The sequence below is a fragment of the Sus scrofa genome, chromosome 5, assembly GCF_000003025.6.
Source record: "Sus scrofa isolate TJ Tabasco breed Duroc chromosome 5, Sscrofa11.1, whole genome shotgun sequence".
Lineage (NCBI taxonomy): Eukaryota > Metazoa > Chordata > Mammalia > Artiodactyla > Suidae > Sus > Sus scrofa.
The window spans coordinates 59,356,078-59,644,435 of NC_010447.5; the positions used below are offsets into that span (position 1 = coordinate 59,356,078).

Below are 288,358 nucleotides of genomic sequence, written 5' to 3' on the forward strand. Positions count from 1 at the left end.
AAGCTATAGTTTTAATCTTACAGACTCCAAATCATTCACAGATACCCTCACTTAAAAGATACAGAAACTGGAGTTCCTGCTGTGGCACAGTGGGTTAAGAATCCAACTGCAGCCACTCAGGTCAGCTGCAAAGGCTCGGGTTTGATCCCCATCCGGAGCAGTGAGCTAAGGATCTTGCATTGCTGCAGCTGTGACACAGGTGGCAGCTGCGGCTCGGATTCACTCTCTGACCCAGGAACTTCCATATGCTGCAGGTGTGACAAGAAAGAAAAAAAAGAAAGAAAGAGAGAGAAAGAAAGAGAGAGAGAGAGAGAAAGAAAGGAAGGAAGGAAGGAAGGAAGGAAAGAAGGAAGAAAGAAAGGAAGAAAGAAAGAAAGAAAGAAAGAGACTGACTGTAATTCCCAAAGTCTGAATCATCTTACCATGTTGTTTAATTTAGAAAATGATATTTTGGGATATATGCTATTGGAACCTAAATTGCATTTCCATTGTTTCATGCTAGAAATCATTCCATTCAATTAGGATGGGAAAAGTCTTCCTAAGCAAAGTAAGACTTAGAATGAATAAAGAAAATTATTGATAGATTGACTATATAAATCATCCATTGCTTCATGTGAAAGATTTCCCAATAAAGTTAAAAAGTAAGAGGTAGATTGGGAGAAAATACTTGCAATATACATTAAAGGGGAAAGGTTACTACTCTTTTTAATATTTTAAAAGTTATTTATTTTTTCTTTTTTGGCCACATTTGTGGCATGCAGAAGTTCCCAGGCCAGGTATCGAACCCATGCCATAGCAGTGACTCAAGCTGCTGCAGTGACAACTGCCAGATCCTTAACCTGCTGTACCACAAGGGAACTCCAGTTTCTACTCTTTATATTTAAAAGATCCTTATATTGAAATGTACCCTTAAATCTGTACATATTACTGTAAATTATACTTCAAAAAATAAAAGGGATGTAAACCAATATTAAATTACATTATTGATAAGTACCTGATAATGTACTGGTATCGACAGCTTACTGAACAAAAGGCAGATTGGTAAATAAACTGATGGATAGATAGATAAGTGATAAAGTAAATATAGCAAAATGTTAATTATTGGTTCTAGTTGGATATCTACTATATAATTCTTTCAACTTTTCTGTATGCTTGACATTTTTTGTAATAAAATGTGGGGGGGGGAGTTCCCATCATGGCTCAGCAGAAACGAATCTGACTAGCATCCATGAGGACACAGGTTTGATCCCTGGCCTGACTCAGTGGGTTAAGGATCTAGCGTTGCTGTGAGCTGCAGTGTAGGTCACAGATGTGGCTCGGATCCTTCGAAGGTGTGGCCCTAGAAAGCAAATAAAAAAAAAAAATGTTCAATCTCACTTAGAATCAGAAACAATTTATAAAACTTGATATCATCCAACAGAAATATACACACATGGGAAAAAACAAATGTGTAAGGACACTAGTTGATTTTGTTGTTTTTGTTAAAAATAAAAAAAATAGGGGAAAGAAAAAAGAAGAGAAACAACACAAACATACCTCCCTGAGGAAATTTTTTTTTCTTTTTAGGGCCACACCTGCAGCCTATGGAGGTTCCCAGGCTAGGGGTCAAATCAGAGCTGCAGCAGCCGACCTACACCACAGTCACAGCGAAGCCAGATCTGAGCCACATCTGCAGCCTACTTCATAGCTCACTCATGGCAACACTGGATCCCTGACCCACTGAGCGAAGCTAGGGATCGAACCCGAATCCTCTCGGATACTAGTCAGATTCATTTCTGCTGCACCACAATGGGAACTCCCAGGAAACGTTTAAATAAATGACAGTGTGTCCAGGAGCAGAACCCTAGGCAGCAATGGAGAAAAGTGGGGTAGTTCCGGGTGTACTGACATGAGTAATCTCCAAGGTCTATTGTTCATGGAAAAAATGAACATCACAGAGTGAATTGTATAAAATGGCCATTTACATAAAAATAATTATAGAACTATGAGTGTAGGCAAATGCAAAGAAAAAAATGTCCAAAAGGATGCATAGTCAATCTATGATTCATTTAGGAAAGAATAAATTGGAGAGAGGGGAGAAGACACTGAAAAGACATTTAAACTTCTAGCCTGTAGACTCCTGTCTTATTTGGACTTTTATGACGTGCATACAATACATTGGTAACTTTTAAAATTGCTTAACTTGATCCAAGATGCTAATAAAGACTATTATCTAAATAACCTTAAAAAACCCTGTGAAAGTTGCAAAATCTGGTCAAGAATCCACATATTTTTCCCTGCTTAACATCAAAAGCCTGCCGTCTTGCAGCAAAACATCTGGTGATCTTTTGTGGGATTTTTCTTTACTTTTCCTCTGAAGGTCTCAGCATTCGTGTCTATGAAGCCAAACTGTCACAAGCCTATAAACCATGTGAAAGTTCATTCTTCGCCCAGTTACTTTCCCCTCGGGCTTAACCCGACCCTGGATGCAGAGCCTGGTCCCAATAGAGGCTCCATTGAGAGATGAGGGTTCCTCAACATAATGGAACATATTCTGAGCTAAATGCCAAAGAGTAGCTGGGTCAGGGAGGGGGAGAATTTCACAAAAACACTGCGAGCCAAAGGAAAGAGAGGCAAAGAGGAGAAGCAGCAGAAGGAAGATGGAGGTGGAGAGAAAAGAGAGTGAGGAAAGGGTTTTGATTTTAAAGTTGGCAACATTCTGGCGCGTGAAAGAATCCAGGAAATTCACCAGCGTGGCACATGTTCTCACGTGTACAGCTGCAATCAGGAAGCCAGAAGACACTTTCTGGAGGCAGAGAGAATGGTAAACTTCCGAGTGAAGGTTCTAGCCATGTAGCTATGCAGATGAGGAGAGAGAAGCCGAAGAGCTGAGTCGGGACACACGCTCAAAAAGATTATATGTCAGAGTTCCCGTCGTGGTGCAGTGGTTAACGAATCCGACTAGGACCCATGAGGTTGTGGGTTCAGTCCCTGGCCTTGCTCAGTGGGTTAAGGATCCAATGTTGCCGTGAGCTGTGGTGTAGGTTGCAGATGAGGCTCGGATCCCATGTTGCTGTGGCTCTGGCGTAGGCTTGGCAGCTACAGCTCCAATTGGACCCCTAGCATGGGAACCTCCATATGCCACAGGTGCAGCCCTAAAAAGACCAAAAAAAATTAAAAATAAATAAAAGATTATATGTCCACAATGAACAAGGCTTCCTGCCTATGAAGAGCCTCAGAGCATTTTACACACATTTTGTTATGAGTAGGGAGGGGATTCAGCTTCTTCTCCACCTGTGACTTCTCTGGTAGGGATTAGATGGCTTGTATCTAGAATCCGGCCAAAGCTCTTGTATCCAGGTGAAGATGCAATGTAGCCAGGACCAGAATATCATTCCAGAGCGCGTGTCTCACTCCTTCTGCTGAAGGAAAAGTTCCCCCTGTGTTTTAGAGGGAGGGAGGGGTGTCCTGGTCCCCTCTCCTCACGCAACACATATGTGTTAGGTAAGTAATTAATGGCAGGCACTGCGCTTTGCTCTGGAAATGTAGAAGTGGCTATCCTGACCCTCTCCCAAGAATCTCAGAGTCTGCTAGGTAAATATTTACAATACAATAGATGTTTGTAAAAGGTACAGCCACAGCACAAAGTCAACAGAGATCAGCTGCGGGGGAAGGGAAAAGACAGGTCAATGTCAGAGAAGGTGAGCTCTGGGCCACACTTTAAAAATGAATAGGGTGAAATGAGTCAGAAAGACAAAGACAAATACCTTATGATATCACTTATAACTGGAATCTAATATATGGCACAAATGAACATTTCCACAGAAAAGAAAATCAAGGACTTGGAGAATAGACTTGTGGCTGCCTGATGGGAGAGAGAGGGAGTGGGAGAGATCCGGAGCTTGGGCTTATCAGACACAACTTAGAACAGATTTACAAGGAGATCCTGCTGAGTAGCATTGAGATCATGTTGCAACAGAACAAAGGGTGGGGAAAAAAATGTATACATGTAAGGATAACTTGTCCCCATGCTATACAGTGGGAAAAAAAAAAATAAAGACACGTTTATATATAAAAATAAATAAATAAATAAAATGAATAGGGGAGAAGTTCCCCTGGTGGTGCAGCAGAAACAAATCCAAATCTGCTGAATCCATGAGGTCTCAGGTTTGATCCCTGGCCTTGTTCAGTGGGTTGGGGATCCAGCGTTGCCGTGAGCTGCAGTATAGTTTGCAGATGCGGCTTGGATCCCACGCTGCTGTGGCTGTGATGTAGGCTGGCAGCTATAGCTCCAATTCCACCACTAGCCTGGGAAACTCCATATGCCTTGGGTGTGTCCTAAAAAGCAAAAAAAAAAAAAAACAAAAAACAGAATAGGGGAGTTCCCTAGGGGCTTAGCAGGTTAAGGATCTGGCATTGTCACTGCTGGGGCTCTGGTTACAGCCGTGGCGCAGGTTCAGCTCCTGACCTGGGAACTTCTGCATGCCGTGGGACTGGCCAAAAATAAAAAATAAAAATGAATAGGAGCACAGTGGGTTAATGATTCAGATTGTCTATGTGGAGGTGCTGTTTCTATCCCCAGCCCAGCATGATAGCTCCGGCTCAGATTTTATCCCTGGCCCAAGAACTTCCATATGCCTCCGGGGTAGCTGGAAAAGAAAAAAAAAAAGCTATATTTGATAGAGGACTGTTATCCAAAATAAACAAAGAACTTTTAAAACTCAACAAACACACCTATTAGAATGGCCCAAATCAACCACTTTGACAACACCAAAACCTGGCAAGGACGTGGAGCAAAAAGAACCCTCAATCACTGCACAATGGTACAGCCACTTTGGATGACTGTTTGGCAGTTGCTTATAAAACTAAATGTATTTTACCAAATAATCCAGCAATCAAAATTCTGGGTATTCACCCAAAGGAGATGAAAATACATATCCACCCAGGAAACGGCACAGAGAGAGCTACAGCAGCTTTATCCATAATTACCAAAGCCTGGAAGCAACCAAGATGCCCTTTAGTAGGTGAGTGGATAAACAAATTGTGGTACATCCAGAAAAAATGAAATATTGTTCAGTTCTAAAAAAGAAATGAGCTTTGGGCTTTCCCTGACGATCCAGTGGTTAGGACTCAGTCCTTTCACCGCTGTGGCCTGGGTTCGATCCCTGATCTGAGAATAGAGATCTCACATCAAGCTGCTGCACGCTGGAGCCAGAAGGGAAAAAAGAAAGAAAGAATGGAAGGAAGGAAGGAGGGGAGGGATGAAAGAAAGAAACCTATCAACCTATCCAGCCATGAAAAGACATAGAGGAACTTTAAAATGCATATAACTAAATCAAAGAAGCCAATCTGAAAATCCTACATCCTGTACGATTCCAATGATACAATATACCGGAAATGGTAAAACTATAGAGACAGTAAAAAGATCAATGGTTGCCAGGGGTTGGCAGGAGGGAAGGATTTATAGGCAAAGCACAGAAGACATTTTATGGCGGTAAAACTATACTGTTTAACTCTACTGTGGAGGATCCGTGTCATTATACACTTGTCAAAACTCATAGAATGTACAGCACCAAAAAAGGACCCTAATGTTAACTCTGGACTTGGGGAGGTAATGACATATCAAGGTTGGTTTATCAATTATAATAAATGTGCCATTCTAGTGTGGGACATGGACACTGGGGGAGGCTGTGAGGGGGGAAAAGGGAGTATATGGAAACTCTCTACCTTGCTCTCAATTTTGCTGTAAATTTAAAACTGCTCTGGAGTTCCTGTCGTGGCTCAGTGGTCAACAAATCCAACTAGGAACCATGAGGTTGCGGTTCGATCCCTGGCCTCGCTCAGTGGGTTAAGGATCTGGCATTGCCATGAGCTGCAGTGTAGGTGGCAGACGCGGCTCTGATCTGGTGTTGCTGTGGCTGTGGCGTAGGAAGGAAGCTGCAGTACCGATTGGACCCCTAGGCTGGTAACTTCCACATGCTGAGAGTGTGACCCTAAAAAGACCTAAAAAAAAAAAAAGATAATAGTATTTTATATTTTATTTTTGTTTATTTTTTAAATGTTTATTTTTTTGTTTATTAGGGCTGTACCTGTGGCATATGGAAGTTCCCAGCCTACACCACAGCCCCAGCAACACCAGGTCGGAGCCGTGTCAGCAACCTACACCAACAGCTCACAACAATGTCAGATCCTTAACCCACTGAACAAAGCCAGGGATCGAACCCACGTCCTCATGGATGCTAGTTGGGTTCTTAACCTGCTGAACCACAAAGGGAACTCCTATTTTTTTTCTTTTTTTTTTTTTTTGGCCAGGCCTGAGGCATGCAGAAGTTTCTGGACCAGGGATCGAACCCATGCCACAGCATGACCCGAGCCACTGCAGTGGCAATGCCAGATCCTTAACCCGATGTGCCATAAGAGACTTCTGATAATTATATTGTTGAGTTGAGTTGGAGAAAGGCGATTATGAATGTCAAGGGGTGAGTGTTGAGAATGGTTCACTGTAAATTCCTCATACGTGGGGCTGTTAATCTTACTATCATCCTCTTCTGCTTTGTTTTCCTCCTCCTCATCATGTACAGTGTTGATGAAAAATTAATCGGTCAATCTAAGAAAGAATTGGACACTTTTATTCCAGTCAGATTTAAGGATTTAACCTGATCATCTCAGATAGCTTTGAGAACTGTTCTGCCCATTAGGCATGAAGGCACAGTTATGTAAGTTGTTTAAGACAGAGAGCTGTATATCAAATGACAGATTATTGATAGTTTACATAATCCAGACCTAAGCATCATTGTGATGTGTCCTGTGACCCCTGGTGAGATCAAAAAGGAATGTTATCTTTTGAGGAGTTGTCTTGCTAATGCCGGGAGAATGTTGCTCTTTAAGGTTGAGCAGGTGTCCTTGCTGACGGGGGAGGTCTGGGGTATGCCTAAAGCAGAAATGTGATGCACAGCGTGGGGAGGAGAGATCAAAGGGCAGAGAAGTTTTTGTTGTTGTTGTTGTTTTTGGTTTTTTGGGTTTTTTTGTTTTTGTTTGCTTTTTAGGGCCACACCTCTGGCATATGGAGATTTCCAGGCTAGGGGTCCAATCAAAGCTACAGCTACCGGTCTACGCCACAGCCAGAGCAACGCAGGATCCGAGCAGCATCTGTGACCTACACCACAGCTCACGGCACCCACTGAGCGAGGTCAGGAATAGAACCCGAAACCTCATGATTCCTAGTCGGATTCGTTTCTGCTGTGCTACGACAGGAACTCCCAGAGAAGAATTTTTATATGTAAATTTGTCTTGTCTTGCCATAAAATAGGAATTGAGTTCCATGACTGCATTCCAGAAAGGGAGAAGTGTTTAAGGCACAGAGAGGGGAAACCCCATAAAGCTGCTGAGTGTTTCCAGAGACTGTCGTGTCTCTGGAACACAGGAGTGGGGTGGGAGCCGGAGGAGACAGGCCGGGTCTTGCAGGGCTAGAATTAACTCCAGAGACCTCCGGGCTGTATCCCAAACATAAACAGAGATAATCTTAAGCAAGAGAGTCCATGAGATCAGATTTGAGGTTCTGAAAGACAGAAGGGAGGCAGCCTGGTCTAAGAGAGGCATCAGGCTGTTCTGGGCCAAGAAGGAGGTAAGAGCAGTGGAACAGGGGAATGAGCTGGTGGCAATGATAGACTTTCAGGACCCTTTGGATGTTTGCGATGAGGGAGAAGAAGAGAGGGGCGCCTAGGATGGTATTTGGATTTCTGATGTTATTGAACAAGAATGACGGGGACCTTCGGCGGGGGAGGCATGGGCTGGGACAGGGCAGTGAGGTGAGAGAAAGGGAGCAAAAAGCCTAAGGGTCTTTTTCCCTGAGGACTTCCTGGATGGCCGTGAGCACCAGCCCCCCCTCCCCCATCAACACAGGCAGCTTTTGTTTTGTTTTGTTTTGTTTTGGGTCCTTTTGCCATTTCTTGGGCCGCTCCCGTGGCATATGGAGGTTCCCAGGCTAGGGATCCAACCGGAGCTGTAGCTGCCAGCCTACACCAGGGCCACAGCAACTCGGGATCCGAGCCGCATCTGCAACCTACGCCACAGCTCACGGCAATGCCGGATCCTTAACCCACTGAGCAAGGCTAGGGATCAATCCCGCAACTTCATGGTTCCTAGTCGGATTCGTTAACCACTGAGCCACAACGGGAACTCCAACACAGGCAGCATTTACGAAGCACTAACTGTGACCTTGCCCTCTGCGGGGCCTTTCGCCTGCGTTCTCTCGTTTGATCCTTCCACCAACCTTATGAAATAGATATTGTAGTTATCCTCATTTTACAGAGAAGGAAACTGAGGCTTACCCTCTTGCTTAGAGTCACGTGGGAAGTTGGGGAGCAGGGATCTATACCCGTCTCCCTGACTGCAAAGCCCACATCCCCTAAACGCAAGCACTCCACGGATTCATGGACCTGCCCTCACCTCCAGCCCATCCCCCGGTCTGTGTGACCTACAAACATGTGGCCTTGGGCCTCCTCGAAGAGCCAGTCCACATCTGGATGCACTGCTGGTGCCTCAGCTGGGAACCCCTGGCAGGGGGTGTTCTCCAGCCCTATTTCCTAAGCACGGTTCCCTTGTTCTCACCCTGGGACAGGGTCTGACCCCTCTGAGGACACCATGAATCCATGAAGTGATTTCAGTGGCCACAGGGGGTCATGTCCCCCTCTGGTTAAATGACACTCCGCAGAGGAGCCATCCTTTCCTGCATGTGCTGCTACCTCCCTAAATAAGATGGATGGAACTAAATAAGCCACTAGGACAAGGTAGGGTTTTCTTTTTCTTCTTTCTTTCTGTCTTTTTTTTTTTTTTTTTTTTTTTTTTTTTTTTGTCTTTTTGCCTTTTCTAGGGCCGCTCCCGTGGCATATGGAGGTTCCCAGGCTAGGGGTCTAATCGGAGCCATAGACCCCGGCCTACGCCAGAACCACAACAACTTGGGATCTGAGCCATGTCTGCAACCTATACCACAGCTCATGGCAACTCGGAATCTTAACGCACTGAGCGAGGCCAGGGATCGAACCTGCAACCTCATGGTTCCTAGTCGGATTCGTTAACCATTGAGCCACGACGGGAACTCCAGGGTTTTCTTTTTAAAAAAAAAAAAAAAAGAACTAAGGGTAAAAGTAGACAAAGAGGAAATGAAAGATGGATGTATATTTGGTACCTTTGAAATGAAAACCTTTGGGACTGAGAAATTTGCTTTCCTCAGCAATGTGGAGCAATGAACATTGCCACAGCTAATTAATGGCTGTGACTTTTAGCATAGCAGTTTCCAAATGCCAGTCTGAGGGCCAAGTAAGTCCACGATGAAGTGTCACAGCAAGATGAAATGGGAGAAAAAGGGCAATGCAATATTCATGTGTGTGTGTGTGTGTGTGTGTGTGTGTGTGCGTGCGCGCGCACGCGCGCGCATGCACGCAGATAATATATATTACATACATTTTCCAATTGCCTTTCTTGGGTAGAAGTCTCTTTTCTTCTGAGACTATTCTCTTCCCATTTTTAGATACTGTTTTACATTTCAAGCAGCAACTCCAAGATTCTGGAACCACTGCACTTAGCAAACCTTGTTTAATCATTTAACCAACATTCATTAGACATCTACCCTCTGCCAAGCTCTGAAGATGACCTAGAAAAGAGGTCACAACCACTGCTCTCACAGAGATTCACCAGCAGGAAAGGGGGTGCTGGTGATGTCAAAAGAACACCGAAGGAGAACACAGGCTGTCACGGGAACACTGGACAGGCAGCCTCAACTTGCTGGGGGCTCTGGAAGGGCTTCATGGAGAAAATGGCACTTAAGCTGAGCCCTATGGGATGAGGAGGAATGAGCTGGATGAAGTGGCCCTAAGGGATGGCAGAGTGAGGCAATTTTGTGGAAATGGAAGAAAGATGGTGAGACTCAAGTGCCAGGAGGCTGGCTATGTCATAGGGGCACTCTAAGGGTTTTTTCTTGTTGTAGTTGTTGTCTCTTTAGGGCCGCACCCATGCCACTTGACGGTTCCCAGGCTAGGGGTTGAATCAGAGCTATAGTCGCTGGCCTACACCACAGCCAGAGCAACACTGGATCCGAGCTGTGTCTGCAAGCTATATACCACAGCTCACGGCAACGCTGGATCGTTAACCCACTGAGCGAGGCCAGGGATTGAATCTGCATCCTCATGGTTCCTAGTCGGATTCATTTCCGCTGCTCCACAACAGGAACTCCCTCTTTAAGGGTTTACATCTAGATGGTCTGTGGCTAAGAAAGGAAAGTTTCTCAGCACGGGGTAACCCAGAGCTAAACCCATGTGCTGTATCTCCAGAAGGTGCTCCCAGCCGCTTGCAGCAATGTCCTCACCTAATAAATGTGGGAGGGCACCTTCTCAAGCTCTGTTTGATGCATAATAAGAGTCCAATGAAGAATTCCTGTTGTGGCTCAGTGGGTTAAGAATCCGACTAGTATCCAAGTTGATTCGAAACCTGGCCTCGCTCAGTGAGTTAAGGTTCTGGCGTAGGCTGGCCACTGCAGCTCTGATTGGATCCCTAGCCTGGAAACTTCTATATGCCACAGGTGCAGCCTTGAAAAAAAAAAAAAAAAAAAGAGTTCAGTGAGTGAAGATACTGTCAGTAGCTGGCAAGGCTGGGCAAACAGGTCATCTCTCTGACAGCTCTGTGCTTCATTTTTTTCTTGTGTCTAAAATAAGAAGGTTTGGAGTTCCCATCATGGTGCAGTTGTTAATGAATCCGACTAGGAACCATGAGGTTGCAGGTCCGATCCCTGGCCTTGCTCAGTGGGTTAAGGACCCGGCGTTGCCGTGAGCTGTGGTGTAGGTCGCATACGCAGCTTGGACCCTGCGTTGCCTGTGGCTCTGGCGTAGGCTGGCAGCTACAGCTCCAATTCGACCCCTAGCCTGGGAACCTCCATTTGCCGTGGGAGTGGCCCTAGAATAGGAAAAAAAAAGACAAAAAATAAATAAATAAGTAAAATAAAATAAGAAGGTTAGCCCGTACAAACCACTGTATATAAAATAGATAAGCAACAGGGAGCTACTGTAGATCACGGGAATTATCCCCATTATTTTACACTAACCTATAATGGAGTGTAATCTGCAAAAATACTGAATCACCATGCCGTATGCCTGAAACCAACACAATATTGTAAATCAACTCTACATCCATAAACTGAGTAATTAATTGAGTTGGATTCAGTAAGCCCTAAGGTCTACCCTGGGCAAACATTCTGTAATGATGAATGTGTAATAGCTGCCATTTATTGAGCATGTGAAAATCGAGGTCATGGCGGTAGGTGTCTGTGTGTTATCAACAACCCTCATTGCAGCCCCGTGAAATAGGTGTTACTACTACTATTTTACAGATGAGAAACTCTGAGACATAGAGCAAAAGTTTCAAGGTCGTGCTCTAGTACAGAGTCAATCAAGAATTCAAACCAAGCTCTGTTCCATGCCCAAATCTATGCTCTCTCTGTCAGCACACTACCAACAGGTCTTGTGAGGCTCTCTGATTTCATTGATTCATTGGTGTTCTTCAGCCAGGCATTCAGAGTCTCTCTCATACCACTCTTCTCCTTGGCTCTCCTCAGATTGGCCTTCTGGCTGGCCCAGTATCCCCAGCCGCCTGCAGTACTCTGCTCCTGTGGTTTATTTTATTTATTTATTTATTTTTGTCTTTTTAGGGCCACACCCATGGCATATGGAGGTTCCCAGGCTAGGGGTCAACTTGGACCTATAGCTGTTGGCCTACACCACAGCCATAGCAATGCCAGATCCGAGCTGCATATGCAATCTACACCATAGCTCACGGCAATGCCACTGAGTCCACTGAGCAAGGCCAGGGACTGAACCTGTGTTCTCATGGATACTATCAAATTCGTTTCCACTGAGCCACAACGGGCACTCCTGTGGTTCATCTTTGATCTCCCCGTCACCTCCTCCCTCTCCACTGCAATGAAATCAAGTAAGCAGCTGGGCAATCACCTCCAGAAACAAAACACACAGGGAGTTCCCATCGTGGCACAGTGGTTAATGAATCCGACTAGGAACCGTGAGGTTGCAGGTCCGATCCCTGGCCTTGCTCAGTGGGTTAAGGACCCAGCGTTGCCGTGAGCTGTGGTGTAGGTTGCAGAGGAGGCTTGGATCCCATGTTGCTGTGGCTGTGGCGTAGGCCAGCGGCTACAGCTCCAATTGGACCCCTAGCTTGGGAACCTCCATATGCCATGGGAGCGGCCCTAGAAAAGGCACAAAGACCAAAAAAAACAAAAAAACTAACAGAAAAAACAAAAAACAAAAACAAAAAAAACACACAGAACAGGGTCATACAAGGTCATACAGCTGTGACAATGGAACAGAGTACAATAGGGTAGAAGACACACAGATGGAGGTGTGATGCTGGCCAAGTGTGGCCCAGGAGATGACAGTGGAATTCCTTGGAGTGCAGAATTCAGTTGAGGACCAAGGCAGGCATTCAGCCATGCAGAACAGGGCAAGAAACACAGGAACGGAGGCCAAGACTAGGACTTGGCTCCAAAGGGGCAAAGTAGGAGCCCAATCATTGATGAGAGATGCCTCACATGAGCCGGGCCCAGCAATAAAACTCCCCCAATAGGATGAGGGCTGGTCCCGAATGTTAGGACACATTTGAGTCTGATGTCTTGGACAGGGAACCACTGAGCCCATTACAATGATCTTGGCTGCTCTGGTTCTAATCCTAGCCCTGATGCTTACCAGCTGTGTAACCTTGAGATAGTGAGACAACACTCTATGGGTCTCTCACAAGTTGAGCATGTCTTTTTTTTTTTTTTTTTTTTTTTTTTTGTCTTTTTGCCATTTCTTGGGCTGTTCCCACAGCATATGGAGGTTCCCAGGCTAAGGGTCCAATCGGAGTTGAAGCCACCAGCCTACACCAGAGCCACAGCAACACGGGATCCAAGCCGAGTCTGCAACCTACACCAAAGCTCACGACAACGCCGGATCCTTAACCCACTAAGCAAGGCCAAGGATCGAACCCACAACCTCATGGTTCCTAGTCGGATTCATTAACCACTGAGCCACGACGGGAACTCCAAGTTGGGCATGTCTTAGGAGAGAGATACTGCCTACTCTTTGTCCCAGATGGATCTTGTCAAAGACATTGGTAGAATATCCTTAGAGGATAGAATCTCCCTTCGGAACAAAAATCAAGGAGGCTTACCCCCCCCTTATAAAAGATGTGTTCCCAAAGCTCAAGATTCTTCTTCTGCAGTGAAACCTACTTCATGGACCAGAGTCCTTGGGTCCCCTTAGCATATTTAATCAACAAATTCTATTCCTTCCTTCCACCATGTCTGTCTGAGAGATGATACAGGGATCATAGAAAGAACTCACTGGAAATGTTAATATGCTCCATTATTACAATTATTATTAATTATGACTTTTCCAAGTCCCAGCTCATTTCTTTATCTCCATGGTGACCTTTCCAAGTATTCCAGGACATACAATAGTCACACAATTTATACATATTGTCAAGCATTTTTAAGCTTACTTCTTCTTCTTTTTTTTTTGTTTTTTTTTTTTTGCCTTTTCTAGGTCCGCTTCCCACGGCATATGGAGGTTCCCAGGCTAGGGGTCTAATCAGAGCTGTAGCTGCCGACCTACACCAGAGCCACAACAACACAGGATCCTTGACACACCGAGAGAGTCCAGGGATCGAACCTGCAACCTCATGGTTGCTAGTTGGATTCGTTAACCACTGCGCCATGACAGGAACTCCTCAGCTTACTTCTTGAGAGTTATTTTTAACTCCCTGACTTAATTATTAGTGTCTGAAGGCAGGAATAACATCTCCCACCTCTTCTGGACCAGGTACCTACACTTAGTTTTAAGGGAAAGATGTCCAGGAAACACTTGTAAATTGATGAGTATCAGATGTCACCATTCTACCTACCTATTACCTGGAGGAGCTTCAAAAGAGTCAATGGAAAAGAATGTTAATTGTTTTTAATCAGTTCTACTGTCTCTGTGATGTATGCTTTATAGCCTGGAGCGAGGCCGGGCTGATAAAAACGGTTTGTGGGATGGCAAGCCCATTGAATTTATCTGAAAGGCTGATTTAGCAGTTAATGCATTTGTAGGATATTTGCATCAAGCGTATTATTAAGCACAGGCTTAAGTATTTATACATGCAAAGCAGGATGCAATAATTCACACAAGTTCTTCCAGCTCATCATGTGAACAGGCCATGTGCCCACCCACAGGAAATTGTCAGGGTCAAACCTCAGAAGCCACATCTTCTCCCTCTTCCTGAGATCTCTGAGCCACAAAGCGTGTCATCTATTCAAAAAAGATGTTAATGAAATTAAGTTCTGAGCTATATGGTCAGCAAGCAATAACTCTTATGAAAGAAAGCAAAATTAAAGCAATGAGAACCCAAACTAACTGAGTTCCCGTGGTGGCTGAGTGTTCACAAACCCGACTAGTACCCATAAGGATGAGGTTTCAATCCTCAATCAGTGGGTTAAGGATCCAGCCTTGCCACCAGCTGCCGTGTAGATCGCAGACACGTATCAGAACCCAAGTTGCTGTGACTGTGGTGTAGGCCGGCAGCTATAGCTTCGATTCGACCCCTAGTCTGGGAACCTCCATATGCCGCAGATGAGGCCCTAAAAAGCAAAACAAAAAACAAAAACCCAAACTAAGCTGCTACTACAAATAGTTATTACACTATTGTCATGATTATACACGTTCGAGGTGTCCAGGCAGTTTATTTTCTCCAAAATCCTTGTCCTGCAAGGGGCGTAGATGTGTCTTGGTCATGACCTCATAATCTAACAGCCTTGCATCATGATTTACTATATGCTAAGAATGTTCTCTTAATGAATTATGCTCAAATGCTAAATTATTTCTACAGTCACCATCACAAATCCAAAATTCTACTGCCATATGGTATGATAGTCCGCAAAGTGATATGAAGCTATTATTTCACAAACCTGCAGCAGAGGATTTATATGCTCCCAAAGTGCCCAAATATGAAAGTGTGTTAACGTCTGAACCTGACAGTATGTCAGCATTTTCATCTCCTGTGAGCAGAGAATTGAGGAGGTTCTACAAAGAGAAACTTCCTGTCCCCTCATCTCCTTTATTCTGGTGTAAAGTACATATCACCCACCATGTTTCTTAACTTGGATTTTCAAAAATGCAAGATTCTCAGGGAACATGACAACCTGTGAAACTAAGTGAAATCGTATATGTAACGTGTCAGATTCATTATAAGCACTCACTTCTCTTTCCTTTTCCCTAAAGAAACCAGAAATAAGGAATAAGAATGTGGCATCAGGAAACAAATGGCACAGTGGAAACAAATCTGACTAGGAACCATGAGGTTGCGGGTTTGATCCCTGGCCTCACTCAGCAGGTTAAGGATCCGATGTTGCTGTGAGCTGTGGTGTAGGTTGCAGATGCAGCTTGGATCTGGCATTGCAGTGGCGGTGGTGTAGGCTGGAAGCTACAGCTCAGATTGGACCCCTAGCCTGGGAACCCCCATATTCCATGGGTGCGGCCCTAAAAAAAGACAAAAAAAAAAAAAAAGAATGTGGCGTCAGCTCATACAATTAAATAACAAAAAAGCAAAACACACAAAAAACAATCTAAAAATAGGCAGAAGCCCTAAATAGATATTTCTCCAAAAAAGACGTAAAGATGGCTCACAGACACATAAAAAGATGCTCCATATCACTAATTATTAGAGAAATGCAAATCTGAACTACAATGAGATACCACCTCACACTGAGTAGAATGGCCATCATCAAAAAGTCTACAGATAACAAATGCTGGAGAGGATGTGGGGCAAAAGGGAACCCTCCTACCCTGTTGGTGGGAATGTAAATTGGTGCAGCCACTATGGAAAATGGTATGAAAGTTCCTCCAAAAAACTAAAAATAGGAGTTCCCTTGTGGAGCAAAAGGTTAAGGATCTGGCATTGTCACTGCAGCAGCTTGGGTCGCTGCTGTGGCATGGGTTTGATCCCTAGCCTAAGAATCACATACTGTGGGTGTGGCAAAAAAATAATAATAACTAAAAATAGAGTTACATATAATCCAGCAATCCTGGGCATATATCCAGACAAAAGTATAATTCAAAAAGTTATATGTACCCCTGTGTTCATGGCAATGCTGTTCACAATAGCCAAGACAGGGAAACAACTTAATGTCCATCAACAGATGGTACATATATACAATGGAATACTACTCAGCCATAAAGAAGAATGAAATAATGCTATTTATGGAAGGAGTTAGAGATTCTTATACTAAGTGAAGTAAGTCAGAAACAGAAAGACAAATGCCATATGATATTACTTATATGTGTAATCTAAAATGACATAAATGAACTTATCTATGAAACAGAAACAGACTCACAGACATACAGAACAGACTATGGTTGCCAAGGGAGAGGAGGAAGGATGGATTGGGAGTTTGGGATGCTATTAAATTTAGAATGGATATACTGCAACGTCCTACTATATAACACAGGACTATATTCAATATTCTGTGATAAATCATAATGGAAAATAATATGAAAAAGAATATATATATATATATGTGAATCACTTTGCTGTACAAAGAAATTCACACAACATTGTAAATCAACTATACTTCAGTAAAATAAAATAAAATAATAAGAATGTACCACCAATCCAAGAGGACAGTGACAGAGACTATAGATCATTTCATCAAATGCCTCCTCCATCCCACCAGCCACATGTAGGGCAGAGAGCAAGAGGAAACCCAGGCATCTGTTTCCACTGGAGATGAGAATGCATGTCTTTGAAAGTCCACACTGGGAAGAGATCTGCCCAGATTAATAGATCTTTATCCTTCCAGAGATTCAGGTTATCCCTAGGCAAGGGACATACCTTATTAAGAGTGCCGCATGGGACATCAGTAAATGGAATTTTATTTTATTTTATTATTATTTTTTTCTTTTTATGGCTGCACCTGTAGCATGTAGAAGTTCCCAGGCTAGGAGTTGAATCAGAGCTACAACTGCCGGTGCACACCACAGCCACAGCAACTTGGGATCCGAGCCTCATCTGCAACCTACACCTTGTGGCAACGCCAGATTAACCTACTGAGAGAGGCCAGGAATCAAACCTGCATCCTCACAGACACTGTGTTGCATTCTTAACCCACTGAACCACAATGGGAACTCCAGTAAAAGGAATTTCAGCATTGGACTGTGATTGGATGCTCTTGAGCTAGACCCAGGCAGCCTATGACCCTTCCTGGTTGTACACATGACAGCCTCCAAGTCACCCATTGTGCTGTTGGGCAGCAAAATTCCTCACCCGAAAATGTGCTTCTTTGGCCTGAGGATTAATTTACGCTGATTATTTTTAAGAAACAGAAATATCAGGAACGTTGACCTTCCCCCTAACTACCTAAGAGAATTTAGATAGAGGGCTCGTTCCTGGATAAAGCTATCACCAAAGGTATCTGCAAGAATATGGTCTGAATGTGGTGGGGGGATCTCAGCTGAGCCTACAGATCAGAGTCCATTCTGTGTCTCATTGTCTCTCTGCAGCCCAGCAAACATTTGTGTACTAAACAGCTGCTTTTCTAACTCCCGAAAATTGCTTTCCTCCTCTTGGAAATCCCAAACCACTACCCCCAGCATCCTCTTTTGTCTTCAGCTGAAGATAGGTTTTGTTTTTTTGTTTTTTGGGGTTTTTTTTTTTTTCCTTTTTTAGGACCACACTCGTGGCATCTGCAAGTTCCCAGGCCAGGGGTTGAAATGATGCTGGTGCTGCAGCTGCCAGCTTACACCACAGCCACAGCAATATGGAATCCAAGCCTCGCCTGCGACTGACACCACAACTCACGGCAACGCCAGATCCCCAACCCACTGAGCAAGGCCAGGGATCAAACCCACATTCTTATGGATCCTAGTCCAGTTTGTAACCTCTGAGCCACAAAGGGAACTCCTGATGATAGTATTTCAGGTGAGGGCTTTGGCTAACATTTTGGTGAGTTACTCCATTTTCCAGCATCTCTCCCATGTATACATGTTATTTAATTTTGTTTTGATTTTCTCCTATTATTCTTTCTCATGTCAATTTCATTCTTTTTTTTTTTTTTTTTTTTTTTTTTTGTCTTTTTGCCATTTCTTGGGCCGCTCCCGCAGCATATATGGAGGTTCCCAAGCTAGGGGTCGAATCGGAGCTGTAGCCACTGGCCTATGCCAGAGCCACAGCAACACCAGATCCGAGCCTTGTCTGCAACCTACACCATAGCTCACAGCAATGCTGAATCCTTAACCCACTGAGCAAGGCCAGGGATGGAACCCGCAACCTCATGGTTCTAGTTGGATTCATTAACCACTGCGCCACAATGGGAACTCCCATCAATTTCATTCTTGAACCCGCCAAAAGAACCTAGGTGGATAGAGGAAAATCTCTTCCTCCTCAGCAATGCGGTCACCCCCAGGTAGGCCAATCATGCTGCCTGAACGGGTAAGCTCTAGTACATCCTTGCCTGAGGAACACTGCAGAGTTAATAAAAATCAGAAACAATGAGACTGATCGCACAGCCCAGTATATTAATGCTGTTGTTGATGATGATGCCTAAGAGGTGAAATTCTAACCTTGAGCAAGTCAAAATAGTCTCTCCATAAATTAAGCACAATTACGTCAGGCAGCAGATACAGATATATCAAGTATAAATAGCTGTGTGATCTTAAGGTGAAAGGTCCTACTCTCTGTGCTGTTTGTGATGTTGTTTGGCAGGAATCCTGTCTTATTGCCTTTTTCCTCTTTTGCCCTGCGTCTTCCTCTTCTTCTGAGGACCCAGAGCTAGAAGGGTTGCTTGGAGTCTTGGTCTCTGGTTTGCCAAAAGGGAAGGAAAGAAAGAATGGAAACGAGACCTTAGGTGGAGCTTTGAAATTTAAAGAGTACTTAGAATAAGCCCTTAAAGGAGTTTCCATCATGGCGCAGTGGTTAACAAATCCAACTAGGAACCATGAGGTTGTGGGTTCGATCCCTGGCCTTGCTCAGTGGGTTAAGAATCCAGCGTTGCCCTGAGCTGTGGTGTAGATCACAGATGTGGCTTGGATTCCGTGTTGCTGTGGCTCTGGTGTAGGCTGGTGGCTACAGCTCTGATTCGACCTCTAGCCTGGAAACCTCCATATGCCACGGGAGCGGCCCTAGAAATGGTAAAAAGACAAAAAAAAAAATAAAAAGAATAAGTTCTTAAAGCCAAAACTTCAGATAACAATTATTATAGATAACGAACTGTATCAGCATGACTTCTTGTACCTGCCATACAAATATTCACGGTTTAATGAGTGTTTGGGCTGCATTTATTCAAGGGCCTTGGAATTCTTTAGGATGAAAGGCTGAAAGGCCCCAGGAGCCTGAAAGGGATTAATGATGGCTTTGGGTGTCATTATCCTCCCACTGAGACACCTGCAATCTTCAGGGCAAAGGTGAGCCTCCAGCCTCAGGCACTCACACAAGCTCCAGTTTTTTGCTGCTTCAGAAAAGCTCTCCAGGAGAGACCAACAGCCTCCAGAAAAAAAAAGGACGGCAGAGAGACTAGTAACACTTAATAGTAAGAATAGCACAGGTGAGACTTACACATTGCCAGATGCTGTTCCCTGCACCTTTCATTTCATCCTAACAACAGCAGTATGATTTCACATTTTCCAGATGAGGAAACTGAGGCAACTTGCTCAGGTTTGGGCATCTTATAAGGGGTACCAGACAAGGAGTTGTGGTTCTTTTAATTAAAGTATAGTTGATTTACAATGTTCTGTCAATTTCTGCTATACAACAAAGTGACCCAATCATACACACACACACACACACACATATATATATACATTCTTGTTCTCATATTATCTTCCATCACATTCTATCACAAGTGACTGGATAGAGTTCCCTGTGCTGTACAGCAGGACCTCATTGTTCATCTACTCTTTTTTTTTTTTTTTTAATCTTTTTATGGCTGCACCCTCAGCATATGGAAGTTCTCAGGCTAGGGGTGGAATCAGAGTTACAGCCGCCAGCCTACATCACAGCCCCAGCAACTTGGGATCCAAGCCATGTCTGAGACCTACACCATGGCTCAAGGCAACGCCGGATCCTTAACCCACTGAGAAAGGTCAGGGATTAAAACTGTGTCCTCATGGATGGGCTAGTCAGATTTGTTTCTGCTGAGCCACGATGGGAACTCCCGCTTATCCACTCTAAATGTAGTAGTTTGCATCTATTAACCCCCATCCATCCCAAACATCCCATCCATCCCACTGCTTCCCCATCCCTCTTGGCAACCACAAGTCTGTTCTCCACATCCGAGAGACAAGACAGGATTTGAATCTGAGTATTCTGAATCTGGAAACTAAGCCCTTGACAGAAAGTCGGTCAAGGTTATTTAATCCTGTCCACTTCAGAAAAGGCTTGGCCAGCTCAGGGGGCCTTTGTGCCCTTGTTCTATCGGTGAAACTCAGCCTCTGTCCACTGGTGCCAAATAGAAACACAGAGATTTGGGGTGAGGGAAGCAAAATATCTTTATCATCTTGCCAGGCAAAGGAGACTACAGAGTAAGAAAGCCACCAATATAAGTGTCACTCACTTAATTCAGTATCACCCACTTAATTTATAACATTCTACTTTATGATCTTCCTAAAGTCTGGTCCCTACCTGAGTATCTTGTTATTTTCTCCTAATGCCCTAAAGACTGGGTCCTCCTTTGGGAAAGAATAGGAAGTAGTTTTATAGTTTGGGAGTTGAAAATAGGGTCACAGATAAGCATGGGTGTAAATGAAAGCTTTTGTTCCTCTTCAAAGCTGATGTTTAGTGGCCCCAGCACTAGTTCTGGTGGTTCACCTCTCTAGCTTCCAGTTTGTTGGGGGTTTAGCTCCATAGGAGAACTCAAAGATATCATTATGTATATTCCTTGAGGAGGACCCAGGACCCTGCCCCATCACTGCCCCATTGTCTCCTGACTCTGCCTCCCCTCCCTTCTCTGATTAGTAATGGTTCGAACCTACCCTTTGGAACTCAAGGAACCCACCCTTTGAAACTTCTTGGAGACTGAATGAGGCCTAGTCCCTAAAAACAAGACATGGGAGACACAAAGGCTTGTGTGTCCAGGAGCCCCACAGGGTGCTGCTTGGTTTTGTAACCAGGCTAGTGCCCTGTGGGACTCCCAGGCACACAAGCCTTTCTGTGTCCCCCATGTCTTTTTTTTAGGGAATAAGCTTCAGCCTCCATGACTTTCTCTGAGTTCCATAGGGCAGTTACTAATCAGGGAAGAGGGGGGATGCAGAGACCCGGGAGGAGCTGTCTAGAGACAACAGTGCAGCCTTAGGGCAGGGTCCTGGTTCCTCCTTAAGGGATATTTATATAAAATATCTTTGAGGCTTTCTGCAGAAGTAGAATCCCCAAAAAATCAAAGACGCTTTCCTCTACCCTGGTACTTATCTGTGGTCTTTTTTCCACTCCAAATGAAAAAAACACCTCCTAATCCCTTCCAAAGAGAGTACTGTGTTTAAGGCAATAGCCTGTGTGGCCCCTTTTGCCTGGCAAAGCAATAAAGCTATCTTTTTCTTCTTCACCCAAAACTCGGCATTTCTCTGTATTTCTAGTCTGCAATGGTGGACAGAGGCTGAGTTTCAGCAACAGTTGCAGTTGCTTCCTCTGCAATGCATCCTTTCACTTTCAAAGGAGTCTTGGTTTGAGACTAAATTACTGGTCCCCAGAAGGAGGGAACACAGCCCCTTGCTCCTGGATAACCTGAGTAGGATTCATGAACTGGAGTTGGGCATCTGCCATCTGCCTCTACATGGGTTAAATCATGAGCCGCTGCAGCTGTACCCATAGTACCCCTTGAGACCGGGAGGGAGACCCTCTGTACGCTGGGAAAACGGAATGAACAGGTCTTCCGCTAGTTAGAGATTTTTAGGAGAAGATTTTTATGAGCCTACTTTTTGCATTTCCTCATATAGAAAAACGCCGAAACCTTCATAGGGATGTCTGCGCCTCATGACTAGTAGTCACCTTCACAAGACCAGCAGCAAACTTGGGTAATATGTGTGCCTGGCTGCATGTCCCTCCCGCCTCACCTTTTGGCTTTATATTCTGATAGTCCCCCTGTCAACTCCTGGGCTGTAGTTAAGTGGACACAACCTAAGGGGTCAGGGTCACCTGGGAGAACAGCCTCTTCCAAGGGTGGGCCAGTGAGCCCTGAGGGAACTCAGGAAAGAAGCAAAGAAGCCTGGCCCTCCGCTGAGGTGCATATCAAAGGATTCCAGTAAGCCCAGACCTCGATATCTTCCCAGGGAACCTGGTTTTCTGTAAGTTTTTTCTCTAACTCTGGTTATCTGTAAATCTTTTGTTCCTACTGCCTTCTGTATCCTGGCTTCCTATATCCTAGCTTCCCCCCTCCCCTCCTCAGAGGGGTTTCTCAGGGCTACCTGAGATGCTGTCTCCTGAGCTTAAGTCCTAAATTCACCCCAAATAAAACCCTTGGGAGTTTCCGTCGTGGCCCATGGGTTTACAAACCCTTGAGGACATAGGTTCGATCCCTCGCCTTACTCAGTGGGTTAAGGCACCCAAGTTGCCTGCGTTGTAGGCACAAGGTCAAATTGCCTGTGTTGTGAACTGTGTTGTAGGCTGGCAGCTCTAGCTCCGATTCAGATTCAACCCCTAGCCTGGGAACTTCCATGTGCCCTGGGCGTGACCCTAAAAAGACAAAAGAAAAAAAATGTAACTCTCCACCTTCAGGTTGCATAGTTTTTCAATTTAACAGTTTCATTTCAATTCCAAGCATGTCGTTTTTTTTGTTGTTGTTCTTTTTCGGCCACACCCGCAGTATATGGAAGTTCCCAGCCAAGGAATCAAATCCCAGCCAGAGCTGCAACCCCAGCTGCAACTGTGGCAACACTGGACTGTTTAACCTACTGAGGCTGGAAAGATGGTACCGGAATCTGGGTTCTCATTCACAGTGGACGAAGAATGACTTCTGTGAACACACAGGCAGCAAGCAAGCCAGGTTTTTATTAAAGGAAAGCAGAGAGCTCCCAGGGTTACTGGGAAGGGGGAGAAGAGCCCCCCTTTCTCTATTGTTCTATAGAGGTTTTTATTCCTTAAACTTGGGGGTGGGGGGTACCAACGTGGGGTCCAGAGAGATGTGGTTTTCTCCCATTGGCCTTGCTCAGTTACCCACATCAGTCCTTGTCTGTAGGAGAAAATGTCCCGATAAAAAGGTAGAAAGGAGAGACCTGGGCCATGATGACCAAGCAAAGTCCAGCCAACTGCCCCAACCACCCCTCCCCAACATCTGTTTCTGTAAACTTGTTTGTGCATCTTATTACTTTGCCGGTTCTCACTCTGGTCCGCCAAGCACAGACCTGGAAGAACTAGCCCATAAAAGCCTTGGGAAACCCCTCTTCGGGGCTCAGACTCTGGAGAGCGCGCCGGCGTAATACACCTGAGTTCTCCAACTCTCTGGGTGCTCGCTTGGTTTCTCGCTGGGTGAAAGAGCTGTTGGAGCTGGTACACTGGCCACAGGGCTGCCACCAGCGCTGATACACTCCGGCCTTGGGCTGCTGACAGCCGCTGCAACATGTCCAATAGGGTCCTAGGGGTGGAAATGCCCCTTAAGTCTCATAGTTTCTTTGACCTTTTCCTTCAGTAAACTGAGTCACAGGGGATTAGGGATGGATATCCAGCTGAGCGTAGTAGGTACACTCCCTATAGGAAACAAGGCCTGTGGGGATGTTACTCCCTGGAGCCCTTAAGCTGCAAATGTTCACCAATGGCCATATCAAAGCATGCCTCGAAGCCCCTGCTCCTACACTGACTAACTGAGTGAATATTCTGCCTCACTTCTGTGCTGGGCCAGGGATTGAACCTGCCCCTCCCCAGCGACTCGAGCCACCACAGTCAGATTCTTAACCCACTGCTCCATGGCAGGAACTCCAAGCATGTCATTACTAAATTTCCATATACAGGGGGGTTTATTTGTGATAATAATCCTATGAATGATGTGTAACTCAAATAATTATACTTTCTATCGACTTTTCCATCATTTCCATTGTGGTGATTGAGTCTATTCCTTCAGGGGCTTGCTCCATTTTCCTCTACCTGTGAGCTCTCTGCCAGGAGAGGAAACGGCCCTGGAATGCTGTGCTGAATGGAAAAGGCAGGAAAGCACTATTTGCCTTGGAATTCCATGACATGGGGCAGGCAGGGTGGAGGAGAGAACAGACTCTCTGAACAGGGCGTTCTTTGGGGGGTCTAGGGAACTCGGTGAAAGAATCTAAGTTCAAACCAAATGCAAAGGGGAAGTCCCCATTGTGGCGCAGCAGTTAACGAATCTGACTAGCATCCATGAAGATGCAGTTCGATCCCTGGCCTTGCTCAGTGGGTTAAGGATCCAGTGTTGCTGTGAGCTGTGGTGTAGGTTGCAGACGTGGCTCAGATCTGATGTTGCTGTGGCTGTGGTGTAGGCCGGCAGCTACAGCTCCAATTAGACCCCTAGCCTGGGAACCTCCATATGCCGTGGGTGCAACCCTAAAAAGCAAAAACAAAACAAAACAAAACAAACAAACAAAAAAACAAATGGGAAGGAAAAGCAGAAGGGACAAGTGGGGACCAGCGTCCTGTCCCTGTGTGCCTAGAGGAAAATGGTTTTTGAGATACAGCTGCCTGGCCACATGGCAGCACTCTTTTTTTTTTTTTTTCTCTTTCTCTCTCTCTCTTTTTTTGGCTGCCCTGTGGCATATGGAGTTCCCAGGCTAGGGATCAGATCCAAGCCACAGCCTCAATCTAAGCTGCAGCTTCGGCAACACTAGATCCTTAACCTACTGTGCCAGGCAGGGGATTGAACCTGCGTCCCAGTGCGCCCAAGACTTTTCCAACCTCATTACACCACAGCAGGAACTCCTTTTTTTTTTTTTTTTTTAAGAAAATATATCACTAGCCTAGGGACTAAAAATAGTAATATTTAATTACAGTGTAGAGGAAGGGAGGAATTAAGAGAAAAGGAAACAAAAAGAGAGAAAGACAGCCTTACAAGAGAGCTTGCTGAAAGAATGTCACATTGGAAGATGAAGTAAATAGATCTGCATACAGTCTGGGGGCCTTGTTGGGACTGCCTCGATCAGGGAGCTAGAGCAGAAGCTCTCTCAAATTTCCTTTAGTTTATGATGCTTTGACTATTGCCATGAGGAATTTTAGCCCCGTACAGTGTGACAGAGCAGGGAGCACATGGCTGGTGGCCACCTTGTCCCCTGCTTGGTTATGGGATTTTAGCTAAGTCATCTCATCTCTTTGAGTGTCAGGGTCCACACGTGTCCTCATGAAACTCTTAGAAACTCTTAGGACAGATGTTTCCAAGGCCCCTTCGACCTCTGAAGTTCAGGGATCACATGATTAAATCCTAAAGGAAGTTAAAATGATTGTCTTCCTCCAGGTAAAGTGAGGAAATGAAGAGTTAGCAGGAGGGGAATTTGACTGTGCACATCTTGCACTGTTTGTACAAAGGTAGAGAGCCGATGAGAAATGTAAGCAGGGAAACTAGATGTTTCCAGGGGATCACTTACCCCTGTCCTACCCACGGCTTATGCTTACCAATGGGAAGGGCAAAAGCAATCTCAGACAGCCCCCTCTCTTCTGGAAATCTCCTCAAAAAACTATGTGATGGGTAGTAATGGTGACAACAGAAACGTTCTTTCTCTTGAGGGACCCGGGGAGACACAAGCATCCTCTGAGGCATCAGCGACTGATTTTGTCATTGGTCAGGTCAGGCTTCAGGCTCCATGGACCAGGTGTACAAGGAGTCACCCAATACCAAGAGTTCAAGCAAAGCATCTGGGAGGAAGAGTCTAGCAAAATGTGGAATGGCCCAGGGAGGGCTCAGGGTAGACATATTCACAGAAGGCCCTGGAAGCACCAGGAAGCCATGACTTCTGGGTACTGACTACCTTCCCACAAGGAAATTCCGTTCTGGGCTCCTGGATGGCACCCCCAATGCAGCCAGTTGCCACCTAAATGCTTGCCCATGGCCTCAGGTGGCCCTGGGGAGAGCAGTGACTGGTCAGTGCCAACACCTGAGTGTCAGGCACATCTCCTCCTGCTTCTGGAGAGCCAGCTTTGGGTCCTGGTTGCCTTTGAGGAATTGACAGCACAGGCTATAAGCTGGAGGACAAGGGCCACTGAGGGAGCACAGCCCCTGAAGTGCTCTGTACAGCAACCCCTCCTGGAGGCCAGGGAAGTAGTGGATGCTTTAAATGTAGCTGATTGTCCTCTCTGGGCAAGAAGGCACCCACAGTAAAGACCCATGCCCATGAGGGAGTGACATCTTAATAGAGTCTGCGCGTCCCCAAGCCCATGTACCAGTGGGCACAGATGTTCTGCATGCCTTCTCATCCACCTTTAGGACAACACTGTGGAGCAAATGGAACTGACAGCATTATGCCTGTTGTAAAAATTAAAAAACTGAGGCTCAAAGTGATCTTATGATACACCCCAACTCACACGGCTGGGAAGTGTCAGAGCCTAGACTTCAGTGTCTAATTTAATGAAAGGCAGCACTTGAAAGAAAGAAAGAAAGAAAATGGAAAGAAGGGAGGGAGGAAGGAAGGAGGCACAACCCACCCTCTGGGCTTTGCTGCAGAATTTACTTTCATTCATATGCCTGGACATAAGCCCCAAGGAGAAAGGCCCGTGCGTGTTCAAGAATAAGAAGCTCCCAATCTTGGTGAATCATTAGCATCGTCCTGCTGACTCCCTGCCTACACTACACACAACTCTCCAGAATCACACTGGGTGGAAAAGTGAACTATTTTTGCCGCACTCCGGCACTGATTAGTAGTTAATGTATTGGCACCCACGCCATCCTTGCCAAGCCCCACTGCCTTCTGTGACCACTGAGAAAATGCTCTCTTTATTCTCAAGGAATTTACAGTCTCAGGAGGTAGGAGATCATGCATATCAGGTTACACCTGGAACCAAATGCTTCCCAAAACATCAGAACTAGTAGGAGTATACAAAATCAAAATATAGGCGGACAATGTCTTGACTGTGGAGAAATCATTAGAGTTTGCTTATGCTTCTGGGTCTAAAGCTAATTGCTTGAACAAGCATATTTGCGTTGCTCATGGCCATTAGCAAATGAAAATGTGTTTGCATATTTTAGAGGCTTGCCTAGATTTTTTTTTTTTTTTTTTTTTTTTTTGCAGACCTTGCACAACTGCTATGATCACTAAGCCACACTGTGCAATTTCTTTTAACTATTTCCCCCACCGCCCCAGGCCAGGGATCCAACCCACGCTACAGCAGTAACCAGGGCCACAGCAGTGACAATGCAGGATCCTTAACCCGCTGAGCCACCAGGGAATTCCCCTTTTAACCTTGTAAATTCTTTGTATGTCAGTTATGAGCCTTAATAATAATTGTTTCCATTAATGAGATGTTTATGCCTGACACTCTTAAATGCTATGTACTGATCTCATTTAACTGCCTCTAAGACCCCATGTAGGAGCTGTTATTATCTCCACTCTCCAGAGACAGAAACTGAGGATAGACAGTGGGAGATTTTGAATAAACTAGCTCAAAGATCTCTAAGTGGAAAAGGTAGCCTTGAACCAAGATCTGTCTAAATCCAAAGCTCTTAAGAAGTTTACACTTCCTCATTTTAGCTTTATGACATCCTCAAGACATAAGTAGGAATGGTTTTATTAACCCCATTTTAAAGATGAGGAAACAGGAGTTCCTGTTGTGGCTCAGCAGGTTAAGAATCTGACTTGTACCCATTGGGATGTGGGTTCGATCCCTGGCCTCGCTCAGTGGGTTAAGGATCTGGTGTTGCCATGAGCTGCGGCATAGGTCACAAATGCAGCTCTGATCCAGCATTGCTATGGCTGTGGCCTAGGCTGGCAGCTGCAGCTCCAGTTAGACCCCTAGCCTGGGAACTTCCGTATGCTGCAGGTTCAGCCATTAAAAAGAAAAAAATAAAGTTAAATTAAATTTAAAAAAAAATAAAGATGAGGAAAAATTTTCAAAGTTTCATTGACTGACCTAAGAATTCTGGTACTAACCCTGCTTTCCATTCTACCTACCATCCATTGCATCATCTTTATACAGTACCAGCAATCACTTTTTTTTTTTTTTTTTTTGTCTTTTTGCCATTTCTTGGGCCGCTCCCACGGCATATGGAGGTTCCTAGTCTAGGGGTCAAATCGGAGCTGTAGCTGCCAGCCTACGCCAGAGCCACAGCAACGCGGAATCCGAGCCACGTTCACAACCCACACCACAGCTCACGGCAACACTGGATCCTTAACCCACTGAGCAAGGCCAGGGATCGAACCCACAACCTCATGGTTCCTAGTCGGATTCGGTAACCACTGCGCCACGACAGGAACTCCCCAGCAACCACTTATATCAAAAGGGAAAACTAGAATGTTATCCTGAGCTTTGAGGCAGAAGTTATCAGTTGCATTTTTAAACCACTTTTGCTGCATGGGTCATATCATCTCCAAATGTGCAAATTCTATCCTTTACACAATTGAGAATGCAGATGGTTTAGAATCTTCAAAGCCAAGCTGGCAATGACCTACATTTGAGAAAACTCCCGTCCCGGACTCTCTCAAAGCCCAGTGATACCAGAGATGGTTGGAACCTTGAGGGGACTTTCTTGAGCACTTATCCTCTTAAAACTAGCAGTTAAGATGGAATCGCTGATGACATAGCCAACTGTCAATTCCACTGGAATTCCCCTCCACAAGCCCCGCCATTCTCCTCCATGGGGATTCACCTGCTCTGAACTTCTGCCATGTTTGTTAATCACCCCTTGTAAGTTGGGCAAAATATATGTCCAGGCCATGGTTGCACAGAACTCCCCTTAGAACTGTGATCCTGTGGTAAGTTATCATAAAGTCATGAGTCATTCGTGTTTTTTTTTTTTTTTTTTTTTTTTTTTAGGGCCGCTCCCACAGCATATGGAGAGTCCCAGGCTAAGGGTCTAATCAGAGGTACAGCTGCCAGCCTACACCAGAGCCACAGCAACACCAGATCCAAGCCGCATCTGTGACCTACACCACAGCTCACAGCAATGCCAGATCCTTAACCCACTGAGTAACACCAGGGATCAAACCCAAAACCTCATGGTTCCTAGTCAGATTCGTTTCCGATGCACCACAATGGAAACTTCGTGAGTCATTATTCGTAAAGTTACATCCTCAAGGTCATGCTCATCAGTAAACTAACATTATTATTATTATTATTATTATTGTTATTTGTCTTTTTTCCTTTTCTAGGGCCACTCCCACGGCATATGCAGTTCCCCGTGGAGTTCCCAGGCTAGGGGTCGAATCAGAGCTGTAGCCACCGGCCTACATCAGAGCCACTACACTGTAGCCACGAGGCTCAGTGGGATCTGGGCCGCGTCTGCGACCTACACCACAGCTCACAGCAACACCGGATCCTTAACCCACTGAGCAAGGCCAGGGATTGAACCCAAAAGCTCGTGGTTCCTAGTCGGATTCATTAACCACTGTGCCACGAGGGGAGCTCCAGTAAACTAACATTATTAAACCTACCTGGCTGCATTATGGGGATGAAACAAGACAATGAACAAAATGAATGACGAAGCATTCAAGTATATTCAATTTTATTAAGGAGAGTTTGACTAAGTTGCTGCAACTGGATTTTTAAAAATATTCTGAAGTAGACCCTTTCTCAGCCAAACAATTATTTCAGAAAGAAAAAGACAGGAGGTAGAATTATTCATACAGTCAATTTGGACTGCATTGCACCAGAGGTGTCTGGATGGAGCAGGGAGAGAAGGCAAGGTTGGGAACCACCTATCTTTACGTATTAGAGGGAGGAAGGGCTTGCACGAAAAGGTTGTATTTTTCAGACCTTTGCTCCTTTACTCCCAGTATCCCTACGTGGTCTCCTTTCCTATGTTACAAATTCAAAGCAGTAAGGCTCGGCGAGGACACACCTTCCAGAAAGAATGTGTATGGGAGTTGAAGTCTTTTCCACCAGAGTTTAGGAGTCTCCAGATACTTTTAGTATTGGGAATGCAACAGAAGAAATATTTTTTTTTTTCTTTTTAGGGCCACACCTGGGGCATATGGAGGTTCCCAGGATAGGGAGTCAAATCAGAGTTACAGCTGCCAGCCTACACCACAGCCACAGCCACACAGGATCCGAGCCGTGTCTGAAACCTACCCCACTGCTCATGGGCAACGCTGGATCCTTTAGTCCACTGAGCGGGGCCAGGGATGGAACCCGCATCCTCATGGATACTAGTCGGGTTCGTTACCACTAAGCCACAGCAGGAACTCCAGAAATAATTTTAAATTCATGAATTCACACCATTGCCTCTAATTCCAACCCACCCCCATAGGGATCCCTCTTGCCTTCCCTTTTCCAAAACTTGATGCTCCTGTCCCGTGTGGGAATTCTCACTCCCCAAAGTGCTAACACATGTCTTCATTTGCCCAATGTCACAAGACATCTAGAATAGTTTCAAAATTGCTTGACACATTTTACCACGAGATGAATAAGAATATACGCTGATGTTGTGGCCCGGGTCACTGCTGTGGTGTGGGGTCAGTGCCTGGCCTGGGAAATGTCCCATGCCATGAGTGCAGCAAAAAAAAAAAAAAAAAAAAAAAAAAAAAAAAAGAACATACACATGAATTACTTAGATTTGTTCTTTCTTTTGCTTTTTCCCCTCCCGTGTGGCTGAAATACAGTTGGATTCATTCGTTTCAGTTTGGTTTCCGTTTTAGATTTTTCTTTCCCTTCCCATTGTGTTTGCACTTCATTTTTTAATATGCAGAGATTAGCATGCTTCCAAAAGTCAAACTATACAAAAAATATTCACAGAGAAGTCCTACTCCCTCTTGATTCACTTCCATCCCCTCCCTCCAGTAAGTAATCAAGACTATTGTTTTCTGATTTATCTTTCCTGTGTTTCTTTTAGTAACAATAAGATATATGGATGTTTTATTTCCTTTCCCCTTTTACATGAAAGAAGCCATACTAAATATTCTCTTTTGTACTTTGAATTTTTTCAGTTAGTATCTCCTGGAAATCATTTGATATTAGTTCAGAGAAATCTCCCTTATTTTGTTTTTCTGTGGGTTTTTTTGGGGGAAGGTCACACCCACAGCATATGGAGGTTCCCCGGCTGGGGGTCAAATTGAAGCTGTAGCTGCTGGTCTATGCCACAGCCACAGTAATGCCAGATCCAAGCCTTGTCTGTGACCTACATCACAGCTCAGGGCAACGCTGGATCCTTTTTTTTTTTTTTTTTTTTTTTTTTTGTCTTTTTGCCATTTCTTGGGCCACTCCTGCAGCATATGGAGGTTCCCAGGCTAGGGTTCGAATTGGAGCTGTAGCCACCGGCCTATGCTAGAGCCACAGCAACTTGGGATCTGAGCCGTGTCTGCAACCTACACCACAGTTCAACGCCGGATCCTTAACCCACCGAGCAAGGCCAGGGATCGAACCTGCATCCTCATGGATGCTAGTCAGATTCATTTCCGCTGAGCCACAACGGGAACTCCTTTTGTTATTTTTTTTAAAACAGCAGCACAGTACTGCATTGTGTATACATACCATATTTTATTCAACCCATCTCTTATACTTGGAGATTTGGGTAGTTTCCAATATTTTACAATTACCAATAATGCTGCAGTGAATAGCTTCGTGCACATATATTTTCATGTCATTGGAGGAGCACCTTCAGAATTAATTCCTAGAAGTTGGACTTCTGTGGTCAAAGGATGAAAGCATGTGTCATTCTGTTAAATTCTGCCAATTCTGCTCCATGGAGGTGGCACCCCCATGGAGGGATCCCCACCAGCAGTGAATGGAAGGACCTGTTTCCCCACGGCCTCCTCCACAGAGTACACAACACGGTCAAGCTTTTGAGCTTTGCCAATTTGATGGATAATAAGTGATTTCACTGTAGTTTTAATCTGCTTTACTCTTACTCTAAACGAGTAAACTCCAAATGAACTAGAGATCTGAACATTAAAAAAAAATGAAATTATACAGGTACTAAAAGAAAGCATGAGTTTATTCTTGTATAGGATATAGATATTGATACAATTTAAACATTTTTCTAAATGGCGCTCAGTTTGTCCCAACACCCTTTGTTTAAAAGGGTCATCTTTGGAGTTCCCGTCATGGCGCAGTGGAAACGAATCCGACTAGGAATGATGAGGTTGTGGGTTCAATCCCTGGCCTTGCTCAGTGGGTTAAGGATCTGGTGTTGCTGTGAGCTGTGGTGTAGGTTGCAGACTCGGCTTGGATCCAACGTTGCTGTGGCTCTGGTGTAGGCTGGCAGCTACAGCTCCGATTAGACCCCTAGCCTGGGAACCTCCATATGCCATGGGTGCAACAGTGAAAAGACTAAATAAATAAATAAATAAAAATGTCTTTGCCCCCAGTGATTACAGATATCTTCCTAGTCAGATACTGCATGTCTACCCATAGCTAAGTTTATTTCTGGACTTTCTCTTCTATTTCACTGGTCTGTCTAGCCATGCACCAGTCAGTACCACATTATTTTATAATAGAGGCTTGGTAGCATGCTTCATATCTGTTAGGACTGACTAGTCCCCCTCAGAGTTCTTTCTTTCCAGTGTTTTCCTAGCTAGTCTTGTGCATTTGTTTTTCCATAGGAACTTTATTTTATTGGACTATAGTTGACTTAAAATGTTGTGTTAGTGTCAGGTGTTCAGCAGAGTAAATCAGTTATACCTATAAATACATCCATTCTTTTTTTCCCATACAGGTTATTGCAAAGTATTGCGACACCGAGATTTTAACATCAACCTATCTTGCTCTTTTTTATTTATTTTTTCTTTTTTGGCTGCCCCGAGCCATATGGACTTCCCAAGCCAGGCATCAGATTTGAGCTGCAGTTTCGACCTATGCCACAGTAGCAACATGGGATCCTTTAGCCCATTGTGCTGGCCAGGCATCAAACCTGTGTCCTGGAGCTGCACAGACTCCACCAATCCTGTTGCACCACAGACCACAGTGGGAACTCCTATCTTGCTCTTTTTCAATGCTCTTTTACATTTCTATTGGGGTTCCGTTAAATTTATAAATTAACTTAGGGAGAACTGACATCATTTTTTTTTTTTTAAATGGCCTCACCTGCGGCGTATGGAAATTTCTGGATCAGGGATCAAATCTGTAAACTAACCACCACAGCTGCAGCAATGCTGGATCCTCAACCCATCGTGCCAGTCTGGGGCTCAAACCCGTGCCACTGCAGTAGGATTCTTTTTTTTTTTTTTTTTTTTTTTCAGTAGGATTCTTAACCCACTGTGCCACAGCAGGAACTCCAGAACTGCCATCTTGATCAACTTGAGATGTGCCAAGAACTAGGCATGTTATTCGTTTTGTTCATTACTGATATGTTTAGATCTGCTATTCTCTCTTGAAGATTTACTTAGGTATCTTAGCTCATTAAATAAAATAATAGTATTTATTGAGCAGCTATTACACCCTCAGCACTACATGAAGCATAATAGAAATAAAGAGGTAGGTTCTGTCCTCCAGAAGCTCAGAATTTCCTGAGAGTGAAAGGCTAGCACATCTGAAGCAAAGCAAGCTGTGCAAAAGCCCCTGGAAAGAAGCTCCCCAGCAGTGCAGCAGGACCATCCCTGCTATGTGAGCTCAGAGGGAAGGGAGAGACATGAGGGCTAAAATTTGGGCTGAAACAAGGCTGAAATCATGCCCTGAAGGTCGTGTAGGATTTAGGTGGGATGACAAGAGCAAGGAGTTCCAGCACGGAGGTGAACTGAGCGTGACGCCTCACAGGGCAGAAGGCACCCAGCCAGACCCTTGGCTGGAAAACTCTCTTCAAGCTTCAGAGTTACATCTGTGTTAACAGCCCCCAAATCCTCATCACGTACTTATTAAAATAATATTAGTGAGGCGTTCCCGTGGTGGTGCAGTGGTTAACGAATCTGACTAGAAACCATGAGGTTGCAGGTTCGATCCCTGGCCTTGCTCCGTGGGTTAAGGATCCGGCATTGCCATGAGCTGTGGTGTAGGTCACAGACTCGGCTTGGATCCCAAGTTGCTGTGGCTCTGGTGTAGGCTGGCAGCTACAGCTCCAATTCAACCCCTGGCCTGGGAACTCTATGTACTGCGGAGCGCCTCTAGAAAAGGCAAAAAGACAAAAATAATAATATTAGTGAACATCTAATGTTTCCAGATACTAGTCCTTTTAGAGTGGTAATTTCTGTACATCACTACCTTTTCTGGGCATGTCTAGAGGTGAGTTGTCCAGAGCCACAAGCAGCTACCCAGGCACTGGATTTCTAATTTTATTTCATTTTAATTTAAATTTTAAATGAGGAGTTCCCATCGTGGCACAGTGTAAACCAATCCAACTAGGAACCATGAGGTTGTAGGTTCGATCCCTGGCCTCACTCAGTGAGGTAAGGATCCGGTGTTGCCATGAGCTGTGGTGTAGGTCGCAGACACAGCTCGGATCCTGCGTTGCTGTGGCTCTGGCGTAGGCTGGTGGCTACAGCTCCAATTCGACCTCTAGCCTGGGAATCTCCACATGCCGAGGGAAGCGGCCCTAGAAAAGGCAAAAAGACAAAAAAATAAATAAATAAATTTTAAATGAGATCAACAAGGTCCTACTGCATAGCACAGGGAAATATATTCACTATCCTGTGATAAATCATGATGAAAAAGAATGTATGTATAGGAGTTCCCGTCATGGCACAGCGGAAACGAATCCGTCTAGGAACCATGAGGTTTTGGGTTCGATCCCTGGCCTCCCTCAGTGGGTTATGCCTCTGGCATTGCCATGAGCTGCGGTGTAGGTCACAGACGCAGCTCGGATCCTGCATTGCTGGAGCTGTGGTGTAGACTGGCAGCTGTAGCTCCGATTGGACCCCTAGCCTGGGAACCTCCATATGCCGTGGGTGTGGCCCTAAAAAAGGAAAGAAAAAAAAAACTATATGTATAACTGAACCATTTTGCTGTACAGCAGAAAATAACACAACATTGTAAACTAACTATACTTCAATACAATTTTTAAAAAGAAAAAGAAAAGCAGTGTAAATGATTGTTCCCCTGAATCCACCTTTATGGTTTGGGAGAGGACTGCATTTTACTTTCACTATAGGAATGCATTTCATTGCTGTCTTGCAGTATTTGGGTCCTTGGTCAGTACCACATGGGAGCCATCCCTGACATTCAGAGTTTGACCATTTACTAGACGCCCGAGTGACTCTGATGCTGATCTGGGTGACAAAGAAGACATCCTGGCCTCCAGTAACCCCAGTGTGGCCCCCCCATCCTAGTGGCAGGGGGTGGGGGCAGACGGAGCTGCAGGGAGAGACCCCCTGCCTCCCACTATGATGTCACAGAGGCAGCCTTCCGTGTCAGCCAGCCCCACCTACACAGGTGTCCTAGCCACAGGACATCCTCTCCAGCCCACCTCACACCACCTGAACCCTCTGCTGGCAAGAGGGGCCCTGATTCATCTTCACACCAGATACTCATCCCACGCAACTGATTAAGACAGAGCAGTGAGACACTGAAACCTCCTTGCCTCAGGATTTCGAACGTGAATGAGCAGTTCCTCTCAGCTGACTCAAAATGTTCGTCTCACCCCGAAGGTAGGTACCTTGATTTCTGCAATCTCATGTGTAGTAGCCTTAATGCTAGATTTGTAATACCTGTTATACAAATCCATCAATTTATTTCTCATACACAAGGGAAGGAGCTTGAGAACACGCTGTAGGATTATCTGGAAAATGGAATAAAAATTTGTTACTCAAGCCCAGATTTTATTGATAAACCTGGTGATATCCCTACCTTGATCTCTTGTGTTGTTTTGTTTTTTATCATCTTCCATGGAAACTTGCAATTCTTTCTCCTTTGCCTCTTCATCTGTCTTTCCTTCTCTGTTCCCAGGGCAGTTTAGAGTTCTCTAGCTCTTCTTTTTGATTCACCAGTTGAATGATTCACGTTACAAAATCTGGTCCCTGGGAGAAGGCCCCATGGTGACAGCAATAATGAGAATTTGTATCATTCTAGTGAACTGAAAGAGAGTAGCAAGGCTGCCCCTACTGAAAACCAGCTCCCATCTGAAATCTGCTGAAACTAAGGACAACAGCATGGCCTTAATTCTTCCTGGTCTCAGAGACTCCAGAAGAATCTGCAGAGGTCCTTCCAGACCCAGTTAGACCCTCGCAGCCTGCAAAGACATTTTGGCTTGTTTTGGGCAGAACCCATCTCTGGAAGTGACTTGCCTTCCATTTTGAGAAACTTAGGAGCTACCAACTTTCAGCTCACAAGGTTACTAAAAAAAGGCAAATGTCATTCCTTCTCCTTTATCTTGCCTTTCTAAAGAGAGAAACAAAACAAAACAAAAACAACAACAAAAAAAATCGAAGCTTTACAAATAACCAGAGAGATCACACACACAGAGCAATCAGTTGTGCTGCTCATGGGCTGGAAGTCAGGGCTCTCAGACGAAAGGGTAGGATGGATTTCAAGAAAGGGACACTTCTGGAGCCTCAGAGAAGAACTAGTGATTCTGAAGAGCTACCAGAATATGGGCACAGCCAGCCTTCCTAGTTCGGAACTGCCCAAAGGGAACAGATCATAACTAGGAGATCCTTTGGAAAAGGATAAGGCCATGACAGAAAAAATAGCCATAGTTACAAAAAAAGTATTGGTTTATGAAGAGCGATTCAGAGGAAATAAGGGAGAGTCTGTTTATTAGTATATACCCGTGAAGTTTAAAGTATGCAATCCATGGCCCTCATTCTGTGCGAGTTCCCTAATTGGGCCTCAATCTGTGGCCATGGTGAAGGTGGCTGTGCCTTTCCTTTACTGAAGGGCGGCCAGGCAGTGACTCAGGAGGCTTCCAATACTGATTCTACCTTTACGAGCGTTGTGGCCTTGAGCAAGTCCAACTCTGGGGATCTGATTGCTTGTGAGGATTAAATGTCTGTGGAGAGACTGGCAAGCCGTCTGGGACAAGGACAGGTTCCTTGCCCTTCCTTTCCACGTTCACTCCACCGCTTTTGATCTTCACAGCGCAACCGTGAAGGGCAGCTCTTCCTAATTCGCCTCCGAGAAAACAGACGCCCTGAGAGGTTAGGGAACTTCGCCAAAATCTTTCGTCCCCTCTTGTGGGTGGGGCAGTGACTAGAACTCAGATCTGCTGCCCGTTCGTGGCCCCGAAATGTCGCCTCTTAGACCGATGGAATGTGGCAAAGGCATTGCCTCCCTTTAGAACAGAAGCCCAGCCTTACATTTAGGGGAGGGGCAGGGGGCGGGGATCAGCACCCCGCTCCTCCCGACCCTCGGCCCAGCAGCCTGGGGTAAGGAACCAAAGGAATGGACTGGGTCTCTGCTCTCCCTCCGCCGCCCCCCTCCCCCGGAGGGCCCCCCCGCCTTCCCCTGCCTTCACCAGGAGGCCATTCAGTCCTAGAAGGAGAAGTAGAGGGGCTCCGGCACCGCGCCCCACCAGCTCCGGACATCCCGGCGCTAGGCCGCTGGGCGGGGCCTCGAGGAACAATTCAAAACACACACCCGCGCGTCGCCATGGCAACGCGCGCCCGCTGCTAGGCGACCAGGCCCCGTAGTAAACCGAGGGCGGGGGTGTTACTCAAGGAGGGAGGGGACCTCGGGGTGGCGCCAGGGACTCGCCCGCCCTGGGGCACCGCGACTGCCGCCGGTTAGGGAAGAGCGCAGGAAATGAAGGGACGAGGGGGCGCACCCGGGATGGAAACCGGGTGGCCAGTTCTTCCCGCCCTCGGCCGCGCCCTAAGCACCCCTCGAGAGGCCTCTCCGGTTCGACTCCCGCCCCGCCCCGTGGGCACCCCGAGACCTCCTCCCCCGCCTCCCCCGCCTCTTCTCCCCCCCCCACCCCAGGCAGCGGGCCCCAAGGGCTCCGTCACCCCCGCGTGAGCGATTGCCCCACAGGATGTGCAGATGTGGCTGCCCCTCTGATTCATTCCAGCTGCTTGGGGTATGGAAGAAAGGCGGCTTCCTCTCCTGGAAATGACTGCATTAGCAAAAGCCCTCAAACAATTCCATTAAAAAACGGAAAGGGAAAAGCCACAGAGAGGAGAGGCCCCCCAAAGCTTTACTTTGGGTCTTCTCTCTGCCCTTCTAAGTAGGTGTTCCCAGAACTGGAGACCTGTGTTAGGAAGACAGGAGTTATTTTTATTCTGTGAGCATCTGGGGTCGGGTGGACATAAAACATGGTTACATTTGAAATGAACCTGAAGCTGGGAAATCCCAGTGCTCGGTGTCCTATAGTGGTGTGCATATTTTGGACACTGGGCATGGGCATTTCAATGGCATTAGTCTTCCCTTTAGGGCTGGGAGGCGGTTGTCAAAATGTCCTGTGTGAACCTTCCTCATCCTGGTTAGTAAATGAGTCAAATGTGAGGCATTGAAATAAAAGTTGTAATTAGAGCTGTAAGATAGCTCATCTGAAAGGGCTCCTGTTGGTGGGGAATCACGGAGCTTGGAAAAGGACATAACATTTTTAATCTGTCACTGGCTTGTGAGCAATCTGATTGTACCCTGGTCTCTGTGAACTGAAGATAACACTTGGTGAGATCATTGCTGTTTTCTGGGCTTTGCTCATCAAACAGCAGAAATGTTTCCACAGGTGGGAGGAAATGTATTGGCAGAGGATCTATTTGATGAGACTCTGGGTGCATCTGTCCAAAGGCATAGGGTGTGTCTGGGGACCGGGGGACCCTTTTTATCAGCTTGTCCCTGCTCTTCCATATGTGAATCAGGAGGATTCCATCTCCTTTACAATAGAAGGCTGTTTGGGCAGTTTTCTTCATTCTCATCTTCACCCCTAGGTGTATTTGCTAGTCTGGTTTCCCTACTTCATTCATTTCATTCATTCATCCCTGATTTTTGGACAGGGTGAAGCTCTGAGGATCAGCAATAATGAAACATAATAGTTCCCTTCATGGCTCAGTGGCTAACGAACCCGACTAGGATCCATGAGGATGTGGGTTCAATCCCTGACCTTGCTCAGTGGGTTAAGGATCCGGCATTGCCGTGAGCTGTGGTGTAGGTTGCAGATGTGGCTCAGATCCCGCATTGCTGTGGCCGTGATGTAGGCCAGCAGCTGTAGCTTGGATTTGACCCCTAGCCTGGGAATGTCCATATGCCGCAGGTACAGCCCTAAGAAGCCAAAGAGAGAGAGGAAGGAAGGAAGGAAAGAAAGAAAGAAAGAAAAGAAAGGGAAGGAAGGAAGGAAGGAAGAAAAAGAGAAAGAAACATAGTTGCTACTCTATCCAGAAACTTAGTCAATCAGGTAAACCATGGGATTAATTTAGAGGCAAGAATCCAGAACAGCAACCATGTAGATCAGAGCCAGTGACAACTGAAGTAGTTACACTCCACTCCAGCCTTTTGTCTACTGGGTTACAGAGGGGCATTAGTTCAAGGGCCCTGGCTCTGAACTCTGACTCCTGGGAGAAGAACAGAGATACTACCACTCCGGGAGGGCAAACAAACCTCTCTTGGGACAAGATGCCAGAATGGATACATGAAAAAACCCCACTGGATCTCTGTAGCCCCAGGCTTGAACCTGAGAGAAGGGGTATGCGATACACTTTTCCTTGGCTCAGCATCTCGGCCTTCTTACCCGTTGCTTTAATCGCCTCTAATCTCTCATGTAGTCACAAAACAAGTTGAATTCCTGTTTACAAAGTATGTGTGGGTGTCCCAAGACCAGTTTCTCTTTACTCACACCTAGTAAATTTATACACTGCAGGGTGCGGTGACTGAGGATCTTGCAAGGATAGGTTAGTGCCACCCCTTGGCTTTGTGATGTCATAAATGTTGAGTTACACATATGTCCCTGTGGGGGTCATCCCGAGATGGTGAGAGTCCAACACGCCAGCCAAAGTTAAATATTGTTTTGAGATGTGGAATCTTCTCATCTGCGTTGAATCATGAGCTTCTGAGCCTAACCAAATTATATTTATGTGGCATTGACTAGCAATTACTTCTGTTCTCAGAGAGGAAAGAGAAGAAAAAAATATTAACATGCCCAAATTACAATGAAAGGAAGTGAGTGGGATGCTGGGATCCAATTTTTGTGGCCAGGCAGAGAAACTCATGTTTTGTTGAAAAGAGGAAATTAGACATTGTGGCCCAGGGTCCTTGGGGAGGGGAGAGGAGGTGGTCCCAGAATTGATTGTAGCTAGGAGCAAGCCAGCCAGCCAGCCAAGCACTCTCACTAAATGCACAATCTTTTTATCTCCTTTTTTTTTTTCTTTGTCTTTGTAGGGACGCACCCATGACATATGGAAGTTCCCAGTTTAGGGGTCAAATCGGAACTCCAGCTGTCGGCCTACACCACAGCCCCAGCAATGCCAGAACAGAGCCGTGTCTGTGACCTACACCACAGCTCACAGCAACGGTGGATCCTTAACCCACTGAACAAGGCCAGGGATTGAACCTGAATCCTCTTGGATACTAGTCGGGTTCGTTACCACTGAGCCTCCACGAGAACTTCGCACAATCTCCTAAAGGAAAGAGTCAGGCTTTAGGAAGGCCCTAAAATTAATTTGGGAGGCCCTCTTGAAGAAAAATAATACAGAATGACAAATACAAATTGGGTAACAGGATCTTGGAAGGGGCCCTAGTAAGTGAGGGACCACAAGGCTGAAGTTTCTCTTTTTTTTTTTTTTTTTTTGTCTTTTTACCTTTTCTAGGGCCACTCCCACGGCATATGGAGGTTCCAAGGCTAGGGGTCTAATCAGAGCTGTAGCCACTAGTCTACGCCACAGCCACAGCAACGTGGGATCAGAGCCACGTCTGCAACCTACACCACAGCTCACGGCAATGCCGGATCCTTAACCCACTGAGCAAGGCCAGGGATCGAACCCGCAACTTCATGCTTCCTAGTCAGATTCGTTAACAACTAAGCCATGATAGGAACTCCCAAGGCCAAAGTTTCATCAGCTTCAACTCTAAAGCTGTCTCTCAGCCTCCTCAGGTCACCCACCTGAAACAGCCACTCCTATCCCCTTTTCCCTGGAGAAGGCACATTTCGGGCTATTAAGGCAGAAGGGGGCGCGGTTTATGGGCAGAGGCAATAAAAACTGAAGACAGAGGACTGTGCCAAACTGTGACTCAAGCGGGATATGAGAAGTGTCTCCAAGTATTTGAAGGGTGGAAGCAGAGAGAAGGGAAAAGAATTGTTCACTGTTCTTGGGGTGGGGGGGGAACGAGGATACGATTAAGTGAAGAAAAATGTGCACAAAACTCATCAGGAAACATTGGCTAACAGTATTTTCTGATACTGCGGAGTTCTATTTCCCACGGGAAGTATTTGTGGCGCTATTGAGTCACCAAAAACTAAAACTGGCCACCAAAAAAATGTGCCACAGGAAACAATCTTACAAGATGTCCTCGAGGGAGCAGCTGGATGGCTCCAGAGTTCATTCTGAGCCCTGAATTCCATAAGGCTGACGCAGGGCTTCTATAGATTAGTGGATGGGGAGGAGGCCTAGGCACTTAAAAAAACAAAACACCGGCCTGCCCTGCGGCTGCCACCTCCACTCCCCTCTGCTCACTGGGGCGGGGAAGCCTGTGACTGAAGAGGGAAAATATGGAGACATAGTGCCACCTAGTGTTGAGATGAAAACTGCAGCCTAGAAACCAATAGCCAATTCAATGGTGAAAAGGGACCCCAAAATTCCTGCTTCCTTCTCCCAAAGGAGAGGATGTTCTATCACCAGGAATAAAGGGTCGTCTGGGTGGCACAGAAATCATGCCTGGACAGAGGCACACGTGTGTCAAATATGCAGGTAAGCATAGAGAACATATTGGGTGACCGAAGCAAGATCCAGAGCGACTCGATTGGCTTAGAGTGTGAACTAATTCACTCACTCCAAGGGGAGCCGGCATTTGATTCCTTAAACCAGCTGCACAAACGCAGGATGGGAAGACCATGACTCCATGGGTGGCAAATCTGCAAGAGGTGGGGGGAGGGCAGGGCGGGATAGAGAGACTTTCAGTTAATGTCAGCCCAAAATAAGTTAAACTGGTGTTACCCGTATAGTACCTTAATCCCCTGGCTATATAGTTTGCAGTCTCTTCTGCTTTTTAACTTGTTTGGTTGAAGTGGCAACTCTCAACCTCACCTGTGGGACCAGAAACCAAAAGTCCATCCAGGGGTGTACGCTAAACGCTTTCTAAAATGACAGATTCCAGAGTTCCCATTGTGGCTCAGTGGTTAACAAACCTGACTAGCATCCATGAGAAGGTGTGTTTGATCCCTGGCCTTGCTCAGTGGGTTAAGGATCCGGCGTTGCCATGAGCTGTGGTGTAGGTCGCAATTGCGGCTCGGATCACACGTTGCTGTGGCTGTGGTATAGGCCAGCAGCTATAGCTCTGATTCGACCCCTGACCTGGGAACCTCCATATGCCACGGGTGCGGACCTAAGAAGACAAAAAAATAAAATAAAATTATAGATTCCTGCCCCCCTCCACCCCACCTGCCTCAGAACTACAGCGGCAGCTCAGGATGGAGCCCAGGACTCTGCATGTCTTCCAAAGTTGCTTTGGCGCTCGGTCAGAATTGAGAACTACTGCTCTCGAATACAGGAGGGGCTGTTACAGTCAAGGCAAATTATTAGAATGGAACATAGAAAGCCCCATGAGAGGGGCACATTGCAACAAGGACAGAGAGGAGGGAACTGTTCTTAGCAAGAAATATGTTCAAAGAATGAGTGACTTATACATCTCCATGAGAGGCAGATCACCAGGTGAAAAGAGACTGAAGACTTTCAGGGAAGAAAGAACAGCTGCCAGGGCGAGAAAGGTGAAGTCCCCCATGCTCGGGGAATCACAGCAGTGGCAGGATGTCTCCTGGCCTTGTCATCCCAATTAACTGGTACAATCTTTGAGGACAGAAAGCACAGCTTGTGCTTCTAGGGGACTGGAGGCAAGAGCTGCCTTATTGATTTGCCAGATTCATTTTTTAAAGTCTTAGAAACACTTTTACAAAAAATTAAAATGGGAGTTCCTGTCGTGGCGCAGTGGTTAACGAATCCAACTAAGAACCATGAGGTTGCGGGTTCGATCCCTGCCCTTGCTCAGTGGGTTAAGGATCCGGCATTACCGTGAGCTGTGGTGTAGGTGGAGGATGCGGCTTGGATCCCGTGTTGCTGTGGCTGTGGCGTAGGCGGGCAGCTACAGCTCTGATTAGACCCCTAGCCTGGGAATATGCCGCAGCGGCGTCCCAAGAAATGGCAAAAAAAAGGAAAAAATAAAATAAAATAAAATGGCATTCTCGCTGTGGCACAGTGGGTTAATGATCCTGAGTGGTCTCTCTGGAGGATCGGGTTCAGTCCCTGGACTAGCGAAGTGGGTTAAGGATCTGGAATTGCCACAGCTGCGGCTCAGATTCGATCCCTGGCCCAGGAACTTACATATGCCATGGAAATATGCCATATGCCCCTGAAAAATAAAAAAAGAGAAATTGTTATTCCTTCACCTGAAGATTGGGAGAGAAGTGATATAGAGCCATTGCATTGCTTACCCTGGGATTTATTTCTCTCCAATCCTCCTCCATCAGCATCCTCACCCCCAACCCTCCCTAACACTCCGATGTTGTGATAGTCCTTACTCATGACGTTAAATGGGGGGTAAAGACCACCCATGACACCAGGAAGCCTTTTCATACCCATGGCTCTATGAGGACATTGCAGATAACAGAGTTTATTAAAGGGATGGACAGCTCTCCACAAGAGAACGGGAGCTTTTATAGCCATGATGACTCTTGTAATATTTTGTCTGCCGTAAAATCTACTCCGCTCTATCCACACCGGTTACCTCGGGAATGGCAGTGAGATGGAAACGACATCATCGTGCACTTTGTAAAGAAACGTCCCTCTGCACAGGCAGGTCCTTGCTTCTTTGGGCTTAATCCCAGATCCCCACTGGCAAGCTCGCCTGTGTAATCTGCCAGAACAGCTGGGCCGTGGTTGCACTGTCAATTATCAAATGCCCAAGTTCCCCGCAAGACAGCATTTAATCAGGAGGCACTCCAAAAAATATGAGATAGAAGGGGAAGGGTGAGGGGAGGGTGGAAAGGCCGTTTTCCTTCTTTCAACATTAAACCGAAGGGATTTGGAGCGCAGGCGGCATCTGCAGTCCTCCTGGACGAGCTACAAGACGCTGACCATGGCCAAGGTAACCAGTTTCCCTCTCATTGCTCAAAACATAGTTCGATAGCTGGTTTGCACTTGATCCTTTTAAGAGATGTACCGTCTCATCAATTTGTTGTCCTTACTACTCTATGCTAACTCCGAGTTTTTTTGTTAACCTATGTGAATGGAAGGATTAATCACATTTTCACATCCAAGCACTTCCTAGTGATGTGAGCCTGTATCGGGAAGCCACCCTCTGTCCCTTTTCTAAAGAGTAAAAGGTCACCTTGGCTTGGGACTAGTCAGCACATGGCAAGATAGAACTTTTCTTCCGGCTGCTACTTCTCCATGATCGCTTTAAGGAAACCACTGCCAAATTAGATTGTTCTTCCAAGTCAAGAGGTATCGGTGCGGGTTCAATCCCTGGCCTTTCTCAGAGGGTTAAGGATCCAGCGTTGCCATGAGCTGTGGTGTAGGTTGCAGATGCAGCTCGGATCCCTCGTTGCTGTGGCTCTGGCTTAGGCGTGTGGTTACAGCTCCGATTTGACCCCCAGCCTGGGAACCTCCATATGCCATGGGAGCAGTCTTAGAAAAGGCAAACAAATAAACAAAAAAAAAAGAGATATCTGAATCCTAGAGAGAAAGAGGCATGTTGGAGGGAGGGATAAAATATGTGGTGAACGGCACGGCACTGTGGGTGTTGAAGAGAATTCTGGCATTGAAAAGTCTCTGGAATGGATTCTCATTCAATTATCGAGCTAACGATTGAATGAGGCTCCTTAGATCTGTCCTTGGTGGACAATCCTTCTGGAAGCAGCCTCTTGCGGCTTCATTCCAAGCTCTTTTTCCTTCTTTGGTTCTCAGATCCTTAAATTGGTTGTCACCTAGTGTTGCTACAAAGCGATTCTATCATGGTGTGGGGTTCATTAATCTGATTTCTGCATACCCTGAAGAATAAAAATATGGGTAATTTGATATGGATTGAGGGTAGTGTTAAAATCTGATGGGATGTGATAGTAGACAAGTCTCCAAACCATATGTGATTAAAAATAAAATGGGTGGAAATGTAGAATTACCTAAATCCATAGTTCAGGCTTTATACAGAATGATGATGTTTTTACCTGAGGTCCATTTCCTGTTCAAGCAATGGATACAAAAATAGAAAACTAACTCATAGGAACAGAATAATGACTAAAACCCATAGGATTTTCTTAACTAAAAACACTCTTTTGGAGGAGGAATGGAGCATCATAATGACTCCCATATCTGGTGATGTAAGATCTTCCTCCTTCCAGAGGCTGTGGCTTTTGAGTCCTTACAAGGTTACCCAGAGCCTTATATGAACTGACCGTTCTTGTTGGAGTTCATGTGCTGAGTGCTTTCAAAAAAATCATGTTAGCAAATTGCTTTTCAGAAGCTGTGTTATCACACGTTTTGCTTATGGGCTTTTACATACATATGAATCTGGTATATTATTGCCATAAAAAAGCACCTGCTTTTTGTCTGTGGTATGCACTGTTTTATCCCTGGAAATTCCGAAGAATGTACTGTTATGTTTCTAACATAAAGTTCCCTGTTTAATGTAGAAAAAGTTAAGCCAGAGATGATGAGCGAGGCAGATTTACAGGCCTGTCTCATTTAGCTTTGGTTTTATTTACATCTCTTAAGCTAAGCAGATTTGGGTCTGATTAATTCTGATACCAGCAATCCCCTGGAAAGTTCAAGATGGTTTTCTTTAAGAAGTGTCTGTCAGCAACTAAGTATGGGCTTAGTTCAGTGTGTATGGATAGAACAGTACAAACTGCTCCGAAATGCAAAGCATGAGACATGTCAGATTTCTTTATTTTTCTAAGTCGAAATTAAATCTGGCTCTAAGCCACCATAGCCAAAGTTGAAACATCTACCATTGGACATTTTCAGCTCGCCTTCCTCTTCTCTTGGACTAAAAATGACAGGGGGGTGGGGGGAGCAGGGGGGGCCACTCCAGCCAGAGCCACCCAGGCCACATTCATCCTGCCACCACATGTCGTGTCCGCCCCCGCCATCCCACCCCTACCCCTGCACCCTGCAGGTTCCTTCTCCATCTGCCTAGGGCATCCTCCCTGTGACCCCCATGGCCACAGCGCTAGGTATCCAGCCTCCATAGGTACCGCGCAGCCCCTCACATTTGAGATTCTGGCATCTCAGAGGCAGAGGATGGGAGCTGGAGCCAGATCACCGCCTCTTTCAGAACTGTAGCTCCATTTCCTCTCCAAGGGCTGTGTATATTCCTGCATCCGAGCTGGTCCCCTACCCTCTTCTATCCTCAAGGCCCAGGTGCCTCCATCTACACCCTCCCACTTGCTTCCCCGCCCCGCCCCGCCATCCACTTAAACATCAGTTGATGGGCTATATCCTGCTTTACCCCTCCCAGAAAAATCTAAGGGAGGGAGAAGCACACCAAAGCCACAGGGAGTTACAATAACAAAGACCTCCGGGGTCAGTACCGTTACCTGTCCACCAAGACAAAACCCAAGATTACCAGCAGGAGCATTTGGAGAGCTCCCAATTCTTCTTTTCCACCAGAAACACACTCGCTCAGTGACTTAATCACATTCCGACTGAGATGATTATCTGATACTTATTCAGATCATCCACCGTAAGCGTTTTAATATAATAAGGTCCGGCTTACATAAGCGTCATCCCTCCGGTGCCTGTGCCCGGCCACTCCTGGAGGGGAGCATCTGACGGCTGCTCAGGAGCAAATGCCCAGAGGCTGGCTGTGCCCATCCTGTTGGAGGAACGTGGCTGCTGCTCAGGGAGCCGCAGGGGAGGGCGTGCCGATCTCCGATCTCCCAGAGGGCTCTGAAATCAAGCTCTCCGCTTGTGTTTGTCTGTTACAGATGGAGCTCCCGAAGGGCTTCTCTGGCCAACGGACATGCTTATCTGCCGTCCTCAACGTGCTATCACTCAGCCTCTCCACAACATCCCTGCTCAGCAACTACTGGTTTGTGGGCACACAGAAGGTGCCCAAGCCCGTGTGCGGGAAAGGTCTGGCAGCCAGGTGCTTTGACCTGCCGGTGCCCTTGGATGGAAGCAGCAGCAATGCATCAGCCCAGGAGGTGGTGCAATACAGCTGGGAGACTGGGGATGACCGCTTCACCTTCCATGCCTTCTGGAGTGGCATGTGGCTATCCTGTGAGGAAATCGTGGAAGAACCAGGTAGCCCCCTCACCCTGGCCACCTGATTCCTCCCCTCCCCCACCCCACCTTGGCAGGCAACCATCCAGTGGGAAGTTATAGCCCTGGCTCACTCTTGTCTGCCTCAGCCCCTGCCCTGGGGTCTCCTCCCTCTGCGTGGTGTCCCTTCCCCATTGGACTCCCTTGTCCTAAGGCCCAAAGTCCATCCATCTGGTCTTTCATCTCCTGACTGTCAAACAGACATGCTGGTTTAAAATTGCATTACTCTTGGAGTTCCTGTTGTGGCTCAGCGTGTTAAGAATCCAACATAGTGGGAGTTCCCATCGTGGCACAGTGGTTAACGAATCCGACTAGGAACCATGAGGTTGCGGGTTCGGTCCCTGCCCTTGCTCAGTGGGTTAACGATCCGGCGTTGCCCTGAGCTGTGGTGTAGGTTGCAGACGCGGCTCGGATCCTGCGTTGCTGTGGCTCTGGCGTAGGCCGGTGGCTACAGCTCCGATTCAACCCCTAGCCTGGGAACCTCCATATGCCGCGGGAGCGGCCCAAGAAATAGCAACAACAACAGCAACAAAAGACAAAAAGACAAAAGACAAAAAAAAAAAAAAAGAATCCAACATAGTGTCCCTGAGGATGCAGGTTCAATCCCTGGCCTCGCTCAGTGGGTTAAGGATCCAGCATTGCTGTGAGCTATGGTGTAGGTCCCAGACGAGGCTTGGATCTGGCGCAGCTGTGGCTTCTGGCATAGGCCAGCAGCTGCAGCTCCAATTCAACCCCTAGCCTGGGAAGTTCCATATGCTGTGGGTACAGCCTTAAAAAGAAAAGAAAAAAACAAAAATTTTAAAAATAATTAAAAAATAGCATACCCTTAAAGGGCTCCATGTAGACTTTTAACATTATGAGAATTTCCATCCCCATGAGCTGGAATTGCCTTGTAGAGACAAAACAAGAAGAATGTCAGAAAAAGCCCGAAGCTGTGACCTTATAGGTACTACTTCACTCTTTGGTTGTTTTTTTTTTGTTTGTTTTTTGTTTTGTCTTTCTGCCATTTCTTGTGCTGCTCCTGCGGAGGTTCCCAGGCCAGGGGTCAAACCAGAGCTTTAGCCACTGGCCTACGCCAGAGCCACAGCAACGTGGGATCCAAACCGCGTCTGCGACCTACACCACAGCTCCCGGCAACGCCGGATCCTCAACCCACTGAGCAAGGCCAGGGATCAAACCCGCAACCTCATGGTTCCCAGTCGGATTCGTTAACCACTGAGCCATGTTGGGAACTCCTAGGTACAACTTTACTCTTATAGGCCTTGATTTTCTCATTCATGAGATGAAAGAATCAGGTTGATGGCCTTTAAAACATCCCAAAAGTGTTACTGTTACAATTGAAAAAGTAAGGGAGGCGTTCCCTTTTGGAGCAGCAGGATCTAGCATTGACACTGTGGTGGCTGGGATGGCAGCTGTTATGCCAGTTTGATCCCTGGCCAGGGACTTCCATATGCTTGGGGACTCAGCCAAATTAAAAAAAAAAAAAAAGTAACTGAAATCCAGAGAGGAGAAGTAGATGGTGGAAGTTCGCCCTGGAGGAGCCACAGACAGGCCCTCCCAGCTCCTAGGTACTAGGAAAATGGGTCCCAAGTAGGTACCTGAGGTCAGGGTGGCCTCAAGGGGGGAGTCGGGCTGACACCCCCTCCTCCCTACTCAAGCATGCAAAGATCCCCTGGTTGTGAAGTTTTTTCCGAAAGGCCAGGACCATGCATAAGCTTCGATCTGCTGCTTCTCTAGACTCTGGCTAAGAGGAGGAGATGGGAGAGGATTACACATTCATGTGAATTTACATTTAGATTGATCATTGTGCCACTTAGCACTGTTCCAACTCCAGTCCCAGACGCAATGTAGAACCACTCAGGCCAACGGTATAGCAGCAGCGGCAGCAGGGCTGGTGGACCCTACTAGCATGCCCCTGGGCAACTCACAAAACCTCCTCTTCATCGCCAGGTCTTGAGAGAGAAATTAATCTCAGATGACTCTTGCCTATTTTGTTCCTCCATCCATGCATCCTTCTCTGCTTCCAAAGAGACCTCCATTGCCTGCCTACCATCTGTGGTGCAGGCCTGGGTGGGACAGAGGGAGCAGTGCCAGGGATGGGCTCGGGGAACATCTTCATCCCTCGTCCAAGGCAGCCCCTCATCGCTTCGTCCCCTTGTCTGTTTCAGGGGAGAGGTGCCGAAGTTTCCTTGAACTCACACCACCAACCGAGAGAGGTGAGAAAGGACTACTGGAATTTGCCACGTTGCAAGGCCCATGTCACCCCACTCTCCGATTTGGAGGGAAGCAGTTGATGGAGAAGGCTTCCTTCCCCCATCCTCCCTTGGGGCTTGTGGCAAGTATGTGGGTTTGATGATAACTTTAGTTGCCATTGAGGTGGGCCTCTGGGGATTTAAATTGTGCTGTGATCTCCTGCTTTTCTTTCCTTCTGAGCCCCACAGGGTGACACCAACTTCTTCTAGGCTGACTCTCATTCATATGCAGGAATGCAAAAAAGGAACAGCGGGGACAGGGTTCATAAATAGAAATCCACTGACAGCTCTAATCTACTCTTGTTGCCAAGTAACCATGTTGAAAAACTTAGTTCTTTCCTTTTTTCTCCTCCAATAATTAAAAAAAAAAAAAAAGAAGAAGAAGAAGAAGAAGGGAGTCAAGGAAGGTGGGAGGAGGGGGAGGAAGGGAGGAAGAGAGAAAACGGATTGTCCCAAAATTTAATTTTTTTTTTTTTTTCTTTTTAGGGCCACACCCGGGGTATATGGAAGCTCCCAGGCTAACAGTCGAACTGGAGCCACAGCCACAGCAACTTGGAATCCGAACCACATCTGCAAACTATACCACAGCTCATGGCAACGTCAGATCCTTAACCCACTGAGCAAGGCTAGGGATCAAACCCAAAACCTCATGGTTACTAGTCAGACTAGTTTCTGCTGCACCACAATGGGAACTCCAAAAAAATTTTTTTAAGAGAAATAGAAATGGTAAATAGCAAAGTCACATCTGCAGGATGTTGTGAAAATTGGATGATTTCTTCTCAAACCTCCCTAAGAGTATTTACAGTCAATGCGGCACACTTGACTGTGTGGTGGGTACTGAGCAGACTGAGAGCCGAGGGGTGGCAGCAATGCACCCTGGGTTAAGGACTGTCCCAGCTGCTTTCAGCTCTGTCTCCTTCTCTGGTGCTACGAGGCTCTCCACTTCTCAAGGCAGCACTTGCTCACCGCCGGCTCAGTTCTTTAACTCTCAGGATAAGGGCTCTTCTTCCTCTGATTTCTGATAGAGATCCTGTGGTTATCGCTGGGAGCCCAGTTCGCCTACATCGGACTTGAACTCATCAGCTTCCTCCTGCTACTGACGGACTTGTTATTCACAGAGAACCCTGGCTTCGGCCTCAAGTTGAGCGCCTTTGCCTCGGTTTCCTCTGTCTTGTCAGGTGAGCGAGCATCTCTGGAGCTGGAGCGGGTGGGTGTCCTCTGCCTCCTCTGTGGCACTAGCCAGAAGGAGAGGGAGGAACCCTAAGGCTCTATAAAGATGGAGCCTGGGGATACACCACAGGCGTCTCCATTCGCAACTGAAATAACATGTGAAATGATGTAACGTGAAATGATACAACATGTGAAACGATATAATGTGAAATGTTATATTAGATCATTGTATATACTCTGCTCAGTGAGTTCTCTCTCAGTTCTTCGGATTTGCAAGTTCTCTTATTGTGGACAATACAGCTTAGTTTACTTTTTTTTTTTTTTTTTTTTTGTCTTTTTGCCTTTTCTAGGGCCGCTCCCGCAGCATATGGAGGTTCCCAGGCTAGGGGTCGAATCGGAGCTGTAGCCACTGGCCTGCACCAGAGACACAGCAACGCCAGATCCGAGCCACGTCTGCGACCTACACCACAGCTCACTGGCAATGCCGGATCCTTAACCCACTGAGCAAGGCCAGGGATCGAATCCACAACCTCATGGTTCCTAGTTGGATTCGTTAACCACTGAGCCACGACGGGAACTCCAGCTTGGTTTACTTCTCAGTCGTGACGTAAGACGCAGCATTTCCAGACTTTCTGTTGGATAAAGAGATGCATGTAGACAACGAAGAAGAAAGTCCATGGTGGGGATCCGGGTGGGAAGAAGAAAGGGAACAGCGGTCCTGTGTGTGGCGTGGATTCAGAAACCTTCCCACAGCATGAAACCTAACATCTGGGGACCCTACTGCACATGTGCCTTCCAGGAGATTTGTCCCCCTGGAATGTGGTGGCGTGGGGTTAATGGAACGTTTCCACTTAGCTTGTACCTGATGCCACGTGGGGTTGCTCCCAAATCATATCCCCTGTAGATGGCAATGCCAGCCTTTCCCTAAGGGCGCTGCCTTCCTGTTTCCTCTGTAGGCCTTCTGGGGATGGTGGGCCATATGATGTATTCCCAAGTCTTCCAGGCAACGGCCAACTTGGGTCCAGAAGACTGGAGGCCCCATGCTTGGAATTATGGCTGGGCCTTCTAGTAAGTGCTTACCATCGCCTCAACCTCCTCTTCCCCCGTCACCCTTCCTTAGAACGGCCCCCCTTAGCTAAAGGCTTGCCCTGTATCCTCTGCTCTCATCACCCTTCATCCCAGCAGTCTGCTGGTCATCCAGAGGGCTGGACCAGCAGGCTGCATCCATGCCCTCCCCACCTTCCCAGGAGGTGTGGAGTGGATTCCCCTGGCTCTTTTGTTGAGAATGTGGTCCCGTGTTTCTGCTGATGAAGCTGTAACACGGGCTTCTTCACCTGAAATATCTGATGCCCTTGGGAAGCAAGACTGATTGTGTGTGGTTTACGGAAATGACACTGGATAGGTTCTGTATTTTATGACTCAAGGCGTTGGGAGACAGAGAAACGAAGAATGAGCCTTGAAGTCTGGATTGGATTCCATTCCGCGAATGGGCTCACTCTTCTTCTATAACCAAGAGTAACCCTCCTCCCTCCATTCTTCTTCCACCAAACTGTGTCAGAAGTGAAATTGTCCCTAGCAGTCCTTCTCTAACCCTTAAAGAACGAAGGGGTCAGTTCGTTGAGCTTTCTCTTAAAAAGAGGGAAGCAGCCACCAGGACGAAACTTGCCCATTCAAGGGAAACATGCCCTTTGTTAGAGTTTCTCACCTTCTTCCTTGAAGAACACGTTCCATTCACCACACAGGTCCAACATGGGCCCACTTGAACGGTCTGGGCCGAGTGCTGAGCACGTAACAGCGTTGGAAAGACAGCATTAGGCTCCAGTCCCCGTGCGGAAGAGGCATATGGAAGCCTGTATACATCTGTCACAGGCTCCCACCCCCTTTTCTCATGGTATAATATGTGCTATTTGATGCAGGGGTCGGTTTCTCTACCAGCTGCCATATTTTAGCTCAGTTTCCAGACCCATCGTTTCTCATCTTTTGTCCACTTCCAAGCCATTCCGGGCATCTCAATGGCAAAGCTAAGCCTTCAAAACTCCCATCTGAAGCATCCTCAGCCTGAGTCTCGTCTGTCAGAGGCCACTGAGAGGCACACACAGTGGCATGGCATTGCCTTTAACCATCATTTGGCCTCGTGAAATCCCCCCAACCTCCACAACGCCCAGTTTCCTGGGTTTGCCACGAACTCGGGAGACTCGGGTGTGACTTCCCAAGTTTTTAGGCACGGGTTTGATACAGTTCCCTGGGGTCTTTTTTTTCTTGTTGACCTATCCAGCTTCTCTTCATCTCCAGCATCCCTTCCATCCTTTACAAACTCCCTTCATCAGCCCAGAACTACACTGTTTCCACGATAGGCAAATGCCACTAGCGCCACCTCTAATAATACCTCTGGATTTGTAGTAAATGTTTCCCGAATGATTCTCAGCAGCTTCTTTGTGGACCTAGAGGCAGCAAAACTCATAGGAAGAGGGAAGAGGTATCTGAGTGAAGGAAGATCTTTGGCAGGGAGTGTGTGTTTCCCTGGGGAAGGGGTGAGGCATCGCGCTACATCCACTGTGTCCAAGCATGAGTCTGTGGCATCTTGGAGATAACACAAGGGTGACTGCAGCTCAGGAAAAAGTCATCAAAAAAATTGTATGTGGCGGGGCAAGGATGAGTGTGTATATATATGTACACACACACACACACACACACACACAAATGGCCACACCAGGTATAAAAAAACACAGCACTGACCACTGACCAATGCAGTGAAAACGAATCCCTGAAACCCTTAGCCTGCCTTTATCCCGATATGAGTCATCATCTTTTACTACAAGAAACATTCAGAATTTAACCTAGCTGGACCGCGTTCAGTCCTCTTGCCCACGGTGCTAGACCTGCAACCTGGTGGAAAGCAGCACCCTCAGGTCCCTAAATCCCTAAGAAGCATCAGCCTAGATGACTAGTAAGAAGGGATGGTGGTATTTTTCTTTCAAACCTGTAAGAGTCTGACCTGCCAGTTTCTTGTGCGTTTGTCTCTAGCACGGCCTGGGTTTCCTTCACCTGCTGCATGGCATCGGCTGTCACCACCTTCAACACATACACCAGGCTGGTGCTGGAGTTCAAGTGCAAGCACAGCAAGAGCTTCAAAGGAACCCCGAGCTGCCTGCCCCACCATCACCAGTGTTTCCTGCAGCAGCTGGCGTGCACAGCCCCCCCGGGGGGCCCTCTGACCAGCTACCCCCAGTACCACCACCAGCCCATCCGCTCTGTCTCTGAAGGAGTTGACTTCTACTCCGAGCTACAAGACAAGGGTTTTCAACAAGGGACTGGCCAGGGGCTTACGGCAGAGGCGGCCGGGTCCTCTGTAGAGGAGGAAGAGTGTTAGGAGCAGAGGGTCTGGAGAGCAGGCTGAGGCCAACCTTACATGTTGCTTATTATCAACAGGTGCTTAAGCCAGACGGTTTCTTGAGCATGATTTTCAGAAGTTGAGAATGAGGGTATTTAGGAGTTCCACTACTGCACAACAGCGTCAGGGGTGTCTTGGGAGCGCTGGGATGCAGGTTCAATCCCTGGCCCAGCACAGTGAGTTAAGGATCCGGTATTGCTGCAGCCGTGGCTTAGGTCACAATGGCAGCTCAGATCTGATCCCTGGCCCGAGAACTCAATATGCCATGGGGGGCTCCTCCGCTCCGCCCACGTCTGCTCCCTGCACCCACACAGCGGACACCCTAGACATTATGTGAATTACATATACTCTCCTCGGCAACAGCAGACCAGTGTATGCGGGAAGGCTCCTGCAGCACACAGGAACAGGCCACCCCTGAAGGAGGCCATGCAGACAGGATGAAGGTTCCCCAGGGGCAAACCCAAAGGAGGCCTCCCCAGGGACCAGGCTACAGCCTCCACTCGTCCCTGCAGCCCCGCCACTCACCCATCCAGTCACCCTTTCCCCTTTCTCTTTTCCGTGAGGGAAAGATAAACCATTCTCGATGGCTGAGGAATGAGAAAGGCACACAGGTTTGCTCCTACACACAGGATTTATTTGTTCCGTAACAATTCACATTTTAAACAGCACTTCCTGACAGCATCCTAAACGGCTCTTCTTTACCATGAGCAGTAAGGACAGCCATTCACATCCCAGGGGGTGGGACCACCCGACCACAGCAGATGGAGGAGAGGGGGAAGAGACCCGCTGGGGTGGGGGAGGATGCTGTCTGGGGTTGCAGGTCTGTAAGGGGAGGATAGAGGAGACAGCGGGAGAAGGAACAGCCCTGCATTTGCAGAAGTCAGTGCTCTCTTTCTAAGGAGGGGTTGATTGGCTTTGCAGGAACCCCATGCGGGAGCGGGGCGGGGGGGGGGGGAAGAGCACTTCCTGTCTTAGACGGCTGGTGGGGGGGGGTCAAACAGCTGGTGGGGGATCGCCTGCGAGAAGGAAGTTTAGAGCCGCACTGGGCAAGAGACCAGCACCCATGCTGGTCAGGTGATGCTTCCTCAGTCTCCAGCCACCATTTACATCCTTTGTCCTGGTGGCAAGACGGAGAGCAAACCTGGAGCTTGTGTGCTGTGTTTAACAAGGGGAGGTTCAAACTTATCAGAGGCAGAACAATCTCTGTGCAGTTAGTTTGCAAACACACCACCAAGAGTTTAGGGGCATTGTTTTTGCTAGCTTCTTATGTATTTCTGGCACTCACCCAGCATAAATACGGTTTTCTGTCCAAAACAATCCCCCCAAACCAGTGTAAACAAGTTTGAACTGACACCTGCCTAGAGTGGCCGGCTTCCCTGAAAGCCTCCACGTGGTAGAGAACCGGGACGCCCAGCCCAGGCCATGGGATCACCACTCAAGCTTTAGGTATTCAACTGATTATGAATTAGTCTTTAGAATTCTCTATTAGACCAAACTAGATCCTAGCCCCTTCTACCCAGGCAGGTTCAAACCCTACAAGCAAATTTGGAATCAATCCCATACTTTTTTTTTTTTCTGCTTTTTAGGGCCACACCTGCAGCATATGGAAATCCCTGGGTAGGGTTTGAATAGGAGCTACAGGTGCTGGCCAACACCACAGCCACAGCAATGGGGGATTTGGGCCACATCTGCAACCTATACCACAGCTCACAGCAAAGCCGGATCCTTAACCCACTGAGCAGAGCCAGGGATCAAACCCGCATCCTTATGGATACTAGTTGGGTTCATTACTGCTGAGCCACAACGGGAACTTCTCAACCCCATACTCTCGAATGTCTTCTAACTGTTCCCCTAAGTTCCCAATAAGCTGGACCCACGCATGCCTTCCAAAGTGTCAAAACCAAATTTGCTTCCAGGAGCTTAAGGCAAGGGGTGCCCAGACCTGGCAAGGCCAGTCGACAGGCCAGGCAACACGCTTGCTTGGAGCTCTGGCTACCGACCTTGTGTTTTGTCACAACGCTTACCCGTGGGTAATTCACATGCCTTTAAATCTGGGATCTGAGTTTTCTGTAACATCTAAATTTTCTGGAGCCTATTAACACAAACTAAAAAGATACAGGCTGAAGCAAAGAGAGAAGCTGGGTGCACTCGGACGATCTACCAAACTTACTCGAGAAGGACAGCGGTTCTCCCCAGCTAATGTGGGATCTCTGCTTTCTCAATAATGACCTAGAAGTTTTAGGAAAGAGCATGATAAAGTAACATATTCACATAGAAGAAGGGAGAAGTTAGCCCTGGAGATAATTCTAAAGATCTTAACCATTTATAAAAGTTATCATTATTTACACATTTTCTCAAAATACTCTGCTTCAAAGGCGCTATGAGAAGGGAAGGTACAGGGCAGAATGGCTGTGTGCTGGACTCGAGGAGCCAGAGTCCAGAAACAGCTTTGCTTTCATGCAAGCAAAGCAAAAAGTATCCCTGAATAAGAGACAGCAAGAGGAGAGCCAGTAAGGAGGACGCCCAATCAGAGAAGATGCTATGAACACAGAGGAGGGGTGAAGGGGATGGGGCAGTCGCCTCAGTCATTCCTGATGTGAGTTTTCCCCGAAGTTGAGGGTGGCGTACACATAAGCATTTCTGAAGGTATAGCTGTAAAAAACCACATCATACCCTGTGGACTCTTGTCAGAAGCAGGGCAGTTCAACTTCCTTTGTTCCCCTTCTGATAAGAATAGGGATATTCCTTTTTTTTTTTTTTTTTTTTGGCATGCCTAGGGTCGCAGGCCAGGTATTGAACCTATGCCACAACAGTGACAACACTGGATCCTGAACTGCAAAGCCACCAGGGAACTCCAGAATAGGGATGGTAGTCTTTTTTTTTTTTTTTTTTTTTTTTTGCTTTTTAGGGCCGAACCCACAGTATATGGAGAGGCCCAGGCTAGGGGTCCAATCGGAGCTACAGTTGCCAGCCTATGCCACAGCCACGGCAACATCAGATCCGAGCCGCATCTGCGACCTACACCACAGCTCAGGGCAACACCAGATCCTCAACCCACCGAGCAAGGCCAGGGATTGAACCCACAACCTCATGGTTCCTCATGGTCGGATTCGTTTCCACTGCGCCACGACGAGAACTCCTAGGATATTCTTATGGCCCCTAAATACATAGAGAGCAGGTAAGAGGAGACAGGAGACACAGACAAGGAAGGGGTGAGGATGCTGGGTGGCTCCCCGGTCCCCACCACGGACCTTCCTCACTGCTGCCAAGGTCGAGGTGCACATGGGAGGAGACTAAGGGGAGAAGGGCTGAGGGGCCCTCCACATCAGAGGTAGGCTGTCTGGGAGTCTCAGGAGGACCAAACCAACCAGATGTGTTTCAGATGGACAAGCTGAAGGACAGGCTTATCTAGAAAAGATTTCATCACTATACTAAACAATACACACTCATGACAATGTCCAACAATATGGTCCAGGGAGGAACCTCACCAGAGTTTCCCAGAAAGGGTTTATAAATTAAAACTTACAAAAAAAAAAAAAATCCACAGTACAATTCACATTTCCAAACTCTCCACACACAGTGCCTAGAGGGGATTAACACAGGGACTGGAAAGGCAGGTGAGATGCCCCAGCCGAACGGACCGTGCTGTTACCCAAGAGCTGCGAGTCCTTCCAAAGTGCTTGGCGACAGTCACACGGAGGTGGTGGAGTCGGGTGACAAGTCTTCCTCTCCAAGGAGCTGAGTGAACCCCAGCTGGAGAGTTCACATCTTCTGAAACTGAAGAGTCTGTCAGACTACATCTGGTGGGAAAATGACAAGCATCAGTGACTTTAGTTTATTTCATGGCAGAGACATGGGGCAACCCTAACCATCAGCTATCCCTCTATTTTCCTGTCCTTTTGTCTTGCCATAATACTTCCTAAGTGTCCCTCCAGAAAGGCCCAGAAACTTTATCTTTTTCCATGGTAAGCTCCTGAACAGCGAACTAGATCGAAGTATTTGGCTGGGTCGGCTGGGGGTGGGGGGAGGCTGCATCTTGAGCAAGATAATTCGTCGTTGTGTAACCTACTGCCACAAGCCTGGCACGATGCTGGCATCCCTAGCCCTTACCCAGAAGAGAGAGGCAGTAACAGTAAAAACCATGACCCCACACTTTCAAAGGTCTCCTGAGAGATGAAAACAAATGAGTGGTATTTCATGTTGTTCTCATTTCCAGCAAAAACAGTGGTATTTCATGGTCATGAAGCACCCTGACAAAGTAATACTGTTCTGTCATCAAAGTCTACAAACAATCATGCTGGAGAAGGTGCGGAGAAAAGGGGACCCTCCTACACTGTTGGTGAGAATGTAAATTAGTGCAACCGCTATGGAGAACCGTATGGAGGTTCCCTAAAAACTAAAAATAGAACTATCAGAGTTCTCATCGTGGCTCAGCAGCTAACAAACCTGACTAGGGTTCGATTCCTTACCTCACTAAGTGGGTTAAGGATCCAGTGCTGCCGTGAGCTGTGGTGTAGGTCACAGACGCAGCTTGGATCTCCGGATCTGGTGTTGCTATGGCTGTGGCGTGGGCCAGTGGCTGCAACTCCAATTCGACCTCTAGCCTGGGGACCTCCATATGCTGCAGATGCGGCCATTAAAAAAAAAAAAAAAAAAGAAATAATACCATTTGCAGCAACACGGATCGACCTAGAGATTATCATACTAAGTGATGTATGTCAGAAAGAGAAAGACAGGTGGTTCCCATCGTGGTTCTGCAGAAATGAATCTGACTAATTTACATAAAGACGCCGGTTTGATCAGTAGGTTAAGGATCTGGCATTGCCGTGAACTGTGGTGTAGGTCACAGATGCAGCTCAGATTTGCCACTGATGTGGCTGTGGCGTAGGCCAGTGGCTGCAGCTCAACCCCTAGCCTGGGAACCTCCATATGCCATGGGTGTAGCCCTAAAAAAAAAAGGACCAAGAAAAAAAGAAAGAGAAATTACTATCTGATATCCTTTACACGTGGAATCTAAAATATGACACAAACGAATGCATTTACTACATAGAAACAGATTCACAGACATAGAAAACAAACTGGTTACCAAAGGGGAAACATGGGGAGAGGGATAAATTAGGAGTTTGGGATTAACATTTCACACTACTATATGTAAAACAGGTAACTAACAAGGACCAATAGCACAGGGAACTCTACTCCATACTAGGTAGTAACCTATATGGAAATGAACCTGAAAAAGAGTGGATATATGTATAACTGGTTCACTCTGCTGGACACCTGAAACTAACACGACACTGTACATTAACTCTACTCCAAAAAAAAAATTTTTTTTGTTGTTTTTTGCCTTGTCTAGGGCCACTCCCACGGCATATGGAAGTTCCAAGGCTAGGGATCTAATCGGAGCGGTAGCCACCAGCCTAAGCCAGAGCCACAGCAATGTGGGATCCGAGCCGCATCTGCAACCTATATCACAGCTCACGGCAATGCTGGATCCTTAACCCACTGAGCAAGGCCAGGGATCGAACCTGCAACCTCATGGTTCCTAGTCGGATTTGTTAACCACTGCACCACAACAGGAACTCCCCAAAATTTTTTTGAAAATAAAAATGAAAAGCTTAAGAAGGGGAAAAAATAACGCTGGTCCAAAGCAACAGTTTCCTGATACCCAGCTGTTCCCCGTTCGCCCTACCTTCTAAAGAGCAGACTTGGAATTGGTAGTATGTGTCCTAAACCCTCAGAAGTAACCAACCTTCTCTTTCACAAGCTCTTCACCTGGTAGGGAGAATCAACGAACTTTATCCTAGAGAGGAATCTCCGCAGCTCCCCGCGGCCAATTTTGGGGGTGGTCTCCTTTAGCTGGACCACTTGGCCCTCCATCAGCGCCCACCGCAGACTAAGCTTGCTGACCACCAGGGGTGCCGGGTGGCCTTCGGAGCTGGGCCCTGTTGTCCTGGTAACATAAAAGGCATCTTTCCAGAGGTCGTTGATCCCAACTGAGGAAGGACAAAAACAAGAGCAGTTAGAGAGGACAGAAAACTCCCACCAACGGGAGAGTGGTTTGGCTCAGCAACTGGATTCATTCACTCATTTCCTCCTTCTGCTAATTCAAACCGGAAGTCTCTTGAGCACGCGATCAAGGCAAGGCATCAACCAGACATGGATGCACAGGGGTAAGTGACTGGGGTCGGCAAAGCAGCAAATTCCTGGTCTCTGCACCTGCGTTTCTCTGAAGCTATTTCTTTTTATTTTTTTCTTTGTTTTTAGGCCCGCACCCGTAGCACATGGAGATTCCCAGGCTAGAGTCAAATCGGAGCTACAGCTGCCAGCCTACACCAGAGCCACAGCAACGCAGGAACCGAGCCACATTTTCCATCTACACCACAGCTCACGGCAACGCTGGATCCTTAACCCACTGAGCGAGGCCAGGGATCGAACCCTCAATCTCATGGTTCCTAGTTGGATTATTTTCTACTGCGCCACAGCAGGAACTCCTGAAGCTACTTCTAAGGAAGCCCCCGATCAGGAAGTGAAAGGACAGGCCAACTGTGGCAACAATTCAGTAGAAAAGTGAGCAGAACAAGCTAGAAATTCTGAGAATGCCTAGAGTGTCAGCACCTGGTCACAAAAGCTATGTACCTAGTTGGTGTGGACTGTGCCTCATCTACAAACCAGGTGTCGTAATAAAAATCGTCTCGATTCTAACTTACATTTACATAATGTTCACTGAATAATAATTTATGCTAATATTGAAAAAGAGTTCATTTAGAGCTAATCACAGGCTTCTGGAAACGGCCCCCACCACACATAGAGCTGGGGCTGGGGGGCCTGCAGGTTCCAGAATGGCTCATCTTCCCCATACAGCCCACTGAACCCAGAGTCAAAGCACCAGCTTCAGCTTCGAGGCAAAGGAGCTGGGAAGAAGCGAACAAGTCTTTGGACGTAAGAGAATATGGAAAGGAAGTGAAGAAAGGGACCGTGGCCAGCCTGTCCTCCCTAGCAGGAACAGCAGGCTCCGAGGCCACCTCTGGGAAGGAGACTGTCCCAGACCAGCGGCAGTGGCCGACTTTCCAGGACTATTACAGGTCCCTAGAACGTGGTTCCAATTTTGCTCTGTGATGTTATTTAGCTGCATATATAAAGCAGAACACGTCCCAAATGTTAAGAGTGGCTATGAGTGGTCAGGTAAGGGGCAACTTTTCTGTCTCTTTCCCTGGCTCCAGTTTCGATGCAATGAGCGTGTGCACTTTGGTCCAAAGAAAGTCTCTATGGAGCCTAAACGGATGCCTGGGGGAACAGCCTTCTCTGTTCCATCCCTTGCAGTGAATTCCAGGTCCCAAGCTCCTCCAGGGTCGAGAAACTAGTCTGGTTTGTATTCCCAGCACTGGGGCGCCGTTGATGGTCAATAAACATCTGCTGAGTCCTTAGCTCCTGGGACCCTTGGGGAGGGGGCAGCACTGCCCCTCAGCTTTCAGCACCTCCAGGCAACACGGGTCCTCACCCCATGAGCCAGGTATACCCCCATTGCTCTCTGGCGATGGCCCCGGGTGGCAGCGCCCCCAGGGGAAATGCCCGGGCATGGCGGGCACACAGGTCACTTGCCAGCACACACCTCCCCGTGGTGGGACAATGGGAGCGTCCTCTCCCCTCATCTGGGCACACAGACCCCCACCGGCCCCGGACCTACCCTCTGAAGCCGTCACGGTCCCCGTGGCATTGGCCAGATCCAGAAGAATCGAGGGGAAGGCCGGGTGCAGGAGGTAAAGGTGGTGAAGGTCAGGGGCCTCGGTTCCTAGGGTGACATCCTGACAACGAGAAACAGTGAGGGCAAAGGTCAGTCCAGCCGCTGAGATGCAAAGGTGACACAGATGGTAAGGATCACCGAGTGCCTCCAACGCCCCAACACGGAGGCCTGAGCCCAACCACTACGGCGTGTCTAAGAGAAACCCCCGCCCATGAGAGACGCTACTTCAAAGGGATCAAAACACTAAGCCTAAGCTTCTTCAAACCACCAAGGCGAGGTCCGTGCTTTCTCCCTTACAGGAAAAGGAGAGTTAGAAAGGAAGTGGGAGGGCCCAGGACAGAAAGTGACTTTCCAGGGAAGCTGGAAATTGGCTTTGTGCATGGGGAAACACTATGAGCCAAAGATTTTGGCTTTCCCTGACTATTAGGGCCAATTGCAAGTGTCAAGCTAAAAACAAATTTTACAAAAATCTTACCCATCCTTGGTTTTTTTTGTTTTTGTTTTTTTACTTTTTTTTCCTTTTCAGGGCCACACCTGCAGCAAATGGAAGTTCCCAGGCTAGGGGTCAAATCGGAGCTGCATTTGCAGCCCTGCACCACAGCCACAGCAATGCCAGATCCTTAACCCACTGAGTGAGGCCAGGGATCAAACCGGCATCCTCATGGACACTAGCTAGGTTCTTAATCTGCTGAGCCACAGTGGCAACTCCCATTCTGAAATAGACAGGACATAGACCAGACAGAAGTCATTAATTAGGAAACACAAATTCTGTAAAACAGGGAATTTCTATTGTGGCTCAGTGGGTTAAGAACTCTACATAGTGTCTGTGAGGATGCAGGTTCAACCCATGGCCTCGCTCAGTGGTTAAGGACCCAGCATTGCTGCAAGCTGCAGCATAGGCTGCAGATGCGGCTCAGATCTGGTATGGCTATGGCTGTGGTGTACGCCGGCAGCTGCAGCTCAGATTCAACCCCTAGCCTGGGAACTTCCATATGCCCTGGGTGTAGCTCTAAAAAGAAAAAAAAAAAAAAAAAAAAAATTCCATGAAACAAGCACATGCTTCACTTGGCTTTTTCTAACCTTTGCCAGTGTTGCTTCCCCTTAGACATCTAACCATCCTCTTGAGCCCACTTCCACATATTAAAACACTTCTCTTCTGGAGGCCCCCAACTTGATGTCACCTCTTTCATGAAAAGCTCCCTAATTGTCCCCAACAAAATTAATACCCCCCCCTTGGGGCTTCCGTCTAAACTTTGTATTAGCACCTCTATTAGAGTAACATGCCCTTGCTTTGTGGTTATTTATAGATGCTTACATTTGAGAGTCACCTGGTCTGAGCCCCTCATTTTATTACAGGAGGAAACCAGGAAGTTCAATGTTAAGGTACATGACCCACAGTCACATGTCAGGGAGCCACAGAGTTAGGACAATCATTTCTGTAAATCTGATCCTGGAATGAGGCACTATATTAGCATCTTCATTGACAGATAAAGAGCACGAGGCTCAGGAATGTTAAGTGACTTGATCCAGAGCCTGCAGCTGAACACAGGTGAACTCAGGCGTCTCCCTCTCTCGGGCTCTGCATCTCCGCCTCCAGAGGGCAGCACTGCGCCCAGGGTGCCTTGAGTCCCTGGCACACAGGAGATGCTGGTCAACTTGTGGATAAGTGAATTAAATCAGGGTGGGTCTTACTCAAAATTCCCAGACGCCTACTATGGGTGGCAGCCTGCCTCCTCAACCCACTAAAACGCCGGACATTTAAATGCAGAAGAGCATTTAAAACGTTCTCGAATTTGCTTTCCACGTATCAGACCTCCTCTCCCATAATCCTGCAGGTGAACTCCTATTCTCAGTCCAGTGTCCCACCCCATGGCTTTGCCACCTGCCCCCACACTCATTTCACCCACTGAGCCACAATAAGAACTCCTGGACCCAGACTCTGTACCTTCTATCCACGCCTCCCATTGTTGGGAGCCAGCGGCTGGGGGCTGTGGTCAGCTGTCGCTGCTGGGTTTAAAGGCAAAGCAGAGGAAGCAGGAGGGAGCAGGTTCCTGGTCTGGCCTCTCGAGGGCCGTTCTGTCTCCACCCAAACCACTTGGAAGCCCAGATGCTTTAATATCACCTCTGGACCCAGGCAGCCCCAGGACAGCTGCCATCTGACAAAGTGACATGGGGACCCTCCCAGGCTCACTCACCGAACTGGGAGATGGAGCTGACAGCCCTTCAGCCCAGAAGAGGAAGACAGACTTCTGGTCCACAGTGGCCGCTGAGGTGGTTGGGGTTTCTCGCATGCGACAGGGGACACTGTAACTCCAAGTGACCAGCCCAGAGTCCCCATCCACCACCATCACCTACAAAAGGAAGACAGTGAGTACAGCCCATCCTCAGGAAGGCAGCAGGTCAAGAAAACACAGACAAGCAAAACACCAGACAATCCCACAGATGTGCAAATAACACAGATATTAACAGGGGAGCTTATTCGATTCAAACAATGGGGTATTCAGAGAGTGCTAACTAACAACGAGGTCCAGGACCCTGGTTAGAGCTGGAGCAAGTGCAGAACGCTCCTGTGGGAAGGGACATGTCAATCACCTAGGCCACTTCCCATCTTACAGGTGAGGAAACGGAGGCCCAGGGAGAGAAGAGAGGCCGACTGTTCCCTGTTTAGGATGGAGCAGCCGCTCGGCAGTGGCGGTGCTAGAACCCTTGCCTCATCCCCGCTCCTCTCTCTGGCGACTGTCACCGTTAGGTGACAGCTCTTTTCTATCCCCTGTGCTAAAAGCTTTAGGAGTTTGACTCTGCCACGTGCATCATGGCATGTATAGCTCAGCTCGAGGTGGTCACAAATTTAAAAGAGCATAGTCTGAACAGGCAAAAAACATGAATTAAGAGAAAATTCACTTCCGAGTGGCAGCTCTCAAAGGATACTTAAGGGAACAGAATTCATAATCTCTGAGAGCACGAATATCTCTTTTCCACCCCGAAAGACCTCCTACCTCATAGTTCGATAACTAATAGCCTCTCGTTTGCCATAATCCCCAAAATACTCCGCAGCCACCTCCAGCCCCAGCACTTTTATGGCCTCTCTCCTTGTGTCTCTGCTCTGCAATGAGCAGGAGAACTGCCCCCTCCTTCCAGGGCCCTTCTCTGCTCCCAGTGTCCTGTCCCGGGCCTGCCCTTCTCTGCCCAGGATCCAATGCTGTGTCGCCAAGAACAGGCAGGGGAGGAAAAAGGCTAGCAGTCCAAGATTCCCTCTGGCAGTCTTGGGAAGAGAAGACGTCTAGAGACACTGCACTAAAACACTGTACCCAGTCCCACAGATTATCTCATTTAACTGTCACAACAATCCCATGAAGGGAGGCGGTCTTATTCCTCCCATTTCACAGATGCAGAAACCGCACCTGGGTGAGATTACAGACTCTGCCCAAGGTTATCAGTCAGTGGCAAAGTCAGGAGTTAAAACCCAAGTCTGAACCTCAGTATCTCAGCTCTTAACCAACCCATATATACTCTTCTTCCTTTTTTATTTTATTTTATTTTATTTTATTTTATTTTATTTTATTTTATTTTGCCTTTTTAAGGCAGCAGCCGTGGCATATGGAGGTTCCCAGGCTAGGGGTCTAATTGGAGCTGCTGCCGCCGGTCTCAGCCAGAGCCACAGCAACACGAGATCCAAGCCGCGTCTGCAACCTACACCACAGCTCACGGCAACGCCGGATCCTTAACCCACTGAGCAAGGCCAGGGATTGAACCCGCAACCTCATGGTTCCTAGTCGGATTCGTTAACCACTGCGCCACGACGGGAACTCCTATACTCTTCTTCCTTAATCTTGCTGGGAATGCTAAGGAATATTTCACTCTCTACCTGAAATACAATCAGACACTGCATCTTTCCCAACTGGCACTGCTGGTGGACTCTCCCTGAAGTGGCTCTTGTGTCATCGGATCTGTTCCCCGCTCGTACCCAGATAACCCTACTGCCTCAGCACCTTATCCACATTCTGCAGCCTTGCTTCCAAGCCCTCCATCAGCTGAGCGCCTCCTGACCTCTCTGGCGGGAGCGCCCCTCCACCCACCCACTTATCTCCACCCGGCAAACCTCTCCTCTGCCCTTGCGACTCTGCACATCTAACCCCCAACCAACGTCAGGCACCTCTTGACACCCTTCACTCTATCTGCTCCCCATGTCCCCGTGGCACTGTTCAAGCCTCCATTTCAGCCCTTGCCACGAGGCACCATGCGGAGGCACCCCAATGACTGAATTAACACAAGGCAGTGGCTTGTCCTCATTAATGTTGTGTCTCCACAAACATCACCTGTGCATCTGGCACAGAGCTGGGCATACACGAGAGGCCATGATTGCTGAAGTCACTCTCAGGAATAGTGTGTGATCATATATAAACACACGTTTTACGGTGAAAAACCAATATGCTCAATTTTTCTTTTTTGTTTTTAGGGCCATATCTGTAGCATATGGAGGTTCCTGGGCTAGGGGCTGAATGAGAGCTGCAGCTGCTGGCCTACACCACAGCCACAGCAACGTGAGATCCAAGCCACTTCTGCAACCTACACTGCAGTCTGAGGCAACGCCGCATCCTTAACCCACTGAAGGAGGCCAAGGACTGACCCGTATCCTCAGGGATCCTAGTCAGGTTCTTAACCTGCTGGGCCACAATGGGAAATCTGGCTCAGTCAATTATAAAAAAAAAAATTGTAAAAGCGTGAATTCTGCCTGTCATGTTACAGGAATAAAAATAGTCCCTCCCATCATTAAATCCTCACTGTATGCAACTGACATAAAGTCAGAAAGACCTATTGGTGTGCTTGGAACTCGCCCCACTATCTGTCCCTGGGTCTCTGGTGTACCTGACCCGACCTGCCTCCCCACCCGTCTCGCCTCCAGAAATGCAACCCAATTCACAAGGCCCAGTGCATCTTCCCCTGCTTCTACAATCCTCCCTAGCAACCCCACTGCCTCCCTAGCAACCCTGCAACCCCACACAGCCCACCTGTCCTGAAATCTCAGGAGTATGTGCACTCAAGCATTACATTTATTTACACCTGCCTTTCTCCACTAAGAGCCTTCAGAAGGTGCATCTAAGTTGAGAATCCAGAAGAAGGAGCCCCTGCACAGGAAGGAGGGGAGCTAGAAAAGCTTTCAGTGCTATAGATTTCAGCTGCGACTTTTCATTTTATCCACTTGACTAGACTTGGAGTTCTTTTTTTTTTTTTTGTCTTTTTGTCTTTTCTAGGGCCGCTCCCACGGCATATGGAGGTTCCCAGGCTAGGGGTCCAATCAGAGCCGTAGCCGCCAACCTACGCTAGAGCCACAGCAACGCAGGATCCGAGCTGTGTCTGCAACCTACACCACAGTTCACGGCAATGCCGGATCTTTAACCCACTGAGCAAGGCAGGGATTGAACCCACAACCTCATTGTTCCTAGTCAGATTCGTTAACCACTGAGCCACAACGGGAACTCCTAGACTTGGAGTTCTTTGCAGGAAGGGGCTGTATTTTAGGTTCTTTTTTTTCTTTTTTTTTTTTTTTCTTTTTTGGTCTTTTTGTCTTTTGTTGTTGTTGTTGTTGCTGTTGCTATTTCTTGGGCCGCTCCCGCGGCATATGGAGGTTCCCAGGCTAGGGGCCGAATCGGAGCTGTAGCCACCGGCCTACGCCAGAGCCACAGCAACGCGGGATCCGAGCCGCGTCTGCAACCTACACCACAGCTCACGGCAACGCCGGATCTTTAACCCACTGAGCAAGGGCAGGGACTGAACCCGCAACCTCATGGGTCCTAGTCGGATTCATTAACCACTGCGTCACAACAGGAACTCCCGGTTCTTTTTATTTCTTGCAATGCTGAGTGTAGCACCAGGCACGAAGTTAACACCTGACAGATGTCTTGACTGATTCTGAGTCCCCAAGGTTTACCTTTTTCATCCCAGTTCCACTTGGTATCTGCAGAAGGAAGTCTAATGTCTCATCATCCGTGAAATACCCAGGTGTAGGCTGACTGCAAGTGAGAACAATGCACATGACCGTGACTGTGACCAGTAGGAAAGAGAAAAAGCAGCACATGGGAACTCCTTCCCGCCCCCTTCCCCTGCCTTGGCCCCAGACATCAAGCAAGGGTTCTGGGCAACTTTGAGACACGGGCAAGCGGGACAAAACAGCAAGCGTGAGGAGCACACTGCTGACCTGCGCAGGCCCTGAAGGCTCAAGGTCCAGGACGGGGTGAGGTTTTGTCCCCGCAGCAGGACGAGGCCTTGTCTGGTCGTGATCAGGAGGTTGCTGCAGTTGGAATCCGCTGCTTTCACCATCTGCAGGAGCTCGACCCCATAGCTGAGTTCAACAAGACCTGATGGTTAGTCTCAGGCTCGGATGGGATTTCGGCCCTGTGGATTTGGGCTTTTCCCCTCGGCGAACACGTCTGCACAGACCCCTGCATTCATCTCCCACCAGTATCCTGTCAGGCAGGGCACGCTGCCGCTCCAGTTGAATTTCATTTTCTTGGTTTCTTTGGAAACCAAGGAGCCCTAGAAAATTTGCACAAGTTCAAAAGGAACTCACAGGAGAAGTGCTTCTCCCACTGGGTGCTCTGGGAAAGCTAACAGGGCCGAGGACAATGGCAGGGAAGGACAGGAGGCCCGAAAGTGTCACTAAGCTGGGACAGCAACTCATGGCACACGCTTCATTGAATTCTTTCTTTCTCTGGGACCATCTATTTAAATTCTGTCAAATATACTGACACTATGACACTGCCTGAGAAAACCCTAGAAAAGAATGGAGAGGAGTTCCCGTCGTGGCTCAGGGGTTAATGAATCTGACTAACATCCGTGAGGATGAAGGTTCAATCCCTGGCCTTTCTCAGTGGGTTAAGGATCCGGCGTTGCTGTGAGCTGTGGTGTAGGTCGCAGACACGGTTCAGATCCCGCATTGCGGTGGCTGTGGAGCAGGCTGGCAGCTACAGCTCCGATTAGACCCCTAGCCTGGGAACCTCATATGCCACGGGTGCAGCCCTAAAAAGATAAAAGACACACAAAAAAAAAAAAAAAAAAAAGAAGAGAGAGAGAGAAAAGAATGGAGACGATTATATTACCCAGGCCCAGGGTGAAATGGGTAAAATCCACTGCATATGACAATCAACATGCTTTTAGTTAAAAAACAAACAAGGGGAAAAAAAGGACTTCACGGATGCTGTCCTTGTTCCTGCCAAAATGACTCTTCAACTAGGAGAAAAATACAGGAAAGGAGTAGGGCGGGTCCTTCAGCCCAGCTTTCCAAGCAGTTATGTTAAATAAATCTATCTCCCTACGGAGGCCCCCAGTCTCACCATGCCCTGCCTGATTCCCATGCCAAACAAACATCCTTCTTTGCCACCTATGAGCACAGTAATCACAGGTGACGGTCACCCACACAGACAGCGACACATTACATTAATGAGAGAAGAGCATTTCTGACTCCCCGTAACCAGATCAGAAGGTGGCATCCAAAAGCCAGCACCTTCTCCCCTCCACCCCCCAAAACTTCTGCCCACATGTTCCCTGGCCCCAGTAAACACTGACACTCCGGGCACATGTGATCTCAGGTCCCACAGTGACAGGGCCAGACCCTGCCCACCTGTAAACATCAATGAGCTCAGACAGGTTGATGGATCTTCGTTTCTCCCACTCGGGCTCTTCTATCTGCAGGGAAGGTGGTGAGCTGTCTCGATTCTGGGCCTGAACAAATATGTCCCGCAGGGCGACAGCCTGGATATTCCCTAGCAGCACAGAAGAACCAACACAGGAAAGGTGAACTTGACAGAGCTCCCCGAGGGTGAGGATGGGAGCGAGACCCAGAGCCTAGTGGAGGGATGGGTCGGACCCAGTCCGCCCCGCCTGGCCCAACCTGGCAGGGGGCAAGTGGGAAGCAATTAAGAGGATGCTGGACAGAGTCTTCTCTTTGGAGAAGGTCGCCAGGGACTGAGGAGTTAATACTCTGCAGCAGAGGGCCCCTGAGAGAGGTGACAGAGGGCTGGTGTCAGTGGCTCCAGAAGCTCTCTAGGGAGGCCTCGCCATGCACCACTGGGGAGAGTAGCAAAAATGAGCCTTGCTTCTTACCAAAGCCAAACAGGATGTAGACAGCCCCGCTCGCGGTGATGTACACCTGAGGGCCGATCAGGTTCCCCACTCCAACGATGCTGTACTTCACAGGCCGGCCCACGGGACTCCCGGTCCGGCCAGACACCAGCAGAAAGCACAGATCTGGCTGACAAAGTGAAAGGCAGGGGTTGAGTCCACAGAAACCCTGTCCTTTCCTAACCAAATCGTTTCTCCAGTCATCGCTTCCTCCTTATCTAAGGGCTTAGGAACACCCCCCAAAGCTGGAAAGCCCACAGCCAGGCCCGCTTCACTATTTCCCTGGAAGTTAGAAAGCAGGACAGGAGTTCCCTGGTGGCTCAGTGGGTTAAGGATCTGGTGCTGTCACCACAATGGCTCAGGTCACTGCTGCAGGTTCAATCTGGGCAGGGAACTTCTACATGCTATGGGTGTGGCCAAAAAAGGAAAGGGTGGGGGGTGAAGGTCCCACTGCCTTGCTAGTCATATACAAAGGGCATCCAGACAGCAGCTCAGGCAATCTCGAAGCCCAGCTGTCCTGGCCTCTACTCTCATACCTAGAAACCCCCAATAATATTTGGTCCCAGGGAGAATCAGGGTAGGCAGTAAGCTCCCATTATAACTGGCCACGAGCAATCGCACTCTCAAGCAGAGATCAGCCCTTCTCTGAAGGGCCAAGATGGTAAATATTGTATATCTTGCTAGCAGGTGATTTCCATAGCAACTACTCTGCTCTGCCACTCTAGCGTGAAAGCCGCCATAGATGACAGATGAATGAATAGGTGTGACTGTGTCCCAATAAAACTTTATTTACAAAAACAAGCAGCGGGCCAAATTTGGCCTGCAGGGCACAGTTTACCAACCCTGGTGCTAGAGGGTTTTCTTTTGGGAAGGGAGCCACTCACTGGGAAATATAAGGGTCATATTCATATCTTTTTTTTGTCTTTTTTTGCCATTTCTTGGGCCACTCCCACGGCATATGGAGGTTCCCAGGCTAGGGGTCCAATCAGAGCTTAGCCGCCAGCCTACACCACAGCTCATGGCAATGGTGCATCCTTAACCCACTGAGCAAGGCAAGGGATCGAACCCGCAACCTCATTGTTCCTAGTCAGATTCGTTAACCACTGAGCCACGACGGGAACTCCGGTCATATCCATATCTTGATTTCAGTAAAGCTTTTGGTGGGGTTTATCATCATGAATTCTTAGGGACAAGATAAAGAGATGTGGTTTTCAGTGTACCCTGAGAAAGGGCCAATGCCAGCCCAGAGGGAGGGTTCAGGGGAATGTCACAGCATTCGGCTATTGTCCCACCCCTATTAACCATTCTTTTCAAAGAAGTGAATGAACAGAATTCAAGCTTATCGCAAAGCTGGGAGAGACAGCTAATATGCTGTATGACAAACTCAAAATTCAAAAAAGTCTTAACTGGAAGATGGGTCAAAATTTGGAAGAAGAAAACGAGCCGTTAGTTAAAAGACGTGGGTATTTTATGGTAACAGGCTTATTGTGGTGATCATTTTAAAATGTGTAGAAATATCCAATCAGGAATTCCCCTCATGGTGAAGTGGAAACAAATCCAACTAAGGACCATGAATTTGAGGGTTCGATCCCTGGCCTCGCTCAGTGGGTTATAAGGATCTGGTGTTGCTGTGAGCTGTGGTGTAAGTCGCAGACGAGGCTCGGATCTGGCGTTGCTATGGCTGTGATGTAGGCCAGCGGCTGTAGCTCAAATTCGACCCCTAGCCTGGGAACCTCCATATGCTTCGGGTGCAGTCCTAAAAAGACAAAAAAAGAAAAGAAAAGAAAAGAAATATCCAGTCAGTATGTTGTGTATCAGGAACTTCCATTGTGCTATAGGTCAATAATATTTCAAAAATAAATAAATTCATAGAAAAAAGAGATCGGATTTGTGGTTACTGGAGGGGAGGATGGAGGGAGGGGAGATTAGACGAAGGCAGTCAAAAAGTAAAAACTTCCAGTTATAAGACAATTACTAGGGATGTAATGCACCACATGATAAACCTAATGAATAATGCCGTACGTTATATATAAAAGTTAAGAGTGTAAATCCTGAGTTCTCATCATGAAGAAAAAAATTTTTTCTCTTTAATTTTGTATCAGTAACGGATGTCCATTAAATTTACTGTAATAATCATTTCATTATGATTGTACACCTTAATCTTATACAGTGCTGTATGTCAATTATATATCAATAAAACTGGAAGGAAAAAAGAAAGAAGTAGGTGATAAACAAAGTTTTTGACTATAAACAAAAGCAGTTTCTTATAGAGGCTATCACAATCTTTGGCTGCATTTACAGAAATGCAGAATATTTATCAAAAGAAGTAACGATTTTCTTCTGTGGATCTAACTGGCTATATTACAAATTGAATACTGTGTTCACGTATGGGTACCACATTATAGAAGAGATGTGGCTAAAGGGGAGTGGAAAGAGAAAGAAATCAAGAGAAAGAAGGGCCTGGATCATGGTGCGTGAGATCAGTAGGAGAAATCGGGGCTACTGAGCCTTGAGAGTAGCAGGCTTAGAGGGACCAGGCTTACAGCTGAAGGGCTTTCATGTGGAAAGAGGATTAGATTCATTCAGAGTAGTTCTATGGGGCTAAAGCTGGCACAATGAATGGAAGCTACGAGAAAGCAGATTTACCAATAAGACAGAATGTTCTAGATTGGACCAAGAACAAAATGGACTGGCTCACAAATTAGTGATACTCCCACCTGCCCAAGTACTCAGAGGGAATGAGTACCAATGTATCCAGGACAGCGTATCAGTGACTGCAGCCCAGTGTGTGAGGCTTAACCACAGGGTTTTTAAGGTCCCTCCCCCTTGATGCTCTAGCCCAGATTCCTTCTCTACCTGTAACCAAGTCCAGCTGTCCCAAACCCACCTCACTCCCAATCCCGATCTAAGGATGCTGCCACCCTACACAATAGACCTAACATGTCTCATTCCTCGTGGAGAGAGATCCTTCCACATTTGCAGCTCAGAGCAGACACGTTCCATGGGTTCTTTGCTGCTGGGGTAGAGGTCTGAAAGACCAGTATAAAGATGAAGCTACTGCTCTAAACCCATCACTTCTCCAAGATTCTTCTAGTCCTGTCTAGCACTTTTGAGGCAGAATGGAGACTAGTCCATATCCCCTCACCTCCAACCAAAAAAAAAAAAAAAAGGCAGAGAGTAGGAGCAGGTGAGAAGTCATTTCCCCAACAGAGCCTCCTGGCTGGGGAGGGTCCTAAATCATTATCCCATCCACCCTAGCGGGTAGAAAGAAGCCATATGGAATGTCAAGGCCAATATTTTTTTTTTTTTCTTGAAGGGCCACAGCCACAGCAATGCCAGATCCAAGCCCCATCTGTGACCTAAACCATAGCTCCCGGCAATGCCGGATCCTTAACCCAGTGAGCAAGGCAAGGGATCGAACCCACAACCTCATGGATTCTAGCTGGGTTCTTAACCCACTAAGCCACAATGGGAACTCCATGTTAGCTCTGATTTTTTGACAATCCTGCAAGTAGAATGACATCCCCACTTTATAGACAAAGTAACCAGGGCTGGACAGGCTTGTGGCTTGCCCAAGGCTGCAAGGTAGTAGGCTGCAAGGGAATTCAAACACAGATGTCTTTGGCTCCCAAGCTCCACCATGTCAGTCAATAGAACCAGGAAAATGGGTTCATAATGATAACTGATTAACTCAATCTCACAAAGATACTTTGTTTATTTATTTATTTATTTTGTATTTTTAGGGCCATGCCCAAAGCATATGGAGTTTCCCAGGCTAGGGGTCGAATTGGAGCTGTTGCTGCCGGCCACAGCCACAGCCACAGCAATGCCAGATCTAAGCCATGTCTTCAAACTACATCACAGCTCATGGCAACACCGGATCCTTAACCCACTGAGAGAGGCCAGGGATCGAACCCACAACCTCATGGTTCCTAGTTGGATTTATTTCCTCTGTGCCATGATGGGGACTCCAAAGAGAATTTATTTAAACCTAATCCCTTGCATTAAGAAGTTTTCACGGAGTTCCCGTCCTGGCTCAGTGGTAACCGAATCTGACTAGGAACCATGAGGTTGCGGGTTCGATCCCTGGCCTCGCTCAGTGGGTTAAGGACCCGGCGTTGCCGTGAGCTGTGGTGTAGGTTGCAGACGCGGCTCGGATCTGGTGTTGCTGTGGCTCTGGTGTAGGCCGGCAGCTACAGCTCTGATTAGACCCCTAGCCTGGGAACCTCCATATGCCGCGGGAGCGGCCCAAGAAATAGCAAAAAGACCCCCCCAAAAAAAAGAAGTTTTCAAGAATTTTTTTTTTTCTTTCCTTTTTTTTTTTTTTTTTGTCTTTTTAGGGCTGCACCCACAGCATATGGAGTTTCCCAGGCTAGGAGTCAAATCAGAGCTGCAGCCTCTGGCCTAGGCCACAGTGACAGAAACGCAAGATCTGAGCTGCATCTGAGACCTATACCACAGCTCACAACACCGGATCCTTAACCCACTGAGCAAGGCCAGGGATCGAACTTGCGTCCTTATGGATACTAGTCAGATTCATTTCTGCTGAGCCACGGAGGGAACTTCTCAAGCAATACTTCTACTAATGATTCTAGGAACTGACTCAAGCTGAAGCTGTTGCTGCAAGAGACAAGGACCACTTAACATAGAGCATACTTGCACCTCCCCAATGGCCAGAACCACGAGATCTCTAACGCCATCTTCATCCAGGTCCGGCAGCATCACACCTGGAGCAGCCAGGGTCCCGTTGGATAAGTAGTTTGGGTTTAAGGTCCAAATGGCTTTCCCTAGGGAAGGATAAAGAGGTTGATCACCATCAGGGCTTTCGGCCTCTGGAAAAAGCAGATGCAACGCGCCCAGGCCAGAAAAGGGACTCAACAGGCTGAACAAGAGAGAGCAACTCCCAAACACTTTTCCCTTTCCTTTTTATCTTACTGGGGAGGAAGGCGCAGGGAGTGTGAGCTGAAATGTATCTGGCTAACAAGCCAACGTAATACCTTTGCACCTGGATTTTTTAGATAAAAGGGATGGGCTAACGTCTCTCCAAGAAACAAGAGCCCATTTGTCTGAGATGGAGGAATCGATCCGTCAGAGATGGTTACGGGAACCCTCTGGGGCAGCCACACAGAAGAACCTCCTCCCTCCTTCTACTGCGTGTTCGCAGGCGCAGAGACGTCATAAAAGGCTTTCAGATGACTTCCGGTCTAGAGTCAACTCACACGCAAATTGTTTTCACTCAGAAGAACCCCACGACCAAACCCCAACCTCTACAACTCGGAAGGACGCTATTTATTGAGCTCCACTGGAGTCTGAGGTTAACAAGCACATTGGAAGTATAAGCCTCTTGTAAGGAGCCTTCATTATACTTGATTCTTTTCCATTCCTTTGGTCACGCATGTCTAAATGCGATAAGAAGATAACAGGCCAAGTCGATATGCCTCGACAAGTGTCTTCACTGGCATATTTTTAAGTGGCTAATGCCCCAGTGTACATGTGGACCTACGTATGTCAAATAAGAAAAGACAAACTTGTCTTTCATACAAAGAACAGAGTAGGGAGGCTATTTAGAAACCAAAGGCCTCTGGGTAGTTTGTTCAGATAACTCCGTTTATCACCATCCTATCACCAAACAGGTTGAACTGTGGATCTGTTACTTAATCTATTCAAACGCTTTCTCTTATTTCTATAGCCACCTTCCAGCACAGTAAACCAGATTCTCTAGCAAGTGAGAGTGGCCCAGTCCCTTCCCCACCAGATTAGGGCTCCTGGAAGCAGGGGAGCTCTCGTAGCAAATGATCTTTACCTGACGTCCCGTTGAATGCACTGAGCATCTTGTGTGTCCCCGTCACAAGGCAGACGGTTCCAGCCCCGCTCCCCGGCATCAGATCCAAACAGGTAACATCTCGGGCCTCCTCGGGGAGGGGACTTGACCACAGTGTGCTGCCATTCATCCCCGAAAGGCACACAAGGAGAGCGGGTGGCCTGGAGACACCTGAGAGCACACAAGCGACCAGAAAGGGAAGGAGGCAGAGATGAGAGGGAGAGGTGAGCAGGGGATCAGAAAACTACAAGGAAACAGAGGCCAGGCAGCAACTCAGACCTGCACACTCAGCTCCCTTCTGGCAACAGACCTGCCCTATCCACTCAGTACATCCCTCACGCAAGATGAGATGCCGAGACCTCATCCAGGGCATCTCTGCGCACCTCCACTCTCTCAACACACTTGATTACGTGCCTTTCACCTCAGTCCTCGCTAAGTAGGGAAATCCTTAAGGCTCAAGCTTGTCACATTCATTTCTATACCCTTGGTGCTTTGCAAAGCGCCTCACACAGACTGCGGCCAACTGCTTTCTGAATAAAAGAAGCAAAATCAAGAATATGGAAAAGTAGTAGTTGAGAACCAAAAAAAAACCAGGACAGAAAGGTATGCTCAGAACATTGAGACTGATCTCGAATATGTGTAGACCCAGGAGTAAAGTACCCGAATTCTAATCATCACTAGCAAATGCTCCCTGAGAACAGGGAAAAAACACTTTAAAAAAACAAACCTGAAGAAATAGATAATAACGAGGCCCTACTGTAGAGCACAGGGAACTCTACTCAATATTCTGTAATAACCTATATGGGAAAAGAATCTGAAAAAGAATGGATATATGTATACATATAACTGATTCATTTTGTTGTACACCCGAAACTAACTCAACACTGAAAGTCAACCATACTCTAATAAAATTTAATTTTAAGAAAACTTAAAAATAAATAAAAAGTTAAAAATAAACCTGAAGGAGTTCCCTGGTAGCTCAGCAGGTTAAGGATCTGGTGTTATCATTACTGTGGTGCAGGTTCCATCCCTGGCCCTGGAATTTCTGCATGTCGCAGGTGCAGCCAAAAATAAAACAAAATAAAATAAACCTGAAGATTGCACTTTGTACTAATCAGGAGGTCTTCCTGGTCTAGCATTCTATGAAACAGGTGATCTGACCCGTCAGGAAAGAATACCTGGGCAAACAGAACACCTAGGTCCAAGGATAGCTGAGAAAGGATTACAGCAGCTCACTTCTTTTCTTTCTTTCTTTTTCTTTCTTTTTTTTTTTTTTTTGGCTTTTCAGAGCACATGGAGGTTTTTGCAGCACATGGAGGTTCCTGGGCTAGAGGTCAAATCGGAGCTACAGCTGCCGGCCTACACCACAGCCACAGCAGCGTGAAATCCAAGATGTGTCTGCAACCTACACCATAGCTCACAGCAATGCCGGATCCTTAACCCACTGAGCAAGGCCCAGGGATCGAACCTGCAACCTCATGGTTCCTAGTCAGATTTGCTTCCGCTGTGCCAGGAACTCCCAGCTCACTTCTTTAACAAACAACCCTTCACTAATTAACCTATCAGAATAATCATTTCCTCTCTTGCCAGTTTCACAGTTGATTTTAGGGCAGGGATGAAGCCCATCTCAAACACTTCTACTCTCCTCTTTCAGCAATCATTAATAAGGATAAGGAAATGTAGGTTTTGGAGCTTTATTCTACCTACTCCTCAGAACTGCTAATTAAAGACACAACCCAGGAGGAGCTCCTGTTGTGGCGGGAGGGGAAATGAATCTGACTAGGAACCATAAGGTTGCGGGTTCGAGCCCTGACCTCCCTCAGTGGGTTAAGGATCTGGGGTTTCCAAGAGCTGTGGTGTAGGTCGCAAACTCAGCTTGGATCCTACATTGCTGTGGCTGTGGCTGTGGCTGTGGCTGGCAGGTATAGCTCCAATTTGACCCCTAGCCTGGGAACCTCCATATACCACGGGTGTGGCCCTAAAAAAAAAGCAAGAGCAAAAAAAAGACACAACCTAGGAGTTCCAGCTGTGTCTCTGCAGTGCCAGGACACAGGTTCAATCCCCAGCATAGCACAGCGGGTTAAAGGACCCGATGTTGCCCCAGCTGTGTTGCAGGTCACAACTATGGCTCAGATCTGATCCCTGGCCTGAGAACGCCATATACCATGGAGCAGCCAAAAAAATTAATTAAAAAAAAAAAACACAATCTAAAAACAAGTAACAAACTGGCTTGCTCTTTCAGACCTCACTGCCAGAAACCGTGATTTATGTGACAAATCAAGGTGATACACATTGCCTCCGACACCTGCCAGGGATGCTGTGATTAACATGCTGCTGTCCTTCCTGCTTCATGACCTCACTAATTCCACATCAACTGCGTGACTCATCTTTTCCCAGGTGGTGATGGGTCATCCCCTCCCCACCAGACCATGACCCCTGGAGGCAGAGACCACACTCCTCTTGTTTAGCTCAGTAGAGACAGGTCAGCTGTGTGGAAGGCACTCGAGCCACAGTTGCTGGATGAACGAGCCAACGAACAAACAAGAAATGCATCCTCCTCATGGTCAGTGGCACAGATCTTTGAACCCTCTGGCTGGGATCATGGGCAGAGCGGTATGACATAAGAGTAGAGGACATGAAATGCAGAGGCTCCCAGCTGTACCATCTGGAGCCCAGCTCTAGCGTTTACCAGCTGTGGGACCTTGGACAAGCTCTCTAACCTCACTATGCCTCCCATTCCCCATCTGCGAACGGGGGGAATAATATTAGTCCACTTTATAGGGTTACATTGAGACATAAATTCATTCACAATATATTTTGTCCTGACAACAGGGCACAGCCCATACAAAGTACCATCTGTTAGCTCTCTTTATTTTTATTTATTTATTTATTTATTTTTGTCTTTTTGCCTTTTCTAGGGCTGCTTCCTGCGGTATATGGAGGTTCCCAGGCTAGGGGTCGAATCGGAGCTGTAGCCACCAGCCTACACCAGAGCCCCAGCAATGACGGATTTGAGCCATGTCTGCAACCTACACCACAGCTCATGGCAATGCCAGATCCTTAACCCACTGAGCAAGGCCAGGGATTGAACCCCCAACCTCATGGTTCCTAGTCGGATTCGTTAACCACTGCGCCACGACAGAAACTCCAAGCTCTCTTTATTTTTATAATCTACAACCAAATCAGTCTGGCCCCTATTATGTCCAAAATCATGGCATTGCCCTTATGCGTCCTGATATGTAGCAAATTGTGTAAAACATTAAATGGCTAAAAATAAAATCTCTAAATCTAAAAGTGGATGGGGGATATTTTCACTTTGAAGGCTAATGAATCATAGGTAGAAAAAAAGGGAATTAAGGATCAATCATATGAAAGTCAATTTCTAGGCCAGACGTTCTTTCCATAATCAAACCAATGCCCAAACTGATTCAACATATTGCACAAGCCCCAGAAAGGTATTTTTTTCTTCTGTTTTTTTTTTTTTTTTTTTTTTTTTTTTTTTGTGGGGGCCACCCTTGCGGCATATGGAAGTTCCCAGTCTAGGGGTGGATTCGGAGCTGTAGCTGCCAACCTACACCACAGCTCACAGCTCATGGCAACATGAGATCCTTAACCCACTGAGCAAGGAGGCCAGGGATCAAACCCGCATCCTCATGAACACTAGTCAGATTCTTAATCCACTGAGCTACGGCAGAAACTCCAAGAAAAGTATTTTTAATAACATCAGAGAGGCATGCAGCCTAGAATTCTCTATAACATACATAAACGTTTATTCCAAGGCCTGAATGATTAAAAAGTAGTTAGTAGGGCATCCTCAGCCTCAAACCAGAGTTCCTGTATCAGTTTCCACACTGCAGTTCAAAATCACTGTGATGGAGGCTGCAGGACAAACCCAAAGCCCCCATGTACCCAGACTGAAAATGCGACCTTTTTTTTTACAGTTAACTTGTATCAGCAAGGATCCCAGAAACAGCTCAATCAATTGGGGTAAGTTGTGGAGGTTTAAATAAAGAGATTGTTTCCAGGAGTTCCCGCCATGGCACAGTGGGTTAAGAACCCAACTGCAGCGGCTCAGGTTACTGCAGAGGTGTGGGTTCGATCCCGTCCTGGCTCAGTAGGTTAAAGTATCCAAAGTTGCTGCAGCTGCAGCCTGGATTCAATCCCTGGCCCAGGAACTTCCATATGCCACAGATGTAGCGACAAAATTAAAAAAAAAAAAAGAGAGAGAGAGAGAGAGATTGTTTCCAAAGATATGGTCTGTATGTAGAGAAACCACAAGAGATAGAATGGCCTCTGAGAACTGTTACCACTCCCAGGTCCAAAGAGACAGGGGGGAGGTGATTCGTGGAATCCAGAAAAAGAAATTCCTATAAGAGGACCCCCTTGAGAGAGGCTGTGACCTCTGATCAAGGATGTAGCCAGCCTGAGGTGTCCCAGCGAGGGGAGAACCAGGGGAGTAAGTACCCCCAGATCACTCTCTGCCTCTCCTCCAGCTTCTGGCCTATGCTCCCCAATGGCCAAACCCAGGCCGGGGAACCTGCCAATATAATGCACACAGGTCAGCCTCCCATCCTGCAGGGAGCAGAGCAGGCTGGAGAGCAAAGATAGGGGAATAAAGAGACGAGTTTACCCGAACAGGTTTTACATGTGTAAAGATATGTTAGAACATGAGCAGGAGTTCCCATTGTGGCTCAGCAGTAATGAACCCAACTAGAAACTATGAGGATGCGGGTTTGAACCCTGGCCTCACTCAGTGGGTTAAGGATCCAGCATGGCCATGAGTTGTGTAGGTTGAAGACATGGCTCAGAACGGGCATGGCTGTGGCTGTGGCTGTGGCCGGCAGCTGTAGCTCCGATTCGACCCCTAGCCTGGGAACCTCCATATGCCACTGGTGTGGCCCTAAAAAACAAACAAAGAAAGAAAGAAAAGAAAGGAGCAAAAGCTTTCTGCCAGCAGTGGGAAGGTAGACACCAGCCTCCAAAAGACCCCTCTTACCGGCTGTGCTCCCGTTCCTCAGTGTCACGAAGGAGAGCAGCACGTCACGCAGGCCATCTCCATTCACATCAGCCAGTTCCAGTGGATTCAGGTCCCCTCCTGACAGACACAGAAACACAGAGTCCTCAGCAAGGTACACGGACCAGCTCTCTGCCCCAGGCTGGAAATGTTCCATAAAAGCCAGGCAGACTTCTGGCTCCTGGATAAGATACCCAGACCCAGTTCTGCCCATGCCTCTCACTAAATACAGCTAGAATCCCTGGGCATGGAGCATAAAGCAAACATAAGAAATGAGCAGACTTGGGAAGGTGGAGAGAAGGCAGACCAGCCGGGGACCCAAGGAAGAAGAAGCTGATGGCTCCCCTGGGTTTTCTTTGGCCTCTTGTATCCCAGACATGGTGCTGTAGAAGCTGGCAACCCAGACATGCTGAGAGGGACACGGAGAAGGCCTCCAAAAAGCTGGCTCCCTAGCGAAGGACAGCAAAGGCACAGCCTAGCAAGACAGCAAAGTTTTCTTGCTTTCTTGTTTGTCTGTTTGTTTTTTAGGGCTGCGCCCATGGCATATGGAAGTTCCCATGCTAGGGGCTGAATTAGAGCTGCAACTGCTGGCCTGCACCACAGCCACAGCAACACCAGATCTGAATGTGTCTGTGACCTATGCCACAGCCTGCGGCAACGCTGGATCCTTAACCCACTGAGTGAGTCGGGTTCATTACTACTGAGCCATAACAGGAACTCCCAGAAAAGTTTTCAACAGTAACTGCTCTACTCCAACCAACACTTACAGACAAAACTGTGGTCCCACCTAGCCCTATGGCCAAGGCCAAGTGGAAATGCTTGCCTGGCTATAACAATGCATCCCTCACCCTCGCCCCTCCAAGGTCATGTCAGAGAAAGCTGGGTGGGGAGGCTGGACTCCCATCTCTGCCTGGATGCACCAAAGCCTCCACACACTAGGGAAGCCTACAGCTCTACCCCCACTAAGCATTAACAGGGCAGCCCCCATCCCTGAGGTCAGTAGAGGCCTAAAGGGAGCCCGGACTTGTATTTCTACCTGGCAGTGACAGGCAGGTACTGTCACCCCTTCCACACCCCTAAACAGTGTGGAATCAGAGGATGCCTGCCAAATTTGGAGAGAACTCACCCGTGGCTAGTGGATGTGTAAACTGGTACAATCACTATGGAAAATAATATAAACTCCTAGGACGGACTGTGCACATACCCTGTAACCTAGCAATTTCAGTCCCGGGCTTGTGCCCTAGAGAAATTCTTATATATCCCATCAGGAAACACGTACAAGAATCTTCTTGGCAGCATTACTTAAGTTTTAAAAAATGGGAGCCACCTAAGTGCTCATCAATGGTAAAATGAATCAATAAATCTTGGGATATTCCTATCATGGAAAAGGAATAAACTCCAGTGATAGCACAGTGATATGGATAAACCTCAAATATAATTTTTAAATGTGCAAAATAAAGCAAGTTGCAGAAGACCGTGTGACTATATTTATATATTTATATATATGAACTTCTGCATGACACAGTGGGACCAAAAAAAAAAAGGAAAAATATGTGCTCTACAACTTAAGTGCACATCAACAGATGAATGGATAAAGATGTGGTACTTACATACAGTGGAGCCATAAAAAAGAATGAAATTTTGACATTTGCAGCAACATGGATGGACTTGGAGGGCATTATGCTAAGTGAAATAGGTCAGACAGAGAAAGACAAATACTGTTATGATAGTGGTTGTATGTGGAATCTAAAAAAATACAACAGAAGTTCCTGTTGTGGTGCAGGAGAAAGGATCTGACTAGGAACCATGAGGTTGCGAGTTCGATCTCCGGCCTGGCTCAGTGGGTTAAGGATCCAGCGTTACCATGAGCTGTGGTGTAGGCCGGCAGCTGTAGCTCTGATTGGACCCCTAGCCTTGGAACCTCCATATGCCACACGTGTGGCCCTAAAAAGCAAAAAATAAATAAATACAAAAAAAAATACAACAAACTAGTGAATATAATAATAATAATCATAAAAAAGCAGACTTAGATGCAGACTTAGATTCAGCGAACAAACTAGTGATTACCAGTATGGGAGGGAGGCAGGGAGGGGCAGTATTGAGGTGAGGAACTAAAAATGGGGTTATTACGGGATTACATGAAATCACATCTGTAAAACTTTTTAAAACTATAAAGCACTGTGTAAAATTTTAAAAATCTTTCATTCGATAAGAAAGTAAAGGGGTACTCCCATTGTGGCTCACAAACCTAATTGGTATGCGTGAGGATGAGGGTCCGATCCCCGGACCCGCTCAGTGGGTTAACGATCCAGTGTTGCCTTGAGCTGTGGTGTAGGCTGCAGACATGGCTCGGATCCTGTGTTACTGTGGCTGTGGTGCAGGCTGGCAGGTGCAGCTCAGATTCAGCCCCTAACCTGGGAACCGCCATGTGCCAAGTGCATGGCCCTAAAAAAAAAAAATTTTTTTTAAAGTAAAGAAAAATAAAAAATAAAGAAACTTGCTCCAAAATGAGTCAAAATAGTCAGAATTACTTGGGTAGCACCATCTCAACTGTTAGGAGCAAGAAAGAAAATTTGCTACAAGGAAGTGACTCTCTTTTCCTTGGAAAGAAATGATTTGATAAACAACAAAGTCCTACTGTACGGCATAGGGAACTATATTCAATATCCTATAATAAATCGGGATAGAAACGAGTATGTATATAGAGGTATGGCTGAATCACATTGCTCAACACCAGAAATTAATACAACATTGTAAATCAACTATACTTCAATTTTAAAAAAGAAAAGAAAAAAGAAATTAAAAAAAAAAGAAATTTGAACATTCAATTTAGGCCAGTCTTCTAAGATCAATGAACACCCAATGGCCCTGGCCAGGACTGGAGCCTTAGTTTTCTCCATAAGTCGCCCTTTCCACAGCTTTGTCCTCCCCTGATCCAACACTGGCTGCACAGCAGGAGCCCAGCAAACCATTGCTGTTGTGTGTTTTGTTTTTGTTTTGGGGCAAAGCACAGAATCCTAACCGCTCGACGACCAGGGAACTCCCCAAACCAGTGTTCTGTCCTCGGTGGTCTAATTATGACCTTCGCCAGTGGACACACGTAGCAGCCATCTCCCCAGTTTTGGAGCCGTACTGATCCATCTTTCCGTCTTATTTCAAATCTTAACCTCCTCACCACCTCCACACAGGGGGAGAAGTGCTAGATGACACACACATGCGTTCGTAAAGACCTGGAGGAAGCCTTCGGGATCATCAGCAGCTTTCTGGAACTACCCGCAACCGTGAAGGTATACAGACTTAGAGCTGGAAACCCTGCAGCTCACCTCCCTGGGGGCCCAAGCGGCGGCTCCACGTGCTGTGCAGGTCCCGAGGGGGACAGGGGATCAGGAAGGCACACACGAGCACCAGGACGGTGGAGACCACCAGCATCAGCAGAAAGACCGACGTGCGCACATAGGATGCCATGGAAGATGCCGCCTTCTGCTCCAGGCCCCCCAGGGGCTCCAAGGGGTAGCCCTCCGTGGTGACCTCTGAGAGATGCGGCTTGGCAGACCCTGCGGGCTCGGCGTCCGAGTCGGGCTCCGGGGCTTCTCCCAGGGGACTCTGGCCATTTTTGACCCCCCCGTTCTTCTGCTGCAGGTTAAGCACGAGGTCATCTTCACTCTCGTCGCTGTCGGCCTGCGTGAGGGGGTCATACTCCCCCAGGTCCGGGCTCTTCTTCCCTGAAAAGACAGAAGGCCAGACAGTCCAGGAGCACTGGGAAAGTGGAACCCTCAGTAAACACAGGGCAGCTGTAGACACCAAGGAGAAGCCAGAGAACAGAGCAGGACCTTGGAGGGTCTATAAAACAGATGCCCGAGGATGGGGGGGGGGGGGGGTAGGGCACAAGGATGGGGAGAAAAAAAAAAATCACACTGTTCTAGAATGATTGCTTTCAGGAGTTCAAGAAAACTGGAAACGAAACAGAGAAAGTGGCAAATTTCAAACACCGTTCAGTTCAAAAGAAATAAACCCTGGAGTTCCTGGTGTGGCTCAGTTAGGAACCGGACTAATATCCATGAGGATGGGGGTTGGATCCCTGGCCTTGCTCACTAGGTTAAGGATTTGGCGTTACTGGGAGCTGTGGTGTAGGTCAGACGCGGCTTGGATCCTGAGTCACTGTGACTATGGTGTAGGCCAGCAGCTGCAGTTTCAATTCAACCCCTAGCCTGAGAACTTCCATATACTGCAGATGTGGCCCTAAAAGAAAAAAAAAAAAAAAGAAAGAAAGAAAAGAAAGGAAAAGAGCCTCTCTTAATTCATTTGACTCTCACTAATGAAAAAGACCGGGGCTTGTCCATCAACCTCCTAAATGCCTAATATGCATATTTCCTCTGGTGTTCTTAGATGGGCCATGTTCCAATCTTGCCTATGACTTCCCTAAACCTTTAGAACAATAGTTCTCTGTACACCGCTCCTCAAAGCCCAATCTTTGCAACTTCCCAGTTGTTCCTATGGAAACTACAGAGAAAATCAAACACTGAAGGTCATCTGGAGATGTCCGACTGACACCTTACTTCTGAGAACTTCCTGTGAGTCTAATGCCCTTTTAGTACATGTGTCAGTTAACGGAGTGACCTCGAAAATTGCTATTCTGAGCCTGCATTCTGGGAGGGGTGGGGTCCAGCTGTAATGTGGAGGGGGAGGACTTGTCTGAAGGCTGGTTGACACAGCAAAGCCCCCTGACTTTATTTAGATGGTATCTTTGCTATGGTGGCAGGAGGTGGACACTTCAGGGGAGGCTTAAGCCCACCTCCTCCCAAGCTCCTCCTGGTCCTCATTGCCAGCGAGTGGATGAGTTTCAGGCTTTGTTTCAGGCGTCAGACCAACAAAAAGTTTCTGGTTTGGGAAATTACCTGGTAAGCTATTGCTATTGTAAACTCCATTGTTAAATCTTCTGCTAAGAAGAAATATTAAAAAGAAAGTACAGGAGTTCCCGTCGTGGCGCAGTGGTTAACGAATCCAACTAGGAACCATGAGGTTGCGGGTTCGGTCCCTGCCCTTGCTCAGTGGGTTAACAATCCGGCGTTGCCGTGAGCTGTGGTGTAGGTTGCAGACGCGGCTCGGATCCCGCGTTGCTGTGGCTCTGGCGTAGGCCGGTGGCTACAGCTCCGATTCAACCCCTAGCCTGGGAATCTCCATATGCCGCGGGAGCGGCCCAAGAAATAGCAACAACAACAACAACAAAAGATTAAAAAAAAAAAAAAAAAGAAAGAAAGAAAGAAAGCACAACCCAGCTAATTGGTTTTTTTGGTTTGTGTGTTTATTTGTTTGGGTTTTTTCGGGTGTGTGTTCAGCATATAACATAGAACTTCCCCGGGCCAGGGACTGAACCTGCGCCACAGCAGTGACCGTGCTGGATCCTTAACTGGCTGAGCCACTAGGGAACATCAACCCAGCTAATTAAAAAGAATTCCTTGGAGTTCCCGTTGTGGCGCAGTGGTTAACGAATCCGACTAGGAACCATGAGGTTGCGGGTTCGGTCCCTGGCCTTGCTCAGTGGGTTAACAATCCAGCGTTGCCGCGAGCTGTGGTGTAGGTTGCAGACGTGGCTCGGATCCCGAGTTGCTGTGGCCCTGGCGTAGGCCGGTGGCTACAGCTCCGATTCAACCCCTAGCCTGGGAACCTCCATATGCCGCAGGAGCGGCCCAAGAAATAGCAAAAAGACAAAAAAAAAAAGAATTCCTGAGGTTCTTCTCTGTCTCTGGTCACTTTGATCTTGGTGACGTCACTTCATTTTGACCAATAAATATTGAATTTGATTTTTCAAGGTACAGATTATAAGATAATAAACCAGTTATTAGGAATTTAATGCAAAATAGTATTTTCAGGATATGTTATATAGTCAAGATAGGTTCAAGCTAATTCCTATAATTTATCTATTTACTCTATGAACCAAATTGTTTTATTAATCAGGGCCCATCATTCCCTATCCATCCCAGATGACTTTATAATAATTTACAAATTGATCCAAAGGTTATTGTTATAATGTTAACTCTAATAATTTTTAACTTTTTTTAAAATTAAAAGAATATACCTGACAGAATTTATTTAATGTGCTACATACATACAATATTATCCAGCCTTAAAAAAGTAAGAAAATTCTGGGAGTTCCCAGGTGGCCTAGTAGCTAAGGATTCAGCATTGTCATTGCTGTGGATCCAGTCACTGCTATGGCGTGGGTTCAACTCCTGGCCTGGAAGTTTTTGTATGCTTCAGATGCAGGCCCCCCCCCCAAAAAAAGGTAAGGAAATTCTGACACATGCTATAAAGGACACAGATGAATCTTGAGGACATTACGCTAAGTGAAATAAGCCAGTCATCAAAAGACCAACACTGCCAATACTGTCTGATTCCACTTACGTGTGGTCACATTCACAGAAACAGAAAGTAGAACGGTGGTTTCCAGGACCTGAGGGAGAGGTACGAGGGGGTTGTTTTCTAACGGGAATAGAGTTTCAGCTTCGAAAGATGAAAAACTTCTGCAGCTTGGTTATACAATACAAGAACTCTCTTTTTTGTGGGGGGGGGGGGGGCAGCCCTGCAGCATATGGAGTTCCCCGACCAGGGATCAGATCCAAGCCACAGTTGCAACCTACTTTGCAGCTGCGACAAGGCCAGATCCTTTAACCCACTGCACCGTGGCCGGGGATGGAATCTGAGTCCTGGCGCTGCTGAGAGACCACCGATCCCACTGTGCCACAGCAGGAACTCCAGTGGGGATGGGAATATTCTTAATGAGACTATACAAGAAAGTGGGAACAATGCTAAATTTTTATTATGTGTATTTTATCACAATTTAAAAAATTTCAAAGTAAAAAAAAAGAAAAAGAATACATCTGACAAAGAGGAAAACATACACAGTAGCCCCAAATCACAGCATTGGGGGAGACTCTGAAGTGATTCCCCTCCACACCTATTCCAAACTGGCGCCTCCTCACCACTGCCTACCAAGCACCCTCAGCATTCCCTGGACAGAGTAAGAAGTAGGGAATTCACTATTCCCATTCAGGAAGCAGTGTCTCATATGAGTCAAGACCCTATTTCTGCGCATTTGCCAACTACCTGCTCTAGTTTTAATTTCTGGGACCTCCTCACACGTTCTTCATACCTGACGATACCAATCATAAGAAACATAAGATATGGTATTTACAAGCTCAGGTCTTTCCAATAAGAAACCTGAGGTCAAACCTTGGCTCTATCTCGCATTAATTGTGACCTCGATTAAATTTTCTAACTTGAGTAACCTCAATGTCCCTGTCTATGAAATGGAATAATTCTTATTCCTACTTCTTAGGACTGTCGTGGGGATTAAGATAACATAGGCATGGTTCTCAGTGCTGGCTGAGAGTCACACTCAATAAGTTTCAGTTTCAGAGTTCCCATCGTGGCTCAGTGGTTAACGAATCTGACTAGAAACCATGAGGTTGTGGGTTCGATCCCTGGCCTTGCTCAGTGGGTTAAGGATCCGGCATTACCAGTGAGCTGTGGTGTAGGTCGCAGACGAGGCTCGGATCCCGCGTTGCTGTGGCTCTGGCGTAGGCCTATGGCTGCACTATGATTAGACCCCTAGCCTGGGAACCTCCACATGCTGCGGGAGCGGCCCTAGAAATGGCAAAAAGACAAAAAAAAAAATAGTAAGTTTCAGTTTCTCTTATTATTGTTGACCTTATATGGTCCCAGTGCCCTCACCCAATCTTCTCATCCCCAGGTTAAATACCTCTACCTCTTCCAAACCACTATTGAAGAAGCGTTGTTCCAAGTGTCCTTGGCATGCCGGCCACTCAACCCTGGACATCATGTGATGGGTCCGTACTCTTCAAAGGCTGGTTCCCAGATCTGAATACAGTCTCTGGGGTGCCGTCTGTCCAGGGCAGGGGATGGCAGACCTGTGTCCTCTAAAGTCGGAAACTACACTACAGTTCAACTCCCAGCACCATGCCAGCTTTCTTGGGAGTCATCTCAAACAACTGATTCAACTAAAACTCCCAAGAAAGTTCTACACACACTTCAAGTCATCCCATAATTGTATAATTTTTAGCATCGAGGGAAAAGCTTAACATGGACACTTACTGAATTCAATCTATAAGTCAGTTTCCAGCTTGCAACAAACACAGCCTAAAACAGCACGTTGGCCAAACTGAAATCGTTACTAAAATACTGGTTACCCAAACCCTTGAAAGGAAAGGCATTTTTATTCTATGATATACTAGCAGAGACAGGAAGAGAACTGGACTGCGGATGCTACGGAAACTTGTAAATGCTTTCATAAATCTATAAAAATAAGCTGCAAGCGTTCTTTGAAAAGCAAAGTTGCTGTTGAACTGGTTCCTCTAAAAAAAGATTATGTGCGTCTAGTTAATGTTGGCAGAGGAAGGCCTTTCTGTCAGTCTCTTTCTAAAACGAGGGCAGGGTGGGGGAGAGAAAAAGAAATAAAAATAGGGGGGGAAGAAAAAAGGAAACAGCCACATTCCCAAACTATGATTTATGAAAAATCATTGCCAAGTGCAGTGAAACGTGTATCCCGTTGAGGAAGCACCGTAAGAACAGGCACAGATATCTCTGGTCTCCAGCACAGAGCAGAGTTCACAGAACTGATCTGATGATAACACGGATGACAAAGGGAAATGCACTGAGAGCCTCCTATGCCAGGCACTGGTCCGAGCACTCCCCTGTATTAACTCATTTAATCCTCGCAACAACTCTAGGAGGGAGGGAGGTATCATCATCTCCATTTTATCAACAAGAAGATGAAAACACAGAGAGGTAAGCTGCCTAAGATCACAGAACTAACGCAAAGAGCCAGGATTCAACCTCAGGCAATTTGATCACTGAGTCCACCGTCCTAACCAATCAATCATGCCACCTCTTTTGTTCCACGGATACATAGCAAACCAGGAATCTTGTGCTTGGAAGGACAAAGTTTGGGTCCCTGTGAGCCCCACTCAACATCACAGAATCAAAGGCAATGTAAGACTGAAAGAAGGGTCCTGCATTGTCACTGCTATGGCTCAGGTTCAATCACCGGTCGAGGGAAATTTCACATGCCTCAGGTGCAGCCGAAAATAAAAATAGATAAAAAGTACATTGACGTTTCAAAAAAAAACGACTGAAGGGAGTTCCCATCATGGCACAGCGGAAACAAATCCAACTAAGAACCATGAGGTTGCGGGTTCAATCCCTGGCCTCGCACAGTGGGTTGAGGATCTAGCGTTGCTGTGAGCTATGGTGTAGATAGCCGACGCAGCTCAGATCTGGCGTTGGTGTGGCTGTGGCCTAGGCTGGCAGCTGTAGCTTCGATTCGACCCCTAACCTGGGAACCTCCATACGCCGCTGGTGAGGCCCTAAAAGGACAAAAGACAAAAGACAAAAAAAAAAAAAAAAAAAAAAGCCTGAAGGAGAAAAGGCACCAGCTTTTCTCTTTACCAAGAAGCAGGCTGGCAGCACGGCAGGTTAGATAAGGCCCAGAAGCACTGACAGTTCTCAAAAGGTGGATTTTTTAGACAGTGTGGGTCCTATCAGGAGACAGAAACCAGACCGTAATTCAAAGAGGACAGTTTAATATAAAGAATTATCTAACAGTGACAGGAGAGTAAATATAAATCTGGGAAGAAAAATCTAAAAGGTATCCTAAGACGCAGAGATTGTATCCCAAGTAAGGACAACCTTGGTTCCTTTAAAGGATCCAGACCTACTCTCACAAATCAGGCAACAGAAATGTATGTGGGAGTTCCCGTCATGGAGCAGTGGTTAACGAATCCGACTAGGAACCATGAGGTTGCAGGTTCGGTCCCTGGCCTTGCTCAGTGGGTTAACGATCCGGCGTTGCCATGAGCTATGGTGTAGGTTGCAGACGCAGCTCGGATCCCGAGTTGCTGTGGCTGTGGTGTAGGCTGGCGGCTACAGCTCCGATTCGACCCCTAGCCTGGGAACCTCCATATGCCACGGGAGTGGCCCAAAGAAATAGCAAAAAGCCAAAAAGCCAAAAAAAAAAAAAAAGAGAAAGAAAGAAATGTATGTGGATGGAGCTCAGGGGTAATAAATTGATAACTGGCACAAGAAACAAAGAGGGGAAAAGACCAAATCAGCACTCTAAGGCCTGTGACAAACACCAGCCAGGAAAGAAACTTCCAGAAAGGAAGAGCTGGTGGGAAAGGAATCTGAGTTGACAGCGCTGATGAGATCCCAGAACTGACTGGTTAGCGTCAGCCAAGAGCTGGCTGTAAAGCAACCGTCCATTTAAATATGAATAAAAATCAGAATGGAGCTAGCATTAGTACTCAGTCCACAAGATACCGCCAAGTTCTACAAACATTCAAGAAAGAAATTACAAAACACGGCAAACAAAATCAGCTACAGAACCAATGCTGGACATACTATGCCATGAAATAGAAGAAATAAGGAACAGATACTTCCCCCTGGGATCCACGAAATTCAAGAAATAGCCTTCTCTGAAATACGGGCTCATAGGAAAAATACAATATTTCTAAGAAGAAATGACAATCCACTGAAGAAGATGAAACATAAACAAGGGGGGGGCAGGAAAACCATGGAAGAAAATAATAACACAATTTTTAAGAAAAGATAAAAGGTGCACGAGGTGCAGCGGAAACGAATCCGACTAGGAACCGAGCAGTTGCAGGTTCGATCCTTGGCCTCGCTCGGTGGGTTAAGAATCCGGTGTTGCTATGAGCTGTGGTGTGGGTTGCAGACGTGGCTCGGATCTGGCGTGGCTGTGGCTGTGGCTGTGGCTGGTGGTTACAGCTCCAATTAGACCCCTAGCCTGGGAACTTCCATATGCCGAGGGTGCAGCCCTAAAAAGACAAAAAGACAAAAAAAAAAAAAAAAAAAAGAAAGAAAAGAAAAGAAAAGAAAAGAAAAAAGGTATCCTTATTGAGATCAGCAAAAAGAACAGACATGGTTGAAAACAGTGTCAATGTTGTAAAGGATAAACAGCATCGAGCTGGATGAAGTGGAGGTAACAACTATGGCTGGCGGTTGGTTTTGAGCCTCTTTTACTGTCTGTGTCAGTACATCGCCATGGCAACTCCTCGAGGTAGACATGTTATTATCTCCATTTTAAAGATGAGGAAACGGGAAAACGGACATTTGGAAGTTTAAGTAACTGGTTAAACAGCAAGTTAAGTGACAGTACAAGGATTCAAATCCAGGCAGTCTGGCTTGATGTCTGTACTGACCATCTCTGTGCGTCCCAAGGAAAAGATCAAGGCTTTTTTTAAAAGGATGAGAAAGAAACAGATGGATATAAAGACCAAAAGTAATCCAATATTTGCATAACTGCAGAAGAGAACAGAAGAGAAAACGGAATCAAAAATGACATTTAGGAGTTCCCATTGTGGCTCAATGGTTAACGAATCCAATTAGGAACCATAAGGTTGCGGGTCTGATCCCTGGCCTTGCTCAGTGGGTTAAGGATCCAGCATTGCTGTGAGCTGCGGTGTAGTTCACAGACGCGGCTCGGATCTCGTGTTGCTGTGGCTCTGGCGTAGGCTGGCAGCAACAGCTCTGATTAGACCCCTAGCCTGGGAACCTCCATATGGTGCAGGTGTGGCCCTAGAAAAGACAAAAAAAAAAAAAAGACTGAAAAAAGACATTTAAAAGATATGCCGAGGAGTTCCCATTGTGGTGCAGCAGAAACCAATCCCACTAGTATCCATGAGGATGTGGGTTTGACCCCCAGTCTCGTTCAGTGGGTCAGGGATCTGGCGTTGCTGTGTGAGCTGTATTGTAGGTCAGAGACGTGGCTCAGATTCCTCATTGCTGTGGCTGTGGCATAAGCTGGCATCTACAGCTCTGATTAGACTCCTAGCCTGGGAACTTCCATATGCTGTGAGTACAGCCCTTAAAAAAAAAAAAAAAAAAAAAAAGGCAAAAAGGTCCCTACAATCAAGCAAGACCTAAACCTGCAGAATATAAGGTCCATGGAGTCCCAAGAAAATCTGACACAGAATAGTCAATACGGAAATACATCCTAGCAAAGGCACTGAACTTCAAGGACAGGGGAAGAATCGTATGAGCCGCCAGGCCAAGGGAAGAAGAATCAAGTCACTAATAATGGGAGCAAAAATCAGGCTGCCTTCCCCACAGTAACTAAATGACAGTTCGGCATTATGGAAAAACCAGAAGTTCCTGCTGTGGCTCAGTGAAAACAAACCCGACTAGTATCCATGATAGGATACTAGGCTGGTTCAATCCCTGGCCTCGCTCTGTGGGCTGAGTGTCCAGTGTGGCCATGAGCTGTGGTGTGTGTTGCAGACGTGACTCAGATCCTATGTTGCTATGGCTGTGGTGTAGGCCAGCAGCTGTAGCTCCAATTCGACTCCTAGCCTGGGAACTTCCATATGTTGCAGGGGTGGCCATAAAAAGCAAAAAATAAAAATAACAGAAGTAAAAACCTTCAGAGAAAGAAGATGGGCCTACAAAGTCCAAGAATTGACCCAGACCCAACATTTCTGCAATATCAAGGCAAGCGAGCAAGAACACAGGGCCTCTCACAGTCCTTCTTTAAGGGATCACAGACCATTCAGACCAGTCCTTATCCAAACTCTTGAAAAAGGTAAATATTGACTTTTACATTACGAATGTATATTTTCCCAAATACTTCGAAGACAAACCTCAGCTTAATTGTTACAGACCGCAAGTTTTAATTAGAGAAGTCCTAAGCAAATATTTTTTTCTGTCTATTTACAGAAAGAGTGGAATGTAAAGTACAGCAACCTGCCTAAAGTCATACGCTGAGGAGTAGATATCAAATCCATGCTTCAAGGCCCAGGGAATTTTACCACCCTCTTTCCTGCTGAATGCAGCCACCGCCCACATTTTTGGTCAAAGAAAGGTTTTCAAAGAATAAGGAAAGGGCACTGATTTCTGAATATAATCAGAATATCATTGTCCATATAAACAAGCCTTCCACAGCTGTCACTCTTCCCCCTGGGAAGACTAGGATTTGGGTTAAACGGTACCGAGGAAAACATCAATAGGAAAGAGCTGCAACTCTGCCGTCTCCAAATGTTTTCAGGAAAATACACTATGGCATCTACTTTCTATGACATGCGCTATGCTGTAGACTATCCTATACACGCTACGGCAACCAAAGGTACATAATTCTTGCCATGAATTATAGTTTATCCAGGGGCACAGAATCATTCTCACTTACACATAGTAAAACAAACCATTACAATAACACTGCGCTTGGATAGTCCCTTCAGTGTTTGACCTTTAAACTTTTAAAGAGACTAAAAATACATATATTCTTAAGAGATAAGTCATCCCTCAAGCCGCTTTATGATCGTCACATTGCCCTTCTGTCACTAATTAACCTCCCTCTATGAGTGCGGGCCAAACATCCGTCCATCTGGAGCTTGGTAGCGGGGTATAACACTGAAAGACACCCCCAGCAACCCTTCTTTCTTCACCAGGTTGATGGATGTCTGTCATGAGCACACTATTATGTCTGGGCTTCCTACAGGTACCACCTTCGTAAATGATCACAGTGCTAATAATGATGACAATAAGGACTTGACACTTACTGAATGATTAACATGTGTCAAAGGTCAACATAAGGACATCCATCTCTCTCTCTCTTTTTTTTTTTTTTTTGTCTTTTTGCCATTTCTTGGGCCGCTCCTGCAGCATATGGAGGTTCCCAGGCTAGGGGTTGAATAGGAGCTGTAGCCGCCGGCCTACACCAGAGCCACAGCAATGAGGGATCCAAGCCAAGTCTGGGACCTACACCACAGCTCTCGGCAACACCAGATCCTTAACCCGCTGAGCAAGGCCAGGGATCGAACCCGAAACCTCATGGTTCCTAGTCAGATTCGTTAACCACTGCGCCACAACAGGAACTCCCATCCATCTCTTTCATTATACAAAATAACCCTACTGTGTGGCATAGAGTGAATGTTCCAAAACATTATTATCTATGAAGAAACCAGCTTAAAGAGAATATGTAAACTAGGGAGTTCGAATCGTGGCTCAGTGGAAACAAATCTAACATCCATGGGGATGCAGGTTCAATCCCTGGCCTTGCTCAGTGGGTTAAGGATCCCGGTGTTGCTGTGAGCTGTGGTGTAGGTTGCAGACACAGCTCGGATCTGGTGTTGCTGTGGCTGTGGCATAGGCTAGCAGCTACAGCTCCGATAAGACCCCTAGCCTGGGAACTTCCATATGCCACAGGTGTCCCCCTAAAAAAGACCAAAAAAAGAGAGAGAGAGAGAGAGAGAGAGAATAAGTAGCTAATCTGATAGAAAGTAGGTTTAACCCAAGTCTGTTTCATACTCTTCGTCACCATTCTATTTTACTTCCTTACACATAAAAATAGTGAGGATGTCATTACGGTGATCATTTTGCAATATCTACAACTATCAAGTCATTAGGTTGTGCACCTGAAACTAATACAATGTTACCTCAATTATACCTCAATTTAAAAAAAGAAAAAAGGGAGGGTGTTACGTAAGGTAACATGATACAGCAGCGCAAACAGGCTAGCAGCCTCACAAAGCCAATTACAGGGTATCCAAAAAGAGCTGTAAGAAAGCAACTTCTACCTTATACAAAAGCTAAAAATTGTATTTGGGGTGGAGGGAGAAAAGCAAAAGCACAAGCAAAAAAAACCGACAACAACCCCCCCCCAAAAAAAACACCCCACATCATATAAAAGAACACATGGCCTTTGTATGGGGCCTAAAAGTATCAAATGGCCTTTATCCAGGCCTAAAAGTATCAAACGCACCAGGGTGCTCAGGGCTGTGTCCAAACAAGACCAGACCAAGACAGGCCATGCTTCTCTGCCCTGTCAGCTGACAGAGTTACTGCAACTGAATGAATACTCCGGGAGTAATAATGCCAAAGCCTCAGCATGCAAAAGAGCTCAAGAATTTTAAAAGCAAGGGTTGATTTGTTGTTGTTGTTTGTTTGTTTGTTGCATTCCCTGGGAATAGCAAATACCCATGCTGGGTGGGTGGGGGTGATAAGGAAGGAGCAAGGAATCTCAAGGAAAAAAATAAATTAATTAAGCTAAATATGCCTGACATGTCATCCCCTTGGGAGGTTATCATCGTAAACTTTAAGATTACACAAGGCAACTCTCTTCAAAGTTATTCCTGCAGGTAAAGGGATATGTCCCCTACTTCATTCCAATGTTACATATGCTTTCCAAGATAGATAATATCAACAGTCCTGTTATTCTAATGAGCCCATGTGGAAAGTGTCTGAAGTCATGAAATCTGGACACAGAAATGCAAACTCATATTTAACCCAGTGTCATACGTGACACAGATGTAGCAGACTGGAAGCTCCTTTAAAACAAGGACCCTGTAATTCCCCTGCAGCCTTATGCTGGATACCAGCCAGACACCCAACTAGCCCTTTCTAACTATGCCTGAAAGCAGCTGCTTTTCCCATTCATACCTTAAGTTTATCAGCCAATGAATGTTTACAGCTTAGTATTTAAAATTTATTTAGGTAAAACCATAATTTAAAAAAAAAAAGTCTTAGCATCTAACATTTACTTGGGCAGAATAAATAGACTTCCATTAAAAATAACACGTTTCTAACAGCACAGTCCCATTCTGGAGGTTTAAGAGGAAAAACAAAAACAAAAAACCTGGAGCTGCTGCCCAAAGTACTGAATTAGCTCTGGAAGTTGCCATTACCACTAGTTCCTCCTTAAAGAATATTCCATCCATTATCTGCAACTTGCAGGTGCCAAATCATTTCCCTCACAAAGGCTCAGATTCAAGAGCCAGAAGCTGACCAAGTGAAACCAAAATCCCAGGATCTAGAGACAGAAGACCTTCACCCCCACCCCGGAGATAAAGTCCAGGCTTTTCCAACACTACTTGAGTGAGCCTAGACAAGCCAATTTGCCAAATAACTCATTTTTTTTAATTTTCTTTTTTAAATTAAAGTATAACTGATTTGCAATGTTGTGCTCATTTTTTCTTTCCCAAGAAGGGGAAATACCTGTCCCACCTACCTCATGACAGCATCAAGCTGTCATTAAGTGGAGAGGCTGCTCCAGAGGGTCACTCGCCATCATACCTCCCCCTGCCCTCGCCCAAGTCCCGCCCAAAGTAGAAGGAGCTGGAGACCCTATGGCACATCCTTCGCGGCGCTCGAAAAAGGATGCTAACCTCACCGCCCTTCCCTGGGGACAGCGGCGACGATGCGCGCTCTGACATTCGCCGCCACCGCAGTGCGGGGCCACCATCCCCGCGCGCCTCCAGAGTCCTTTCCTCCGTCTCTCCCAGGCTCGCCCCGCGCTGGTGACCCCCCGACCCACCGAGGGCCCCATGTGCCCCTGGTGAAGCGTGGACCCCAGCCCCCGGGGGTTGCACCGCCTCGCCTCCGCGATCTCGCACCTCCTTCCGGGTTGGGGCCAGGACCCGATCGGCTTCGCCTCCGGAGCCTCCCCTCCCCACCTCCCCAGGCCCAGCGGGGCTAGGTGGTCGCGAGGCTGCGGCTTCTTACCCGGCAGCTTGAGCGCCCTAGACAGCACGGTCGCCATGGCGGAGGCCCCGGTGCGCGTGCGCGCGCTCGCGTCCTGCCGGGAAGTGTAGTTCCGAGCTCGAGTGCGCGGGGGCCCGGACCTGTAAAGGTGGGAGCAGGGTGGTGAGAAAGGGCAAGTAGGAGATTCCTGGCTTCGGAATCCGCGCCCACGTGCGTGCTCCTCCCGCTCCACGCCCGCCTTCTAGGTGACAGACCCCTTTCTGAGCGGGTATCTTCGCCGCTCTGAGCCTCACTGCCCTGCTCAGTGAAATGGGGACATAATACACCCATAGGCTTGCAATGAGAATGGAATGAGATAACAAATAGTAAAGGAGGCGCAGATTGTGAAATCCATGTGGGCTTTGGAGTCAGACAGACGAGATTTGAATCTTGCCTGCCTGCATCCCTCACTAGCTGGGCCATCTCGGGCAAGTCACTTGGTATGACTAAGCTTCAGCTTCATTTTTTAAATGACGACAGTGCCACCTACTTCGCAAGCCTACTGTGAGGGTGAAATTATATAATCCGTAGGCACCCAGTAAGTGTGTTTTTCTGTTTCTTAGGAAAAAGTCGAGATTTCCTGGAGCTCTAAGATTCATCTCTTGTTACCAGTTCTTTCCAGGTATCCACTCGGCACCCTGCTCAGCAGCTTCTAGCTTGGAGGGTCTAAGGAGGCAAGAACAGACCTCCTTCTTCCCTACAGGCACCAGGAGATCAGCATTTTAGTTCGGGAATGCTGAAGATATTATTTGTCTTAGAACTGAACCTTAGAGGCTCCTTGTTTTACTGAAGAGAAAACATCTGTAAAGATGATGTGACTTCCTAGGGTCAAACAAAAGCTCTCAGATACCTCTCACTTGGACTGCCACATTCTCATGAGACACTGTCATAGGACCATCTCGGGGGGTGTAAACCCAAAGATTCTCACAGCCACCCCCACCACCCTTTTCCCCATGCAAAAATGGCCCTAACTCCAACAGAGCACAGATTCTGGAGCCAAGCCACATGAGTTCAAATCGAGGCTCAACCATTTCCTAGATGCCTGATCTAGGGCCATTTGCTTAATCTCTTTCTGCCTGGATTTCCTCATCTGCAGTTTAGGGATGAAACAGTTCCTATTCCACAGAGTAGTTCTGAGAATTAGATGGACACATGCAAAGCAGTGCCTGGCATCTATCTAGTAAGTGTTCTCTAAGTGCTGGCTCTTCTTTTTATTAATACTTTGTTAATCTTTGGACAATTTGAAAACTTTAAAAATAATAATAAATTTAATAATACTTTACTATGTTAGTAATTCATTTATTCTTTCAGGATCCTATAATACCTGCAATTTTTTCCTGTTTGCCACTTCTCTGGAGGTATGATTAAAAAACACATTTTACGGAATTCCCATTGTGGCTCAGTGGTTAATGAATCTGACTAGGAACCATGAGGTTGTGGGTTTGATCCCTAGCCTTGCTCAGTGGGTTAAGGATCCAGCATTGCCGTGAGCTGCAGTGTAGGTTGCAGATGAGGCTCGGGTCCCGTGTTGCTGTGGCTGTGGCATAGGCCAGTGGCTACAGCTCCGATTCGACCCCTAGCCTGGGAACCTCCATATGCCACTGGAGCAGCCCTAGAAATGGCAAAAAGACAAAAATAAATAAATAAATAAATAAAAGACATTTTACATCTATGTGGGTCATCTAAGAGATGCGACATCACAGGTCACAATAAACGAGTAGAGGTTTGCCGAATATCAGATTAGCTAATTGGAACACATTCTTGAGATATGAAGACAGAAAAATAACCTTTAAAGTAAGTAGGATCAGTTTTTGCTGCAGCAGGACAGGAACTTGCTTTTCTTGGAGAGGTGCTGGTGGATTGAAACAGCCAGGTTATACAGGAGAGAAGGAAAGGAGAAAATCTGTCCACTTTTCTTAGTGAAACGTCCCTACTTTTGTAATAAAAGTAAAATAAAATTGTACAAAAGTTGATTAAAACTTTGCTTCAGAGTCCCCCTTGTGGCTCGGGGTTAAGAACCCAACATAGTGTTCGTGAAGATGTCGGTTCAATCCCTGGCCTCACTCAGTGAGTGAAGGATCCAGCATTGCCTCAAGCTGAGGCATAGGTTGCAAATGCAGCTCAGACACTGCATTGCTGTTGCTGCGGTGTAGGTGGGCAGATATGACCCCTAGCCGGGGAACTTGCATATGCCACAGGTACATCTGTAAAAAGAAAAAAACAAACAAACAAACAAAAAACTTTGCTTTGGAGTTCCCTCTGTGGGATTGGTGGTGTCTCTGGAGCACTTGGACGCAGGTTCAATCCTCCACCTGGCATGGTGGGTTAAAGGATCTGGCATTGCCACTGCTGCAACGTAGGTCAAAACTGCAGCTTAGATCTGATCCCTGGCCCAGGAACATCATAGGCCACAGGGCAGCCAAAAAAAAACCAAAACCAAAACAAAAAGCACTTTGCTTCAAATTGTATCATCACCAGAAGTGCCTTTGTGAATACACATACTGATGTGTGGGGATATAAATGTATTTGAGTGTATACACATCCCATAGACATAGCATCTCTAGACCCCTGACATTTTCTGCTTAATCTCTCTCTCTATTTTTTTTTAGGGCCACACTTGTGGCACGTGGAAGTTCCCAGGCTAGGGGTCTAATTGGAGCTGCAGGCACCAGCCTACACCGAAGCCATAGGAATGTCAGATCTGAGCCATGTCTGTGACCTACACTACAGCTCATGGCAACGCCGGATCCTTAACCCACTGAGCGGGGCCAGGGATCGAACCCACAACCTCGTGGTTACTAGTTGGGTTCATTAACCATTGAGCCACAACAGGAACTCCCCTATGGCTAATCTTTATGGCATTTCTCCTCTCCTCATCATCATCCCAGCTTTGCCCAAATGATCTTCAGGGAGAAGCAGACGTCAAGGAACCCCTTGCAGCTCCCTAACCTTTCTCCTCTTTGACACTCTTGCCCCCTCAGGAAGTCACCCTCATTCCCTCCACAATTTTTTCCATTGTAACAGAGGAACCACAGCTAAGAACAGTGGTTCTCACATTTACTCTACTTTTCTTCAATTAAAGAATAAAATTCAAAGCAGCCACCAAATGAATTGGGATCCTTGCCTTTTACTTAAAGAAAACATGAGAGTTCCTCTCTAGTCACCTGGCTGATTGGACCAGAGTGCTTTTGCTGGCCAGACACCTGCTGAAGGCACCCTGGAACATGCAATCACCCTGGCTTCCTGACTTCCCAACTTGGCTTACCTCCCGGAGGAGTGAAACCAGGGGCCTGGAGAGGCAAGCCTTCGGATAGCCCACCCTGCCTGACTGCTGTATACCTACTATGAAGAGAAGAAATACTATTTCTGAAGGTCACAACTGAAGCCAGACGAGCCTCTTCTAGTCTCACTATTTTGAATCTGCTGTGGGAGTATTTTCCTTCAACCTTCCGTGGTTCCAATACCTTGCAGCAGGAACCCATATTTGCTGGTTCTTATTACCTTTGTGGTATCCCAAGAACTGCCCAAAACTCCAAGTACAGAATGTGAACAAAAGGGAACCCCCCCTACACTGTTGGTGGAAATGTAAGTTGGTATAACCACTGTGGAAAACAGTATGGGGTTTCCTCAGAAAACTAAGGATAGGGTTACTGTATGATCCTGGGCAACAAAATAATGCCATTTGTGGCAACGTGGATGGATCTAGAGATTATCATCCTAAGTGAACTAAGTCAGGAAGAGAACAACAAACACCATATGCTATCACTTATATATGGAATCTAAAACATGGCACAAATGAACCTATCCACAAAACAGAAACAGATTCACAGACATAGAGAACAGACTTGTGGTTGCCAAGGGGTGGGGGCGGGGAGAAGGATGGACTACGAGGTTGGGGTTAGCAGGTGGAAACTGTTAGACAGAGAGGGGATAAACAACAAGATAATACAGTATAGCACAGAGAACTGTATTCAATATCCTGTGATAAACCATAGTGAAAAAGAATATAAGAAAAGAATAGGAGTTCCTGTTGTGGCTCAGCAGGTTAAGAACCTCACTGGTGTTCATGAGGATGTGAGTTTGATCCCTGACCTTGCTCAGTGGGTTATAGCCACAAGCTGCGGTGTAGACCGCAGATGCGGCTCAGGTCCTGGTTGCTGCAGCTGTGGTGCAGGCTAGCAGCTGTAGCTCCAATTTGATCCCTAGCCTGAGACTTTAGACCTTCCACATGCCTTGGGTTTGGCCCTAAAAAGCAAAAAAAAAAAAAAAAAAAAAAACAGGGCTGATGTCATAGGATCCTTGACACTTGCCTCTCACCCCCAAATCTTTGCTGAGAACCTCTTTTGCTTTTCTCCATCTCCATGCTCTCCCTGCTATTCCTTGCTGTTTGCTACCATATTTTCTTTTTTATTTATGAGGAAATGAAGTTTTTACCCCAGAAAGGCAATGTTTATTTAACATTGGAAAAAAAAATCAATGAATGCAATTCAACACATTATCACCATGCGGTACAGTAGAAAATTAACAGAACACTGTAAACCAGCTACCATAGTTTCTTTTTGCTTTTTTGATCGTATATGTAGTGCTTCCCGATTCTTTCTCTTTGGCACCCCTGTAGTAGATCATACTACTCTAAGTCCAAGGGGGGTCTGCCAGTGAGTGCAGACTTGACCAGCCCTTGCCGAGGGGTGTGGGAATGGCCACCTGTGCAGAGGCTGAGGAGCCTCCTGGGAGAGCTTAACCCGACACATCGTGGCAAGTTCTAATTCAGGACAAGAAGCTCAGCTCAGGAGCAAAGATTTCATCACTAGAAGAGACGGGCAGTTCTGCAGAAACAGGGCCTGAACGCCCTGCCCACGCCCTAGAACTCAGGTTGTATCCTGTAAAGAATGGGGTGAGTAGCATAACAGAAACCAGGGAAATGGAGCTCACCAAACTGTTTCCTTTTCTTCCTGGGCCCCTACCTTCCTGGCACACATATTTGTCTGAGTTCTGGCCAAATAAATGTGGGCAGAAGTCACATAGACCACATCCAGGACTGGCCCACAAAACTTCCTCCGTGATCAGGTGATGCAGATGGGCCAGTAGGGGCCTCCAAGGCCCTAGAGACAGGAAGCCCAAGGCAGAAGGAGCTGGGTCTCCGAATGCCCTGGAGGAATAGGTCTCAGGGCTTCTTATGCCCACCCTCGCCTTGGCTGTGATTGGAGCAGAAATGAATCAATTCCAGTTCTTTAAAATCACTGAACTTTTGAGGTTGTTGATGATAGCAATCACCTTGCCCCGGTTGACTCACCTGGTAAAAGTACAAAGATTGTTTAATGAAAATACTGCCTTTGACCTTGAAGAATAGGCAGCATAGCCTTTATTTTTTTTTTTAATAAAATGTAACACAAGACTGAGATAGTCTTCCCATTGCACTGAACAGCTTTGACCTCCTAAAAGCACTAAAATATGAAGTGGCATTGACTGGTGGGAGGCACAGGGAAAAGTAACAGTATTTGAAAGAAGGCAGAAGTGGCCGTGAGCAGTGGAAGTTCCAGTGGTGCCAAGATGGAGAGGTGGCAGCCGCCACGGACACAGTACTCATGCCAAGGGGAAGTGGTGAAAGCAAGTGGGAGGGCCAGGACCAGCAGAAGTGGCCACAGTGTCTAGGGAACAGTAAGTGTCAGATAATCAGATTGGTTCATGAGCCCATGTAGGACACTTGGAGTTTTTGTTTTTGTTGCTGTTGTTTTTAAGGCCACATCCAAGGCATATGGAAGATCCCAGGCTAGGGGTCGAACCAGATCTACAGCTGCTGGCCTCCGCCACAACCACAGCAATGCTGGATCCCCTACACACTGAGCGAGGCCAGGCATCAAACCTGCATCCTTATGGATACTAGTCGGATTCCTTTCCACTGCACCACAATGGGAATGCTCTGAGATTTTTTTTTTTAATAGTATAGTTTATTTTCAATGTTGTGTTACAGCAAAGTGATTCAGTTATACATACATATATATATGTGTGTGTGTATATATTCTTTTTTTTTTTTTTCCTTTTTAGGGCTGCACCTGGGGCATATGGAGGTTCCCAAGATAAGGGTCAAATTGGAGCCACAGCTGCCTGCCACTCTATGCCACAGCCACAGCAACTCGAGATCCAAGCCACATCTACAACCTACACCTCAGCTCAGGGCAACCCCAGATCCCCAACCCACTGAGCGAGGCCAGGGATCAAGCCCAAATTCCCATGGATACTAGTCAGATCCGTTTCCACTGAGCCACAACAGGAACTCCAGCCTTGCATTTGGATCAGGAAGTTCCGAAAAGGGCAAGTTCAAGGGGGCATATTCATGTCTCATCACAGAGAATCTCACTCTACCACCAGGAGCCCACAGCTTATCACAAAGACAAGCAGGTTTCTTATTCCCAGAGCATCCTCCAACAAAACACAAGGGCTCATCCAGGTTAGAATCATGTAGACTTCCGGTCTATAGAACTTTCTAGGGAGTTTCCTAGTGGTCTAGTGGTTAAGGATCTCCAGGATTGTCACTGCTGTGGCTTGGGTTCAATCCCTGGCCCCAGAACTTCCACATCCCATAGGTGCAGCCAAAAGAAAAAAAAAAAGAAATGAGCTTTCTAGACCACTTTCTAGACAAGTCTAGTCTCCACTATAAAATGCTTTCCAGGCCCTGAGATTGAAACAAAGTCTCTTTAGCAAGTCTCTGGCTAGAACGTGTATTTAAGAACGACAGTGTAATTAAGGACAGATCCACCCAGGCTAGCGTAGCCCTCCTTCCTCTCAGCCCTCGTCACAGCCTGTTCATTTGTTTACCATTTACTGAGAACTTATCTGATCAGTGTCAGGAGAAGACACTGACTGCGTTGGACCATTTCCAACCTTCATCCAAAACCCAGTCTTGGAGCTCCTGTTGTGACACAGCGGAAACGAATCCAACTAGGAACCATGAGGTTGTGGGTTCGATCCCTGGCCTCGCTCAGTGGGTTAAGGATCCGCCGTTGCCGTGAGCTGTGGTATAGGTCACAGACGCAGCTTGATCCCGAGTTGCTGTGGCTCTGGCATAGGCCGGTGGCTACAGCTCCGATTAGACCCCTAGCTTGGGAACCTCCATATGCCACGGGAGCAGCCCAAGAAATGGCAAAAAGACAAAACAAAAAACAAACAAAAAAAGTACTTGGGGGGCTAGGGGCAGTGTTTACTCAGTTGTTTAAATGCTGTGGCGTGATCAAAGTAGGAAAGACTAGGTGTGGCCTGCTGGCTTTCAGAGCATGCGTTTTGGTCCACTCTGCTGTGGCTTAAGGAGCTGCCGTTTTCCTGCTCTGCCAGACTAAGCCTCTCCAATTCAAAGAGGGAATTTGCAAGCCCCTTGGGACATAGATCTAAGCCCTGTCATTTAGTCTAGGTTTCATTTAATAGTGAAGCTGGGAGTTCCGTCGTGGCGCAGTGGTTAACGAATCCGACTAGGAACCATGAGGTGGTGGGTTCGGTCCTTGCCCTTGCTCAGTGGGTTAACGATCCGGCGTTGCCGTGACCTGTGGTGTAGGTTGCAGACGTGGCTCGGATCTTGTGTTGCTGTGGCTCTGGCATAGGCCGGTGGCTACAGCTCCGATTGGACCCCTAGCCTGGGAACCTCCATATGCCGCGGGAGCGGCCCAAAGAAATAGCAACAACAACAACAACAAAAAAAAAGACAAAAAAAAAAAATAGTGAAGCTGATATTTTTATCTCCATCTGTCCAACTCATTGGTCTATTCTCCATTTAATCAGAGCTATGCGGGGAAGCAGGGTATTAATGTATTGGCCCACAAAGCCTTCAGCAATCTTAAACGTTCTTTCTGTGTATCTCCGCTTGATGGCTGTGAGGTTTTGTTCTCCTCTCAATAGTAGGTTTTTCCACTATTATTATCTCTTCTTCCTGCCCTATCTTGGATTCTTCCCCAAGCTACTTTCTTCCTCTCTAGTCCAGCCTTTAATTCCCACACTAGGACCTGCAGATACCTCAGTGTGGAGCCGGAGACCCTAATCCAGCCCCATGGTGATTCTTTCTTCTCGTGGGAAGTAGATGGGATTAACAGACCATTCCTAATTATTTTTCTTTTCTTTTCTTTTTTGCCATTTCTAGGGCTGCTCCTGCAGCATATAGAGATTCCCAGGCTACGGGTCTAATCAGAGCTGTAGCCACTGGCCTACACCAGAGCCACAGCAACGCGGGATCCAAGCCGCATCTGCAAATTACACCACAGCTCACGGCAACGTTGGATCCTTAACCCACTGAGCAAGGCCAGGGATCAAACCCGCAACTTCATGGTTCCTAGTCGGATTCATTAACCACTGAGCCACAATGGGAACACCCCTAATTATTGTTCTTGAACAAGATGCAATGAGATTCATAAACCTCTGCCCAGTAGCCAGGCTGTATATCTGACACAAGGGCCAGGATTTTTTACAACTTCACCACTAATAGCCCCTCTTTATGGAAAAACCTTGTTTGTACATTTCTCTGTTTCTAAGAGGATGAGGATAAACGCGTCCCTTCAGGACCCAAATGAAGCAGAGGATAGGATGGGAGAGCTGCATGGGCCCATAGTACCCGCTCTGAGCGAAGTTACACGTGGAATGTCACCAGGACCACCGGAAACTTTAAGGAAGACATCCTCAGGCAGAGGACAGGAGCCACAAAGGTCACCAGGATAATGGGAAATCCTCCAACGGCCTCTGCTCTTGGGGTCTGAAATTTCTGTCTCAAATCAAAAGGCATTGGCATTCCTGCCATGGCACTCTGGCTTAAGAATCTGACTGTAGCGGCTCGGGTCACCGCCAAGGTGCAGGTTCCATCCCTGGCCCGGCACAGTGGGTTAAAGGACATGGTGTTAATGCAGCTGCAGCTTGGATTCATTCCCTGGCCTGGGAACTTCCATATGCCACGAGTGCAGCCATAAGATTTTTTTAAGAAAGATCAAAAGCATCAAAGTACAGTCTAGCTGAGAAAGGGCCCTTGCCCTAATTTTGAAAGAGCCTAAAAATAAAACCAAGGAGGATTTCTTAGAGGGAGGACGTGGGGTGGGGTTAGTCCTCCATGACAGTAGACATATTTATTCTTAATTCTCTTTTTCATCTTAAAGACCTCGGGGTTATTTTTTTTGTGGCAGTGGTGGTAGTAGGTTTCTTTTTTTTCCTTCCTTCCTTCCTTTCTCTCTCCCTCTTTCCTTCCTGCCTTTTTTTTTTTCTATCAATAGCTTTAAAGACTATAAGTAGGATTCTTAGAGAAATGTACATGAAGCTATTCTCTTATGACCATCACAAATACTCCATTTGCATTCTACCACCCTCTGCCCTCCAAGGTAAGATTTTATTCTGTTATTCAGGAGGTTTATTTTTATGTTTCACTTTAATATCTTGGCCTTCCACTTAGGAAAATCTGTTGTCTTATTCCAGAGATTTTTATTTATAAAAAGCTCATCTCTCGTTCCCTGATAAAACCTTATAAGACAAGTAGATTTCTGATAGAGGACATTTTCAGATAATGCTAACTTGTTCTTTCAGAATACAAATTTCTTTCTACCTCGGCCTTCAATACTTAATGATCGACTTCTCTTATTGAGAAAAATCTGTGTATATATTCTTTCTTTCACCTTGTCATTAGGGACAGAAATACTAGAAGCTGAAGAATTTCATTTCAATATCCTTCAGCTTTATGTTTTATAAGTTTTTCCATGCGGAATAATAGTTTAATTTTCAATCTGTCTTCCATCACATCATTATCCAGGTTTTAAAATATTTATCACGTGGATGATACACTATCTCTTCCAATTTCTAGTACATGGTAAACTACTTGTTCTTAAGGGTTTTCTTGTTTTGTTTTTGTCTTTTTGCTTTTTCTAGGGGCACTCCCTCAGCATATGGAAGTTCCCAGGCTTATGGAAGTCCAATCAGAACTGTAGCCACTGGCCTATGCCAGAGCCACAGCAACGTGGGATCCGAGCTGCGTCTGCAACCTACACCACAGCTCCCGGCAACGCTGGATCCTTAACCCACTGAGCAAGGGCAGGGATCGAACCCTCAACCTCATGGTTCCTAGTCAGATTGCGCCACGACAGGAACTCTTTAAGTTTTAATTTTAAGGAAAACATTTGGCAAAAAAAATTTAGCTTACAGTGGAATAATAAGCAAAAAAATCTTTTTTAATCTTAATCTCACTCAATGTATTTGTCGCAGATGCTCATCCACCAACTTTAATTTCATGCCTTCTATGTAAATCCAGCATGACCATTTCAAACTAAAGGGCGGTACAGGCTTCACGTTGAGCAAAGGGAACTTTTGTTTGGGGACCTTATGCCTCGGGGCACTCTAGGCTTTGACGTGTGTGAACTGGAGTTTGGCACGTGCCATCAGCCTCTACACAGATTAAATCATAAACCACTACAGCTGCTGACTTGCAGCACCTCCTGAGCAGAGCTCAGGGTGGAGATAGGAATGAGGGACTCTGTGCTCTGGGAAAACTGAAAGAACAGGTCTTTAGATAGTTAGATATTTTTAGGAGAAGGTTTTATGTACCCAATTCTTGCATCTCCTATCTAGAAAAACACTAAAATCTAGAGTTCCCATTGCGGCACAGCGGAAGTGAATCCAACTTGTATCTGTGAGGACACAGGTTTGATCCCAGGCCTCTCACTCAGTGGGTTGGGAAATCTGGCATTGGCCTGAGCTGTGGTGTAGGTCACAGATGCTCCTTGGATCCTGCGTTGCTGTGGCTGTGGTGTAGACTGGCAGCTGTAGCTCTGATTCAACCTCTAGCCTGGGAACTTCCATATGCCGTGGGTGTGGCCCTAAAAAAAAAAAAAGAAAAGAAAACTACTAAACTCCTTCATGGTGATGTCTGCTCTTTGTGACTAGTAGTAACCTTTGCAAGACCAGCAATGAACTTGTACAATGTGTGCCTGGCTGCATGTACCTCCCCTCCCCTTCATCATAGACGCTGACACTATTCCCTCTGCTTCTCTGGGGCCGTATTTCACAGTCAGCTGCAAATGCAGCCACCTCCAGGCATGAGCCCCAAGGGCTATGAAAACTCAGGATACTGCCCCCCTCATAGCTGAGGTGCATATCAAATGAATGATTTCAGTGCACCCAGACTTCTTTTGTTCCTGCTCCCTGCCCTTTGCAAAAACTCCTATATATCCGAGCTCTGCCGTAGCCTCCAAGGAGCGGTTTCTCAGGGCGACCTGAGTTGCTGCATCCATGGCTTAAGTCCTAATTTTACCCCAAATAAAACTGAAGTCTCAACTTCCAGGTTGTGCACCTTTTCTAAGTTGACAAGTGTCTTCTTGGAAATGCTCTAAGCCCCTCCAGCACTTGGGCCATTCAGAGGGTGCTGCCCCTGCTGGCCCCTATTTCCCTCCTTGGGGGAGCTCTCTGGCCCTGCCTCCACCCACATGCCTATGAATTTTGCAAGACATTTGCTCTCGTTGTTGTTGTTGTTTGTTTGGTTTGGTTTAGTTTTTTTGTTTTGTTTTTTGCTTTTTAAGGCATATGGAGGTTCCCAGGCTAGGAGTCTAATCAGAGCTATAGCTGCCAGCCTACACCACAGCTACAGCAACGCCAGATCCGAGCCGCGTCTGTGACCTACACCACAGCTCATCACAACACTGGATCCTTAACCCACTGAGCAAGGCCAGGGATCGAACCTGCAACCTCACGGTTCCTAGTCAGATTTGTTTCCACAGTGCCACAACAGGAACTCCTGCAAGCCATTTTAAGTCAAACTATTTATACGGATGAAGCCCTGCTAGAAATATTTCCAGAAGTCCTCCCTGCCCCTCTCCTTGCCCATAGTCTCTCCATGGCAACAGACCCACCCCATCTCACTCCCTCCCATCCCTGTGTCCAGTGTCAGCTCCCCCTGAAGGGGATTTGGGTTGTGTGTTTGTTTCTTTTAATAGGGTTGGGAGGGATCTCGGAGGTCTGCAAATCTAATCCCCACTGAGTAGGAATTGCTTCTGTAATCCCTGGTCACTTCATCTCTGTGTGGACATTATCCTCAGCTCCTAAGAGCTTGTGGTGTGCAGCTGAAATCCAGGGCGGCGTAGTGTTGTGGTTGCTACCCACGACCACCACCCAGCAATCTAATTTTCCCTGCCAGAGCCACAACAAACGAGGCCTAATCCCCATCCCATATGGTGATCCTTAAAACGCCTGAAAGACGGAGGCAGGGTTCTTAAGAAATTTTCTTGAAGTTATTTCCTCCTTTCTATCAAAATTATTTTCCTCCCCCTTCCCCTTCTCTTTCCCTTGAGTGAGTACAAGAAGTTTTGTCTCCTGATACAAGAGGTTTCCTTTGACATTAATTTCTCCTTCACCAATCAAGCCTCACATTCCTGGAGTTCCTGTCACGGTGCAGCAGAAACGAATCTGACTAGGAACCTTGAGGTTGCGGGTTCGATCCCTGGCCTCGCTCAGTGGGTTAAGGATCTGGCGTTTCTGTGAGCTGTGGTGTAGGTTGCAGATGCAGCTCGGATCTGGCCTTGCTGTGCCTGTGCTGTGGCGATGTAGCTCCTATTAGACCCCTAGCCCGGGAATCTCCATATGTGGCAGGAGCATGTGGCCCTTAAAAAAAAAAAAAAAAAGCCTCATATTCCTTAGGGAAACAGCTTTTTTGTGTGGAATTAATTCCTCCTCCCCCTCACAAATGTTTTCTCACCCTGCTTGGGGTTAAAATCTTTAAAGGCCTTAGACATGTATTCTAAGAGCTGAAAATGTGGATGCAACTAGAGATTCTCATACACTAAGTGAAATAAGTCAGAAAGAGAAAGACAAATACCATATAATATTGTTTGTGTGTGGAATCTAAAATATGGCACAAGTGAACCCAACCAAAGAATAAAAACAGACTCACAGAGAATAGACTTTTGGCTGCCAAAGTGGGGAAGGAGGAAGGAGTGGGATGGATGGGGAGTTTGGGGTTGCTAGATGCAAACTATTACATTTAGAGTGGGTAAGCAACGAGGTCCTACTGTACAGCACAGGGAACTATATCCAGTCTCTTGGGATAGAACTGTTGAAAGATAATGTAAGAAAGGGAATGTATATGTGTATATCTGACTGGGTCACTTTACTGTACAGTAGAAATTGGCACAATGTTGTAAATCAACTATATTTTAATTTTTTAAATATTGAAAAAATAAAATAAAGGCTAAAAATGCCCAGTGAAGAGCAAGAATGAATTAGGTAGAGAAGAGAACGTACCTGAAGCTGCTATGGACTATGACGTCACAGAACTCTCTCCTTGTTTCTTTTTCTGGGGTAACCTGAAAGACGTGAGGTTTTGTTCTCATGCGTAAGAATGAAGCTCTCTTCTTCACTAGGCCAACTTTAAATAAGAGAAAGCACCTTAGACAAAGGATTTTTTTTTTGCATGATTTTTTCTGCCTCTCCCATATATTGCCTTACAAATCCTTTCTCTAGGATCTTTTTAATTTGTTTGTTTGCTTGTTTGTTTGTTTTGCTTTTTAGGGCTGAACCCTCGGCATATGGAGGTTCCCAGGCTTGGGGTCCAATTGGAACTGCAGCTGCCAGCCTACACCACAGCTACAGCAACGCCAGGTGCCAGGTTCAAGCCAAGTCTGTGACCTACACCACAGCTCACAGCAACGCTTAACCCATTGATCAGGGCCAGGGATCAAACCCATGTGCTCATGGATATTAGTCAGATTCATTTCCGCTGCGCTACAACGGGAACTCGGGATTTAAAAAAATTTTTTAATTATTTATTTATTTGTCTTTTTTTTTTTTTTCCTCGTCTTTTTAGGGCCACACTAGTGGCATATGGAGGTTCCCAGGCTAGGGATAAAACCAGAGTACAGCTGCCGGCCTCTGCCACAGCAACACAGGATCTGAGCTGAATCTGCAACCTACACATAGCTCACAGCAACCCTGGATCCTTAACCCACTGAGTGAGGCTAGGGATCAAACCTGCATCCTTCATGAATAATAGTCAAATTTGTTTCTGCTGAGCCACAATGGGAACTCTGGGTTTTTTAAATTTTAATCCTACATTTTCTGTACTCTTATCAAAAAAACTGTTGAATATATTTTCCTCCCCAGTCTTAAAGATCAGGGATACAAGAGTCTATTTCTTTCTGTTATAAAAAGTATTGCTTTTCACACCTTAGACTTATAGATCTGTGGCTCTATTATCTCTTTTAGTGACAGGACAAAAATTACAAACTGGCAATTGAGAGAAGAGAGACAACTAGGACCAATGTCTGGGTACTACTTACTCAGCTAATATTTATAATGTTTTAATTTTAAAAGAATAAAACAAGGCATAATTCATTTCAATTTGATCTTTCTGTATATCATTTCAATTAAATAAAAATATAATTTACTAATACATATATGAAGTGAATTTTAGCTACTTAAAATAATGACATAGGAGTTCTCATTGTGGCACAGCAGGTTAAGGATCTATAGCTGTCTCAGTGGCAGCGGGGCAGAGCAGTTTTGACCCGCAGGCCTGGCACAGTGAGTTAAGGATCTGGCATTGCTGCAGCTGTGGCATAGGTTGCAGCTGCCACTCGAATTCAATCCTTGGGCTAGGAACTTCTGTATGCTACAGGTGCAGCTGAAAAAAGAAAAAAAAAATGACATAGACCCAAAAGTACTGACATGGGAACATGCCCATCATAATTTCAGAAATAAATCTATTGTATGTATATAAATTGTATGCATGTAAAAATGTTTAATGTGTACAAAAAGGTGCAACAGACTGGATATTTGCATTCCCCTGAAATTCATATGTTGAAACATAATCCCAGATGGGATGGTATTTGGAAATGAGGCCTTGAAAGCCTCATGAATGGGATTGGTCTCCTTCCAAAAGAGCTCCATAGAGCTCCCTCGCCCCTGTGCCACATGAGGACATGGCAAGTAGGCGGCTGTCTATGGACCAGGAAGCGGGCCATCACCAGACACCAAATCTGCTGGAGCCTTGATCTTGGACTTCCCAGCCTCCAGAACCGTGAGAAATAAGTTTCTGTAGTTTATAACCACCCAATCCCTAGTACTTCTTTTGTAGCATCCCAAACAGATTAAAACAGGAAAGATAAACACAAAACTGTCAAGAGTGGCTTTCTCTGGGAGGTATGTTACGTTGCATCTGATAAAGGAGAGAACTGTTGCTGAGACCGTTCACTTTTGACTCCATATTCACTTATATTAGTGGATAATGAGCATATATTTTCTGTAAAAAATTTTGAAAGTTGCCACCAGAACAGAAATAAGAAAGAAAATATACTAAGGACATAAAGTCAATCAAGAGAAATTATATAAAACATAGGTGTTAATTTACATTAAATTCTCTTCTGATGTCTATGTCAATTAACCCCAAATGATGTCATCTAGTTTCATTTTATAATCTTACCCTTCCTATTTTTTTGTTTGTCTTTTGTTTTTTTGTTGGAGGGGGTGCAATGCAAAGGAGAAAAAAGTAGTTTTATTGCTTTGCCAGGGAAAGGAGACCACAGCAGGCTAATGCCCTAAAGAATGTGCCCTCCCTTGGGGGAGATTAGGAGGTGATTTTATAGTTTGGGAGTAGAAAATAAGACCACAGATAAGGATGGGGTAGATGTAAGCTTTCATTCTTCTTCAAAGTTGGTGTTTAGTGGCCCCAGGACAGGTTTTTGTGGTCCTCCTATCTGCCTTTCGTCTGTTGGGGGTTTTAGTTCTATAGAAGAACTCAAAGATATCCTGTATATTCCTTGAAAAGGAACTAGGACCCTGCCCCAAGCCTGCACTATTGTTTCTTGATTGTTCTTCCTGTTACCTTTTTTTTTTTTTTTTTTTTTTTTGTCTTTTTAGGGCCGCACCCTCAGCATATGGAGGTTCCCAGGCTAGGGGTCCAATCAGAGCTGTAGCCACCAGCCTACATCACAGCCACAGCAATTTGGGATCTGAGCCGTGTCTGCGACCTACACCACAGCTCATGGCAACACCGGATCCTTAACCCACTGAACAAGGCCAGGGATGGAACCCACATCCTCATGGATGCTAGTCAGGTTCGTTAACCACTGAGCCACGACAGGAACTCCCATGTTCCTCCTGTTATCTTAATGGTGATCAACTTTAAAGTTGATTGAAATAGTGACTATTTGATATTTGATATTTTATTGAATATTTAATATTTCAATAATGGCTATTGAAATTTGATATTTTTCCCGTGCTTACTATAGTCGAGGGAAATACCTTTTAAGAAGGCATTACACATGTTTATCCATGGTAGAACTTCAGAGTTCTTATACTGACTCTCATAAAGAGTCGATTTTCAATGTTCTCTCTCAGTTTGCAGTTTCCAGCTTTGTTGAATCTTTGTTTTCCTGAACTTAATTCTAATCAGATTCAATCTCTTTGGGATATTTTCATGGGATGTTTGAAAGAAACAATAAACCAGAGTTCACCCATATTTTTCCCTCTTAAAAAAATAAATATTCCTTTCCCTTGTTTAATTTTAAAGCTCAAGTAGAATTTCAGGTTCCTGCAAAGATGGAAAACTGGCACAGAATGCTGGCTCCCTTCCCCAGAATCAAACAAGGAAAAGCTTAAAGAGACATGAATCCAGGAACCAATGACATCGACAGTGAGAAGTCCCTGGGGAGGTGGAAACAGTGCACCTGGAAGGCGTGGGCGCAGGTGGGTTGGCTGGAGCCTAGGGCAGAAGACTGGCTGGGAGAAATAGGTTAGTGAAAACAAGTTTACTTCCCTTCTGGCCCATTTCCTGCTCTGTTTTGAGGCAATGACTACCTTCTTGTCCACTAGCAAAATCAGCGAAATAGGGGTTCAGGGGATAAAATCAGGCAAACAAAATTTCAGCTAGAGTTAAGAGTTAATGAAAACAGGAGCCAACTGACTGGCTGGAACATTTACTCTGCCATTCCTTCACTATAATTCCTGACTATTAGCTTGCAAATTAGATGTCCAGCCTGGACCTTGACCTTGAACTCCAGACTTATCTATCCAAAATTGTCCACTCATAACTCTCCTTGGATGTCTAACAGGCATCTCAAACAAAATGTTTCAGTCAGGGAGTTCTCTTCGTGGCTCAGCGGTTAACAAACCTGACTAGGATCCATGAGGATGCCGGTTGGATTCCTGGTCTCGCTCGGTGGGTTAAGGATCTGGTGTTGCCATGAGCTGTGGTGTAGGTTGCAGACTCAGGTTGGAGGTAGCTGCAGCTCTGATTCGACCCCTAGCCTGGGAACTTCCATATGCCGCAAATGCAGCCTTAAAAATCTAAAAAAAAAAAAAAAAATTTTCAGTCAACCTAACTCTTGAATGCCCCCTCCCACCCCTGCAAAAAATCTTTCTTTTGCTGTCTTCTCCATTGCAGTAAGTGGTAATTCTATCTTTCCAGTTACTAATTCCAAATCTATTGGTGCTACCTTCCATTTAGAAATGGACAAATTCATACAATGGAGCACTATGCAGCTATAGGGAGAAAAAAAAAAGGACTCCTATGTACCACTATGGAATGAAATCCATGATACACAGCTTAGTGAAAAAAGCAGGTACAGTATAAAGTGTATAGTATTCTACCTTTACCTAAAAAAGAAAGAAAAATAAGAAAATGCATGTACTTTCACAAATGGAAGAATAAATTAAAATATAATGGGAAATGGTTACTTTCAAAAGAAAGAAGCAAGTTCAAGGAAACAGGGTTAGAAGCTAATCTTCTCTGAATACACTTGTTTTTATAGCTTTTAACTTAGAAACCATGTAAATGGTTTATGTAATTATAAAACCACATTAAATCAAGATGGGAAAATATTAATCCCTGAAAATTGAAAATAAAAAATCAAATATATTAAGTTATGGCTTAACTATATAGGGAAAAATTAATTTAATAATGTCAAAATACAGCAATATTTGCCTTCCTTTTAGGGCATAGTCTAAGGAAAAATAGAATTGCAAAGTAATCTTAAATTGTATTCACAGGTCATATTGCTAATAACAGAAGTATGGAACTATTATACATACACACATATATATTACAGGATAAAGCAAACAATTTTTTTTTTCTTTTTCAGGGCCACACCTGCAGCATATGGAAGTTCCCGGGGCAGGGGTCGAATCAGAGCTACATCTCCTGGCCTATGCCAAAGCCACAACAATACCAGATCCAAGCCGCATCTGCGACCTACACCACAGCTCACAGCAACGCCGGATCTTTTAACCCACTGAACAAGGCCCGCAATCAGATCTGAATCCTCATGGATACTAGTCGGGTTCTTAACATATTGAGCCACGACGGGAACTCCACAAATAAGTAATTTGCTAATGATGTTCAAAACTGTTATATATACACATAGATGAGCTAAGGCAAATTAAGTAATTATACTAATGAGTAAGAATAAAGAGACACAAACATAAAGAAGATAGGTTTTAAAATGTGATATTTTACTTGAATTGGAAATATGATTATTAACTTCTGAGATATTTTCCTTTTTCATACAGGAATATGTATTTCTAGCTTCTACCTAGAAGCAAGGACCAGCCCAATGAGGACCCCTAGCGCCCAGATTGTATTCTCCAAACACTACTTCCCACGAAAAGGAACCAGAGCTCCCTGGGAAAATAGATGAGTTCCTGTTTAGAGCAGGAATGAGCCTGGAATACCTATCCATACTAGAAAACAAGGAAGCTGTTAAAGCCCACCATGGGCACATCAAAAAGTCCACAGGAGCCAGTTTGAAGAGGTTCCCACAGTCAAAACTGAAACAATTTGAAGGGGCTCCCAGGAGCCAATGATGGAATATTATCAACAGGAATAATAATTGTAGTAGAGTGTAACATATAAAATATGTTAAAATCCATACTTTTATAATGATACTTTTTTAAAAGAAAAAACTTCGATTGGAGCTCTTTTGTGGCTCAGTGGTAACGAACCCGACTAGTATCCATGAAGATGAGGGTTCAATCCCTGGCCCTGCTCAGTGGGTTAAAAGATCCGGCATTGTGGTGAGCTTCGGTGTAGGTCACAGATGATGCTCGGATCGGGGGTTGCTGCGGCTGTGGCATAGGCTGGCAGCTGCAGCTCTGACTGGACCCCTAGACTGGTAACTTCCATATGCTGCAGGTGCAGCCCTAAAAAACCAAAAACCAAAAACAAAAAACCCTCAAAAAAAAAATTTCACTGATCATCTTTAGAGCATTCAAAAGAACCAAATAATTTTTCTAAAAACTGGAAATGCAAGAGGGTTAATACCCATTGGGACCATCCTCACCCAAGAACAGGAGTCAGTATAAACATTCCCTTCTTCTCTTTCAAGCAACAACTCTTATGCACACTCTATGTGACTTTCCAGGGCATCCCCAGCAGGATGAACCTCTAGATCCCCACAGTGGGGTCAACTTGGGAAGGAGCTCTTGGGTTATCTTTTCCTCCTTTCCTGCTCTTCATTCTCCCTTCTTCTGTTCCTTGGAGGATTATTTTCCAAAACAATGATCATCATGAAAATCCTTGTCACAGGCTTCTGCCTTTTTGACAAACCAAGGCTAAAACATTTGGCAGCAAAAGCAGCTCTAGAAAACAGCCCCTCCATAGACAATTCTAGAACTGGGTCACTTATAGGTCAAACACTGGTAAGGACTCCATGACTGGTGATAAGTAAGAAAGACTGTATGGGTTTGGCTGACTTTTGTTCATGCCTCAAATGCCTTGATGAAAAAATTTAAGATAGGCTCAGGTCAATCAGACAACTCTAGACACACTGTGAAAGTAAGAAAGCCTCCATGGCAGTGTTTAAAGAGGTTCTTATCCTTTTCCACGGGGGGCTGAAAATCAAGTCCAGGATTTAACTGCTTTGCTAACAGAGCACAAAGAATACTAAACAATCGCCTAAAGAGGTCTCACATCAAGATCAATGTCCTGATAGGATGATAGTGAGAATCAGAGACCTAAGATGGGGATGAGCCTAACATGAGCCTAACAACCTTGAACCCTGATATCTTTAATCTGCCAAGTTGGTAAAAGCAGATCCTTCCCCCTTGTTAAAGGAGAACCACCTCCATTCAAATGGAGACTCCTGGAAGACCTCACCTGAGGCAGGTATTTCACAACATGGTGCTTATTCTTCTCTAGATCTGGCTCCATCTTCTCTACTGCCTTCAAACCAATGACCAGGAACAAGTCTGAGCACAATCTAAGTGGGAATTCCTTCTCTAGAAGCATTTCACATACACACTCTGTAAATCTGAACACCTGGCCAACATGTAGCAACAGGAACTGGGGCGTGTATAGGAATGGAACTTAAGGATGTTAGACAGGATAAGGGAGCAATTATTATTTATTTAGAGGGATAAATATAAGGCAGGATAAGGGAGCAATTATTGGCATGGGAGCATTCTTTCATGACCTGGAGCTCACTGTCTGACAAGGACACCTGAAGTCAGTCCCCAAATCCTATTGGGATGACTCTTGGAAGCTTGGAAACAACGCTGAGACAGAAATGCTAAAACTGCCTTGACAGAGTGTTGAGGAGAAGGTTCAGGAAAGTATAAATGTTAGAATGGTTGTTATATGACTTCTGATACCTAACTAGGTCCCCCAGGAAGGCCCAGAGGGCACTCCATCACAAGAGCAATAAGAGATAACACTGGTAAAGAGGCACGAGCATCTCTGAGAATTCCAGCAATAAACGTGCTCTGTACATTATCACTGAATGCTGGAGATTCTTCTGTGGAGTCAAGCTCTCTATCACCAACTGGAGTGATAGGATACCAGAATAGGCGAGGCCAGATGACCTAATCTAAAGAGTCAAGACGAAGTTCTCTGGTGGTTCAGTGGGTTAAGGATCTGGTGTTGTCACTGCGGTGGCTCAGGTCACGGCTGTGGTGTGGTTTCAATCCCTGCCTTTGATGCCACAGGCACAGTCAAAATAAAAATAAAATAAAGAGCCAGTATGAATATAATTATTAAAATACAGACCAAGGCTGGAGTGATAGTCAAGGTTCCAGTATCTGTGGCAATGGCAGATAGACCATGGCGTTACTAGGAACCATACAGATGGACGACAGATTAGATTATTACTTGGTTTACATAACCACACAAAAATTGAAAGCTAATGAGCAAAAGGCTGATATCAATCACCACACTGGGTACCTGCAATCTCATTTTCCAGTCACAGGACAATTCTGAGACCCAGAGCCAACTGATTGAAGAGGAAGCCTAATCCCCTTGATAAAAGACTTTGCAATGCCATGGCAATAAGCATTTCCCCATTCCTTCCCCAAAACAACATGTAGCCATTTTCCAGACTCTAGGGAAATGGGAATACCCAGACCCATTGCACAGTCTGGGCTGATATGAAGACCAGGGGACCTGACATGCCATCAGAGTCCCCAAGTGAAAGTCAAGAGATAAATGATGTCCTAGCTCACGTTCATCTCTTGGTGGGTACAATGAGTGCACAAACCTACCAACGGTTGTCAGGTTCCTGAGTACACCAGTGGCAAATGGAGGTTCCCAGGATATGGGTCCAATTGGAGCTACAGCTGCCAATCAACACCATAGCCACAGCAACATCAGATCCGAGCCGTGTCTGAGACCTACCCCACAGCTCACAGCAATGCCGGATCCTTAACCCACTAAGCGAGGCCAGGGATTGAACCCACAACTTCATGTTTCCTAGTTGGATTCATTTCTGCTGTGCCATGATGGGAACTCCAGGGATGGTTATACTTAAAAACAGGAAAAACCCCTCAGATTTATTCCTTGACTTGTTCAGTAAGAGTCATTATGGTAGAGGGAGTTCCCGCTGTGGCTCAGCAGTAACAAACCAACTAGTATCCATGAGGATGTGGATGCGGGTTTGATCCCTGGCCTTGTTCAGTGGGTTAAGGATCCAGCCTTACTGTGAGCTGTGGTGTAGGTCACAGATGCAGCTCAGATCCTGTGTTGCTGTGGCTGTAGGATGGCGGCTGCAGTTCCGATTCAACACCCAGCCTGGGGGGGACTTCTATATGCTGCAAGTGCAGCCCTAAAAACCAAAAAAAAAAAAAAAAAAAAAAAAAAAGTCATTACGGTAGAAATGGTCAGCAAGTGAAAGCCTCTGAAATGACCTGCCCCCTCTTCTAGCCATGATAGAATATCAGAAGGAATACCACATATTAGGAAGAATTACAGAAACCAGTACCAAAGAATTAAAGGAGGCAGGGATGGTGCTCCCTATCATATCCCAGCTTAATTTACCTTTCTAATCCTGAAAATAAGAAAAAGAAAAAAGATTGTCAGCTGCTGGTTTCCTACTGTAAATCTACGCAAGAGGTAGTCCAGACACAGGTGCTATTCCAGATGTGATACCTTTACTGAACAGAACAACACAGTTTCTGTCACATGGCATACACTACAGATCTGGCAAGTGCATTCTTTTCAATTCCCAGAAATCAGAGGACCAAAAGCTTTTTTTAAACTTGGGATGGACAGCAGTACTAATTCTCTGTTTTGTCCTTGGGTGTTCTCATTCTCCAGTCTCTTTCATCATGGAGCTGCACTGTCTCGTTTGCCCGTAATGCAAAGAAGTCAAAGGAAAAGGTCTGTCAGGAGCTGAAGGTGTTACTGGCTTCTGCTCCATGCCAACGAGGTAAACCAGCAGATCAGCGATAAACTGATGCCCTACACTGACCTTGAGGGCATTTAAAAATGGCTGCTTTTTCTCTTCTGCCTTTTGAATCTCGTATGAATTTCTTTTGTCACCAACCCCAACCTGAAATCACACAGGAAAGTAAATTCTTAGAAATGCAGTTTTAGCTTAGCTAGGGTCACACACCCCATTAACTTTCTTGAGTTTGGGGAAAATTATCATAAACAATAGTTTTCAAGTTTTATTTTGCAAAAAGTATCATAAGGCATTCTGACTGTCTACCATTACATAATAAATCTCCCCCAAATTAGTGGTTGTATGCCCCAAGTTCAGAAAAGTTAAAAATAAGAAGATGGCAATGGCATATCAGAAAAATCCAACTGTAAAGAAAGCTGGGGCTACAATCTTAATACCAAAGTTGAGTTCAGAGCAAAAATATATATATATTAACAAGATTTTTTCTTTTTTTAAATTTTTAATTTATTATTAAGATTTTTTAAAGCACTTTATAATGACAAAAGATGCAACTCACAGTAAAGCTACAACAATTATGAGTGTTATGCACCAAATCACATTGTACCAACTATAACACAAACCTGTATGTGATATAAGAATAGGGGAAAACAAAGCAGTGGGGATCTTTAATCTTTTTCCATCCATGAAAGAACAAGTAGATCATTTTTTTCTTCCATGCTTTGACCCCAAACTCCCCCAGGGTTGCAGAATTACTATAATCAAAGCACCACCTACACTACACATGAAAGGGTTTAGTGTTACTTGAAGGTAGACTTTGATAAGTCAAAAATGTGTGTTATAAACTCTAAGGCAACCATTAAAAATTTTTTAAAAATATAATTGATAAACTAAGAGAGTAGACAAGATAGAATAATATAAAATGCTTAATTAAAACTAGAGAAGGCAGAAAATGAAACATCTGGGCCATAAATGGAAAATAGTTACAAATATAATTGATATTCAAGGAAATATATATATATTATGCCATATCCGTGGCATATGGGGGTTTCAGGGCCACATCTGTGGCATATAGGCTAGGGGTTGAATTGGAGCTGTAGCCACCAGCCTATGCCACAGCCACAGTGATGCCAGATCCAAGCTGTGTGTGCAACCTACGCCACAGCTCACAGCAACGTCAGATCCTTAACCCACTGAGCAAGGCTGATCTCAGATGGAACCTGCATCCTCAAGGATACTAGTCAGATTCATTTCTGCCGAGCCACGATGGGAACTCCTCAAGGAAATGTATTGATAAATACACTAATTAAAAGAGACTGTCAGAATAAGAAAAACAAGACAACTTTATATTGTCTACAAGACAAGAGATTCACTTTAATTATAAAGACACAGATAGATTAAAAGTAAAGGGATGGAGAAATATATTTTTATTCATCCCTTTACTTTATATAATGCTAATATTAACCAAAAGAATGCTAGAAGAGCTTATTAATTTCTTTCTTCTTCTTCTTCTTCTTCTTTTTTTTTTTTTTTTTTTTTGGTCTTTTGTCCTTTTAGGGCTGCACCCATGGCATAAGGAGGTTCCCAGGCTAGGGGTCTAATCAGAGCTGTAGCCGCCGGCCTACACCACAGTCACAGCAACACTGGATCCTTAACCCACTGAGCAAGGCCAGGGATTGAACCCACAACCTCATGGTTCCTGGTTGGATTCTTTTCCACTGAGCCATGACGGGAACTCCGAACTTATTAATTTCAAACATATTTCAGAACAAGGAAAATTTTTAGAGATAAAAAAGGGTACTGCATAATGATAAACGGGTCAGTTCTCTAAAAAGATGTACCAATATTAAAGGTGTTCAAGTTCAAGCTGAATGGAGAAACAGACAAATCAACTATGATGGTTGGAGACTTCAACATCTTTCTGTAAGAAATTGATAAATCAAGGAGGCTGAAAATTAATATGGATATAGATGACCTATTGATCACTGGATCTAATTAACATTTATAGCTTATTCCATCAAACAATAGCAGCAATACACATTCTTCTCAAACTCACCTAGGACATACACCTCAAAAGAATACATTCTGGGATATAAGACATATCTTAACAAATTTAAAAGACCAGAAAATCACACAAAAGAATTTTTCAAACCATGGTGGGATTAAATTAGAAATTAATAGTAGAAAAACAACTGAAAAATTCTCCTAAATATGTGGAAATTAAACAATATACTTCTAAATAACACAAATCAAGGAAGAAGCTCAGAGAGGAGTTCCCTCCTGGTGGCTCAGCAGGTTAAGGATCTGGCATTGTCACTGCTGTGGCTCAGGTGACTGCTTTGGCGCAGGTTCAATCCCTGGCCCAGGAAGAGAAATTTTTAAATTCTTTGAGCTAAATGAACATGAAAATGCAACTTACCAAAATCTATTTTAGATGCAACAAAAACTGTTTATAGGGAGATTAAATGCCTATGTTGGAAAAGCAGACAGCTCTAAAATCAATAATTTAAACTTCTACCTTAGGAAACTAGAGAACAACTGCAATTTGATTCTAAAGCAGAAAGATCAGAAAAATAAAAACTGGAACAGAAACCATAAAAAATGAACACAAGAAAACAATAGAGGGAATCAACAACATTGAAGACTGATTCTTTGGAAAGATTAATAAAATTGATAGTAACCCTCTAGCCATGCTAAGAAAAAAGAAAGAAAACATAAATTAACATAAACATAAATTACTAAATTATCAGCATCAGAAATGAAAGTGAGATCATCTCTATTGATTCTATAGACATTAAAAAGATAATAAAGGAATACTATGAATAAATGTATGCTAACAAATTTGATAATTTACATGAAATGGACCAATGCCTTGAAAGACACATACTACCAAAACTCACATAAATAGAAATAAATAACCTGAATAGTCCTATCTCTATTAACAAAATTGAATCAATAATTAATAGTCTCCCAAAAAAATAAACCACAAGGTCCAGATGGCTTCACCAGTGAATTTATGTACCTACACTTTGGCCCAGGAACATTTTATTTACATAAACTTGCACACATGGCAAATGATATATGTAGGAGCTTATTCATTACAGCATTGTTCTTATTATCAAAAGACTGAAAACAATGTAAATGTCCATTTATTGACTACTTATTAAGTCAGTCACACACATGGGAATCTAGATAGCAGTGGGAAAAACAAGGATCTTCCTCATATATCAATATGGAATAATTTCTAAGATTATATAGAAAACAATGTACAGAAAACCATGAGGATAGTAAGCTACCATTTGTGTAACAGGGAGAGGATGGAAGAATATATGTGTAAGAGCTTGTCTATGTACAAAAAAATCTTCAGAAAAATATGTCTGAAACTAACATAACAATAAATACTTTGAGAAAGGGAAGCAGGTGTTTGGAAAACAGGGGCTAGAAGGAAGTGCTTTACTACATATCGTTCAGTACATTTTTAATTTTTGAAGTACATAGTTTACCCCCAAATATATGAAATTTTAAAAGTTAGTATAAATTAATATCCAATCCCCCACAGATACTGAGGGATGACTGTATATGCAAAAAATATCTCTGGAAAAATACACAAGTGAGGAGAAAACCCAATGGCTAAGGCACAGAGAACATCGCTCTGCTGTAGATATTTTTGAATTTTGATCCATGTAAATATTTCATATTCAAAGGTAAATTAAACATAAAAGTATAATTAGTCATCACCTATGGAACATATATTTCTTATGCAAAAATTCAAATCTGGTCTCTGGGCTTAAACGTTAGATGCTTCCCTATGTTTTCTGTGCCTTTACTTAGAAAAACAGACCATGGGGCCGTGTTCCACCTCGATTTCTCCTTACAAATATGATCTTTGAGAGGTTCCTCTGTGATAGCAAAATTATCAGAAAGAGAAATTGGGGCATGTGGTATCTTGATCCTTGACGAGAACCTTTGCCCTCATTCATTCAGTTTCCTCTGGAGAGGGGAAGATGGGAATGGCAGGCTTCTCAGGCAGCTGCTCTAAGGTACCAGAGAGAAAATCCAGCCAGAAGCATCATCTTTCTTCCTTCCTTCCTTCCTTCCTTCCTTCCTTCCTTCCTTCCTTCCTTCTTTCTTTCTTGCATGCTTTTTAGGGCCACACTTGTGCAGCATATGAAATTTCCCAGGCTAGGTGTAGAATCTGAGCTGCAGGGGCCAGCTTATACCACAGCCCCAGCAATGCGGCATCCGAGCAGTGTCTGTGACCTACACCACAACTCATGGCAACACCAGATCCTTAACCCACTGAGTGAGGCCAGGGATCGAACCCACATTTTTATGGATACTAGTTAGGTTCTTAACCTGCTGAGCCACAAGGGGAATTCCCCCAAATCATCTTTCTGAATTGCTGTCATGATTGGCAGAGTTCCACTGCCCTAGGGATGGCAGGGGGAAGAGCAACCCTCAGGAAGTTGCTCTGTGACTGCCTCCAGCAGAGGCAGAGGATTTAACAGGGCCTGAACCTATGCGCAGGGCTGGTCAGCCCTTCTGGGCAGAAATTTTTGTTCTCCGGAGGAGACAGGGCAAAAGGACACACAATTGCTGCAACTCACATAGCCCTGATCCAGAGCAAAATAGTTCCAAAATATAAATCTCTACACAGCAGATGCAAACCATGAACCTTTTTTAATACTCAATGAATTTTATTACATTTATAGTTGTACAATGATCATCACAACCAAATTATAGCATCTCCATCCCAAACCCCTGCGCATGCCCCCACCCCCAACTTGTCTCCTTTGAAACCGTAAGTTTTTCGAAGTCTGTGAGTCAGTATCTGTTCTGCAAAGAAGTTCACTGTGTTCTTTTTTTTAGATTGCACATGTAAGTGATAGCGTATGATGTTGGTATCTCGCTGTCTGACTGACTTCACTTAGCATGATAATTTCTAGGTCCATCCATGTTGTTGCAAATACCGTTATTTACTTCCTTTTAATGGCTGAGTAATATTCCATTGTGTATGTGTACCACATCTTCTTTATCCTCTCCTCTGTCGATGGGCATTTAGGTTGTTTCCATGTCTTGGCTTTTGCATATAGTGCTGCAAAGAACATTGGAGTACATGTATCTTTTTGAGTCATGGTTTTCTCTGGATAGATGCCCAGGAGTGGGATTGCTGGACCAAATGGTAATTCTACTTTTAGTTTTTCTGAGGAATCTCCATACTGTTTTCCACAGTGGTTGCACCAATTTACACTCCCACCAACAGTGTAAGAGGGTTCCCTTTTCTCCACACCCTCTCCAGCATTTATTATTTGTAGACTTTTTGATGATGGCCATTCTGGCCAGTGTAAGGTGATACTTCAGAGTGGTTTTGATTTGTATTTCTCTAATAATGAGTGATGTTGTACATCTTTTCATGTGTTTTTTTGGTCCATGAACTCTTTTTTTTAATCTGAGATCTTTGATATTGAAAAGTCCCACCAAAAAGAATCAAAATAGGACTGCAACCCCTGTATTGGTTAAGGACAAGGTCTCCTTGAGAATGAATCAAAGAGCTTTACAATAAAGCCTGCAGTACAGCACAGGGAACTATATCCAGTCTCTTGGGACAGACCATGATGGAACATAATAAAGGGAATGTATATACATGTATGATTGGGTCACTTTGCTGTACAGCAGAAATGGGCACAACATTGTAAGTCAACTGTACTTTAATAAAAAATTAAAAACAAACAAATAAATAAAGGTTAGTTTCCCTGTTGCCCCCTCCCAGAGATTCTGATTTGAGACCAATGAATATGTTTTATTAACAGGCTTCACAAGTGATACAGGAGATGGAAGGAGCACACTGTGCGCTACATGAATCCACATCACAGGTTCACACATAAAATTATTATAAAAGAGGTACACAGGGGAATGAGGATGAAGAGAGCCAAAGATGATATGTGGGTGCTAGTCTGTTAGAATGGGAAAATTATAGGAGCTCCCTGGTGGCTTAGCAGTGAAGGATTTGTCATTGTCATTCCTGTGGCTCAAGTTCAATCCCTGGCCCGGGAACTTCTGCATCCTAAGGGTGCAGACAAAAAAAAAAAAAAAAGGATGGGAAAATTATAGCCTCTTACTCACTGCAATAAGATGGAAGGAGAATTCTCCAAAATAAAGGACAATCCACCCAGACAGATGTAAATGCAAACTAAATTCTTTTTCCATTCTAACTGCAATTTTAATAAAGACCATGTCATCAGAAAGAAATAGCTGATGTTACAATTAAGCTACAGACATGTCAATAAAGTTCCTCTCTTTGGATTCCTCTTTTTTCCCAATATTGCTGATTATGATCAACCTTTAAGTTTCAAGTAAAAATTGTGCACAACTTTTTTCCTATCCTCTTCTAAAAGAAGTACTTGGTGGAGTTCCCCAGTGCCCTGCAGGTTCAGGATTGGCATTGTCACTGCTATGGCATGGCTTTGATCTCTGGCCTGGGAACTTCTACATGCCACTGCCGAGGCCAAAAAAACCCAAAAGAACTTGGTGTAGAATGGAATACTTGACACCATGACTAATACACACACACACACACACACACACACACAGAACCTCTCCAATAACCATGTTTGTGTTGCCAACTTTCCTTCCAGAGTTCTTCACCTCCCCCACCACCCCACTCTGTACCACCTTCATTCACTCAATGAACCTATTTTAAGAGCTTACGGTTCTGGCACTATTCTAGTTACTGGGGACAGAGTCCTGAAGGTCCCTCCTTTCATGATGTGTACACTCTAGTGGAAGGGGCAGAAGAAAGAACAAAGCACAGATTAACTCTATATTTTCAGATAACAAGCACACCGGGGAGATGGAATACTTTAGGCTGGGTAGTCGAGGAAAGTCTCACTGAAGAGGCGATCTGAATAATAAGAAGGAACCAGTCACGAGAATTTCCGTGGGAATTTGGGAGCACATTCCAAGCAGAGGAAGAGAGAGTGCAAAGACTCTGATCCAGACAGGCTTACATTCTTGAGGACGGCAAAGAAGATCAATACAGGGGGAGCACAGTAAACTAGGAGGAGGACCCTCAAATATCAGGTGGAAGACTAAACCAGAAAGTATATGGAATGACTGGCCAATGGGGACCTGCTATGTAACAGAGAGAACTCTACCCATATTCCGTGATCATCTCTGTGGCAAAAGACTCTGAAAGAGAATGGATGTGTGTACTTGTATAACTGAATCACTTTGCTGTAGTGGTTAACGAATCCGACTAGGAACCATGAGGTTGCAGGTTCAATTCCTGGCCTTGCTCAGTGGTTTAAGGATCCGGGTTGCCATCAGCTGTGGTGCAGGTCGCAGACACGGCTCGGATCCCGAGTTGCTGTGGCTCTGGCATAGGTCGCCAGCTACAGCTCCGATTGGACCCCTAGCCCGGGAACCTCCATATGCCACGGGAACGGCCCTAGAAAAGGCAAAAAGACAAAAAAAATAATAATAATAATAAAATAAAATAAAATAAAAAAGGGGAAAATTAGGTGAAAGACGAAGGCTGCATGGGTGTATGTGTCCTAAAATTTTTCTCTACACCATTTCATAGTAGTTGACATGTTTCATGCCCTCTTTCCCCTTAATAACTCTGTGTGTATTTCCCAAGAACAAGGATATTTTCTTTTTTTTTTTTTTTTTTTTTGTTGTTGTTGTTGTTGTTGTTATTGTTGCTATTTCTTGGGCCGCTCCCGTGGCATATGGAGGTTCCCAGGGTAGGGGTTGAATCGGAGCTGTAGCCACCGGCCTACGCCAGAGCCACAGCAACGCGGGATCCGAGCCGCGTCTGCAACCTACACCACAGCTCATGGCAATGCCGGATCGTTAACCCACTGAGCAAGGGCAGGGATCGAACCCGCCACCTCATGGTTCCTAGTCGGATTCGTTAACCACTGGGCCACGACGGGAACTCCAAGGATATTTTCTTACACAACCACAATACAGCTGGGGAACTTTAACACTGATATAATACATTTCTCTACTCCTCAGTTTTTATTCCAATGTAAACAATTATTCCACTATGTTCTTTTTCTAGTCCACAATCATGGACAGCATTTAGTGGTCACATCTTTCTCTCTCTCTCTCTTTTTTTTTTATGGCCGCACCCACAGCATATGGAAGTTCCCAGGCCAGGGACTGAATCTGAGCCATAGTGGCAGCAACACCAGATCTTTTAACTCCCTGTGCTGGGCTGGGAATTGAACCTGCACCTCCACAGTGACCTGAGCCTCGGTTGGCTTCTCGACCCCCGGCACCACGGTGGGAACTCCATTTGTCATGTCTCTTTAGTCTCCTTCCATCTGGATCAGGTCCTCAGCCTTCATTTGTCTTTTAAGATCCTGGCATTTCACAAGAACTCAGGCCAGTCATTTTATAGCATCTATTTCTATGTGGGGTTTTCTGATGTCTTTATGGTGAGACTCAGGTTACAAATCTATGGCCGGAATGTCCCATGGGCAATTCTGTGTTCTCAGAGTCTCAATCCAGGGGCCTGCCATCCCTTGCTGGCGACGTTAACGGTGGCCATGCGGTCACTGCAGGGAGAAGGTATTGACCAGTTTCTCCACTGCGAAATTACTCTTTGTGGAAAGATATTTTGAGAGCATGTAAATATCTTACTCCTCATAAAAGGAACACTTTTATTTTTATGATTATGATGATTCTTACGATTTGCTTACAGCAACGCAGGATTCAAGCCTCATCTGCAACCTACACCACAGCTCATGGCAACACCGGATCCCCCAACCCACAGAACAAGGCCAGGGATCAAACCCATATCCTCACGGATACTAGTCAGATTCATTTCCACTGCTCCACAACAGGAACTCCCAAAGGAACTCTTTAAACATAAACACACTAATGTATAACCAACAAAACACAATCATTCTTGGGTTTGATTTTCTGGGTTATTTGGGAAAAAGAAATGTTTTAAACTTCAGTTTGTTTAGGGAGTTCCTGGCGTGGCACAGTGGTTAACGAATCCAACTAGGAACCATGAGGTTGTGGGTTCGATCCCTGGCCTCGCTCAGTGGGTTAAGGATGCGGTGTTGCTGTGAGCTGTGGCATAGGTCGCAGATGTGGCTCGGATCTGGTGTTGCTGTGGCTGTGGTGTAGGCTAGCAGCTATAGCTCCAATTAGACCCCTGGCCTGGGAACCTCCATATGCCGTGGGTGCGACCCTAGAAAAGACAAAAGACAAAAAAACAAACAAACAAAAAAAACCTTTAGTTTGTTTAAATCAGGGTCCTAAGAAAGTCTAGACAATGCATTTGGCTGCTATGTCTCATAAGTCTCTTTCAATCTATGACAAGGGACCCTAAGTTCTTACCAGTTCTTACATGCATGAAATACCATGATCCAGAAGCACCCAGGACACACATACCAAGTTTTCTTATTCCAGCACTGGACGCATAGCACTCACTGAGTTTGGTTGAACAGTTGGGTCCTTATTTCCTCCCGTGTACACATATCTCCTGCTACAGGCCATGGCTGTGCTGCGGTGTCTCCAGACTCTGAAATCTCACAGCTGAGTGAGGGTTAGAGCTTGGGCAGAGCTCCAAAGCATGAGGTGGCTGAGCCTGCTCATAGCCTGGACCCAAGCCACCAACTCAGGGGCAAAGGTGTAAAAGGGGGAGGACAGGCCTTCTCTGTCACGAACTCAGCGCTGGGCTATGCAAGCCCAAGGGCTCCCTGTTATGTCGGCTGCTATGGAACAGAGATTAAATGTTGGCTTAAATTTGATTGTAGGAGCTCCCCCTGTGGCTCAGGGGGCTAAGAACTGAGGATCCATAAGGCTCCATGAGTGTGCGCGTTTGATCCTTGGCCTCACTCAGTGGGTTAAGGAGTCGGTGTTGTCATGAACTTTGGTATAGATTGCAGATGCAGGTTGGATCTGGTGTGGCTGTGGTTATGGCTGTGTCTGTGTCGCAGGCCGACAGATTCTACCCCTAGCCTGGGAACTTCCATAGGCCATAGGTGTGGCCCTTAAAAAAAAGGAAAGAAAAGAAATTTGACTGTAAAATATTTAAATACCATTATTGGAAATGGCAGAAACGGAAAAACGCATTACAAATCTATTTGTCTCTACTTGTGTGCAGTGTATGTGCAGTGTGTATTGCTTTGGAGGCTCAAATGCTCTTCTGGTGCAAACGGCTATGTCAGGGGAAACTGCTCAAATGGGCAACTGTGTTTAGCAGATGTGAAGCAGAAGCTGTGGTGGGAAATGACAGCGTTTGGGAAACTGTGACTCCCAGAAACCAGAAGTCAGAACATTAATAAAATGGGTTGTCAGTGTGTGAGCCACAGTGTCTCTACAGACTACCTCTTTAGGGGGAAAAAAAATCTCCATTTTTATGGATGAATTTAGACTGTACGGTGCTGAAAACTAATGGTTATTTGGGGGAGATCTATTTGCCCCTATTTGAACACTTGCAACCAAGAGGTGAGTACCTGAGACCAAGAAGAATTCGGGAGAGGCAGATGCCAGACAGCATTAGCACCTGCTCCTGGAGAAGAGCCGTAAGATAACCCTTTGCTCCTGTCCTGCCTGCTGGTTTTTAAGGTTCTTCATTCTTCCAACCGCTGAGGTCAAACACCCTGGAATCATCTTCAACACCTCACAGCTCATTTCACCAGCAGAAGCCTATTAGCTGCTCCTTCAAGTTCATGCAGAGAAAAACCACTTCTCATCAACCCCACGGCCAGTGCCCTTATCTGAGCATCAGTAGCTCTCCCTGCATCCCCTCAAGGGCCAGCTGCCTGGTCTCTTGCTTCTGCCCTTGCCCTCGCCACCTCTGATCAACAACACGGCAGCAAGAGAAGCCCTTTGAAACCCTCCAGTGGTCTCCCATCTTGCTCAGAATAAAACCAAAGTCCTTATGATGAATGACCCCTGTGAACAAAAAAAAAAAAAAAGAAGAAGAAGAAGAATGAAAGAAAGCCCACCCACCCCAAACCCCCAAACAACCAAAAACACCCACAGAGAGAAAGCTGCAAATAAGAAAAGCGTCTATTAGGGGTCTTAGCAATTGCAATTCAAGAGACACAGACTCAGGTAAAACTGAATGTGTTCTGGGGAAGACAGTCAGGGGCCTATTAAGGCAAAAGCCACAGAGGTGTAGTTTGACATAAGAAAAGAAATATTTGTCCTAAGGGATAGGCTGTCACGAGTTGCTTTGGAATAAGGGTCCGATAAGCATCTTGAGTTTCTGGAACATTCTGCAGATGTTCTGGATGCCTGCATTAAGATGATAAGTGGTCAAAAGGCCAGATTCCATCCAGACTGACATGCATAAGTCCTACTTCCTCAGTGGTCTCTTGGCTCCACTTTAGGGAGCTCTCTTAGCAATATCGACTCCATTTTTATCTTCCTTTCACACATGCAAGGTCCCACATGACCTGCCCTGCACCCCAGCTGTATTAGCCAGGGCTCTCTGGAGAAATGAACCAATATGAGATACCAAATACAGACAGAGCTTCCTCCACTTACAATGTGCCAGGCACTGTTCTAAGGGCGTTATGATTATTGATCCTCATAGCAGGCCTCTGAGGAAGGTATTACCATTATCCTCATTTTACAGATGACAACCCTGAGGCAGAGAAGGGCAAATTACTTGCCCAAGGTCACCCAACTCATAAGCAGTGGAACTGGGGCTTGAACCCAGGCACTTGGCTCCAGAGTCCAGCCTTGGCCATCCTTGCTACTACCTTCTCCCTTTCTTAGTCACCTCTAGCCTCCCTGGTCTCCTCACTTTTCTCAACATACCAGGTACTCTCCAACCTCAGGACCTCTGCACATGCTCCTCTCACTGACTTGAAAACGCCCCCAGCTAGCCCCTTCTTTACACCCTCATTTCTTCAGCTCTGGGTTCAAATGTCACCTCTCAATCCAAAGTGGCACACACTGGCATACCTGTGCTTCGACACCGCCCCCCAACCTATGATAACGTATTTATTAGTTTACTCATTTATTGCTTGTCTCCCACACTGAGATGCAAACTCCAATAAAACAAAGATTTTTGTCTATTGCATTCACTGCTTCAGTTTAGAATCCCACAGCCTGCAAAAGAACATAGTAAGCATTAAATAAACATGTTGGAGTTCCCATCGTGGCTCCGTGGTTAACGAACCTGACTAGCATCCATGAGGACTCGAGTTCTATCCCTGGCCTCGCTCAGTGGGTTAAGGATCCGGTGTTGCCGTGAGCTGTGGTGTAGGTCACAGGCATGGTTCGGATCCCACATTGCTGTGGCTCTGGCAGAGGCTGGAGGCTACAGCTCTGATTGGAACCTCCATTTGCAGTGGGTGCAGCCCTAGAAAAAAGACAAAAAAAAAAAAAATCAAAAACCAAAAAAAACCCATGTGCCTCAACATCGCTAATAATTAGAGAAATGCAAATCAAAAGTACAATGAGGTATCACCTCACACCAGTCAGAATGGCTGCCATCAGAAAGTCTACAAATAACAAATGCTGGAGAGGGTGTGGAGAAAAAGGAATCTTGGCGTTCCCGTCATGGCTCAGTGGCTGACAAATCCGACTAGGATCCATGAGGATGTGGGTTCAATCTCTGTCCTTGGTCAGTGGGTTAAGGATCTGGCATTGCTGTGAGCTGTGGTGCAGGATGCAGACATGGATTGGATCTGGCGTTGCTGTGGCTGTGGTGTAGGCCGGCAGCTGTAGCTCCAATTCGACCCAGAGCCTGGGAACCTTCATATACTGTGGGTGTGGCCTAAAAAGACAAAAGACAAAAAAAAAAAAAAAAAAAAAAGAAAAAGAAAAAGGAATCTTCCTACACCATTGGTGGGAATGTAAATTGGTGCAGCCACTATGGAAAACTGTATAGAGGTTCCTTCAAAATCTAAAAATAGAGGCACCATATGACCCAGCAATCCCACTCCTGGGCATATATCCAGAAAAGATGGAAACTCTAATTCGAAAAGATACATGCACCCCAATGTTCACAGCAGCACTATTTATAACAGGCAAGTCATGGAAGCAACCTAAGTGTCCATCAACAGATGAATGAATAAAGAAGATGTGGTACTTATATACAATGGATTACTACTCAGCCATAAAAAAGAATGAAATAACACCACTTGCAGCAACATGGGTGGACCTAAAATTACCATACTAAATGAAGTAAGTCAGGAGATAAAGACAAACATCATATGATATCACTGTTATATGAAATCTAAAAAAAAAAAAAAAAAAAAAGATACAAACGACCTTATTTACAAAACAGAAATAGACTCACAGACACAGAAAACAAACTTATGGTTACCAAAGTAGAAAAGGGAAGAGAGATAAATTAGGAGTTTGGGATTAACAGATATATACTACAATATATAAAGCAGATAAAAAACAAGGACCTACTATATAGCAGAGGGAACTACATTTAATATCTTGTAAAAACCTATGATGGAAAAGAACCTGAACATGAATGTAAGCATACAACTGAATCCTTTTACTGTACACCTGAAACTAACACAACATTGTAAATCAACTATACTTCAATAAAGGTAAAATAAATAAAATAGGAGTTCCCCTTGTGGCTCAGCAGTGACGAACCCGACCAGTATCCATGAGGGTTTGATGCTGGCCTCGCTCAGTGGGTTTGATCCCTGGCTTCACTCAGTAGGTTAAGGATCCAGCATTTCTGTGAGCTGTGGTGTACATCACAGATGTGGCTCGGATCTGGTGTTGCTGTGGCTATGGTGCAGGCCTGCAGCTGCAGCTCCTATTTGGTTTTGTTTGTTTTGTCTTTTTGCCTTTTCTAGGGCCACTCTGGTGGACTACAGGGGTTCCAAGGCTAGGGGTCTAATCGGAGCTGTAGCTGCTGGCCTACACCAGAGCCACAGCAACACGGGATCCAAACTTCATCCACGACCCACACCACAGTTCACGGCAACACCAGATCCCCAACCCACTGGGCAAGGCCAGGGATCGAACCTGCAACCCCATGGTTCCTAGTCGGATTTGTTAACCACTGTGCCACGAGAGGAACTCCTGCAGTTCCTTTTTGACCCCTAGCCTGGGAACTTCCATGTACCATGGGTGTGGCCCTAAAAAGACAAACATAAATAAATAAGTAAATAAATAAATAAAATGTGTCAAATGAATTTAAGATTAAACAAACCAGATCTTATTAAAAATGAAAGGAAATGACTTTCATTTTGTAATTTAGAAGGCAGAGTGAAAGGAAGTGATTCCCTGGAGAACGGATGTCTGTGGTACTGACAGTATGCCATGCTCTGAGTGGGGGCAGATATGAGACCATTCCTACTGTGAGCAGGGAGTGGGTGGCCCCTGAAGGTTGGAACATGTCCATAGTCAGCACCAGGTACAAGGCCCATCCTGGATGAGAAAGGAAAGAAGGCCAGGGAAGGCAGTCGGTGCAGATGGAGGACAGAATGAGGCGGAACCTCCCTCCTTCCTGAGTTTCATACACTTGGCCACTCACCAAGAGTCCTGAGCTGCACCCGAAGACACCCTCTGCTAACGTGAGGCAGGAATACCAATTATCTAGCCATGTTAAACGTAAAAACCTTAATGGGATAGGTTCCCATTACCTTGACAATAAATTCTAGCCTTCTTGGTATTAGGAAAACCATATTCTGATGCCTTATGGCCAACTATTGTTTGATTTGCCTATGCCTTGCTTGGATAGAAAGAACAGTTCTGTTCTATCCTACTACCTATTCCATCATTGTCATAACCTGTTTCACAGAGAAAAGGAAAGCCTTCCAACATGAGCTCCTCAAACTTCCCACTTCCAACCTACAAAAGTCTGTACACCTATATCCATCTGTCCCTCTTTTTATAATACAAGACATATCCAACCTCTCATGTTCTGATTCACCTTCATTTTTACCTTCTCAGGAATATCACTCAGTCAACCACCTTGCTGCTGAATCTTTAACATCTTCCTTCTTCTTATTTCCTAGCTCTTTCCTTTCAAAATTAGAGCTTGCTTCAGGATTTCCCATGTTTAAAAAAAAAAAAAATGTATCTTGGCCTTACCTCTTCATTGAGCTGCTGTGTATTTCCCTCTTTCTTTTAACAACCAAACTGTGGTGTTGTCTCTGCTTCTTTACCATCCACTTCACTATTTATGCCACGCTCTTCAAGTAGCTGGGTTCAGTTCCTGGTAGCAGAACCAACTCGGCCAGGAGGAGGGAGAGTGTCTAGGCCTTAATGGTGGACACAGTGCTTTCAAGTGCCTGACTGACAGGCTCTTTTAACCCACCCAGCAGCACTGCAGGTGACATCATTACCCCTACTTCTCAGAGGCCTGTGGACAGAGCCAGCTTGGAATCCCAATCTTCTGACCAGTGTCTTCTGACTCCCAAATGCTTTTGCTATGTGACCAACCACATGGAGTATTAGGCCTCATTTCACTGTATCTAGTTGATTAACTAAAAATAGATGTTTAGATCGAATATCCAGTACAATTTTGTTAATCATTCCACAGTTATTAAGCAACCCCTGGGTGTGGTGAGTGAGGAAAAAGCTAAAGAAAAATAGATCTTTGCCCTTTAAGAGCTTAGTTTATAATAAAGGGACGCGGCTCTGAGCCACAAAAATACTCAAGGACTCTTACAAGGCCTCATATAATCTCTTACGAATTGTAAGCTGCATGCTACTTTTAATGACCCTAGATGCTGTAAAATCAATTGACATCACAGTTTACTCGTTAGCATTTATTTTCTATCTTAATGGCGTATAAAATAATAATGCCTCATAATCTATAGCATCTTAGAGTCAAAAATAAAAATTAAATAGCCATTAATTTATAGCAATCAACAAATATTTATCAAAAAGTACATCTTTTTATCTGTTACCACAAATCTAGAGATCATCAGTATCACCATTATTGATTCCCACTGCCAGGCTCAGGTTCAAGGTCTTCTTTCCCAAGATGTAGGCAGAGCAAGAGGTTCCTCAGTGTTGGCTCAGAGCAGCCTGCACAAATTACGCAAACAATTAGGTTAACAATTTCAGATGACAGTGTAACCAGTGGACAAACCTGCATAAAGAATCCCCCTCTGGGCAGAACATTTGAATAAACAAAATGGCACTGTCCCAGATGCCACTCAGATCCCACATGGCTGTGGCTGAGGCCAGCAGCTACAGCTCTGACTCCACCCCTAGCCTAGGAACTTTCATATGCCATGGGTGAGGCCCTAAAAAGCAAAATACACACACACACACACACACACACACACACACACATTGAGCTTCGGGTTTCTCCTTTGTAAAACGACTCTTTAAAAATATTTATGTTTAGTCGTGTGAGGAGAGATATGCTTGCAAAATACTGGACAGGGAGAGCAGACACTCAATAAATGGTAATAAGATCTGTTAGAAAGTTTTGAACAAAAGGAGTGAATAAGCGAGGCTATGATTCAGAAAATTAATGTAAAATCTTCGATTAAAACGGGTTGGAGAAAGAAAGAGCTAGGTAGAAAACCAGTGAATACTCTTTTTCAATCGTCCAGATGAGAAACAGTTGGGGAGGGGTGTGCAAACTAGACACATCTTTGTGGAGAGGAGGCAGTCAGGGGTCCCTAAGCGCGAAAGGCTGCAAAGACTTTGAACCTGGTACACCACCTGCCTGGAGACAGCGCCTGAGGATGGAAGCAGAGTAAAGCATGAGAGGAATCCGGAGGCCCTGCAGTTTGTCGCCCAGACGCCTGAGACGGGACGAGGCAGGGGGCAAGATTGTAGGGGTGGAGGATGAGGTGTTCATCACTGCTGCCTAAATCCCACAGCCCCCCGCGAAGAGGTCAGATTCAGTTCTGGAGGCGAGGCATGCGGAGGACCACAGGTTCCCAGGCCTGTGCCCAGCAGGCCGCCAGGAGCTGGGAGCCCGATGAGCACCGCCCCTCCTTGGCCCCTCCCAGCGCGTCCCTCTTGGGCCCGCCTCCCGAGCGCGTTCCGCGGGTGGGAGCCCGAGAGCCCCGCCCACCCCGCTCCCTCCGCCCCGCCCGCCCCGCTCCCTCCGCCCCGCCCGCCCCGCCCGCCCCGCTCCCTCCGCCCCGCCCGCCCCCACTCGCCTAGTAGCCCCGCTCTCGCCAGCAACTCGCGCCGACCGGAGTCCGCTTGTGTGTCCAGAGCGCCGCGGTGACACCATGTTGGGCATGATCAAGAACTCGCTGTTCGGGAGCGTGGAGACATGGCCTTGGCAGGTCCTGAGCAAAGGGGACAAGGTAGGCCCACAGGGCTGCTGAGGAGCGGAAGAGGGGCCGCGTCCACCGCACCCGGATCGCTGCTGGAGTGGCTCCCCGGGGGCAGGTGGGGCAGGAATGTGCTCTGGATTGTGCGTTCCGCTTTCTGCAGGGGGCATGGCCCTCCACTTCTTATCACTTGAACTAGGGAGAAGGGGAGATGGGGGCGGGGGTGAGTTTTAAGGGAGAATCTCAGCTTAGTGAGATGAACAGCGCCTGTGGAATGCATCGGTCCATTTAAACATTGCAGACAATCTGAATATTTGTTTGCTAGACCTTCGGTTACAGAAAGTCTGAAAAAGTGCTTGTCCTTAAGAAACTCCCAAGACATCCCTAGTGGAAAACTGGGTGTAAAAGAACGTGGTCTGCCCAGCGTGGAGGTGACTGTGCAAGGCTGACCCAGGACGCAGGGCAGCCTGTTCTGCCGGCGGGTGATGGTGGGGCCTTCCACAGAGGAAGTGCCTTCGAGCGGGCCTCAGGGATGTGCCAGAGTGTACAGAAACAAGAAGAGTGTGTGCAAAAGTCCACCGCTGTAAAATGGCTATGGAAACTCCCAGAGTTGGGTGCCTAGAACACCCAACAGGACAGGGAAGGAGGGCGTCATTGCTGTTTCTCCCCTCCCCCTCCCCCCCCTTTTTTTTTGTCTTTTTGCCATTTCTTGGGCGGCTCCCATGGCATATGGAGGTTCCCAGGCTAGGGGTCCAATCGGAGCTGTAGCCAATGGCCTACGCCACAGCCACAGCAACGCGGGATCCGAGCCGCGTCTGCGACCTGCACCACAGCTGACGGCAACCCGGATCCTTAACCCACTGAGCAAGGCTAGGGATCGAACCCACAACCTCATGGTTCCTAGTCGGATTCGTTAACCACTGCGCCACATCGGGAACTCCTGTTTTCCTCCAAATTGACACCGGTGCTGACCCAGGCAAATTGGACTGTCCCCTGAAAATAAAAGCCGGCCACTAGATGATTGTGCACCTCTTGGCTGTATACTCAGTCCCCTGCTCAATACTTCATTTGTTAAAGGACTGTGTTGCCCAGGGGCCAAGTTTGGGTACTTATTATAGTGATCATCACACAAAAGCCTTCAACTGGAGTCTGGACTCTTCAAGCAGCTATAGACAGAGGCCTGTCACTTCATCTGTCTATATCTGCTTCCTTAAGTGTACGTAGAATGAGCAGTTTAGCCCCATCAAAGGTGATCTATTCAAATGCCTACAAAGAGCCAGGCACATAAGGAAAATGAGTGGAGCTGGCAGTTTTAGACTATAAGGCAAGGTGGAGACTGAGGCAAATTGAAGGGAGAGAACTCAGGTTCCCACCCACACAGAGGGTAACTCTGGGCAGTTGCCATGCAGTGATGTGAACCAGGGTTGCTAGATTTCTTTCTTTCTTTCTTTTTCTTGGCTCCACCCACAGCATGTGGAAGTACCTGGGCCAGGGATGGAACCCGGGCCACAGCAGTGACAATGCCAGATCCTTCACTCTGGGCCATCTGGGAACTCCCAGGGTTGCCAGATATTTAAGGAAATCAGGAATCCAGATTCCTTGCATGAAGTCTTTCCATTTAAAATGTATTCATTCAGAGTTCCCGTTGTGGCTCAGCGGTGATGAACCCAACTAGTATCAATGAGGACACGGGTTTGATCCCTGGCCTCACTCAGTGGATTAAGGATCTGGTGTTGGCGCGAGCTGTGGTGTAGGTGGAAGACTCAGCTCAGATCCCCCTTTGCTATGGCTGTGGCATGGGCCAGCAGCTACAGCTCCAATTTTACCCCTAGCCTGGGAACTTCCGTATGCTGTGAGTGTGACCCTAAAAAGGCTAAATAAATAAATGACAATGAAATCAGCTTTTAAAAAATAATAAAAATAAAACATATTCATTGAATAAGTAACTGTTGAGTGCCAGCTATGGGCAAGGCACGCTTACAGGTAACGAGGATAAAGCAGTAAACAAAACTGGCAAAATACTATGTTCAATGTGACTAATGAAGAAATACATAAGTCAAATATATCTTGTATCAGAGGGTGATCAGTGCTGTAACCAAAAAAAAAAGGGGGGGGGCAGGGACGGGGAGGAAGGCCCAGAGAGTATTAGGGGTGAGGCTGTGGTTTTGAGTAGGACAACCGCGTCAGTTTTAACTGTTGGCAACTGACTACAAATGTTTGCAAACACCGGGGGTCAATAGGAGCATCTCTCTGTGGCGGTTCTCTCCAGTGTGTGTGTGTGTGTGTGTGTGTGTGTACCAGCCTGTGGACCTGGCCCAGTGATCTCTAGGGTCCTTGCTGGCTTTGACGCTTGACGAATCTACGTGGTACCTTGAGCCCACAAGAATTTTCCTTTCTGCAGTAGAATTGGGTTCACTTGTCTTTGTTGTTAAGGATTATTTGGAAGGCAGGCTGAGGGTCCGGGCTGGTCTGTTGCCTGTGTGCCTTCACAGTTCCCTGCCCTGCTCTATGTCTCAGGGTGGAGTGAGGACTGACCCCAGTCGGTTGTGTCCCAGTCACTGATGTCACCGGCTCCCAGGGGAGTTTGCCTAGTGGGAGGTGCTAATGGAAGGTGGAATGGCGAGAAGAAGGGAGAGGCCAGGGTCTTTCTCCTTCCCCTTCTTCCCACTATCAGAGCTCTGAAACCAGGAGCTCCCCTGTGGCTCCAGCACTTGCTGGACAGGCCACCATGGTTCTAGTTTTCATCAGGTGATCCAGGGTTCTGAGCTCAGGCAAATATCCTGCCTCTACCTCTGTAGGGCACTTACTAACCTCTGGGTGTCTTCACTGTCCCCTCCTGGGCATCTCAGCTCTTTTATTATCTGTGAAATCAATTCCTTGAATCAAGGTGCCTCTGTTCAAAATACTCTAGTATTTCTGTTTCCTCTTAGCCACTTATTAGTACATTGTCACCTGCCACTGATTTAGTGTCTCTAGGGATAAATGGGGCCATATGGGATATTGTTACCAGGCTGAAGCAAATCATTTAACCCAAATGAACATGGTTTCTAGAGCTATAGAAGAGCTATCAAAATATCTTTCCCGGGAGTTCCCGTCGTGGCACAGTGGTTAACGAACCTAACTAGGAACATGAGGTTGCGGGTTCGATCCCTGGCCTTGTTCAGTGGGTTAACGATCCGGCGTTGCTGTGAGCTGTGGTGTAGGTTGCAAACGCAGCTCAGATCCCACGTTGCTGTGGCTCTGGCGTAGGCTGGTGGCTACAGCTCCGATTCGACCCCTAGCCTGGGAACCTCCATATGTCGCGAGAGCGGCCCAAGAAAATGGCAAAAAGACAAAAAAAAAAAAAAATCTTTCCCATCTACTCCCAGAGTTTCTAGAAATATTAAATTTTTTTACACACATGAAAATGCTTTGTAGGAGTTCCCTGGTGGCCCAGCTGTTAAGGACCTGGTATTGTCACTGCTGTGACGCAAGTTCACTTCCTGGCCCAGGAATTTCTGCATGCCATGGGCATGGCCAAAAAAAAAGACAGAAAAAAGGGACTTCCTGTTGTGGCTCAGCAGTAACAAACCCAACTAGTATTCATGAGGATGTGGCTTTGATCCTTGACCTTGTTCAGTGGGTTAAGGATCTGGCACTGCCATGAGCTGTGCTGTAGGCCAGCAGCTGCAGCCCTGATTAGACCCCTAGCCTGGGAACCTCCATATGTCGAGGGTGCAGACCTAAAGAAAAATGACAAGGAAGGAAGGGAGGGAGGGAAGAAGGATACAAAAATGCTTTGTAAGCTAATACACCCTACAAATGTGGTAATATCATTATGTCAGAATTCATCTCAGCTTCGATCTTACTAGTTTCAAGGTCACGGGCAGCTTAACCTCTGTGATGTGATGCTGATCATGAGAGAAAATAATAATTCTCATAATTCAATATCTTATAAGATTGTTTGGAAATTTAAATGAGAGAACCAATTATAAGTTTTTCAACAAAATTTCTAGCACTTGATTGTTTGCTTTCCCTTAGTTTTCCAGATAATTTGGGCCAACTTACTAAACCTCTCGGCCACTCTGAACCCCGAGATTCCTCAACTGTAAGATGAGAATGACAGTGCCTTACGTGATGATTAATTAAACATTCAAAGACACTTGTAAACCTTTCTTTTTTTTTTTTTTTTTTGTCTTTTTGGCTTTTCTAGGGCCGCTCCCGCGGCTTATGGAGGTTCCCAGACTAGGGATCTAATCAGAGCTGTAGCCTCCGGCCTACACCAGAGCCACAGCAACAGGGGATCCAAGCCGCATCTGCAACCTACACCACAGCTCACCGCAACGCTGGATCCTTAACCCACTGAGCAAGGCCAGGGATCGAACCCACAACCTCATAGTTCCTAGTCAGATTCGTTAACCACTGAACCACGATGGGAACTCCAAACTTTTAACATATACAAATTCAGGGAGTTCCCACTGTGGTGCAACAGGATTGGTGGCATCTTGGGAGCACTGGGACGAAAGATCAGGTTCAGTCCCTGGCCCAGTACAGTAGGGATCCGACGTTGCCAAAACTGTGGTTTAGGTCTCCACTTTGGATCGGATCTGATCCCTGGCCCAGGAAGGCTATACACCTCAGGGTGGCCAAAAAAGGCCAAAAAAAAAAAAAAAAGAAGAAGAAAGGGAGGAAGGGAGGAAGGCAGATATACAAATCCAAGGTGTTATTATTGTGTAGAGAGCCTCTTTCAGAAATGACCTCTCTCTCCAGGAAGAATCTGAGTCAGAAAACATTTTCGGCTTTCCTGGGCAAATGGACCACACACAGTATGCTCTGTGTAGCTCAGAGTCAAACTCAACCAGATGTTCAGGGCTGATTCCAGGCACTTGGTGGGGAGGCCCAGGCTGTTGCAGACCTTATCAGGTGCCTTATGCATTGCTTGGGGAGGGAGGAGGACACAGTTTTCTGTGGGGGGAATGGGAGGGTCTTGTGGATGCTCAGAGCAAGACTGATACTAACAACGGACATCTTTATGGGGTTTGTCTCCAGCCTGTGCACAGTGATTAGGCCCCACACTGCCTGGCTTGGACTCCTGGCTCCATCTCTTGCCACTCTTATCTTGGGCTTGTTACTTCACCTCTTGTGCTCCAATTTCATTTGAAAGTGAAAATAAAAACACTTCTTCACAAATGTTGTTGGAGGGATTGACTATATGAATCCATGTAAAACGTTTAAAATAATAAATGATATCTAGAAAGTACTCAGGCTGATCAGTATTATAGTTATTATGTTCTTATAATGAGAAAGCTGGTTTCCAAAATTAACATGTATCTCCCCACATCAGATGGCAAGGGAAAAAAAAAAAAAGCAGCCTCGCAGATGACCTTGCACATCTCATAGCAAGTGGCATTCTTGCAAGATCTCTGTCTGGGACTTGAACTTGACCACGGTTCCCACTGAATGCTGAAAACGTGTATGTGGCCACTGGCCAAGGTCCTCATCTAGTAACTGATTGGGAACACGAGCTAGCTGGATGTTGGGCAGAAGGGGGGCCCACATTACGTTCCCTGTAACAGGGAAATGCACTCAAGACATTAAATTTGAAGAATCAGATGAATTAACAGTGTTAACTTTGGTGCTTTATTTTGTGCAGAAAAGGAGAGAACTGTTTTAACTCAACTCCCTGGAGAGCCAGAATAGTTGGGTAATGGCCGTCTCTCAAATCTAAATTTTCGCAGGGATCCAATGGTTCAAATGAGAAGTTATAGGCATAGATGTGGTTAAAACAAGTGGTTCCAGCCAGAAAACCACCTTCAGACAGTGTGACCCAGCCTTCCTCAGGGATAGATATAGTTAGGCTAGTTATCTCTCCAACCAGCTATAGCTATCGTATTCCTTGTTGTTAGAGCAAAACCAGGTTTCACTCCATGGCCTCCTTTCCCACAAATCCTCATAGAGCGACTATTACACACACAAACACACACACACACACACACACACACACACGCTCGACATGGCATGAGGTGCTAAGAGGTTCAGTGGTAAATGATGTAGACAGTCCCTGATCCCATGCGGCTTAAGGTTGCAGATGGAGATTAAACACATTATCCCTTTATAATTATTCCATTACATTCTTCATTGTAATTTCCATGATAAATCCACTTTGATTATAATCACAATATGCTCTGTCGTTAAAGTACAAGGGCCTATAAAAAATGTCATAGGGGCAGTTCCCGTTGTGGCGCAGTGGTTAATGAGTCCGACTAGGAACCATGGGGTTGTGGGTTCGATCCCTGGCCTTGCTCAGTGGGTTGAGGAGCTGGCGTTGCCATGAGCTGTGGTATGGGTCGCAGACACCGCTCGGATCCCACATTGCTGTGGCTGTGGCCTAGGCCGGCAGCTGCGGCTCCAATTAGACCCCTAGCCTGGGAACCTCCATACGCTTCAGGAACGGCTTAAGAAAAGGCAAAAAGACAAAAAAAAAAAAGTCGTGGGGAACATTTTTTATTTTTTATTTTTTGGTTTTTTGGGGTTGTTTTTTTTTTTTTTTTTTTTTCAGGGCCGCAGCTGAGGCATATGGAGGTTCCCAGGTTAGGGGTCAAATTAGAGCTGCAGCTGCTGGCCCATGCCACAGCCACAGCAACCCTAGATCCAAGCCGAGTCTGTGACCTACATCACAGCTCATGGCAATGCCAGATCCTTAACCCACTGAACAAGGCCAGGGAGTGAATATGCATCCTCATGGATACTAGTCAGATTCATTTCCGCTGAGCCATGACGGGAATTCCTGGTAACCTGTTTTAAATGGGGATCCTCTCAGAGTTCCCTGGTGGCCTAGCAATTAAGAATTCAGTTGTCACTGCTGTGGCTCAGGTTTGATCCCTGGCCTGGGAACTTATACATGCCATAAATTATTTTAGGATAGATGAAACAGACTCACTGTCAGATCTTCATCGCTGGACTAATGATTACAAAATCTAGCTTCCTAGGTCAACCTTCAGATCTTTGGGAATCTGGCCCCTGCGAGAGTCTCCGGCTTCCTCTCTTGCTGTGCCCTGCTGGACAGGCCTTGCTCCAGCAACAGCGAACCACTTGTATTTTTCACCATCTTCACACTGTACTTCAACTCCTCTTTTACCCCTGTGGTGCCCGCTACCTGGAATCACCCTCCAGAAACTATCCATGTATTTACGACATCATGTAATAATCATGTAATTCTTCTCACCTTCCAACTAGAGTGCCCATATCATATTAAATCTCCAAATCTATGGCACCTAGCAGAAGTTTGCAATCGATGTTTATTCAGCATATCAATGCATCAGTCACTGAATGTCCAGATGGGTGATCTGTAAGCACTTCAAGGTCAGCTTGACCTACGCAGACATGTAAACACACACCCATGCCCCCCCAGACATGGTCCTCTTCTGTGCTCCTACACTGCCCTGGAACTGCTCTCCCCTTAAACATGTCATCAGATTATAACCTGTTTTCCTGGCTGCTTCTATTAGACTATGCCTCTCCTGATGTCGGGGACCATGTCTTTCCTGGCACAGTGCTCAGCACAGAATAGATAGTCTCTAGCTGTTGGCTGAATGAATGAAAGAGGGAAAGAAAGCAAAGGAAAGGGCAGCCAGTTATTCTTTCTTTCTTCCCTCCTTTCCTTCCTTCTCTTTCTCTCTCTCTCTTTTTCTTTCCTTCTTTCTTTCTTTCTTTCTCTTTCTTTCTTTCTTTCTTTCTTTCTTTCTTTCTTTCTTTCTTTCTCTTTCTTTCTTTTCTTTCTTTCTTCACTGAGAGTTGGTCATTGGCTTCTCTATTTCTAAGAGAAAGAGCTGCATCAAAAGGACTTTTGATGCTCCTGTTCTGAGTTTGGCACAGGCACACGAACATCCTTTTTCTTTCAGGTCAAAGTTCCCAGGCCAGAGATCAAACCCGCGCCACAGCAGTGACAACTCCAGATCCTTAACCACTGGGCCACCAGGGAACTCCCACAAATGTCTATCAGAAATAACTACTACGATAGCTGAAGAAAGAGGTTCAAATGCTCACATCATCCCCCATGGAGCGTGGTGCCTTGTGACAAGCATTAGACCAGAGTTTGGGGATTTGAATGCTGTTTCCAGTTTCACCATGCAGCAGCTGTATGGTCTTGGGCAACTTGATCTTTCTGATTCTTCATTTCCTCTTTGGTAAAATTTGTTTGATTGGGTGAACTGCAAAACCTCTTTCAGGCAGAAATCCTATGACTCACTGAGTGGCATTTCTGGGATTTAAAACATTATACGTGGCCAGATTCAGGGGGACCTCAAATGAAAGCCAGGTCTGGTCTCTGCTGTGAGATGGAGCCAGAAAGAGCAAAATACCCCCGGTTTACGTAACACAGTTTGCTCCTGATGGCTGTTTGGAAGTATCGCACTCACCAAGGGGAGGCCCCTACAGCAATCTTGGGCTAAGTGGGTATAGTGCCCCAAAGTCAAGGCCGATTTGGGGCCTTTTGATTCTTGGTCTGGTACAGTTTCCCTGGACCTATGTGAAGGGAAGTTTATGAAACTGGTTGTCAGGGTTTGCGTTCAGATTTCCTTGACCCTTTTCTCACTTCTCTCCTTGAATTTTTCATTACAAAAACAACAGGTATTTTTGCATTCCAGGTGTAAAATTTAATTGTAATATAAAATTATAATATAGAATATTGTATACAAATATATTTTTTTCAGGAGTTCCCATCGTGGCTCAGTGGTTAATGAATCTGACTAGTAACCATGAGGTTGCGGGTTCAATTCCTGGCCTCTGTCAGTGGGTTAAGGATCTGGCGTTGCTGTAAGCTGTGGTGTAGGCTTGGATCCTGTGTGGCTGTGGCATAGGCCGGCAGCTGTAGCTCTGATTAGACCCCTAGCCTGGGAACCTCCATATGCCACGGGTGTAGCCATAGAAAAGACAAAAAGACAAAATGTATATATATATATATATATATATATATATATATATATATTTTTTTCAGACTATATAGGTTACTCACAGCCCCATAGAGATTCATTACAACCCCTTGGAAGTTGAATCTGCAGTCTAAGAAGATTCAGAAAGAGCAAAATACCCCAGGTTTATATAACACAGTTTGCTTCAGTCATAGGAAGGCTTGTTTGACAGCCTGGGGCAGCCAGGTCCTCTATCATATGCCTTTTTTTCTTTTTTTCTTTTTTTTTTTTGTCTTTTTAGGACTGTACCCGCAGCATATGGAGGTCCCCAGACTAGGGGTCGAATCGGAACTGTAGCTACAGGCCTGTGCCACAGCCACAGCAACATCAGATCTGAGCCGTGTCTGCGACCTACACCACAGCTCACGGCAATGCCAGATCCTTAACCCACGGAGCAAGGCCAGAGATCAAACCCACAACCTCATGGTTCCTAGTTGGATTTCTTTCTGTTGCTCCATGATAGGAATTCCGAGTGTTATAATTTCTAAGTCCATCCATCTGATTCTACTTGAGTTGCAGCCCCGATAACTAGAATGAGGCTCATCTTGGGGCCTTAGAGTTTTGTGGGATCATTGTTGTATTTCTTTGTTTCCTCTTTTGCAATTTTGTCTTCTCAGTTCCTGGATCTCTTATTATTCAGATGTTGGATCTCTTGGCTTCATCCTCTGATTTTCTGTTCTCTTCTATTTCCTACTTCATTGCCTTTTTACTTGACCTTCTGAAATATTTCCTTCAAGTTTATCTTCCAACCTCTCTACTGAATTTTTGTTTCTGTTGTATTTTTAATTTCTCAGAGCTCTTTGATCTCAGAAACTTATATATTTATAGCATTCTGGGGATGTTCTGGGTGGTTTAGGATGTGATATCTTCTATTATTTCTCTAAGAAAATGAACTCTGTGAGGTTTTTTCTGCTTCCTGTACCTCTGTAAGAAATCCCAGAATCAGTTTCTCATGGCTCTTGCAACTCAGGCCTATCTCTTCCCCTGTCGCCATACTCAGGCTCCTTATGGAAAGTTCCTTAGTCATTTGTGCCTCTTGTCACTGGACTTTTACTGCTTATAGGGCCATCACATGTTGCTACTTGCTGTCTCCTAAGCACTGCATGTTCTCTGTCTCTAGCAAGATATCTCCTATGAGGAACGGGCCTGTGAAGGCGGGAAGTTTGCCACAGTGGAAATGACAGATAAGCCTGTGGATGAGGCTCTACGGGAAGCAATGCCCAAAGTGATGAAATATGTGGGAGGTTCCAATGACAAAGGTGAGTCCCCTAAAGGACTGGCTGTGGTCTCATAGACCAGTGTGGCATAGTCTCATTTCATTGATGGAAAGCACAGAGGCCACAAGGCACCTGTCACTGTTTCAGTGGTACATAAACTTGCTGTGCTACCTGAGCAGGGAGGCTATGGGGAAACCCACTGACTTGATGCCAGCGTCCCCCTGACTTTGTATTTTTATAGGCTTTTTAAACACAATATATCCTGCTTTTGTTACTTATTTCATAATTATTTTCCACTGTATCTAAATAATTATTATCTTAAGCATAATTATTAATAGCTAAATCATACTGCATCTTGTGCCTGTAATTTGCTTTAATATATCACTCCTGTTTGGAACATTTATGTGAATCCAGTTTTTCACAATTATATATTCTGCTGTAAGGAAAATCCTGTGACCTATAGCCTTTTCTGTATTTTGGATTATTTCTTTAAAATGCACAATTAGAAAGGAAGTAATAGATACAGATATATTTACAGTTTTGATATATATTACTAAGTAATTTTTTTCCAGAGGAGTTGAATCACTGTGCTCTTACTGTTAGAAACGGCGAGGGAAGAAGGAGGCAGAGATGGGAACAATGAGAAATCAAGCAGGTTTATCTACAACAGAGTGGCCAGGAGGAACTCAAGCTTAGGGAGCAGCTAGTAATATAGGGAAAGGGGTAGTTTTTATTTTTAGCATGTTCTATTTTTAGCACAGGTGCTTGAGGTATTAAGAAACAGGGAAGATACAAGTTTTGTTATAATTTAAGTTTCTCCAGCTATTCTTGTCTGGCAGCTTTGTATTTCATTTTATACAGTTACCACCTAACACTTACTTCCAGTGTATACAAATGAGAGGTGTTTTGTATGTGTCTGACAACATATTTTAATGCCTGAAATGTTTATTACTAATTTCAAGAAAAAAGTATTGTCTTGGAAGAAGAGTGAGATTAGCAGATCTTCCACATGCCTGAACAGCTCCTGTCTCTAATACCCACCTCTCTCTGTGGGGATTTGTGTTTTCAGGAATTGGGATGGGAATGACCGTTCCTATTTCCTTTGCCGTGTTCCCCAGCGACGGTGGCTCCCTACAGAAGAAATTAAAAGTCTGGTTCCGGATTCCAAATGAATTTCAAAGCAACCCACCAGTTCCCAGCGATGACAGCATTAAGATCGAGGAGAGGGAAAGCATCACCGTCTATTCCTTGTAAGGAGATGATTCTGCATATCCCAGGGGGGGCACTTGATTTCCCTAACCACTCCTTGAATCATCTGCAGTGAGCATTTGCACTCAATTTATGTCCCCCACCCCCGTTTTGAGAAATAATTGACATCTAACATAGCATTCATTTAAAGTATCCGCCATAATGCTTTGATACATATATATATATATATATATTATGCAACAAGTATTGCCATTTAGTTAGCATCCTTCACTTGATACAGTTAAATTTTTTTCTTGAGATGAAAAATTGTAAGATCCACTCTCTTAGTAACTTTCAAATACACAGGACAGTATTGTTACTACAGTCGCCTTGCTGTGTGTTTCATCCCCAGGGCTAAATTTATCTTAGAGCTGGATGTTTCTCCCTTTTGACCATCTTCACCCATTTCTCTCACCCACCACCTTCCCACTCTCTGGCAACCACCGATCTGTTCTATCTATAAGTTCAGTTTTTTGGTTTTTTGGGGTTTTTGTAATTTCACATGTAAGATTACACAGTATTTCCTTTCCTCTGACGTTTCATTTAGCATAATGCCCTCAAGGTCCATCCAAGTTGTCACAAATGGTAAGAGTTCCTTCTTTTTATGGCTGAATAATATTTCCTCATATGTATACACTACATCTTTATCCATTCCTCTGTCTATGGACCATCAGGTTATTTCTACATCTTGGCTGTTGTAAATAGTGTTGCAACAAACATAAGGGTGCCAGTATGTCTTCAAGCTAGCGATTTCACTTCCTTTGGATATATACCCAGAAGTGGAATTGCTGGATCCACATGGTAGTTCTATTTTTAATTTTTTGAGGAACTTCCATGCTGTTTTCTATAGTGGCTGCACCAATTTATTTATTTATTTTATAGCAACATTATTTTTAAAAAATTTTATTATAATTCATTTACAATGTTCCATCAATTTCTGCTGTATAGCAAAGTGACCCAGTTATTCATGTATACACATTCTTTTTCTCATATTATCTTCTATCCTGTTCCATCACAAGTGATTGGATATAGTTCCCTGTGCTCTATAGCAAGACCTCATCACCTGTCCATTCTAAACGTAATAGCTTGCATCTACCAGCCCCAAACTCCCAGTGATAGCCATTCTACAAGTGTTTATATATCTTGGATATTTACTCATTACATGTATATGATTTACAAATAGTTTCTCCCATTTGATAGGTTGTCTTATTATGTTGATGGTTTCCTCTGCTGTACAGAAGCTTCATAGTCTGATGAGGTCCCACTTGTTAATTTTTCTTTTGTTGCCTGTGGTTTTGGTGTCAAATACAAAAAAATTATGGCAAGACTGATGTCAAGGAGGTTACCACCCAGGGAGTCTTCTCAGAATTTTACAGGGTCAGGTCTTATGTTCAAGCCTTTCATCCATTTTGAGTTGATGTTTGTGTGTGGTGTAAGACAGAAGTCCCGTTTCATTTGTTGAAGAGATTGTCCTTTCCCTGTTGTGCATTCTTAGCTTCCTTGTTGTAAATTAGTTGACCATCTACACATGAGTTTATTTCTGGAGACTCTTTTCTGGTCCATTGATCTGTGTATCTGTTTTTATGTCAATACCATACTGTTTTGGTTATAATAGCTATGTAATATAGTTATAAATCAGGAAATATGATGCCTTCAGCTTTGTTCTTTTTCCAAAATGCTTTGGCTATTCAGGGTCTTTTGCACTTTTATACAAGTTTTAAAGTGGTTTTTCTTTTTTTTTAATTTTTTTTAATTTTAAGTGAGAATTGCAATGATTTTTAATTTTTTTATTTTTTACTTATATTTTATTTATTTATTTTTGCTTTTTAGGGCCTGACCCGCAACATATGGAGGTTCCCAGGCTAGGGGTCTAATCAGAGCTACAGCTGCCAGCCTATGCCACAGGATCTGAGCCTTGTCTGAGACCTACACCACAGCTCACAGCAACACCAGATCCTTAACCCACTGAGCAAGGTCAGAGATCAAACCTGCAACTTCATGGTTCCTAGTCAGATTCGTTAACCACTGCGCCACAATGGGAACTCCAAGATTGTTTTTCTGTAAAAAAAAATCCATTGGAATTTTGATAGGGTCTGCATTAAATCTGTGGATTGCTTTGGGCAGTATGAACATTTGAGCAATATCAGTTCTTCCGATCCATGAACATAGAATAACTTTCCATTTATTTGTGTCCTCTCCAAATATTCTATTAATGCCTTATAATTTTCAACATAGAGATCTTTCACCTCCTTGGTTAAGTTTTTTCCTAGGTATTTTGTTCTTTTCGATGCAATTGTAAACAGGATTGTCGTCTTAATTTCTCTTTGTAAATTCATATTGTTGAATTAAGTAAGAAATACTGCAGAGTTCTCTTGTGGAGCAGCAGGTTAAGGATTCAGCATTGTTACTACAGTGGCCTGGGTTGCTGCTGTGGTGCAGATTCAATCCCCAGCCCAGGAAGTTCCACATGCCACAGAGGTTGCCAAAAAAAAAAAAAGGTCCCAACAGTTCTCATTTAAATTTCTTCAGCCAGAGTTCCTGTCGTGGTGCAGTGGAAACAAATTCAACTAGGAACCATGACGTTGCAGGTTTAATCCCTGGCCTCACTCTGTGGGTTAAGGATCTAGCATTGCCGTTAGCTGTGGTATAAGTCGAAGATGCAGCTCGGATCTGGTGTTGCTGTGGCTGTGGTGTAAGCTGACAGCTAAAGCTCCGATTAGACCCCTAGCCTGGGAACTTCCATATGCTGTGGGTTCGGCCCTAAAAAGACAAAAAGACCAAAAAACAAAAAAATTAAAGAAAGAATAAATAAATACATAGATAAATTTCTTCAGGCTTCAGCATACAGACATTTCCAGTTGCAAAAGTAGCTTAGATAATAGAGAGTATCCCCTCAGCTTAAGCTGAGCCCGTACATGAGCCACAGCAGGGTTCTGACAGATTTAGGGACCACCTGAGTCAAGCTGTAGTTTGGGGTCATGACTATGAGGGAAGCATAAAGGGCAGGCGATACCTAATTTTCACCCCACACTCCCCTTGAATGCCAGAAGGGCAGGGGGCATATGCCAGAGTGGGACCACCACCCCCTTAGTCACTTGTGGTCTGTGGTCCTTTGAGCAGGGCACACATGCACTCCGTGAGTCTAGTCCTGTTTCCAGGGCCCCACTGGGGTCAAGTTCCTTTGACTGTAGAGAATGACAGGCGCAAGTGGTTGCATGATTTTATTCTTTGGGTCCCACCCTCCTCTCAAAAGCCAGTTCTCTTCTCGATAATCCGTGACTCCCCAGTTGTCAGACAATTCCTGTGTGACAGGCAGAGACCAGGTGCTTCTCCAGGAGTAGCCATAGGTTGGGGTTGGTTCTTGCTTGTGAAAAATAAATATATGAATAATCTCGCACTGGACAGTTTTTGTCCACTCTCAGGGGCCTCCAGCCTTAGTTACTATTTAGCTGAGCTGCTCCAGCTCTGCACCAATGCTGAGAATGTAAGCCTGGCTGCTCTGGGCAGTCCTAGGCCAGGTGATGCAGAGCTCCCCAGGGGACAGTGAGTGGACTGCAGCTGGGCAGCTCGTATGGGAGCCTAAGAAAGTCCTTCAGACTTTTCAGCCTTCACTGTGGAGGCTGCAGAGGAAGCAAACTCTACTTAAATGTTATCAGGAATATCTTTTCCCTGGGCAGGGACTTGGGTGGGGAAACAGGGCACCTATTGTGCAAAATTTAAGGAAGCACTCACCCTCACATTTGTCCAAGTGTATGTAGTATTGGCCCTGAGAGTGAGTGCTTCCTTAAATCTTGCACCCCAGGTGTCTCAGCCATCTCATCCTCTGTCCTTTCCATCCTCTTTCCTGTAACTTGGGAGGCAGCCTGGAGTAATATAATGAATCTTGGATGATGCTTGAGAAGTTAGTTCCTTTAAAACTTAATTTCCTCAGAGTTCCCATTGTGGCTCAGTGGAAAGGATCCCAACTAGTATCCATGAGGATGTGGGTTCCATCCCTGGCCTTGCTCAATGGGTTAAGGATCTGGCATTGCCATGAGCTGTGGCGTAGGTCACAGATGTGGCTCAGATCTGGCATTGCTGTGGCTGTGGTGTAGGCCAGCAGATAATAATATAACCTACCTCATAGGATTATCATTAGAGAGTATCTTTTGGTATTTATTAAGACATGATTTATAGCCTACTTAATATTTATGACCTGTAGTAGGTTTCAGTAATTAGTCCTTCCCTTTGCCCCTTCTTATTTCATAAGAATGAGGTTGGTGCAATTAAATCAGGTCACATAAGACTTCAAGTAGAAGGGACTAGTTTCTAATTGTTTTTTTCCCCCTCAAACCCAGGAGAAAGACTTGGTCCAATTTTTTTCTTTTGCCTTTAACTGTTTAGTATGGAAATCTTCAAACTTATAAAAAGATAGAGAATAAAATAATGAAACCGTGTGCACCCATCACTCACCTTCAATGATCACTGACTCAAGCCAGTTTTGTGTCATGTGTACTCACAACTTCCACCCAGTCCCTACCCTAAATTATTTTTAGGTGAATTCCAGACATTTTATTATTTCATTCATAAATACTTCAAAGTGAAGACCTTTTTTTTTTTTTTTTTTTTTTTTTTTGCTTTTTTAGGGCTGAACCTGCATCATATGAAAGTTCCCAGGCTATTCCCAGGCTAGAGGTAGAATTGGAGCTGCGGCGGCTGGCCTAGATCACAGCCACAACAACTCTGGATCCAAGCCGCAAAGCCGGATCCTTAACCCACTGAGCCAGGCGGGGGATCGAACCCACATCCAGTCAGGTTCATTACCACTGAGCCATGACTGGATCTCCGCAAAGTGAAGACTTTTTAAAAAATACAATCATAATGTCTCATTAGTCTTAACATTTTTAACAGCAGTGCATTAATGTTAAAGTAATTTAAAATATCCAGTGTTCACTTTTCTCCCATTATCCCATAATTTGTTCTTACAGTTTGTTTAAATCTGGATCCAAATAAGATCTATCCGTGGCAATTAGCTGGTACATCCTTGAAGCTTTTATTAACTTGTAGATTTCCTCACCACCACACTTTTTCACTTTTCTTTTCTTAGGGATCATTTGTCCCATTGTTTTCCACAGTCTGATTTTGCTGGTTTCCTTTCTGTGGCATTTGAACACGTTCCTCTGTCCCTAGTAATGCCCATAAATCAGTCATTGGAACTAGAGGCATGATCAGATTCAAGTTTGAGTTTAGGAGCTTGAGGTTGGTAGATGCCAAGTACCACATTTACAATGGGTAAGCAATGAGGTCCTACTGTATAGCACAGGGAACAAAATCCAGTCTCCTGGAATAGACCAGGATGGAAGAAAATATGAGAAAAAGAATGTATTATGTATATTATGTAATATATGTAATTATATATATAGCATTTTTACTTATGTATAATATATATTAACTTTTTTTTTTTGTCTTTTTGTATTTTCCAGGGCCACAGCCTCGGCATATGGAGATTCCCAGGCTAGGGGTCTAATCGGGGCTGTAGCCACCGGCCGACACCACAGCCACAGCAACGCAGGATCCGAGCCACGTCTGCAACCTACACCACAGCTCACGGCAACACCGGATCCTTAACCCACTGAGCAAGGCCAGGGATCGAACCCACACACTTATGGTTCCCAGTTGGATTCGTTAACTACTGAGCCATGACGGGAACTCCTATATTAACATTTTATTTATTTATTTATTTATTTTTCTCTTTTTGTCTTTTTGTCTTTCCTAGGGCTGCACCCGCAGCATATAGAGGTTCCCAGGCTAGGGCTCTAATCAGAGCTGTTGCCACCGCCCTGTGCCACAGCCACAGCCACAGCAATGCCAGATCCAAAGCCGCGTCTGCGACCTACACCACAGCTCATGGCAACGCCAGATCCCCAGCCCACTGAGCAAGGGCAGGGATCGAACCTGCAACCTCATGGTTCGCAGGGAACCCGCAACCTCATGGTTCCCAGTTGGACTCATTAACCACTGCGCTACAATGGGAACTCCTATATTAACATTTTTAACAGCAATGCATTAATGTTAAACTAATTTAAAATATCCAATGTATATAATACGATATACATATTGTGTGTGTGTGTGTGTGTATATATATATATATATGACATTATTTTTCTCATATTATTATACATTCTTTTTCTCATACTTGGCTGGGTCACTTTGCCATACAGCAGACATTGGCACAGCATTGTAAATCAATTATACTTGATTTTTAAAAACATTTTTAAAAAGTATGAGTTTGGGGCAAGGATGTTTCATAGCTGGGGTTGTGTGCCTCCATCTGGGGCTCCTGCATTTACTTGGCTCTCTTTTTGTGATATTCATGACAGTAGGCCCTCATTTCCCAGGTACCTTGTTTCCTTAGAGCTGTTGTGCCTTCTGCTATGCCATTAACTCGACCTCCAGAGGATAATAGTTTCTATTCTTCCTTCTTCATTTATTAGCTGGAATACTTCAGTAAAGAGAAACTTCCCCTCGTCTGTTCTTTGGTTGCCCTGAGAGAGAGTCCTGGGGGGGAAAGCCAGTACCTTCTCTTCAGCTTGGTGCCATTCCTCTATCAGTTTTCCAAATAATGACTTCACTTCCTGACATTCTCCAAAGGGTAGGTAGTGTTCACCTCTGTTGGTGTTGGTGTTGGGTTTTTTGGGCCACACCTGCGGCATGAGGAAGTTCTAGGGCCAGGGATCAAACCTAAGCCACAGCAGTGACAACCCCAGATCCTTAACCACTAGGCCACCAGGGAACTCCTTGATCTCGGGGGCGGGGGGGGGGGTTGAGTATCAGTATAAACATATGAATTCCAACATAATGTCTTTCAATACTTTGCAGCTATTATTCTTACTGATGCCCAAACTGTCCCATCTTTGGCCAATGAAGCCTCTTCAAATGAGTTTCTTGGTCCTTTGACGTGACCTTGGTGATCTCTGGTGACTTCCTTGGTTTCTGATAGGATTCGGTGTTTCAAGCACATCTTGACATGTCTGGCTCTAGAGCTGGATTAGCCATTTCTGCAAGGAGCCCTGGTTCCTTTTGGTGGAAAAAGGAATCACTTTAAAAGGTTCTATTCACACCAGATGTGCAGAAGTTTCCTTTACTGCAGCTTAAACAGAGGAGAATGACAAATATGGTATCTAGCCTGGCTCAGTGAATTTTTTTTTTTTTAACCTAAGTTAGCATCTGATCCAAAGTTAGTATCTGGTGGTTCCTCAACTATCCACTTGGTGTCACTGCACAGTCGAGTGTGCACTAAAAGTTCCTGTCTGTGGAAGGCCGAGTTACTGGCATAGCAGAAGGCACAAGCATTGTTTCAACTACACAGTTGAGTGCAGTAGATGACAAAGTTCATTCTAAAATCCTCTTTTTTTTTTTTTTTTTTGTCTGTAGGGCCACACCCATGACATATGGAAATTCACAGGCTAAGGGTAGAATTGGAGCTACAGCTGCCAGCCTAGGCCACAACCACAGCCATGCCAGATCCGAGCTGCATCTGCAAGCTACACCACAGCTCGCAACAACACCAGATCCTTAATCCATTGAGCAAGGCCAGGGATCAAACCCACATCCTCATGGATACTAGTCGGGTTCGTTAACCACTGAGCCATTACGGGAACTCTCAGCCTTACATCCTTAATTTGGTCTTCCTTTTTTATAACCTTATAAAGGGATGTCTACAAAGGGATTATACATTGATTAGCATTATGTATTACCAGTGCTTTTTCAAATGCTCTTTTTTTTTATTATAGTTGATTTGCAGTGTTGTGCCTACAAGTGCTTTTTTAAACGAACAGAAGGCTGTGAAAAAAATGACAGGATCAGAATTTTTTCCATATTAGAATTATTCTCACACTTACACTGTCCCTCTATTAAGGCCACTTAGAGCTCAGCTCCTTGGTGCAGTTCAGCAGAGACCAGCAGCAGGAGAGGTTTGCTGGTGTGACAAAACTTCCGTGGTCTGAACGCAGTGTCTGGGCATAAAGGAAAGAGCTGGAACCCCGGAGCTCATTGTCAGGGTGACTGTGCTCCAAGCTCAGCGCTACTGAGCAGCCAGAGGACCTTTGGCATCTCTCCAAGCCTGTCTGTGCCTCAGTGTCTTCATCTGTGAAATGGGAGTAAGAGTACCTCCCCCTGGGGTCTCTGTGAGGACGAATGTGATATCCGCAAAAGGCTAACAATGCTAGTCGTTTGGTAGATACTCAGGGAATGCCAGCCTGTTCTCTTCCTGGCTTTACCGCCTTCTGAGAATTAGGTAAAGTTTTACTAGAATGAACCGAAAAAGTCAAACTGCAGATACACTGGAGTTACAACCTAAACTCTTAATAATTATGAGCTTTATACCTTTGGGTCTCTGAGCTTCAGTTTTTCTCATCTATAAAATAGAACTTGGAGTTCCCATTGTGGCACAGCAGAAACGAATCTGACTAGTATCCATGAGGACGCAGGTTCGATCCCTGGCCTCCCTCAGTGAGTTGGGGATCCAGCATTGCCATGAGCTGTGGTGTAGGTTGAAGACATGGCTCCAATCCTGTGTTGCCATGGCTGTGGGGTAGGCCAGCAGCTGAAGCTCCAATTGGACCCCTAGCCTAGAAACTTCCATATGCCGCGGGTGTGGCCCTAAAAAGCCAAAAAAAAAAAAAAAAAAAAAAGATAGAACTTAGCTGAGTTCCCTTGTGGTGCAGCAGGTTAAATATCTGCTGTTGTCACTGCAGCCGCCTAGGTTGCTGCTATGATGTGGGTTCAATCCCTGGCCCAGGAACTTCCACATGCTGCTGGCACAGGCAAAAATAAAAATAAAATAGAATTTAGCAGAGTTTCCTGGTGGACTAGCAATAAGGATCGGGCATCCTTACTGCTGTGGCATGGGTCAATTCCTAGCCCGGGAACTTCTGCATGCCACAGGCACAGCTAAAATAAAATAAAAATAGAAATTAGGGTGCATTGTTGGGAGTGTCCAGTGAAGTTGTGTATATGACAGTACTTTGTCAGCTCAGAAGCAATGCCTCTAGGGTTGCTGACTTGTTTCTCTCTCTGAATGAGAATCTGCTAGTGCAGCTTGGGAAGTTTGGCCTAGAGGAAGAGGAGTTTGAAAGAAAGGTCCAGCTGCTCAGCCCCTAGGCTATTCCTATAATTACACTTAGGAGATCTGTAGACCAGTGTTGGCTAAGCGCCTAGGGTGTCCCAACATCATCTGCATCACAGGAGGTTTGGGCCATGGGCGACATAATACAGCCTTGCCTCCTTGACTTGCCCAACACCCAAGCTCTTGTGTCAACTTCCAGGGGCCTCACCTGACAGTTCTATCAAAAATAGCTCCCTGGAGTTCCCATTGTGGCGCAGTCGTTAATGAATCCGACTAGGAACCATGAGGTTGCAGATTCGATCCCTAGCCTCGCTCAGTGAGTTAAGGATCCAGCGTTGCCGTGAGCTGTGGTATGGGTTGCAGACACAGCTCGGATACTGCGTTGCTGTAGCTCTGGTGCACGCCGGTGGCTATAGCTCTAATCGGACCCCTGGCCTGGGAACCTCCATATGCCACGGGAAGTGGCCCTAGAAAAGGCAAAAAGACAAAAAACAAACAAACAACAAAAATAGCTCTCTGGGCATTCCCATTGTCTCTCAGCGGGTTAAGAACCCAACATACTATCCATGAGGATGCGGGTTTGATCCCTGGCCTCTCTCAGTGGGTTAAGGATCCAGCGTAGGTCACAGATGCTGCTTGAATCTATCATTGCTGTGGCTGTGGCATAGGCCAGTGGCCAATCCGATTCGATCCCTAACCTGGGAACTTCCATATGCCACAGGTGCAGCCTTAAAAAAAAAAAAAGAAAGAAAAAACTCCCTATCTTTTTCTGCCCCTTTACTCTGCTTTATTTCTCCCCATATCTCTTATCATCATCTGCATTATATAACTATTTGTTCATTTATTTACTGTCCTCTCCCTCACTAGAATGTTCTTTCGGGCAGGGCCTTTGACTGGTCTCTAATAAGTGCTCAGTTAACAGTTGGTGAATAAGTAAATGAATGACAGTCTTGGTTCTTGCCTTCCCTGCACTTCGCTTTTCTTGCTCTCCCCGCTGGAGATCTTGGTGCCATAGCTTCAGCTGTCACCCTTCCATCAGCAACTTTCTACCCTGACCTCTGTCCAGCTCCCTTGAATGTCTTATCATTCCTCAGACTCAAAGTAAAGACCAAAGCAGGGCTATTTACACATTCATTCATTCATTCACTCATTCAAAAAAAAAAAATCACATCTTCATTCATTGACTCTATGTCAGCAATAGTTTCAGGTGCTGAAAATAGAGTTGGGAATAAGCCAAAACGCTGCTCCTTGAGGCGAGAGAAACATTCTAGTGTGGGGACTAGGAAAAAAAAAAAAAAAAAAGTATCTCAAGATATTTCAGGACAGTGGCATTCCAGATCTAAGAGGTGGTGTCTGTGGATTGAAATTACAAGGAAGCATAATCCTACTCAAAGTGAAAAATATTCGGGCATAACCTGTCTGGAGGTAAAATGGACAGAGGACAAGGCAGTGCAGCCCTTGCCCTGGAGGAATTTAAGCACCATCTGAACAGGTGACAGTTATGCACAGAATGTGTGTACTAAGGGAAGTTTCGTTGCATTTGATGGAGATGTGTTGGGTGCTTCTGATATTTAAGCCACCTCACCTTTAAGTGCTTCCAGGGATAACATTCTGTATCTAAAACCTGATTAATCACCCTTCATTCTCCGCTCAACTGCTCAGTTGTTCCTCTGGTCTTTTACAAACTGGTACTTGGAAGGAGCTTCCGTCACCACATCACCATATCCAGTGGATGAGCCCACATCAGCAAGACGGCTGCCTTTGCTCCCAGGCCCCCCCTAGGAGCCTGTGTCCATAAACCCCCTTGAGTGTCCCCCAAATGGACATGTCCAAAGGGAACTCTGATGCCCTTCCACCCCGACCCCTGTGTTCTGTCTCCCGGAAGGTCCCCTCCACCCTGCCCATCCTGTTCAGATCCACCCTGACGCCTTCACCTTCCACGTCGCCGGTGGCCAAGTCCTAGTCACCTCCTCCATCCACACAGCCATCTCTCTTCCTCACCTCTTGCCCGAGGCCTCCTGACTGGCTCTAGTTTTAGCCCCTCTGCCTCTTCTGGGTTGTGCTTTTGTCACACTGCTTCCCCCTGCTCTCTGGCTCTGGCTGTGGGCTTCTGCCCGAGGCACACCGGGGAGTTAGGACCAGAGCCCAAGGTATTGATAAAATGAGAAAGGGACACTTTGGGTTAGGTCCCCTTCACTGCAGGCTCTACAGGGAAGCCTGGTAAAATGGCCTGTGATGGCCTGTGCAGCCCTCCACACCTTAGCCTGGTCTCAAAGCATCCCACCCCCACCTCCCAAAGCCCACCTTGAACACACACATGCAGTATCCATTCCCAGACCTTCACTCAAGCAGCCAGCTCCTCTCAGCCCCTCCCAGCCTCTGCTCATGGGAAGCCCTGTGAAGAAGGGATTTTTGTCACATTGTTCATTGTCAGCAGCATCAGGAAGAGGCGTATGATAAATACTGCCTGAGGAGTTCCCTGGTGGCTTAACAGATTAAGGATCTGGTGTTGTCACTCACTGCTGTAGCACAGGTTTCTTTCTTTTTTTTTTTTTTTTTGCTTTTTTGCTTTTTAGGGCCACACCTACAGTATATGGAGGTTCCCAGGCTAGGGGTCAAATTGGAGCTACAGCTGCCGGCCTATGCCAGAGCCACAGCAACGCAGGATCCAAGCCTCATCTTCGACCTACACCACAGCTCACGGCAACGCCACATCCTTAACCCACTGAGCAAGGCCAGGGATCGAACCCGAAACCTCACAGTTCCTAGTCGGATTCATTTCTGCTGCACCATGATGAGAACTCCTGCAGCACAGGTCTGATCCCTGGACCCAGATCTTCTGTGTGCCACAGATGCAGCAGGAAATAAAAAAAAAGGTAGCTGCTTGATGTCATGCCCTCCATAGCATCCTTCCCTTTGCCCTCTAAGTTAGAACCCATCTTTCCCTATGCCCCACCCCTGGAGCACTCCATGTGTACCTCCTACCTCCACTCTAGTGTTTTCTCTTGCGCTGCATAATCTGTGTGTATTTCTGTTCTGCCCACGACAGTTAGACCTTGCCTGGATGGAAAGGCTCCCCCGTCATCTTTACGGCTCTGTGTTGTCGAGGGTGTGTTTCCTGCCCAGTGGTGCTCAACTCAGTAAGCCTGGTTTAGTCGGATCCATTGAAAGGCCATGTGGTGTCACGTTTCCTCCCTGTTGGTGTGAGTTATCAGCTCTTCATCTTAGCCTCCTCTTGCCGAGCATAGCGCTGTCTGCATAGCAGACTCGCCGTGAGTCTGTGCTGACCTGTTGATTGTGAAAGTTTTAGACCAAGTCAGATGCTCAGGCAGAGAGTCATTCCATTTCTCCTCCTCCTCGCTGCGTGCCTGCTCCAGGGCGCTCCCCTCGAGGTAACATGTTGTGAGTTTCTGGACCTTGGACCAAAGCCTCCATCTGTCAGCTCACGTCACTGATGCCTACGTCATTCCCCCATCCCAGCTCTTCCAGACGTTTTTTAGTCAGTTCCTTTTGTATTTCTGGAATCCAGGGCGTGTGGGGGCCTTCCTCAGTTCCTATGGTAACCAGATTCTTGGTTGGGAATACTGAGTTTTGATGGTTGGGTGAGATAAAACACAGAGCCCTGGAGGAAGAGTTGCTCTGAAGATGGAGACGTAGAGGCTTGTTAACAGACTTACAGACAAAAGACTACAGACATCTCATTTCTTTCCTTTGAGAAGCTCACTGCGCTTTATTAGTGTTCCTTAATTCAGATGTGCCCATGAACTTGGAGAACTGTGTCCACGGCGTGGTTATCCTCTGTGTGCGGTGTGGAAGCCAAGGCAGGGAGGCACCAGGCAGACAGAGCTGAGCCTCCTTTGCATCTGAGGGCTTTGGAGCCAGGAGAGGCTTTGGTTTTTTTCGATTCTGTGATGGGGGTTAGGGGGAGGCGGTTAGACCGGCAGGTGGCAGCACGCATGAACCTGTTCCACTGCTCACCCAGCTTTGCTTGTTTCCCAATTGAAAGGTAGAATGCTTTCTTTATTCTTTTCTGTTTTCCTTTATTCTTTGCTTTTTCTTTCTTTCTTTCTTTCTTTCTTTCTTTCTTTCTTTCTTTCTTTCTTTCTTTCTTTCTTTCTTTCTTGCTTGCTTGCTTGCTTGCTTTTTATGGCCACACTCGCAGCATATGGAAGTTCTCAGGCTAGGGATGGAATCTGAGCTACAGCTACTGACCTAGCTCACAGCACTCAGGACCCCAGACGAGCCTGTGACCTACACCACAGCTCACGGCAGCGCTGGATCTTTTGACCCACTGAGTGCGGCCAGAGGTCGAATCTGTGTTCTCAGGGATACTAGTTGGGTTCGTTACCGATGAGCCACAGTGGGGACCTCCCAGAATGCTTTCTTGATGTAGCAACAGGGAAATTTTCCTCATTTACATGCATCTCCATTAGCCAGGGAATAAGTCTTTTTAAATATCCAGGATTTTTTTGTTGTTGTTGTCTTTTTGCCTTTTCTAGGGCCACTCCCATGGCATATGGAAGTTCCCAGGCTAGGGGTCTAATTGGAGCTGTAGCTGCAGGCCTCTGCCACAGCCACAGCAACGAAGGACCAGAGCCGCATCTGCGACTTATACCACAGCTCACAGCAACACCGGATCCTTAACTCACTGAGCAAGGCCAGGGATTGAACCCTCATCTTCATGGATACTAGTCGGATTCGTTAACCACTGTGCCACAACGGGAACTCCTAAAAATCCAGGCTTTTTTTCATAATGCATTTAAGATTCCCCGAATGATGACATTCTCACATCCTTCTCTGCTGGATCTCCTTGGACTCAGCTCCTTCTCAGTAGCCTCGGCCGAGTCCTCTTCCTCCACCCACCACCTGGGGACTCGGATTCCCGAGAACAGCCTGCTGACCCTCTTGTTTGCTCACCACCCAGGCCTCATCCCTCCTGGCCGTGACCATGGCCAGCACCTACTCACGGTGACTCCCATTCCCGTTAGCTCTGACTCCAGTTCCTTTCTGAGGCTAAGGAGATTTCACAGGTCCTGACACACACTTGGCACAGTAACTGGTGCGTGCATGTGTTTCACAGAGGCTCCTTCACATCAACGTGCCACCCCACAGGATGATGAGCCCACACCCACCCCTCCTCTCCAAGGGGACACTTCAGCCCGGAATCCCCATTCTGGTTGGTGGCAGTTTCCTAGACTTCCCTCCCACTCCCCCTCACCACTTCCTAAATTGTCCAGGCCTTTGTCGCCACCGCCACCGCTGTCAGTGCTGCTGCCGTCTCACACTCCTCACAGGCGGTTCTTGGCCTCCTGTGGCTCCATTTCCCCCTCCCTCCTCTGCCACCAGAAGGGTCTCTGCAAAACCCCATCTGAGCACGGCAGTCCCTTAACTTTCAAACCCCACCATGGGCCCACCTTTGTATCTAAGGTCAAGCTCAGAGTCCTTAGGTCAAGCTTCAAGGCCCTTCCCAAGGGAGCCCCAGTCAGTCTACTTTTCCTGTTTGAATTCCTGCCACTGTGCCTTTAGTAGATGCTTCGGATTTTATTCTGTGTGTGAGTGGCTATGGAGGCCAACAGGCTTCAGTGCTCTCATCCTTAGGGCTGTCAACCTGCAGTAACTTATGCTGTTTATCCTGGAATTTTTTTTTGGTTTTTTTTGTCCTTCGTCCTTTTGGGGCCGCACCAGCAGCATATGGAGGTTCCCAGGCTAGGGGTCTAATCGGAGCTGTTGTTGCCAGGCGACACTAGAGCCACAGCAATGCCAGATCCGAGCAGCGTCTGCAACCTGCACCACAGCTCACAGCAACACCAAATCCTTAACCCACTGAGTGAGGCAGGGATCAAACCCGCAACTTCATGGTTCCCAATTGGATTCGTTTCCGCTGCACCACGACGGGAACTCCATATCCTGGAATTGTTCGTTCAGCCAGAGGGTCAAATATGTGTGTTAGGTGCTCAGAACACACCACTGAACAAAGAGTGACAAAGATCCCTGCCCTCTTGGGGCCTGTATTACACCAGGGGACTCAAACCATAAACAATGAATAATTCCTGTAGTGTGTTAGAAGAGGGGGGGGTTGGAATGCTGAAGAAGGAATCAAGGAAGGAAGGGAGGAAAAGGAAGAATGAGGGAGAGGAATGGGGTTACAAGATAGTAGGGTTTCGAGAGGAAGCCTGATTGAAGACGTGAGATTGTTAATTGAGCCAGTCTTCATTCTTTTCGTTTTGGCCTCACCTGTAGCATGCAGAAGTTGCTGGGCCAGGGATCGAACCTGCACCACAGCTGTAACCAGAGCCACAACAATGACAATGCTGGTTCCTGGTGTCTGAGCCACCAGAGAACTCCCACGCCAGTCTTCATTATTAAGCCATCTTCCTGGGCTCAGGATCATTACTTTATTATTTTTTGGTTTTTTTTTTTGCCATTTCCTTGGGCCGCTCCAATGGCATATGGAGGTTTCCAGGCTAGGGGTCTAATTGGAGCTGTAGCTGCTGGCCTACGCCAGAGCCACAGCAATGCTGGATCTGAGCCACGTCTGCAACCTACACTACAGCTCACGGCAACGCCGGATCCTTAACCCACTGAGCAAGGCCAGGATCGAACCTGCAACCTCATGGTTCCCAGTCGGATTCGTTAACCACTGAGCCACAACGGGAACTCTAGGATCTTAACTTTAGATCACCGTCTTATCCTTCACCTCTAGAGGCGAGAACTGAATGTCTGTTCAGAGCCAATTGCAGAGTAACAATAGCTACTGTTTGCTGTGAGTTTCCCATGTGATGGGGACAAGGCTGAGAAGTTTGCACAGTCTTCTCTTTTTTAATCTTTACAACAGCCTTCTGAGACTGGTGCCTTCATCCCTACAATAACCCTGCAATTGACATTCTGAATGCTTAGCAAGCATGACTAACCGCTTATAAAAGAGCAAAACAGCAAAACGTGAGTCATAGAACCCCACCAAAAATAATGCATTTGGCCGAATCTTGGCTTGGGGCAGATTGAGACCTTTGAGTCATAAAGCTCATTAGAAGTGGGGATGGATTTGACTCTAATAAAGATTTTCGTGCAGCCCAGATTTAGAGTGGTATATTTAGGGTAGGTCACAGGATGAATTTTGGAGCAGAGGCAGATGATGTAAGAAGAGAATAATAGTCTTGAAAATTCGAGCTTTTATTGCTTCTCTGTCCCCGCCTTCTGCCCTCAAGAGAAAACCCTGCTTTTGGGGGGGGGGATCTATACTTACTAGAAAAAGAAGGCTTTCATGATTTGAGCAGGAGAAGGGATTTATTAAAAGTGACTTCTTTATTTGGGGCTTGCTTAAAACTTGCCTGGGGCCCTCCCCAGGCTTCCTCGGGTTCCTGCCTTTGGTAGCTCTGTTTTTTGCTTTGTTTTCTTTTTACAGCCGCCCCCGGGACATATGGAAGTTCCAATGCTGGATCCTTAACCCACTAACGCCAGGCCAGAGATTAAACTGACGCCCCCACAGGACAACCCAGATCATTAATCACCTGCATCACAGTGGGAGCTGGCTCTGTCTTTTAAACAAAGCTGCCCCTTGTCCCTGCTGGGATGTGCTTGCCCCTTAGAACCACTCTGCTGCGGGAGGAGGGTGAGTGCCACTCTCCCCTAACTCCCCTGGTCTTGCTTCCCCAGCTGGAAATGGAGAGGCAGGGAAGACGAGCAGCTGGGACTGCAGAAGGACAAAAGGATGACAGCGTGGCCTGGGGAGAAGTCACCCTCCCATCTCCAGGAAGTTTCCGAAAGGGCAGGGAAGCTCACTTTAGTACTTAGTGCAGTACTGGTTCCAGACTGCTTCCAGGACCCCCATAGACACCAAAATCCAAGGATGCTCGGGTCTCTTACATAAAATGGCATAGTAACTGCATGTAATCTACATACATCCTTCTGTATACTTTAAATCATCTCTAGATTCCTTATAATACCTCTTAGTGTAAATGCTATGTAAATGGACAGCACACAGCAAATTTAAGTTTCGACTTGGGGAACTTTCAGGCATTTTTTTCCCAAATATTTTCAATCTGCAGTTGGCTGAATCTGCAGGTGCAGAACCCACCACTACAGAGGACCATTTGTTCTGTGTTTTGGGATCTACATTAGAATTTTTTACATCCACAACTGTATTTAATGCTCATAACCGCCTTGGAAGAAAAAGGAAACATCTCAATTTTTTTCTTTTGCATGTCCTTTTTTTTGGGGGGGGGTCTTTTCTAGGGCCTCATCCCTGGCATATGGAGGTTTCCAGGCTAGGGGTCGAATCGGAGCTGTAGGCACCGGCCTACACCAGAGCCACAGCAACGCGGGATCCGAGCCACATCTTCAACCTATACCACAGCTCACGGCAACACCAGGTTCTTAACCCACTGAGCGAGGTCAGGGATCGAACCCATAACCTCATGGTTCCTAGTTGGATTTGTTAACCACTAAGCTATGACGGGAACTCCTGCCTGTCTTTTCATTTCTTTCTTTCTTTATTTAAATCTTATGGGGGTGTAGTTGATTTACAATGTTGTGTTAGTTTCAGGTGTACAGCAAAGTGAATTAGTTATACATAGGTATATAACCATTCTTTCTCAGATTCTTTTCCTGTGTAAGCTATTACAGAATATTGAGTAGAGTTCCCTGTGCTCTACAGTTGGTCCTAGTTATTTATTTATTTTATATATAGAAAGTGTGTATATGTTAATCCCGGGCTCCTCATTTATCCCCTCCCCCTGTGTTTCCCCTTTGGTAACCAGACATTTGATTTCAGATCCGTGAGTCTGTTTCTGTTTTGTAAATAAGTTCACATGTATCATGTTTTTATTAGATTTCCCATATACATGATATCCTAGGATATTTGTCTTTCTCTGTCTGACTGACTTCACTTAGTAAAACTTACCTCAATTGACAAAGGAGGCTCTGAGCTGGATGAGATGCGGGCCACCTCTGGAGGAACGGGAGGACCACACTCTTACCACAGTGGCATGCTCATCATGACAAGGGTGGGGAGTGACTGCTTTTTTTTTTGCTTTTTAGGGCCGCACCCAAGGCATATGGAGGTTCCCAGTGCAGGGGTCAAATCAGAGCTGTAGCTGCCAGCCTATGCCACAGTCACAGCAACTTGGGATCCGAGCCACATCTGAAACCTACACCACAACTCACAGCAATGCTAGATCCTTAACCCACTGAGGAGGCCAGGGATCGAAGCTGTGTCCTCATGGATGCTAGTCAGATTCGTTAACCGCTGAGCCAATCGGAACCCCTAGAGTAACTACTTTTTTGAAAAATCCCCCTCCCTCTGAGACCAGCTTTCTTAACCTTCCCCTTGCTCTGTGCCCTCAGGCAGTTTGGTGGTTACGCCAAGGAAGCTGACTATGTGGCTCGTGCCGCCCAGCTGCGCACTGCCCTGGAGGGCATAGCCACCTGCCGGAGTGACGTCTACTTCTGCACAGGCTATGACCCTCCCATGAAGCCCTACGGACGTCGCAACGAGGTCTGGCTGGTAAAGGCATGAGTGATTGAGCCAGTGCATCCGGGGTGGGGGAGGTGCCAGCTTCTGTGCCCACTTCCTCCAGGCCAAGCAGAAACCCCTGGGCATCCCCAGTAACCAGCTCTCCTTCATGGCCATTCAGTCACTGCCAATGTTCTGAGATAAGCACATTCTAGCTCCTGAGGCTCTTTTTCTCATGGTGGGAAATAGTACACCCACGATTGATATATGTCTTTCTAAAGGACTGAGAAAGTTCTGTAGTTGACCAGAAAAACCCAGCGGCATTTTTCCAGCTCTCTAGATCCCTAAAAACTGATTTTTTTTAAATGATCAAAACTGTATTTTTGTTATGGAAGGAGAAATGTGATTTATGTGTGATCTTTCATCTGTGATTCTTATAATAGCTTTCTTTAAAAAGAAACTGAAAATAAAGATCTTTGACTTAAACAACTGAGACAAATCCTAAGTGTGGTTATTTCCAAGATTCCAGAGTCTTATAGAAACTGTGACGGTGTTCACTGTCGCAGGAATCCTATGTTCAGAGGTTCAAAGTCCTTCAGGCTATAAACCCAAAGATCCTGGGGTAGGAGGACGTGCACCACGTGCTCGAATGGCTCCAAAATTAAAATCAAGGCCATTTCCTGGGACTGGGTCGTAGTGATTCCATGATCAGAGGTTGAGAAGCCTGTCTGTAGCAATGGGCCACAAATAATCACAGTATCCTCATGCTCAACCCTGGAAGCAAGAGGACCTGCCCACAAGGTTTTTGCAGGGTGACAAGATTAGAAAAAGCTAGCTCCCTGGTGGCCTAGTGGATAAGAATTCAGTGTTGTCACTGCTTGGCTCAGGTTCAGTCCCTGTAGGTACCATAGCACAATTCTGCATCCTCCTGCTTATGTGAGTGCCTGTGGGCGATAGGGTATCTGTATATAAGCAGAGTGGGGCTCTTGGCTGAGCTCAGGGAGTTGGTCATCCCCTGTTTAAGGAAGACCTCCTCATTTACCTTTGGCTTCTCCACTCTTGAGTAATGTTACTTTGATCTTGAGCCCGGTAATTGAAGCTTCATAGCATGCCACAAGGATGGGTATTTATTTGGTTAAATGCCATGAATTTTTGCCTTTGAATGTATATTCTTGACTAGCTCTAGGTTTTTCCTTTAGGAGTATTCCGTTTCTATAGCAACCGTCATTCCCTAGGAATTAGGGGACAGGCTCAAGCGATATCCACGAATGATGAATCAAGAATCAATCCACGTAAGGCGGAAATGGCCAGAGTGAACTGAAGGTGTGGCAGAATTTGGGGGGGGGTGCTGGGTAGAGCTATCTCATAATCAAACATCAGGTAAAAAAAACTTGAATTACCTTTTTCTTGGCAATGAATTAATTACACCTTCATCAAAAAGCCATTTTATGAGCTGGCTCAAACACAGCATCTTCTCAAATCCTGCCTCTTGCTCTCTCCTGGGTTCCTTACCCTCCAGCAGCACAAGAATAAATGCTAGTTCCCATATGATAGCTGCCAATTTCCTGCTCGAACTGCTCCCACACCTAGAAATCCCCCCACACCTCCCTATCCATCCTCTACCCGTCCCTCGAGTCCCAGCTCCAGTCTTTGAATTCCTCCCTGATCCCTCCAGTTACACCCCCCCTTCCTTTGTGATTTATAGTCCCCATGTCACCACATAGCATAAGGGTATGTATACAGTAGATGCTCAGTATTTGGCGGGGGTGGGGGGTGGGGGGAAGGGATCTCAAATCCCAGACTGGGGACTGAACCAGGATCACAGCAGTGAAAGCCCCGAGTCCTGACCACTAGACCAGCAGGGAACTCTCTGTCCATCTTCTTAATATAGATCAGTTTGAATTTTAAAAAATAAGAGCTATTGGAATTCCCTCTGTGGCACAACGAAATTGACAATGTCTATGGGGCAGCTGGGATACATGTTCCATCCACAGCCCGGCGCAGTGGGTTAAGGATCCAGCATTGCTGCAGCTATGGCGTGGGTAGCAGCTCCGGCTTGGATTTGATCCCTGGCCCAAGAACTCCATATGCTGAAGGGAGGCCAAAATATAAAAATTTATAAAAATAAGAGCTATCAATAGCTACCTACCATTTATGAAGCATTTCCCACGTCCCAGGCTCTATGCAAACTCATACATGAATTACCTCATTTATTAGACACCAAAACCCTGCGAGGCCATCACGGGCACCACCTTCTCCACCCCATTTACAGATGAACCAGGGCGGCTCACACTCCGGGTTGCAGAGACAGTACCTGACTGAGCCAGAATTTGAACCTGGGCAGTTTAGGTCCAAGACTTAATACTACCAAACCCTCAGTTCAGTGTCTATTTTCCTAGTCTGGCGAAGAAAGGAGATGAGGCAGAATGTGACTGTAAGAAAGTGTCCTGGGTGCATGAAGTGCCAAGCCCACCATCCAAGGAGAATCCTGTCACCTGTGCTAGGGGCCAGGTCTCTGTATAATTTATTCTGAGGCTCAACCAGGGTATCAGGGATATAATCCCTATGTCTCTAAGGCATAGGCCACCTGGAACAGAGAGGAACAAACTCCATGAACTTAAAACTCCAGAAAGAGCACAGAGACCCAGCAGCAAACTATGGGCCACCTGTCAAGTCAGCAGCCTTGCCCGTCCTCTCTCCCTTTGTGAATTAAAATTCAGCTAAAAAAAATTCTTATGCCACCACTACTAACACAGGACCATCGTCCTTCTGTTTTCAAACAATGTCTACAGGAGTTCCCGCTGTGGCTCAGTGGGTTAAAAATCAGACTAGTATCCACGAGGATACAGGTTCCATCCCTGGCCTCGCACAGTGGGTTAAAGGATTTGGCGTGCATAGCTTGCAGATGTGGCTCTCATCTGGCATTGCTGTGGCTGTGGTGTAGGCTGGCAGCTGCAGCTCCGATTCAACCCCTAGCCTGGGAACTTCCACATGCTGGAGGTGTGGCCATAAAAAGAAAAAAAAATGTCTACAACAGAGATACCCTTTTCTTCCAGTTTTAATGAAATATAATTGACAAGTTTAAGATGTACAGCATAATGATGTGACTTCCACAATAAGTTTAGTAAACACCCATAATCTCATATAGAAACAACATTCAAGAAATAAGGGGAAAAAAGGAGTTCCTGCTGTGGCGCAGTGGGTTAAGAATCTCACTCCACAGAGTTCCCACTGTGGCATAATGGAATCAGCAGCATCTTGGGAGCGCTGGGACACAGTTTCAATCTCCGGCCCAGCACAGTGGGTTAAGGATCTGGCATTGCCACAGCTTCAGCTTAAGTCGCAACTGCAGCTTGGATCTGATCCTAGGCCTGGGAACTCCATGTGCCACAGGGCAGCCAAAAAAAAAAAAAAAGAATCTGACTGCAGAGCTTGGGTCACTGTAGAGGTGCAAGTTCCATCTCAGGCCCAGCAACAGTGGGTCTAGGATCCAGCATTGCTGCATTTGTGGTACAGGTCACAGCTGCAGCTGGGATTCAACTCCTGGCTGGGAACTTCCATGTGCCATGGGTGAAGTCAAAATTTTTTTTAATTAAAAAATTTAAAAATAAATAGAAAAAAAATTTCCTGGTAATGAGAACTCAGGATTTACTCTCTTAACAGCTTTCCTATATGACAGATGTCAGTGTCATTGCATTTACCCTGTCATACATTACATCCCTAGAACTTATTTATCTTATAACTGGAAGTTGGTATCTTTTGTGTGCCTTTACCCAATCCTCCCCACCCCCACCCCCACCCCCCTATCAGGTTGGATGCTCCTCTGCACCAGGTGACACTGACACCTAGTCTCCCCCCTTGCATTCCTCCTTTGGCACCTGTGACCTGTCAGTCTCCAGGTGCTCCACCTCGGACCACATCCCTACTTTTATTGGATTCTGTCTCTGGCGCAGCCCTTAAATGTTGGTGTTCTGGGACTGGGGGGCTGGAAGGCTTTGGAGGGGGGCATGGTGTGTCCTCCTACTGTCCCATCACATCACCCTGCACACTCTCTCAAGATGAGCCCATCCACGGCACCCACAGGTCCTGTGACCATCCATGTCCTGGTGACTCCCGAGCATCCATTTCTAGCCCATCTCTCTTCCTGACTTAATTTTTTGGTGCATCCAATCTCTTTTAAAAACATAGCCTCGGGCCTTCAGAAGTAAGAAACAAGTCTGTGGCTGAGACATACTCTGAACTGTCCCTCAAGCTTTGTCCCTTATGTGTTGTGACACAAAAACATAAAAGCTTTGAAATAAACACGTGCGAAGGATCCTAAGGCATTGCTAAGATCCCTTCTCTTTGGTGGGGGGGGGGTCTCTTTCTAGGAGGAAGTGGAAATAGTCATTTATTCTTCACGTTACAGCTCAGAGTACATCTCAAGTATTGGTCAGCATGTCTCGCCAATTAAATATGATTTTCTTGAGTGTCGATATTTAGGATTATTCATGTTTGTACTCTCAGCACCCAGCAGAACACTGGTACGTAACAAAAGCTCAGCATATGATTGCAGGGTGAATAAATGAATGAATGTGTTTCGCAGTTCATGCAACTGCTGAAAGCAAGCTGAGAAAGGAGGATGGAGAGGGATAGCCAGGCCACCTGTGTGCTGTCCAGCTTGGTATATGTCCTGACGCCAATAGGAAGCGGGACACAAAGCACGAAAGGTAAAAATATGCCTGTAAGCTCCAAATGCCTATCTCCAATGACCTGTTCGACATATTCACACAAATAATTCACAAATTTCTCAGACTCCATGTGCCCAAAAAGGAACTCTCGGTTCAGATGCTTTCATCCCCCAAAACCTTTTCCTCCCTCCATCATCCTTGTCTCTCTAAATAGCACTACTATTCATGAACTTGCTCAGGTCAAAACAAACAAACAAAAAACAGGAGTTCCCACTGTAGGTCAGTAGTAACAAGCCCAACTAGTATCCATGAGGATTCGGGTTTGATCCCTGGCTTCACTCAGTGGGTCCAGCATTGCTGCAAGCTGTGGCATAGGTCACAGACATGGCTCGGATCTGGTGTTGCTATGGCTGTGGTGTAGATCAAAGACTCGGCTTGGATCCCGAGTTGCTGTGGCTGTGGTATAAGTCAGCAGCTGCAGCTCTGATGCAACCCCTAGCCTGGGAACTCCTGTATCCCACGGGTCTGGCCCATTAAAAAAAGAAAAAAATGAAATCATCATAAGACACAAATTTTCCTCATTTGCTGGATTGTCCTCAGGCAACTTCCCACTCCCCAGGCAGCTGTCATGTGAGAGCAGCACGTTCCTCTTGCCAATAGGGCCATCCCCCTTGGGAAGCCCTCATTCTAACTGCATCAGTTGGCCAGTTGTTTCCTGCCTCCTCCTAACTTTTCTTACACAAGACGGGGTGAGGGGTCTAAGAGTGGGGCCCTCTCCCGCAGCGAAGCCACAGTGCCTCCAGCCATGCCCAGCCAGGAGTGGGTCTGAGACCACACACCTTTGGCTGACTCTGCCTCGACGTCTTCTCTGTTAGCCCTGCTTTAGCCCCTGCTCCTTGTTTGTGGTATTTGGCTCCACCTTTGGGCTGAACACATTCTGAATTCCTTCTCTTCATTCATTCATTTCACAGCTATTTCCCAAGCCCTGACATATGCTAAGCACTATTCTAGGCAATTAAGATTTATCAGTGAGCAAAGCAAAAACTTTTAACTTTGTAGAGTAGGGGATATAGACAGTAAACAATTCTTTATTTATTTTATTTTATTTTACTTATTTTTTTCTTTTTATGGCCACTCCTGTGGCATATGGAAGTTCCCACGCTAGGGGTCAATTGGAGCTGCAGCTTGGGCCTTAGCCACAGCCACAGCAACGCCAGAACTGAGCCCTGTCTGCGACCTACACTGCAGCTCACAGAAATGCCAGATCCTTAACTCACTGAGCAAGGCCAGGAGTCAAACCGGCAACCTCATGGATACTAGTCAGATTCATTACCACTGAACCACAATGGGAACTCCTTTTTTTTAAAGCATTTTTCTTGCTCTTGTCATGTTCATACTTCCATAGCCAGCAGTTGAACTTGAGCATATCTCTGTATTTTTCCCTATCATCTGCTTTCTTCTCATAATGATAAAACACGCCAGTATAAGATCAATGTATTAGATTTCAGTACATTCAATTAAAAGGTTATAGTAGGAGTTCCCGTTGTGGCGCAGCAGAAATGAATCCGACTAGGAACCATGAGGTTGTGTGTTCAATCCCTGGCCTCACTCAGTGGGTTAAAGATCCAGCATTGCTGTGAGCTGTGGTGTAGTTTGCAGACACAGCTCAGATCTGGTGTTGCTGTGGCTATGGCATAGGCCAGCAGCCATAGCTCCAGTTAGACCCCTAGCCTGGGAACCTCCATACCGTGAGTGCGGCCCTAAAAAGCAAAAAAAAAAAAATCTTATAGTAGCCACAACTGGGGTTGGGGCAGGGGGAGCAGTCAGATAACTCCCTTTCCAAAAAATGCTGTGAATATTCATAAATAATTCTCAACTGGGCATCTTAGCAATTTGCTAACCTAAGTAAAATACTGCCATTCCTCATGACTAGCTGCACATTATAATAATATATGATTAAACTGTACAATATCAACATTCTGATAAAATTTGATCAAGTTAGCCATCATCTACCAAAAAATTGAAGGAGAGGCCCAGGGCCAGCTATGTAATTTTCAGGGCTCAGGGCAACATGAAAATGTAGGGCCCTGCTTGGACATGGGTCAATCAATCCCCCCTTTCCAAGGGCCCACCATCCTAACCCCTAACCCGTGTCACACAGGTGAGCCTAGGTAGAGACCAGAAGCAATGGAAGACAGAATTGTGCCTGAGCTGAGGCTCCAAGCTCCCCGTGCCTGCTCCATTGTCCCATCTGACTTCACTTACAAAACACAAATTCAAATATTAAGTTACTAGGAATTTTGAGACAGTGATGGTAGAGCATTAGATACCAATCATAGGACCCTTCTTTTGTTGGACCCTGAACAGGGTGCTGGTGGCAACTCCATGAAGCCAGGGAGCAAAAGAGCAAATGATCCTCAGGGCCAACTCAACCCATCTCACACAGCTGGTCCACACGGGTTGCCATGACAGCTGCAGGGTTTGCTGCAGGATGAAGGGTATGCGCTACGCTCTCTTAATCTGCTTTTTCTTTCCGGTCAGGACTCACATGTCATCACTCTCAGGGCCGGTCCCGATGATGTGGCATGTGTCAGGAAAGCAGCCTGGTACAGCAGCAAGATGAGACCAGGAGTCAGACAACGCTGGCATCGGCGGTCTCTCCTAACATTCCACCCCTTGGGCACCTCCCTTCATCTCTCTGGGCCTCTGCTTCCTTGTGGTTAAATTCCTCATGTTGTAATGGTGGCTTCGTTATTATTATTAACGAATGGGTTAGACCAGGTCGCCCCTAACCTTCCCTCCAGCTCTGCTTCTGGGAGGAAGAAACAATGCCAAGAGATGTTTGGCAAAAGGTGTTTGGCCTCCTGACTGTTTTAACCTCCATTTTTAATGGACTCATTGTAATCAATAGACTTTGACGCATCAAAGGCATATCTGAGCTGTTTGGTGTGTTGTTGTCGCCACAGAAAAGACAAAAGGAAGGAGGTGTGAGTAATTTGGATGTGTAGGCAAAGGGAGCCTTTACGTCCTTAAGGTCAATTTCAGATGGGCTAATTCTCTCACCCCAGATGTTAAAATGACAATAATTAGTACCTGAGACAGTTCTTTTATCTAAGGTGCTCAAAGAGCTCTGTGGTCATTAACCCATTAATTCACCTGCCTCAAGCCTTCAGGGAGGGGGTCACGAGGAATCTCCTTAGAAGACTAGCCCGCCAGGAAATAAAGCCTCACAACCTGGAGGAATGACCATGACTAAGGGTCAGCCAGAAGGGGGCAGGAGGAGGAACGGGGTCATCAAAACAGTCCTCTTGGAGGAATCAAATGGGAAATCCTTCTCTTGGTCTACTGACAGCAATTTCACCCCTTACTAAAGTCCTTGAGTGAATTCTCCTAGAGGTCGAATTTCATCATCTGAAAATCCCTTTACCCTTAATGAAAATTTTTACAGCTTCAGATAGACTATGATTCTGCCCAAAGCCAGTAAAGGGGAGCGGTCCTTTCCCTAGAATAGTCTTCTCTCAAAGGGGGCGGCGGTGGCAGGGGTTTAAAGTTAAGGAGTCTCTGGAGTTCCCTTGTGGTGCAGAGGGTTAAGGATCTGGCATTGTCACTGCAGCAGCTCAGGTCACTGCTGTGGCGCAGTTTCCATCTCTGGCCCAGGAACTTCCACATGCTGGGAGGCATGGCCAAAAAATTTAAAAATAAGTAAAATTAAGGAGCCTCGCATGATAGAACGCCACTTCAGAATGAATTTGTCCAGATTCTTTTTTTTTTTTTTTCTTTTTAGAGCCACACCCATGGCATATGGAGATTCCCAGGCTAGGGGTCAAATTGGAGCTGTAGCTGCTGGCTACAGCCACAGCCACAGCAATACCAGATCCAAGCCAAGACTGCAACCTACACCATAGCTCACGGCAACTCCGCATCCTTAACGCACTGAGCGAGGCCAGGGATCAAACCCACAACCTCATGGTTCCTAGTTGGATTCGTTTCCTCTGGGACACGGCAAGAAGTCCTAGATTCTTTTTTTTTTTTTTTTTTTTTTTTTTTTTTTTTAGGGCTGCACCTGCAGCATATGGAGGTTCCCAGGCCAGGAGTCTAATCAGAGCTGTAGCCGCCGGCCTATGCAGAGCCACAACAACGTGGGATCCAAGCGTCATCTGCGACTTACACCATAGCTCACAGCAATGCTAGATCCTTAACCCCACTGAGCAAGGCCAGAGGTCGAACCTGAAACCTCATGGTCCCTAGTCGGATTCGTCTTTGCTGAGCCAAAACGGAAACTCCCAGAGTTTGTTAAGATTCTAATTTATCCGCACGTGGTTTCCATTAAGAACCATCTTTTGGAAAAATCACACAGCTAAAAAAAAAAATACCTTCACTTGGCCTGGAATTCTATCATTAGAATCCTTCAATTAATCGACATATCCATCACCTAGGAGGTTCTCCATGAGGGGCCAGGACATAAAATATGGATCCTCACCCTCAAGTAGCTATAAATCTAATCAAGGGGATGAGACAATTATAAATAAAAGTAATTAATTAAATTGTTATTTATTATTTTAAAACCATTTATTGCTCACAATTATTAATACATGGATTAGTGCAAATTAAATGGGCAGAAATATTATTTCCATGATTTTTTTTGGCCACACCCATGGCATGTGGAAATTCCCAAGCCAGGGATCAAATCCGCACCATGGCAGTGACCGGAGCCACGGCAGTTGACAGCACTGGATCCTTAACCCACAGAGCCACCAGGGAGCTCCATATGTCCATAACGTGGGGGTTTGGGGTTTTTTTGTTTGTTTGTTTGTTTTTTAGGGCCGCAACTGAGGCATATGGAAGTTCCCAGGCTAAGGGTCTAATCAGAGCTGTAGCTGCCAGCCTACGCCACAGCCACAGCACATGGGGTCCGAGCTGCCTCTGTGACCTACACCACAGCTCACAGCAATGCTGGATCCTTAGACCACTAAGCAAGGCCAGGGATCAAACATGCAACCTCACGGATATTAGATTCATTAACCACTGAGCCACGATGGGAACTCCAATATGTCCACAATTTTAGAAAGCACAGACCCTACATATGGTGGAGTTCTCTTGGGACTGATCACTGAGGGCCAGAGTGACCGGGGAAGCAGGAAAGCCCACAGAGGAGAGAGCCGAACCAGGTCTCAGAGGTAAGGAAAGCATTCGCTTAGGAAACAGAATCGATGGGAACCAAGCAAAAGGTAGTTCAGGCCAAGGACAACATCTAAGAGAAGGTGTGCAGCGGGTAGTGGGAAAACCAACCCAAATAAAACCCAGGGCCAGGGGACCTGAAAGAAACACGGTTGGACAGGGAAGGGAGGGCCAGATCGCAGAGAGACTGGAAACCAGACTATCAGGCCCTGATTTGGGGGGTATGCAGCGGTCCTCTGACAAAATGCCCATGTATTCACTATCCTGCAATAAACCATAATGGAAAAGATTGTGAAAAAAGGTTATATACATAACTCTGTATGTGTATGTGTATATATATATATATATATATATATATATATATCACTTTGCTGTGCATCAGAAACTAACACAACATTATAAATCAACCAGTTAAATTAAAGTGTTTTTAATACTTCAATTTAAAAACATTTTAAAAACGAAAGCCAGTAAAACCTCAAAAAAAAATTTTTTTTAAGTGCTGCACCTGTAGCATATGAAAGTTCCCAGGCTAGGGGTGAAATTGGAGCTATAGCCTCTGGGCTACACCACAGCAACACGGGATCCAAGCTGCAACTACCACCTACAGCTCATGGCAGCACTGGACCCTTAACCCACTGAGTGAGGCCAGAGATCGAACCTGCATCCTCATGGATCCTAGTTGGGTTTGTTAACTGCTGAGCCACGGAGGGAACTCCCCAAACCTCCAAATATTAAAAGAAAAAAAAAAAAAAGCCAATATCCAGGAAAAGAACCAAGGAGAAAGTAAGTAAATCTGAAGCAGGGCTGGGGGGTGGTCCAGTCAGGACTGGACTCTGTGCTGGGCGCTCAATCACACATCACCACGGGGAAAAAAAGAATGCTTGCCAAAAGCAGCTGGAACGTTTCATTGCAAGTTCTTCCCTCCTGGGCCCTGGGAATGCCCCGATGGAACCAGCCCCGGCCAGAGTCTCTTCTGGTGGAGGTAACCGAGAGCAAGGATAGAGAGAAACTACACCAAAGGCTTCAGCGATACCAAGAATTGCTGGCACAGGTGGGGCCCACACTAGACAGGCAGCCAGAGCCTGAGGAAGGACGATCAAAGGACAGGAAAAGAAAGTGGCAGACGGAGTTCCCGTCATGGTGCAGTGGTTAATGAACCCGACTAGGAACCATGAGGTTGCGGTTTCGGTCCCTGGCCTTGCTCAGTGGGTTAAGGATCCAGCGTTGCTGTGAGCTGTGGTGTAGGTTGCAGACGCGGCTCAGATCCCACGTTGCTGTGGCTCTGGCGTAGGCCGGTGGCTATGGCTCCAATTCGACCCCTGGCCTGGGAACCTCCATATGCCGCAGGAGCAGCCCTAAAAAAGGCGAAAAGGCAAAAAGCCAAAAAAAAAAAAAAAAAAAAGAAAGAAAGAAAGTGGCAGAGTAGGGAAGACTTAATTTCCCCTCATTCTCAATGCTGGCGCTTACAATGCACAGACCCCTTCTTTAGGGCCCAGGAAACCTTCTATTCCTTTGGAACACACGTTCTGTCGGATCCTAGGAGCGAAGTCAAGATGTGGGAAGTGGCTTTTGAGGGAGCAAGTCAGAGGAAGAATGAAGTGTCCTCCCATGAGGCCAGTGAGGGCCTCTGTCAGGCTCTGGCCACATGGGAGCCTCTGGGGAGGAGGCAGTTTTCTCTAAATCCAACCCCCTCCTTTAGGACCTCTCCAAGGTCAAGGTGCCTCTGGTTAGCAGTCAAGTGAAAAATGATGGTTCTCCCCAAAGAAATGGCTGTAGAAAAGCTGCTGGGAAACTGGAATAGGTGTGTCTTTCTGACCTTCCGGTTCTTTTTATAGGCGCTGCAGGAACCTGAGTGTGGGCCTCCATCCTTCCGCCCATTTGGGGAGAGATTAAAGACGCTGAGGTTGTCTCCTTCTTACTCATTGGCAGTTACCACCTCGAAGCAACTACAACCTTGGCTTCCAGCGTGTGGACACAGAGGAGGTAAGTGGGAATGAAGGGGCTATGCCCTCAGCTGTCCGCCCTGGTGGCTCCAGCCAGCTGGCTTGGGACAAACTGAAGGGGGGCAGAGAGGGGGATTTTCAGTTGCAGGGCATTCTTTTTAAATCGATGTGTGATTATTATTAATTTTTTTGGAGACAACCCCAGCCAAGATGTAGATTTTGGTGTTAAACTGTCCAAAAAGTAAATGAAAGGCAGAGCCCATTTTGTAAAAGGCTTTGACAAACAAAGAGTGGGTATTTAACCCTAATATTATGCATTGGATTGACATGAATTAAAAGGAGTTCCCTGCTGGCTCAGTGGGTTGAGGATCCGGTGTTGTCGCTGCTGTGGCTCTGGTTACTGCTGTGATGCGGGTTGGATCCCTGGCCTGGGAATTTCTGCAAGCCTCGGGTGCAGCAAAAAAAAAAAAAAAAAAAAAAAAATAGCCATCTGCCTGTCTCTTTCAAGCAGTGCATCATGTCTTAAATGATCAAATGGTCCATTGATGTTGACAATCCTTGTTCTGGAGCCTGATGTAACTGGAGTCCCATCAATCATGCAAATGTTATCACTCACCTGTTAGGAAATGTCACGAAAAAGATTCTGCCTTAGGCTTCAAAAAGCCTTGGTGGAAGTTGTGATGTGAAAATGACTGGAGCCTCCAAGTGAAGACTGTTCATTTCCCAGCAGGATGGAGCCAGGATGGTTTGGAGGCATTGATGGTTTTGAGTTATTTCATTCTGTATGTCCAGGGGTCTTCAACTGGGACTCGGAGACATTACAATGCCCTGCCCAGGACTGCCCAACAGGAGTGCTTGTGAGTGGATCTCATCGTGTTTGTCTCATCTTTTTTCCTTCTTTTTCTTTTTTGGGCAGGGGAAATACAAGACCATTCTCAGGAGGTCCACTTACACGTCACCATGTACGAGGACTGCGTGAAGTCCACTGGGGACTATAACCTCTTCTGTGACACTGAGGGACCATGGGGCATTGTTCTGGAGTCCCTGGCAGCCATCGGCATAGTGGTTACAGTGATACTGCTCTTGGCATTTCTCTTCCTCATGCGAAGGGTCCGGGACTGCAGCCAGTGGAACGTTCTCCCCACCCAGTTCCTCTTCCTCTTGGGTGTGCTGGGGCTCTTTGGCCTGGCTTTTGCCTTCATCATCCAGTTCAATGAGCAAACAGCCCCTGTCCGCTACTTTCTCTTTGGGGTCCTCTTTGCTCTCTGCTTCTCGTGCCTCTTGGCTCACGCCTCCAACCTGGTGAAGCTGGTCCGGGGCAGAGTCTCCTTCTCTTGGACCACAATTCTGTGCATTGCTATTGGCGTCAGCCTCTTGCAGACAATCATTGCTATTGAGTACGTGACTCTCATAATGACCAGAGGTATGAGGTTTGTGCACATGACACCCTGTCAGCTCCACGTGGACTTTGTGGTCCTGCTGGTGTACGTCCTCTTCCTGATGGCCCTCACGTTCTTCGTCGCCAAAGCCACCTTCTGTGGCCCGTGCGAGAACTGGAAACAGCACGGACGGCTCATCTTCGTCACGGTGCTCATTTCCATCATTATCTGGGTGGTGTGGATCTCCCTGCTGATGAGAGGCAACCCGCAGCCCCAGTGGGACGACCCCATCATCTGCATCGCCCTGGTGACCAACGCATGGGTTTTCCTGCTGCTGTACATCATCCCGGAGCTGTGCATTCTCTACAGGTCCAGTAGGCAGGATCGCCCTCTGCAAGCTGGTGCCTGCCCGGTCCCCGCTTACCAACGCAGCTTCAGAGCAGAGAACCAGGAGCTGTCAAGAGGTACTTGCCGGGGGGATCCAGGGAGCAGGGAGAAACAGGAGAAACCTAGGATAAGAGGATCAACCAAGGGGAACCAAAGAGGGAAGGGTCAGAATTTCGGTGGGTGTGACGCGATAGCTCAAGTGTGGGGATGGAGACACTTGGAGTCGAGGTTAAACTTTTCTGAAAAATCAGTTCTTCCAAAATATGGAGATTTATGGGGAGAGACCAAGACAAAAATGACTCAAAGGGCCTAAATCAAGTGGGTGTGGCTCTGAGCATTACGCTGCATGAAGAAAGGCACCCATGGAGTTCCCGTTGTGTGCTCAGTGGTAAGGAACTCAACTAGTATTCGTGAGGAATCGGGTTTGATCCCCAGCCTTGCTCAGTGGGTTAAGGATCCGGCGTTGCTGTGAGCTGTGGTATAGGTCGAAGCCTCGGCTCAGATCCTGTGTTGCTGCAGCTGTGGCATAGGCTGCAGATGCATTTCCAATTTGACCCCTAGCCTGGGAATTTCCATATGCTGTGGGTGCAGCCCTAAAAAGCAAAAACAAAAACAAAAACAAAAAAGCAAGAAAAGCATCCATTATGAAATGAGTTAACCAGCCCCAAAGGAGGCTTGAATGGGGACGTGGCATGCCATAGCGTGGTAAGTCCAGATGTTTTGGCCATCGAGGGCAAGAGTCAATCCTGGCTACAGTGACTAACATTTGTAACATTGAAGCCTCAAAGCTCACTGGCCTAAACATCATATTAGACTGATTCATAGGATTCATCACCTCATTAGAGTGGCAAAGCCCAATAACTTCTGGATTTCTCCTTTGCAAACCACTTGCTCCTTGAAAGCCGTCAACATTTACAAAAAGTGACAGGAAGCGCCATTAAGTCAGAATTCTGAGCGACGGCTCAGATATGTAATCATTAATAGAAATAAAGAACTTGCTTATGCAGCATTTTCCTAATGATTTCTGGGTCAGATTTCTGTCCTTATGTAAGACCAAGCCACCTGACTATACACTGTTAAAAAATAAAATATATTATCCATGATAACAAAGAGGCTTAGACCCCAATAATCTGGGGGAATTAGTGACTAATTTCAGTTATCTGGAAATATGTCAAAACCCATTCATTCCTTTCTGAAACATCTGGCTTATTATTTAGTACCCAATATCATACTTTTACACCTATTTTTGTCTTAACAGGCATCTGATTTCTCACAATGTATATCTAATGTGCAAAGATTATATTATTTTATATATTATAGAGCACACATTATGTTTACCAGGCTCAAAAGAAATTAATGGAAGCTTTCCTTTCAAGTCATACACTTTTTTGAGCTATAATTTATGGCTAATTACACATTCAAATTAACTCCTCTTCAGAGAGATGCATCCATTAATTCTTTTCAGTTCTGTTGACCACAAGTCGGAAATTGACACTATACATCCTTCCTATAAGAGTTTTTCTTTGCTTGTGATGATGCATAATCACATCATTGAGGTCTGTGGCAAAATCACAGAGTCAGTCTTTCTTGAAACTACTTCTCACAGTTCTCACGGAAAGATAGGATAGGAGTTCCTGTCGTGGCTCAGTGGTTAACGAACCCAACTGGCATCCATGAGGACATGGGTCGATCCCTGGCCTTGCTCAGTGGGTTAAGGATCCGGCGTTACTGTGAGCTGTGGTATGGGTTGCAGACGTGTCTCGGATCCCCCATTGCTGTGGCTCTGGCGTAGGCCGGCAGCTACAGCTCCGATTTGACCCCCTAGCCTGGGAACCTCCATATGCTGCGGGAGCAGCCCTAGAAAAGACCAAAAAAAAAAAAAAAAAAAAAAGAAAAGAAAAGAAAGAAAAAAAGATAGGATAAAACTTCTTGTGATTGCTTTATTGCTGTATGTTTCCAGGAAACAAAAGTCAGAGAAAGAAAGAGGGAGAAAGAGAGCAAAGTTCTCAGAACTTCATAATACCCCAAACTCACTGGAACTTGTAATGATCGATTTCCCATATTCCAAAAAGATTAAGCAAGTGTTTAAGGTGTTCTCGAAGTGTCTTAGTGGAAGAACACGAGCTTTCAAAGGCACAGTGTTTCCTTATAACTATCCTTCTTACTGGAGCGTAGTTGGAAAATCCATTTCTGAGCAGAAAAAGCCATTTCTGCCAGTGATAGTCATTGTCAATGTAGTTTGATATTTTGGGGGGGGAGGAATCAATAGTGTAGGAAAGAACATATGGATTGCTCTCCAAAACTGGGCGGAATAACCAGAGACTTAAGCTTAGAAGGGGATCAGAATTTAGGTCACCCGGAAAAAAGTGCAAATGTCAAAAATTAGGAGAATGATTAAAACTCAAGAGAAAGGACAAGATGACACCTTAGCCAGGACACACACACAAACAGATACAAAACAGAGATGAGCCAGACAAGTGCAGTATAATAACAGTAACTCGAAAAATCTTCAGCCTCACTGTGGGTCGTGAACTGACAATGACAGAGCCGCTCACCGCTGTCTTTGTTTCTGTTTGGTCAAGAAACAACCACAGTGCTGTGTAAACAGATGTGTGGTCAGCAAGAACAGCTGGGCTGTTGTTCTCAGCCCTGGTCAGACTCTGCCAAGAACACCCTTTCCAGCTCTGGGATTCGCTAATGAGACATGTGGGGACTTACAAATGGTGGATAGAAAACCACAGAGTTTGACTAAGGGGTTCCAACATCGGACCTACATGGGAAAGAGCTGAAACAGAGATGGCAGTTCTTAAGCTTTATGTGTCTTTCCCGTGGATAGTCAAGTTTTCTCTAAACTCTCTACTAAAAAAATAACATTTTGTTCCAGTCCGTGAGGCATGCATTTTTCATGTGACTCTTCTGGTTTGTAACTGTGACTCCAGTCACATAATTATTGGATTTAGCACTGGGTTGTGAGACCAGAATTATTCAGTTGAGAGGAGAGTAGATGAGAGGGGATTTGCAACATTTCCCAAGTAGGAGGACCCCTCTCCAAGAGGCTGTGGTCTTTCCTATTGTTTTCTGTTTCCAACAAGAGAGGAACCACAGAAATAAACTCAAACTGAAGCCATGAAGCTTTTTCTTTTCTTTCTTTCTTTTTTTCTTTTCCTTTTTTTTTTTTTTTTTTTTTTTTTTTTTTGTGTGTGTGCTTTTTAGGGCTGCTCCTACGGCATATGGAAATTTCCAGGCTAGGGGCTGAATTACAGCTGCAGCTGCCGGCCACAGCCACAGCCATAGCCATGCCAGATCAGAGCCGTGTCTGCAGCTTACACCACAGCTCACGGCAACATTGGATCCTTAACCCACTGAACGAGGTCAGGGGTCAAATCCACATCTACGTGGTTACTAGTCAGGCTCCATTACCGCTGAGCCACAAAGGGAACTCCCAAAGCATTTAGATTAAATACGACCATAAGGGTTAGTACACTGAAGTGGATCAGCAAAGGAGATTAAGGGCTCATTTCCCAGGAAGTCTTTCAAAAGATTAGGCTTTATCTCTCTCAAGTGGCTTATGGACTTAGTTCCAAGATATAAAAACATCTTGATGGAGAATGAAAATGCAATCAGGCGTGTCACTCTAAGACACCAAACCAATGAGTATAAATAGTCTTTGCCCTATGTTATAAACGTGTCCCTAAAAAAGGCAGCATATTGAGTAAACTTTTAAAAACCAGTTGCTCTTTTAACTGAGAATTTTAAATGTGGTATAATTTGCAAAGATCTCCAATACAGAGTTATCAGCCATGAATTTTTCTTAATGAAGGGACATTCTAATTACTGCCTACTTTATCTGAATTTAACTAAAATATGATTATATCAGGTTTGCTAAAAGCAAGACCCATGTAAATTTTAAAGTATCACCTTACTGTCAGTGTTTTTTCCATCCAGTGTTTAAATGTCTATAGACAAACCAAGGATGAAATTTTAAAGATATGAAAACAAAAATAATGAGGCTGTGCAATGTAAAAATGGGTCAATGAATAGCAAATGAACAAGAGAAAAATGTTCTTGCAACCACAGGCCCTTCAGATTGTTTTCCTTACAGCAAATAGCAACTTTTGCCAAACATACACTTTTTGCCAGTACTCAACATATTTTTCTTTTTTTTTTGCCTCAGGATGCCCACCTTACTGGGAAAAAACCCAGTTTGGATGGTCCCAGGCAGTGTCATTTTTGTTTGTTCTTTCTCAGAGACAAGCCTCAATACTTCTCTTTTGTCACCCTCAAGAGCCACAGAGAGGGTGGCATAAAGTAGAAGAGAAACGAGTCTGGGCAGGATTTGCTTGGTGTGAGGACAGATCAGGCAAAGACAATGACATTCATCCACATCCAGAAGCATCAGAAAACTGGGCCGTGCAGGGCAGCGGAAAAGGTGCAGACCCCGTCCTCACATGCCCTGGCTTTGAGGCTCAGCTCTGCTTCTTACCAACAGTGAGACCATACCAAGCTCCTCAATCTCTAGGAGCCCAGGCTCCTTGTAATTGGGGTGGCGGGGGGGGCGGCGGCGAGGGCACCCTTTATATGTGGAAGTTCCCGGGCCAGGGATCAAACCTGAGCCACAGCAGTCACAACCCTGAATCCTCAATCACTAGCCACCAGGGAATTTCTCCTTGTATTTAAATGGTGTTTATAATGTCCCCGACAGGATTAACAGAGAGAAACACTCGGCTTTTTGGTAAATTCATGAACCATACCTCAACGTTGGAGAATTAAGCTTCTCTAATTTATAATCTGGTCTGAAAAGACTGTTGGAGGAAATTGGTTACCAAGGGGCTGAGTGTGACAGTCTTGTTGTACCACAAGGAACAAAGTTAAACCAAGGATTCAGTTCATACGGCCGTGAAGGACACTTTTCCACACAGGATCTAATCTCTGTGCCAGCAGGAAGAGGATGCCACAGTATCAATTAAAACCACACCACCAGCACCACCACCAATAATAATATACAAAAGGTGGAGTTCCCGTCATGTCTCAGTGGTTAATGAACCTGACTACGGACCATGAGGTTGTGGGTTCGATCCCTGGCCTTGCTCAGTGGGTTAAGGATCCAGCATTGCCAGGAACTGTGGTGTGGGTTGCAGATGCGGCTCGGATCCCATGTTGCTGTGGCTCTGGCATAGGCCAGTGGCTACAGCTCCGATTGGACCTCTAGCCTGGAAACCTCCATGTGCCATGGGTGCAGCCCTAGAAAAGAAAGACAAAATATATATACGCACAAAAGGTAGCACTACAGTGCTTTCTATACCTCATGCCCAGAATTCCCTCGTGGCTCAGTGAGTTAAGGATCTGGCATTGTCACTGCCATGGCTCAGATTCAATCCCTGGCACAGGAACTTCTGCATGCCATGTGGGTATAGCCAAAAAATATTTTAATAAATATATATACACATATATTCCAAGGGCCTTGTGGATATTCATCTTCAAAGCAACCCTATGCCATAGATTGTCTATTGTAATTATCACGATCCCTCATTTATTCCCATCAGGAAACAAAGGCAACAAAAGGTTAAGGAACTTGAGCCCAAGAACATAGCTAACGTGAGAAGGCAGAGCTGTCCATGCACTCTGGGAACAAAGTCACACGACTACGTCCCAGGCCATCAAATAACATATATGTATCAAGCAAGGGCCTGGCCTTAGAGACAGACACATCTCCCGTCTTCACAGAGCCTGCAGTCTTGCTGAGGAGAGAGACATGAAACAAATAAGCATGAATGATTATTCTATGACCATATAACATGGTCTTTAGGGATTTTTAAAATTAGGTCCAGTTTTTAAAATTGAACCAAAGCTTGCTGAGTATCAAGCTTAAAGGGACTTTAGAGATGACCTCCTGAAGATCTTTTATTTTATTGTTTAAGACATCGAGGGAGTTCCCTGGTGGTCCAGTGGTTAGGATTTAGCACTTTCACCACTGGAGCCCAGGTGCAATCCCTGGTCTGGGAACTGAGATCCCACATCAAGCCACTGTAGGCAACAGCTAAAAAATAAAAATTTCAAAGATTAAAAAAACAATAGTGAGATGCCCAAATTCATGGCCTGAACTGGCCCATGCTAGGGGCTCTTTCTCTACAAAATGATGATGAGCTTTCAGCCTCTTCAGTTCCTAAACACAGATGTACTTCTTCCCAGCACACAAATGTCATCTATATGCAACCTTCCCCAGAAACTTTAAAAACACTCTTTTTTAAATCATAAATTAAAAACGAAACACAAAACAAAACAAAACAGCCTCAGCTGAGAATTTCTTTTTAAAGAGTCAGGAGCCTCTCTGCCAGCCACTGAGTCGTATAGCCCTCATGTGCTGTTTCCAGGTGAATCTCTGACACTAACCCAGCCCTCCCTCCTTTGGCTTTCAGCCCGAGACAGTGAAGGCGCTGAGGAGGATGTAGCATTAACCTCATATGGTTCCCCCACTCAGCCGCAGGTAAATGTGCTTGTCTGCGCTTCACCTCCAACAGCTGTACTGACCTGGGAGAAGAGACGCAGGCAGGGCAGGGTCACTCCTAAAGGCTTGTGGAGCTTGAACCGTCCAGACTTAATCCATACCAGGGCAGTGCCTTTGGCCTCTGCCAAGCCCCTCCCAATTGCCACCAGCCACTGCCATCAACAATATATTTGGGGGACTTCCCATTGTGGTTCAGTGGAATATGCACCCAACTAGTATCCATGAGGATGCGGTGATGATTCCCAGCCTTGCTCAGTGGGTTAAGGATCCAGTGTCACTGTGGCTGTGGTGATGGCCAGCAGCTACCGCTCCAATTCCACCCTCAGCCTGGGAACTTCCATATGCCACAGGTGCGGCCCTTTAAAAAAAAGAAGAAGAAGAAAACAATATATTCTGATGCAGGAATATGTCCCTGAAAGAAAAGGCAACTTGAAGGGTTTGGTGAGGGTGAAGAGGAGAACATTTTTGCCTTGGGACAGCGGGGATTGTAAATATGTAGGAATGGCAGATCCGTTTTTAGTATCGGTTGTCTAAATGTATTCCCTGGCCACACTGGCTGCCTCTCTGAGTCTTGCCCAAGCTGCCCCAAGAACTGGGCTGGGTCTGTCAGCATCATCTGGATGCCCAGATGGGCATACCAATTTTAATCCTTGCCTGCAAAAACAGAGGGACACTGCTGAGCTGAATTGGGGCAACTCATGCTGGTGCTGCAAAGGCTTGAAGATACACAAATCCCAAGAGCCAAAAAATATGGCTTAGCAGTAGCAAACCCGACTAGTATCCCTGAGAATGCGGGTTTGATCCCTGGCCTTGCTCAGTGGGTTAAGGATCTGGCATTGCTGTGAGCTGTGGTGTAGGTCACAGAGGCAGCTCAGATGCCATGTTGCTATGGCTGTGGTATAGGCCAGCCGCTATAGCTCTGATTCGACCCCTAGCCTGGGAACTTCTGTATGCTGCAGGCGCAGCTCTAAAAAAAGAAAAGAAAAGGAAAGAAAGAAAGAAAGAAAGAGAAAAAGAAAAAAAAAATACCACTTTGGGACACAGTTGTATCATGAGGATCAGACGTCACCAAGGTCCAAGAGGGAAAGCCATGCTCAGACTGATCAATGAATGTACCAGGCAACCCTACCTAGGTTAATCCCTCTGGTCTGTTATCTGAGGTACTCCCTTTTCCAAGAAGGACACAGACCAGGACACGCCTCTATCATTTGTTGGAATTAACCCTCCTGAGGGCGTTTCCACAATGAGAAAACCTCTACTATCCCTGCCAAGAATTTCTTGGATTCCTTTCAATTTCTAGTGATCTTGCAAAAAGATTCTCGTTACATGGCTAAGAGGGAAGATCATAAGGTAGTTCTGATATGGCTGGCAGCCTCAACATTTTTGTCTTTTTTTATTAACAGGGGATGCAATGATGGTGAAATTATAATCTCTCTTTCTTTCTTTTTTTTTTATTTGCTTTTCCTTAGGGCCGCGCCCATGGCATATGGAGGCTCCCAGGCAAGGGGTCAAATTAGCCTCCAGCCTATGTCACAGCCACAGCAACACCAGATCCAAGCTTCGTCTGCAACCTATACCACAGATCACAGCAACACTGGATCCTTAACCCACTGATAGAGGCCAGGGTAGAATCTGCATCCTCATGGATCCTAGTCAGATGAGTTTCCACTGCGCCACAACAGGATCTCCTGAAATTAAATATTTCAAGCATAATTCTAGAGTGTACCGTTCCCTATGTTGGCTCAGAAAGTTGACAATGGCATTTCTTCCTTTGCAGACTGTTGACCCCACACAGGAGTGTTTCATCCCACGGGCTAAACTGAGCCCCGAGCAAGATGCAGTATTATAAAGTCCACAGGAAACACGAGGAGTGAAAACTCAAAAGACCATCTTCACGTCGCCATGTGGGCCACTGGAGAGCCCATCTGCCAACAGAGCATCGGCCCCTCCTTCCCTCCCTGCCTCCTCGTCCTCTCCATTCACCTGGACACTGCCCTTGTGAGCATAATTACAGTCTTGCTGGCCACCCTACCATGATCACGTGTCTCTCTCTTCATTTGTGTAACTGAAAGATCCTCTTCCCCAGTAATGCTAGGTCAAACTGCCATTTCTTACTAATAGGACCAAAAAACCCTTGTTTGATGCAATCACGCTCATGCTAATATGACAAAGTATAGATGTTAGCCATAACTTACTCCTGGATTACTCCTCCAGTCATTTTTTTATAAAAGGCCCCCTAAATACCCAGAATTTGCAATAAAATTTATAAAAGAACCTTCAGGATCCCTACCTTCGGACCTCTCATGGGCTTGCAATCTGGCAGGTTTCTCCCACGGTGTTATTACCCCCATGACAGTGAGAATGGCATCAGACATGACAGAGGTCAGTGACCTGCTCTGATGAACCAATCACAGCAAAGGAGGAGCCACCTGAGTTGATGCTCATAAAGTAATTCAGGGGGTGCACATGAAAAGCAGAGTCTGCCTGTCTGCAGGTTTCTAATGCCCTGATGCCTCTGCTCTAATTACTTTGCCTTCATTCCTCATGCAGCCTCACCTCCTTCCCAGTGGATTCATCGTCCTTAAGACCTATTCGTTAGATGTAATAGGTATAATAGGACCAGAGTCTGAGGCATGCTGCCCGAAGAGTTCTTAGGGTCTGAGTCAGTCTCCCACCTTGAAGATGAAACAGGGCCTTGGGGAAATGGAATGACTTGCCCAAAGTCACACAGTAGTTCATGGTGGGCTGGGTCTTCTGATTGTCATGCCACTCTCCCACTCTCCCAGGCTTTGCCATGCCTGTATTTCTATATTAACAAGCAAAGCACGCACCTCTGAAAGCTACCTGTGATATTTCAGACTAGTGAGTGTTGAGCACTTGCTATGTGAAAGCACTTTGAAAAATAGTTAGGACCCCATATGTTGAAAAGGAGCCTTTTTAATTACAGTGTAGGTGGGTATTTCCTGAGCACCAGCTAGGTACCAGGAACTGCTCTCAGACTCAACCCTAGGCAGCTAGGATACAACACTGCTTGATGGAGCTTATTTATTTATTTATTTATTTATTTTTTGTGGGGGAGATAACATAATGCAGGGAATTTTAGGAACACTGCTCCCTCTGTTACTGAACCCAAGCTTATACTGCTCACCACCCAATAGACAGTAAACCCAGAGACAAGTATTGGGGCAGGGAATAGAGACTTTATTTAGAAAACCAGCACACCAAGAAGATGGACTGATGTCCTAAAGATCCATCTTAGCTTGGAGTGGAATCCAGGCTTTTTTTATGCTCAAGGAAAAGGATAAGTGGGAGAGTTCAAGAGAATTAAAAGAAAAAGAGGGATTATAGAGTTCTTAGATCCATGAGGGCTTCGAAGGAAGCATAATATTTATTTGTTCTTCTGCTTGCTCACCTAGGCTGGATCACAAACTACTGAAAAACTTCAAGTTGTTAGCAGTTATTTTTACTTTACTATTCTTATCTCTGCTTATTTGCAAAGTTTCTAGGCTGAAATGAAACTTATCTACAAGAAGTAATAGCCATAGCTAACCCAGATCCGTGAGATGGGAACATTCTACAAGAAACCTAATGAGTTATTTAAGCACAAGCAATGTTTCTCCAATGTTTAACTTGACATTCAGGGCTAAAGTGATGGAATACACAAGCTAAAGAATGAGAGGCAGTTTCAACGTGGTGTTAGTTCTGTCCTTCCTACAACACCTCCTTTTACAGAAGAGGAAGGGGACTTGTTCAAAATAATATGGCTTGTTAGGAGCAGAACCAACTAGAATCCAAGTCTCCAGCTGCTGTTCAAGTGCTCACACTCTGCACGATGTTCTGTTTTCTTTCTTTCTTTCTTTTCTGCTGCACTCAGATTAGCTATTCCTTTTTGAAATGTGTGCCCTGAGCACGGGTCTCAGCATAAACCATCACTGTGAATGACCAATGGGATTGACCTTTTGCCCTTACTGGTAATAAAAAGTGGAAAGAACATGTTTAAACATTAAGATTCTGACCTATCAACTACGTAGCATCCTATTCAACAAACCACATAAAGAGTCTAATTTAAGAGAGAACAGCAAGCCATGCAACCTTACATTTGCTCTGGAATGAAAGCATCGTCCTTGATCTTCCTAGTTTTGATCCCCAAGATGATGACACCTTCAACACAATTTTGTTTTGTTTAGTTTTGCAGGTGAGAGATGTTTCTGTTGAGTCAGCTGGCAAGTTTCAATAAACCCATCAAAGTCACATAGGATGGCTAATTTGTTTCCCAAAATATTTTCCCTGAAGTCGGTAAAGATAAAACTGAGCTTCTTTGTACCAAATTATCCCTGAGGTACATAGCACAATTTTACTAAAGTTTGGACAATGTTTTAGTCAGATTTGGGAGTTCATAAGGTGGCAAGTGTCTCCTTCAGGCCGTTTCAGGAATTGAGCTATACTGTAAGGTTACATGTGGGAGGAGGCAGAGAACCTCCTGGGAACTTAGTACAGCCACTTAGTAGGCTTCAGGGAGATGGAATGCTGTCAGGTATTGAAAGGATCCCCAACCCCACAACTCCCCTCATCCACTTGAACACTTTCCTCACTATTTCCTTTTGTGGTATTTTCACATATCCATCCAGCCACTACCAGCTGACTGATTCTCTCCTTAAATGTCATAATTCAGAATCCTGAGAGGTAGTCTGATTGGCCCCGCTGATTATCGTTGTCTCTGATTGAGTGCTTTTTGCATTGGCCCGCCTCTTAATTTACTATCAGCCTGTGGATTGGCCACTCTTGGGTCCAGTACCCACCACTGGTCCATTCAGATGTGCCTGGCTTTGTCAAGTGGTACAGACTTGATCACATCTGTCTGCTTCCTCAGCGAGATGCCATGGGCAGGGAATTATTCCCTGGGCAGCTGGGGAGAGCTTAGCATACACCATGAGTGACCAACTCCAGAGAGGTTAATCCATAAAATATAGTTTTATGACATGATGGAATATTTGAATGAAAATATAGTTGCATGTCTTTCAAGTTTATGCAATTTACAATAGTCTTCTGAGTTGGGTCTATGAGGAACCACTTAAAAGAACAGATAAAATGGAGTTCTCTTGAATCACAGCAGGTTAAAGATTGATGTTGTCACTGCAGCAGCTTGGGTTGCAGCTGAGGCTCAGGGTCAATCCCTGGCCCAGGATTTCCATATGCTGTGGGTGCAGGGAAAAAAAAAAAAAACCGAACTGCTTATGATTAGCATATTGCATTCAGTTACACAATTCAACCAATAGTACTTGAAGATCTAAACTCATTTACTTATATGTTATGGGTTACACAATTTGAAAGATGTTTATTCTCTTAAGCATTTTAAATTATCCTCTTCTTTATTTATTTACCCAAAAAAAGGCATCAATGAAAAAATTCATTAGAGGAGTTCCTACTGTGGCACAGTGGGTTAAGAATCTAACTGCAGAGCTGCAGGTTCAAGCCCTAGTCCTGCACAGCAGGTTAAAGGATTGGGGATGGTCATAGCTGTGGCTCAGATTCAATCCCTAGCTCAAGAACTTCCATATGCTGCAGACGCAGCCATTTAAAAAAAAATCATCATAAAATTCCTTCCTGGTGGAGCATGGCTGGTTTGCTTGGTTAGAGCATGGTCCTAATGAAATGCCTGCCTATGTAGAGTTAATATACCCTTCATCTTGGGAGTTCCCATTGTGGCTCAGCAGGTTGCCAAACCTGACCAGTATCCATGAGGATGTGGGTTCGATCCCTGGCCTCGATCAGTGAGTTAAGGATCTGACATTGCCATGAGCTGTGGTGTAGGTCACAGACAAGGCTTGGATCCGGCATTGCTCTGGCTATAGTGTAGGCCAACAGCTGCAGCTCTAATTCGACTCCTAGCCTGGGAACTTCCTTATGCCACAGGTGCATGGGAGAAAAAGGTGTAAGGAGTTCCCTGCTGACTCAGCAGGTTAAGGACCTAGCACTGTCACTGCTGTGGCTGGGGTTGCTGCTATCTTGCAGGTTTTTATTTTTATTTAGTTATTTATTTTTGCTTTTTAGGTCCACACTCATGGCATATGGAGGTTCCCAGGCAAGGGGACAAGTTGGAGCTACAGCCACTGGCTAGGGGTCAAGTTGGAGCTACAGCCACAGCCACAGCAACACAGGATCTGAGCCCCATCTGCAACCTACACCACAGCTCATGGCAACGCCAGATTCTTAATCCACTGAGCAAGGCCAGGGCTGGAACCTGCAACCTCAGGGTTCCTAGTCAGATTCACTTCCACTTTGCCATGACAGGAACTCCCTATCTCACAAGTTTGATCCTTGGCCCTAGAACTTCTACACACCACCAGTGTGGCAGAAAAGAAAAAAGAATAAAGTGTAAAACACAAAGATACAACTTACAACATTGCATGTATATTTTAATTTATTGACCTGACATTTCTTAACTACTAATATATTCTTTATATAATATAAATGGACCAGGAGAACATATTGTGCTTTTAAATTTCCTTTTTAGGAGTTCCCGTCGTGGCGCAGTGGTTAACGAATCCGACTGGGAACCATGAGGTTGTGGGTTCGGTCCCTGCCCTTGCTCAGAGGGTTAACGATCCAGCGTTGCCGTGAGCTGTAGTGTAGGTTGCAGACGCGGCTCGGATCCCGCATTGCTGTGGCTGTGGTGTAGGCCAGTGGCTACAGCTCTGATTCGACCCCTGGCCTGGGAACCTCCATATGCTGCGGGAGCAGCCCAAATAAATAGCAAAAAGACAAAAAAAAAAAATTCCTTTTTAATGTGAAATTCCCCCCTTAATTATTGTTTTTAGGAGTTTAAGGATTTGTACATCTTCCACCTTCACATACTGAGGGGAGCTGGGCTTTTTAAAATATATGTCAAAGGGAACTTTTTTTTTTGCTGTACACAAAGTATGTGGAAGTTCCAGGGCCAGGGATTGAACCTGAGCTACAGCAGCAACCCAAGCCACAGCAGTGAAAACACTGGATCCTTCATCCACTGGGCCACCAGGGGAATCCTGGGAACGTTTTGATGTTGTTGCCGCCTGGACTGTATTTCTATGTAGAAGAAACTTGTAAGGACTTCATCTGCAATTCACTTTTAAATTCCTTAATGTCTAATTCAGTGCTGTCATTCCCAGGGCAATTTGTTTCTGGAAAAACTCAGCTTTTCAATTGCTGTTTTGAATATACAGCTGATTCAGATTAAAAGAATGTCTTCTGTGGTTCTGTTCTTATTAGATGTTTGTTTTAAAAGCAAATGAAAATCTACAGGGAAAAAAAAAAAAAGAGAAGATACCTATATCAGGATAAGACCTTAGAACATAAAGATCTTTGGGATGACTGGTCCTTTAGGCTAATAACAATTTGTTTTTAAATAGCACATTCTAGCATGTTTACAATTTACAAATGGTTTTCACATCCACTATCTCATTTGATCTATTAGATGGATTAGGGAATTTATTTCATATATAAATATGCTTTTTTTTTTTTTTTTTTTTTACTAAGATACTAAGAATCTCATCTAAATCTGCAATTGGGGAGTTCCCCGCGTGGCTCAGCAGTTAACAATCCTAACTAGCATCCATGACAATTCGGGTCTAATCCCTGGCCTTGCTCAGTGGGTTAAGGATCTGGCTTTGCCATGAGCTGTGGTGTAAGTCACAAACTACACCACAGGCCTGGATCCTGTGTTGCTGCGGCTGTGGTGTAGGCCAGCAGCTACAGCTCCGATTCAACCCCTAGCCTGGGAACCTCTATATGCTGCAGGTGCAGCTCTAAAACTTAACTAACTAAATAAATACATTAAATAAATCTGCACTTGGGCCACTATCACATTGCTATTTTTTACAACATAATTGAACTACGTTTCTAAAATAAAATAAACATATACCCCCAAATAATCCTTATTTATAGACAGAGGTGTAACTGAAAGATTTCCCAAAAAAGACTGTGCATTAGAGTTTTAGCTACAGCTGTTATTGCCATATCCTGCTGTTGATAATGCATTTTTCTGAACACCAACTGACAGAAGTGGCTATTTAAGAAAGAAGAACAATCAGTCAATTTTATGGCAAGTGTCAACTCTGGGAGTCATTGGTGCTGTTTGCCAAATGTTTCCATTCTCTCCCCCCCTTCCAGGCACATGGTAGGGTTGCACATTTTGTCCCTGTTGAGGTTGGGTGGAACCATGACACTAACTCTGGCCAATACATTGCGGCAGAAATGATGTCACTTCCAAAGCTGATTCCAGGCAGAAGCAATTACTTGTCGGTGCAAGACGGTCAAGAGCTGTTCTCTCCACCATGGTGGCAAGCAGGGCTTTAAATAGTGGCTGCCCATCTGAGTTCCATTATGAACATGAAGTGTGAGCAAATAATTAAATTTCTTTTGTAAGCCTCCAAGATTTGGGGTCATTACCTCAGCTAGCCTGGCCCAGGCTGACTGGCATAGCTGCTGGACCAACAGTTTGGTACTCTGATTTAAAACAAGGAGGTACTCATCTGAATGTTTGACTTTACCACTTGTTCTTCTAATGTTCTTCAAAGGCATCCTTAGATTAAAGAAGAACCACCCTGAACTTGAGTGATACATGCCAGACTGCTCTGCCAGCTGGGTGGCTCCTTGGCTGTTCACATAATTACACTTCACTGAGATAGCTGTGGTCATTCAAGCATGCAGAGGGCACGGTGGTGACTCTGAGTTACTCTGTCTGGGAGACCCAGGGCAAGGAAGACTTCCAAGTGCAGGTCAAAGCTGGAGCTCCGTCTTCCATGGGAGGTGGGAATTCATGGGGCAGATGACCTCGGGAATGACAGTCAAAGCAGCCAGTAACAGGGGTTTTGTCAAAGTTAGAAAACAGTGCCTCGGGAGTTCCTGTCATGGCTCAGTGGTTAACGAACCTGGCTAAGATCCATGAGGATGTAAGTTCGATCCCTGGCCCTGCTCAGCATGCTAAGGATCCCGTGTTGCCGTGAGCTGTGGTGTAGGTTGCAGACGCATCTTGGATCCCATGTTGCTGTGGCTCTGGTGTAGGCCAGCAGGTGCAGCTCTGATTAGACCCCTAGCCTGGGAACCTCCATATGCCCCGGGTGTGGTCCTAAAACGCAAAAAAGAAAAGAAAAAAAAAATGATGCCCCTCTGGACAGATGAATTAGAAACTTGCCAGCAGTCCTCTGGGAGGCAGCCTCCTGCCAAGCGCAGGGGGGTTGGTACATGGAGCAAGGCTGAAGCCCAACCCCACTTACCATCTCAGCCAGGTATCGTGCAGTGCATAAATCAACAACTCTTGGGAGTTCCCGTCATGGCGCAGTGGTTAACGAATCCGACTAGGAACCGTGAGGTTTTGGGTTCGATCCCTGGCCTTGCTCAGTGGGTTAATGATCCAGTGTTGCCGTGAGCTGTGGTGTAGGTTGCAGACGTGGTTTGGATCCCGAGTTGCTGTGGCTGTGGCTGTGGCTTAGGCCGGTGGCTACAGCTCCAATTAGGCCCCTGGCCTGGGAACCTCCATATGCTGTGGGAGCGGCCCTAAAAAAGGCAAAAAGACAGAAAAAAAAGAAAAGAAAAGAAAAGAAATCAACGACTCTGCACTTGACTGCAATGACCCAGGTGTGCAGGCCTGAAAGCATGCCCACCTATAGGTGTAGCACGGGAAATTAAGGCGTACTAGAGAACTGCAAGGCATTCATTATTGCCATGGCAGAAACACAGGAGCAGTAGGAGACAAGGCTGGAGAGCTGGGCTTGATCGATGCACAGTGGCAGGGCTCGAATCCCGAAGGCAGGAATCTGGACACAAGTGTGAAGGGCACTGAAAGGAGCCACTGGGCACCGCGGCTGTGCCAAGCCACGCTGGACGCTGGGGCAGAAGCACAATATGTACTCTGCCTGAGCTCACCATCGTATCCTTCCCGCGTTCAGAACCCAGTGGAAAAAGTTAACAGAAACCCTCCAGTTAAAAAAAATCTAGAGTCCTTCATTGCCCAATGTGTTTCCAAGTCTTTGTCAACCCCCATAAACCCCTGGGTGGGACATGACAGTCACACCAGCCCGGGAACCACAGCCTGCTTGGGAACAATTGTTCCCATTGCCAAATAATGCAGGGTCGTGAAACCAACAAACCACAACAGCCTGTTTTAATAAAACTTCTATGTGTTGTCAATCGTGGCCTTTTTTGCACTGTTTGATTTTTTTTTTTTAATATTGTGATTTATCTTGATGACTGAGGGTTTTGGCGCTCCCTTGAATTTTATGCCCAAGTTTTAAGAGCCTCAACCTCCCCACCCTGGCCCCAGCCCTGCTGATCTGATTTGCCAGGTGGAAGGGAAGGAACAGAGGGTGGAGAGGGAACCCGCCTGCATATGTTAGAATCATGTGGGAAGCTTGAAAAGCTCTCCATGGCCTGACCTCACCACAGGCCAATTAAATCAGAATTTCTGGGATTGGAGCCCAGGCATGGGCCTGTTATAAAATCTTTCCAGATGATTCTGTTTTGCAGCCAGGCTTGCAAACCACTGCCTCTAACAGCTCCTTAGGCTTAGACGGAGAGAATGAGGAAGCGGTTGGCATCAGGATCCTGGCCTGGATAACCCATGAGATGATGCTTCTACTTTGAAACTGAGGTAACGCAGAAGGAGGGGTCAGGAGGAGAGACAGATCTGGAGAGGGAGAGGACTGCGAGTGAGTGGCTTTGAACCAGTTGAGTGGGAGGTGGAAACGCACAGGTGACTACAGGGCTGTGGACTTGCAGTAAAGACAGAGGGGGAGATTTGGAAATGAGCTTTGCCATAGAGATGGGAGCCGTAGGCAGGAGATGTGACTGTACTGGGGCCTGAGGAGAGGGCTCCAAGCATGTCTAGTGATGGAGAAGCCTGCTGCATCCCTAAGGGGATCCCTTCCTGATGCCTTTGCCTCCATGTCCAGTCTGACCTTTAACCCTGGGAGGTCTCCACCAAGATCCCTGCAGAGGGGGAACCCCAGTCCTGGTTGCAGAACCCCACTGTAGCTCTGAATGAAAAAGAACCAAGAGGAGTTCCTGCTGTGGTGCAACAGGATTGGCAGCATCTCTGCAGCACCAGGACAAAGGTTCTATCCCTGGCTTGGCACAGTGGGTTAAAGGATTACAGCTGTGGCATAGGTCACAGCTGTGCTCGTATCCGATCCCTGCCCAGGAACTCCATATGCCATGGGGCAGCTGAAAGAAAGAGGAAGGGAGGGAGGAAGGAAGGAAGAAACCAAGAGAACAGACAGATTCTTCCTATGGATTTAAGTTCAAAGGTTGGGAAAGCAGCTCCTGGGGCTTGCTTGCCTATAAAATGGAGGGAAGGGAAGGGATAAGAAAATGACAGATGCGGTTAAATTTCCAATGTTTTTCCCCAAAGCCGCCCAATCAGAAGAATCAGCTGTATTTCTCATTAGAAATATAACTTTTCATACCTGGGCCTGGACCTACTTAAAAATAAGAACCTCCAGGAGCGGGCCCTGGGATGCTGCATTTTCGACACATTCCCAGAGTTTGGGAAGCACTACTCTGTTGACCAGAGAAGGCTTCCACTTTGCTCTGTCCAGGCTTTTCCAGTGTGGCTCAGGAAGGCAGAAAGGGATGGGCTTCATAAGGTGTAATCAATGGAAAAGTTTTGTGAGTCAGTCCTGTCCCCAGCTTCCCATTTGCATCGTCTTCTCTCCCCTTGTCCAGGGATAGGTTCAACCCATCCCACCCCATGTCTGCTGCAGCCCCATCGAACCTCACTCACTCCCACCCAGTTCCAATCCAGGACACACTTGCTCAATTCTCCTAAGAGAAAATGTTGCCAGAAGCAGCTTACTTTCTTGAAATTTAGGAAGATAAATCTGTTCTGAGCCTCTCGGCTGGCACACCCATCTATTTCCAGTTGGGTGTATGACGTCTGCAAGGTCCTGGTTCATCCATTTGGTTCAAGCCAGTTTAGGAAAGTAATGCACTTGAGAAAAAAAAAAAAAAAAAAAAGATTGCCATTGATCTTTGGGGAGATCAATCTAAAATGCCTCTCTGATTTTTTGGCCTTGGGTGATGCTTTTCTCTTTTCTCATATTTGAAGTTTGTTCTTACATAGTTCTCCTAGGAAACAGCACTTTCCCAAGCTTGACAAAGAAAAGCCTCAGGGAAATAAAACTTGGACATGATGAACTGCACTCAGCCCCCAAATTGAAGAATCGCCTTTCTTTCCTCCAAGCCTCAGGCTTGCAAATAGCTTTTATCACGTTGGACTGAAGTGTTCTTGTGCGGAAACAAACACAAGCTAATGGTCGTTCGGCTGAAATTCCTGACAATTATTTAAAGATAAATGGCACCGAAGACACCAGAGCAGACTAGGGGGAATCTGACAGTGGGCTCTCTGAGCAAGATGCCATAATCCTTTTTTTTTTTTTTTTTTTTTTTTTTTGTCTTTTTTAGAGCTGCACGCATGGCATATGGAAGTTCGCAGGCTAGGGGTCCAGTTGGAGCTGCAGCTGCTGGCCTACACCACAGCCACAGCAATGCCAGATCCTTAACCCTCTGAGTGAGGCCAGGGATGGAACCCGCATCCTCATGGATACTAGCCAGGTTTGTAACCTGCTGAGCCCAACAGGAACTCCAAGATGCAATAATCCTAACTAGCCTGGGACAATCCAAAAGCTTCCCTTTCTCCCCAAAATTTTCTTTGCTCATGCAACAAACTCTCCTATGTGTGCAGGCACTGTGCTAGGCTCTGAGGATACAGGAGGAAATAAAATAATCTTCTGCCTTCCCTTATCAATCAGAATAGTGGGAGAAAAAACAAGGAAAATGACAAATAAATGTAATTGCAAATTATAACTGCTCTGAAGAGAACAGACTGGTACTCTGAAAACCGGCTCTCGTGGAAGACCAGCATGAAATGGACTGGAGGCGGGAGGCCTCAATAAGAGAGGGATGTTTGAGCCGAGATGCAAATATTGTAAAGGGCAGGAGTTCTTGTCGTGGCTCAGCAGTTAAGGAATCTCACTAGCATCCATGAGGACCCAGGTTCGATCCCTGGCCTTGCTCAGTGGGTTAAGGATCCAGCATTGCTGGGAGCTGTGGCGTAGGTCACAGACACAGCTCAGATCCTGCATCGCTGTGGCTGTGGCGTAGGCCGGTGGCTACAGCTCCGATTGGACCCCTAGCCTGGGAACCTCCATATGCCACAGGTGTGGCCATAAAAAATAAATAAATAAATAATGTCGTGAAGGGCAGAGTTGGGGGGAGAGTTGGGAAGCGTTGAGGGGAGACGGCCATGAGAGGTATGCAGAACTGGGCCCCCTCCAGGGAAGGACTGATGGAAAAACCTACCTCAGAGATGCATGACTGGAACCATTAGGAACTCTTACATGGAAGCGTCAGAAACAGGAGTTCTCATCAGTTAGGAGAGAGGCGCTGAGTGGGATGGGTGACAAGAATGGCAAAATCCCTCAGCACTTTGGGGCAGCAGGCAGGGTTCAAGGAGACTCGGGGCCCAGACTGGCTGTGTCTGGCAATCTACGGCAGTATCCATTTACCCCTGTGTGCCCTAAAATATTCGTGCCGCTTTTTTTTTTTTTTTTTTTTTTTTTTTTTGTCTTTTTAGGGCCATGCCCATGGCATACGGAGGTTCCCAGGCTAGGGGCTGAATCAGAACTGCTGCTGCCAGCCCACGCCACAACCACCATAGATCCAAGCCAAGTCTGCAACCTACACCACAGCCGAAACAACGCCAGATCCTTAACCCACTGAGCAAGGCCAGAGGTCGAATCCATGTCCTCGTAGATACTAGTTGGATTTGTCACCACTGAGCCACGACGGGAACTCCCTGTGTCACTTTCTAAGCGTCCCAACAGGTGAACTGATTGGAAGGCCCTACTTAAGGTTTTAGGCCCAAACCAAACTGTCTCATGAAAACCTACTCAGAATCAACCTCAACTAGGTACCTGGATGATACGCTTATATTTTTTCTCTCTATATAGGAGTTTTCAGACTGGAATGCATTTCTGGCTGAAGGGACACCTTGTGAGAAGCAGGGCTCTGGGAAGCTGTGGAAAGTGAGGTCGTGCCCTCTGGTTGTGACACACCCCTAGGGGTACATGAGGAAGATGGTGGAAACCAAGGTCACAGGGATGGGCCATGCGCCCTAAGTAAGGGACATTTGGTGGCATGCATCCCTTCTCATGAGGAGAGTGGGTTCATCTCACTTGTGGGAATGACTTTCTGTCCCTTACAATTATATCTGATGTGTGGATCTCTGCATGGGTAGGGGTGTGTGTGTGTATGTGTGTGTGTGTTTGTGTGTGTGCGCACGTGCGTATGCGCTTATGCCAGCAGACACCTCACACAAGTCTTGGGAATTTCAGAGACTCCCACAAGCTGTTAGAAAAGATATTTGGAGACCATAAAAACTCCATTTACACCTTATGCAGAATCGATTGAAAAAACAAAAAACAAAAACAGGAGTTCTCTTTGTGACTCAGTGGGTAATGAACCTGGCTAGGAACCATGGGGATGCGGGTTTGATCCTTGGCCTTGCTCAGTGGGTTAAGGATCTGGTGTTGATATGAGCTGTGGTGTAGGTCGCAGACAAGGCTCAGATTCCGAGTTGCTGTGGCTGTGGCTGTGGCTGTGATGTAGGCCAGCAGCTGTAGCTCTGACTTGACCCCTAACCTGGGAACTTCCATATGCCGTGGGTGAGGCCGTAAAAAAAAAAAGCGAAAACAAAAACCAAAAACAGAGTTCCCGCCGTGGCTCAGTGGTTAACGAATCCGACTAGAAACCATGAGGTTGCGGTTGATCCCTGCCGTTGCTCAGTGGGTTAACGATCCGGCGTTGCCATGAGCTGTGGTGTAGGTCGCAGACGCGGCTCGGATCCCGAATTGCTGTGGCCCTGGTGTAGGCCGGTGGCTACAGCTCCAATTAGACCCCTAGCTTGGGAACCTCCATATGCCGCGGGAGCGGCCCAAGAAATGGCAAAAAGACAAAAAAAAAAAAAAAAAAAGCAAAAACAAAACCCTAGAGGCTCAGTGGGTTAAGGATCCAGCATTGTCATTATTATAGAACTCTTTTGCTTCCTATAATCTTGTTTTCTCCTAAAATTAAATGTAATAAACACACACACACACACACGCCCCAGTGACCTGGGGACATACACAAGTTCCAATTTGGAGTGTCATTGCCTCCGATGTGAAGGGGAAAGGAAGGACCAGGGGACCCAGCCAGCGCCTCTGGGAGGGGGAGTGTCGGAGGGCGGGTCAAGCAGAACCACCTTCTGCGCATGCCCAGGTCTGTACCCTAAGAGGCTGCTTCTCCTCACGTCACCCTCCGACCCCTTTCGTGATTCAGGGAACTTCTGGGAACATAGAGGAAAAACAGCCATTCCTAATAGCTATTGGGGGGGTCTAAGATGAGGTCAAACCCATCTGCCCAATTTCACAGGCAGTTCATGATGCTGGAATGTGTGTCAGTGTTTTCCTGAATTTCTGATTAAGTCCTTAACTTTCATTTCACCTTAGGATACTTTTTTTCCTTCATTATTTTGCTGTTGTTTTGTTAATGTTACAACCCTCCCTTCTACCTGTCAGCCCTCTCCCCCCATCTCTCACCCGCACTCCCACACTTTCTCCCCAGCTCAGCCTTGGACCTCTTCCCTTCAGTCTCTGTCTCTCTTATCTCTCTGTCTCTCTCTCTGTGTCTCTGTCCTCTCTCTCTCTCTCTCTGTCTCTGTCTGTGTGTGTATGTCTCTCTCGCTCTGTGTCTCTCTCTGTCCCTCTATCTGTCTCTCTGTCTCTGTCTCTCTCTTTCTCTGTCTCTCTGTCTGTGTGTGTGTGTGTGTCTGTGTCTCTCTCTCTCTGAGTCTCTCTCTGTCTCAGTCCTCTGTATCTGTCTCTCTCTGTTTCTGTCTGTCTCTCTCTCTATCTCTCTGTGTGTGTGTGTCTCTGTCTCTGTCCTCTATCTCTCTGTCCTCTGTCTCTCTCTGTCTCTGTCTCTGCGTGTCTCTCTGTCTCTGTCTCTCTATCTCCCTGTCTCTGCCTCTGTCTCTCTCTTGGCTAGCTAAGTACAGCCAGATGTTCCCTCTGAGCCTGGTCCAGGTTCCCAGGTGTTCATAGTGTGCATGGGCTCATGACTCAGACGGCCCAGCTTGGGATACACCAGGGCAACCCACAAACCTTTTTGATTTTGCCGAGCATCACAAATCATAGGGTTCCTCCTTGTGGAGTGAATCACCCTCAAGAGACACGCGGACTAGTAGTTTTTGTACCTAAAAATGATAGCTTTTGTGTAAAGAACTAAAGCAGGCCCTAATCCAGGCACTGAGAGCATGGATCAGAGATGAGAGGTGGGGGTGGGGGAGGCGGGCACACTGGTTTTTATAAAGTTCAAGTATCTTTTTTTTTTTTTTTTTGGTCTTTTTGCCATTTCTAGGGCCGCTCCTACGGCATATGGAGGTTTCCAGGCTAGGGGTCTAATCGGAGTTGTAGCCACTGGCCTATGCCAGAGCCACAGCAACGCAGGATCCGAGCCATGTCTGCAACCTACACCACAGCTCACGGCAATGCTGGATCATTAACCCACTGAGCAAGGGCAGGGACCGAACCCGCAACCTCATGGTTCCTGGTCGGATTCGTTAAACCCTGAGCCATGGCAGGAACTCCAAGTTCAAGTATATTTGCAAAGAATCCTACCTCATCATCATCATGTCCTCAGTAAAGCAGAATTAAATATGGCACAGAATACAAGGCACCCTCTACTCCAAAGCAAGGCTGTGAAGAAGGGGTCTGTAAAATACAGCTACCGGCCAGGGGTGGATTCTGACACCCAAACATAACACTTACTGAGGGATGAGGGTTCATCCCAGTGGTGGAGACATTCTTATTTCCACCTGAGGGCAAAGGGAGTGTTTGGGCTGCCCAAACCCACAACCCATAAACGGTTCTTAGACTCAAACCCCGAGACCGATAACTTGGCAAGTGAAGTCCAGAGCCCTGAGGGTTATGGACCCCCAGACATCATCAGTGCACCCTCACTCCTAACACAGAATTCCCCACAGGAGTTACCTGGTGGCCTAGCGGTTAAGGACCTGGCATTGTTGCTGCTGTGGCAGTGGTGATGCAGGTTCAATCCCTGGCCCACGAATAAGCCCCAGGCATGGCCAAAAACGAAACAAAACAAAACAAAACAAAAACAACTACTGTTAAACTAAGCCTTTCCAACCTATACTTACATAATTTATCTTGGAGGCATGCATACATTTACATCTGTTACACCAACTTCTTGGTCTGGGATCTTTAATCCAGTCTACTGCAGTACATTGTATCTGGTTTTATCATTCAGCCTGTCCCAATTTTGTGTCACGTGCAAATTTGAGAAATAGGCTTTTTTTTTTTTTTCCTACTTTATAGGGCCGCACCCGCGGTATATTGAGGTTCCCAGGCTAGGGGTCAAATCAGATCCACAGTTGCCAGCCTACAACACGGCCACAGCAACAGCAGATCCAAGCCACATCTGCGACGGCAATGCCAGGTCCTTAACCACTGAGCAAGGCCAGGGATCGAACCTCATGGTTCCTAGTTGGATTTGTTTCCTCTGCGCCATCATGAAAACTCAATACGCTTTGCTTTTATCCAAAGTGGTCAATAAAGATGTTATACAAACAGATTCAAAAGTGGAGCCTTGGAATTCCCGTCGTGGCACAGAGGAAACGAATCCAACTCGGAACCATGAGGTTGCGGGTTCGATCCCTGGCCTCAATCAGTGGGTTAAGGATCTGGCATTAACATGAGCTGTGGTGTAGGTTGCAGATGTGGCTCGGATCCTGCTTTGCTGTGGCTGTGGCATAGGCTGGCAGCTGTAGCTCCAATTCGACCCCTAGCTAGGAACCCCCATATGCCTAGGGTGCAGCCCTAAAAAGCAAAACACAAAAACAAAACCAAAACAAAACAAAAAAAGCAGAGGCTTGTGGGAAACTGCTAGAGACCTGCATCTGATAAATGACCTTTTCTTGGATATTTGACTGATGACTCCACCTGACTCCACGATCTTTATCCCTGCATTTTTCATGAAGATATCTTGTTCCTAAAGACATCATGCTAAGATGGGTCAAGGATCTGGTGTTGCTGCAGCTGTGGTATGGGTTGAAGCTGCTGCTCGGAGTCAATCTCTGGCCTGAGAAATTTCATATGCCACCAGTACAGCCAAAAAACTGTTGATCTGGAATTACTCCTTCTTAGGGAGAAAGGTGGTAGCTTTACATAATCACAAGGTATAAAACTAGCCCCTGCCACCGTGTCCAGAGCTCAGCGCACAGCTGCATGGGTTTCTCAGATCTCTTTTAGTTGAGTTGATAAAAAATCCATGAGTTCCCTGGTGGCTCAGTGGGTTAAGGACCTGGTATTGCCACTGCTGTGGCATGAATTCGATCCCTGGTCCAGGAACTTCTGCATGTAGTTGGCATGAAAGAAAGAGAACACATAGGGAGGGAGAGATTGCAGAGGGGAGCTATAACCTCAGCAAAGGGAAAGAAAAGGTGCTAGGTATGGGTTTTGACTCGGGATGGGACTCAAGGAAGAGGAAGGATTATCACCGAGACCGGAAGGATAAACTCTGCCTTGCCCTGCAGCCCCGTTTGGCTTGGAGGTTGCAGGGCACTGACCTGGGGTGACTCGGAAAATGTGGGCCCTCACCAGGTCCCTCTTCCCACAGCTTCCGTGCCGGGGGAGGACGACTGAAGGAGAAATCAGGAGCAAGGAAGGCAATTGGGGAGGCAAAGGAAAATGAGAGAACTTAAATTTATGCGAAACACAGTCATTTTATTCTTTCCTCAAATACCCCTTGCAGGGAAGAAAAAAAAAAAAAAAAAAAAAACCTGTCTAAAATGGGCCACACAAGTGTTGGCAGTAGGAAGAGCACAGAACCATACATCTGGGCCTGATTATATTAAATCCTTTAGGCCTGCATTCCCTTCTCCGTAAAAGGGGGGCTCTGGACACTGACTAAGGAAGCTCTCTGACCTCAAAGGCTAGCATTTTAGGCACTGGAGTGTCCCACTCTGAAGGACCAAGGAAGAGGTAGTAGTCGGGGGTTGCAGAAATCAGCGTCAGGCAACCGCCCTCTGCCACACAGACTCCTCTGCATACCTGGAAACCCTAAAGCCAAGGGGGCAAACCATTGTCTGCCCAGAGGGGAGGGATGCCAGAAAAGGACCACAGATGAACCAGAGAATTTCCAAAGGCAGCAGGCTACGCCCAATGGGGAGCAAGTTCCCAGGTCCCAGATCTCAGCAATGAACTCCTGAGAAAGATTTTTCTCAAGCTGCCATCTCCAACTCTGAAATCATGCCAAGTATCTTTCTCCCCCCCCCCCCCATTTTTAGGGCTGAACACGTGGCACATGGAAGTTCTTGGGCTCGGGGTGGAATCGGAGCTACAGCTGCCAGCCTACACCACAGCCACAGCCACATCTGCGACCTACGCTGTAGCTTGTGTCAATGCCAGATGCTTAACCTACTGAGCGAGGCCAGGGATTGAACCTGAATCTTCATGGATACTATGTTAACCCGCTGAGTCACAACAGGAACTCCTCAGGCCATGTTTCAGGTTGGGTTTGGGGCTGGGGCCATGGTAAACCTGCAAAACTGGTAGCAACAGAAGGAAGTGGACAGGAAGAAAAAGATGGGCAGGGCACCGATGACAAGCCTAGAAATTAAAGGAGAAAACCCAGAATGGCAGGGAGGGGAGTGAGGAGGGGATTTTACTACTGCATTTCTGGGGCCAGGTTGTACTCTTTGCTTTGGCAAATTTGTCCTGCCCAAAGCCAATGTTCTCACCACATAAATGCTTGTTGACATTAATAACAATACCTATGAGAGCAATATCTGTAAGGATGCCAGGCTACATGCAAATGAGCTGGAAATACCTTGCAGAGTTTTGCAACAATGAGACACGGGGCAGTGAAGCTATGGCAAAAGGGATGCAGAGCGGATTCTTTAAAGGTGGTGGGAGGGAGGATGCAAACAGCTCATAGATTCAAGCCTTTTAGAGTGGGCGGTATTTGCCTCAAGCCCACTTAAGCAGCTGAGGACGGTTCCCGTCTCTGAGGGCGGATGTCTGAGGTTTCAGCGCCATCCAGTGGTGTCAGCGGGTATGGCAGCTGTGGGCACCCTCAGCCTAAAGTGAGCAGCAGAGATGAGTCTGGGTCTATTTCTCATCTGACAGTGAAAGATGAGGAGAAGGTTGCTGAGCTTCATTTCATTATCACCCGTTTAGTTCCAAAGAGATGCCATTTCGGCTCTCATTCATCAATCCACTGGCATCACTCAAGGACCAGGCTGGGCTAAATTTGCACCATCTATTTCAGCCCAGGTGGAGGTAGAGACTTACAAGAAGGACCTTGAAACCCTCTTCTCTAAGAGGATCATTTTCAGAGGCCCAAACCTCCAGTCCCTGACATGTCCTTTTTTTTTTTTTTTTTTTTTTTTTTTTTTGTCTTTTTGCTGTTTCTTTGGGCCGCTCCTGCGGCACATGGAGGTTCCCAGGCTAGGGGTCGAATCGGAGCTATAGCCGCCGGTATACACCACAGCCACAGCAACGCAGGATCCGAGCCGAGTCTGCGACCTACACAACAGCTCACGGCAACGCCAGATCCTTAACCCACTGAGCAAAGCCAGGGATCGAACCTGCAACCTCATGGTTCCTGGTCAGATTCGTTAACCACTGCACCACGACAGGAACTCCTGACATGTCCTTATTTTAATGAAAGAGTTTACTTATGTGCAGAAGACAGAGACTTGAAGCCAGGTTAGCATCTGGTGGGGAGTGGGGGCGGGGTGGGGGGGAATGACAAGTGCTATTGAATAAAGAGCACTCTTCTACCACCTGGCAAGAAAAGAACCCAGTGTGAGGAGGGTCTACTTGTCCAAACTCTATTTCCTAAAAGAGAAACCAATTTCCAGCAATGGATGCCATTTCCATGCCCTCTTCTGTCTTTGAAGAGGTTGACCTGACATCGGCTGTCATGGGGCTACAAACTTTAATGAGAAAGCAAATCTAGGTGTTCGCCTGTAATGCAGTGGGTTGAGGATCCAGCATTGTCACTGCAGCGGCCGGGTCACAGCTGTGGTATGGGTTCGGTCCCTGGCCCGGGAACTTGCACCTGCCATGGACACAGCCAAAACAAATAAATAAAATGGAAAAGCAAATCTAGAGTCTTTTGTAGCTTTACCTCTTGCTCAGCTCCCTTCACTTAGTTGATGGGTGGAGACAGAGAAGGAAAGAAAAGAGGGGAGGAAATACGTATTTCTTGTGTACCTACACTGTGAGATAACACACATGAAATTATATTGTTTTCTCCTCACAACAAACCTCACTAGGGAATTCCTCTTGTGGCTCATTGGGTTAAGAACCTGACACAGTCTCCGTGAGGATTCGGGTGCAATCCCTGGACTCGTGCAGTGGGTTAAGGATCCAGCATTGCCCCAAGCTGTGGTGTACCTTACAGATGCCGCTCAGATCCGGCATTGCTGTGGCTGTGGCCTTGGCTGGCAGCTGCAGCTCTGACTCCACCACTAGTCTGGGAACTTTCATATGCTATAGGTGCAGCCCCAAAAAGCAAAAAAAAAAACCTCAAAACCTCACTGCGTTATGGCCTCTTTGGAAAGCTTGCATAGTCTGGAAGAATCCAAATCATCATTTGTAATTTCCCTTATCAATACAAAACTAGACTGATGTTAGTGCAAAGCAATGCGAGTGACAGTCACCTAAATCTCTGTGGAATGCAAGTGTCCCTAATTCAGCAGGTCATTAATGCCGCTCCAACCTCCCCACACCAGGCTTTCTTTGTGATGAGAAGCAGAGCAGCAGGCCCTGAGGAGGTGACTCCCTAACTCAGCTATAACCTTATGAATATCATTTGGTTTCTGTACATAGGGATTTATTTCTTTTCCTTCTTCGCCCAAATGCAATTTTCTATTGCCCTGCCCCACAGAGCCGTACCTGGGATTAAGTAAATGATCATTGTTAGCTACCCTGTCTTTTCCAAGAAATAATATGAACCAGTTCTGTCAAATTAGGGATCTGGCTTTATCCCCCGCGACAATCCAACCTCGGGTGAAACGTGACACTGGCTTTGAGGGCTCCACCCCGTCTGATCTGGGCTGCCCAGTCCCATCCCGAGGTTGCCACTCCTGTTCTTCTGGAGAAAAACCTTGGGTCCAGGGTTTTGGCTCCCCCACCCAAAAACACGGGGGTGGACACTCCTGTGGTAGCCGTGAGGAGGAGGAAAGACGCATGGGGCAAGGTCAATCCACACCCAGTGGAAGGGAACCTCCAACTGCCGCTCCCACGTGAAGACGAGGGGCTGCCGACTGTCCCCGTGTCTAGTGCCCACCGGTCATCCTGCTGCAGCCACAGTCAAAGAGTTGCCACCGCACCTTTATTGCATCTCCAGTGAAGAGCAGTGAATAACTTATTTTACAAGGAATACTCCCCCCGTGTGTGGACAATACCCACGTCCAGACCCGTAGGGATGACTATTTACAGAGGCTGAGGAGCAAGGGGATGGGAGGAGGATTGGCACAGGGACTTAGAGCAAAACAGTGCACACGTTCTCCTGGCAAAGAGAAATCAGGCTGGTCTGCTGGTGGGGGCCAGGGAGAACCCCTGGTGAGGCGCAGGGAGAGGTTAGTCTGGGGACTGATGGCGAGTCTGGGTGTGAATCGGCGCTGGGACCCTGGTCAGGCAGCACCACAGTGGGGAGCGAGCTTAGGGTGACTTTCAGCCCCTCCCATCCAGGCACAAAGGGAGGCACCAGGGAGACGTGGGTGTGGGCGGGGTGGCCTGAGAGACGGGCCTTTGCGGGTTTTGCTCAGATTTGCAGCTCTGCTCAGAGCTAAGCCATTGTCACAGAACTAGCTCAGAGGTGGAAGAGGTGGCATCTGAGGCTGAACGAGCCAGCGTATAGTCAGATGACCTGAGCCCTAGTCCCCCGCTCCAGAGAAGCAGCCTAAGGCTGGGGACAAAGGGAACAACCAGAGAGCGGCCAAGAACTGCAGTCCTGCCAGCCTTCTCCAACCTCGGGACAGAAGAACCGCGACCGCGGCTGCGGGGAGGGAAGGTCTTCCTGTGATGCTCTGTACAGCTTCCCTGGAAGGCTCAGGACCAGGCCTGCATCCCGTGACCTCCCCGCTGGCTCTGCTGACTTGCTGGGTTCATCCCACCTTCTGGGACCGGTTAACTGACATCTTTTCTTCCTCCGTAGTCACTGTAGGGGCTGACCCGAGTCTGGGCCCGAGGAATGGAGAAGTCCTTGGGGGAGTTCCGATTCTGGAAAGGAAATGCTCACAGTGTTAAAGCTGTGCCACTTCCCAGCCACTTCCGGGGCACCCCAACCCAGCAGGAGTCGAAATTTCCTCCCCTTGCTCTAAACCCTTCCCTGCCCTGCAGGCCTGTCTCCTGTCCTAATCCCGTGAGGCAGATTACAAGTAGACGTGTCATCCTTTTTTCTTTTTTTTTTTTTTTCCCTTTTTATGGCTGCATCCCAGGCATACAGAAGTTCCCAGGGTAGGGCTCGAATCAGAGCTACAGCTACCGGCCTATACCACAGCCATAGCAACTCGGGATCCAAGCCGTGTCTGTGACCTACACCCACAGCTCGTGGCAACCCTGGGAGGCCAGGGCTAGAACTCAAATCCTCATGCATACTAGTTGGATTTGTTTTTACTGTGCCACAGCAGGAATTCCCTTTCTTTCTTTCTTTCTTTTTTTTTTTTTTTTTTTTTTTTTCTTTTTTTCCTGGCTGCACCTGTGCATATGGAAGTTCCTGGGCCAGGGATTGAATCCAAGCCAGAACTATGACTATGCCACAGCTGCAGTAACACCAGATCCTTCACCCACTGTGCCGGGCTAGAGATCAAACCAGCACTTCCGCAGAGACAAGCCGGATCCTTAACACACCGTGCCACAGTGGGAACTCCCAGTCATCCTTCCCCAGTGGCACCCAGGGGCCATCAAAATGGCACCATCATCTGTTCCCATAGGACACACGCTCCTGGGGTGCTCATGCCGCTGATGAGAAAGGAGAAAGCTCATTTACCTGCAGCTGGAAGTGGGTGGTGTATGGCGCATAGACCGTATCGCCTGTCTCCTCGGTACCTGAAACAGCCGGAGAGGAGCAAGTTAATGCCACAGTCCCTACCCCGTGCCCCCACCTGTGCTCACCCAGCTGAGACATTTTTCAAAGCGTGACACACAATTCATTTCAGTCTGTCTCCCTGGTGGATGGTCAGTTTCTCAAGGAAGGAGATTGTCCTCAAGCCCAGGACCAGGCACAGAGTCAGCCCCAAACTGGCTGAATAAATGAATAACTAGCCTCGTATAACTGCTAGGGAAATGCCTTCCAAAACCTCTCCAGACGCCTCTCATCCCAGGACCACTTCCAAAGCACATTTGAAACCAGTCTTTTCAAAGATCTGGCCAAAGATGTACCTAGAGTGGCTCTCTCTGAGGATTTACCACTTCTCTACCTGCCTGACAAGGGGAGACACGTGTTATAATTTTCCTTGCGAAGGGACAGAATGTATGAGCAATTGTCTTCTATGTACTGGGGGACAATCGGAGAGATTGAAGCTCCAGAACAGACGAGTAAACATCCGCTCATCATGAGTATATCTTGAAAGCACTCCATCCATTTCCCACCAGTTACCTGTGCAATTTACTCGATAAATACCTAAACACCCTCTGTGGGTAAGATATGAAGAACAGGAGGATTGACCAGAAGGATTGCTGCCCTGAGGCTGCTGCTGAAGAGTCTGGAATATGTGACCATCACACAAATAGCTACAGGATGAGACAGACCCTGATAAGAGCATTGCCAAGGCCTTGAGCTCTGCGGGCGGAGCTAAGACTGAGCACACCTGGAAAAGGGTGAGGTTAGGGAAGGACAAGTCACACACAGGCAGGAAAGTGCGGGGACTCGGTTCATTTGAACGGAGAGCACAGCTTCAGCGGTGGTGAGGTTCAGGCTGTGAAAAGGCTCCCCAAGGATTCGGTCAATGCAGTGGATAGTGGGGGAGCCAGTGAGGTGTGTGGGCAGAAAGGGGTGGTGGCCAGAGAAGTATGTTAGGGAGAGGAAGCTGACAGCGGCCAGAAAATGGAAAGAAGGGTTAAAGAAGGAAGATTAGTTAGGAAACGATAACACGGGGTCCAGAGGGGAGGGGACGGAATGGACATGAGCCGGTGGGTGATAAAACACCCCCTCCCCTTCCCTTCAGTCTTCCAAGTGCACAGGGAAGGGACCAGGGCAGCAGAGAGAAACAGCAGCAAGCTGTGCACCGCAGGCTTTGAGAGCAGAGAAATGTGCTGGCTGGAGCTATGAACCTGGCCTTGGAGGTCTCTCAGTCCTGTCCCAAACCCACTCCCCTCCCTGATAAGGCCCAGAGACTGATAGAAACGCAAGAGACCAATACATAGAGGCGAATGAGCAAAGGCAGTGTTTTGCTTTTGTTTTTTGTTTTGTGTTTTGCTGTCAGTGTAGCCTGGCTGCTCATGACTCCAGGCAAGAGCAAAATTCTCTCCCAGGAGCCAGAGACAGGCAATAGGCTATAGCTCTTCAGGCTACATGGAAACCCTCGGGAACTTTATGGAAAGCCCTGTTGGTTTATGATAAAAGAGCTTTCTCCCGGCTCTGTGTTCTGGAGTCACTGCCTGGCTGGGCTTTACGCCCCCCAGGCTACAAAGGGTCCACATTTCTGGAAGGATTGCCTAGTTGTCTTTGATAAGGAACACGAGCTCATCCACCTGTCTGTAGGAATTTCTCTAATCATTGCTTTTTCCAGTCCTTTGCTCGCTCCATCATGGTTTGTTGTTTTTTTTTTTTTCCTTGTCTTTTGTCTTTTTAGGGCTGCACCCATGGCATATGGAGGTTCCCAGGCTAGGAGTCGAATCAGAACTGTAGCTGCTGGCCCACATCACAGCCACAGCAACTCAGGATCTGAGCTGAGTCTGTGACTTACACCACAGCTCATGGCAATGTCGGATCATTAACCCACTGAACAAGGCCAGGGATAGAACCTGTGTCCTCATGGATGCTAGTCCGGTTCACTAACTGCTGAGCCACAACAGGAACTCCCTCCACCGTGTTTGATTCAGAGAAATCTACATAGCATTGTGTAGACAGTACTAGATAAAGACGCCAGAGGCAAGCTTCATCTCTAACTAGCTGGATGATTTTAAGCAAGATCTGAGCCTCAAGGACCTTATCTTTTCAATTAGGAGAATGACACCTATCATCTTGCGTGTTCCTTACAGCTGTAATATCCTAGGATTCGGCCCCATTTTCCATAAGGAATTCTCCACCCAGCCAGGCTTTGTACCTTGAGTGATTCCCTCTTGAGTGTAAGCTCGGTTCTCCACACCATAGCTCTGCTTCATGAGTTGAGGTTTACAGAAAGCATCTTCCAGAGGGTAATCCATGGTGTTCCGTTGCTTGGTGAGCAATTGAAACTCGGGTACCACGTAAGCCAACAGGAAAACCCAGCCATTGGCCACCAAGGCTGTGCTGAGGATGGTGTCATCCCACTGGGGCCCAGGGGTAGGAACAAAGAGCAGGGCAATCCACACCACCCAGACGGCGAGGGAGAGGAGCGTGGTGAAGTAGATGTGGGCCCCGTGTCTCTTCCAGCCAGTGAAGGGTCCGCGGAAAACGAAAGAGGCCGTAAGGAAGGTCAGCACCATCAGGAAGAGGACATAGATGAGCAGCATGACAAAGTCCTCGTTGCGCCGAGGCGGAGGCAGCTCAGAGAAGATGTTGACGTTGGTCCTGTTCATGGTGAGGACGATGTACTCGACGGCGATGACATCCTGCACCAGGCTGAAGGCCACGGCCAGGCCCAGCATCACCAGCAAGGAAAGCCCCCGCCTCCCATGGACCAGCCTGGTCAGGTTGAAGGCGTGAACCAGGAGGCAGGAGAAGCAGAGGGCGAAGAGGATGCCAAAGAGGAAGAAGCGTGTGGGCCCCGTGCTGCCGTCAAGTTGGATGATGAAGGCGAAGGTGAGGCCGAAGACCCCCAGCACGCCCAGGAGGAAGAGGAACTGGATGGGGAGCACTTTGCGCCTGTTGGAGTCCTGCACCTTGCAGATGAGGACCAGGAGGGCGACCATGAAGGTCACCGAGCTCACAGCCCCCAAGGCGGCCAATGCTTCTAAGATGATGCCCCAAACTGCTTTCTGATCACATAGTCTGTAGTACCGGGGGTCCAGGTTCGAGCGGCAACCGCTGGGAGCTGCCGTGGCCATTCTGGTCCTGCAGGAAAGCAAAGTGGGGATGAGGGTGACTCTCCCAGCAAAGCTGGGCACAGGGGACCAAAAAGGATTCAGAAACAATTCCGCATACTTAGCCAGGGTTTTGCCCCTGAACTTACAAACTTACTTTTTTGGGGGAGGAGAGGAGGCACGGGCAAGCTGCAAGAGCAAGGGGCAGAGTTGGAAGAAGGGAAGCTGGAGTTCCCATGTGGAGCAGTGGGTTAAGGACCTGGCATTGTCACTGCAGTGGCTCAGTGTCACTGCTGCTCTGGCCTGGGTTCGATTCCTGGACCAGGAACTTCCACATGCTGCAAGTGTGGGCCAAAAAAAAAAAAAAAAAGGGAAGAAGATGAAGGGAAAGCTCAAGACCCCCTCTATCGAAAAGCACCAGTGAAAGCTCTTGGCCTCTTCTAGTGCCAAATTGGGAGAAAATGTGCAGAAAGAAAGCAGCAAGAAGAAGAGCTGGGATTGAGAAGCAGGAAAAAGTACAAAATGTCCAGAGGGTCTTTCCTTATAGCGGAAGAAACAGCTCAGGATTTCTTCACCACATACCCATAGATGCTTATAAACATGATTTCTCTGGCCCTTCACAGCATAGTGGGGTGCTGTGATCAACCCAAGACAAAAAGAACACACCCCCTCCTGCCCCTTCCACTGTGTCTCGCCAAGATCAGACCACAAGGCAGAGCACAGTAATGAGTCATGACTGGCTGACCCTCCAGGGCTGTCCTCTTCCACGTAGAGAGAATCCAAACACCTGCTTCCCTTAAAGATGCAAAATCATCACTCTAGTTTGTTGAGATAGTCATGGTCCTGCATTTTTACTCACAGAGCAATGAGGAAAAAATTACATATATGTCCATGCAATGTAACACATACACACATGAATATTATGTAGATGTTAGATTATGGGTGCTGTGTTCACATAAAATAACTTACATAATTGATAGCTTAAATCTATCTTCCTAACTTTGTCATGAGATGTGCCTCTCAAGCTTTCCTTTGTATCACACAGCCATTCTTTCAGCTGAGCACTGAGTTAATCGCTCGTTGAGATGCTCAAGAGTAAAGGGGAAGCGCCATCAGACACGTTCCATGCTGTAGTGGAAGAGAGAGACGGGCCAAATCTGCCACCACGGCCACAGCCTTCCCGTGGCTTTCCCTGTCCAGGGGTCTGTCACCTGCACTCCACCCCAGGGAAATGACACCCCCATCTTCCCTACCACAGGCAGAGCTTAGAGCAAAGAACGGGTAAGGTTCCATTTCCACAGGGCAGTGCAGAACGGGATGGAGGAGGGAGAAGAACAGCAAACGAGCTTCAAGTATGGGCAACCTCTGAAATCCAGGGGCCCAGAGTCTGATACCAGAGCCTCGCCCTGGATGCCACAGAACAAGGAAGGGGGGCGCCGAAGATGCAGAAGAGGAAGAGCCCCGTGTAATTCAAGGGCAGCGGCGGAGGGAAGGGACCAGGCTCCTGCATTCTCTTCCCTCCCCACCTCCCTGCCTCGCTCCCTCTCGGATTAATCATAAGGGCGGTGTCCTGCTGGAAAGGTATTTCTCTCACCCTCCCTGCCTGGCTCTTCCCCACCCCTCAGGGCAGTGCTGTTTGTTGATAAGTAGTTGTTGTTACAATGACCTGATCATTATAAAGGACTTTGAACCTGATGACTTTCCATCTTGAGAGATGGATGAGGTTTTCTACCAAAGGATGGTTCTGGCGCTGCCTAAGAGGGACAGTAAGGCAGAGACTCCCCCCCCCCCCCACACACACACACTTGGACCCCTAGGCCCCTCACTTCTGTGCAGGAAGGGCTTGTGTCTCTGGGTCTCCTGGTGCCTACAGACCAGCATCTGACACTAAACAGATAAGGTAGGGGATTCCTGGAGAAAGGAAACCAAGCATGGCTCTCTTGACATAAGAGAAGCCATTTTTGGCTGAAGTCTTTTTTTTTTTCTTCTTCTTCTTCTTTTTCTGCCACAACTGTGGCATATGGAAATTCCTGGGCCAGGGATCGAATCCGAACCAGAGCTGTGATCTATGCCACAGCTGCAGCAATGCTGGATCCTTAACCCACCCCACTGGGCTGGGGATGGAACAGGCACCTCCACAGAGACAAGCCAGATAATTAAACCACCACACCACAGTGGGAACTCCTGAAGGCACTTTGTGATCTAAGCCTGACTACAGTGCTTGCTCATGAACAGGTCTCAGCAATATGGTATTACAACTAATAAGTTATAAAGACTCCTAGTTCTACCTAAAGATTAGCCTGAAGTGCTAATAAAGCGCTAGTAAAGTAGTCATCTTTAAGTAACCACCAGATCAACTGGAACCTAAGGGGAGATGATGTTGACTTTTTCTATTTTTTTTAAATAAACTTTATTTCCATCTTGGAATTTTATTTTATTTTATTTTATTTTATTTTATTTTTTTGCCAGGCATGCAAAAGTTCCTGGGCTAGGGATCAAACCTGCGCCAGAGCAGTGCCCCGAGCCACAGCAGTGAAACAGGTCCTTAACCCACTGAGCCACCAGGGAACTCTGATGTGGACCTTTTCTTACCCTTGTGACTTCAATCAACTGAAGCTCGCATTGATTAACCACCACCTCCCAAGCCCCTCCATGAATATGCATGTACCCCTAGCTTAAAACTACCCCAGTTTTGCTGTTTGAGGAGACACTGCTTTGGGAAAGATCCCTGGTGTTCTCCTTACTTGCTGCAAATAATAAATCCTTCTTTCTCCTGATTTTTGGTTTGGTCGTGTCTTTTGACTCAACACCCTCCTCCAGTTTTTTAAGTAACAAAACGAGCAATGGACAGTGGGTATGGAAAGGACAGCCAACCCATTTCCCCCAATTTCACCTCCACCTTCCAACCTCAGTCATGCAAGGGAAATGGAGAAATAGGCCCTGAAGTACCTTTAAAACATGTTTTTTAAAATGTTTAAGTTTTTATCATAGGAAAATTCAGGCATACTCAAAAATAAAAAGAATAGTATAATAGAGGCTTGTGTCTTCATCACTTGGTTTCAAAAATTACCTCTCTTGGAGTTCCCATTGTGACTCAGCAGTAACGAACCCAACTAGTATCCATGAGGATGTAGGTTCGATCCCTGGCCTCGCTCAGTGGGTTAAGGATCCAGCATTGCCATGAGCTTCAGTGTAGGTCACAACGCAGCTCAGACCCTGCGTTGCTGTGGCTGTGGTATAGCTCGGCAGCTGCAGCTCTGATTTGACCCCTGGCCTGGAAACTTCCGTATGCTGTGGTTATGGCCCTTAAAAAAAAAAAAAAAAACCTCTCTAGGGAGTTCCCTGTTGACACAGTGGCTTAAGGATCCAGCATTGTCACTGCAGGGACTGGGGTCACTGTTGTGGCATGGGTTCGATCTCTGGCCCAGGAACTTCCACATGCTGTAGGCATGGCCAAAAAAATTTAAACAAAAAACAACTGGTCTATGGCCAATTTTGCTTCATTTACATCCCCGCCCCACTTGCTAGATCATTTTTAAGCAATCCCAGACATTGTATCATTCTATACATAAATACTTCGGTATGTTTCTCTAAAAAAGATAAAACTCTTCTTTTAACTTAGTCCCACTTTAAAAATTAATAATGATTTTTTAACCTCATGTATCCAGTGAGGGGTCATATTTCTCAATTCTCTCATAAATGCTTTTTTTAAAAACACTTCTTAGTAAATATTTTTTTATCTGAGTGACTCATTGTTTGAAATTATCCTTCCTAATTCACCTCTCAGCCCTCCTCCACCCCTTCCCCAGCATGACAGGGATTGCACAACAGGTCTGAAATGTCCCAAGCACTTCCAACTTTGTCAGAGGGAAATAAAACGCACCAAACTCATTACCAAGCAAGTCTGCAGTGAGAAGGCGCCAGGTCATGCAGGGAAGGGCCCAGGTGAGCCGCAGGGAAGGTGGCTAGGAAAGAAGGACAGGGTTCTGAGAAGCGGAGGTCTTCTAGAAAGCAGGGTTTGAGGTGGAAAAGTGAAGCAATCAGCATTCGGGAACAGAAACCGCCAGGAGCTAGAGCAACAGCCTGGGAGAAGAAACTAGGGCTGGAGCGGGAGAAAACTGTCACGTGGACTATCGTTCGTAACCAGAGTCAAGGGCAGAGAGACCCAGGGTCCACCAAGAAAGGACTTGCTCCTACAAAGACCACACAGGGGAGTTCCCATGGTGGCTTTGTCAGTGGTTAACGAATCCGACTAGGAACCATGAGGTTGTGGGTTCGATCCCTGGCCTCGCTCAGTGGGTTAAGGATCTGGCATTGCCGTGAGCTGTGGTGTAGGTCACAGACGCAGCTCAGATCCCAAGTTGCTGTGGCTGTGGTGTAGGCCGGTGGCTACAGCTCTGATTCAACCCCTAGCCTGGGAACCTCCATATGCCGTAGGAGCGGCCCAAGAAATGGCAAAAAGACGAAAAAAAAAAAAAAAAAAAAAAACAAAGACCACACAGGGACAGAAAGAAACCATTTACTCTTGGACTTGCTCTGGAAGGGGAGGGCAGGTCTCCTAACTCGTTCTCACCATGGATCAGGCGTGGTGGTACACAGTTCACTTGTCTCATCCTCGCAACCACCCTATGAAATAGCTCGTGTTGTTATTATTCCTGTTCTACAGTTACAGCAAGTGGCTGACTCCCCAGAGTCACCCAGCTAGTAAGAGGAAAGACCAGCATTCGAACCTGAATTCTAACTCCAGCATCACAGGTCTTAAGGTGACACAAGAGGTGTCATTTAACACAAGGGGTACATCCCTTGGTCTGGTAAGATCTTCAAAGCCGGGGAGGACCTGCCAGTTAGAAATGGGGTGACTGCACTAGTGTTCGGCTGTTGCTTTAGGCTGTGAGCATGGGTTAACTTCCTGAGACATGCAGCCTGCCCTTGGCAAGTTGCTCCAACTGTTCAGAGTTATGCAGACCCTCAAATTCCCACCCAGAAAAAAAAAAATGACTCTATCTACAGACTGGCTGTGTGTGCTCTTTGGCCGTAGACAGGGCAGGACAGAAGGGCCTGTGGGGGAGATGAGAAAGCGAGGTAGGAGGGCATCCCAGAGGTCTCCCCATTCGTAGACCCAAGGCAGTGGCGCTAAAAGCCAACTTAAGATCTACCACTGGATCAGGGGAGTTCCCGTCGTGGCGCAGTGGTTAACAAATCCGACTAGGAACCATGAGGTTGCAGGTTCGGTCCCTGCCCTTGCTCAGTGGGTTAATGATCCGGTGTTGCCGTGAGCTGTGGTGTAGGTTGCAGACGCGGCTTGGATCCCAAGTTGCTGTGGCTCTGGTGTAGGCCAGCGGCTACAGCTCCAATTAGACCCCTAGCCTGGGAACCTTCATATGCCGCGGGAGCGGCCCAAGAAAAATGGCAAAAAGACAAAAAGACAAAAAAAAAAAAAAAAAAGTCTACCACTGGATCAGGAAGTGGCCTAGGAAACCCCTAGTCCATCATCCAGGTCCTATCAATCCTGCATCTTCAGTATCTCCTGGGTACGACCACCTCTCCCAGCCCTAAGTCAGCCCACCATCGTCTCTGCCTGGACCACTCTGAAGGCCGAGCTCTCTGTCTCCAGGCTTGCCCTCTCAGAGCCTCTCTATCCATATCCAGGGGAAGAGTCATAACCTCTGCACCTCCAGTCCCTGCTGCCTCACCAGCCTCACCAGCTTCTCCAGCCTCAAACCACACCACACTCTTCTCCTTGTCCCAATATACCTGCTTCTTATTATCCACCATCTCTCTTCAAACATTGTCAGGGGACATTCTCCCTGATGGGCCCTATTATCCATCCTCTTAAAGGTCCCCTCTCCAGGGATGCTTTCCTGGAGGCCCTAGTCTGGTGAGATGCACCTCACAAATTCCCTGAGCCTCTGTATTTCCTGCAGTGGTGTTTATTACAAAACCCTGTAGTGTCTGTTGGTGAATCTGTATCTCCTTCTAGATTCAAAGGCTCTGTGAAGGCGGGGAATGAGCTAGTAAAAGTCTCCCTGGGAGTTCCTGTTGTGGCACAGTGGAAAGGAACCTGATTAGTATCCATGAGGATGCAGGTTCGATCCCTGGCCTCGCTCAGTGGGCTGGGGTCCGGCGTTGCCTTGAGCTGTGGTGAAGGTTGCAGACACAGCTGGGATCCTGCGTTGCTGTGGCTGTAGTGTAGGCTAGCAACTGTAGCTCCGATTGGACCCCTAGCCTGGGCACCTCCATATGCCATGGGTGCAGCCCTAAAAAGTAAAAAAAAAAAAAAAAAAAAAAAATTAAAATTAAAAAGTCTCTCCCAAGTCTTAGTCTAAGACACCTAACCAGGATGCCCGACGGAACACGTGGGTAGACGTGGAGTCCAGTGGGGGAGCAGGGGCTGTTCCTGCGACGGCAGTGGGGCGGCTGGTACCTGGTTTTCTCACAAGCCCTCAATCTGCATCCTCAGTTCTAACCCCCTTGCTCCCAGCCTCTTCAGGGGTCTGAGATAGGACCTCTGGCCACAGCTGGGCTCCTGTCTGAGTGACTCCAGGATCTCCTGGTAGCTTGGATCCTGAGGTGTTCCCAGGAGGCAGAGAGGGATTTGCTGAAATCCAGTCATTGGCTCCCACCCAGTCCCCTGGTGACTAAGCCCTGTGCTCTGGAGGGTGATGGTGAGGTTCTACTGTGTCGCTCCTGCCGGGGGCATAAGGAAGGACTCTGAGTCATAAGGGTGAGATCCCTTTACTTCTTGCAACTGCTGACCAACTGCCCCCATCCAGTAATTCACTGACACCCACAACCGAGACCATGAAATCCCTTGGCGCTGCCTTAAGCCCTTTTCAAATGAGTCAGGACATGACCGAAAGGTTAAAAAAACAAAAGCCAAAAGAGGGAGGAAAGGAAGGGAGCGGGAAAGGAAAAAGAAGAACCAGAAAGGGGACTGGCGGGGGGCGGAGGTGGGGAGGAGGAGAGGGAGGAAGGCAGGGAGGGAGGGAGGGGGTCACTGAGCTCAACTCCGGGCCTCTGACTCCACCCTTTTAGGAAAGAGGGGTTCCGGCTGCCTCTGTGCATGGACACCAGCTCCTGGAACCTCATCCTCTCTGTAAACAGGGGGTCTGGTGTTGACCCAGATGCTCTGAAACGGTGCTCCATTGTCCATCCCTCTGGGAAGCTCCATGAAGACAGTTTCCAAATCTTATTCTCCCTCCTCCTCATCCTCCTTCTTGCCCCATCTCCTTTAATTTTCTTATTTTTTTTTTTTTAATTGTGCTTTGGAGTTCCCATCGTGGCTCAGTGGTTAACAAATCCGACTAGGAACCATGAGGTTGAGGGTTCGATCCCTGGCCTCGCTCAGTGGGTTAAGGATCTGGCGTTGCCGTGAGCTGTGGTGTAGGTCGCAGACGTGGCTCGGATCCCGTGTTGCTGTGGCTCTGGTGTAGGCCGGTGGCTACAGCTCCGATTCAACCCCTAGCCTGGGAACCTCCATATGCTGCAGGTGTGGCCCTAGAAAAAGGCAAAAAAAAAAAAAATTGTGCTTTTATTTATTTACTTATTTATTTTTAGGGCCACACCTGCAGCACATGGAAGTTCCCAATCTAGGGTCAAATCAGAGCTGCAGCTGAGGCCTACACCCCAGCTCACAGAAACACCAGATCCTTAACCCACTAAGCAAGGCCAGCATTCAAACCCACATCCTCCTGGATACCAGTCGGGGTCTTAACCCACTCAGCTATAATAGGAATTCCTTGCCCCACCTCTTTTAAAGCACATGTGCAGCAAACTCCTAATAAAACCCCAGACCAGGGCTGGAGGTGAAGTCGAAGGGTCTGAACACAGGCCCAGGGGAGGGACGCAACATCGCGAAGGGATCCCTCACCTACAGGACTGACCTGAGAGTGGCCTTGACACACGGCATGGACTGGGATGCAAGGTCAAATGCCAGCCTTTGAAGGGTCTCCCAGCTTCTCCTTTCCCAGAGAGCTGGGGAAGGGTCTGGAATTACTTATGCCCAGGCCTAGAAGGTTGCCCCACTGGCCGCATGAAGGCCTCCCCAGATTATCTGAGTGTCATTTACCTCGGCCCTGAACCTCGCCCAGAGCTGATCTTAACATTCCTCCTTAGGAGATCTATCTCCTGTCATCTTAAAAGAGGGGGGCAGTGACCTCTTTGAACTAATGCCAGGGAGATGATATCAAATAACTCCAGTGTTTCTGAAAGTTGAACCTTTGAACCATCCCAGCCAAGCAAATTGGCAATTTTCTAGCATTTAAATCTCTCCAGCCTGGCACTGCCGTATTCAATCAGTAGCAATAACAACAGTCACAATGTAAGTATGAATAAAACTAATGACAACTACTGTCACATACTGAGTCTTCTTTCGAGCCAGACTCGATGCTAAGAATCTATAAGTTTTTATGTGTGTTTACTCATTTATATGCTTTTATATCTATTATCTCATTTAATATTCCCCCAACCAATTTTGTAGGTGAGAAGACTGACTCTTTCTTTTTTCTTTTTTTCTTTCTTTCTTTTTTTTTTTTTTTTTGCTTTTTAGGGCTGCCCTCAAGGCCTATGGAAGTTCCCAGGCTAGGGGCTGAATCTGAGTTACAGTTGCCACCCTATACCACAGCCACAGCAATGCCAGATCCAAGCCAAGTTTGCAACCTACACCATAGCTCACAGCAATGCTGGATCCTTAACCCACTGAGCAGGGCCAGGGATCGAACATGCATCTTCATAGATAACAGCCAGATTTGTTTCTGCTCTACCACAACAGGAACTCCCTGAATCTTTTTTTTTTTTTTTTTTTTTTTTTGACCACACCCATAGCTTGTGGAAGTTTCCAGGCCAGGGACCAAATCCGTGCCCAGCTGTGACCCCAACCGCTGCAGTGGCAATGCCAGATACTTAACCTGCTAAGCCACAAGGGAACTCCAAAAAGACTGATCCTGAAGAGACAAAGTTACATGTCCAGTGTAACATTATGAGGAAGAATATCCCTTTATGAGCAATCTTAATTGGAATTTGATCTTGCATGCCATGTCTAAATCACCATTATGCTCTTTGAACATTTTTCTCCCTGACTCCAGCCTGTCTCTATTTATTTAAATATTTTTAATTGCAGTATAATTGATTTATAATGTTGTGTTGGTTTCTGGTATATAACAAAATCATTCAGTTATACTATATCTATATATCCTTTTCATATTCTTTTCCATTATGTTTTCTTATAGGATATTGAATATCGTTCCCTGTGCTATATAGTAGGACCTGTTTATCCAACCTATATATAATAGTTTGCATCTGTTAATCCTAAACCCCCAACCCACCTCTCCCCCCTGGCAACCACAAATCTGTTCAAGCCTCTCTATTTAAACCATGTCCCAGAAGTCTCCAAAGCAAACAATCCTGCATGTGGCCAATCTTCCAGTCAATCCACAAACGTTTAAGTGCCTACTTTGTGTCTGGTACTGTGCTAAGTGTACAAGGCATGCAACGTGGCCACTGCCCCTGCAAGAACCAACAGAGTCACAGAACAAACAAATAAGAGTTACAGAATGTGCAGGGAATGCTGAGGGCCATGGAAAACAATGACCTACTCTACCTAATGGGGAAAAAAGAAAAGAATTTAGAGTGGAGACCAGGGGGATGAGATCTGAAAGATGGGAGATTCTTAGGAAGGTAGGACCAAATGGAGCTTAGAAACACAGGCTTGTGGGGAGAGATGCTCAGTTTAGCTTTGCTGAATCTCAGATGAATATGGGGCATGTTCATGGAGGAATCCAGGAATGATAAATTCTAAGTCTCTTGGGGTTTACTCTGGGCCACACCATTCAATCCTCACACCAGCTCTGTTATTATACCTCCTTTTCACAGTGGAGGTAATGGGGGCACAGAGACATGAAATAAATTGCCCAAGACCACTGGGCTCCTTTTTTTTTTTTTTTTTTTTCTATTCTTTTTAGGGCCATATCCATGGCATATGAAAGTTCCCAGGCTAGGGGTGGAATCAGAGCTACAGCTACCGGCCTACTACACCACAGCCACAGCAACAAGGGATCCAAGCCGTGTCTGTGACTTATACTACAGCTCACAGTAATGCCGAATCCTTAACCCACTGAGCGAGGTCAGGGATCGAACCCGCATCCTCATGGAGCCTAGACAGGTTCATTTACCGCTGAGCCACGAAGGGAATTCCACACACCCCCCTTTATTTTGGCCTCTCCCACAGCATTCGGAAGTTCCAGGGTTGGGGATCAAACGCAAGTTCACGTCAGTGACCACACCAGATCCTTAACCTGCTGAGCCACCAGGGAACTCCCCGGGAGTATTTTCTATCTGGAAGGGAACTGGGGCTCATCCAAGACCATTTCTGACAAAGTTGCTCTTTTATCTCAACACATGTGTTATTCTCCTTGCCAAAAAGGAACACTTCTCCTCCTGGTCACAATCCATTTACTGTATTCTTAGAAATTTGGCCCCAAACTTACCTCTGTCTTGAGGGTTTTTTAATTATTAGTCCCAACTCATTCTAAAATTGTAGATCTCTTCATAGTTTTTACAATTAAGGATTTCTCAACACTCAAGTTTCTCCATTCAAATGTCATACATTATACATTAATATCAGTGCTAACTAGCCTATCAGATGACAAGCTTCTTAAGGAAACAGAGAAAATCTCTTTGTTGGTATCCCCTTCCCTATGCGCTCTTCCCAGTGGTTGGGGTTTTTTGGGGGGGGCGTGGAGGGGAGGTTAATAAATAAATGTACCTGTATTCACCAACATTTTGGGGGACTGAGGGGCCACATCCACAGCATAGGTTAGTTACCTGGCCAAGGATCAAATCTGAGCCACAGCTGCAACCTATGTCACAGCTGCGGCAACGCCAGATCCTTAACCTGCTGCACCGGGCCAGGGATCGAACCAGCACTGCCACAAGAACAACACCTGATCTTTAACCCATTGCACCACAGCAGAAACTCCTGCACAATAGTTGTTGAGCAAATATTTTATTTATTTATTTATTTATTATTTTGCCTTTTTAGGGCCGCACCTGCGGCATATAGAAGTTCCCAGGCTACGGATCTAATCGGAGCTACAGCTGCCGGCCTACACCACAGCCACAGCAACACTGGATCTGAGCCACATCTGCGACCTACACCACAGCCACAGCAACGCCAGATCCTTAACCCACTGAGCGAGGCCGAGGATCGAATCTGTGTTCTCATGGATCCTAGTTGGGTTCGTTAACCACTGAGCCATAATGGGAACTCTGAGCAAATATTTTAGACTAAGACTGACCAGTCTGTGTAACTAAAAGCAAGTTATTTATGAGCAAGTGTGAGTAATGGAGAGGAAGGATTTGGGAGATGAATGTGTGCTGATGCTAATTCTCCTATTTTATTTGAGCTGAGTTCTAAGACGGGGGGGAGGGGGAAGGGAGGGTGGAGTCCCACAGAAATTTCTCTGCCCTAGGTGAAGGATTAGTTTTAAGTGGAAAGTGTCCACAGGGAAATCTGCAAGATCGCCTCTTTTGGGTAAGCCGTCCACATTCTGATGACATAAAAGTGATGCATTGTGGCAACCGCTTATGAATAACACCTGAATAACATCGCTGAGTTGAGTTTCTATGCAGTAACTGGGAGGAAATAAATCATCATTCCACCACTGGCAGATCTAAATAAGTATGAAAGTATTCATCCCAATTTCCTCACTTTCAGGTAGTTCCACTTTCAGGAGTATTATCATCTTCCTCACTCTTTCTCCCCACATATATACATATATATACATTTGGCCGTGCCCTTGACATGCAGAAGTTCCCGGGCCAAGGATCGAATCCAAGCCATAGCAGTGACCTAAGCCACAGCAAAGACAACGCAGAATCTTTAACCACTAGGCCACCAAGGAACACAATCATCTTCCTCTATTCTAAACAAAGCGTGTGAACTTTAGAGAAATCACTGGAATATAAAATACTAGAAATCCCCTTTTTTAACTTAATATTTTGAGTGAAATTTCTAAATCTCTTAGGCCTAGAATTTTAAGAAAATTTTCAGAAAATAGGTGGATAAAATGAAGTCCTTTGCTGGTATACCATCTCAAAGACAACTTCTTTTAAGCATTTTATTTTAGCATATAAAGGTAATATATTCATGTTTCCAAGCTAAACTTATCATCTCTTTACTAGCCTATTTATCTAAACTCTGAGAATGGTACTACCATACACTCAGTGTATCTAAAAGTACAATATAGATTTTCTAATGTGGGAGAAGATGAGCAGACCAAATGGCCAAAAATTAGGTGACAATAGCAAGCAATTGTTATTACAATAAATGTAAATGGTATTCTTTTTATTTTGAAAAGACTAAATTAAATATACTAGTAAGAACTTCACATAAAACAACAGGATTCAGAAAAGTCAAAACAGAAAAAATGAAAATAAATGAAAAAAAGCAACAATAACAGATGGTGTTTATCTTGCAAGTGTTATGTATCAGGTACAAAGTGAAATAATAGCTTGCTCAAGGTAAGAAAATGAAGTATGAGTTGATTTATTAATATCACACAAAGTTTACTCAAGGCAAAAAAGCTATTCTATTGACCTAAAAGCTTTTTTTTTTTTTTTTTTTTTTTTTTGGTCTTTTTGTCTTTTTTGTTGTTGTTGTTGTTGTTGCTATTTCTTGGGCCGCTCCCGCGGCATATGGAGGTTCCCAGGCTAGGGGTTGAATCGGAGCTGTAGCCACCGGCCTACACCAGAGCCACAGCAACGCGGGATCCGAGCCGCGTCTGCAACCTACACCACAGCTCACGGCAACGCCGGATCGTTAACCCACTGAGCAAGGGCAGGGACCGAACCCGCAACCTCATGGTTCCTAGTCGGATTCGTTAACCACTGCGCCACGACGGGAACTCCTAAAAGCTTTTTTATAATAATTAAGAATACTCTGGGGAGTTCCTGTCTTGGTGCAGCAGAAACAAATCCGACCAGGAATCATGAGGTTTCGGGTTCGATCCCTGGCCTCAATCAGTGGGTTAAAAATCCGGTGTTGCCTCGAGCTGTGCTGGAGGTCACAGATGTGGCTTGGATCTGGCTGTGACTGTGGCTGTGGTGTAGGCCAGGCGGCAACAGCTCTGATTCGACCCCTGGCCTGGGAACCTCCATATGCCGCGAGTGCGGTCCTAAAAAGACCAAAAAAAAAAAAAAAAAAAAACAGAATACCCTGGGAATTCCCTGAAGATACAACCATCATGAGCTTTTTTTTTTAAAGGAAGCTTCCAGGCTAGGGGTTGAACTGGAGCTGCAGCTGCCAGCCTACGCTACAGCCCCAGCAATGCAAGATCCCAGCCATGTCTGCAAGCTACACCACACACAGCTCACGGCAACACCAGATCCCTAATCCTGAGCAGGGCCAGGGATCAAACCCACATCCTCATGGATACTAGTTGGATTCGTTACCACTGAGCCATAGCAGGATCTCCCCATCATGAACTTTTACGCACTGAATAATATAACACCAAAATACATAAAACAGTAGCTACCAAAAATACAAGGAGAAATCAAAAGAAATACTATAGTTTCAAGAGATTTTATCAGTCTTTAGCAGATGAAATAGAAGAAATAAATAGTAATATGGTAAGATTTTATAAATGTTCTATGGATATGCTAGTCAAAATATGCCCTATCTTCATATTTTATAAGATCTCTATAATTAATCATGTGATTCAGACCCTCCACATCTGTGATCAGCATACATTTTCAGTAAAGGGTCAGATAGTCACTAATTTAGGCTTTGAAGGCCATTTGTAGCTGCCAGCATCCATAGATAATACAGCGGCAATGAGCATGGCTGAGTTCCCATAAAACTTTATTTATAAAAATAGGCTGTGGCATGTGTTTGGCCATGAATCTAGTTTACCAACCCTCCCTAAATGATTTCTTCTATTGAAGCAGTCATGGAACATTTATAAAAACAGAATATTTTAGACCACAAATAAAAGGTCTAAAATAAGAAACATACAGACTATATATTCTGACCACAAGGCAATAAAACTAAGAATATAAGTAGAAACAAACACACCAAACTGCTCAGAAAATTCGAGACTCCTCAAGCAAAAATATTATTCAATTCATTGTTTTCCAGGGCCCTATTACACCAACACGTCATTTCCTGCATTTCCTCAGCTCAATCTGTGGATTTTTTTCTTTTTTCTTTTTTCTTTTTTCTTTTTTTTTTCTTTTTTTTGGTCTTTTGTCTTTTTAGGGCCGCACCTGCAGCATATGGAGGTTCCCAGGCTAGGAGTCTAATCAGAGCTGCAGCCATCAGCCTATGCCACAGCCACAGCAACGCAGGATCCAAGCCGTGTCTGCAACCTACACCACAGCTCACGGCAACGCTGGATCCTTAACCCACTGAGGGAGGCCAGGGATTGAACCTGCAACCTCATGGTTACTAGAAGGATTCGTTAACCACTGAGCCACGGATGGGAACTCCCATGTGGATTTTTAAATAGCAGTGGACCTGAAGACCAACCCCCAGGATGAGAAGCATAAAATCAGCCCAAACTCTTCTTCACACCCTGTTATCTTCAGTTCCCACTGAGAAGTGGAATACAAAGAAGCAGACCAAAGAGGATCCCCAAAGAGACATTCACAGATAGAGAGGGGCTAGAATTGCAGTCCTGGGAGGGAGCTTGTGGCCTTTCCAAAACCCTTTAGGAGAAACTCAAGGCCCAGGCCCAGCCTCCTCACAGCTACATGGCCTGCAGAGCTGGGATGGAAACAGGCTTCCTGACTCAAGGCTGAGAGCGCTTCCCACCTCCCCACATCCCCAGGAGCCCTGTCTCCCGGGTGACACCCCTGCTGACCCTTCCTCCCCAACATTCCTTCCCTCTCCCGGTGGTAGCCAGCACCCAGACTGGAGGGTGGAGCGCTGACCCCTATCCTCACTCCACCCCTGGCCCAAGCCCTTTGTATCTGAAGTGGCTCAAGTGCTCCCCTTCAGGAATGAGCCCACAGCCCCGGCAGATTCAACCCAACCCTTCAACAGGTGTGGCGTCTACAAACCCTCTGGCAAAAATCAGCCTGGAAAGAAGTCAGGAATGAAAAGTCCTTCAAATTCCTTGATCCCGACTTGGCCTCCTCCTCCTCCTCCTCCCTCCCACCCCCAGGTGGAGGTTTAAGGGACCCTTTGGACAGTTGAGGGCCATTCCTGAGCCGGGTCTACTTGTTGCCTGAAGGTGGGCTGTTACTGGACATTCAAACGACCTTCAGCCCCGAGGGTCCAGAGCAACTCAGAAGACAGCAAAGTGGGGGGAATGCTATGAGCTGATGGCCCCCACTCACATCAAGAGAAGGGGAGGCTTCTACCTTCCCAAATTCAGAAGGGCATGCTTGTCGTGGAAAGACAAAATAAATGGGCACTTTTCAGAACCTGGGTCACCCCCTCCCTCTTCCTGCGCCTCCCCCCCGTCCCTGCCATTCCTCTAAGATCTTCTTTTCTCTTCCCCTGATCTGACCCCAAAACTACTCCCCTGCCTGGCCAGGATTCCACCTCCTGAGTTTGTTCAATGTCTGAACAGAAACTATTTATCCTGGTTAACTTTCTGCTCTCCGCCTCTCTATCTTAGCCGGGGTGGCGGGACGGGGGCGCGGGGGGCGGTTTCCGGTGGTGGCGGTGGGATCTGAGTTGAGTTAAATTCGAGGAGTTTCTTTCCTGGGATGGTTTTTTTTCTCCGAGCCTGCCGTAGTCCGCTACCGGGATTTCTCCCCTCTGGTATCCCCCCTCCCATCCCCGTTCTCCCGGAGGATTTCAGGTCCGAAGTCTGGCGCGCTCCGAGCTTCGCGCGCCTCACTTACCCGGGCGCCTGGGCTACGGAGGGTGAACTTGGCGCTGCTGCTTCCCGCGCGTAGAGGCAGCACCGGAGCCCCTAGCTGCTGGGGAGTCCGCGGGCGGCGATTACGCCCTCCCGGCGCCCAGCAGTTATAAAGGCAGCTGTCCTCGGAGGGAGGAGGGAGCAAGGGGGTGAGCAGAGGGACAAGGGGCGGGAGAGGGTCAGGGGGAGAGGACACGCCCATTCCAGTGCCGCGGCACTGCATGCTGTTATGAAAATAAAAGTCCCCGTGCCAGGGAATGAGCCAAAAGCCGCCTGACGTCAGCGGCATAGTCACCCTTGAAATAGGTGGTGGGGGTGATGGGAGGAGGGACCCCAGGGGACCCACCCCGTCCCGCCCCGCGCATCAGCTGCCCCGGATGTCTCAGGGCGCGGAGGAAAGGGGTCAGAGGGGACCGCTCTGTATCCGTGCTGCAAGCCGTCACCACCTCGAGGGAGCCACACCCGCCCTCTCGCCGGGCACTCCTGTCTGCCAAGGGCAAGGGCTAGACAGCCCGCAGCGCCGGTGAGATTCCTGCGTCCCATGGGAAGCCAGGCCCGGGAAAGGGGGAGCTGGCTACTGTCTGGGGGCTCCCTGGCCACGGCAGGTAGAGGCCAAGGAAAATGTCCTCCCGGATCCAGAGTCTGGTCAGACTACTGGTGAGAGCTGTCCCGAGACGGGCACTGCCCCGGGCGGGAGACCTGGAGAGATCGTTATCTCTCCACTTTCCTAACTACTTCTTTTAAAGCCTTGAGGATGCAGGGAGAGGAGAATGCGGATGCCAGATAAAATTATGAAATAAAGGAATTTGCCTTTGGTATCTGCGGCTCCCTCCCCTGCCCACCCCTCTTAAGCGATCAAGCCAATCCCACTGAAACCTGTCTTTATTGACTTGTCAAACAATGCCTGAGTGGCTGCCTCCTGGCTCTCTGCTTCAGGCAAGGTTCTACCCCACCGCCTTGGGGGAGGGGACCTATGCGCTTTCAAGGTGCAGGTTAGTTATCGCACCTGGTCACCTAACCTGGAGTACTATGCATATAAATAAACAAGGAAGACCTAGGCTTCCCAGCTTTCTCCTCACTTCTCTAACCCCAGGTTTCCAGAGTCCAATGGGCTTTTTTTTTTTTTTTTTTTTTTTTTTTTCCTTTTTTCTTTTTTCTCAGCAGCATATGGAAGTTCCCAGCCCTGGGACTGAATCCAAGCTGCAGCTGCAACCTACATCACAGCTGAGGCAATGCCAGAACCTTAACCCCTGCCCTGGGTTAAGGTGTCCACCACTGCCAAATGGACAATGCCAGATCCTTAACCTGCTGTGCCACTGTGGGAACTCCCTCTAAAGGGCTTTTTTAAAGTGACTTTTGGAAGACAATGCCTCCACCTTTGTTAGGTTTTTATTTCCCTGTCAAGGAACCACAGCTGAGGTTTTGAGTCTTGGAAAGCTTCCTTTGAGGCCTGCAGCTCAAGGGTCTAAGTCCACTTGCTCCTCTCCCAGGCTCCTAGGCACGTGTGTGTGTGTTTGTGTGTGTGTGTGTCTCATCTGTTAAAGGAGGAATTTGAGCTTCTTCAGGCTTGTCCCATGGACAAGTCATTAAAACCACGAAGGCCATCCACACATAGAAACTTTCTAGCAGCTAGAAGAAAAAAAGGGGGGGGGAATTAATTTTATTTTGCTTTTATTTATTTATTTATTTTGGGGTGGAGGAATGCTGTACCTGTGGCATATGGATGTTCCCAGGCTAGGGGTCGAATCAGAACTGCAGCAGCCAGCCTGTACCACAGCCACAGCCACACAGGATCCAAGCCGAGTTTGCAACCTACACCACAGCTCTGGGCAGCACCGGATCCTTAACCCAATGAGCAAAGTCAGCAATAGAACCTGAATCCTTGTGGATACTAGCTGGATTCTTAACTTGCTGAGCCCCAATGGGAACTCCAGGGGAATTAATTGTAATAATATATTTTATTTAACCCAAGATCTCAGGCGTTATCATTCCAACATGTAATCCATATTTTGTAAAATATCAATGAGCTATTTTACATTCTTTTGTTTCCAATTTTGTTCTCAAAAGTCCAGTGTGTGTTTTATAGCACTGGCCAGTGTGGACCAGCCACAGATCAAGTGCTCAAAAGTCCTGGCCCAGCTGTCTCTAAGGGCTCTTCGGGCCCCAGCAATTTAGGAGTCGGGATTACCAAGGCTAGGGTGAGGTTCATGACAAGAAGAAAAAGATGTTAGTTAAATCGGAGGAGGGAGGTAAAGCAGAGGGTTATGACTTGGGGACTTTTTTCCACATGCCCCGCCCCCCACCCCTCCCCAGGACAAGAAACGCAGGGAAACCTAATGAGAAAAGGGTGAGTGTGTTTTATTTGTCCTATTGCTCCTTGTTCTCTAGTGACGTCTGTCTGGTGGGTCCAGGGCTATGTAGGGGAGAGCTTTATGGGGATGCCTGTCTCGAAGCACTGCCCTTGGTCACCTGTGCCCACTGGTCCCCACTTTTCTGTTGACTTCAGATTTCCCACCTTGTCCTTTAAGCACTCTCTCTTCTACCCTCCTTTTACCCTCCCGTTCTCCTCCCATCCCTTTATCAATCCACCAGCCCAGGGGAGTTCCCAGGTGGTCTAGTGGTTAGTGTTGTCACCACTGTGGCCTGGGGTTCAATCCCTGGTCTGGGAACTGAGATCCCCCATCAAGCCACTGCATGCTGGGACCAAAAAAAAAAAAAAAACAGGAAGAAAACAATACACCAGCCCAGCACCAAGTCAGGATTGGAGTGAGGCACTCAGGGCACAAAATGTAAGGAGTCACTTCCACAGCCCTAGACTGAGTGCTGCTTCAACTCTGAGCCCCGGGCATCTGCACCTCCATAGCCCCAGCCCCAGAATCCCTGCGGGCCTGGGCTCTGGAAGGTGGGGGTGGGGGAGGCTGAGGAGGGTGGGATAGCTGAGTAATTTTTTTGGTTTTTTTTCTTTTTTTTTTTTTTTGGTTTTTTAGGGCCGCACTCGTGGCATATGAAAGTTTCAGTCTAGGCGAGGGGTTGAATCAGGGCTGCAGCTGCTGGTCTACACCACAGCCACAGCCACAGCCACATCAACTCAGGATCCAAGCTGCATCTGCAACCTACACCACAGCTCACAGCAATGCCGGATCCTCAAACCACTGAGTGAGGCCAGGGATCGAACACAAGTCCTCATGGTTACTAGCTGGGTTCATTCATTACCACTGAGCTACAACAGGAACTCTCAATAGCTGAGTAATTTTAAGATGCCTCTGAGGAAGACAGGGGGGTACCCAGGAGGTAAAATCATATATTTGCTCTTGGTCTGGGGAACAAGGTTGAGGCCCTCGGAAATCAGTGGGAGAAAGAGCAGACAGGGAGTCTGGAGAGCCAGGCATGAGCTCTCCTGCTCTGAGTGTTACCTGGCTTCGAGTGACAGGTGGCATTGTTGAGGGACATAGAAGGGAAGCTCATGTGACTGGAAGTGAGAAGAGAGAGCCTCACAATAAGGGTGCTTGTTCCAGAGGTGGGGGAGGACCTTCATTCTGCTGCCAGGCTGGAAGGGGTGACTTTCCATGGGGACAGGCTTGGGTCTGCCTCGGTCTGGGAGCCCCAGAGCCTGGTCCCTGCTGACCCCTCCCTCACCATCCCCCGAGGGCCGTGGCTGCCAGAACCACCCTCTTCCACTTCGATTACAGGACTGAACAGGAACACGGACGGCTCTCCCAGCTTCCTGGTGCTGACCCCTTTACCCAGGCCACTGAGGCTTTTGGGGCTGTAGAACCTCAGCCCTGGGTCTCCCTTCTTTGCCTGCACTTCTTCACCAGCAAGATGGAATATGTCACCTGTCCCCCTCCCTGACCCATTTAAGAAGCACCTGAGGGAGTTCCCTGGTGGCTCAGCAGCTTAAGGATCCAAGGTCGCCACTGCTGTGGCTCTAACTGCTGCTGTGACGCAGGTTCGATTCCTGGCCTGGGAACTTCCCCATGCCTTGAGCACGGCCAATAATAATATTATTAATAATAATAAATAAGAAGCATCTGAGTTGGAGGAGAAACGCACAGGGGGATTTTATCGCCTCGGGTTCATTACACTCATGGAACGTCGGGTGTCCATGAACCACAGCTCCCGCCAGCTTTTTGCTAACCATGGCTCCTCCATCCAATCGCTAAACCATCCAGGAAGCATCAAGAGCCAGCGACACACCAAGGATTGCAGGACATGTGATACAAGTAAGAGAAAGATGACACTCAGTTTCTATCCCTGAAGCCACTCCACATTTTTTCAGCAGTTTAGCAGCTGTGGATGATCTTGTGTATATCTGCCAGGGATTCACAAGAAAACTGCCTTGAAGGAGCTCAGTCTGGAGGAGAGAAGGATGCAATGAAACAAAAGCATGCGTTCAGGAGTTCTCATTGTGGCTCAGCAGTAATGAACCCGACCAGTATCCATGAGGATGTGGGTTCGATCCCTGGCCTTGCTCAGTAGGTTAACGATCCAGTGTTACCGTGAGCTGTGGCGTAGGCTGGCAGCTATAGCTTCAATTTGACCCCTAGCCCGGGAATTTCCCTATGCCTCACGTGTGCCATGCCCCCCCCAGAAAGCATGTGTTCTGTTACATGTTATGCCTGAAGAACACACGTGGTCCAGGGGAGCGGCTTAAAGGATGAGTACATTTTTCAGATGGAGGGAGAAGAGGCTGAGTAACGTGAAGGGCATTCCAGGCCAAGGGAACAGAATTCGCAAAGGCACCGAGGTTGCAACAGCTCTGCCCATCAACACAGCATGAATCCAAAGTGTGGGCAGCAGGAGATGAAGCGCACAGGTAGACCAGACGGCGTGTGGAGTCCCAGACTCATCCTGGAAGCAGAAGAGCTTTGACGCACAAAGCCGGGGGTCCACCTGAGGAGATGCATGAGACAAGCAGCCCTTCCAGCGGCCCCAAACCCTGTGACTGGTGTCGTTATAAGAAGAGGACATGGGGAGATACACAGGCATAGAGGAGGCAGACACACAGAGAAGGAGGCCGTGGGAAGACAGAGGCAGAGACATGGCCACAAGCCAAGGAGCAGCAAAGATGGACAGCAGCCACTGGAAGCTTCTCCCTCAGCTCCAGGAGGAACCAGCCCTGCCCACACCTGGACTTCAGACTTCTAGCCTCTAGAAGCGTGAGAGAATGAACTCCTGTTGCTCTGGGATACTTCCTGATGCAGCCTTGGGGAAGGAAAACATTCTGAAACAGAGATGATTTTGCACGTGCCAGCGGGCGCTGGGAAATGCTGCTAAGAGCCCACCTAGCACAGCTGGAGTCCCAGGCCTCCATCTTGAAGTGGCCTTGGTTTCGTCCTCCCACCTCCAGCAGGTCCAAGCCAAGAAGTGGAGTGTACAGGGGGTAAAGAAGTGGCATGAGAGGTACTTGAGGCCCAGAATGCAGCCTTGGGGGAACTGCGCTTGCGGTCAGCAGCTGGCCGAGCACCAGCGCTGCCCGGCCCCTGCCTCAGGCCCTAAAAAATGCTGGAGTTCCTGCCCATCCAAGCCCAGTCTTTTTCTGGGACTGACTTTAAGACTATGCTCTTGGCGTTCCCATCATGGCTCAAAGGAAACAAATCTGACTAGTAACCATAAAGTTGGGGGTTTGATCCCTGGCCTCACTCAGTGGGTTAAGGATCTGGCATTGCCGTGAGCTGTGGTGTAGGTCGCAGATGCGGCTCAGATCCAATATTTATGTGGCTGTGGCTCTGGCCAGCAGCTGTAGCTCTGATTTGACCCCTAGCCTGGGAACCTCCATATGCCACGGGTGCAGCCCTAAAAAAGCAAAAAAGCAAACAAAACAAAACAAACAAAAAACCATGGTCATCCTCAGGGTCTTCATTCCAAGGAGAGTTATGAGCTGAAGATGCCAGGCTGAAACCAAAGAGCTGCCACCCGTGACCCCAAGGTTGGGGGAGAGAATCCCATTAAATGGACAAGTCCCAGACTGGTTCAGGGATGAAACCCAATGCAGCTGCCTCTTTGCTCTTCCAGCTCTTGTGCCAGTTCAATAGAGCAGCCCCATCCCACCCCTACCCTCCTGAGACTGTGCTCGGCCCAGGGCAGGGAGTCAGTGACCAGGAGGGTTCACATTGGAAGGAGTTTGTTTGTGTGTTTGTTTGTTTTAGGCACAATCACAGCATGCAGAAGTTCCCAGGCCAGGGATCGAACCCACATCACAGCAGTGACGATGCCAGATCCCTGCCTGGCTGAGTCACCAGGGAACTCCTGAAAAGAATTTGAAGGAAATGACCCTTGGGGTCAGGAAGATCTGCTCTGAATCCTACAAATAGCTCCAGGGTCTATTTCTTCATCTGAAAGAAAGACGTTCCTAACATTTTATTGGAGGTGTTGTCATGAGCATCAGATGGAATTACGTCTAGTGCACAGGAGATCATCAGCGATATCCAGCCTCTCACTAGTGAATTTCTGGCACTGAAGGCAGGAAGGTAGCTTCCTGAGTCTGTACATAAAAGACAAGCAAAATGGTGAACCTGGCAGCACTTTCCTTCAGCCTCTTATCCTTGTTAGGCCTCTTTCTCTTCCAGTTACCCCAATACCATTCTACTTTCCATATGCTGCTCAACCCCCCAAAACTCATTCAGACTGTCCAAGGGCTGAAAGGATGGCCTTTTGTCCCTCCTGGGAGTGTTTTCTATTTAAAAAAAAAAAAAAAAAAAAAAAAAAGGCCTACTGATTCCAATCAGTAATAAAAAAGGAACAAGCCACTGTACACAAGATAATGTGGTTGAATCCCAAAAACAACACATCAAGCAAGAGAGTGAAAGAGTATAAACTCATGCTATATAAAATTCTAGATCAGGCAGAATTTATCTATCATAACAGAAAGCAGATCAGTGATTGTCTAGGGCCATGGGTAGGGGCCACAGATTCCTGCACATTTTCGGGGGTGTTGGAAATGTTCTCTCTTCATTGTAGTGGTTGTTATACAACTGAATGCATTTGTCAAAACTCAACAAATTGAGTTCCCATTGTGGCTCTTGAGGATGTGGGTTCAATCCCAGGCCTTGCTCAGTGGGTTAAGGATCTGGCGTTGCCATGATCTGTGGTGTAGGTTGCAGACACGGCCCGGATCCCACGTTGCTGAGGCTCTGTGTAGGCCAGCAGCTGTAGCTCCAATTCGACCCTAGCCTGGGAACCTCCATATGCCTCAGGTGCAGTGCCCCCCCAAAAAAAGAAAAAGTAAAAAGAGGCCAGATCCTGAATATATTCTGAGGATAAAGACAGCAGGACTTGTTAGTGAAATGAAAGTGGGATGTGAAAGAAAGAAAAGGAATCAAGGATGATTCCAAGGTTTTAGGCTTTGCATATGATTGAAAAGAAATTCCTTTTGTTATATGTGTTATAAAGAAACAACTAGGGGGAGTTCCCTGGTGGCTCATTAGGTTAAGGATCCGGTGTTAGTCACTGCCATGGTGTGGGTTCTATTTATGCATACCTCAGTCATGGCCCAAAATAAAAAAAGAAACAACTAGGACCCTTATTACTAAATTCTTCTTTAAATTAAAGAAGTATATTTTCACAACAAGAACTGAAACAATGCAGACTACCAAATGGCTTTGATGCCACACACAAAGTGCAAGAGGGAGTTTCAAAAACATAAGACCCTATATATATTGCAGTTACAGAGATATTTTGAAGGTTTGTGGGATGAATATTTGAAACCAGGATGATCTCATAAAATGTTATAACCTCCAACTTTCTCCAACAGAATTATAGAAATTCTTTCTTATTGATTCTCAAAAGAATCATGAAATTAGGAGTTATTTCATGGTCAAATCACTTGCACCAACATGGCTGAGTCAGATGGATTGGAACATTTTCATGGTGAAGCAGGAGTTTGGGGGTGCAATCAAATGTAAGATTTAGGAATTAACATAACGTTCGTCAGTCTCTAGAGTGCTTTAGAGTAAGTCATTCATCATTTGCCAAAGAGGAAAAATATCAAGGAGCAAAAATGATAACCTTTCCCCTAATATTTTTATCCTTTGTGATGTCATCTTCCAAAAGTTTAAAGTCCTAGGTTTTTTTCATAGTTGTTCACAGTAATGATTCATTTGTATTCTCATAGAACCATGAATTCCTTCCTCTGCCTTCAATCCATAACATTTATCTCCCTGCAAATTAAATAAGAGAGAGGAATGGAAAATATTCTACTCACATCAATTGGGGTGTTCCAGAGTTTCAACTTGGGAAGACACAAAAGGTCTTCACGTCTAAAACAGTTTTCAGATAAACTAACTCCCCAAATGCCCAGACCACCCTTTCTCGCTAAAGCCTAGGCAAAGACCCCTAGGAGAAAAATAACTTGTCCAAAATTTATTTGGTGAGACAATGGAACATGGAAAAATATCCCTACCAGAATAAAGTCAAATGAAGTTCATTTGTCCCTGAGTGCAAGGGAAATATTTGACTTTTCAGTACAAACTGGCCTGAAATTTAAAATATATCATATATATTCTTTAATGCAGCCTCAAACATGATCTCCTGAGTTATCAGGAGAAGACTGAAGAAAGCGCCTCATGCACTCCCATGTTCATAGCAGCACTATTCACAATAGCCAAGCCATGGCAGCAACCTAAGTGTCCATCAACGGAGGAATGGATAAAGAAGAGGTGGCACGGGGAGTTTTCTTGTGGCGCAGTGGGTTAAGGATCCAGCATCGTCACTGCAGCAGCTCCAGTCACTGCTATGGTGCGGGTTCAGTTCCTGGCCCAGGAACTTCCACATGTCATGGGTGTGGTCAAAAAAAAAAAAAAGAGAGAGAGAAATGTGGTACACATATTCAGCAAATACTACTTGGTTATAAAAAAGGATGAAATAACGCCATTTGTAGCAACATGGATGGACCTAGAAATTATCATACTAAGTAAGGCAGAGAAAGACAAATATCATGTGATATCAGTTATATGCGAATTCTTTAAAAAAAAATGATACAAATGAACTTATTTAGAAAACAGAAACAGGAGTTCCTGTTGTGGTTAACGAATCTGAATAGGAACCATGAGGTTGCGGGTTCGATCCCTGGCCTTGCTCAGTGGGTTAAGGATACGGCGTTGCCGTGAGCTGTGGTGTAGGTTGCAGAGGAGGCTCGGATTCCTGAGTTGTTTTGGCTCTGGTGCAGGCTTGGCAGCTACAGCTCCAATTTGACCCCTAGCCTGGGAACCACCATATGCCACGGGAGTGGCCCAAGAAATGGCAAAAAGACAAAAAGAGAAAACAGAAACAGACTCAAGGACATAGAAAAAATCTTAGGGTTGCTAAAAGGGATAGTGGAATGGCGGGGGAGAAAAATTAGGAGTATGGGATTAACAGATGTACACTGCAATACATATAAAATAAAAAAATGCTCTACTGTATAGCACAGAGAACTATATTCAATATCTTGTAATGGAAAAGGATCTGAAATTTCTTATTCAGATTCTTCTTTTTTCAAGTGTACAGCAAAGTGATTCAGTTATACATACGTTATGTATATATATGTGCATATAACTGAATCGCTTTGCTGTATACCTGAAACGAACACAATATTGTAAGTCAACTATACTTTAGTAAATAAATTTTAAAAAGAATGAAAGACCTGAGGGAAGAAAGAGATTGAAGGTGTCTGTTTTGTGCCAGCTCCCTTTTCAGTGCAAAAGGACTAAGGAGAATTAGTCGTGTGTCTTTTCTATAAAGCTACAAAAAACACCTACTATGTGCCGGGCATGTGTAGTCTTTCAGATGAAACAGAATCAATGACCAAAAGGGCTTCACCCAGATCATTAAATCACCTCTGCATCAAAACATCCTTAGTTTCATCTCTTGGGTTGGAAAATCCAGCAGACTATCATCTCATGTTGCCTGTCCTTTGGTTGCTACATTTATTCAGTATTCTGGGGTGGGGGGGTACCCCAAGGAATGTGGCCTAAAAGGCTAGTGCCCCACAAGGGTGGAAGGAGAGGGGTCCTGAGTGTGCTTTCTAGCCTCCTGGCCACATCAGAGTCTAGTTCTGGCCTCATCCCAGAGATGAGCCAATGGCTAACCCCAAGGGCAACAGAGACACACAGCAGAGTGAAACTCCTGTGGCAAGACTCTGGGCTGGCACTCCAGCAACACCCCAGGGCCCTCACAGCAGGGACACTGTCGTGGAAGCTCTAAACGCCCTGGCCTGTGGCAGGTGGAGAGAGAACAAGGGTGCTATTGGGCTCGCCACTCATCGGCCAGCCACTTCCTTATTTCTCTGGTGCTACCCCAAACCACAACTTTGTGAGATGTCTTTTCAAGAACCTGAGGGGTGTGACCTGGGGAGGGAACTGTGTACATAGGCACTGACAAAGAGGAGTATTGAGAAAAGACGACTATTTTAATGGAAAGTGCGAGAAGACCTTTATCTTGGTAAAGATGAAGGTGCCAGGTATTTTCGGTTGTGAGTACTCAGTTTCCCATAACCAAGGCTTGTCTTGGATGCCTTGGGAAGGAACTTCTGAATTGCGACCTAAGGAATTTTTATTTTCCTATTATAAAGAAGTATGATTCTCTTCCCACGAAGTGATAACAATACTGTGTGTATGTGATATATTACTAATGTTAGTAATATGTGAACCATTAGTCATATTTAGGGATGAGGGGAGCGCTTAGCGTGATGTGTCTGGCCCATGATATAGCATCAGTAATTAGCAGCTCTAGCTGGGAATGAACTTGACCAGTAAGAGGACTCAAGTTCAGAGAGACCAAGAGACATGTCTTAGGTCCCAGATCTGGCTAGCTGGGGAGTCAAAATTAAGAACCGAGGTTGCCAGATTCCTGCTCTAGGCACCCAGCTGTTATAGTACCCTAATTCCCACTTCATGACTTATTTAAGGATAACACCTCAGAGAGCAAACTCTTTTATTTTATTTTTTTTGCTTTTTAGGGCCGCACCCACGGCATATGGAGATTCCCAGGCTAGGGGTCGAATCGGAACTACAGCTGCCGGTCTACGCCACAGCCACAGCAACGCCAAAGCTGCATCTGCGACCTACACCACAGTTCAGAGCAATGCCAGATCCTTAACCCTCTGAGCGAGGTCAGGAAACAAACTCACAACCTCATGGTTCCTAGTGGGACTCATTTCCACTGCACCACAACAGGAACTCCGCGAGTAAACTCTTTTACACCCTGCTTTTTTTAAATCTTGCATTTTTACTACCACCTACCAAAAAATGGAAGAAACTTCCTTGATAGTCTCAAGGACACCAACATTCCCGATTTCTGGTAGTTCAGCGACTCATGGGCCATGGACAACAGACACACATACACACACTGGGGATCCAAAGATGGTTTTTAGGAGTTCCTGCTGTGGTGCAGTGGGTAAGAATCTGACTGCAGCAGCTAAGGTCACTACAGAGGTGCAGGTTCGATCCCCTGCCTGATGCAGTGGGTTAAAGATCTGGTATTGTCCCAGCTGTGGTATAGGTTACAACTGTGGCTTAATTTGATCCTGGCCTAGGAACTTCCATATGCCATGTGGCCATAAAACAGAAACAAACAAACAACAAAAGATGGATTTCACGCCAAGAACCCCTCTCCACTGTCAGAAATACATGCACTTTTCCCTTGAGAAACATCAACAGCTTTTTTTCACACTCTCAAAGATATCCCTGGAGGGATGAAAGGTTAGAACCACCACCAGCTTCTGTCCCTACACATTACACTTGCCAGTGTAGGTCGGGTTTTTCCTGGCTCTCAGTTTTCAAAGGACACCTCTCCAAGTGACATTAAGTGTACAGTAGCACTGCACCAACAAGGGCCTGGCTGGGAAATGCAGGATCAGTGTAGGGATAAGCATTTTCCCTATTTTGGCATTTTATTGAAAGCCTATCTGCTTACTACCCAGGATCTTTTCACTAAAATACACACATCAGGAGTTCCCGTCGTGGCACAGTGGTTAACGAATCCGACTAGGAACCATGAGGTTGCGGCCAGGATCCCTGGCCTTGTTCAGTGGGTTAATGATGCAGCGTTGCCATGAGCTGTGGTGTAGGTCACAGACATGGCTTGGATCTGGCGTTGCTGTGGCTCTGGCGTAGGCCAGTGGCTACAGCTCCGATTTGACCCCTAGCCTGGGAACCTCCATATGCTGCGGGAGCAGCCCAAGAAAATGGCAAAAAGACAAATAAAATAAAATAAAATACACACATCATGGACTATTCCTCAGAAGGAATGGTTTCTTTTTTACCAGTGCAATGACCTGGATGTTTGCGTCTCTCCCTCTCTCTTCAAATCCGTATGTTGGAGCCATAACAGTCAATGATGGTATTTGGAGGTGGGGCTTTTGGGGAGTAATTAGGCTTGGATGAGGTCATGAGAGTGGAGCTCTTGTGGTGGGAATAGTGCCCGTGCCCTTATTTAAAAAAAAAAAAAAACCCACCAGAGGCGCTCCCTGGTGGCTCAGCAAGTTAAGGATCAGGCATTGTCAATGCTGTGACACGGGTTCAATTCCTGCTCTGGAATTTTCACATTCCTCAGGCATACCCCCCCAACCCCCCACCCCAAAAAAGAAGAGACACCAGAGACTTAGTCTCTGTGTGTGCACAAAAAAAAAAAAAAAAACCACAGTGATGTGGACACAGCGAGAGGGTGGTCACCTACAAGCCAAGAGAAGCCTCAGAATGATAATAACCTTGCTGGCACCTTGATGTCAGATCTCCAGCCTCCAGACTGTGAAAAATAAATATCTGTTGTTTAAGCTTCCCTGTCTGTGGGATTCTGTTAAGGCAGCCAGAGCAGACTCAGAGAACCAGTTTACTTTCTTTTTCATGGGTATCCAGACTTTTTTTTTTTTTTTTTTTTTTTTTGCTTTTTAGGGTTGAATCCATGGCATACGGAGGTTGTATCGAAGCTACTACAGCTGCCAGCCTACGCCACAGTCACAATGATGCCAGATACAAGCCACTTCTGCAATCTACCACAGCTCACAGCAATGCTGGATTCTTAACCCACTGAGCAAGGCCAGGGATTGAACCCACAACCTCATGGTTCCTAGTCGGATTCGTTTCTGCTGCGCTACAACAGGAATTCCCGTATCCAGATTTTTTAGTTTCTGTAGCACTTGTGTTTTCTGTCTCGTGTTTTATCTCTCCAGAAACGCTCCAACAGATATTATCTTCATTTTACAGATGAGGAAACTGAGGCTCAGAGAGGCAAATGGCCTGCACACAGTTCAACCTTCAGAAAGCGGCACAGTGCCCACACAGCCCGGCCCCCACTCCAGAGTCAGGCATCCCTCTGCCCTTGGCCCCCGGCCCTCCCTAGTGTGGCTGACTCTGCAGGGACATCAGGGGCTGTGTCTCTGCCATGTTTTCCCTGAGAGCTCTGGAGGCCTCCCTACCAGCCTCACCCTGCTGAGCTCACTTGCAGCTGGTGCTGCCCTGCAGCCTTCCTCTGCTTTTCAGTCGTTTAGGTTTGGCAAGAGCTGGGGCTCCTCCATTTATTTCTCTTCCCCAAGGGGAAAGAGCTGACAAAGTGACTTCACTGGGGCCAGGATGGCATCTCTTAGCAAACATCTCCCTTCACCGCTTGCTTTCCACGATTCGGATTTGGTGCTATTGCTGTATTTCTACACATTCTGTGTGTGTGTGTGTGTGTGTGTGTGTGTGTGTGTGTGTGTTAAGCCACACTTTTTTTTTTTTTTTTTTTTTGGCCAATTCTGCAGCATGCATAAGTTCCCTGGCCAGGGATTGAACCTGCACCGCAGCAGTGATGACAGGTCCTCAAACGCTAGGCCACCAGGGAACTCCAATTTCTACACATTCTGAGATGTGAACCCTCAAACGGCGTTGCCTTTACAGGGGACTTTGCCTCCTTTCTCAGCTCACCTGTAATCTTCAGGGCTGCTAGCAGGCAAGGTCACCTGGTCTAGAGCAAGCTGGGAAGGGGACGCCCCAGGGTCTGGGTCTCCCGCCCCCTCGCAACTCCATTAGTCCCATATCCTCCCCAACATCTCTGTCTTCTGAACACCTTTCCCCGTCTGAGCTGCTCTTTTGTTCGTTTTCTAAGCTTCCATCTGTTGAGAACCTCCTTGTTCCAGACTTTGTATCCTTGCTTTGTATCCATTATCTCAATCCTGTGCCTGCTCCTAGGAAGAAGCCGATACAGGCAAGGATTATAAGACAGATAGGCTTCGTGGTTAACCCTGGACACTTGAGTGGAACAAAACTTGGGCCAAAATGATCTGTTGTTGTAAATACAAACGTATTCGTAAGCCAGTTGGCGAAGTCAGTGCATGCCTTGGTTTAATTCGGTGTCCAGGAGGTGCTTTCCTTTCAGGCACTGAATCATGTTATCAGGTGCTCCGTCAGCTGTTCCTTTTGCAAGACTGTTTCCTTCGCAAGCATCATTGCTCAGTTGATTCAACACAATGGTCCTTAATGAGATTGTTCTTCTCTCTCTCTCTTTTTTTTTTTCTTTTTCCTCTTCTTTTGAGGGCCGCACCCACGGCATATGGGTGTTCCCACCTACACCACAGCCCACAACAACCCTGATCCTTAACCCACTGAGCAAGGGCAGCAATCCAACCTGCATCCTCATGGACGCTAGTCAGATTCGTTTCTGCTGAGCCACAGCAGGAGCTCCAGGGGATTGTTCTACTCTTGCAACACAAAGAACTCTACACAAAGGAGGTTCATGAACTCCTGAAACTATGGAATGTCTCTTTACACTTTCAGGGGAGAAGTTGCATATCTTTCTGAGATTTTCCAGGACCTCCAAGTCACTGGTGGCTAAGAATGACTGCTTTACAGATCTAAGATAAGCCCTCAGATATTCAGATACTCTGGAAAAGAATGAACATGAACTGAGTCACAAGTTCCCACTGTGGCTCAGGAGAAAGGAATACGACTAGTATCCATGAGGATGCAGGTTCGATCCCTGGCCCCGCTCAGTGGGTTAAGGATCCAGCGTTGCCGTCAGCTGTGGTGTAGGTCACAGACACGGCTCAGATCCCACGTGGCTATGGCTGTGGTGTAGCCCGGCAGCTATAGCTCCAATTCAACCCCTGGCCTGGGAACTTGCATATGCCACAAGTGCGGCCCTAAAAAGATGGGGAAAAAAAAAAAAAAAAGAATGAACATGGAGACAGAAGTAACATTTAAACATATACAGAAATGAAGTCCTCTCTCTGCCGCCACCTGTCAGGGAGGCCTGTCATGACCAAGGGGAACAAAGGATCCTCTCCCCACCTTCGCCCTCTCTGCTCACGGAGCATCAGTCTGGACTCAAAAAAAGAATCAGTTGTCCAAGTTACTTCACCTAAAGCACCTGACTGAGTCAGAGAGCCCAGGAACTGATCCATCTCTTCTTTAGCCTTGTCCACCTGGTGTTCACTTCCTGTTACTCCTATTAAATCTACTGCATATTTTGTCTCCTTGGCTAGATTTGCCTTGAGTGAAGGGAGTCCTCAAAAGCAGCAATTTTAAGTACACATACACACATTTATATTGTAATTTAAGTCAACGGACACCCTGCTTCGCCATTTGGTTCATTCACTCATGCATTAAATCAACATTTATTGTCCTATCTGGAACCAGGCTCTGGATTTAAGGACAGAAGCAAAGTAGGTTCTGTCCTTAAGGCCCTACAGTCTAATGAGAAACAGACATAAAAGCACATGATTACTATGCGTTAAATGCAAAGAAGTGAATAATCAGGGATTCAAAAGAAAGAGGGCACTGTCTCCTGGAGGGATAAAGAAGCAGGAAAGGTTTCACAGAAGAAGTGACTTGTGAGTTGAAGAATAGCTTAAGACCGGATGTAAAAAAGAAGACACAGTGCCTGCTGTCTCTCCAGAGGCCACCCCATTCCTGCAAGCATTCACTCAACTAATCCAACACCCATGCGTGCTGAGCACTCGCCGGCCAGCTGCAAGGGTGATAACGCACAGTCAGAGCAAGGGTGGGCCCTGCCCCCTGCCTCCTTCTCAGGAAAGAGAAAGGTGATTTGCATTGCAAACAACTTGGCTGGGGAGGAGGGTGTTTGCAGCAGGGGCTCCTGAGGCCAGGCACTTTATGAGACAAATTAAAGTCTACTCCCACCTCTGGCTAAGTGAAAGCCAGCCTTTGACTTGAGCTGTGTCAAGAAGCCCAATCTAACCCCCAAATCTCCTGCCAGAAAGAACACTGGCAGAGTTCCCTGGTGGCTCAGCAGGTTAAGGATCCAGCATTGTCACTGCTGTGATGTGAGATCAAGCCCTGACACCCACCCCCCATTCCCCTCACCCCTGCCTCCAGCCAGGAACTTCCGCATGGTGTGGGCACAGCCAAAAAAAAAAAAAAAAACACTTGTCATCTGGCTGAACTGGCTGAAGGTGGACCATGAACATTTTTAAGAATCTTACTTTGAAATGCTAGTGTGCCCTGAAGCGTCTAGTATATTACCCGGTCATTAGGTGAGTACTGTTCACATCTGTGTGAATTGTAATCTGATTCTCCTCTCTTAATAGTTGCTAGGTATCTGCCCCCTTTGGAGCCGGCTTGCTCTGCCTGTAGCTGTGAGGAGGAGGAGATTCTGGGGACCCAGTCCTGGCTGCCACTGGTGGGGTGGGAGTCTGAAAGCTCAGGTGGGTCCCATCTCCCTACTCCCAACACTACCTCCCTCCCACCTTGCTCCCAGGCAGTTCTGGAGGAGGCTCCCCTTTGCAGGCGAGACAGCGCCTTTCCTGGCTCCTTCTTTGCTCCGTGCAGCTGGTCCCCTATCCCCTGACCTCCACCCCAGAGCACTTCTGGAGAGAGCCAGACCTCAGGCGGCTGCTCCAGGAAGCTGGAAAGGGAGGATGGAAGGGCCTGGAAGATAAATTCCTGCCGCTCACAGAGCTACCAGGGAGGCCCTCGAGGAAGGGACGCAGACGCCCAAGACACATGCAGTCTGTGAAGAGTGATGGGCAAAGCATCCCAGGGGCCAGTGTCATTGCTACTGTTCTCATCTCACATTCCTGTCTTGGGTCTTTGAACAGCCAACAACCACAGCTGTTGTCTACTGCGGTGGCTAGGAGGACAACACACATTTCCTCACTTACCCCTCAGCACAACCCCATGAGGCGGGCAGTATTTGTCTTCTCACTTTACAGAGAGAAAACTGAGGCTTCCTAAGGCTGAATAACCACAGACCTGGCCAAGAGGAGAGCCAGGGTCAACCCCCAGGGGCTCTGGCCAGAGACTGGGCTTTGCGTCACCACCATGGAGGTTGATGGTCACTCTCTCTGAGCATCTCTGTGGATTGACCTGGGCCTCTAAGCGGAAAGAGAGCCCCAGACCAATAGGTCTGAAGGCTCCTGGGCCCCAGGGGAGCTGCTTGTGCACCCATGGGGCCATCAAAGGAAAACAGGAAGCAAGATTTCCTCCTACACAGGTTTCTGGTGGCACCGCTTCCAGGGGCTCCTAGGAGATCCTATTCTGAAAAGCGGCAGGACTGGGTAAGCTTTCTCATCAGGTCTTTATTCAAGATTTAGTGAACAATCTTGTATTGAACATCAACTAGGTATCAGGTTCTGCACTAGACACTGAGGTCACCAAGATTTAAATGAAAACAAAAGCCTTTTTTTTTTTTTTTTTTTTGAAGGAGTTCCCTGATGGCTCAGTAGGTTAAGAATCTGGCATTGTCACTGCTGTGGCTTGGGTTACTGTTGTGGCATGGGTTTGATCCCTGGGCATGGCCAAAAAATATATATAACCCTCGTCCTTAGAAAAAGTAACTGTTTTATCCATAGAGAAGACAGACAGTTACCCAGGTCCCATAGCAGAGGAAGCAGCAGGAGTGAGACTGGTGGGATTTTAGTTCTGGGTGGGTTTGGCACCTGGGTGTTATGGATGTACTTGAAAAACTATGTTTTCATTTCCTCAGCAGTAAAGTGTGGGAAATGGGACCTACCTCTTAGGGTTGTTGGAAAGATTAAACAACACATGGAAGGGAAATGTCTAACTGGGGACTCTTCCTGGTTAGCCTCTCAACAAATGTCAGCCTTTGCAACTTTGGGCAGTGACTTAACCCTCTCCTCCTTAGCTCCCCAGTCTGTCAGCTAGGACTAACACATTCTCCAAACTTCTGGACCTGTCGCTCAACAGAAGTTGCCTGGGAACTCTGAGAGGTGTTGTGGGGCCAAAGGAGGGAAAAGCACCAACCCTCAGATGGCTTCCAGGGAAGCTGGGAGATGCTCAGAGTACCATCCTGTTGGGAGAAGAACATACCCAGCATGTGAGTAAGTGCTGAGCTATATGGCACCACGCTCCCCTGTGGTTCTTTGCAGGGTAGGTGTTAGATGCATGGGGAGGTCACCCACAAGGTCGAAAAGAGGGAGGGGAGGGAGTTCCCATCGTGGCGCAGAGGAAACAAATCCAACTAGGAACCATGGGGTTGCGAGTTTGATCCCTGGCCTCTCTCAGTGGGCTCTAAGACTGACTTGTGTTCACAAGGAATGTTTGAGAAACACAGCTTGAAAGGCCAAGGATGCCCTGGCAGACTAGCCAGTCAGATCTTCCTACTGTTTTACACACCAAATAAACCAGAAAAGGCAAATTAACACTCCCAGTCTGGTCCAGAGGGGAACAGATGAGGCAGTCATGAGAGATGGGGTGTGACCCTCCTAGTATGGCTGGGCAAAAACTCCCCTTCAAAGAGAATCGCCCACCTTGCTTGGGTTTCTCAGGGGCAGTGGTTCCTGGGGGCACATCTATTTATTATTAGCACCTGCAGGCATGAGCAAGGGAAACGGACCCACACCTCCCAGCTAAACCATCCCCGCCCAGTTACTCACTTGTAGCTACTTATCTGTCTCCATCAAATTGTACACATTAAACTGGTGCCTAAATAAACAAATGAAAAAGGCTAATTTCCTGGCAGGAAATTCCCGTGTGATTAGTCAGCAGCTCCGGTCCCTGCTCTGTCACTAACCAGCACTGGGACATTTAGCAGAGCCACCTCTCTCCATCCCTGTTACCATCGCCTTAGGCCACTATGTCCACCCCCGACTACACAGCTTGCTATTGCTCTCCATCTCTTTTTCTCCTCCCCCAAGTCTTCCAACTCTGCAGACCCTTAGCATAGAGATTTTTCCTAAATCCCAAATCTGGTCAAGTCTCCTCTCCTTAAAATCGGCAATACCTCTTCATTTACTCCAGGATAAAATTCAAACACCGTACAAATCCCAAAGTTGTGCTCTGATCCCTGTTTACCATTCCAGACTCCTATCTCATCCTCCTGCATCTGAAGTCCTACGCTCCTATGTGATGCACTACCCATGTTCCCCTGAATAAAATTAACCATTACCAACGCTTATTGAGTGTTTCTTATGTACCAGGTATTGTTCTAAACAACTCTCCATGCATTAACCAGCTTAATCTTTATAACACTACTAGATTCTACTATGATCATCTCCATTTCACAGATGAGGAAACCAGGACACAGAAAAGTTAAATAATTATACAAAGGGAGCAGACAAGTCAATGGTAGAACCTGACTGCACCATCCGTATCAGCCCCTTTCTCCCTCCATTTTTTTTTTTTAATTTCTTTTTATGGCCACACCTGCAGCATATAGAAGTTCCTAGGTCAGGGGTCAAATAGAAGCCACAGCTGTGGCAACGCCACAGCCATGGCAACACTGAATCACAACCACATCTGTGACCTACACCACAGCTTGTGCCAATGCCAGATCCCTAACCCACTGAACGAGGCCAGGAATCAAACCCAAATCCTCATGGAGACAACATCAGGTCCTTAACCTGCTGAACCACAACAGGAAATCCCCTTGCCCCCTCTTCTTTTCCTCAAGTCTTTGTACAGAAGTTTCCTTCCACCTGGAAGACTTCTCTTCCTGTTTTTCTTCCCTACCCTTTTGTCACCTGGCTAGCTCCTACTCTTCATCTGTGATTCCTGATGGATACATCCATCTCCTCCTCTGAGCTCTCCCTCCCCAGACTGCCCTCTCCCCTCAATAGCAGTTTGTCGCCAAAGATAATTGGAGACATTCCTCCAGAAATGATGCCTCCTGATTCCCATGTCCTGGCATGGTTCTCTCACATAGTGAATTTCAGCTGGCCCTGTGTCTCACAACACAATATGGCAGATGTGATGCTAACTTTTGGGCCAAGGTCACAAGAATCCTGGCAGCTTCCACTCAAATCTCTTAGAATTCTCACTCTGAGATAATCAGACAGTATGTAAGAAGTACCCCCATGCTGTGGGAAAGCAAAGTTGCCACATGGAAAACTACTTGGAGATAGAGAGAGGGCCAGCCAACCCTCAGCTGTTCCAGCCATCTCAGGCCATGCACTAGACATGTGACAAAGAAACAGTCTTCGGGGAGTCTCCCTTGTGACTCAATGGGTTAAGAACCCAACTGGTATCAGTGAGGATTCTGATTCAATCCCTGGCCTCACTCAGTCGGTTAAAGATCCAGCTTTGCTGCAAGCTGTGGTGTAGGTCAAAGATGCAGCTCGGATCTCAAGTTGCTGTGACTGTGGCATAGGCCAGCAACTGCAGCTCCAATTTGATCACAAGCCTGAGAACTTCCACATGCCGCAGATGCAGCCCTAAAAAAAGGAAAAAGAAGAAAAGAAATAAACCATCCTACATGTCCAGCCTGGTTGAGCCTTCAGATGACACCATTCTCAGCACCTCCTGACTGCAGCTGTATGAGAAACCCCAGCCAACACACTGAGGTGTGATTCCTTATTTTAAGCCACTGATCTTTTGGATGATTTTGTTAAGCAGTAACAGATAACCAGAACATTGGGGACAGAGTAGTAAACAATAGATTGGTCCTCTCAAGGAAGTCTTAGAACCATGGCAAAGTCAAACAGGCAAGTACCACAGAGTGTGATGAGTTTGAGTGGTGGGGGGAAGGGAAGGCAATGACTGTCCAGCCCTCAGCAAGTAGAAAACCAACAAAAGCAATGTGGTGTGGTTGATAAAACAGGAGCTTTTGAGTCAAAAGGAATTCTTTGAATCCCAGTCCTGTACTTGCTTTTGGAGTGATTATATATCATATATATCATATGTGATGAACATGGTCCAATAATAACCTGGGCTTGTCAAAGTTCACATCAAACTAACACAGTGAAAAATTCCCTCTAGACATGTGACCTTATCTCTAGGCTTTATATTTTATGACTAAATCATTCATTATAGTTCACTTACTAGAAACCCCATTTCTTTGGGAGAGGATGAAGAAGGGGATTATTCCTTAGATGGTGGTGCATACTTAGCAGGAGACTGGACTGGCCACTCTTTGGAGGTGAGAAGTGAATTATGTTCATCCTTGTATCCCCACGCTGATAATAGCACCTGGTACATGGCGGCTGCTGACCAAGGATGAATTGAATGACTGAATAAGGAAAATGAGAATTTCACAATATGAAGTGAAAGAGCTAGGCTGACCATTTTTTACTAGGAAAAATCCCACCCACTTCTGCTAACCACCTTATGATATAGGCAATATAGCTACTTTACTTTTTTTTTTTTTTTTTTTTTGCATTTTAGTGCCAAACTCGTGGCACATGGAGGCTCCCAGGCTAGGGCTCAAATCGGAGCTGTAGCTGCTGGTCTACGCCACAGCCACAGCAACCAAGGATCCAAGCCATGTCTACGACCTACACCACAGCTCATGATCCTTAACACCAGATGCTTAACCCACTAAGCGAGGTCAGGGATTGAACCCACAACTTCATGGTTACTAGTCAGATTGTTTCCACTGTACCACAACGGGAACTCCTAAGCAATATAGCTACTTCTGATTGAAACCACTCTCGAGCTTCCAACACCTTAATATCACTTGCGCCATGGCTTCGGGGATGATCTTTTTCAGAAAGGAAAAGTGTGGCTTGACTTTAACTGACTAGAAAGAAGACTTTCACTGCCACATAGAGCTTATCTTCCAATCATTACATAAATATGTCAATTACCTTTGAACGGTAAGATACGCTAGTAAAGGCAATCTAGCTGAGATAACTGTCCAAGAGCTGGAACAGAACAAGGGCCAGGCACACAGATGCCTTCAGAACCATAGCTGAGTATTTGCAATTCATGGGTGACGGGAATCCCAGTCTGAGAGATCAAAGAGGATGTCAGAAGACAAAGTACTTCCATGGGAAAAGAGAAGGCTTCCTGTCAAAGAGAGGATGGACCCATGTCAGTCTGGGTCCAATCAGGAGGCAAAAACCACACCGAAATTTAAGCAAGAAACGTTCAGTGTAAAGAATCATGAAACTTTGATAGGAGTCTAACCATAGACGTAAAGAGCCCTCTAAAGGGTACTTTAGGGCTGAAGGAGAATACCCAAGGGAGGACAAACTTGGGAGTTCCCGCCATGGTGCAGTGGGTGAAGAATCTAACTGTAGCAGCTCAGGTCACCAAGGAGGTAAGGGGTTAATCCCCGGCCCTGCACAGTGGGTTAAAGGATCCGGTGTTGCCGGAACTGCAGCTCAGGTCCCCCCACCGCTCAGATTCAATCCCTGGCCCTGGAACTTCCATATGCCAAGGGCGTGGCCATTAAAAAAAAAAAAAAAAAGACAAACTTGGAAGGGCAGCCCCATCCCAAAAGCTGGGCCTCAGATCTCTTTGCAGATGTGGTTGGCGCCCACTGGATGGTAGAGAAGTTTACTGAGTGGCTGGTGCAGGAGACAGCTCTGCAGGGGGCAGGTGAGCTAGGCTGGTGGACAGGTGGGCAGAGGGAGCCGGGGCATCACTGCAGACTGGACTGTGCAGAACCGGGAAGGGAGGGCCACAGGAAGTGGTCTTGGGCCTGCACAGTCTCCAAGAGACACTGCATATTCTGGGCTCACAGCTGGGGCAGAGCACCACTGTGCTCACGGACCTGCACCGCGACCATCCCTGCAACAGGAAAGGAAAAACACGATGGGGCAGAACCAAGACGAGAAGCCCACTGTGTCCTCTGCAGTTTCCCTCCTTTGCCCTCCCCTGACACAGCTTAACATCATCCTCACCATAGAGGAGAAACGCTTAGGGTCCAGTCCCATTTCACAGAGCAGGTACTCAAGGTGAATGTGAGCTGAGAGGCCATGACACAGTACCTGCATATGAAAGGAAGACAAATAAATACTCAGTATGGAAAAAAGAATCAGCATGTACTCTTTCCCTCCTACTACCAATAACACAGTGAGGATTATTCTTTTTCTTTCTTTTCTTTTTTTTTTAGGGCTGCACCTGAGGCACATGGAGGTTCCCAGGCTAGGGGTCAAATCGGAGTTACAGCTGCCAGCCTGCACCACAGCCACAGCAACGCAGGATCCAGGCCATGTCTATGATCTACACCACAGCTCACAACAACATCAGATCTTTAACCCACTGACTGAGGCCAGGGATCAAACCCACAACCTCATGGTTCCTAGTTAGATTAGTTTCTGCTGAGCCATGACAGGAACTCCAGTGAGGATTATTCTTGGTAAGGCCTTTGTACCCAGGCTCTTGACAGTGGCACAAAGACGTGGGCGTGGACTTAGGTATCCAAGTTCACCCTACTTGATAGCAGCCTTGGAGTCTGAAGACAGATCTTAGCATGTCTTCTCTTCAGTGATTTCATATATCCTTGTACTGCTGGTCTACCTACACGCTTTATTAAGCTAGCTATCATTTTAGCCTATACCACCTCCTTCCTACTTGAATATTTCTTTTTTTTTCTTTTCTTTTTTTTTTTTTTTTTTTTGTCTTTTTGCTATTTCTTTGGGCCGCTCCCGTGGCATATGGAGGTTCCCAGGCTAGGGATCCAATCGGAGCTGTAGCCACTGGCCTACACCAGAGCCACAGCAACGCAGGATCCGAGCCGTGTCTGCAACCTACACCACAGCTCATGGCAATGCCGGATCGTTAACCCACTGAGCAAGGGCAAGGACCGAACCCGCAACTTCATAGTTCCTAGTCGGATTCGTTAACCACTGCACCACGACGGGAACTCCGAATATTTCTTATTTCATCTAAATGTATGGATATCTATATGTGGCCATGCTCCTGACAATAAATGTAGACTCTAATGTCAAGAGCGTCTGCCGTTAGAGCTCTACTTTGCCACTGCACTTTTGCTTGCTCTATCTACAGAAATGCAGTGCATATAGTCAGAATATCCTTACTTGTATCCTAAATTCTCTTTCTGAGCTTAGAGGGCTGTTGTGCCCCCAGAGAGGATTGGGTTAGTTTCCTACGGCTATCATAACAAAGCACCACACACGTGCATGGCTGGAAATTTATTCTTGCACCATCCCAGAGGCCAGATGTCCAAAATCATCAAGGTGTTAACAGGGCCCTGCTCTCCAAAGGCTGTAAGGGAGGGTCCTTCCTTGCCTCTTCCTACCTCCTGGTGACTGCCAGCCATCTTTGGTGTTCACTGTGTCCAATCTCTGCCTCTCTCATCACGTGGTCTTCTCTGGATGTGTCTTCTGCCATTATGCCCAAATTTCTCTCTACTTATAGTGACACTGGTCACTGGATTAAGGCTCACCCTAATCCAGTATGACTTCATCAACTTGATGACTTCTGCAAAGACCCTACTTACAAGGTCACATTCACAGGTACCGGGGGTTGGAACTTGAAATCATCTTTAGGGAACAGAATTCTACTCACTAGAGACCCGTAGTCTTCTGCCTGCTCTGCGTGTAAAAAGGCACATGCAGAAACTACTTCACCATGCACCCAGTAACTGCTAGGGATGGCTAAGACATGGGAGAACTGGAAAACTAGAACATTCTGAATCCTAAAACCAGCCTCCATATTTTGGCCGAGGAGTTGTCCATACATTTCAGAGGTAGCAGGAGGAGAATGCATGTGCAGACCTGAGCAAAGGCCCAGCTGAGTGAATGCTTTTCTATATGTGAAGATATTTGTTTTGTTTTGTTTTGTTTTTGTTTTGTTTTTGTCTTTTTGCCATTTCTTGGGCCGCTCCCGCAGCATATGGAGGTTCCCAGGCTAGGGGTCGAATCCGAGCTGTAGCCACCGGCCTACGCCAAAACCACAGCAATGTGGGATCCAAGCCGCGTCTGCAACCTACACCACAGCTCACGGCAACGCTGGATCGTTAACCCACTGAACAAGGCCAGGGATCGAACCCGCAACCTCATGGTTCCTAATTGGATTCATTAACCACTGAGCCACGACGGGAACTCCACGTGAAGATGTTTTTCAGCAATGAGTGTATCTCCAAAAGTATGGAAGAGGCTAACCAAACCCAATGAGCATTGACACCATTTTTATGGGTCTGGGAAGTGCCCCCTGGAGTTTTGTTTGTTTCAGCTCACGTACATTGCAAGATCACTTACAAGTTGCCTCATTAGTTCCTCTACCTTGAATGCTTCCTCTCACATCTCCAACTCTTTTCTATCTTTAGGCCCCTACATGTTCTAGATCCTCTGTGGAGTCCTTAACTTATCCCTCAACTCATTCCACAAACACTCATTGGGTGCCTATGAAGTGCTAGGCGCATTACTTGGTGCTGAAAATACAATGATGCGTAAAAAGAGATTCAGTCTCACCTCTTCTTGTGCTTATAACCTGTTGAGAGAAATAAATACTAAATAACCGGGCAAATATAACTGAGACAAGTGTTAGTTACCAAGTAGAGATGCAGCATGCAATGATAGCTTCTGGTGGGAGAATTTGGCCTAGCCAGTGTTGTCAAGCAAGGCTTTCCGGAAGAAGGGGATGGCTGATCTTGGGTCTGAAGGATGAGTAGAAGTTGCATAGGTAAAGAGAGCGGAAGTGAGAACAGGTAGTGAGAAAAACATGTGCAAAAGTCCTGTGGCAGGCAGGAGCTTTAGGACTGAAAAAAGGCCAGTGGGAGAGGAAGGATAAGTGTTGCTGGAGAGGTCAGTGGAACCAGAGCCCTGTAGGCCATGCTAAGTGGTTTTGTCTTTGTTCTTTCTCCAAAGAGCAATGGGAAGACACTGAAGGGTGTGGGAGTGAGTGGGTTAGTTGTTGGTTCCTCTTTTTGAGGGTTGATAAGTGTTGCTTCACCTAATGAAGAACTCTGGAAAAAGACCAGAATTAGTGACAAACATCTACTGGGCCTGACACTGTCTCCCTCCTCTGGACTCGTTTACCCTGTGTTGCATCCCCTTTTCCCTGTGCAACCTTGAGTAAGCTACTTGTTTGAGTTTTAGCTTCCTCTTCTGAAAAGGAAGATACTGACAGTAGCTACTTTTGAGAACTTTTGTGCAAATTAAATTAAATCACACCCATAAAGCACTTAGAAAAGCACCTGATACATACATGGCCTCAGAAATATTAGCTATTATTATTAAGCATTATATTAACTAATAATTTATTCTTTAACTGCTTATGCCATATAATCAGCACTACATTTTAATTCTTGAGTCATCTTTTACTTGGGCACTTCTTAAGACTCCTAAAGGCAAAGACTGTCAGCTTTCTCAGCATCTAACATTTCCTCTGTGTCTGTCTGAGAAAGTCTTTATTTCTCCTTTTTTGTCTTTTTTTTTCTTTTTAGTTTAGTTTTTTTTTTTTTTTTTTTTGGCTTTTCTAGGGCCGCTCTCGCGGCATATGGAGGTTCCCAGGCTATGGGTCCAATCGGAGCTGTTTCCATTAGCCTAAGCCAGAGCCATAGCAAGGCAGGACCCGAGCCACATCTGCAACCTGCACCACAGCTCACAGCAATGCCAGATCCTTAACCCATTGAGCGAGGCCAGGGATCAAACCTGCAACCTCATGGTTCCTAGTCGGATTCGTTGTGCCATGATGGGAACTCCCTGTCTTTTTATATAGATGAGAAAGCTCACAGTCTTTATCTTTGACCGATTAGTTATTCAGAGATTGATCTGCATCCACTCCCATTTATTCCAAGTGATGGGAGCAACAAAGGAAGGTAGAAGAATGATGTGAGTGAGTGAAAAAAGGTCAGAGAGGGGAATTTGGTTCTGATTATGAACACTGATCTTCAGGGTTGAGTGGTCCAAAGAGCAGATGCCAGCGTGCACAAAGAAACTGCTCAGGACACAAAAATGGAAATCATCATCATAATTAATATTTCCTGAGTGTCTACAATTAGTGTGTGAATTAATTTATTTTTTTTTGTCTTTTTGCCATATCTTGGGCCGCTCCTGCGGCATATGGGAGGTTCCCAGGCTAGGGGTCTAATCGGAGCTGTAGCCGCCAGCCTACGCCAGAGCCACAGCAACGCGGGATCCGAGCTGCGTCTGCAACCTACACCACAGCTCACGGCAACGCCGGATCGTTAACCCACTGAGCAAGGGCAGGGATCGAACCTGCAACCTCATGGTTTCTAGTCGGATTCGTTAACCACTGCGCCACGACGGGAACTCCCTGAATTAATTCTTTTAATCCTCACAATAACTCTGTGAGGGTGGTATCACTATTGCTACCCCGTTTTACAACAAGGAAGGGTACAGCAGTGCAGAGAGTTTAAACACCCAGTGTGACGTAGCCCACACATAGCACATGGAAGTACACAGGACTCGTGGTTTCTGCCACCACCTTGAGTCTGCTCGGGACCTCCGTCGTCTTCCCTATGTCTTCAGTTCTCCTGCATCAGGCCTGCACCACAGGCAGCAGTGTTCTGCTCCACCTGGCTAGAGGTCTAAGGCACGTCACCTGAACTCTCCATTTGGAGTTTCCTAGTTTGAAAAGAGGTGAAAAGAAGGGACTCTCATCAGAAATCCACACCTCTATGGTGGAGAAGGGAGTCATAGCTGTTCTTCATATTAACCTCTCAACTGTTGGGATGAGCTCAGACGGGCTTCCGTGCCATACATTTCCTGAGTTTTCCTGGCCTCCCTATTCCCACTGTACTCCCTGTAGCTAGTGACTTGGTTTAATGCTGTGCTTTGTACAGTACTTTGTGCGTTTTGGCATCTGATAAAACTTAAACTAGAAAACCTTAATGTGGCATCACTGCATTTATTTTGGCTTCTAATTTAGAGAAAAGATCCTCATTTTATTTTTCCAAAATCAGGAGATGAGAGGAAAGTGAGCCAAGCCATTCCAAGTTGAACTGACAGACAGCTTGAGGTGGAGATGAATGGGTATTGTTCGAGTCCACTTAGGTAGCTCTTCCAAAGGAAAGTGGGAGGGTCACACACCATTTAACATGGCAGTAATCCCAAGTTCAGGTTCAATACCAACCAAACTTGTCTCTGATTCACAAGGTGTGGCAAAAGAAGATGCCACCTACAGGACAAACTGAATTGGAAATAACAGTACATATTCCTCTTTTGAAAAATATACAAGAAAAGGCAAAATAATAGGAACAAAATGCAAATGGGCATGAGAAAACTTTGGGGGTTATACGTGTTCTAAAACTGAATTGTGGCGTTCCCATCTTGGCAGAGCGGAAACGAACCTGACTAGGAACCATGAGGTTGCGAGTTCAATCCCTGGCCTTGCTCAGTGGGTTAAGGATCCGGCATTGCCATGAGCTGTGGTGTAGATCGCAGACGCAGCTCGGATCTGGCATTGCTGTGGCTCTGGTGTAGGCTGACAGCAACAGCTCCGATTAGACCCCTAGCCTAGGTCCCTCTATATGCCACTGGTGAGGCCCTAAAAGGACAAAAAGACAAAAAAACAAAAACAAAAACTGAATTGTGGTGATGGGTGCACAAGTAGTAGACCAAAAAGGGTAAGGGTGAGGCAGGACTTGGGGGGTGTCTGGAACAGAGCCAAAGTCAGCCTAGGATCCTGAAACTGCTCATCAACAAAAATTAAAAGTCCCAAACTATTAGGAAATGGGTCATATAACTAACAATAAACCATTTGTGAGACATTAGCTTCTACAGTTTTTCACCTCTTTTTGATATAGAAATTGTCATTGCATCAATTACATTATACTAATCTGTATACTTATCTTTTCATTCCCACTAGGCTGTAATTCCCTTAAGTGTAGGCACTGTGATTAACTATCAGTTTATGTAATCCACAGTGCCTAGTTGAGGATATTCATTCAATAATTTATATTTACATGTTATTTTTATTATTTTTGATAAATGTATTCACATTGTTCAAAACTCAAAAGTTACTTAAGTATACAATGAAGAGTTTCCCTGTCTGAGAAAGTCCATTTCTTTTTTTTTTTTTTTTTTTTGTATTTTTGGAGCTGCACCCATGGCATATAGAAGTTCCCAGCCTGGGGGTCGAATCAGAGTTACCAGCCACAGCCACAGCCACAGTCACATGGGATCTGAGCCATGTCTGTGACCTACACCACAGGTCACAGTGATGCTGGATCCTTAAGCCACTGAGCAAGGCCAGGAATTGAACCCACATCCCCATGGATACTGTTCAGGTTCGTTACTGCTGAACCACAATGGGAACTCCTGTCCTTCATTTTTGAAGGATAATTTCATGGGGTATAGAATTCTAGGTTGGTAGGTTTTTTCTCTTAACAGTTTAAATATCTCTCTGCACTCTCTTCCTGCTTATATGGCTTCTGAAAGGAAGCTGGATATAATTTTTATCTTTGTTCTTCTGAAGGTAAGGTATTTTTTTTTCCTCTTGCTTCTTTTGGGATTTTTTCTTTATCTATGATCTGTAATTTGAAAATGATATGCCTAGGTGTATGATTTTTAGCATTTATCCTCTTTGGTGTTTTCTGAACTTCCTGCATCCATGGTTTGGTGCCTGACATTAATTTAGGTGAAATATTAACAGAGAGATAGAAAACCTAAAAGGAAACCAAAAACAAATTCTAGAACTGAAAAGTCCAATAATTAAAACAAACAAAAAAAATCACTTGAGTAATTCAAAGGCAAATTTGAGCAGGCAGAAGAAAGAATTCATGAATTTGAAGAGAGAACAAAGGAAATTATCAAATCTGAAGAACAGGAAAAGAAGATTGAAAAAAGTGAACAGAACCTAAGGGACCTGACAGATTTCATCAAGAAGACTTGCAAACACATGGGAGGAGTCCCAGGAGGAGAAGAGAGAAGAAAGGGGGCAGAGAGAGTATTTGAAGAAGTAATAGCTAAAAACTTACCAAATCTGATGAAACACATGAGTATAAACACCCAATGAACTACAAGTAAGATAAGCTCAAAAAGATCCTCACTGAGACACATTATAAGCAAACTTTCAGGGAGTGGCTCAGTGGGTTAAGAATCCAATGTTGCCACCACTGTGGCTCAGATCACTGCTGTGTCAGTGATCCCTGACCTGGGAATTTCTACTACATGCTGCATACATGGTCAATCCCCCCACCCCTACCCCCACGACACACAACTTTCAAAAAGAAAAGGCAAAAAGAGAATCTTGAAAGCAGCAAGAGAGAAGTGAATCATTAAGATTATCAATGTTGGAATTCTCCTCAAAGCTCAGCAGTAATGAACCCGACTAGTATCCATGAGGATGAGGGTTCCATCCCTGGCCTCACTCAGTGGGTTAAGGATCCAGCATCACTGTGAGCTGTGGTGTAGGTTGCAGACACAGCTCAGATCCTGCGATGCAATGGCTGTGCCGGAGGCTGGTGGCTATAGCTCTGATTTGACCACTAGCCTGGGAACTTCCATAGGCTGTGGGTGTGGCCCTAAAAAGACAAAAAAAAAATTATCAATGTTATTAAGCCTCGATAAAATAAGATTATTAACATAGTTCTCATCAGAAACTTTGGAGGCCAGAAGAGAGATAATTTAAATGCTAAAACAAATAAACAAAAAAACCTATCAGCTATGAATCTTACATGTGGCGAAACTGTCCTTCAAAAGTGAGGGAGAAATGAAGACATTCCCAGATGAATGAAAGCTAAGGGACTTTGTGACTACTAGACCTGCCCTGCAAGAAATGCTCAAGGGATTCCTGAAAGGTGAAATGAAAAAACAGTAGATAGTAGTTAGAAACCATATGGAGAAAAAGAGATCTCAATAAAGGTAAACTATATGCAACTGTACCTTTTGTTTTCTACATGATTTAAGAGAATTTATTTTATTTATTTATTTATTTATTTTTCTTTTTAGGGCCAGACCTAAGATATTTAAAGAAAAAAATTATTGGTGTAAAACCCTATAACTATACTATAACTTTGATTTGCAACTCCAAATCTTGTTTTCTACATAATTTAAGAGCTGAGTACATTTAAAAGAATTATTAGGAGTTCCTGTTGTGGTGCAGTGGTTAATAAATCCAACTAGGAACCATGAGGTTGAGGGTTCGATCCCCTGCCCTTGCTCAGTGGGTTAACGATCCAGCGTTGCTGTGAGCTGTGGTGTAGGTGGAAGACGCGGCTCGGATCCCATGTTGCTGTGGCTCTAGTGTAGGCTGGAGGCTACAGCTCTGATTGGACCCCTAGCCTGGGAACCTCCATATGCCATAGGAGCGGCCCTAGAAAAGGCAAAAAGACAAAAAAAAAAAAAAATTATTAGCTCATGCGTTAAGGCACACAATATATAAAGGTCTAATCCTGTGACATCAAAAACAGAAAGAACTAGGAACAGGACTGTAAAGAAGCAGAATATTTGTATGCTATTGAAATTAAGCTGGAATAAATTCAAATTAGAGTGTTATAACTTTATAATGTTAAATGTAATCCCCATGTAACCACAAAGACAATAGCTAAGAGGAAATGCAAAAGGAAAGTGAACATTTCACTACAAAAAATCAACTCAACACTAAGAAGACAGTGATGCAAGAAGTAAGGGACAAAAAAGCCATAAGACATATAGAAAACAAATAGCAAAATTACAGAAGTCCTTCCTTATCGGTAATTACTTTAAATGTAAATGAATTAAAACATCCAATGGAAAGACAGAGATTGATGGAATGGATAAAAACACATGATCCAACCATAGACTGTCTACAAAAGACATGCTCACACCCCAAAGACACAAACGGGTTAAAAGTGAAAAGATGGGAAAAGATACTCCTTGCAGATAGTAACCAAAAGAGAGCAGAGGTGCTATACTAATGTCAGACAAAACAGACTTTAAATCAAGTATGTTTTACAAGAGCAAAGAAGAGCATTATATGCTATAAAATGTTCAATACAAGACAACATAACAATTATAAACATTTATGCACCTAATGATAGACCAGCAAAATGTATGAAGTAAAAACTGGCAAAATTGAAGGGAGAAATAGATCTATAATAATAATTGGAAACTTCAATATCCCACTCACAATAATGAAGAGATAACCAGAAAGAAATAAGGAAATAAAAGGATTTAAACAACAAAATAAACCAACTAGCTCTAGCAGACATACACAGAGCATCCTACCCAACAACAACATTCGCATTCTTCTCAAGTGCATAGGGGACATTGTCCAGGATAGACCACATTTTAGGCTGCAAATTAAGTCTCAGTAGATTTTTGTGTGTGTGTCTTTTTAGGGCCACACCTGTGGCATATGGAGGTTCCCAGGCTAGAGGATGAATTAGAGCTGTAGCTGCTGGCCTACGCCACAGCCACAGCAAAGCCAGAACCAAGCCACATCTGTGACCTACACCACAGCTCAGGACAATGCCGGATCCTTAACCCACTGAGCAAGGCCAGGGATAGACCCCACGTCCTCATGAATACTAGTCGGGTTCGTTAACCACTGAGCCATGACGGGAACTCCTCTCAGTAGATTTTAAAAGACAGATTATCACACAAAGTATGAACTCCGACCATAACTGGATAAAATTAGAAATCAAAAGGAAAGCTGGCAATTGACAAAACTGTGGAAATTAAACAATACACTTTTATTTATTTATTTTTTTTTTTGGTCTTTTGTCTTTTGTTGTTGTTGTTGTTGTTGCTATTTCTTGGGCCGCTCCCACGCCATATGGAGGTTCCCAGGCTAGGGGTTGAATCAGAGCTGTAGTCACCGGCCTACGCCAGAGCCACAGCAACGCAGGATCCGAGCCGCGTCTGCAACCTACACCACAGCTCACAGCAACGCCGGATTGTTAACCCACTGAGCAAGAGCAGGGATCGAACCTGCAACCTCATGGGTCCTAGTCGGATTCGTTAACCACTGCGTCACGACGGGAACTCCCAACAATACACTTTTAAACAACGAATGGATCAAGGAAGAAATCACAAGGGAAATTAGAAAATACTTGTTGGTTAGTGAAAATGAAAACACAGCTTACCAAAACTTATGGAATGCAGCAAAAGTGGTGCTACAGGGGAAATTTACAGTGGATAAGAGGCTGAAAAAGAAAGAAAAAGTGATAAAGAAAGGAAAAATAGAAATAAAACCAACAAAGACCCCAAGTCAACAACCTAACTTTACAGCTTAAGGTACTAGAAAAAGAACTCGAAGCTAGCAGAAGGGAGGAAAGAGTAAAGATTAGAGCAGAGATAAGCAAAATATAAAGTAAAAAACAATAGAGAAAATTGATGAAACTAAAAATTGTTCCTTCAATAAGATTGACAAAATTAACAAACTTTTAGCTAGATGGACAAAGGAAAAAATGAGACTCAAATTACTGAAATCAGAAATGAAAGTGGGAATATAACCATCAATTCTTCAGAAAGAAAAGGGATTATAGGGAGTTTCCATTATGGCTCAGTGGGCTAAGAACCCCACTAGTAGCCATGAAGATGCAGGTTCGATCCCTGGCCTCACTCAGTGAGTTCAGGATATAGCGTTACCAAAAGCTGCAGCAGACTGCAAATATGGCTCAGATTTGGTATTGCTGTGACTGTGGCATAGGCTGGCAGCTGCAGTTTCAATTCACACCCTAGCATGAGAACTTCCATATGCCACAGATGAGGCCCTAAAAAGAAAGAAGAAAAAAAAGGATTATAGGAGGGAACTATGAACAATGGTATGCCAACAAATAGGATGCCCTCAATGAAATGGACAAATTCCTAGAAACACAAAACTTACCAAGACTTAATCACACAGAAATAGAAAATGTAAATAGACTTAGAGCTAGTAAGGAAACTGAATCAGTAATAAAAATCTCTCAAAAAAGAAAAGCCCTGGACCCGATGGTTTCACTTGTGAATTCTACCAAACATTCTTTAAATGAGTTTAAACTTCTTTAAAGAACTAATAACAATCCTTCTCAAACTTATGAAAAGGAAGAAATACGTTCTAACTGATTCTCTGGGTCCTGGATTACCCTGATACCAAAGCAGACAAAAACACTATAAGAAGGAGTTCCCATCATGGCTTAGTAGGTTAAGAACCTGACTAGCATCCATGAGGATGCAGAGTCAATCCCTGGCCTCACTCAGGGGTTTAAAGGATCCAGAGTTGCTATGAGCTGTGGTGTGGGTCACAGATGCAACTCAGATCTGGCATCGTTGTGGCTGTGGTGTAGGCCAGCAGCTGCAGCTCTGATTTGACCCCTAGCCTGGGAACTTCCATATGCTTCAGGTGCAGCCATAGGAGGAAAGGGGAAAAAAAAAACACAAAAAACACTGCAAGAATGCCACAGACCACCATTCCCTATGAACACTAATGGAAAAATCCTCAACAAAATAGAAAACAGAATTCAGTAGCGTATTAAAAGTATTACTAGTGATCAAGTAGAATTTATTCCTGGAATGCAAGAATCATTCAATACTAGAAAACTGATTGGTATAATATGCCACATCAGCAGAATGAAGAGGAACAAACACACAGATCATATTAGTTAATGCAGAAAAAGAATCTGATACCGTCTCATGATAAAAACATTCATCAAACTAGGAGTAAAGGAAACTATCTCAACATAATAAAAGCTGCAGCAAACATCATACTCGATGATAAAAGACTGAATGCTTTTCCTCAATGACTGGGAACAAGGTAAAGATGCCTATTTTCACCATTTCTATTTAACATAGTAAAAACTAGGCAAGAAAAAAGAAATAAAAGGCACCCAAATTGGAAAGGAAGATGTAAAATTACCTCTGATTGCAGATTATATGATTTTATATGTAGATTCCTAAAGCTTCCACAAGAAACTATTAAAACTAATAAATGAATTCAGCAAAGAAGCAGGATATGAAGTCAACACACAAAAATCGTTTGCATTTCTATACACTATCAATGAACAATCTGAAGAGGAAATTACAAAAACAATTTCACTTGGAATTAACCAAGGAGGCAAAAGACTAGTGAAAACTACATTGTTGAAAGAAATTAAAGACATAAATAAATGGAAATGCATCCTATATTCATGGATTGGTAGACTTAATATTGTTAAAATGTCAATACTACCCAAAACAAGCTATAGATTCAATGCAATCCCTAAAAAAACCCCAACGATGTTTTCTGCAGAAATAGAAAAAAATTTTTTAAATTCATATGGAATCTCATAGAGCCCTGGATAGCCAAAACAACAACAACAACAACAACAACAACAACAACAAAAAAACCTTGAAAAAGAAGAACAAACCTGGAGGACACATGCTCTCTGATTTTAAATCTTAGTACAAAGTCATGGTAATCAAAATGGTGTCGTGCTGGCATAAAAACACAGAGACCAATGGGATATAATAAAAAGCCCAGGAATAAACCATTCAATGGGGGAAAAAATAGCCTTTTCAACAAATGTTGCTAGGATAACTGGATAGCCAAATGCAAAAGAATGAAGTTGGATCCCTACATAACACCACACACAAAATTAACTCAAAGGTTCTTAGATCACGGACCTAAATGTAAGTAAGACTTAAAACAATAAACTCTTAGAAGAAAGCATAAGACAAAGATTCCATGACATTAGATTTAGTAATAATTTCTTAGGTACAAGCAACAACAACAAAAAAAGTAAGCAAATTGGACTTCATGAAAAATTTTGAACTTTGTGCATCAAAAAACCACTGTTAGTAGAATAAAAAGACAACTCACAGAATGGGAGAAAATGTCTAAAATTATATATCTGAAAAAGGATTAATATCCAGAATATAGAAACTAAAACTCAACATCCAAAAATAAACAACCTGATTCAAAAATGGGCAAAGCACTTGAATCGACCTTTCTTCAAAGATACGCGAAGGGCCAGTAAGCACATAAAAATAACTCAAACATCACCTAGGAAACTACAATTGAAAACTACAATGAGATTCTACCTCACACTCATTAGGATGGCTATTAACAAAAAACAAACAAAATGGAAAACACCAGCTTTTGGCAAGGCTATTGAAACTGGAACATTTGTGCACTGTTTGTGGAAATGTAAAATGGAACAGATGCTATGGAGAATAGTTTGGTGCTTCCCCCAAAAAATTAAAAATAGAATTACCTATGATCCAGCGATTTCACTTCTGGGTATATACACAAACGAATTGCAAGCAGGGTGTCAGAGATATGTGTATACCCATGTTCATAGCAGCCTAATTCACAATAGCTAAAACATAGGAGTCCAAGTGTACACTTAACAGATGAATGGAGAAGCAAAATGCCCAGTGAAATAAGTCATAAAAAGACAAATACTGCATGATTCCATTTATATGAGGTACTTAGAACAGTCAAAATCATAAGGACAGGTAGTATAATGGCGGTTGCCAGGGGCTGAGGGGAGGGAGAATGGGAGTTATTGTTTAATGGGTATAGTTTCAATTCTCTAAGATGAAAAGGTGGATGGTGGTAGTGGTTGCACAACAATATGAATGGATTTAATACCACTGAAATATACCCTTTAAAATGCTTAAGACGATTTTTTTTTTTTTGTCTTCTGGCCTTTTCCAGGGCCGCTCCTGTGGCATATGGAGGTTCCCAGGCTAGGGGTCGAATCGCAGATGTAGCCACTGGCCTACACCAGAGCCACAGCAATGAGGGATCCAAGCTGTGTCTGCGACCTACACCACAGCTCACGGCAACACAGGATCCCACTGAGCAAGAGCAGGGATCGAACCCGCAACCTCATGGGTCCTAGTCGGATTCGTTAACCACTGCGCCACGACGGGAATTCCCTAAGATGATAAATTTTATGTTATGTATATTTTGCTACATTAAAAGAGAAGTAGAGGGGGGAATAAATCTAACAGGAATGTTTGCAGGAGTTTTATATATTTGCCAAAACTTGGAAGCAACTAAGCTGTCCTTCAATAGGTGAATATGATAAACTATGATACATCCAGACAATGGATTATTCAGCATTTAAAAGAAATGAGATATCAAGCCATGGAAGTCAATCTGAAAGGCTATATAATGTACGATTCCAACCATATGACATCTTGGAGAGGCAAAACTATGGAGACAGCAAAAATACCAGTGGTTGCCAGGGTTTCGGGGCAGAGAAGAAACAAACAGGTGGAGCACAAATGATTTATAGGGCAGTGAAAATACTCTTATGACTACAGTGGTAGATGCATGTCATTATACATTCATCCAGACCCAGAGAAAATAAAACACAAACAGTGAACTCTAAGGTAACTTGGACTTTGGGTGACTATGATGGGTCACCGTGTGCTCACTGATTGTAACAAATGTACCACTCTGGTGGAGGGTGTTGCTAATGGGGGAAGTTATGCCTGTGTGGGGACAGTGGGTATATGGGAAATCTCTGTAACTTCCTCTTAATTTTGCTGTGAGCCTAAAACTGCTCTCTTGAACCCATGCCACAGCTGCGTGCCACAGCTATGGCAATGCTGGATCCTTAACCTGCTGAACCACCAACTCCCAAAACTGATCTTAATGGGTTTTTTTTAGAGCCACACCTGCAGCATATGGAAGTTCCCAGGCTAGGAGTCGAATCAGAGTTGCAACTGTCAGCCTATGCTACAGACACAGACACAGCAATGCCAGATCCGAGCTGCATCTGCAACCTATGCCGCAGCTTGTGGAAATGCCAGATCCTTAACCCACTGAGTGAGGCCAGGGATCTTACCTGCATCTCATGGATGCTAGTCAGGTTCTTAACCTGCTGAACCACAACGGGAACTCCTAAAAAAATTTTTTTTAACTATAAGAATGCATCAGAGTTTTGTTTGAAAACTGATTTCATAAGGAAATATAATTCTTTTAAAGGACTGTTGTCAGAATAATTTCCTAGGGCTTTAGTCTCAAGTTTTCCCAATAGTGCATCCTTATGTAAATTTTAAAAATACTTCCATACTTGGGAGTTCCCGTCATGGCGCAGTGGTTAACGAATCCGACTAGGACCCATGAGGTTGCGGGTTCGGTCCCTGCCCTTGCTCAGTGGGTTAACGATCCGGCGTTGCCATGAGCTGCGGTGTAGGTTGCAGATGCGGCTCGGATCCCGTGTTGCTGTGGCTCTGGCGTAGGCCAGTGGCTACAGATCCGATTCAACCCCTAGCCTGGGAACCTCCATATGCTGCGGGAGCGGCCCAAAGAAATAGCAAAAAGACAAAAAAAAAAAAAAAAACTTCCATACTTGTATATAAGTTATTAGAATAATACTTTATGCACATTACAAAAAGTATACAAATATAGAAATTCAAAAAGGGTGAGTTAAAAATAAGTTAAAATTCTAGTAGCTGTCTCCCATAGCCTGATAAACTGTCATACATTCCCCTGGATGTCTCTGTGTCCCACTGTGGCCACCACTCCTCAAAGCCAGAGGGAAAAGTCAGGCCACTGGCCAGAGAGTGACTCAGGGAGTCTGCAGAGTGGAGGAGAAGGGGCAGGAAATGACTGTGCTTAGCTGAGTACCATAAACTCCACAGTCTGCATCAGGCCATCGGTCTCACAAGACACACTCTCCTTTCCTCTCCACGCACACTACCCAGGTGATCAACACAGAGGCGGCTCCTCTCTCATTCCTCATAAACTGCTTGGCCTGAACCTTGCCCTTGTGGGGCTTTTGGCTTCCTTCCTGGCTACCTTTGGTGATCAAACTTCACCTGGAGTTCATCTGGGCAAAGATGCTGCAGAGGTAAGCTATGAAATATGACTTACCTGTACTCCTCCCAAAGTAGCACCCAGAATCTGGTTGGGGACAACACTGGCGTCTGTTAGGAAAACTAAGCAAACCCGGAGCCATCTAAAAACGGGCTTGATGGATAAGCAATGGGATCCTGCTGTATAGCACTGGGAACTGTATCTAGTCACTTATGATGGAGCATGATAATGTGAAAAAAAAGAATGTACACATGTATGTGCGACAGGGTCACCTTGCTGTGCAGCAGAAAATTGACAGAACACTGTAAATCAGCTATAATGGAAAAAATAAAAATCATTATTAAAAAAAAAAACAAAACAGGTTTGTCCCCACATGTTTGTCTTCCACAACTCTTCTTAAAAAGGAGACTTCAGTCTTAAGCTGTTTTGTCCTGAAAAGCATTTTTCTGCCTTAGGCAGCTATTATGAACAAAATACCATTAAAAATATTTTGAAAACTACTGTCTCTCTTTAAATTGCTATAATCTTGTAAGCATATTATAAAATGTACACACACTTACAAATTATAAATCATATATAAACCTACAAACATACACATATTTCCTCTTTCAAAGGAAAAAATGAGCAATGTGGTTGATCACTAAGGTGGTCTCAAACCTGAAATTCTGATTGGGGATGAGGTTTAACAAGAATATCATGGCAGAGTCCAAACATCAAATTTATCCAATTTCTAGAGACTTGGTAAAAATATAAAACAGTGGTGGAGAGGGGCATCTTTTCCCTCCCTCCTTTGCTCTCGGCCCTTCGAACTTCACCCAAATCAATGAAATGGAAACAGAAGCCACCAATTAATCTCTGCTCCATTTGGTCAGCATAAGCTCACCATGCTAAGTTCCTGAATACCTGAGGATGAATTTAAGAAATTATGGAAGATGCAGAACAAGGAATGACCAGATTGTGGTTTTAAAACATCACAAACAAGCTTTTCTCTTTCCTCAAGCAATGACTCATTGCCTCCAGTAAATGAAGTAACATATGCCAAGCACCTTGCAAATGCGTAGCACACAGCAGGCTCTCCACACCTTTATGTAAAGAGCCACAAACAAGCCATTACAAATACATAAACAGAAGTATGTCAAATAAGAAAACTTCTCATGGTGCCCACTCTCCTGACCCACCCAGAAAACACAACAAGGATGTTGGTTTGAAGTTGGCACTGGATTCAATAGCTTGGGTTGGAGAGTTTCTAAGAGGCCAGATATTGGCCAGGAGTCATGGGTGGACTCTTCCCCCAGATGGAATGTGTGGAGAAAAGAGTCAGCCCAGAAATCGGTGACAGTGGAGTTAGCTCAGTATTTCCAACCACCACATCTGACTCTGTTACCACTCTTTTGGAACTAGCAGGTCAATTCCCCATCACTTGTAGCTGAAAGACACATTTTTAGGACAGAATAGATGGACCGGCACCAGGCTTATTTGACAGAGGAGTGAGGGCTATGGACAAAGCTTACTAGATGGAAATGCAGTAAAAGAAAAAGGTACGACAAAAGGGGATTCAGGGCTCAACACGTTTACACTCAGGAACGCAAACGTGTACTGGGGTAGGCGGTGATGTGGGTGAGGGCGATAATAAACAGTACTCTGGGGTTACAGACTCGGGTGGGGGAAGTGGGGGCATAAACAGAGGGCAAGGGACTTAAAAGCAAAATCCCAGGAGGGAAGGGCAGACGTCTGAAAAGAACAAAGCTGCTAGTAGGCTGAAAAGGAGGGAATGCAGACTGAATCATGAGCAAGAGATAATAGTGGAATGCAACCTTTTCCTCTCACTACATCTGAACGCCAGTTTCCTTCTGTCTCCCAGTGCCCATCTTTTGCGTCAACCTAGTAGATCTTCTTGAAGAATGACACCTTCAAATAACTGAAAGGCAGTTCTCACGCCCACCCTGGCCCCCAGCCCTTAGTCACCGTGGGCCAAACATTACACAAAGAGCCCTTTCATTCAGCCACTATGATAACTCTTCCCATTCGGGGATATCTTTTCTCCCTTCTGCCACCTACTGGTGAAAACAAAAACATCACATTCTCCCACCTGGAGATTTACAAATAGGTTGGGGTCTGAAAGCTCATTTGTGTTATCTTTGTTATGTGGAATATATTTTCCTAAAGAAAAATTTTATATATTATAAGTGATGGTTCAATCTTCAATAAGCACTTGCTGAATGAATAACATGAAATTATATAGAAACACATAATACACACACACAGTGTACTTAGAGTAGAAGTTGGAGTTCCGTCATGGTTCAGTGGTAACGAACCCAACTAATATCCATGAGGACATGGGTTCAATCCCTGGCCTCACTCAGTGGGTTAAGGATCCAGCATTGCTGTCAGCTGTGGTGTAGGTCATAGATGCAGCTTAGATCCTGTGTTGCCATGGCTGTGGCATAGACCGGCAGCTGCAGCTCCAACTAGACCCCTAGCCTGGGAACTTCCATATGCTGCAGGTGTGGCCCTAAAAGGAAGATAGATAGATAGGTAGATAGGTAGATAGATAGATAGACAGACAGACAGACAGACAGATAAAATTAGAGTAGAGGCTTAAAATCAAATTTGGTGCCTTACAAGCTATATGACAAGGTATATGGGCAAGCTACCTACCCATTTGTCATCTGTAATAATAGTGACAATCACAACGGCTAACACTTATTAATCATTATGAGGATGAGCTACAGTACAGTTCATTTAAACCTCACAAAGTAGGCTCATTACTGTGTTTCTTCAGATAAGGAGATTGAAACAAGGAAAAGTCTGAATGAACACTGTGCCCAAGGACTCCCAGCTGGTGAGGAGCAGGTTTGATCGTCCAGCTCCTTCCCTTGTAATGGGTACAATAATACCTGCCTTTCAAGATGGTTCAAGGTTCTAGAGACAGGCGTGAATTTGCCAACACATAGTACGTTTCAGAAAATGACAGATACTGCACCTTCAAGGTGGGTACTGGGCCCTACACCCACGAATAGGCCATGGTCTCTGCCCTCTGGTCGAACACAACCACAATACGAGTTCAGCCAAGACAGCATCTGACTTTCTCTTCAGTGTTGCCTTCCTAGTACCTGGCACAGTGGCTGAGATACAGCATACACTGGAGGGAAAAGAATTTTAAAATCAATAAATAAGTTTTAAGATTCTGTGAGGCAGATAGGAAAGATGCTCTTATTTCTGTATCAACAAATGAGAGAGAGATCCCATTGTGGCTCAGGGGTTACAAACCCAACTAGTATCCATGAGGACACAGGTTCGATCCCTGGCCTCGCTCAGTGGGTTAAGGATCTGGAATTGCCGTGAGCTGTGGTGTAGATCGCAGACGCGGCTCAAATCTGGCGTGGCTGTGGCTGTGGCTGTGGCCAGCATCTATAGCTCTGATTAGATCCCTAGTCTGGGAACTTCTATATGCTGCAGGTGCGGCTCTAAAAAGCAAAAATAAAGGTGGGTGGGGGAGAAATCAAGATTCAGCTACTCTCAAGAGGTCACAGAGCAACAGAGTGAACAGGTCTCTTGAGTAACGCTTTCCCCACACTCTGCTGTTTCCCATCCCTCCAACTTCCCCCAGTCCCTAGACGACATCCACAGGTTAATGAAGGGCGACAGATTGGGGAAGGTATTGGGTGGACTATGAACAGTTATCAGGGCTCACCTCCTAGAGGCTATGTAGCCTCCACATGAGGCATTTTCCCCATTTCTCTTCCACTTGGCACAAACCAGCTCTTTACTCTAGGTGAGACTGTTGAGTGTTATTTCCCAGAGCTCAAGTTTCTGCAGTTATTTTTAGCTGGTGTTTTAGTGCATACCTGGGACAGGTGAGGCATAAAAAGGAATGTGGGTGTGGGTAACCCTTGAGTCTCTAGTGCCAGGGTCTGCGTCTCTTGTCATTCCAGCTGAAGAGAGGTGACTCACACCCTGATTTACTATCGGCCCTGAGGCTAGATTTCACCTTGGGAACTATGTGGATTAAAACTTCTTGTACACTCTCGAATTCCGTATTGAAGTCTTTGGGGCACATTTGCTTGATGTGATTCTGTTACCTGCTTTTGATAACATGGATACCTTCATTTTTCTGTAACCAATACCACAGCCTGTGGTTCTTTCTGGTCTCATTTCCCAGGGCGCTGAGGGACCTCGGGTAGAGTCTCTGATTTCGATTTCTAGATCTGCAGGTAGGAAGCTACCTGGAAAACACTCTGGCTATAAGCCAGATGTCTCCATAGAGTCAGCAACATTCTAGGATATTCATCACATTTTTGAGGGACTAAAAAAGAAAAATTATGAGGAGTTCCCATTGTGGCTCAGCGATAACAAACCCGACTGGCATCCATGAGGATGCAGGTTCAATCCCTGGCCTCGCTAGTGGGTTAACGATCTGGTGTTGCTGGGAGTCTCAGAGTAGGTTGCCAACGTGGCTCAGATTCGGCGTTGCTGTGACTGTGGCACAGGCAGCAGCTGCAGCTCCAGCTCCAAATCAAGCCCTAGCCCAGCCTGGGAACTTGCATATGCTATGGGTATGGCCCTAAAAAGACAGGGGGAAGAAAAGAAAGAATAATCATGATCTTGCTGAGTCTAGATCCCTCCCAACAACTAGAATCCCCTCAGAGTACTCTTAAATTTCAGAGAGTCTGGAATTCTGGGCCTGCTTCAAGCCTGGTATAGCCTACTAAGCTGAAACTGCATCACTGGGATCCTAGGACCCCCCCCCCCACCCCGCCCCTGGAAGGTTCTAGTTTCCTCATCTCATTTCAGCTCTGTGCAGAGGAAGTAAAAACAGGCTAACTAGTATCATGAAGCCATGACACTATATAAAGAGGCTTTACAATTCGATTGAGAAATAAGGGAGAATTTTCTCTGGGCCAGCATTACGAATGACTACTGCAAGATACTCCCTTTCATTAAGTCATAAAAGTTAGGTGTGGGAACTGTTTGCAGTCAGGGGAGGTAGAGAGGTTGGGTGGTTGTTTTGATGCCATGTTTCTTAAATCAGGAAAACAGAGCTATGGAATTACACTAAGACGGGACTAGAAGAAAGGCGGAGACCTTCTCCACTTCTAAAACTGGACCGTTTGGGACCTTGACTACAAAGACGACTTACATTTCATTTAAAAGGATGTCACTGTAAAAATTTTTGTGACTTCTACCCATTCCACCACTTCTGAAGATGTATCTTCTGTCTTTTCTTCACGTTTTCTAATTAATCTATCTACCGCTTCTATTTCACAACAGTCTTAAACCCCGCAAAACATCAGTCCAGAAAGACAATTTGTACGGGGTTGGATGGTATCCCCCAAAATTCATGTCTACGTAGAACCCCAGAATGTGACCTTATTTGGAACTAGGGTCTTTGTGGATGTGAGTCAAGACAAGGACATACTGCATTAGACTGTGTCCTAAATCCAATTAGGGTATCCTTATAAGAAGGCCAAATGAAGGCACAGTCACATGAAGGTTACATGAAGATGGAGGCAGGAGCTTCTGCAGTGGCTCAGCGGGTTAAGAACCTGACTAGTGTCCAGGAGGATGCAGATTCAATCCCTGGCCTCGCTCAGTGGGTTAAGGATGAAGCATTGCTGCAAAGTGCAGCATAGGCTGCAGATGCCTTTCAGAGCTGGTGTTGCTGTGGCTGTGGTGTAGGCCTCAGCTGAATCTCTGATTTGATGCCTAGCCTGGGAACTTCCATACGCCGCCACTGCAGGAGTAAAAAGAAAAAAAAAAAAAAAAAAAAAAAAAGATGGAGGCAGAGACTTGAGCTAGTTGCGTCAAGGACCGCTAGCAACCACCAGAAGCTAGAAAGGAGCAAGGACAGACATTTCTCGAGAGGTTTCTGAGGGAAAATGGCCCTGCTGACATCTTGATTTTCTAGATTCCAAAACTCTGATCCAACAAATTGCTGTCCTTTTAAGCAACCCCCTCCCCACCCCCATTTGTGGAGCCCTAGGAAACTGATACACACTTCAATAGGGTTTTAGCCTCAAGACTTTACAACCTTGTCTTATAGGACAGAAAGCATGAGAGCATGAAAAACAGCTCTGATTAATGACACAAACCCACAGCTTTGTCCTCAGGTCCTGCTGGATCACATTCATTTACGTCTGGGCCTCCTGCCCTTCACAATGACATCTTTACTTGTTCTATTTGAGGCTCCATTTTACAGTCTGGACCTACTAATATGCCTGAAGACACATCGTCCACATTTCTTTCCTTAGTGTCCTATCTCCCCGTCCTAGCAAAGCATATTCCTAACAGCTAAGCTTTAGAAGAGGTTTTTAAACTTTTTAGTCTCCCCAGAAATATGAATATACTGTAGGAGTCCACAGACCTTGCTAGGTTAGAGATATACCTATTCAGAAAGTTCAGACTCCTTCGGGATAATTCCAATTTCTTCTTACCCACCACCCACAACCCGATTCAAATTCAGCTTACTTCTCAAATCCTCCGCTAAGTTCAAACAGCAGCCAACCATTGGCTGTTACCCACCGGCTCTGAGGGAGAGACAGTTTCTATTATCTAAGCCACCCTAGAGAGTCTCATCAGGAAATACATTACTGGAGAACTGGACCCCAGCAGCAGGCACCCCACCCCCTGTATTTACAAAGATCTTCCCGCAGCAACAGTTCATGCTTCACTCCCACAGATGATTTTACTGACATCTACTTTTTTTTTTTTTTTTTTGGCCTCTCCCAAGGCATGCAGGAGTTCCCAGGCCAGGGGTCAAATCTGTGCCACAGCCATAACCAGAGCCACAGCAATGACAACACTGGAAAACTCCCTATTTTCCACTTCTCTCCAAACATTTTGACTCTAAGAAGCACAACATGCATTTTCCTTAAGTTATATATGGAAAGTGTCTCTTCTGCCAAAATTCATTCTCAATCTTAAAACAACTAGGATTCCTTCACCCTGGTTCTGCCACTCCAGACACTCTAACAAAATCGTTATATTCAATACAAATGAGTTCCCTGGTCTAGTGGTTAAGGATCCGGCATGGTCACTGCTGTGGCTCAGGTTTGATCCCTGGCCCAGGAACTTTGCATGCCACAGGTGTGACCAAAAAAAAGATTTAGCATCTTCTATGTGTAAGAACACCCAGAGCACAAGACTGTCCATGACAGTAAAGCTGAAAGTTGATTCCCATCAACTGTCCCCATCTCACCCAGTCCCTCCCTATAGGGCCAACATCTACTTCCTGCCCAGGAATCAACAACCCAGGTTTACAGCACCTCAATTACATCACCCAATAGATGGGAACAAAAGGAAGGACACAGTGTTCAATGGGCACCAAGGATGAAACTGGGGCTTGGAACTGCCCTACATTTCTGATGTTTCTTGATTTCATTCCAGTCCCCTGGAGATAAGAATTCACACAAGAAACCAGTCTTCCTAACTGCCTGCTTAATCCAAGAAGCCAGGGAAGGGAAGCTATTCAGGGACCTAAAAGACTTTGCTCCATCCCCAAGAAAAACATGACTTCCTTTCAAGCGAGACTTCCCTTTCTCTCTCTCTCTCTCTCTATATATATATATATTTCTTCCTTTTTTTTTTTTTTTTTTTTAAAGGGCTGCACCTGTGGCATATGGAAGTTCCCATGCTAGGGGTCCAATCCGAGCTGCAGCTGCTGGCCTACACCACAGTAACAGCAATGTGGGATTGGAGCCATGTCTGGGACCTACACCACAGCTCACGGCAACACCAGATCCTTACCCCTCTGAGGAAGGCCAGGGATCTGAACCCACATCCTCATGGATAACAGTCAAGTCCGTTACCACTGAGCCACAATGGGAACTCCAGGACTTCCCTTTCTAAGCCAATCATCCTCTTGTTCCTTTGCTGATTTTTTTTTTTTTTTTCTTTTTTCCCTTTTTGGCTGTGCCTGCAGCATGCAGAAACTCCTAGGCCAGGGACTGAACCTGAGCCACAGCAATGACAGCATCAGATCTTTAACCCGCTGAGCCAAGAGAACTCCCCCTTCACTGATTTAAGTCATAAATAATGTTTACCTTAAAGACAACCAATGAATTTGCCAGGGATCCACCAGGGATCCACCACTGTCAGTTTCTTACCTAGTAAGAAGATCTTACCTAAATCTATAAAGTCTCTAACCTAAAAAAGCCTTCAAGGAGTTTGCATCTTTTAAAAATAATATTTAAATTTATTATTTCCCATTCAGTCTCATGAAGCACAAGCTGAGGTTGCTGAAGTATCACTATTTTATAAATGTATAGGCTCCTTTCTTGACAATTACAGGTCAGGTGCTTCCTCAACCCATCCTTGACTTGCGGCTGAAAATAGCACAGGTCTGTGTGAAGGAAGAGGAAGGCACATCCTACTGGTGTGGGGAGCAAGGAACCAAAGCTGAAGACCAGTCCCAGCCTTGACATCAGCATTGGGAAAACATTCTGCAGCAGCAACAACAACAACTTCGCTCTGACACACGAAAACGGGGATGAGCCCCAAAAGAGCTGAGCAGATTCTGGACACAAGTCTGACAGACTTTGGCCTGAGGAACTCTGCTAGAAGAGGTCCATTTTCTCCTTCAATGCTCTTTACAGAAAAGAAAGCAGGAATCGAGTCTTTATAAAAGAGATTAACGGCCTTTCCGTTTCTTCATTTTTCCTCCAGCCACCTTGTTCCTGACACCAATTGCACCCTCCGTGTCATCATTGTCCCCAGTGTCTTCCCGTGAGCGCTTCTTCTTTTCTCCATGCTCCCTTAATTCCTAGGAGAAACAGAAAGGACAGGATCGAAAAGGAATTTACTGTCACTGAGTGTTAACACATCCTGGTCTCCTCTTCTTAAAATCAAACGCTAAGTAACTCCCTAACACCTCATGTAAGCAAATAAGACGAAAATCCCAATATACAAAAATGTTTATCTTATTATTAACCAAAGGCAGGAAAATTAAAACAATACCTATTCTTTTATTTTCATAGTGCTCACAGAAATTCCCAGGCCAGGGCTCAAACCCATGCCACAGCACTGAAAACATGGGATCCTTAACCCACTGAGCCAACAGGGAACTCCTTAAGCTATTATTTTCATATGACAGACTAGCAAAGATTTAGGAGAATGGTAATACTTAGTACTAGTCAGCTATGGGGACATTCACATACCATCCCATAGCGTAAACTGCTGATAGCTTTTCTGGTGGTGGAGGGGAATCTGGCTCCCCTATAATTCATATTTCAACTGTGTATACTGCTCCACCCAACAACTGGTTCTCCTTCCAGGAATACATTCTTCTAGGAAACAAGTGTGCAGAGATGTACATACTAGGATGCTCAACACAGTACTAATTATATACAAAAAGACTGAAAAAAGCACAAACACACATCAATGTAAATCATGTTATATATTCATAACGGAATTCTTTGTAGCCATTAAGAAGTGGTCACATGAGAATTCCAAGGTGCTAGCATCTAAAATAAAAGAGTCTCTCTCTAGGAGTTCCCGTTGTGGTGCAGCGGAAATGAATCTAACTAGTAACCATGAGGTTGCAGGTTGGATTCCTAACCTCGCTCAGTGAGTTAAGGATCCAGTGTTGCTGTAAGCTGTGTAAGTCGCAGACATGGCTTGGATCCTTCATTGCTGTAGCTGTGGCACAGGTCAGCAGCTACAGCTCTAATTTGTCCCCTAGCCTGGGAACCTCCATATGCCACGGATGCGGACCTAAAAGGACAAAAACAAAAAACCCTGCAGGTAGGGCTGTTTTTAATAAACTGAATTCACTCTCCTCAGACCACCAACTTTTAAAAACTTGGAAAGCAATAAAATATATCTAATGCAAAGTCCAGAAGATTTAATTTGATTCTCCTTGAGAATTCAGAAGGCAGTTAAGGGAACTTGCAATGGCTCCAAGAAACTACTCTTGCCACTAGTGTCTAAGAAAGTTTGGTAACTGAACTGAATCAGTGCTAAGATACAGCCTACATGAAGCTTTTTGAATAAAGTTTAAAATGTGAAGAAGAAAAAAAAAAAAGTGATCACATGAATCCAATATTTGTTGAAATAGAAAAATGACATACATCAAGATAAAGTCATATACAATTAGATAAAGTATAATTATGGCTAAAGAAAGAAAAATAGGGAGTTCCTGTCGTGGTGCAACAGAAACGAATTCAACTAGGAACCATGAGGTTGCAGGTTCGATCCCTGGCCTCACTCAGTGGGTTAAGGATCCGGCGTTGCCATGAGCTGTGGTATAGGTCGCAGACACGGCTCGAATCTGGCGTTGCTGTGGCTCTGGCATAGGCCAGCAACAGCTCCGATTAGACCCCTAGCCTGGGAACCTCCATATGCCGTGGGGCGGCCCTAAAAGGACAAAAGATGCGGGAAAAAAAAAAAAAAAGAAAGAAAGAAAGAAAAAGAAAAATAACTTAGAGATCATCATACTAAATCAGAAGACAAATATCATATGCTATCACTTATATGTATAATCTAAATTTTTAAATTATACAAAAGAACTTATTTACAAAACAAAAACAGATGTACAGATTTTGAAAACAAACTTATGGTTACCAAAGGGGAAACATGGAGGGGAGGGATAAATTAGGAGTTTGGGATTAACACGTACAAGGACCTACTGCATAGCACAGGCAACTGTACTCAATATTCTATAATAACCTATATGGAAAAAGAATCTGAGAAAGAATGGATTTATGTATATGTTTAACTGAATCACTCTGTTGTATACCTGAAACTAACACAACATTATAAGTCAACTATTCCCCAATAAAAATTTTTTAAAATTAAAAAATAAAAATAAATTATTATAGACACTAGGTGTTGTACCTAGTGAGCATAATGGATAACTTGATCCCAATTACCGTCTCTGCACAGTAGAAGCCTGATAAATAATACATGAGACAACACATGTAAAGCATTTAATAAAGTGCCTGACATGTGTTAGGTGCTCAAGAAAAAAAAGAAAATGGGGAGTTCCCGTCATGGCTCAGTGGTTAACAATCCAATTATGAACCATGAGGTTTCGGGTTCAATCCCTGGCCTCACTCAGTGGGTTCAGGATCCAGCGTTGCCGTGAGCTTTGGTGTAGGTTGCAGACATGGCTCTGATCCCGAGTTGTGTAGGCCTGCAGCTGTAGTTCTGATTGGACCCCTAGCCTGGGAACCTCCACATGCAGCAGGTGCTGCCCTAGAAAAGACAACAACAACAACAAAAACAAAAAAAAGGAAAATAGCCACCTATCATCAACAGTTTTCTGTGGGAGGGTGACTTCTGTTTTTACTATTTTAATCCTTTCTGTATTTTCTAAAACTTTTTCCCAATGCACACATATTTTTATAAACAAAAATACCAAAGAATTCCACGTGAGCAGAAAACAAAAACAAGTCCATGTCTCAGCTACTCAGAAAGTGCCCCAGGGGCAAAGTTTCTTCATTCCCCAGAATAGGGCTCCAGGGAGCAGGCACACTTGCAAGGATTCTCCTTTGGCACCCTCTCACCTCCTCTCCTGCTGCTACAGCTACTATCAGTACCTCTGCCATGTCTATCAGCTTATCTGGTGCTCATAAAACCCTATGAGGTATTCAAGGTAAATATTACTCCCAACTTACAGGTGAGGAAGTGATTCTGAGAGGTGAGACCCACTGCCACACCCACAGTCAGCAGCTGCATCTCCTGATCTCAGGTCCAAAGGCTTTCCTGCCACATGTGAAACATGAACAGTGGCTGGGAATGTGTCACTGTGGTCAGATTGAGTCCAAGCTCTGAATCAACTGTTCAGTCATATGGTCGAAAGCAAATTACCTACCATCTCTATGCTTTAGTTTGCTCATCTTAAATGTGGAATAAAATAATACAGTTTATTAAGGATTACTACAATAACATGTCTTGCACACAGTTAATATCAACCACACAGAAGCTGGTGAGAAAATGCTCTGCATACCATTCGGGCAAATCTTTGGGCTTCAGTCACACGTTCTGTCAACATCATAACCTCATCATCCTGGGTTGGAAAGACAGGCAGTTTCTTCCCAATTAAGTGTTCTATGCGCTGGAAGAGTTCCACATCGTATCTGAGGAAGGAAAACCGGCATGGCTCTGGCTGGCTCCGTGCACATATCCGCCCACTCGAAAGCTATGATGCGGCAGGAGCCAGAGTGTTAAACAACACTGAATCGCCTCCTCCTTCTTCACAACACTGACTAAATGCAATCTGCTGGGCAGAGCCCAGTATAAAACCACCCAGCGTATCTCTTACTCCCGGAAAACCCCTGGATATGTAACAATTTGTTCCTTTAAGAAGAAAATGAGAAACCGTTATTAGAATAACCAGCTTGAGGGAAAGGTCACTGCTCTCTGGCTCCAGCAGTTGAAAGAAATAACAGAGTGTTTTCATGGTGTGTCTATATGCCAAATACTATACTATGCACATATAACATAGTACATGCTCCTTTATACACATCTCTCTCCACTCTTCATTAAAGTCCTGCTAGGTAGGTATTATTATTTCTATTTTACAAATGATGAAGGCAGGATGAGACAGTTAAGTGACTGTTATAGTAAGTGATGAAGTTAGACTGCTTCAAAGTTCTGCTCTTCACACTGCTCAGCATGCAAGTCGAGTCACTTACTGTGTGACAAAGGTAATGGCCTTTCCAGAGCGCCCAGCTCGAGCAGTTCGACCTACTCGATGGATGTAATCCTGAAACAAGAAGGGTAATTAAATTTGAGTTAGCTGAAATATAAGTTCAAAACTGTGTAGGTAGGAGTTCCCGTTGTGGCACAGCAGAAACGAATCCAACTGGGAACCATGAGGTTGTGGGTTTGATCCCTGGCCTCTCTCTGTGGGTTAAGGATCCAGCGTTGCCGTGAGCAGTGGTGTAGGTCGAAGATGTGGCTCAGATCCCACATTGCTGTGGCTCTGGCTAGCCTGGCAGCTGTAGCTACGATTAGACCCCCTATGTGGGGAACCTCCATATGCCGTGGTGCAGCCCTAAAAAGCCAAAAAAAAAAAACAAAAAACAAAAAACAAAAACAAACAAACAAAAAAAAAGTGTATGTAAAGTCTTACTGCAAACCTTTGAAAGAAAGCAGATTTGTGATGGAACAGTGAGATGGATTGGCACTCTGTTGAGATAAATCTACTTCACTTTTTTATTTCCCTCACAGCACAAAAGTGACCCCGCCCCCCTTTCTTTCTATAGAAAAGCAAATCTACAAAGCCTATCTGCATGGCTACAGACAGCATAGTGTAGAGGAAAACAGCACTGGACCTCGAGGCAGACCTGGGCCACAGCTTTTACCACCAAAAGGCAACACAACTGTCTCCAAGGCTTCACAACCTCTCCGAACTTTGGTTTCTGCCTATCTAACATGGATACAAATACATGGCCAAACTCAAGAGTTACTGTGAAAATCAAGAGAGACAGCACCTTGTCTATAGCAGTTTAACAAAAAGCTGAGAGACACTAGCTGTTCTCAACCGGGGGGCGGTTCTGGCCTCCCCAGGGGGCATTTGGAAATGTCTGGGAACATATCCTGTTGTCACAATGTCACCTGTGGATAGGGGTCAGGAATGCTGCTAAACATCCTACCATGCAAAGGACAGCCTGAAATAAAGACCTCCCAGCTAGGGAGCTCCCCGGTGGTCTAGTAGTTAAGACTTAAAGCTTTAACCACTGCAGCCCAGGTTAAATCCTTGGTCTGGGAACTGAGATCCCACATCAAACTGCTGCATGTCATGGCCAAAAAAAAAAAGAAAAAAGAATTCCCAGTCCAAGATGTTAACAGTGCCGAGGTTCAGAAACCCTGGGGTACACTGAGGACCACAAGCTGCCATTTCTCATCAGCTAGGCTGCCATGTGGTACATCTTGCTCCTCCGACCAGAGCATCTGTCAGCTCTCCTTGGCTCCTTCATTCACACTCATTAATATCACAACCACACGCATGTGAAGATGACGTGAATGAATAAATCAAGAGCTTTCACAACTTCTGATACTTAACTAATCCAGGACACACACACATACACACACACCCCTAATACTGTAACTAAGGAAAGACAGAAAACACTCCATTAAGAAATACACTTTGGGGAGTTCCTGTAGTGGCGCAGTGGTTAATGAATCCGACTAGGAACCATGAGGTTGCGGGTTCGGTCCCTGCCCTTGCTCAGTGGGTTGACGATCCAGCGTTGCCGTGAGCTGTGGTGTAGGTTGCAGACGCGGCTCAGATCCCGCGTTGCTGTGGCTCCGTCTAGGCCGGTGGCTGCAGCTCCGATTGGACTCCTAGCCTGGGAACCTCCATATGCCACGGGAGCAGCCCAAAGAAATAGCAAAAAGACAAAAAAAAAAAAAAAAAAAAAAGAAATACACTTTGGATACTAGGGAATAGTATCAGTTACTTAAAAAGAATGATATCTTCCCATTTTCTGATCACACAGATGGACCTAGAGAATATTAGGCTAAGTGAAATCAGTTAGACAAAGACAAATACTGAGATCTCATTTCTATGTGGATTCTTAAAAAAGAAAAAACCTGGGCTCATAGATATAAAGAACAGATTTGGTGGCTGCCAGAGGCAAGGATGGGTGTGTGTGGGTGTATGTGAAAGGGGTGAAGGGGGTCAAAAGGTACAAATTTCAGTTGTAAAATAAGTAAGTCATGGGAGTGTAATGTAAAACATGGTAACATACATTAAATATGCAGTTAATAATACTGCACTACATATTTAAATACTGCTATGAGAAAATATCTTAGAAGTTCTCATCATAAGAAAAAACTCACTGTGACCATTTTGCAATATATACAAATACTAAATCATTACATGTTACACCTGAAACTCATATAACATTGTATGTCCATTACACCACAATTTTTAAAATAAGAAAAGGGAGGAAGGAAGAGAGGAAGGACAGAAACAGACTTTGAGGCTAGAAAGTCAGGTCGCCCACAGGACTCACCTTGGAATGGGTAGGAATGTCAAAGTTGACAACCACATCCACGTGAGGTATGTCCAAACCCCGGCTTGCAACATCAGTTGCCAGAAGAATGGAACGAGCCTTTGCCTTAAACTTATTAAGGGATCCCAGGCGCTTGCTCTGAGATGACGAGAAGAAATTAATTTTAATCTCGAAAAGTGAAGGAATCTTAGAATCCAAGACACACAAACTAGGAACACTAAACAGAAGAACCAAGAGAAAGAAATTTTGAAAAGGATGTGTCCCCCCTAATTCTAAACTGGGCTTCACAGGTCAAAAGGTAACATGGCAGCAACAGAATATTTAAGACTAAAGCTAAAAAATACTAACATGAAACAGATTATTATTTAACACAATAGAAAGATAATTGGGAAATAATTTATTAAAAGTCTTTAGAGACCAGAGAATCACTGTTACCACTAGGGCTGAATATCAAATCAATAGCTTCCATATCAGACAACTACCTGTGGAATATCCTCATCTGAGCCTCTTGCTATCCTGAAAGGAGGAAGCAGCATCCAGAGCAACATTTTAAAGTCCATAAAATCAAGACCACTAAGAGGAGATGCATAAATGTCTTGTGTTGCTACTGCATAAATTTCCTGCTTTAAGCTTTATCTTTCTCTGGCCACCAGTTAACCACTAGTGACACCGAAGAAGAATTACCTGACTCATCTGTCCATGGAGGGGAATGGCAGTGAACCCAAGATTTCGGAGTAGCAAAGCTGTCCTCTGAGTATTGTTACAGGTGCTGCAGAATATCATAAAGGAGTTTCCAGCCAATTCATTTAGAATATAAACCAGGTAGGTATCCTAAATCATAAAGACAAGACAACAGATATAACTGAACCTGGAAAAAGGTTGGAGTCCTGGGCATATAAATTATGTAAAAGGTTAAGCCTATACTTGCTTCTCAGTTATCTAGAACCCTGGCTGCCAAAACCGAACTCCTTAACCAGCATTATCCTCTCTGCGAACCATGAGTTTCACATAGACTGTGGCCAAGTGCCCGAGATCTGTACCCAGCAAGCATGCAGTCCTTACATCAAAACACAAACCGGGGCCCCTTGCCCACACACACATAAAAAAAACCCACATTATAAGCAGACGAAAGAAAAATGATCTGAACGATGGGGTTAGGAAGGAATTATATAATGACTTCATTACTGTGGCTTACTATGCTGCAAATTCCCGGAATGTCTGACTTTATCAGTGATAAATGTAAGCACGGCACGCACTCTAAGACAACAGAAAGGACTCCAATCTGTAGCACAGCTCTCAGCTCATCGAGAGTTGACACACTTTCAGATGCTTTGGTGAAGAAGGAGAGGGAGAGGCAGGAATGATCAAAGTAAACACTTTACCTTGAATTTAGAAGGAATAAAAAGATAATATTGCTGTAACTTCTCAACCGTCTGGTATTTAGAGGAAACAGCACATTTCACAGGATTCTTCAGTGCTGCTCGCTGAAGTTTTTGCACCTGAAGAAAGAAACCTAGAATGGTATGCTGATTCCGAAAGGCTCTAGTCTGATCACTGTCACTGTTTCTACTTATCAATTCTTATAAAGAAGCAAAGTGAAGTCCTAGAAATTTTCACCTTCTTGGTCATGGTAGCAGAGAAGAGAAATGTCTTCCGATCTCGGGGAATCACTTTGAGGATCTTGTCAACCTAAGGCACAAAGAGGAAAGGGCACCAATGTGACACTTAGACTGGACACTTTCAAATGCTCTTTATGAAGGAGATAATGGGTGGGGGCTTGGGGACTCAAAAATTTAATTCGGTTTAGCTAAAGTTTACTGAATATTTACTTTCTGAAACCTTACCAGAAGCGATCCAAAAAATAATGCCATTCAGAGCAAAGAACAACTTAAATTAGTAGAATAGAGCTAATCTAAGAGAAAATCAAGAATAGGCATTAATCAGCTAAACAGGCTAGGATAACAGGTCATCAAAGAAAACAGAGATATTTGAAGGTGGATAGTCAAAATCAAACAAAACGGCAAAGACAATGTGGCTCTGACAGGTCTCATCTCTGAAATCAAGTCAGACTGTAGAGGAAGCTGAGGCACTGACAGTACAGAGCATCAAGAATGAAAAAAGCAGCAGCGATGATAAATTAACTGACAATGATAAGTGCTCTGCAGGAGCAGGCATGCAATGAACCAGATTTTGAAACAGGACACTTGAGATGCTGTGAGGGAAAGAAAGGTATTGAGAGCTCACCTCTGTCTCAAAATCCATATTCAATATTCGGTCTGCTTCATCCATGACCAAGTACTTGAGAGCTCTCAAGTTGAAACCTTTTGTATTTTCCAAGTGGTCAATCAGTCTACCAGGAGTTGCTACGAAGAAAGGTTGAGGAGAGAGGACAATGTTTAAGAAAAAGGACAGAAAGGGAAAAGTTATCCCCCTCCCCTAACCAAAATTTCAGAAGTTAATAAAAATTAAACAAGATTACAAAAATCCGTTTTTTTTTTTTTTTTTTTGTCTTTTTTGTTGTTGTTGTTGCTATTTCTTGGGCCGCTCCCGCGGCATATGGAGGTTCCCAGGCTAGGGGATGAATCGGAGCTGTAGTCACCGGCCTACGCCAGAGCCACAGCAACGCGGGATCCGAGCCGCGTCTGCAACCTACACCACAGCTCACGGCAACGCCGGATCGTTAATCCACTGAGCAAGGGCAGGGATCGAACCCGCAACCTCATGGTTCCTAGTCGGATTCGTTAACCACTGCGCCACGACAGGAACTCCCAAAAATCCGTTTTTTGAGATCTTTCCACACAAATAAGTTACACGCAATGTCAGTAGATTTTCTCCAATTTATCACTGCCAGTGTCCTTTATCTTTGTCAGTTACTCACCTATTACTATATGTGGCTTTTTCGCCAGGGCCAGAGACTGTGACATTGAATCAATTCCACCGACAATCACGGCTACAATAAAAAGAACATTGAAAAGAGATCTTTAATTTTTTCCACAGTTCACTAAAACATCTTTTAAAGCCAATGCCAGACTTCTACTTTTTCTTCTCTTACAACTCTGACTTTCCCCAAAGGTAAAATACCAAATTAGCTCTTTAGGTCAATGAACTTGTATTAATAACAATTCCTTTTTTGTTGTTTTTTTTGTCTGTTTTTTTAGGGCCGCATCTGTGGCATATGGAGGTTCCCAGGCTAGGGGTCAAATCAGAGCTACAGCTGCCAGCCTACACCACAGCCACAGCAACACAGGATCCGAGCGACGTCTGCAACCTACACCACAGCTCACGGCAACGGCAGCTCCTTAACCCACAGAGTAAGGCCAGGGATAGAACCCAAAACCTCATGGTTCCTAGTGGGATTCATTTCTGCTGCGCCACAATGGGAACTCTAATAACACTTCCTGCCATCTCCTTTCACACTCATTCTCAACTTGTGAAGAAACTCTGAAGATTCCCTTCCTCTCAACACTTACCACACTGCACCCCAATAGAAGACCCCAGGGCTTCAAACTGCTCTGAGATCTGAAAGGCCAGCTCCCGAGTGGGGGTGAGAACTAAGGCAAACAAACGCTGGGGAGTCTCCAGCAGTGCGTTCAGAATGGGCAGAGCAAAGGCCCCTGTCTTCCCAGAGCCAGTTTCTGCCAGTCCAATGATATCACGACCTAGAAGACAAAGAAATGTTCTCTGCATCATTTCCACATTATTCCATGATGACCCAATGCTGGCACAAAGTAGACTATGAATAAAAGTTTGATGAGTTGGGGGGAAAGGGAGGATGACAAGACAGAAGATAGAGTATCTGTCCTAAGTAAGCTCAAAATCCAGGGGCAAAAAACACAAATGTGTTTTCGTGTGCTAGGCTCCTACAGGATATAGTGAGAACCCAAAGGAAGGAGTGACCTTCTGCTCAGAGGAGTCAGGGAAAGCTAACAGAGGTGATAAGTCAATTAAATCTGGAGGTAAGCAAAGAAAGCAATGAAGGACAGTTCTGTCCAAGGAAAGAGGATGGAGCTTTATTTTTTTTATTTTTTATTTGTTTTGTCTTTTTGCCTTTTCTAGGGCCGCTACCTCGGCATATGGAGGTTCCCAGGCTAGGGGTCCAATAGGAACTACAGCTGCTGGCCTACACCACAGCCACAGCAATGCGAGATCCGAGCCGCATCTGCAACCTACATGACAGCTCATGGCAATGATTCTTAACCCATTGATGGAGGCCAGG

General features: G+C 45.8%; 6 protein-coding genes and 1 long non-coding RNA gene across 13 annotated transcripts in view; 3 read left to right on the forward strand and 4 right to left on the reverse strand.

Moving 5' to 3' along the window:
• GSG1 (germ cell associated 1) lies at positions 34,992 to 57,758 on the forward strand. Of its 2 annotated transcripts, none has more exons than XM_013997823.2 (6): positions 34,992 to 35,651; positions 47,069 to 47,387; positions 49,574 to 49,744; positions 50,683 to 50,835; positions 51,784 to 51,895; positions 53,852 to 57,758. In XM_013997823.2, the coding sequence occupies exons 1-6, from the start codon at positions 35,604 to 35,606 to the stop codon at positions 54,195 to 54,197; spliced, it is 1,149 nt and encodes a 382-aa protein (XP_013853277.2). In that variant the 5' UTR covers positions 34,992 to 35,603; the 3' UTR covers positions 54,198 to 57,758. The 2 variants fall into 2 exon arrangements, with proteins under 2 accessions (XP_013853277.2, XP_020947981.1); XM_021092322.1 differs by lacking the exon at positions 34,992 to 35,651 and adding an exon at positions 44,131 to 44,229.
• On the reverse strand, positions 54,831 to 136,975 carry FAM234B (family with sequence similarity 234 member B). Of its 4 annotated transcripts, XM_021091037.1 has the most exons (15): positions 136,706 to 136,975; positions 135,116 to 136,057; positions 97,443 to 97,561; positions 84,236 to 84,634; positions 80,895 to 80,993; positions 75,881 to 76,069; positions 74,734 to 74,864; positions 70,060 to 70,207; positions 69,578 to 69,719; positions 68,156 to 68,299; positions 67,889 to 67,970; positions 64,155 to 64,310; positions 61,903 to 62,020; positions 59,991 to 60,211; positions 54,831 to 58,018 (listed from the first exon to the last, which is right to left on the reverse strand). In XM_021091037.1, the coding sequence occupies exons 2-15, from the start codon at positions 135,190 to 135,192 to the stop codon at positions 58,013 to 58,015; spliced, it is 2,031 nt and encodes a 676-aa protein (XP_020946696.1). In that variant the 5' UTR covers positions 135,193 to 136,057; positions 136,706 to 136,975; the 3' UTR covers positions 54,831 to 58,012.
• On the forward strand, positions 137,227 to 167,304 carry HEBP1 (heme binding protein 1). Its single transcript, NM_001011509.1, is given in 4 exon segments — positions 137,227 to 137,304; positions 147,340 to 147,478; positions 148,506 to 148,686; positions 167,133 to 167,304. Coding segments are annotated over 4 exon segments (570 nt in total).
• On the forward strand, positions 178,836 to 189,340 carry GPRC5D (G protein-coupled receptor class C group 5 member D). 2 transcript variants are annotated; one of them, XM_021092323.1, is made up of 4 exons: positions 178,836 to 179,072; positions 179,949 to 180,875; positions 187,215 to 187,282; positions 189,081 to 189,340. In XM_021092323.1, the coding sequence occupies exons 2-4, from the start codon at positions 179,993 to 179,995 to the stop codon at positions 189,150 to 189,152; spliced, it is 1,023 nt and encodes a 340-aa protein (XP_020947982.1). In that variant the 5' UTR covers positions 178,836 to 179,072; positions 179,949 to 179,992; the 3' UTR covers positions 189,153 to 189,340. The 2 variants fall into 2 exon arrangements, with proteins under 2 accessions (XP_020947982.1, XP_020947983.1); XM_021092324.1 differs by lacking the exon at positions 187,215 to 187,282 and having other exon boundaries at positions 178,947 to 179,072.
• Positions 209,716 to 230,564, reverse strand: GPRC5A (G protein-coupled receptor class C group 5 member A). Of its 2 annotated transcripts, XM_021092325.1 has the most exons (5): positions 230,422 to 230,519; positions 215,542 to 215,700; positions 213,675 to 214,603; positions 211,397 to 211,455; positions 209,716 to 210,627 (listed from the first exon to the last, which is right to left on the reverse strand). In XM_021092325.1, coding segments are annotated over exons 2-5 (1,083 nt in total). In that variant the 5' UTR covers positions 215,544 to 215,700; positions 230,422 to 230,519; the 3' UTR covers positions 209,716 to 210,534. The 2 variants fall into 2 exon arrangements, with proteins under 2 accessions (XP_020947984.1, XP_020947985.1); XM_021092326.1 differs by lacking the exon at positions 215,542 to 215,700 and having other exon boundaries at positions 230,422 to 230,564.
• Positions 252,982 to 272,515, reverse strand: LOC106508400. Its single transcript, XR_001305221.2, has 3 exons — positions 272,163 to 272,515; positions 253,435 to 253,521; positions 252,982 to 253,321 (listed from the first exon to the last, which is right to left on the reverse strand). It is a non-coding gene; the product is annotated as an uncharacterized LOC106508400 (long non-coding RNA).
• Positions 277,345 to 288,358, reverse strand: part of DDX47 (DEAD-box helicase 47) — a 13,559-nt gene continuing 2,545 nt past the window's right edge. The window contains exons 3-12 of the mRNA XM_021092327.1: positions 287,613 to 287,801; positions 287,021 to 287,092; positions 286,387 to 286,505; positions 285,760 to 285,831; positions 285,525 to 285,641; positions 284,827 to 284,973; positions 284,143 to 284,280; positions 281,815 to 281,885; positions 281,127 to 281,256; positions 277,345 to 277,940 (exon numbers count right to left, since the gene is read on the reverse strand). Of these exons, the coding sequence (XP_020947986.1) occupies positions 277,809 to 277,940; positions 281,127 to 281,256; positions 281,815 to 281,885; positions 284,143 to 284,280; positions 284,827 to 284,973; positions 285,525 to 285,641; positions 285,760 to 285,831; positions 286,387 to 286,505; positions 287,021 to 287,092; positions 287,613 to 287,801 (1,187 nt within the window). The 3' untranslated portion in view covers positions 277,345 to 277,808. The remainder of the gene's footprint in view (positions 277,941 to 281,126; positions 281,257 to 281,814; positions 281,886 to 284,142; positions 284,281 to 284,826; positions 284,974 to 285,524; positions 285,642 to 285,759; positions 285,832 to 286,386; positions 286,506 to 287,020; positions 287,093 to 287,612; positions 287,802 to 288,358) is intronic.

Bases quoted from the DNA above. Each gene is read 5' to 3' on its own strand.
- FAM234B (XM_021091037.1), bottom strand. From the start codon at position 135,192: ATGGTAAAGAAGCAGAGACAACACCACAGTTTGGTTGTTAAAAGAAAG. The intron at 97,562-135,115 runs GTAAGGCCAAGA...CCACCTTTACAG, and splicing joins CACAGCAGCTCAATGAAGAG to GTCCGGGCCCCCGCGCACTC. The intron at 80,994-84,235 runs GTGAGCTGCAGG...TGTGTCTGTCAG, and splicing joins CCGCTTGGGCCCCCAGGGAG to GAGGGGACCTGAATCCACTG.
- GPRC5D (XM_021092323.1), top strand. From the start codon at position 179,993: ATGTACGAGGACTGCGTGAAGTCCACTGGGGACTATAACCTCTTCTGT. The intron at 180,876-187,214 runs GTACTTGCCGGG...TTTGGCTTTCAG, and splicing joins GAACCAGGAGCTGTCAAGAG to CCCGAGACAGTGAAGGCGCT. The intron at 187,283-189,080 runs GTAAATGTGCTT...CTTCCTTTGCAG, and splicing joins GTTCCCCCACTCAGCCGCAG to ACTGTTGACCCCACACAGGA.
- GSG1 (XM_013997823.2), top strand. From the start codon at position 35,604: ATGAGCAGTTCCTCTCAGCTGACTCAAAATGTTCGTCTCACCCCGAAG. The intron at 35,652-47,068 runs GTAGGTACCTTG...TGTCTGTTACAG, and splicing joins ATGTTCGTCTCACCCCGAAG to ATGGAGCTCCCGAAGGGCTT. The intron at 51,896-53,851 runs GTAAGTGCTTAC...GTTTGTCTCTAG, and splicing joins AATTATGGCTGGGCCTTCTA to CACGGCCTGGGTTTCCTTCA.
- GPRC5A (XM_021092325.1), bottom strand. The intron at 211,456-213,674 runs GTACAAAGCCTG...CGGCTGTTTCAG, and splicing joins TCAAGAGGGAATCACTCAAG to GTACCGAGGAGACAGGCGAT. The intron at 210,628-211,396 runs GTAAATGAGCTT...TTTCCTTTCCAG, and splicing joins CCACCCACTTCCAGCTGCAG to AATCGGAACTCCCCCAAGGA.